The sequence below is a fragment of the Populus trichocarpa genome, chromosome 11 (genome assembly GCF_000002775.5).
Source record: "Populus trichocarpa isolate Nisqually-1 chromosome 11, P.trichocarpa_v4.1, whole genome shotgun sequence".
Classification (NCBI taxonomy): Eukaryota; Viridiplantae; Streptophyta; class Magnoliopsida; order Malpighiales; family Salicaceae; genus Populus; species Populus trichocarpa.
Window position 1 is genome coordinate 12,743,882 of NC_037295.2, and position 288,358 is coordinate 13,032,239.

At 34.1% G+C, this 288,358-nt stretch overlaps 15 protein-coding genes, 1 long non-coding RNA gene, 1 other non-coding gene and 6 pseudogenes across 26 annotated transcripts; 10 read left to right on the plus strand and 13 right to left on the minus strand.

The window, feature by feature from the left end:
* Positions 1–13,887: 13,887 nt before the first annotated feature.
* Positions 13,888–19,395, plus strand: LOC18103294 (ADP-ribosylation factor GTPase-activating protein AGD12). The gene is made up of 9 exons (XM_006377607.3): positions 13,888–14,147; positions 14,800–14,890; positions 16,261–16,342; positions 16,540–16,615; positions 17,137–17,300; positions 17,502–17,640; positions 17,715–17,831; positions 18,258–18,353; positions 18,804–19,395. Exons 2-9 carry the CDS (start codon positions 14,854–14,856, stop codon positions 19,083–19,085), a joined length of 993 nt encoding a protein of 330 aa, XP_006377669.1. The 5' UTR covers positions 13,888–14,147; positions 14,800–14,853; the 3' UTR covers positions 19,086–19,395.
* A 4,195-nt stretch (positions 19,396–23,590) lies between these two features.
* Positions 23,591–25,583, minus strand: LOC112329146 (bifunctional protein FolD 2). 2 transcript variants are annotated; one of them, XM_052445347.1, is made up of 5 exons: positions 25,365–25,583; positions 25,025–25,208; positions 24,737–24,924; positions 24,367–24,579; positions 23,591–24,074 (listed from the first exon to the last, which is right to left on the minus strand). In XM_052445347.1, the coding sequence occupies exons 1-5, from the start codon at positions 25,476–25,478 to the stop codon at positions 23,844–23,846; spliced, it is 930 nt and encodes a 309-aa protein (XP_052301307.1). In that variant the 5' UTR covers positions 25,479–25,583; the 3' UTR covers positions 23,591–23,843. The 2 variants fall into 2 exon arrangements, with proteins under 2 accessions (XP_052301307.1, XP_024467540.2); XM_024611772.2 differs by having other exon boundaries at positions 24,737–24,894; positions 25,365–25,580.
* A 1,580-nt stretch (positions 25,584–27,163) lies between these two features.
* On the minus strand, positions 27,164–29,071 carry LOC18103296 (F-box protein At1g80960). Its single transcript, XM_006377609.3, has 3 exons — positions 28,057–29,071; positions 27,749–27,910; positions 27,164–27,632 (listed from the first exon to the last, which is right to left on the minus strand). Exons 1-3 carry the CDS (start codon positions 28,966–28,968, stop codon positions 27,279–27,281), a joined length of 1,428 nt encoding a protein of 475 aa, XP_006377671.2. The 5' UTR covers positions 28,969–29,071; the 3' UTR covers positions 27,164–27,278.
* A 4,145-nt stretch (positions 29,072–33,216) lies between these two features.
* Positions 33,217–85,238, plus strand: LOC18103298 (cytochrome P450 72A15). 3 transcript variants are annotated; one of them, XM_052445283.1, is made up of 6 exons: positions 33,217–33,613; positions 34,840–35,054; positions 35,196–35,446; positions 35,585–35,972; positions 36,395–36,866; positions 85,053–85,238. In XM_052445283.1, the coding sequence occupies exons 1-5, from the start codon at positions 33,337–33,339 to the stop codon at positions 36,818–36,820; spliced, it is 1,557 nt and encodes a 518-aa protein (XP_052301243.1). In that variant the 5' UTR covers positions 33,217–33,336; the 3' UTR covers positions 36,821–36,866; positions 85,053–85,238. The 3 variants fall into 3 exon arrangements, with proteins under 3 accessions (XP_052301243.1, XP_052301242.1, XP_024467593.1); XM_052445282.1 differs by lacking the exon at positions 85,053–85,238 and adding an exon at positions 66,475–66,509; XM_024611825.2 differs by lacking the exon at positions 85,053–85,238 and having other exon boundaries at positions 36,395–36,998.
* On the minus strand, positions 38,147–55,637 carry LOC18103299 (uncharacterized). Its single transcript, XR_008056790.1, has 7 exons — positions 55,123–55,637; positions 52,243–52,271; positions 51,877–52,111; positions 51,460–51,778; positions 50,247–50,381; positions 49,604–49,716; positions 38,147–38,334 (listed from the first exon to the last, which is right to left on the minus strand). It is a non-coding gene; the product is annotated as an uncharacterized LOC18103299 (transcript).
* On the plus strand, positions 54,225–193,056 carry LOC18103316 (cytochrome P450 72A397). Of its 2 annotated transcripts, none has more exons than XM_052445284.1 (5): positions 54,225–54,553; positions 116,272–116,486; positions 191,225–191,475; positions 191,614–192,001; positions 192,422–193,056. In XM_052445284.1, the coding sequence occupies exons 1-5, from the start codon at positions 54,277–54,279 to the stop codon at positions 192,845–192,847; spliced, it is 1,557 nt and encodes a 518-aa protein (XP_052301244.1). In that variant the 5' UTR covers positions 54,225–54,276; the 3' UTR covers positions 192,848–193,056. The 2 variants fall into 2 exon arrangements, with proteins under 2 accessions (XP_052301244.1, XP_006377693.3); XM_006377631.3 differs by lacking the exons at positions 54,225–54,553; positions 116,272–116,486 and adding exons at positions 188,044–188,429; positions 190,869–191,083.
* LOC18103302 (solanesyl diphosphate synthase 1, chloroplastic-like) lies at positions 56,233–73,267 on the minus strand (annotated as a pseudogene).
* LOC18103301 (cytochrome P450 72A397-like) lies at positions 62,748–66,509 on the plus strand (annotated as a pseudogene).
* LOC18103304 (cytochrome P450 72A397) lies at positions 81,758–85,238 on the plus strand. Its single transcript, XM_006377619.3, has 5 exons — positions 81,758–82,106; positions 83,025–83,239; positions 83,381–83,631; positions 83,770–84,157; positions 84,580–85,238. The coding sequence occupies exons 1-5, from the start codon at positions 81,830–81,832 to the stop codon at positions 85,003–85,005; spliced, it is 1,557 nt and encodes a 518-aa protein (XP_006377681.2). The 5' UTR covers positions 81,758–81,829; the 3' UTR covers positions 85,006–85,238.
* Positions 86,146–91,644, minus strand: LOC18103305 (solanesyl diphosphate synthase 2, chloroplastic-like; annotated as a pseudogene).
* LOC18103309 (cytochrome P450 72A397) lies at positions 93,636–118,359 on the plus strand. The gene is made up of 6 exons (XM_052445285.1): positions 93,636–94,015; positions 107,186–107,400; positions 107,542–107,792; positions 107,931–108,318; positions 108,742–109,214; positions 118,232–118,359. Exons 1-5 carry the CDS (start codon positions 93,739–93,741, stop codon positions 109,165–109,167), a joined length of 1,557 nt encoding a protein of 518 aa, XP_052301245.1. The 5' UTR covers positions 93,636–93,738; the 3' UTR covers positions 109,168–109,214; positions 118,232–118,359.
* Positions 110,083–115,289, minus strand: LOC18103310 (solanesyl diphosphate synthase 2, chloroplastic-like; annotated as a pseudogene).
* Positions 119,336–123,325, minus strand: LOC127903986 (solanesyl diphosphate synthase 2, chloroplastic-like; annotated as a pseudogene).
* Positions 124,625–125,062, minus strand: LOC127903995 (glucan endo-1,3-beta-D-glucosidase-like). Its single transcript, XM_052445377.1, has 2 exons — positions 124,735–125,062; positions 124,625–124,650 (listed from the first exon to the last, which is right to left on the minus strand). Exons 1-2 carry the CDS (start codon positions 125,060–125,062, stop codon positions 124,625–124,627), a joined length of 354 nt encoding a protein of 117 aa, XP_052301337.1.
* LOC127903985 (cytochrome P450 72A397-like) lies at positions 126,810–134,091 on the plus strand. The gene is made up of 5 exons (XM_052445286.1): positions 126,810–127,186; positions 131,877–132,091; positions 132,233–132,483; positions 132,622–133,009; positions 133,433–134,091. The coding sequence occupies exons 1-5, from the start codon at positions 126,910–126,912 to the stop codon at positions 133,856–133,858; spliced, it is 1,557 nt and encodes a 518-aa protein (XP_052301246.1). The 5' UTR covers positions 126,810–126,909; the 3' UTR covers positions 133,859–134,091.
* LOC112329140 (major pollen allergen Ole e 10) lies at positions 149,458–150,480 on the minus strand. Its single transcript, XM_024611733.2, has one exon. It carries the CDS (start codon positions 150,165–150,167, stop codon positions 149,697–149,699), a length of 471 nt encoding a protein of 156 aa, XP_024467501.1. The 5' UTR covers positions 150,168–150,480; the 3' UTR covers positions 149,458–149,696.
* Positions 169,048–172,479, plus strand: LOC18103313 (cytochrome P450 72A397). Its single transcript, XM_024611746.2, has 5 exons — positions 169,048–169,441; positions 170,357–170,571; positions 170,713–170,963; positions 171,102–171,489; positions 171,912–172,479. The coding sequence occupies exons 1-5, from the start codon at positions 169,165–169,167 to the stop codon at positions 172,335–172,337; spliced, it is 1,557 nt and encodes a 518-aa protein (XP_024467514.2). The 5' UTR covers positions 169,048–169,164; the 3' UTR covers positions 172,338–172,479.
* Positions 172,556–175,280, minus strand: LOC127903996 (solanesyl diphosphate synthase 1, chloroplastic-like; annotated as a pseudogene).
* Positions 193,057–224,354: 31,298 nt separating the features above from the next.
* Positions 224,355–228,985, plus strand: LOC18103319 (fatty-acid-binding protein 3, chloroplastic). Of its 2 annotated transcripts, none has more exons than XM_024611761.2 (6): positions 224,355–224,629; positions 226,166–226,255; positions 227,147–227,302; positions 227,391–227,605; positions 227,764–227,927; positions 228,555–228,985. In XM_024611761.2, exons 1-5 carry the CDS (start codon positions 224,413–224,415, stop codon positions 227,920–227,922), a joined length of 837 nt encoding a protein of 278 aa, XP_024467529.1. In that variant the 5' UTR covers positions 224,355–224,412; the 3' UTR covers positions 227,923–227,927; positions 228,555–228,985. The 2 variants fall into 2 exon arrangements, with proteins under 2 accessions (XP_024467529.1, XP_024467528.1); XM_024611760.2 differs by having other exon boundaries at positions 224,356–224,629; positions 226,154–226,255.
* A 77-nt stretch (positions 228,986–229,062) lies between these two features.
* On the minus strand, positions 229,063–229,967 carry LOC18103320 (receptor-like serine/threonine-protein kinase At1g78530). Its single transcript, XM_052456938.1, has 2 exons — positions 229,333–229,967; positions 229,063–229,244 (listed from the first exon to the last, which is right to left on the minus strand). The coding sequence occupies exons 1-2, from the start codon at positions 229,433–229,435 to the stop codon at positions 229,063–229,065; spliced, it is 285 nt and encodes a 94-aa protein (XP_052312898.1). The 5' UTR covers positions 229,436–229,967.
* A 4,679-nt stretch (positions 229,968–234,646) lies between these two features.
* On the minus strand, positions 234,647–244,440 carry LOC18103322 (SH2 domain-containing protein A). Of its 4 annotated transcripts, none has more exons than XR_002984585.2 (12): positions 244,006–244,440; positions 242,884–243,048; positions 242,476–242,682; positions 242,292–242,381; positions 240,500–240,577; positions 240,228–240,392; positions 238,858–239,202; positions 237,830–238,113; positions 236,882–237,044; positions 235,909–236,182; positions 235,522–235,599; positions 234,647–235,017 (listed from the first exon to the last, which is right to left on the minus strand). XR_002984585.2 is itself a non-coding variant. In XM_024611528.2 (12 exons), exons 1-12 carry the CDS (start codon positions 244,171–244,173, stop codon positions 235,005–235,007), a joined length of 2,106 nt encoding a protein of 701 aa, XP_024467296.2. In that variant the 5' UTR covers positions 244,174–244,439; the 3' UTR covers positions 234,647–235,004. The 4 variants fall into 4 exon arrangements, 2 of the variants coding, with proteins under 2 accessions (XP_024467296.2, XP_024467295.2); XR_002984584.2 differs by having other exon boundaries at positions 234,647–235,391; XM_024611528.2 differs by having other exon boundaries at positions 235,833–236,182; positions 244,006–244,439.
* A 2,824-nt stretch (positions 244,441–247,264) lies between these two features.
* Positions 247,265–250,744, minus strand: LOC18103323 (transposon Tf2-1 polyprotein). The gene is made up of 5 exons (XM_052456951.1): positions 249,722–250,744; positions 249,299–249,634; positions 248,607–249,223; positions 248,240–248,486; positions 247,265–247,606 (listed from the first exon to the last, which is right to left on the minus strand). Exons 1-5 carry the CDS (start codon positions 250,742–250,744, stop codon positions 247,265–247,267), a joined length of 2,565 nt encoding a protein of 854 aa, XP_052312911.1.
* A 20,009-nt stretch (positions 250,745–270,753) lies between these two features.
* LOC18103325 (uncharacterized) lies at positions 270,754–271,791 on the plus strand. Of its 2 annotated transcripts, none has more exons than XR_002984557.2 (3): positions 270,754–271,333; positions 271,425–271,477; positions 271,579–271,791. It is a non-coding gene; the product is annotated as an uncharacterized LOC18103325 (long non-coding RNA). The 2 variants fall into 2 exon arrangements; XR_002984556.2 differs by having other exon boundaries at positions 270,756–271,333; positions 271,425–271,468.
* Positions 271,792–288,358: the final 16,567 nt, after the last annotated feature.

Below are 288,358 nucleotides of genomic sequence, written 5' to 3' on the forward strand. Positions count from 1 at the left end.
TAATAGATTCACATAATGCCTTTATTTTTCATTCATATAGTTTTTTTTTCCAGTTTGATCATCATATATTGATTTCATTCAAGATTTTTCTTGATGGTTTGTTCCAATTAGCTCGATGTGAGTTTCTCATAGAGTAAAAAAAAAACATCATGTTGTTGGGTTACACTCGATTTTGTAAAAACTTATTTGGATTTTCCATTTCCAAGAGATTAAGACTTGAGGGACTATAATTGTAAATTAGGAAAAATCAAAGCCTTTTCTATCCTTAAAAAACCGAGACTTTGATCAAGCTGAAGGAGGAACAGTCTATCAATAGTGAATAAGGCTTCCATAGGAGTTTGAAATTCATGAAGTATTTATTCTTTCAAGGTATTTTGGAACCGCTTGAAGAAAACAAGTATAGTGTTAAGCGTCTTTTCTTTCTAACTAAAGAGAATCACTCTTTTCTTTCTCAAATATGGCGCAAAAGGGGCCCAAGACTGAGTTCTCCTTCCTTTCCACGATGCTTAATCCAGAATCAAGCGAAGCGATCTAACTTATGCAAAATCCGAGGAGATAAGAGAGGAAAAATAAGAAAATGAAAGAGAAGAGGAATTGGTTGCCTGAGCCATACCGAAGATCAATAACTGTTATGTGCTGCCTTGGAAGTAAGACCTCGATGAGACATGTAAACCCCAAGTTGAAATTAATTACAGAAAAAAATAAATATTTGAATAAGTAAATAAATTAGGAAGTCAATCTAACTATTAAAGTGTGGGAATGAAAAATTACAAGATAGAGGATTAAAGTGTATAAAAATAGTGGAAGAAATACTAGGAATTAATAGGACAATAGCCAAACAAAGCCTAGTCCCAATTAGGAAGGGGTATAAATACATGTGAGAGAGTAAGATAAAGACTTTTCTTCTCCATAAAGTTGGCGGAAACCATAGAGAACAACCCTTCCCCATTTCAATTTCAAACCACAAATCCTCTATATGTTCCCTTTACCAAGCGCAAGAGTGAAAGAAGAATAATTGTAAGGTGAAAAATCAAGAATTTGAAGTAGAGAAAGAGAGAGTGACCGGCTGAAACAAAAAACAAAAGAGAAGAAAGAAAACCAAAAGGGAGGAGGATAATATCACCCAAGTACTCCCTCAAAATTCTTCCAAATTCATGAGGTAAGAGTAATCCTTTACCCTTGGAACTTGTTATGGGATGTGTTAGGTTGTATGAGAAGAAAGCCTAAAATGAAGTGATTTAGGATGCTTGAATTTAAGTAGGGTAAATGGAAAATCAATGCAAATACATACTCTAGAGCATAAATAGTCTAGGAACACAATATTTTTAACTAAGGATTGATGAAGGTGGGAGTTGTTAGAAACCCCCATCACTCGGCCAAAAGAAAAAAAAAATGAGGGGAGGGGGAGTCTTCAATGATATTATACTAATATAATGATAATGAAGTGTGCAGTAAGTGAAATCATTTTTAACTTCTTTTCATATCTCTTGATTTGCACTTATATGCTTTATGATGGTGTTTGAAGTTGTCATGAGAATAATAATAAAAAAACAGAAGAAGAAGAAGAAAGATTTGATGTCTTGATAAAAATAAACTTCAATTGCTGGTTCCTAATAGAGTTTATACATAATGGAATCCTATGATGTTAAAAAGATCATAGGAAATATTTGATTAGTGTCTAAATTCATGAATTCAAGTCTGGGCAGTTTGGTAATGGAAATCCCAACACAAAGTGGACATAGAAGATGATAGAAATTGCTGTAACGTTTTATATGAAAGTTGTAGAGGAATGAGTTAGCTAACATTTGGCACTGATCTTGCATTAATTGGAGTTGTATAACTCTAGATATAGGCAAAATACAATTAAGAGGTCAAACTGTCGGGATAGTTTGGTTCTCAGAATTAAAACTACTGTTTGACATAGAAGATGATAGAAATTTCTGTAATGTTTTATATGAAAGATGTAGAGTAATGAGTTAGCTAACATTTGGCACTAATCTTGCCTCAATTGGAGTTGTATAACTCTAGATATGGGAAAAATATCATTAAGAGGTCAAACTGTCCGTAACAGGACAGTTTGGTTCTCAGAATTTAAAACTATTGTTAGACATAGAAGATGATAGAAATTGCGTAACGTTTTATATAAAAGTTGTAGAGAAATGAGTTAGATAACATTGGGCACTAGTCTTGCCTCAATTGGAATTATAGAACTTCATATATAGGTAAAATACCATTGAGTGGACAAGCTGTTTGTAACAGGACAAATTTCACTACCTGAATTGAAGCTCTAGAATTCTATTTAGAGACTAAAAATTGCAGGCTGACCATGTTGTGAATTGATGGACAAATTTACATGTGTGCAGAAGATGAGTGATTTTGGGCATGCTAATGATTCATGTTGAAATTAATTCTTCCGAATTATGGGATATGTATATGTCAACATTCAAAACTAATATATAAAAAGGTTTAGACGAAAATAGATGCTGAATTTCGTTGACGTAAACCCAAGTCATAGATACTGAAATCTCGTTAATGCAAAACTGAGTCATGTGAACACTTGAACGTGATATACTAACTCTAAAGAAATACACTTGATATGTATATGTACATTACGATGAGGAAATCAACATGCATAGAAAGTAGTATATATATAATGAATGAATATGGATTGCCTATAACTTTTAGCTTGAAGGAATCATGACCAAATACTTCTTTGTGAATTAGGAGGAGTGACCAGCATTGGATCTTCTATTGGAGGAAGTCACGAGACATGCAGAGCAAGTGCGTGGTTTCCCTCTCCTTAACTCTTACGCAATTTAAAATCTCCTTGATGAATGCAATTACAATAATATTATGTTCAATATAAATAAAGTCTGGTGTATTAATGAGATTAGTTTCGGCTAATGGAATCCGTGATAGGGATGCCGGGAAATGAATTACAAGATTAGTTTCGGCTAATGACATTCGTGATAAGGATGCCGAGAAATGACTTACAAGATTATCTTCGGTTAATGGCATCCGTGATAAGGATGCTGAGAAATGGATTACAAGATTAGCTTCGGCTAATGGCATCCATGATAGGGTTGCCGGGAAATGAATTATAAGGATAGCTTTCGCTAATGGCGTCCACGTTGGAACGCCTGGGAATGATCAATAAGGCTTGATTCGTAAAGGGTATCCATATTTGGATGACCTAGAAAATTTGATAAGTATAATTGCCTTAAAATATCCAGTTGGACCATGCGAAGTTGAAGATCTAATAAACAAATTAAATAAAGTTACTAGGTTCATGTAAGAAGATAAGATTAATAAATTAAGAATAAATAAATGATGTTTAATTGGTCTTTAAATGTTTCCCAAGAAAATTATAAGTTGGTTACTAGAATCCTTAGGACACTAATAGAAAACTTGTGCTTTATTTGTATTCTTTACATGATCATTTATAACTCTACTATCAATATAATTGTATGCTTATTAAGTTGTTTTTATAACAGGTCCATCTACCACCCAGGGAGCTCATTAGATTTTAGGATTCTGCTTTGATAAGCTTATGTAAAAAAAATTATCTTATGCATAATAGCATTAGCTAGATCATGCTATGTTTTTTTTGTGTGTAAACTTTGATGTATATAAAAATCTTAGCTCAGCATGTAGTATGCTAGTTATGTAAACTCTAATTTTGTTTGAATTAGAACTCCTTAGTTATCTTGTAATTAAACCTTTTGAAACTTTAAATATACTTATGTTATGTTTAAATTCTCTCATTAAATGTTAATGCTCTTTTTTCTTTTTTACTTTATTATATGATTTGTGAGCCATGTTTTTATTGATCTTGTTTGTAAGACATATATATATAAAATTTACCCTCACATTAAAAGCATATGTCAGGATCTTTTAGCGTTTATAGAATATAACAGTCGGAACTGTTACAAGACAATTCTAAAGTCATCAAGGAAGGCCATCTTTAGAGCTTGGATGATGCCATATTCACCTCCCTAATATGACGGCTCTTCTCACACCCTGATGCGTGTGTTACGCATGTTAGATATTGTTTTCCCACTTCATTCAATTTAGTCCATGATTCTATAATACATTTTTAATTGAGTCTCGAATTTCATCACACCCGAGCCTAATAAAGGCCTAACAAAGGAGAGAATATGGGAAGGGAAAACATAACAACAACTAGCCAATCAAGTTATCGTGTTATGGTTCTGTCCATGATTCAGGTCGCGAATCTGATTGTAAACCCCCGATCCAAAAACATTGGTGAACCAATGCTAGATATGATAATTTTCAATTGAGAAATGATAATTAAGGAAAAAGATTGTTATAAATGAGGATAAAAAATCTTAGTAATTTGATTTTAATTTTGGTTGAAATAAAGTGATAAAAATCACTACGTGAGATGTTAGTTAGTGATAAATCATGTAAACTTCCTGATTGGACGAAATAATTATGATAATGGAATAATTTTTGTAAATTTAGCGTGAAACCATTTATAAAAATAGAAGGGGATTCCAAATAAATTAATGTATGACTTTACACATAAATAATGTTAACAACAGGTATAAGCCTTACGTACAATCACGTAGTTTCTAACCAAAAGAGGAGAAAATCTTAAAGGATGATTTTTATTATGAACAAGGATAAAATTACATAATGAATTAGTTTGAAAATATTTATGATTTAATTAAATAAAATAGTATGCAAATTCAGATTTTTAACAAAAAATTATAAATTATCTAGTTTTACAATATCAAGCATAAATCTTAGTCTGACCATTAGATTGGGATGAGATTATATGATAAGCCTCTTGATATATTTTTATATATTGGGTTAAAATTTCAAGTCCATTGAAGTTTGGAAATGTCTTGTAAGAGTGCCAATGGTCAAACAAAATAACAAGAGTGACAGTTTTGTAATTCTATAGAAAACAGTGGTAGTTTTGGAATAATAATAAAAGTAAACAACCCTTCTCCCTTTTAATTGAGTTGGTCGATGTGTAGAGAAGAAAAACCAAAAGGGAGAGCTTCATTCTTCACTATTCTTCATAAAAACTTGTTGATTCTCTGAAAACATGGGACTTTGAAAGTGTGTGTAAAGGCAAAATTCATGAAAAGAAAGCAACTCTTTCCTTTTAAAAGGGGTTATAGATAACGAGTTTGACAACAAATGATGAAGAAAAATCAACATCCAAGTGAAGAGGGAGGAGGAATTGGAGAGAACTTTCAAAACAACACAATAAATGGTTTCTAAATATTGTGGGTAAGGTGAGTTAATTGTGTATTATTTATGTTTTTGGTGAATAAGATGAAACCTCTACTTGTTAACAATTCTAGGATTCATGATAAATTTTGGGGGAATGATTGTTTTTGAGGAATATAGGTTTATTTGCATGATAATAGGTAGGATAACAACAAATAGATGTAAAATTTTGAATGGGAACAATGGATTTTTGAAGGGTGTAGGGTAACCATATGAAGAAAACATGGGAGATGAGAGATGTTTCTTAATTTTTTGATGTTGGTATTTAGAAACTAATATGAGAAGTTAAGATATTGTGTTAAGAAACAATCTTTGTTGGGGAATAAGATTTACATGTATAAAGGTTTGGAGATTGGGTTAACATTATAGAAAAGTATGGTTATTCAATGTCTATGTATGATTAAATTATAAAGGAACAAGCTTTAAGCTAAATAGAAATAATGTATACTTTGTATGTGGTAAGAAATGAAAGTTTATGATAAAGTAAGAGGATTTAACATATTAATGTGTAGGAAATCAAATAAATATTGTGGGTTGGTGGTGTGAAAAAAAGAATTAATGAGATAGAACAAATGTAACAAATAGAAGAATTAAACATGAAATATTTGCTTACTAAGGATCGACCATAGGTAGGAAGAAAATAGGGATTAAATTGTGTATAAATTGACTAGTTGGACTTGTATGTTGTGTTAGCGTTGAAACAATTATGCTTGAGAATGGAAGTAAGGAGAAATCATAAATGAGATAGAATGAACTTAGTTAACATATGATGTTCTAAATTTTGTAAGTTGATAAGAGTAATAAAGGAATATGTGAAGTTAGTTGTATAATGAGAAATTTTAATGGTTATCAAAATAGATTTAAAGGAAAATATAAAGTGTTTTGTTTTATGAAACATGCATAAGTTTAGGCTAAATATTTAATAAAAAAGGGAAATAACCAAAATGAAAGTGTGAAACTTCATATGTCGAGATTTATAGGAACAATGGATATTTTGGAATGGTTATAAAGGGAGAATCTTATAGAAATGAAAGTAAATTCTTGAAGAAAAGTAAATAATATACTTAGTTAAGGAAATATGCTTTTGTGAACATAAAAGGCAATAAAAGGAGTTGGACTTGCAGCAAAAAGAGCTCGGTTAGCAGGAGTGTCAAGTAGGTGTCTGACACCTTATCCTTTTAAATTTAGTACAACTTTAATTATAATTTTGAGATCTTCATATCATGTTGTAACATGACATTGAATGAGAATGATTGGATTATGTTTCTTGAATGGGAGAATGAATTATATCTTTGGAGTAGGAAATGATATCAAATGAATCATGCCTTCAGGGTGCGAATGATATCAAATCATATTACCTTCGGGGTGGGATAATAGAATTCCAAGAATGGATTGCCTTCCGGGTGAGATGATAAAATCCCAGGAATGGAGTTCCTTTGGGGCGGGATAATAGGATTCCAAGAATAAATTGCTTTCGAGGTGAGATAATAGGTGCAATTTAAGGATTATGGTAAGGATCGCTCTATTGTCTCTTTAATTAATTAATTGTTCATGTAATGAATGCTAAGAAAATTTATATGCGTTATGTACAACTGTTCATATAAGAAAATACACTATATGAATATTTCCTACGGGGTAGGAAAATATTTTTAAGTGAAAACATACCAACGAAAAGGAAAAATGATATAAAGGGAACATGTTTTGATGACACGAATATTAGTGTGTGAGATTCGAATAGACAGCCACGAGAAATTCAATAAGTAAGATTTGAATTGACTGTAACAGTGAAATTAATAAGTGAAACTTAAATGGACCACAACGGTGGAGTAAATACATGAAATTAGAATTGACGGCAATGATGGAATTAATATATGAGATTTGAATCGACCACAATGACACAATTAATATGTAAGATTCAAATCAATCATAACAATATGATTAATGTGTGGAAATTAAATTGACCATAACGGTGGAATATACATGTAAAATTCTAAAAAGACCGCAACAATGGGGTTATTATGTTTTGTAGTCTGAGTTATAAGTATTTTAAATTAAGTGTCGAATATAAATGACATAATATACAAAATATAAATTATTGAAATAAACTGTTGAGTATAGGGTTGATGAATACTACAAGCTATAAATATGAGGTTAAATTAATGAATGTTGGTTACTACAAAGTGAGGCTTCAAGTATTCAAATGGATAATTGAATATTGTTGATTCAAATTATGAATTATGGATATGAAATTTGGGATAGAGGGATTTGAGTATTTATATTGATTAAATGAGCACTTATAACTGTTGAAATGGAATAAGAAATTCATAATTGGAATAAAGCACTAGGTGTGAAGATAAAAATGAGTAAATGAACATAATTTATGTAAATATCACGGAAATGCACACGTTCAACATATGTATAGTTGATATAAAGCCTGTATTATGAGTACCAAAATAAATTGGTGAATATGAATGATGTAGAATACAAGTTTTGAGTACGAAAATGGATTGAATGAACTAATGAACGTGACTAAGGTATGACATTAACGAACAATAGGTTTAATGAATCCAAAAGTAGATTTACACATTAGTTAAGTGTATGCATGGAATTGTTGAATCTAGAAATATAAATTAAGCACGAGCCATGAGCATCGATTCAAAGTAATAAGTCCAAACTCATAATAAAACACAAAGATTGTGTATTAAATTGGCTAGATAATATTGGTCACTTTAAGTATGAAGTATGATCATTGGAGTAAATAAATAATTGTGGTAATATATGTTTCAAATATTAAGAAAAATGTTTTAGATAAATGTGAGAAATTGCTGTTTTTAAGTAAGATTCTTAGAATAAAGAATAGGAAGGATATATTATATTGTAATCTAAAGAAGTTAACATTGATACAAATATCAATGAGACTAACATGGTGAGGTAATATATGGAGGTTCCACTAGAGGATACTATGGTAGAAAATGAGGAGGAAATCTTATGTAAACAAAATATAGTGTGAATATACTCGAAAAAGGATTGCCAATATTTGAGATTGTACATATAGTCGTAGTTATATTGCGGTATCAATTATGTATATATATAGTTTTGTATTGATGTGTTTATTTATACAACTGAGAAAAAAGTTATTGAAATAAATGAATGCATGAATGTTTATTATGTGTGCTATATATTATGGATTTATGCAGGTACATCCTTTGGACACCCCAATAATTATTTATTTAGTTTTTATATTATAAAAACCTTTGTATAAGTTAGTTGATGATGCGATGTGGATACAATTTGATTATACCAAAGAGTTGTAAAACTCTTTTGTAAGATGGATAATATGCAATGATAGGGTTGCATCATAAATAAAAATAGAAAATGATTTTGAATAAGGAAAAAAATTATCCCATTTTTCATGTTCAAGACAATTAGTAAAATAATAATTGTGTAAAAGATTCAGGGTGTTACACTGATGGTTTACCTGGGTTGATCAAGGTTGGTCCAATAGGTTATCATCTCAATATTAAAGAAAAATTATGTCATTCTGAAAAATTTGTTAAAGCCAACTCACATTTCTTTTAATCATCCGAGTTTCATTTTGACTTGCTAATTCGACTAGGTATGTTATGAGAACTCCCACATGGTTTGGTCCTTGATTATATGATAACACTTAAATTGAGTCTTGAATTTTATCCTACCCAAGTCTATGGTTTCTTCTTTAAATTCAGTCTCTGATTCTTTAATAACTCCTTAATGTAGTCTCGAATTGCATCCAACATGAGCCAAATAAAGGCCCAAATATAGAGATAAAAAGTTAAGGGAAAAGAAAGAGACTTTGAATTTTTACAGAAGGATTTTCATTCTGATCCTTAAAGAAAGGCCAGTCACTTCATTAAGAAACGAAGGAACAAATGACTTGTTGCCGAGTCAGCTCTTACAATTACAACAAGTCAAGCAAAGGCCAATGGCGCTAAGCCGACAAGAAGATAAACTCAATCTGATGCCCTTACCTAACTCTGATCCAAACAAAAAACTCATTCCTTTCTTAATTTTGCAGTTAACCTGGGTTAACTAGAGTCATTCTAATAAATAATCGGCTTAATGTTACAAAAAAAGGTTGTCATCGTGATTTTTTTAAGCCAACCCATATTTTTAATGGCCATCCATGTTGTCTCTAAACCCACCAAACTCATTAGGTTCTGTCGTAAAAACTTTCATACAGTTTAATTTGAAGCTCGAGTAAGGCAAGCAATCAGGTCAAGAGATTTTGACATTGACCCGCTATGCTGGGTCTAATGACACTATCAAAGACTCCCTCATGGCCTATCATTGCTTAATTTTTTTTCTTCAAAAAATTTCCTAAAACATCATTTTATATTTCTTTTTAATTTGATTAGGTTTCAACTGGAATAACTTGGTATGTTATGAGTTTAAGCTTGTTGTTTTACAAAACAAATATTCATGAGAATATTACTAATACCTCAAATATGTGCCCATAGTGATGCACAAGAAAACAAAACTAGTTAACAGAAAAAAAAACTAAAAGGGAGTAGTGATTCATTGTGGATTTGCCCAGTGATTCCTTTTTTTTTTGTCCCATGAATTTTTTCCATTTTGGTTCCTCAATTTTTTTTTTATTCGGCCTCAAACGTTACATTGGCTTAGGATTTGTCCTAGTGATTTATTTTTTATGCAAGCGTATGACAATCTCGCATTGTCAAGGAAATGTTTTGCCGCTTGGTTTGGATAAACAAAATTAAATTTCATTGATTTAAAAGAATTAGAGCTTTAGGGAACAAATTTGAAGCTTAAATAATTGTTCAATCCCTTTTGTTTGTCTAAAATCAAGGACTAATTTGCATGGTTAGGGGAAGAGTTCATGTCCTTATTTTTTTCGCTCACTCAACTTTTTTTTTTTTAATTTGAGCCTTTCACATTGCATTTATTTAGGTTTGTTTTGGTTACCTATATATTGGGTTCTCGTAATTTCAAGATAAAATTTTGATACTTAGTTGATGCTCAATTTAAAAAAATAAAATAAACTTATATTAAGGTAAAAAAAATCAAAGCTTAAGGGACTAAAATTGAACCTAAAACAAATATGGTGAACTGAGGTAGACAAGTAAGGCAACTTTGCTGGCGTGTGGAGGCAAGCCGTCGTGTTCTAGTGGAGCATGTAGCTTGCTCAAAAGGCCAAATGACGACTTCCTTAGTGGCTTTGGAAGCAGTAAGCCAATAATTATCGAGTTGTGCAGTGCATGTCGTAGGTAAAGTCGCGTGACAATCCTTTTTTATTTTTTTTTTCTTCTCCCCTTTTTTCTCTCTCTCTATTTCTCAGGATTTGCACTGATTTGCAAAAAAATAAAAAGAAATGTGTCTTGTCATTTTGTTTGTGTTTCAAATTAGGTTCTTATTCTTTTGATTGCTTTTTTTTTTTTGCTTTATGTCATTTTTAATTTTATCTTTCAATATTGAGTTAGTTAGGGATTGAGCTTCATAATTTTTTCTGATGGGATTATCTCGTTCTTATGACCATGGTCACTAGTTTGAGAAGTTAACCCGGGTTGACATTGTTATTTTTGTTATATCATTTTTTGACACTAATTTTCTTTTTCTATTTCATCCTTCAACATTGAATTTATTAAAAATTAAGCTTTGTGATTTTCTTTACTTTCCTTTCTATGAGGTTATTTCGATATCATAACTTAGGTTGCTTGTTTGACAGGGTAGCTGAGGTTGACTCGGGTCTTTTTTTGGAGATTGAATATTTGTTCGGTTTCGTCCTTCAATATTTTGTTAGTTTAAGAACTAGTCTTTAAAATTTATGTCGTTTTGCCTTCTATTAGGTTTTCTTGTTCACATGATTTGGCTCACAGGGTTTGACGGATTTGCTCGGGTTTATTTGGGTCATTTTTGTTCATTGATTTTTTTTCCCTTTTACATTTAGAAATTGGGCATCATAATATTTTTTTTTATTTTTTTATGAGGTTATCTTGGTCTCATGACCTACGTCTTGAGTTTGCTATGTTAAATCGGGTTACTTTTATTCTTGTTTTTTTTAATTTTTTAAAAACATTTTGTTATTCATTGTTGAGTTATCTGAAAATTGAGATTTATAGTTTCTTTTCTAAGTAAGCATTCTTTTTAAAATTCAATCTATTTATTGTTAATGTTTTTTTTATTATATAATTAAATAAAATAAATTTATTAAACCCATTAAAGACTAAGACAAGAACCATGTATTTTTTGTACTTTTTTAAAAACATGCTAAGTGTTTTCTCCATTCTTTTGTGTTAGAAAGAAATATTGCAGCTCGCAAAGTAGAATTGGCCACCTATTTAGGAAGCGTTTGGGAACGCGGTTTAACTTGCGTTCCTAAAAAATTTAAAATTTTTTTTTTGCTAAAATTTAAAATGGTTTGTACGTTTTGAATCGTTTTGATGTGCTGATGTCAAAAATGATTTTTAAAAAATAAAAAAACATCATTGACATGTATTTTGGCACGAAAAGTTATTTGAAAAACACCCGCAACTACACTGCCAAACAAGTTCTCAAGTTTATTAAACAAGTTAACTGTACATTGACCAACAAGAAAAGACCCTTCAAAGAACATCCAACTATTTTGGAATCTAGGCTTGACTTTTTTTATCTTAAAAAAAATAAAAAAAATAAAAAATAAAATACTACTTATCTAGACATAGTTCATTATAGACAAGAATAGAGTTTTCTTTTTATTGGCTTAAAAAAACTCTTAGCTAAATGTTTAAAGGTAAAATAGTCTTTGCATTATGATAATTTTGATGTTCTAAAATTGATTGGGGACAAGATGGGTATTTTGTGTTTTAAGTGAACAATAAATTTCTATAATTTTAATTTTTGTTGCATAATAAAAAGACCTTGGAGCCCTTGATCTCAAATAATTTAACCCTTGGTTTAAAGAGTATTTTTGTGATTTTGTTGATATACATATTTTTTGTAATTAATGAGTTGGGGTGAGATCATTTAAGTATTTCAATAAATGAAAAAAGAATTAAAAAAATATATTGACGTGCTGGGCACGCGTCAACCACCTGCTATGCAGGTGATTCAAAAGGCCTAAATTATAAGTCCGGGGTTGCTTCCGGTGCGTCTTGATGTGTTTTTCATGAAAAAGCTGCGAGTGTATAGATAAGTTTGTCGGTTTGTCGCCGACGATCATTTCATTTTTCTTATCTTTTCTTTCCTCTCTATTCCTCTATCTTTTCACCTGTCATACAATTTCTCAGATTAGCAATTAAACTTCTCTATCTTTTTCATTTAGTCCATATTTTTTTGATTATTGTTTGCTTTATTTTAAATAAATTATGATAATTTATTCTTGAGTTAAATAGAATTGATTAATTGAATATAAACTGATGCTCACTCTTTTTTTTTAAATGATATTTATGGCTTATTTGTTTTCGTTAATTGTTATCAAATATTCTTTGTATGTTTCGTCTGCTATTATTGTTTATGGTTTGAATCAAACAGTTACATTACTCAATCTTATTGGATCCAGTTAAGTTAATGACTTAAATTTTTTTTATTTCTTTACAAATATTACAATTACCCTAAATATCCATTATGTACACCAAAAAAAATATTGATAGACCCTGCGTGGCGTGGGTCAGAAGCAAGTGAACATCTACAAGACACTTAAATTCTAGAAAATGATCCAGGCCGATCAAATTAATGTCAACAGGCAAGAACTTTCAGCCGCATTACCTCCACAAAACTTCATTCCAGCCTAGAAAAAGAGAGTATAAACTGAGTCAACTAAATTATATATATATAAACTAAGTCAAATGTTTATTATATATATATATATATATATATATATATATATATGAATTTTATTAAATAACCATGTTAATTTAAAAACTTAAAAGGTTGGATGAGGTTTTTAACTCGTATTATATTAGTATTGTTATTAAAACCTTGGTATTATATTAAAAAATAAACTTAAAATATAGGGTAATATTTTTGGAATGGTTTCAAATTAATTATTCAACGAACTTTAATTTAATGAAAACTTATAGTGTATTTGAAAGTGTGATTGTGGTTGTTTTTTAAAGTATTTTTCATTCAAAAATGTATCAAAATAATATTTTTTTATTTTTTTTAAAATTATTTTTGATATCAGCATGTCAAAATTATCTGAAAATACAAAAAAATATTAATTTAAAATAAGAAAAAAAATAAAAAAAAATTATATTTTTTAGAAAACTCTTTTAAAATATAAAAACAAATAGGAATTAGTTTTAATTAACATAATTGCTGAACTTAGCAAATCCCTAAATTTATTTAGCGATTGATTGGATCAAATAATTTCTTTAACGATTGATGGTATTTGGACTAATAATTGAAGGAGACAGTACAAGTTTATGTATGGCATATTGCTAAAAAGAATTATGGTATGTCTTTATTTTTAATTTAAAAATATATTAATTTAATTTTTAAAAATTATTTTTAATATAAAAAAAAGCAGGCGCTTTGTTTCAACGCTGACTACTCACCCGCGCATTCAACGACCGCAACGTTTGACAGTTGTTCAAAGGAGGAGAAGACACAAAAATAAGAATGGTGTTTAAACTTCGATTTTATTGTTATGATGAGGGGGGACAAATATAATTACAGGCTCCGACCAACCATTTAAAGAAAGTTTTCTTTTTATAGCCATTAAATGACAAATAAATAAAAATTAACATAGTTCTTATCACTACGTTGTTATTATTCGTGTGAAAGCTTGCAGGCAGCTTTTGACATTCGTCTCTCTCTCTCTCTCTTCACCTGGAGAACCAATCTTTTAAGGCCTTGGATTTGATTGAAATCAGATTTCAATTCAATTCATTCCCAAAGTTTCACTGGTAATGAAATTCTTTTATTTAGATCACTCAATCTTTCTCTTTTCTAGTTTTATAATTGGTTTGCATTCAAGACCTTTTCTTTTCCTTGCTGTTAATTGTTATCAGTTAACGTTAGTTTTTTGTAATGATTGCAAATCTATTATCTCTGTGTTCTTTTCTTATGAATCATTTAATTGATTCATTTCTCCATTTCTTGATGTGACTTTTTATTTGTTTTCCATTAGCAGCAATGCCTGTAATTTTTATTGTGTTGTCTGGATGCTGGGAATTGCTTTTGATGTGTCGTATTGGAACTCTTTTCATCTGGGTTCTGCCTAAAGATAGCGAAAATTAATCTTTTGCTTCATTTTTTTTTAATTTCTCGCCTTCTGTTTTCTGGGATGCCATTATAGCGTCACAGACATAATTCCATTTTATCAGCAACCAAAAGACAAATTGTGTTGTGTTTCATCTTTTTGTTTGGTGCATTTCTGGCTATGTCTTCACATGGCTAGTTTCGGATTCTTTAATCTTTGTTGGCTAAATTTAGGATATATTGGGTTTCTGGTCAAAAGAGAAAGGTGCTCTTTTTTTGTTCAAAAGATTTTAGTCTTAACCTTAAGTATTATTGTTACTGAACTGGGCTCCTCTTTCTTCTGGTCATTTTGTGCAGATAGCTTGGTGGAGACAGGATTTGTTGGATGTTTTTTTTGTTATTATTGAAGCAATGAGCCGATTTTCAGAGCTGAAGCATGCTGCCTCAGGTATGGTGGTGAAGTAGTAATATAGTATAACACCCTTAACAGGTTTACACTCTTGTAATTTGAATGTTTTCTAATGTTATAGTTTTCTGCAGTAGCTCTGAATTCTTTATTTAGAAGATGGAAGGAACATACTTGGAGATTTTTTGCATTCTAGGCTTTTGCATTGAGGTTTTTCATCTTGTGAAAATGGATCGTGTCCTAATTCTTTAATGCTTTAGATTCTCTACAAGAAAAGAAATTGAGATTTCTCTGACTTATGGAACTCTATTTAATTCCTCGTGGGAGCTGTTTCTTTGACATGGATGCTATTAAGGTCATAAGTTGGTATTATTTTGTGGATATTCATTTGAAGTGACATATTTAATTGTTAAATGCTCAACTTTCAGGACGTAGTTTGACCATCGAAACTGAAAATTCTTGCTGTTGAATCTGAAACTAAGAACCCGATTCACTCCTAATGTTAAATCCTTTTTAATTGTGATATGTTTAGACATGATACTTTGTTTCTGTAAGATCTTCTTAGGTGCAGAAATGTAGTTTTCATGCATTTTCTCTCTGAGAATTCTTTCTCTAGAAACTTGTACAGTTACTGATGGTTAAGAGTTTCATTATTCTGCCTTGTTGAAGAAACGCCATTTTCACTTGAATAAAATGGGACTGCCCTGTCTATTTGGAAACAGAAATGCGCTGTGTAGATTTCTCATCGGCATCTCTATCAGATTGTGGAGAATAAATAATCTGGTATATCATGGATCTTCAATTTGCAACAAGTTGGAGAAGCTCCCCATGAGATGCTGAATTTAATATATATTTCCTCAAAGAAGAACAAACTGCATCTCTGCTTGACATGCTTTTTTAATGGGACTGGCCAAGTCGAATTTATTCTACAAACTATATTGCTTCATAGCATGAAAATTTTGTTGGTGTTTGTTTAGCCTGTAACAAATGTGCAATCATGCTACTGGTTGAAAATATTTAGTGCATGTTGTGAATTTAACACTGTATTGTTGTTTGATGTGAACAATGATCAGAGGAGTAGCAAGAGCAGAGCTCCTAGATTGTTCACAATGCTTCTGTTCCTTTAATTTTTTTCACCCTGCTCCCTGCTTTTGTTAATGAAATAACATAAATCTTTTTTGGCATTTTTTTTTTGTTTTCTGTTGCAATGGACCCCTTTCTTTTTGCTGGACCAATAAGTATGCATTATTCAATGCTTTTTGTTGTATCTTCTGCAAATAAGTACCTTATCTTTTATCATTTTTAATGATTGTAATACCCTCCAATTTTCACTATCTATTTATTTTATTGCTTCAAGAAGATTTTCTTATCTATTCTATAAACTTAATTGCTGCATTTTTTTTTCTCGAAAGGTAAAAGAAGATTAAAAGATTTATTGCTCCAAAGTGATAATCGCTTTTGTGCTGATTGTGGTGCTCCCGATCCTAAGTGGGCGTAAGTTCAACTATATTCATATTAACATAACCGAAATACACACTTCATATTAACACACTGAAAAGTGACATTTTGTGAATATGTTTCTAGGGAATTAACCACTTAAATTGGAGAGATATTAAGAATGAGAAATTTTAGTTGTTTTGTTTTATGCCCTTGTGTTATTTTAAGAAATTTGGTAACATTCTTTCCTCCAGATCAGCAAATATTGGGGTTTTCATATGCTTAAAATGCTGTGGGGTACACAGAAGCCTTGGCACACATATCTCAAAGGTATCTATTCCATATTACCTCTGATTTTATTTTTTCAATAGAGGGAACTGTTGTAGGGAAGTATAATCCAATTAATTATACATTGCAATTTGAGTGACATTTTGTGCTTGCAGTGAGTAATAGACATAACAACTTGTTACAGCTTTGAAATGAAATTATATAATCTCTTTATCCCCAACCTTGTGAAGTTTCTATGAGTATTTTATTGTTATATCTACTGTAGAACCAATTGATGAACAGAAAAAATAGCACAAATCAATTTCTTAAGAAAATCAATTCATTGTAGAATCAAAGCATCATAACATAACTTGAATGCTTTGCTAGGGTGCTTATTTATTAGCATCAAACCAACATTGAAAGTCATAATCCCAATTGGGATAGGAAAACCTGCATGTAAATGCATGCATGTGTGTTTTAAAGTATGAACTAGAGTTGATGTCTACATGATGCTTACAGCTGGTCTTACTGTGTTCAAGCCAGTGGTTCTTCTCTTTAGAACATGATTAATTTGTACTGTCCAGGTTTTATCTGTGACGTTGGATGAATGGTCTGATGATGAAATTGATTCCATGACTGAAGTTGGAGGAAACTCATCTGCTAATGCAATTTATGAGGCCTTTTTACCTGAAGGAGTTTCAAAGCCGGGACCAGATTCCAGTCATGAGGAGCGTATGAGGTTCATCAGGTTAGAAATGACTTGCCTTTCAAATCCCAACCTGTCATTTTTTTTTCATATTTTTTTTTCTTACCATGTGTCACTTGCATGGATGGATTAAGTCTCTGTTATGGCAGATTAGATCTTGCATGGTGTCACTGCAAGAAAGTTACTGATGTTAATAGATTGGATGTTAATGGTGTTTACACATTATTATTTCAATTTTCATAGGTCAAAGTATGAGCTTCAAGAGTTTTTGAAACCTAGTTTGCGGATTACATCAGGAAAGACTTCCTCATCTTCTCTCAAGTCAAGTTTTTCCACGAAGCTTTTTGATAGTTTTCGAATTCCGAGTGTATCAAAGAATTCGGTTAGTTTTGTTTTGCCTTTTTTGTTTCCTTACTTTCCTTTTCATACGCGGATAATACTGAAAAATTGTTACAGGAAGGCATGGTAGAATTTATTGGATTAGTGAAGGTTAAAGTTAAAAAAGGTACAAATTTAGCTATCAGAGATATGTTGTCAAGTGATCCCTACGTGGTCCTTACTCTTGGGAAACAGGTTAGTGGAATTTGTCTCTTTCTTTTTAAATTTTCCCATTTTATCTCTCAAAATCCATGGTTGAGACAAGTTCATATAATGATGTATATATTTGTAGATCATTGGCACCAAGTGGAGATTTTTTCTTTCTAATTTTATTAAGGGTGATTCTAATCACAACCATTTGATAAATGGCTGATACCAATATACTGTTCATTTGGTTGGCCATCTGGTCAGAACTCTGCCAAAGCTTGACTGGAGCTTCATAAATCTTTACTGTAGTGGCAAATATATGTCCTTGTATGGAGTTTCATATATATATATATATATATATATATCAATTTCTATTGATAGAACAGATATTTGAGATTATTATTAAGCAAGTGAAGGGGCTGCTTCGACTTTTATGCTAGTCACTGATGATAAAATTTGTTTTTGAGTTAATAGACTGTTCAAACCACTGTGATGAAGAGCAACTTGAATCCAGTCTGGAATGAAGAACTCATGCTATCTGTTCCACAGGATTTTGGGCCCATAAAGTTGGTAAGCTTGTTTCTCATTTTTGAATGATGTTACAATCAACTTTTATTTTCATCCAGTTGTAGATCCAAAACTACAAGAGTGTAGCTATTTAGATGCTTTATTTACATGGTGATGAAAATTCATTATTTGCCTAGTATTTTACCTTTTAACCAATATTATGTCTAAGCAAGGGCTGTTACATTTAGAACACAAAAACAATTGATTGGAAAAGTACTTGTGTTGTTGCCCTTTTGGTTTCTTATGAACCGCAGCTACTTTTGCTGTTATCTTGAGTAATCAGGAAAAGACGTATCTTGTTGTTGCTATCAATTTGCTGCTACTGAAACTAATTTGCTACATCTCACCAAATTAATCTTTTCATCTCTATCCTTTAGTGAGCAAATCTCTGGTTATTTCTAAACTGGTTCATACTGAGCTATGTGTCGTTCTTGTTGATGTTGTGGATTGCAGAGTGTTTTTGATCATGACACGTTTTCGGCTGATGATATAATGGGGGAAGCAGAGATTGACATCCAGCCATTGATAACATCAGCAATGGCATTTGGGGACCCGGAAATGTTTGGAAATATGCAGATTGGGAAATGGCTGAAATCACATGACAATGCCCTTGTAGTTGATAGCATCATAAACATTGTTGATGGGAAGGTGATGCAGGAGATCTCATTGAAGCTTCAGAATGTTGAGTGTGGTGAACTAGAAGTAGAACTAGAGTGGATGCCTCTTGACCAGTAAGTAGAAATTTTAAATCACCCTTCCATTTCAATAAAAACCTGCAATATCGATTCCATTCTTTAATATGGAATGACTGCATATTTAACTTCTTTCAATTTTATTCCTTGATTCTTGCCCTTGTTTTTTACCCTCTTACATCTCCTAAGAGGCAACAGCTTATTCGTTAACTCTGACAATTTGCAGTGTATAAATTATGTTTGTTTCAAAAATTGAGGGAGCAACATGTACAAAAGAAAACTCAGTGCTCATACATACATATATGTATTTGTAATTTATCTTTGGATTTGAAGTTGGAAGCATTTTATCTTCAGTTATGGTGGCCTCTTTTATTTATTTCCTTAATTCCATAGTATAGGTAACACTCACTAAGGATGTGTTTGGTACTTTCCTCTTGTTTGGTACATAACAGTTGAGGGTGAGATAAATAGGGTTGAAAATCGCCTTTCAATTAAATGGAGCATGGCTCCCACTTTTATTTATTCTCCTCATTTCCCAAGTCTCATTATGTTTGACTTTTTTAATTGAGATCCATTAATATTATTTTATTAGGTGCGAGTTCATTATTATTATTATAATACTAATAATAATAATAATAATATCCATTACGAAATTAAATGATCTACTTCCACTTCTCATTTAAGAAAACTTTCATTAGGACAAAAGAAGAGAAGTTAGAGGGGAGAAGTTAAAAAACAAGAATTAGAAAAAAGAAGTTGAAGAAGAGAGAGAAAGGAGCCAAAGAAAAGAGGGGGTGGAAAACAGAAGTTTGGAAGTTTTTCTTTTTTATTAATTCATCATCAACTGATAGTAATGTCTAGAAGGTTATATATAAAATTAAACTCTAAAATAACTGATTATTGAGTCCAGCCCATTAAATAAAAATATCTAATATAAATAAGGTCTAATTAATAAAACTTGAATAACTTAAACAAAAAATATAAGCTAAAGCCCAATCTTTTGGGTTATCCTTCATTGTCTATGATTATACATGTGTGTAAATTGTGTCATGAGTTGGTGTCTCCATTAACTCTTTTAAGGTTGGAGAAACTCGACCTTGTCGATTGTAGTTCAAGGCAGTTTCGATAATGCTTTCAAAGATCATGGAAGGGGGGTTTTCTTAGATCAATGCTTACAAAGTTGATGTCCTAGGAGTCTTGAAAATTATAAAAATAATTACAATGGTCTCAACACCCTCTTCTTTTTCTAAATCAAATCACCCATACCTCTAGAATAAATTCCTCTTTCACAAAAACTTGTGAAACCTAAATCTTAGCCCATCTCCAATCCCCAACTCCACTGTCAAAGAAACCCTTTAAAACCACATGATTGAAGTGATTATCCTTATAAAAGAGAGAAAACCAATTCCATCTTACAAATAAGTTATAAGAATCACACTCTTCGTATCCATGAAAACATTGGTTGACAAGGCTTTAGACTTAGTAGTGTTTATTTCCCTAAATAAAAAGACATGGATTCCTTTTACAAGAAGTTCATGGAGTTAAGGATTAATTGGGTTAAGTTGGATGTAAAATGCATAATAATGATGTATGGAAAAGCCATATAATTTTTTGTTGCTTAAAGCACTAGATATTGTTTATTGAATTTTAAAAGATATTTTAGGAGAAGGAGAAGAGGGAAGTGAAGGGGGTTACGAGGGAGAAGCTACAAATTAGCACTTTTATACAAGTTACAATTATAAAGATTTATGATAAAAAACTTTATGTTATTTCCAAGGTCATTGTTGCTATCTAATTTTTAATTGTTTTTTAGAAAAAAACCAACAAATAGAAAAAAAAACCAAACCCTTAAAAAATATATTCTTGATGTATTTGTATTATTTTCAGTGTCTTTTCCAAAAACTTTTAAATTAAAAAAATCTACTTTCAACGTATTTAGTTGTTAACGCGTTATTTGAATCAACATTGATGTTGCCTTCTAAAAAAAATCAAAATACAAAAAATAAAAATGTAATAAATGGGTAGAGAGACCAAAAGTGAAAAAGAAAGAAAATGAAGGATCAGAAAAAATTTAGATTGCTTGGGAACCAAGCAATTGAAGGGAAGAAGATAAAATTGTTTTTACCTATAAATAGGTAGTTATACACACACACACACACACACACACACACACACACACACACACAAATAGAGGGAATGTTTAGGAGAGAGGATATATAAAAAAAAAACTAACAAAAAAAACCCAAAAAAACTCTTTCTAGATCACACACTCTCTAAAAAAGACATTAAAAAAACCCTAAACCCAATTTTTTTAGGCCAGTCGCCAGCAACAACTAACAATTCATACAACAACCAAGAAATCGAGCTCTCCAAGCTCTCAACCATCCATCCAAATGAGCTCACTATCCACTCATCCGCACCAAATCTGTTCCTCCTTCCCCTAACAACACTTCCTCTAGTCCTTTTTTATCGGCTAGCCATACACAAAAGGAAACATAAAACCTCTCAGCCACCTTCCCTTACCCTTCCGATCAAGAATAGTCCCCATCTCCTCCATAGACTACCATATTAATCACTAATTAGTAAATGCTTATGCCTCTTGCTTTATCGGTTTCTGCCAAACCCCCCCACCCAAAAACAAAATCTCCACCATGACCTCTACTAATTACATAAAATAATGGTGATTTTTTTATTTCTTGTGGCACTTTTTCATAAAATAGGTTAAGACATTCTTTATTCATGTTCCCTAGTGTAACTCTAATGATGGATCATTGATATTGGGCAAGCAATCTGTAAGATTTTGCTAATGAGAAATGATTGTGGATTTTGATGGAGTGGAACTTAAAGCTTCCATTCTTGTTTTTAACATGAAGGAAAGTGTTTAGGGTTCTTAATTGAATCTTTATAGTAAATCTCTAAGGCTTTTAGAAAATTTAAGGATTTTTGTAAAAGATAATGAATTTAGTACAGTTTAAGAAACCTAAAAGTCACGCCTACAATCGAAAGCATGCATAATCTTTAAATTAAAATGATTGGTTAAAAGTGTTTGACATGTCGGGTATTTTTAAAAAACAAAATAATAATCGACGGATTTTAGATGAACACTATTATTTGTCACATTATACTTGGGTGATTTGATCAGTCAATTTCAGTATCATTATGAAGGGGTTAATATTTCTTCATTTCAGAAATAAAGCATTATAAGGAATATTTTTTATATCTAAAATAAACACATATTTGTCAAACATAAATAACATTGATAATTCATCACAAAATAAAGGAAAAAATTTGAAATAAATCATAGATTATAAGAATCGATAGAGCTAGAAGAGCCCTTGATTGACTAGGAGTGTTGAAATTGTAGTGGACTAGTTTACTAAGCAACTAGAAGTCATGATCGACCAATAGATTTTGAATAAGCACATAACCAAAGAGATTTAGTCCTATTTAGAGTGAGAGTCCTTAATATTAACTAGGAAAGACAATTTAATTTGAACTATTATCATTATTGCCACCACCATCTCCTCATCACTATTATCATTAACAAAACATTCATCATTTCCACTAACTTGTTAACAAAACATTCACAATTCCCACCACCACTAACACTCTAACACCAAAGGCCAAGCTATTAGCTTGTTTGTTAACGAGGTAGCTTCTATGTTTTATATAAACCACATTTGGAGTGTGTTTGGTTTATCTCCAAACCAGAGGTTCATCGTATGAGACCCACCAATAATTGAGGTCGAACCTTAGTTATTGGTGAAGCAGGTAATACCTACTTTTTTAACATGTAAAACCAGTGGTTCACTATATAGGATCCACCAATATTCATTTTATTTTATTTTTCAATATAATTTAATAGAGCACTCCTCATCCTTTATATACAATGTTTTTCTTTAATTTAACTTTGTTATTTTTTACTTTAGCTATGTTATTTAGAACCAATATTATCACCGGTATGACCATGAACATATAATATTATTTTCTTCTTTTATTTACAATTTTTTGTCTTACTTTCCATTTAAAAGGTATTATGACATTCATATTGGGAACCAAATTAAGAGCCCATTTAGTATTTGTAGCAGTGGTTAGTTTTCAAAATATTTTTTATTTAAAAATGTATTGAAATAATATATATTTTTTAACAAAAATTTATTTTTGACATCGACACGGAAAAAAGATATAAAAACACCCAAAAACATAATTTAAAACAAAAAAAAAATAAAAAAATTTCAATATTAAAAACTGCTAAAATGCCAAACAAACACTAATTGGGTTTAAAAAATGTTCAGCAGCTTACAGACCCACTGTGGATGGGCTGCAGCTTACAGCCCCATTTCTAGTTCAGATTGGTTTTAGCTGGACCAAGTAATATGATAAATATCAATAGTTGTTACCTATGGAAGTCAACATTGCACTAAAAAGAGTTCGATAGAATAACAAAAACTAAAAAGGAAAATCCAAAGGATAACGTTCATGATGGCATCAGAAGCCGAGTATTACTGTGGATAAAGATATCATACTGTAAACACTTTAGAGAATTACTGATAACAAAGATCACACTAGCATATAAAGCTAGTTTCTTAATTTATTTTTCATCCCAATCACAATAAAAGTTGTTCAGTTTGATACTCTTGCAAAAATTTGCAAAGATTGAAAATTCTGAAGCTCACATAGTACAATACAGAACAAAATCTATGATTTATTAGCCACTGAACTTACGGAAACATTGTTTTCCTATGAGACTTGAGTTAGGATAGAGCGAAATCATCAACTATAATTGAACAAAATTGAAGCACTACTGCACAATAACCCGCTTTGCACCTTCCAAAGTGTTCTTGAGCAGCATTGCAACAGTCATTGGACCCACGCCCCCAGGAACTGGAGTAATACATCCAGCTATCTTACATGCTTCATTGAAATCCACATCTCCCACTAACCTATAACCTGTCTTTCTACTTGGATCATCGACAGCATTTGTCCCAACATCAATAACTGCAGCACCAGGTTTAATCCAACTTCCTTTTATCTGAAAGTTAAGAAAATAAACTTACATATAGAAGGACATTCACTCCATCAAAGCCAGCAAACCAATTCCAACACATTAGACTATTAGGAACCATGAGCTAGCATAAATCATATTTGCTTCGCATGTGAATATGGTTTGTGTAATCTTGGCACAAGCCTAAGCTTACAGAAATTGATTGACTGCACAGCAGATGCATTAATAACCAAATTGTTTATGAAGGAAACAAAAACATCACAGGAAGAAATTTTCAAAGTTGACAATGTTGTTATAAGCAATCATTATGTCCTGTTACCATCATTGGTTGCCCTGCTGCTGCAATAATGATGTCAGCTTCACGAATGATGCTTTCTTGATCATTAGAACGTGAATGGACCACAGTAACAGTGGCATCTGCTTTCAGAAGAAGCAAGGAAACTGGTAATCCAACTATGTTACTGCGACCTACAACTACTGCCCTTTTTCCCTTTATACTTACACCACTTCGATGTAGAAGTTCAAGACAACCCTGTTGGGAGAGGAAAAAAAGTTCTGCTTAGAAAACACAGGATTATAAGAATCAGCTCGATTAGCAAGCACATTCTTGTATAAGGATTGAGTTTTACGCATAGCATAATGCATAAACATTGGTATTGAAAGCAGTTCAAAACCAAATATATTATTACCTTGGGGGTGCAGGGTTGGAAAAGCGGCTCTCTGTCTTTCATTGCAAGTTTGCCGATGTTCAGAGGATGAAAGCCATCTACATCCTTTGCAAGACTAATTTCACTTAAAACTTTCTCTTCGTTTATATGCTTTGGCAGCGGCAGCTGAACCAATATTCCTGCCAATATAACGATAGATTGCTCAAAAACTGGCGTCGTAACAAAAAGATGCAATAACCAGCTTCACTAAAACCTCTGCGAAATTTCAAAAGTTTTTCGAAACAATAAATACTTGAAGATAAAACCAACCATGCACATCAGGATTTGCGTTCAACTCATGAACCTTGGAAACGAGTTCAGCTTCAGATATTTGCTCAGGGAGGTCCATGTCAAAGGACTGAATCCCAACTTCAGCACACGCTTTTCTTTTCATACCCACATAGCTTTGAGAATCCTTCCTATTGCCCACAATTACTACAGCTAACCCAGGAACCTAACCACATCAAAACATAAAATTACTGAACTCTTAACATCATAAACAGAAAAGCAGACAAATCCCAAAACAGGAACTAGAAATGTAAAGAAAGTGGAAAATACTTGTCAATTCATCCAGATTTCTATTAAATTTTGCAAAGAGATTTGTGAATACCTTGCCGTATTTCTCTGAGAGTTGACGGACTTCCTCGGCGATTTCTGATCGGATTGTTTGAGCGATGAGCTTGCCGTCGATTACGGTGGCTTTATGTTCCGATTGGGACGCCATTGAAGGAGTGTTGGAAAGGAGTCTGAGCTTGGTTTTCTCACTCGTTAGAAGAAGATCAGCAAATTAAAGTCAGCTTGACACGAAGATTGGTGGCTGAAGTGAGGGGACTAGGGGTAGGGGTTGTTTCGGTATTGTAAACGGCTGCTTTTTTAAAATTTTTAGTTTTTTTTTAAATTTACTTTTAAACGCATGAAACAATCAAAAAAATATAAAAAAAATATAAAATAAAAAAAATTCAAGATTTGTAAAAATTCTAGTTAAAACCGACCAAACACTCTTAAATTTTTATGATAGTAATATTTTATTAATTATTTTTTAAATTTATTTTAAAAAAACAAATAAATATATATAAAAGAGAGAAATCCTAGGTCAAGATAATCTTATCACTTTTAATGAGTTATAATTTTTTAATTTATATAAATAATTTGGGTAGGATTAAAATTATATGTTTAAGTATAACTCAAATACTATACCAAGATAAATGAGTCATCTAATTACTAGAAAATATATTCAGGCTAATATATATAATTTCTTTATTTCTTTATGCAATTACCTTTTACAATTTATTTATTTTGCAAATTTATCTCTTTTTTATTACAACTTTGCTTTTATATTTCAAATGGTTGCTCTTCTACTTTTTTTTTTTTATTTATTTCTTTATTTGGTATTACTTACCCTTTCTTAGAGATCATAACACCTCACTCAAAATTAAATTCCTAATTATAATTTATTTTTATTAGAAGGAAAAAAAGAAGACAAGGTAACATAGAAATGCTTTCAGGAGCTCCCATGAACTGAATAAAGAACATATCCTGAGACCCATTTCTAAAATTGAAGTCATGGCTATATTTCCTCATGGTTCAGCCATTATGTTGCTGAAATTTGAATCCCAAACAAAATCAAATTGAAGAAGAAAAAAGAAATGGAAGTAACTCCAACTTGCAATGTATATTCATGAACAAAATACCGTCTGTACTTTTTATATCTAGAAATATAGCTCTACAAATTGAATTGCATCACACAGAAGCACAACCGGCAGTACGTACTGGCCTAAACACAGGAAACACCAGAGAGTTCACAGCTCGCTAGACATTAGCCAGAATATTTACTGCTACATGACAACGGACTATATAGAATGTCAAAACAGCTTGACAAATACGGAATTCAATGGCATGGACTTGAACGTTAAAAGAGCAAATTCCAAACGTCAGATATATCAAAAGGAGCATGACTAGTACATATTATGTGAGAGTTCATAAGAAGCGAAGAAAACAGCAGAACGAAGCTGCGAAGCATTATATATTTGAGGGCATTGAAACTCTTTAGCAAGCATCTACGATGTGAACTAAATTCATCATCACCCACAAGTTTATGACCATACGCACCGTCATGGAGTCTCAAAGCTAACAAATATGTAATGGTGAACATTCAATTGTATTAGAGTAATTTGATGCCAAATTTGCAAACTTTTAGCTTCTAACTTCAAATTGTAGAGCATTTCAATTAATTAGCTTGCTTACTGGAGAAAATTTACAGGGAAACAATCCTAATATTCACTTCTAGAGTTTGGTGCTCCATGTCATAACAGGGCCTAGATGGGACTTAGGTTTTCACACGAATAAAAATAAGAATAAAATGCACAGAAAAATGTTTAACGAGCAGGATTTCTTTCGGGACAACCCAGATAAAAAAATGTCAACGCATACTATCTGGCACTCATAAGTTCTTGTCTCAAGCAAATTAATGAGATTAAAAATCCAGGGAATTCTAAATTCAAGTGGAAAAACTACTGGTATCAAATTAACAAAAGGGATTTTTGTTTAAGGTTGACACCCAATTCTGAAAACTTCCATCTACCTTTGGCTTCAAGACTATAGAGAGATTGACGGAGGCCCTTGGCTCGAGTGGTAAGCCTAAAGTTTCCCTTGCTCCTGTCTCTGAGCAGTTCTCGCCACATTCAATCACAAATCTCCTCAGCATGGGAGCCTTTCTTATGAGATGTTTAGCAAAAATGATCTCCTCTTCTTTCCCACAGAATCCTTTTATCTTCACCAACTTCAGGCTATGTGTGATGCTATCATGCAGCTCCCTTTTCTCCCAGAACATGGAAGTAGGATACGGTAATTCCCAGTCGGAAGGCCCCCTATTGTTGGGCTTATGAAAAAGAAACAAAAGATTCGAAGTAAGGACAAATGTGTATGTGTGTGTGTGTACTCTCCAGTAACCAAAAAAACGAAGAAAGAAAAAGGACATTAGAAAATCCTACTTACTGGAATACTGATACCGAGTCTCTGCAAATGGGTGCATAGTCTGAAGATGTGATCTAAGATGTGTTGTTCCATTTGACTGTCCAAAGCTAAACTGATAGATAGAGTATGCAACTGCCCAAATGGATTGGAGCACTTCAAAAAACCATTATTAGGGTTTTGCTGCTGCTTAAAATGAACAAAAAACAATAAGCAAAAAGAAAGAAAGAAAGAAAAAAAACATTAGTCTTCTCATCATCCACAAACCATATATTTAATAAAACTTAAAGCTAAAATTAATTAATCAATGAAATTAAACCTAGAAAACTTACCAAGAGGCCACAGCAACGCTCAAGAAAATCTATGATCCTGGAATAGATTTGTGTGCTTTTTTGGAGTCGACCACCATCAGAACAAAATCCAAACTCCACGAGACTCGGAGTATTAATTGTCATATATACCGAGCACGACACTGAATTAAGCACAAGAATGCTGAGGCCCATAGCTTCGATATCAATTCCTTCCAAATCCAAGCCGTTAAGTTTCAAAGACTTGAGATTCTTATCATGGATCTCTATCTTTTTTAAGCCAGTGCAAGAACAAAGACACAAATCCTCCAAGAACATGCAATTTAAAATAACCCGAGAGAGGGTTTTATCATCAAGATTCACCGAATTGAGCCTTAAGGTGACAAGATTACAGCAGCTTTCAAAAGGAGAAGCATCTTTAAGCCTATATCCCTTCAATTCCAAAACATGTAGGGTTCTACAGAAAAATATACCTGGAGGCAAATTGCACTGAAACCTATCGGATACAAAGAGTTGTTCGCACACGAGGGAGAGTTCTTCGATGAGCTTTTTCTCTTTAAGGTTTTTGATCAATCTTTCAACGAGACCAGATTTAAAATTATCTTCTACGTGAGAAATACTGCAAGATACCAGTTTTGTTTCATGAGAATCAATGACCCTTTCAACTATACCTGTGGCTCGTGAAATCTCGTCATATAGCCTCTTTCTGTTATAATCTCTGAAACTCGCATCCCTGTTGTTAATATCTATGCAGAATTTGACGAGAAAGTTTGTATCAAAGTGAAGGCAAGACGAAGATTTCCATACGTTTTTCCATCTTCTTGACAAGATGCTTGTTCGTATGCTTTCTGAGATACTTAGATGTGAAATAATCCGTGATAAAAGTCCGTCAGGAAGGCTGCTAATTTGATCAATACCTTCAATATCCATCTCCATAGCTGACAAGTATATTATACAAAGAAGAACCCTAAATATATGAATTCGATATTTTGAGAATGAATTTAAAAGAGTAACGAAGGGATAATAAATACTATGAGAAGTAGAATTTTACTGAACTTCTGCTATTCATTTTTTATTATGACTTTGAAGTTTTATTAGTCTAACTAGTATCAGAGTCATAACATGAGCTAAACTCTAAAAGGTATATTTTTGTACGTAATACTGTTGTGTACGGATCCTGAGTGTCCTTTTGATTGAAAAAACATGGAATGAGATCTTTTATATAGTTAAAGTGTGCAGATTGAATTCAATAGAACCATGTGGCTTTCAATTAAGTTGGGAAAAGCATCAGGCAATAGAAGAATAAAAATCATTGGCCAAGGGTGGAAAATAATTAAGTTGGGAATTAAAATACACAGGAGGCAAAATACCTAGCTAGGTATTAGAAAGATTCAGTCTGTGGCTTTTAAGACAACAAGTGTCAAAACAAACTCACTACGTGTTATTCCAAATAATCTGATTTCAAAATCACTTATTTAATTGGAAAAAAGCCATAGAGGGGAAGAATTAGACATACTTGAGATGTCATTCAATAGATTTTGGTTAATTCTTTCTATTTTGAATTTCTTGAATTGCTTTAGATGCATCACATATTAGTTTTTTTAAGTTTCCCCATTTGTCTTTCTTGCTTTAGATGCATCACATATTCAATTTAGATGCTTCTCTAAGCACTGAGAATGGAATAGAAATAAGATTTCTTTCAAATTCCATGTGGAATTTCTTCTTTTAAACATACACATAAGTTAAATATTATTCATAAAAAAATCAATTGGATTGTGACATGAGTTATTGATATGTATTTACAAGTTTTAAAATTTTAGATTGGCTACCATATCGTGAGGTGATTATAGTCTCGTTCAAAGCACCAAACCAATGAGATTCATGTTTTAATGACTACACACATTAGAAGATTCATTCCGTTCGTTTCATATGTAAAGCAAATGGTAAGATTTATGTTTTATATGATAATGTTTTTTTAAATTGTTGTATTATATGAAAAAATTTAAGTAACAATAGCTTTCTTTTGCTGGCTACAATGGTTAGGCACAATCTAAGACCGACCAAGCTTTTTGTTTAAACCAACATACAAAAGGAGGACACATTTATTTTTATGAATTCATTATTCTCTTATTATGTTCATACAACTATATAAAAATAATTATACATAGCATAATATACAGAAAAATGCAGAAAAAAATTGCAAGTGAATATTCAAGTAAGAGTTAAATAAATATTTTTATTATATAGTTCTTATAAATTAACTATTCTTTTATTTTTCTCATACAACCATATAAAAATCATGAAGAAATAATTTTTATTATTTTTTATGGAAACTAAAAAGATAGATTATGATAAGTTTTTAACAAAATAAATACATGTTTTCGTTAAGGAAATAATATTTTTCCTTAATAAATAAATATTCTCTCACTAGTATATGTGCTCCACCTTGTTGCCTTCCTAGTTCTTATGAAGATCCGCTTATGTCTCCTCATCTAGTTTGTGCTACCTAAATAGATAAATTGCATTTAATAATTTTTTTAAATTAATAATAGAATTTTTTGTTTTTATTTTAATTTAATTTTGTTTTAATTGTTTTTTTATTTTTAAATAATTAAATATAATACCGATGGAATTACAATCTATTTATTTTGTTGATAATATACATATAAATGTAATTATCTGACAAACGAATTTTTTTTCAAAAAATTATTTTATCTTTACTTTGAATTGGCATAATCCTCTGGTTTGTTTTTTTATAATTGCTGCTAGAATTCGTAAAATGTTATTTTCTTGTGAGAGTCTTTCAAAGCAATTATAAATTTTGTTTATAATAGTTCATTGTTAGTTAGAATGATCAACCGGTTAACATTGGCATAACTAATCAGTTGACCGAATACTACTAAATTTCATTAGTGTCCTTAATAGTCAAACAAATGATTGATCAATTGAATTAGATAATAATCAATTTCATTGTTCCTCCTATCAATCAGTCGACTAGATCGTTCGATAATCATAAATGGTCAACCAATTTGTGCAGCACATCAGATATCAATTTAATTTTTAGTTTTTTAATTTTTTGAATTCACATAATACACATTCTATTTTCATGTTAAATAACATTATAAAATCATAAGAACAACATTTCAAAGAATCAATTTTTATAACTTAATTTTTACACAACACTAATGCATTCAACATTTCATATATCCCATAATAATCCAAACTAATCTCTTTATATGAGTTCATTACCTTAAACATATGCTAATTCAAGGGAAGAATGAAAGAATGACCCAAGTTCTCTTCACTTTTGTCTTTTTTCCTTCAATCCCTTTTAAACCCTAACTTTCAAGTTTTAAAACTCTTTAACCCACCTAAATTTTTCTTTTTGATTATTTAATAACCCTTTTAATCACTTCAATTTAGTCTTTTCTAAGTTATTTCATCAAGAATTGAGAAGAAGAAATAAAAAAAACCATAACCCCCTTTTTCTTCATGCAAAACGCCAACCATGAAGGTGGGAGGGGGTAGTTATATATTTTTATTATTTACACATTGACCCCACTTTGTCTTATATATTTCATTTTGTCCCCACTAATTTTCTTTTCTGAGAAATTATATATTATCTTTTCATTTTATAATTTCACCCTTTTATCTAATTATTTTTAAAATTTAATTTAACATATTTTGTCTTCGAGTTAAATTTTAATATTTTATTAACTAGGGAAAATTCTAATTGGGGTTTACATGTATAAGGAGATATATTTTAACACTAGGAGAAAATTCTAATATGTTCTTTATGACCATAATACCATGTGACAACTTCTCTTTCTATTTTTACCCCATTCTCAAACCAAGCATGTTTTTATGGGTTCGTCATGATGTTGGGTGCGACAATCTCTATTTAATTTTTTGTCATATTTTTCTTTTGTAAATAAAAAATAAAAATTGAATCGAAACAAAATAACGCGCTAGCATAGTTTCTTTTCTTTTTTATTTATCTAGAGTCGCCCTATGTCGTGGTCTATTGGATGGACTGGTTTTCAAACCCAATCATGTTGGAGTTGGTTAGGCATGTCTCGTTTGACCGAGCAGTCTCAAATGTGATCTAGTTGCCCCATTTAAAACTTGATCCGACTCCAAAAGGAACTTTAAGTCGTCATCGTTTTAACCTTTGAGCAATCCAATCAGGTTTAAACAAGAAACAATGAATGGTCATATGAGAAAATCATTTTAAAAAAAAGAGATTTATGGGGTGAAACGAAAAGACAACACTATATTGGATCAACCTTGATCAACCTAGGTAACACCTACCAAATGCGTTGGCAGGGTCATGACATGACCACAATAAGCTAATATGATTCGGCTATTTGTCTCTTTCATTTCCATTCCTTTATTTTCTTCCAGGTTGGGTTTTTTTTGGGCTCGGGTGTGATAAAATTTAGGACTAATTGAAGAGTTATAAAAGACCTACGGATTAAATTAAAAATATCAAAAGAGTTATAAAAGAATCAATGATCAAATATAAAAAAATAAAAAAAGGTGTGTGCAACGCCCATACAATATAGAAGGAAGTCGTCATATTTAGGCGACGTGTGAAACTTTCTTTAAGCTATGATGATGAATGTTCTTGGTTGGAATTGCCTTGGTAGCATCTCTTCCATGTCATTGATGGCATAGTCAAGATGTGGCTCTGACAACTTTTTTTTTTTTTTTTTAATTTTATTTTCGTTTTTTTTTCTTCTCTCTACCCCTCAATTCTTGGGCATGCCCTGAAGAGAAAAAAAATAACCACAATTTTAATCTACAACAACTTATTTAACTTCTTAGAACAACGCATAATCATGCTTTCAATGTCAAACCATGTGTCAACTTATAAATGGCTCTTCATGCTGAGATTCTAATGACCATTTATTTATTTATTTATTTTATCTACTCCAACCAATAATTAGTTTATTCTCATGAATTAATTAATTTAATGACTCCAACGTAAAGAATCCAAACAAAAGGAATAATATTTAATTGAAACTTTTCTGCCACACAAACAACAAAAAAATAAAAAAATGATAAAAAATGATAATATTTTATCTACTCCAACCAATAATGATAATATCACAATTGACTTTTCTGCCACACAAACAATAAAATAATATCACACACCACCTTCTAGAATCATTGACACTTGCTTGGAAAGAAATGTTCGAAGGCAATAATATTTAATTGGTCTCTGCGCACATCACCTGCCCAAAGTCTTCGCCTTATCTCTTGCTCTCTTATCCATTCCTGGATTTATTTCTTCGTGTAAAAATGACTGTGACAGTCACTTCAATTCTAGTCTCCATTGTTTATGTTGCAGTGCTAAGATGGGCATGGAGGGTTTTGAACTGGGTTTGGTTTCGGCCGAAGAAGGTCGAGAGGTGCTTGAGACAACAAGGTTTTGCAGGCAAGCCTTACAGGCTTTTGTTTGGAGACTGGAAAGAAAATTCAGATATGTTGAAGGAAGCAAGGACCAAACCCATTGGTTTATCAGACGCTCTTCTACCTCGTGTCATGCCCTTCCTCCATCAACTGGTCAAGGATTATGGTATTCAACACGCAACCCTTTATTATCTCTCTCGTAGAAAAGATGCTTTTTCTTCCTAGTTTAATATTTCTCCGATTTATTAAGAAATTCCTTTTGTTTCTATATGGCGCCAATGATTGAGAAATTAAAACCAGTTGATCATGATGAATTTTATTTATGTCGAACAACTTTTGTTCACCGTTTCTCAGTAAAACTCTGTTATCATCGGTTTATTTTAATTGATAAAATATTATTTTTTATGAATACAAAAACAAATTAATATCATTGGGAATCAGAATGCCATGTTCCATTGGTTAGTGCTGCACTGTGCTGGCCGAATGTTTCAGCCGATTTTCTTATTTTACTTCATTTTATAGTGCTCTTGTGGACTACTCTCGCCTCAAACCTAGTTTTCTATCAATGGGAGAAAAATATTTTTAAAATAGACCAAGTGGGTGTTAATTTTCAATATTCATGGTATGCGTATTTGATCTCTTGGTAGTGTTGGTTTCCTACTGGACAGAACAGTACTAATTACTAACAGTTGAAAACATTGGTTTCCAAGTCAGTATTGAACTTGTTATTAGTTGGCTAGAGGTTGTATAAATATAAATAAAAGAACTTGTATCTTAAATAAGGAGAGTATGTTTATTTTTATGTTTTAAAAATGTTTTTGAAAAAAATAAAAACATTTAATTTTTTGATGTTTTTAAATCGTTTTGATGTCAAAATAAGTTTTAGAAAATGAAAAAAATATTATTTCGATGTATTTTCAAATAAAAAAATATTTTAAAAAGTAATTGCTATAATACCAAACGGGCTTTGTGGTCAAAAACCAATAGTATTGTGTGCGAGGAGAAACAAAATTATTTTATGATTCAAAAATCAGATTCTAAATGTTGATTTATATTTAACAAAATTTATACTTTTGTATTTATCTAGGTATATTAAAAGAATCATAACTTTATGTTTTCCTGCATGTTAAAGTAAAGTTGCATCTAGAGAAGATTATACTTTGTCAACTCTATTGATGTGTTCACAAAAATATAAAAATCTATTAGAAAAAGAAATAAAAATTCTCTTACAAGAATTTTACCTTAAAGTGTGAAGTGTAATTTTTTCTGGGTTTGGATTTCTTTTGTTCATATCTCAATTTGAGCCTCGTGTATTTCCCTCAACAGAAGAATATATATATATATATATATATATATATTTGATTAATAAGTATGCTTCCTCTGACAATGCAGGTAAGAATTCATTTATGTGGATTGGGCCGAAACCAAGAGTGAACATCATGAACCCTGATCAGATAAGGGACGTATTCATGAAGATAAATGAATATCAGAAGCCCTCGCACCCGCTGTTGAAACCTCTAGCATGTGGACTTGCAAGTCACGAGGGTGAAAAATGGGCTAAACATAGAAAGATAATCAACCCAGCATTCCATCAAGAGAAGCTAAAGGTGATCATGATAGTCTCAACTTATTTTCCTTTAAGCATCCATGCTATTCGATTGCCTTGAATGAGTAGCATGCATGTTGTGCTCTCATATAGCTGTAATATAAAACTTTCGATGATGATATGTTCTGTTTGCTTGTTACAGCTTATGATTCCTGCGTTTTACGAAAGTTGTAGTGGGATGATTAACAAGTGGGAGAAGCTGGTCTCTGTAGACGAGGGTTCATGTGAATTGGATGTCTGGCCTGATCTTCAAGGCTTAACATGTGATGCTATTTCTCGAACGTCGTTTGGAAGTAATTACGAAGAAGGAAAAAGAATATTTGATCTCCTCAAGGAACTTACCGATCTTACAGTTCATGTTATAATAAAAGCATTTGTCATACCAGGGTACAGGTAACTCTTTATTCTGTTTTTGCTGGACATTACAATTCAGTTCCTTCAAGTTAGTCCTTGTTCAACGAGATATATCTTAAAAGTAAGAAGCAGAACAAATCCAAATCTCTTGACAACATGTTCATGGATTGCATGTAGGTTTCTGCCGATCCCAACTAATAGAAGGCTAAAAGCTATTGACAAAGAAATAAAAGCTTCTCTTAATGCTCTCATCAACAAAAGAGAGAAAGCAATGAGTGCTGGTGAAGATGCAAAGAATGACTTGTTGGGTTTACTTCTGGAATCCAATTTTAGAGAAATACAAGAGCATGGAAATACCAAGAGCGTCCGAATGAGCATTGAAGATGTGATTGACGAATGTAAAATATTCTACTTTGCTGGACAAGAAACAACCTCAGTTCTTCTTACCTGGACCATGGTTTTATTGGCTCAGTATCCGAATTGGCAAGCACGCGCAAGAGAAGAGGTTGTGCAAGTCTTTGGTAACAAAAAACCAGATTTCGATGGGCTAAATCACCTTAAAGTTGTGAGTATTTCTCTGCATTTGCAACTGAATTCTTCTACATCAATATTGTCTTATTATTGTTAAGAACACAGAGCATTCTTGCATTTAAAATGCAAGCTTAGGTATCCTTTGAAGAAAAAATAAGATAGCAGAAAAAAAACGTTCATGTTTTCTTTCGTTGAATTATTAATCGGCCAAAATGACGAGGAAAAGGAACCAACAGATGAGTACGCAAGCAAGCTAGGAGGTGACATCTATATACATTAAGAATGAGACTTACTAGTTCTTGGATCAGCATAAAAATTCTCAATTTAGTAAGTTGAAATGGCATGCAAATGATCTCTATATATGCGATATTTTATTTTATCAAAGTGGATCACATGTCACCTTTTTAATGGATTCTTACCATGTAGTATCATTTTCTCTTTTGATGCATGTTACAGGTTACCATGATTTTGAATGAAGTTCTTAGGTTATACCCGCCAGTAATTATGCTTAATCGAGATGTTCATGAAGAAATAAAGCTTGGAAATTTGCTATTACCTGCCGGAGTGCAGATCTCGTTGCCAACAATCCTCCTTCACCAAGATCATGAACTATGGGGTGATGATGCCTCTGAGTTCAAACCAGAGAGGTTTGCTGAAGGTGTTTCAAAGGCAACAAAGAGTCAAGTCTCATTCCTTCCATTTGGATGGGGTCCTCGAATATGCGTTGGACAAAACTTTGCTTTGATTGAAGCAAAAATGGCTTTGGCAATGGTTTTACAGCGCTACTCTTTTGAGCTCTCTCCGTCGTATATTCATGCTCCTCGCACAGTCATAACTCTTCAGCCACAGCACGGTGCTCCAATGATATTACGTAAACTCTAAAATGTTTATATGTGACGGGTAAGAGTTATCCCAGGGTATAAAGTAGGTTGGATCTCCCACTAAACCAAACCAAAAACAAAGCCTCTAGTTTATGATGTTATGTGCAAATTATGTTATAATGTCCAATGACATATTTCTCATATTAATCACAACATTATAGTACCGTGGGTTGTTTTGAGTGTTTTGAATTTTTTTTATGAGCCATTGATCAGTAAAAGATTATTTGGGGTGTATTTTTTTTTCCATGGTGAAAAGACTTTTTTATTTCTAAATTCAACAAAACTTGTTGACTAAAGGGTTTTTAGATAGTAAAAATATTTAAAATATTTCTTTACCCTAGGATCAAAAAGTTATTAGGTTATTGAACAATAGGTTTTTTTGTTTTTCCATTATTCATATGTAGTAAAAGTACATTTTTAGCCCTAGATAAGACAAAAAATCAGGTTTTTATTTAGAGGTATTTTTATATTTTCGCATGGCTTTTAGATAATTACAAAGGTTATAAGAGTTTTTTAATATTTTTAAGTTGAGTTTTTAATTTTTTAATCAAAAAAGTTATTGGTGTATGGTAAGCACGTCAACATACATAGATGATGTCGGCATCATTCAAACAATAATGATAGATAAACTTGGCATTCCATGGCATATAATAATTAAATTGTCGCTAGTATTAGGGTTAGATTGCTAATGTAAAAAAATACATGTAACTGAAACTAAAGTAATGATCGTATCAGTTTATATGGTCATATGTAAAAAAGAGTACAATTTTTATATTTGGCTCGCTTACTAAATGACTGGCTCAGTTAAACTAATCGGAAGAAGGGTAGTAACTGAATATATATATAATTAGCTGACATCACAGCTCAATGGCTTAGAAGAAATCTAGAATGAGTCTCCAGCAGCTTCTCTTCTGCAGGGCTTGTCTGAAATGCAGAAAATAATCCTGCCACCCATAGAGGCTTGTTGCTTAGTATTTCTCTTGTCTGCAGGACTGGCTCAGTTAAACTAATCGGAAGGGTGTGACTTATAGTTCCTTCAAGGTATGGTTTATGATGCACTTGCTATTATTATCATTATTATTATTATTATTATTATTATTATTAGAGGCCTTTGCCAATTGATGAATTAACTGTGAAAGAAAATTGAATTAAGAAGTACATTATGGAGTAAAGAAAAAGGGTAGTAACTGAATATGGAAGCAGGTAAAAGTTCTTATGCAGTGGCTCTCTTTTGTGAACTCATCTTGTGCCAAAATAACCTTGTTTACTTGTACTTAATTACAGATTCAGTGCTGAATTTAAATTTTTATGCACTACCCCTTACGAAGCCCTTAAAATACTGGATAAAACTTACTTCAACCCGACTACTTCTGCCGTGGCTCTTGACACTAGAAAGACCAGAGCTGGTCACATTCTCTTCCCACCAGCACCAAATTTCTGCTCAGCTCCAGACATCAAAACCGTATTTTCTGCAGCAACAATCTACCAGAGCATCTTCATCAGAAATATAAAAGGCTGGATATAAAGAACAAGAAAAAACTATTCTGATCCAGTGCAAAAAGGTACATGACTCATCAATATAGAGGGTAATAGATAATAGAAAACACACAAGTAGAACATGGAAGCAGGTAGAAGTTCTTATGCAGTGGCCCTCTTTTGTGAACTCATCTTGTGCCAAAATAACCTTGTTTACTTGTACTTAAGTACAGATTCAGTGCTGAATTTAAATTTTTACGCATTACCGCTATGCCAACTTATATCAACTCAGAACATTTGTAGTGGTTTATCAGCTAACCACTAGTTAATATATTGGTAAAAGTTCATTCTTCATTGATCTACTAGGACATATTCTACTGCAAGCAAACATTGACTATTCACCGATTAAGCATCATCTTAACTGTCGTATCACGGCGGCCTTAAATATATCTTTGAAAAGAATGAATTTCTGGCATCTTGTTATTTTAGGGAAAAATATCTTGTTTAAGGAGTCGCTACCTAGTATTATGATCACTAGGAACCCTAACTGGTCAACAGAGATTCTATGGTACGAGATTGGTTACGTAAAATGAAGAAATTATCACCTCTTAAACGTTCTGCCTGAGACAGACTGCATTGCTGGTTTTGTCTTAAATTGCTAAACATTTATTAGCATATGTTATGATGATTTGTTTATAATATTCCTGAATCTGGCACTAGTGAATATTTGATCTCGAATACTTCCAACTTTGACGTTGGTAAAAATTCCAGCTAAAAAAAATCAGGATATTTTTTTATTCCTAATCCTGATATCAGTGAATAAATTGTTAAAATACATTTTTTCTAAGACGTGCAAAATTTCTATTTCTACACTTTCTATTTTTTTAATTTTTAATTTTTTTATTTTTTGGGGGTTGGGCTGGACTCAGCCAGCCCGACCCGGTCACTGGCCCAAGCCAGTGACCAGGCTGGGCTGAGCAACACGCGTGCGCTAACGCACGCGTGTTGCTACAATGTGCAAGTGAATTAAAATTCACTTGCACAGAGCCAATGGCAAGGTGCTTGACAGTGTGATAACGGTTGCTTTTCAAATAACTTTTTGTGCCGAAATGCATGCCAATGATGTTTTTTTATTTTTAAAAAATTATTTTTGACACCAGCACAAGAATCACTAGGGACTATTTGCCTTAAACTAAAGGGATGCAATCGAGAGAGTGACACAATGATTTTCCTTTTAGTTCAGTGCAAGACCACATTCCACCACTTTAAGGACGCATGTGGATACACGATCACGGTGCCGTCCCGTCCTCCTATCATAGATGTGTCAAATTCCCATTCCAAGGAGGAAGAACCATAGTGAGAACAGAGAAAAACATACCCAACCCCCGAGTACCACATCAAAACAATCCAAATCATATTAAATTTTAATAAAAAAAATTAATTTTTTGGGCAAGAAGGAAAGGTTCGCTTACCTGGTCTGGGAGGCGATGGTGAAGTTCCTTCTGTGTGATTGAACCACGCTTGGCAGGGCACCTTTTCCACCTTTCCTTGCATTTTTCTGGCCTTATTTCTTCTGCTGCTAATGACTCGGAGCAGAAACTTTAGGCTAATGACCGAACTGATTCTCTGTTTTCTTTTATTTGCTTGCATTTTAAGACCAAGGCAGGGCTAGAAACACTGATCCCTGTTGTCTTCGATCTCCTTTCCTTCCTCCTTTCTTTCTTGTTTCTGTGTTTTTTTTTTTTGTTTTGGTTCGTGCTTTATTTCGTCCCTCTCTGTTTTTTTGTTCTCCCTCCTCCTTGTTCTCTCTGCCAGTTCCTCTTCCTTTTCTTTTTTATTCCTCGTTTTTTTCTTTGTTCTTTTTTTACTCTCGATCTCTCTCTCTATTCCCGCGGTTCCCCCTCTGTTTTCTTCTTCCCCCCCTCTGTCCCCTCACGAGGTTGCCTTTACCTGGGTTTTTATAGGGCTGGGAGATCGATCGGCGCTGTAACAGCCGACAGTAATGGCGTGGGGCACTCCATTCAAAGGAGAAACGTCCCTGCCTTTGATGGCGGAGCCATTGCAGAGGAAGAAAACAAGCGAACAGTCGCCCGCCCAAAACGACTCCGTTTTCCAATTTCAAAAGCTGCTTTCAGTTTGGTCCTTGGAATTCTTGTAATTTTGCAATCAAGCCTCTGGTTAAAATGTAATTGGATCCTTGCATTTCCGCGTCATTTTCAAGCTAGTCCTTGGATTTTAATTTTTGCAATTTGGACCCCAATTAAACCCCAAACTTTGGTATTTCTTCAATTAAGTTCTTAATTTCATTAATTAAATTAATTTCAAGGTCAATTAAGTCTCAAAACTTATTAATTCTCCAATTAAGCTCTTGATTTGATTAACAAAACTAATCCAAAGTTTAATTGAATACCAAAACTTCCAATCATGTTACCCTTAACCCAAATTTAATTTATTCTTCATTTATTTATTTTTATTTGTTTTTTTCATTTTTTTTCTTTTTTGTTATCATTTTTTCAGGAAATAAAATAATAATAATTAAAATAAAAAAGATCAAAAATTGGATTATAACAGTTGCCCTCTCTTTATAATATTTACAATGCAAAGCTATTGGAAAATATCATTTTCTTTTAGCTTTGTGTAGTAAATTTATAAAGAAAAGTAGATACATAAAGAATTTTTTCTTTTCTAGAGTCTTGAAAACTTCGAAAACAGTAGATTGACATATGACTTTTACAGAGAGATGTAGAAATCAAGAAACAAGTCATTTGGAAGACTACCTTTTTTTTTTTTTTGAAATGGATCATTTTTTTTTGGGCAACCTGCCCAATGATAAAAGAACGCGAAGGGTTTCGCGGGTGGTCTAAATGTTCCAAGCGACCTACCCGATGAAGAATAAAAAGCGAAAGATTTTTTTTTAACAAAAATAAAGAAAGGGTCTTATTGGTGTCTTATCCCCGAGATGAGAGCTCAAAATAACACTTGAAAGGAAGACGATGACTCAAAGGCGCACTCGAAAAAAAATGAGGACTCGAAACGTACTTAAAAAAGTGAGGGCTCGAAAGCGCACTCGAAAGAGGTGAGGGCTCGAAGGCGCACTCAAAAGAGAGGTAGGGTTAGGAAACGCACTATCTTGGATGGTCAAGGGCCCAAAGGCGCATTTGAAAAGGAAGTGAGGGCTTGAAGCATACTTAAAAAAGTGAGGGCTCGAAGGCGCACTCAAAAGAGAGGTGGGGTTAGGAAACGCACTACCTTGGATGGTCAAGGGCTCAAAGGCGCACTTGAAAGAAAGTGAGGACTCGAAACGTACTTAAAAAAAGTGAGGGCTCGAAGGCGCACTCAAAAGAGAGGTAGGGTTAGGAAACACACTACCTTGGATGGTCAAGGGCTCAAAGGCGCACTTGAAAAGGAAGACGATAGGTCAAAGGCGCACTCGAAAGAAAGTGAGGACTTGAAACTTACTTAAAAAAATGAGGGCTCGAAGGCGCACTCGAAAGAGGTGAGGGCTCGAAGGCGCACTAAAAAGAGAGATAGGGTTAGGAAACGCACTACCTTTGATGGTCAAGGGCTCAAAGGCACACTTGAAAAAGAAGACGATGGTTCAAAGGCGCACTCGAAAGAAAGTGAGGACTCGAAACGTAATTAAAAAAAGTGAGGGCTCGAAGGCGCACTCGAAAGAGGTGAGGGCTCAAAGGCACACTCAAAAGAGGTGAGGGCTCGAAGGCACACTCAAAAGAGGTGAGGGCTCGAAGGCGCACTCAAAAGAGAGGTAGAGTTAGGAAACACACTACCTTGGATGGTCGAGGGCTCGAAGGCGCAGTCGAAAAGGAAGTGAGGGCTTGAAGTCGCTCTCGAAAGGGAGGTAGGGTTAGGAAACGCACTACCTTGGATGGTCAAGGGCTCAAAGACGCACTAAAAAAGAGGTGAAGGCTTGAAGGCTCATTTGAAAGGAGATGAAGGCTCGAAGGGGCACTTGAAATGAGGTAGGGTTAGGAAACATATTACCTTAGATGGTCGAGGGCTCGAAGGCGCACTCGAAAAGGAAGCGAGGGCTTAAAGGCGCTCTCGAAAGGGAGGTAAGGTTAGGAAACACACTACCTCGAGAATGGAAAATGAAAAGTGGTGGAAAAATATAGAGATTTTTTCAGGTGGCCTAATTCTCATGGGCGGCCTGCCCAACAATTTCAATCTTGGCCATTTCAAGGTGGCCTTCCATTTGATGGATCCTGATAGAAATTTGCAAAACTTATTGCCCATTGTTTCAAAGTTTAGATGATATGCATGCATCTTTACCTGTTTTGAAATATAGGCCCCCCATTTTTTCTTGATCTTCTTGTTACTTTGATTGATGAGGACTTGTTATCTTTTATTTGGGTCATCTTCATCATTTGACTTCTAGTCCACTCGAGTTGGCCCATGTAAATCTTTTTCCAAATTTGTTTACACAACTCAGCCTTCATGATGCCCATCATGACCCACTATCTTGCTAGAGATTTTCTGTCTCGCCATATAATTTGAGAGGATCATTCATTACCCTAGTGTCACTACTACAAACATTCGGTGTCAATTGCTGAAAGGATCAAACTGTTTTTCGTAAACCAAAATGCCCCCTTGTCTTGTTGTAGGGGATGCTCCTCTTTTTTTCCTAGAAGGGATCGATTCTCTTTCTAAACACAATGTTGCCCCCTTGTACTGATCATTGCCCCCAAGTGTGCTATGTCAGTGACTTAGACAAATAATGGTTTTAAGAGGCCATTCTCTCATTTTTCTCCTTTTAGTTTGGTGAAGGAATATGGGTCTAAAATGAATCTTGAAATCTTGATCTTGCATTTTGAAAACAAAAATTATTTCGATGTGAGTCTAAAACAATTTACTTTTGAAATCTTGCAACTCCTTGGTTATTTTTTTTCTTGGAAGAGATTATTTGCTCTTGTGTTTGGCAATGAGGTCTCCGGTGAAAATACATCATGAGGTGACCTTTTGTTTTTATAGGTTTTCAAAGTGAAGGGCTCGAGAAAAAGCTCGAGGTTTTGCTTGAGAAAAACTTATCTCTTTTTGAACACTTATTTTTATCAGCATGAATAATAATGAGTAGTTTGTTCTTGATGTCATGAATCTTATGAAAAAGTACTCTTTGCATTTTGAGAGCATTGTTTATTGTTCTAGTTGCTTGCTTGCTTGATTAGAAAGGACTTCTACATGCACGTAATGTATGTTGTGGTTCTTGGCTACGAAAGAAAAGGATTCATAAGGCTCAAAGAGTGTTTCAGGGTTTCAAAGACTGAGGATCACTATCAGCAATTCGACTCTTGATGTCGTTCATCTTTTCTTTTACCGCTCTTCTTTGATTTGCCCTTTTTTTTCTTTTTTATTGCTTTGCTAGGGCATACTCATTTTATCTTGGATGTCACTTTTTTTAGTGATTTGGGCATGCCCCCTAGCATTTGAGTTTCTTGAGCTCTTATACCTTTTTTGGCTTTCTCACAGCTTTTTCTCTTTTCTTATTGAAATTTTCTCTTGCCCCCTAGTGTGGGGTGTGATCCTTGTCGGGATTTTTTTCATGAAAGAAAAATTATTTAGGCTAAAAAAGGGATCGTAAGGGATGTACTTATTTCAGAACGTGAAAGGAATAACAAAGATGACCTTTCCTCATTTCAAGCGCAAGTAGCTATGATCAATAAACTTTGACCTCATCCAGTGTGATGGTTTGGTCTTTGCAAAGATGCATTTTATGAGTCATGAGCAACGAGTTCACTACATATCATTATTCATACATTTAAAAACACATGATTCAAGAGTCATGGGGTAAGGGTGTTTATTCATTTCTTTTTTATTTTTTCTTTTTTATCCAATATTCTTTGGTTTATAATTTAGTCACCTCAATGATGGAGTTGCTTGATTCATGCGTCATTCTACAAGTAGAATGTCAAAATTATTGTTTTAAATAAACATCAAATTATTTTTGAAATCAAAATGCAAGTTCAATTTTTCAAAACTCCAATAGGGAAAGAGATGAATGGCGTCTATAAGATCACGTGAGGCTTCAAATGTGTATTTGTGAGTTCTTATAAGAAATCTCTCTCAGGAAAATGAATAATACTTAGTCGTAAACACGATTGAATGACAAACTCATTATTTCATTGAAGCTTTGGAAAAGAAGTTCAACAACAAAGAACTTATAGCAACATCTTGGGCTATGAATACTGGCATGGTAACACATAAAGGGGCTAAACATTTAATGATCATTGATTGGAATTTTTGGAATTTTTCAATCACTCATTTTTCTCGACAATGGCATTTTTTCAACAGTTCGTTGAAATCATATGCAGACCATTCTTGACCTAATATCACCGTAACTGTTTCTTGAAGGTAGTTGATTTCTAGGAGTCGGTATGAAGAAATTAACTATAGGAAGGGTAGGTGCCTTGGCAACCAACTTCAGTGTTCCTCCCTTTTCCAGCCAAAACCGTTTTTCTCAATCGGGTCAGCAATCTTACCTATCCTAATGGCTTGTTCAATCCTTTCAGTTATAACGACCAGGTCAGTGAAATGTTGCGCGAAGCTTCCAACCAAGTATTCAAAGTACGGGGCCTTGAAAGTGTTGACAAACAAGTTGATTATCTCCTTTTCCAACAAAGGAGGATTAACATGTGCGGTAGCCTCACGCCATCTTTAGGCGTATTCCCTTATGGACTCCTCGTTGTCCTTCTCCATAGCTTGCAAGCTTAACCGATCAGGTCCCACGTCTATATTGAACTTATATTGCCTTGTCATAACCCATTTTTGGGTTCTTCCAAATTACATTTTCTTTTTTTCAGAAAAAAACCTGAAATAGTGCCGTTTTAACGGCACTGTTCTCCTTCTTCCCTGCGCATGCAGAGGTAGGGAAGAAGAAGATTTTAAATCTTTTTTCCCCGCTATTCTCCTTCTCTTTCCCCTCCCACTTGCCCACAAAACCCGGACACAAGCTATCCTCCTTACCCTACCACCATTAATACAACCCATGCCTTGCAGACAACCGGCCACCTTACCCTGCAGGGGTAAGGTAGCCTCGTTTCCCTCCCGCGTCTTGATGGAACAAGGCAGGGGGGACTATCTCTCCGCTTGGCTATAAATACAGAGAAGGGAGAAGACAAAAAAAAAAAGGGGAGGAAAAGAAAAAAAAGGAAACTAGAGGGGGCAAAAAATTTAGGAAACGAACTTGAAGAAGATAACCGAATAGAGAGAAGGAAGCAGGGGATTGTTTGAGAGAGGAACTGAGATTGTTTTGAAAACAGGGTAGACGAACAGAGAGGGGAAGACTTGAACTGACGAGAGAATATAAAGAAAGAACAGAAAAACAAAAGAACAGGGGAGAAGAACAATAACTCATCTCTCTCTGGTTTCTCTCCCTCCACCGTTGGAAGCTGCGCCACCGTCATTCTGCTTTGTCACCAGCAGCACCGCCAACGACAGCAGCTCCACCATCGTCAGAGACCGAAGAAGGAGCAGCAGAAGCAAGAGCAATAGGAGAACAGAATACAGGGGACGAAAAAAACAGATAACAGAGGAGAATAGAAGAATAGTAACCTCTCTCTCCGGCCTCTCTCTCTTCACCGTTGGAAGCAGCGCCGCCAATAACAGCTGCCACCGTCCTCCCCGTCATTGATAACAGCCCCCGCAACGTGAGAAACGGAAGAATAAACACCGAAAAAAACAGAAACAGAGGAGAACAGAGTAGAAGAAAAAAAATGCAGAAAAGAAGAAGAAAGGCCGACCACCGTCCAAGCCGTTCTCCGATCAGCAACCGCCAGCAGCACAGCCTCAAAGCCACCGCAGGTCCACCCCTTTTCCTTCTTCTTTTTCTTCTTCTTCTTCGCTGCACCGTCTCCACTATTCACGTAGCATGTGAACAGTGGAGGGTGCTCCACTATTCACTGGGCCGGACAAGTCTGGCCCAGCCTAAAATGAGTGGGCCGGGTCTGGCCCGGTCCAAAAAAAAAAATTTCAAAAATTTGTGATTTCTCCGTGTATTTTTCCGCTACGTTTTGCTTAATATTGGTTTGCATTTTTATATCGTAAAAATACAAATCCGGTATTAAAATACCCGGTTTTCATCAAAACATAAAAAAAACATGTTTTTGTTTTCATGCATACGGCCAAGTCTCTCAAAGCTAAAAAACTCATATTGTATTTTCATACAACGAAGAAAAACTTCAAAAAAAAATTGTTTCAGCATGCATTTTTGGTTTTAATAACCAGTTTATTAAAGTTACGAGAACTTGGTCAATATTTCAAAAATTCCAAAAAAATTATTTTTTTTCTTTTAATATCAGGGATTACAAATTTATACGTAAAACGTATTCCTGATATTGAAAAAGGTAGTTCTTTTATTGATGTTAGGACGGTTAGGTTTTACTCGATAAGATAAGGATCTCCTTATCAAGGAGGACTTTTCTTAAACCGTAGACAGACCAACAATTAGAAATATGATACAACCGTAGCATATATCAGACAATAAAACAATGCAGCTTACCTTAGGTAGGGCGTATTTGGGGTGCTAATACCTTCCATTTGCGCAACCAGTCTCCGTACCTGATCTCCGAGACCAGTTACGGTTCCTAGTGACCAAAATACTAGGTGACGACTCTCATTCCATTTTTTCACTGATAAAAGACAAGAATTCCTTGTCTCCCCATATTTTCCAGATACACACACATTCATGATGGTGGACGATCACCGCGACACCGCACACGTGCGACATGCCTCATGAAGGCATCAATTAAATCCTTCCATTTTTTAACTTTGGTATTGTCCAACCGTATATAGCAAATGAGGGTAGTGTCACTCAAGCTGTCTTGAAAGAAATGAATCAGCAGTTTCTCATCATCAACCACCTCAGCCATTTTGTTGCAGTATGCTTTGAGATGAGTTATAGGGCATTGAATTCCCGTATATTTGACAAATTCTGGCACTCTAAACTTTTTAAGAATGACAACGTTGGGCACCAAACAAATCTTAGCAACCTTTATAGGATCATATAGGTGAATTCCCTCAAATGCCCTTAACCTTGCTCTAAGGCAACTAATTTGTTCAGACCATCTTCTTTTACCATCTTGCTCTTTCGAGATTCCTTCTCTATGGAATCAATGGTAAATGACATTCTCATGGGGTATGCTGGTTAGAAATGCATGGCTTGTTGAAAATCAAATGACAACCCATTTGCCCCCCTATTCTGTGGATTGACGGGATTTACGGGCATAGGTTCAGGCTGAGCTATATGTGTTGCTTTTCCGGATTCTTCTCTAAGATTGTCCACCTCTTTTTGGTGTTGGACTTCCAACTGGGCTCTTTCTTCATTTTCCATTTGTTTTTTTTTTTTGAATGAGTGTTCTAGGTAGGTTTCAATGGGGAACCTATATTTCAACCTATAATGTAAATCATGCAATTTATGCGAAAATGTTGATTCAATTAAAAATTCGTATGAAATACGGACTCGCCCTTCACGGGATGACAACCTAATAGGAAGACCCTAATTGTTGAGTGCATCAAGGGGTTAGTCATTATCTAGTTTCAAAGGGTCTCTCGCATGCTCAGCGATCGTCCTTGAAAGGTCGATATGAGGCTTACAAGTAGTGTGAAGATAGAGGCCCTGAGTAATATCAGTTTGGAATATCAACCACTTCCAAGTAAACAATCAAGCGAGAGTTGGATGGTTTCACGAGTCTTACCCAGGCTAAAGCCGTTGGGGGTACCGCTACTTTCCCACTTATCCTAGATTGTAAAGTGTGTGCTCTCAAAGTGATGCATGGCAATATAAACAAGGATGCATGCTAAAGCAGTAAATGCATGAAAAATAAACAAATAAACACAACAAACAAGATAGCAATAATAAGACAAAAGGCAAAGCTTAATCCTAAAAAGTCCCTATGGAGTCGCCATTCTGTCGCACCAGACATCGCGGCGGCCTTAAATATATCTTTGAAAAGAATGGATTTCTGGCGTCCTGTTCTTTTAGGGGAAAATATCATGTTTAAGGAGTCGCCACATAGTATTATGGTCACTAGGAACCCTAACTGGTCAACAGAGATTCTATGGTACGAGATTGGTTACGTAAAAGGAAAGATATTATCACCCCTTAAACGTTTTGCCTGAGGCAGACTGCATTGTTGGTTTTGTCTTAAATTGCTAAACATTTATTAGCTTATGCTATGATAATTTGTTTATAATATTCCTGACTCTGGCGCCAGTGAATATTCGATCTCGAATACTTCCAACTCTGGCGTTGGTAAATATTCCACCACGAATAATTCCAACTCTGGCAATGGTAAAAATTCCACTACGAATAATTCTAACTCTGGTGATGGTAAAAATTCCAGCTAAAAAAAATCAGTATATTTTTTTATTCTTAATCCTGATATTAGTGAATAAATTGTTAAAATACATTTTTTCTAAGACATGCAAAATTTCTATTTCTACGCTTTCTATTTTATTTATTTATTTATTTATTTTATTTTTTAGGGCTGGGCTGACCAACACGCGTGCGCTAATGCATGCGTGTTGCTACACTGTGCAAGTGAATTAAAATTCACTTGCACAAAGCCAATGCCAATTACATGAACAAACTGCAAGAAGGAAAGGTTCGCTTACCTGGTCTGGGAGGCGATGGTTAAGTTCCTTCTGTGTGATTGAACCACGCTTGGCAGGGCACCTTTTCCACCTTTCCTTGCGTTTTTCTGGCCTTATTTCTTCGGCTGCTAATGACTTGGAGCAGAAACTTTAGGCGAATGACCGAACTGATTCTCTGTTTTCTTTTATTTGCTTGCGTTTTGAGACCAAGGCAGGGCTAGAAACACTGATCCCTGTTGTCTTCGATCTCCTTTCCTTCCTCCTTTCTTTCTTGTTTCTGTGTTTTTTTTTTGTTTTGGTTCGTGCTCTGTTGCGTCCCTCTCTGTTATGACACTAACATTCAGATAAATCATAATGCATCTTTCTATGGAATGAAGATGAATGAGCATGCACTTGAGCCAGGAACAAAATTCTTGAGGAAGAGACTGAGGAAGAAGAGCCAATTCTTGACTACCACAGTCACATACTAACACAACAATTTAAGATGGCATTTTGAAGCAAAACCACATTCGTATTCCAAGAATCAACAAATCATAAAACACCATCAACTTACATAAAGCACAATATGAAAATTCAGCATCTATCATTATTGGCATGGAAGAACTCAATAGCATGCAATAACTATGTCCTAACATATGTCTAACTACACAATATCTAACATGTATTAACTACTCAACAACAAATATCTAAAAAGGGCACTCACCGACAGGAGATTTTGCTTAAGAGTCTGAAGATCAGCAGCAACCACTTCAAACAAATTTGTTAATGAAACTGGTTCTCTTGACTCTTTCTTCAAATTCAGAAGTACTGTGGGACCTTCAGCAACCCCAATATCAAGCCAAAAATGAACAAAAATACCAACATTTCAAGCATTACAACATATTAAATCAATGGCAGGTGCTTTATTGATGGAGACCAAACATTTAAATGTTATGTTAAGTAAATGGAATCACCAGAATCATAATGAATTAGGAAAGCACTAAACTGTGGTCAACAAAGAAATGGTTAATGAATGGCAACGACTTGTGCTACTCTAAAGCAGATTCGATCAGTATCAGTAAGACAAGTCACTGATTGTTATTCCTGTTGGATACAGACACTAAACTGTAATCCAACAAATTCAGATTGTTCCGTCGAATACAAATACATTCAGTATCAATAAGACATGAAACTAATTCTAAGATGTCCTAAAAAGCAATTTTAAACATAAATACGAAAGGCAAATACAACTACTATCAATACAAGGAAAAAACATGAATATCAAAAACAGTTAGCAAAACATAAAATCCAAATTAATAAAAAGAAAGAGAAAAAAAAAGTGTTTCACCCATAAAAAAAAAATGTACCAGCAAGTAAAGTCTCAAGGGTCTTTGTTGAAGAAACTCGACACCTAGCAATATCTCCTGAAACCATAATCTCTGTTACAACTCTTAGAAACTGACTTTGCATAATTCCTCACCGAGTACCTATCTATTGAATCACTGGAGGAACAACCACAAGCCACCAAATGAAGTTTAGCCCTTCCAAAATCAAGATTATAGCAAGTCATTTACATCATTCTCAATAGCAACACTCCAAGAAAGCTAAAAAGAAACAATCTTTTGCTATCCACTTAAAATACCCAGATAGAAAATATTGCTCAATTTGCCATATAACTAACAGCCTTGAGAAACAAATAGAGTATTCGGCAGGTTGAAAGTGTTTTTTTTTTTTAAATTGATTTAAATTAATTTTTTGTTTTATTGTTTTTAAATTAGTTTGATGTTTTATATGAATTTTAAAAAATAAAAAAAATATTATTTTAATATATTTTTAAATAAAAGTAATTTGAAAAACAAAATAATTGGAGTGTTAAAAATTTAGAGTAGAGATTATTTTTTAAAATATTTTTTATTTAAAAATACATTAAAATATATTAAAAAAATCCTTCAAAATAACTCATGAAAACCGAAACTATCATTTTGATTACTAAACAACCGTTCAGTTTCTTTAGAAAATGAATTTTTTTATTCTTTAAATTTAAAGATTAAAATATAAATAAAATAAATTTTTAGATCAAAATTAAAAATATTAAAACTAAAGGGACCAAAACATAAGAATAAAACAAATTCAAACACCAAATTTTTAAAACCCGCTCTTCTTGAATAGTAAAAAAAAAACTTGCTTTTGTGACTTTGTCTTTAGAGTTGGTCCCTAAAGATTAAATTATTTTTAAACACTAAAATCAAACTTTATTCTACCAAATTGTGAAATAATAGAGACCAAAAAAAAAAATCCTAAGTTAATTGAAACAAATATATTTTTTTCAAATATCAATAAACATAATATTTAAGAATAAAATTAAAAAAAAATCAATTACCAAAAATTATACAAAAAAATCTTGAAGAACATAAAAATAAAAAATAAAACTCACTGTTTCAATCTACAATAAAATACTAAGCAGTTTTAGCCTTTTCTTAATCTTAAGCTGAATGTTTTCAAGGCACATCAAGGCCTCTAACTTGTCTTCACAAAGTAGTTAGATTCGGATTACGAAATAGATGTATAGGAGGACCTAACCTGGTGGTTCTTCTGAGTTCTGATCCTGAATCAAACAACACTTGCTGGTTGCTACTTTACATCCGAATTCCCACACTCTCGCGCACTTCTATCATAGTTTATGTTTTGCGCTTTTGAGGTGTAAGTTTGCTGGGAGCTTGCAATTCAATTTTGGATCCTTTATCAGGAGATCAGCAATTAAATGAGGCCTGACAAAATTAGGCAAGAATGTATGTCAGACCAACTCTTCTGCTTCCTTGCAGCAATATATTTCCAGCAGACAAGTTGCCAGGAATTACTTCCTGGACCAAGGCTTAGGCATAGATGCAGTTGCTATAGCCTGCAAATTGACACAAAATTGTCGTAAGCATGACATGAAAATGTCTTCATTGTTGCCAGAAGGATAACGCATTGCATCATACATGTAGTAGTCCTTACTTGGATCAGTCTTGACAATGAGGCCAGAGTCCCTGAAATCACAATTCCAGTGGTTCCTTCCCTTACGTTGGTAGTACAGATTCATGGCTATTGATGCATGGCTTATGAGACTATCCGGAGAAAAGCAAGGGTAACCCTTTTGTAGAATCTGGCAATCCACGTGAGAGCATGCGTAATTGATATTCGCTAGTAAAGTTGCTTGATCCGACGATGGCTTGGCCACACACCAAGTTCTCTGCAATATTATTGTCAAAGCAAATTTCATGGAATTAGGACAATGTACAACCAAAAATTTACCCAATTTAAGTTGGATTCGTTTACTTTCCATCGTATGTTTGTGTGAAAAGAGAAGTTGATAGTTGCTACCTGTTCATTAGCCATGACAGAACTTCCACCTGCAAAAATATGAACAGAGAAGAAATCCCAAAATAAGACCATTTGCCATTTATTGTAGTAATCATGATAAACCCAACACAGATTTGAGAAGAAACCAACTAAAATATACTGTACTTGAGGAAATAAAATTTGTCGTGTTTAAATAGCATGTGCAACTTTCTTTAAGCTACAATGATGGATGTCCATGGCTAGAATTGCCTCGGTGGTAGCTCTTTTCCATGGCATTAATGATGGCGTAGCCATAATGTGGCTCTAACAATCCTTTTCCTTATTTATATTTTTTTGTTTTCTTTCCTCTTTTCTCTACCCCCTCAATTCTTGTGGATGTCCTTAAAATTTTGAAATCCAGCCCGACCTTGCAAGTCAACCCGGGACTCAGCTGATCCAGGGTTGGGTTGAAGAAAAAATAAAAAAAGTCATGACCTGATATGACCTGGCCGACCCGGCGGGTTGACCCGGCAAAACCCGGTCAAAAACTCAGTTGCAATCCGTTGATTTTTTTTTTACTAAAACGACGTCATTTTGAATTTTTTTATAAATAGAGATTGACTCAGGCGACTCGGTGACCTGGTCAAAACCTGGAACCCGGGCCTTGGACTGGGCCGGATTTAAAAACTATGCCTTAAAAAGGAAAAAAAAAACAATTTTAATCTACAATAACTTATTTAACTTCTTAGAACAAAGCATAATCATGCTTTCAATGTCAAACCATGTGATCATCAGGAAAAAAATGAAAATATCATCTAACTTATAAATGGATCTTCATGCTGAGATTCTAATGACTATTTATTTATTTATTTTATCTACTCCAACCAACAATTTGTTTATTCTCATGAATTAATTAATTTAATGACTACAACCGTAAAGAATCAAAACAAAAGGAATATTAGTTTATGTTGCATGAATTAATGATAAGGAAAAGGAATATTAGTTTATGCTGAGATTCTAATTTGTTTATTCTCATGAATTAATGATATGGAGATGTCCATTCAGAATTGACTTTCTACCACACAAACAATAAAAAAATATCACCCACCCACTTCTAGAATCATTGAAACTTGCTTGGAAACATGACCCCATTTATTTGTTGGAAAGTAGTTTTTTTTAAAAAGTAAATTCCGGGAAAGTGAATTCCAGGAAAGTGAATTATTTTCTGATGTTTGGTAGTGTAATGAAAAATAAGTTGGAAAACACTTTCCAGTGTTTGGTTATGTCATGAAAAATGAGCTGGAAAATAACTTATTAATGTTTTATTTTTCTCAAGTTTATTAAAATAATGAGGAACAAATCTTACAAATTAAAAAGTTGAATGAGAATGAAATTGAAAAAAAATATAATTTCATAAATTATCTCAAATAAAATAAATAATGATCAAAATAATAGAGATCAAATTTAAAAAATAAAAAAAACATGAAAGATGAAGAAATTAAAATAATAATAATTAACATTTCATAAATTATTTCAAATAAAATAAGTAACAATCAAAAGAATGAGGACCAAATTTGATACATAAAAAATTTCAATAAAAAAATAAAAAAGAAAAACAAATAACAATTATAATAATGAGGACCAAAGTTAATATAAAAATTAAATTTTAAGAGATAAAATTGAAAAATAAATATTCAAAACAAAATATATATAGCAATCAAAAGTTTGAGGACCAAATTTGATATAATTAGAAAATAATATGACATTTCTAAATTTTTCACAACTTCCGGAAAGTGTTTTCCTCCCAAATTTTACAGGAAAACACTTTCCTGAAAACCAAGCTAAATTTTTCTTTGACTGAAAAATATTTTCCGTTAATCAACTTTTCTAATGGTAAACAAACACAGGAAAGTTTGGAAAGTAGTTTTCCGGAAAGTGAATTCCGAGAAACAAACATAGCCGATATGTTTTGAAGGCAATAATATTTAATTGGTCTCTGCGCACATCACCTGCCCAAAGTCTTCGCCTTATCTCTCGCTCTCTGATCCATTTCTGGATTTATTTCTTCGTGTAAAAATGACAATAACAGTCACTTCAATTGTAGTCTCCATTGTTTATGTTGCAGTGCTAAGATGGGCATGGAGACTTTTGAACTGGGTTTGGTTTCGGCCGAAGAAGGTCGAGAGGTGCTTGAGACAACAAGGTTTTGCAGGCAAGCCTTACAGGCTTTTGTTTGGAGACTGGAAAGAAAGTTCAGATATGTTGAAGGAAGCAAGGACCAAACCCATTGGTTTATCAGACGCTCTTCTACCTCGTGTCATGCCCTTCCTCCATCAACTGGTCAAGGATTATGGTATTTCAACACGCAACCCTTTATTATCTCTCTCGTAGAAAAGATGATTTTTCTTGCTACTTAAATATTTCTCCGATTTATTAAGAAATTCCTTTTGTTTTCATGGTATGCGTATTTGATCTCTTGGTAGTGTTGGTTTCCTACTGGACAGAACAGTACTAATTACTAATAGTTGAAAACATTGGTTTCCAAGTCAGTATTGAACTTGTTATTAGTTGGCTAGAGGTTGTATAAATATAAATAAAAGAACTTGTATGTAGAGTATAGTTATTTTTGTGTTTTAAAAATATTTTAAAAATAAATAAATTTTTTTATTTTTTACTTTAAATTATTTTTTAAAAGAAATAAAAGAAATAAAGTCAGTATTGAACTTCGTGTCATGCCCTTCCTCCATCAAGTGGATCGCATGTCACCTTTCTAATGGATTCTTACCATGTAGTATCATTCTCTCTTTTGATGCATGTTACAGGTTACCATGATTTTGTATGAAGTTCTTAGGTTATACCCGCCAGTAATTACGCTTAATCGAGAAGTTCATGAAGAAATAAAGCTTGGAAATTTGCTATTACCTGCCGGAGTGCAGATCTCGTTGCCAACAATCCTCCTTCACCAAGATCATGAACTTTGGGGTGATGATGCCTCTGAGTTCAAACCAGAGAGGTTTGCTGAAGGTGTTTCAAAGGCAACAAAGAGTCAGGTCTCATTCCTTCCATTTGGATGGGGTCCTCGAATATGCGTTGGACAAAACTTTGCTTTGATTGAAGCAAAAATGGCTTTGGCAATGGTTTTACAGCGCTACTCTTTTGAGCTCTCTCCGTCGTATATTCATGCTCCTCGCACAGTCATAACTCTTCAGCCACAGCACGGTGCTCCAATGATATTACGTAAACTCTAAAATGTTTATATGTGACGGGTAAGAGTTATCCCAGAGTTATCCCAGGGTATAAAGTAGGTTGGATCTCCCAATAAACCAAACCAAAAACAAAGCCTCTAGTATATAATATTAATCACAACATTATAGTACCGTGGGTTGTTTTACTGTAATCATAGTAGATTACTATAATAAAATTACATATTTGCTTTTGAGTGGAAAAAAAAAAAGTCTGATGCGGTGTTTTGATTTTTTTTCTATTAGCTCATTGATTATTAAAAAATTATTTGGTGTAATTTTTTTTTTCATGGTAAAAAGACTTTTACTTTTGGAGTCAACAAAACTTAAAGTTGTTGACTACAGGTTTTTTGTATTCCTTATAAATTTTTAGATAGGAAAAGTATTTATTTAACTTGGATCAAAAATTTGTTGGGCTACTGGACGAAGTTTTTTTTTGTTTTTTCATTATTCTAAAAGTATATTTTTGGCTCTAGATAAGATAAAAAAATCAGGTTTTTATTTAGGGGTATTTTTGTATTTTCACACAGGTTTTTTTTTTTGTAATTATCAAGGTCATACGAGTGGTTTAGTATTTTCACGTTGAGTTTTTAATTTTTTAATCAGAAAAGTTATTGATGTGTGGTAAGCACATACGCTAACGAGTGGATAATGTCTGCATCATTCAGACGATAATGATGGCTAAACTTGATATTTCACACTCTCTTTGGATGTGCTATTGTGTTCTTTCCCACCTAATATGACATGAAATGGCATATGATAATTGAATTGTCACTGGTATTAGTTTTTTTCTCTCTCTCTCCTACCAAGAGTTTAGGGTTAGATAGCTAGTGTAAGAAAATACACAATTAACCGAGCATAAAAAGGAGTAAAGAAAAAGGGTAGTAACTGAATATATGTATAATTAGCTGACATCACAGCTCAATGGCTTAGAAGAAATATAGAATGAGTCTCCAGCAGCTTCTCTTCTGCAGGACTTGTCTGAAATGCAGAAAATAATCCTGGCACCCATAGAGGCTTGTTGCATAGTATTTTTCGCTATATGCCTCCGCACTCCTTGTAAATTATTGTTTTTTGATCAACTAATAACTTGTACAACAAGATGTATTGCACTAATGAACCCGTTCGAGATTGCACAGCACCATTTCCTCGAGAGCTGATTGATAGCTAGGATCCCCGAGGAAGACATCTGAGATTCTGAATTGCAAGATCAGCTCTCTCTTTTGCCAATTCCTGTGCCCTTTCAATGCCACCACAGTCCATAACCAACTCAGTAGCTTCATCAAGAGAACCACTCTCACGGAACTCGGTCTTGATTATTTCTCCTAGTTTTGGTGATTGCTCTAGAGCAAATATTACTGGAGCAGTCAGGTTCCCCTTTGCCAGGTCACTGCCAGCTGGCTTCCCCGGCAGCTCTGCTGACTATGTAAAATCTAATATGTCATCCACAACTTGGAAGGATAGACCAAGATTCTTACCATATTCATACATTAGCATGCAAACATTACTGTCCACCCCACTAAAAATAGCAGCTCTGTCCACCCCACTAAAAATAGCAGCTCCTTTGGTACTAGCAGCAATTAAGGAGGCTGTCTTGTAGTAACTTCAAGATCACAGTCGAACAAGCTAGATTCCTGCTTTATTTCACCCTTTGCAAAATCCTTGATAACCTGCCATTGAGCAAGTACAATTGTAAATCAGCTTCAGTTACATTTTTTTTTAAATTAAATAATATATAGCATAGTGCAAGAACTCCAAGGTTATATCCTGGACTATAAATACTCGGATATACAGAATGGAGTTGCAGACCTACCGAACTGATAAGCTTAATGACTTCAATATTTTCAAGATTTGCTAGGTACCATGACGATTAAGCAAACATAAAGTCCCCAGCCAGTACTGCTACCCTTGTACCATAGTGTTGATGAACAGTTTCCTTCCCAACAAATTAGCAGCAGTGAACTGAAAGTCAGAGAAGGCCTTGCAGTAGGCCCAAAATTAAATTAGAAAAAAAAAAAAATGAAAATGCAAAATGCAAAATGCAATAAAGTGTGTAATAGATATTTCAGTTTTGCTACTCTACTTGATGTGATAAGTATGAGATCCAATGATCGCACGGTCAGTACCAGTGATTACTTAACAATTAGCATATTTCCTTCAGTTTTTTATCTCTGATTAGGGAGCAATTATTTTAACAGTGAAAGTAGTGTATTACATCACTTTGGATGTGCACATTCAAGCTCATCTCCAGTCAATAGGCTCTAGCTTAGTGACTTACATTGAAAGCAGGCTTCAGCTATCACTCATCGATGACATACTGACTGAGAAGTAGTGATGTATGGCTTAAGATCTCACTCACCTATGACATACTCTCAGATAAAGTGATGTCTCTCTTCAGATTCCCACAAGTTTATAGGCTTTTAAGAAAGAAAGGATACATATTTCATTGGATCTTCATACAATACAGTGTTCAAGCCCATTCAACCAAATATTTCTTCACAATCCCTGCTTGGAAGAATAATAGATAAATTCAGTTGCTGTTCTTAAGAGATATAGGATTCTAGGGCAATGAACAAGTCCAAATAATCAAAGTTGGCTTCGAAAAATCATAATTTTCATCTCACAGCTAGGTTGACAAGGTCTAACTAATAATTAGGACGTTTAATCTATGGTTAGCCAACCCTTTCTATATATATGTGTAGGACAATATACAATAAAGGACCTCACAACAGTTCGTTGTTTCCCGGATTTCCATGAAATAGGGGTAGAGCCAATGTACACAAGATGACCATCTGTGGATTTTCAATCGTCAATACTGGCAGCCCAATCAGCATCTGTGAAACCATGAATAGACAAGGGAGAATCCTGAGTGATGTGCAGACCATAGGTTGCTGTAGCCTGGAGGTAATGCAGGATTCGTTTAACAGCAGACCAATGATCTTCAGTAGGGGTATGCATAAATTGACATACCTTGTTGACTGCATAGCAGATATCAGGTCTAGTGAAGGTAAGGTATTGTAATGCCCTAACAATCTGTCGATACCATATGGGATCAGAGTAAAGAGTACCCGGTACAAGTCCTAATTTGGAGGAGGCAGACAAAGGAGTATCAAGTGGTTTGCACGAAGTCATACCTGCGTGTTGGATGATGTCCATGGCATATTTATGTTGGCTTAATAAGATACCCATAGCAGTAGATTTAATTTCAATGCCCAAGAAGAAATGAACAGAGCCTAAATCCCGAAGCTTAAATTCTGATTGCAGCAAAGTAATCAATCTATGAAACACAGCTGAGTTACTCCCGGTTAATAAAATATCATCAACATACACAAGCAGGTAAATCATGGCACCATCGAGAGAGAGAATAAACAGAGAAGATCACCATTGGATGCTTGAAATCCAATAGAGAATAAAAACTCACTCAACCAGTTGTACCAAGCGCGAGGGGCTTGTTTCAAACCATACAGAGATTTATGGAGACGACACACATGAGACGGGAGTGCAGGATCAACAAACCCAGGCGGTTGCGCCATGTATACCTTTTCCTGAAGAATGCCATTCAGGAAAGCATTATGAACATCCAACTGATGAATGGTCCAACCATATGAGACAACAATAGTGAGCACAAGGCGAACCGTTGTAGGCTTAATCATTGGACTAAACGTCTCCAAATAATCAATTCCTTCTTGCTGAGTGAAGCCGCGGGCAACTAACCGTGCTTTATATCGGGTGACCTGACCATCAGCATGTCTTTTAATCTTGTAAACCCATCTACTGCCAATCGCATTCATAGACGGATGGGGGGGCACCAACAACCAAGTCTGATTAGAGTAAAGTGCCCGAAGCTCCTCCTGCATGGCAGTGTGCCAAGTCACATACCTGTTGGCGTCCTTAAATGTCAATGGTTCCTGCTAAGGTAAGGTCGCGACTCGTGAGACAGCCATATGTTAAGATTGGCATTTTTTTCTGGATGCGGGCGAAGCACCATAAGATGGGTGCGAGCCCGCTGAGATGGAGAAGAGACAGTGGCAGGGATATGCTGAAGATTGAATTTAGACAGATCAACACATACGTTAATTCCACGAGGGGAAATAGAGGAAGAACCTGCGGTTGAAGGACTCAATATAGGCGCAGACCGTGAGGGAGACCCAACAGAAGAAACGCCCATAATAGGGGAGCTAGCAGCAACGTTGGGCAACGCCTATGAGTGTGACGAATCTGAACCTGCAGTTGAAGAATGATCATAATAACATGCAGATAATGGTAAGTGAGCCGAAGGAGGTGTAGGGAGTGTAGAGGGCAGTGGTGAAGGAACTGGAGAGGGTGGCATGAGAGGATGTAAAGTGACGGGTATAGAGAGAGCAGAGGGCTGTTTGGGTGTTGCTGCCATCTGTTCAGTTTTATCAAGAGGAAAAATATTTTCATGAAATCGGACATGACGAGCAAGATAAATTTGTTTGGACGACAAATCAAAACATCGATAACCGAGATGAGAGGTACTATATCCTAGAAAAACACAAGGAGTTGACCGAAAATCTAACTTGTGAGCATTGTATGGACGAAGAAAAGGAAAATATAGACACCCGAAAGTATGAAGAAACGCATAATCAGGAGTCGATTTTAGAAGACATTCAAACAGTGTCTTATGATTAAGAACTGGAGTGGGCATGCGATTAGTCAAATAAATAGAACTTTCAAAAGCATAACTCCAATATTTAAAGGGAGCGTGACACTGCCTAAGAAGAGTAAGTCCAGTTTCAACAATATGTCTATGACGGCGTTCAACCATGCCATTTTGTTCATGAGCGTGCGGGCAGATCACACGATGATGAATACCAATCGTTTTAAAATATGTATTTAGTTTTCAATATTCACCACCCCAATCGGTTTGAACAGACTTAATTTTTAAGGAGAATTGGCGCTCCACAAGCGTCTGAAACTGATGAATAATTGCAAAAACATCAGACTTAGCAACTAAAGGATAAAACCATATAAATTTCGTATGAGCATCCACAAAAATAACAAAATAGCGAAAACCATCAGAGGACAATATAGGGGATGGACCCCAAACATCACTAAAAATCAAGTCAAGAGGAGCTCGAGTTTGATGACCCGTAGTTTTTAGAGTCAGACGTGACGACTTGCCCAAAGGGCACGCAAGATAATAAAAATTAAACTGAGTGGACGTACATGACACTTTATTTTTCACCCATAAATGCAAAATACGTGGACTAGGATGCCCAAGGCGACGATGCCAGACATCAACTGAAGTAGATAGACAGGTAGAGGAGAAAGCTTGAGGCAACGATGTTGCGGATGACGCGGACAAAACATATAGACCATCTCTACTCTTACCGGAAAGAAGAACTTCCTTTATCATGAGATCCTTAACATAAAATAGAGAGGAATGAAATTCAAAAAAGACGTTATTCTTAAGACAAAATTTTTAAACAGATATCAGAGGTTTTTGAATGGCAGGAACATGTAAAATATTGGATAAAGTAAACTTGCGGTTTAGTGAGCGAATTTTATAGTGAGCAATATTTGAGATAACAAGGCCTTTACCATCACCAACATGCAGATGATCATTTCCAAGATAAGGTTCTGAACTCGTCATACTAACAAGGTCCAGCGTGACATGATGATTTGCACCTGTATCAAGAAACCAAGTAACAAGAGTAGTGGTAGAGGCAGTATTAAATGCGAGATTAACATTAGCTTGCATATGATGAGTAGCCAACCGAGAACATTGTTGAGCAGTATGCCCATATTCATAACACAACTGACATTTTATATTGCGAGTATAACCACCAAAACGATTTCCTTGCTGCCCAAAACTACCTGTTGGCCGTGAGGAAGGACTAGAGGAGAACCAATTTCCATTTTGGCTAGATTGTTGACCCGAAACATAACTGTGAGCTGGTCCATTGCCACGATAATAATTGCTGCGATTGTTAGGTCTCCAGCCCCCACGAAAACGACCCCATCTACCAGGTTGATGCTACACAAAGAACGCAGGTGGCTGCTGCGTTGGAGTTGGTAACAGAGGAGCTGTTACAGATGGCTGGAGAGAGGCTTTGTGAAGAAACTCATGTGTAAGAAGGCTGCTATGGAGATTAGTGTAGGTGATGGGAGCATGCTTAGTGGACAAGCTGGTGACAAGATCCTTAAACTCACTGCGTAACCCTTGAAATACATACAAGTTGAATTATGCCAAGGAGATTGGTCTGCTAGCGGCAACAAGTTCATCAAACAAGGCCTTTGCCTTCTGCAAGTAAATGCTGGCAGAATCATCATTTTGTCGTAAATCCTGGAATGAGCCATGGAGCTATATAATTCTGAAATTTGAGGGAGAGGCAAGAGTTGTTTCCAGAGTTGTCCAGATGGCATGAGAGGTGTTACAATCCACAACCAAGTGTAGAACTTCCACCGAGAGAGAAGATAGGAGGGCACTCATGATTAAGTGATCTTGCTGCTCCCATGACAAATATGCAGGGTTGATAGAGAGTGTAGATGTCTCAGCAGATGCTAGATGTGAAGGGGGACATGGTGATGTGCCATCAACAAAGGAATACACGCCTTGGCCCAAGAGAAACGGTTTCATCTGCATCCTCCAATACAGGAAATTATGGTTGGAGAGTTTTAAAGAGACTACCTGGTGTGTGTTAGGAAGAAGGATATTTATAGAATGTGTTAAGTTGTGCCTTAGCCAACCTTCCTATTTATATATATGTGGCAGAACACAGCAATAACTGTAGGGATTACAACATTGGAATAATCCTATATTATTTTTCTATTCTGATATATACAAGCTATACATTCTATAATAAGGGATAATGGAGGCAGTATGGGATGCGCCATACATAACTGATTGCACCACAAGGGAGAAAGAAGATTGAAGAGCTGATGCAGCGGCAACAGACTGTTGAAGTTCTTGATTGTCCATGTTGCTAGGGAAGAGAAGTTGCAGTTTTGATTTCCTGGATGCTTGATGAGAAGTAACAGAGGAAGAAGATGAATGATCTCTACTAAGAAGAAACTGCTGCTGGCGAATATAATTAGTTGCAGTTTTATTAATTAATCTAATGACTACAACCGTAAAGAATCCAAACAAAAGGAATATTAGTTTATGTTGCATGAATTAATGATAAGGAAAGGGAATATTAGTTTATGCTGAGATTCTAATTTGTTTATTCTCATGAATTAATGATATGGAGATGTCCATTCAGAATTGACTTTCTACCACACAAACAATAAAAAAATATCACCCACCCCCTTCTAGGATCATTGAAACTTGCTTGGAAAGAAATGTTTGAAGGCAATAATATTTAATTGGTCTCTGCGCACATCACCTGCCCAAAGTCTTCGCCTTATCTCTCGCTCTCTGATCCATTTCTGGATTTATTTCTTCGTGTAAAAATGTCAATAACAGTCACTTCAATTCTAGTCTCCATTGTTTATGTTGCAGTGCTAAGATGGGCATGGAGGGTTTTGAACTGGGTTTGGTTTCGGCCGAAGAAGGTCGAGAGGTGCTTGAGACAACAAGGTTTTGCAGGCAAGCCTTACAGGCTTTTGTTTGGAGACTGGAAAGAAAAATCAGATATGTTGAAGGAAGCAAGGACCAAACCCATTGGTTTATCAGACGCTCTTCTACCTCGTGTCATGCCCTTCCTCCATCAACTGGTCAAGGATTATGGTATTTCAACACGCAACCCTTTATTATCTCTCTCGTAGAAAAGATGATTTTTCTTGCTAGTTAAATATTTCTCCGATTTATTAAGAAATTCCTTTTGTTTTCTATAAGGCGCCAATGATTGAGAAATTAAAACCACTGTGCTGGCCGAATGTTTCAGCCGATTTTCTTATTTTATTTCATTTTATAGTGCTCTTGTGGACTACTCTCGCCTCAAACCTAGTTTTCTATCAATGGGAGAAAAATATATAGATTAAATTAATTACTTCTTAATTATAGTTTTAGAGAGTTATAATATTTTTAAAACAGACCAAGTGGGTATTAATTTTCAATATTCATGGTATGCGTATTTGATCTCTTGGTAGTGTTGGTTTCCTACTGGACAGAACAGTACTAATTACTAATAGTTGAAAACATTGGTTTCCAAGTCAGTATTGAACTTGTTATTAGTTGGCTAGAGGTTGTATAAATATAAATAAAAGAATTTAATATCGTATGTTTATTTTTACATTTCAAAAATATTTTTGAAAAAAATTAAAAAATTAAATTTTTTACTTCAAATTAATTTTTTGGTGTTTTTAGATCGTTTTGATGTCAAAATAAATTTTAGAAAATGAAAAAATATTATTTTGATTTATTTTTAAATGAAAAAACACTTTAAAAAACAACCGATATCACAATATCAAACAGGTTCTGAGAATATCTAGTGTGGTCGAAAACTAATAGTATTGTGTGCGTGGAGGAACAAGAAAAAAAAAAGAAGAAGAGTAAATTGTGACTGTGTTTATTGAATGGATAATAATAGTATATAGGTTGCATGTGATAATCTAGATGGTGTATAATGGGTGCATAGTGATTAGTTTAGGTTGTGTATAATATAACCTATTCGTGTTGTGAGGGTACAATTGTGTAGTTGTGTGGGGTAACTTGATTATTTTATGATTCAAAAATCAGATTCTAAATGTTGATTTATATTTAACAAAATTAATACTTTTGTATTTATCTAGGTATATTAAAAGAATCATAACTTTACGTTTTCTTGCATGTTAAAGTAAAGTTGCATCTAGAGAAGATTATACTTTGTCAACTCTATTGAGGTGTTCATAAAAATATAAAAATCTATTAGAAAAAGAAATAAAAATTCTCTTACAAGAATTTTACCTTATAGTGTGAAGTGCAATTTTTTCTGGGTTTGGATTTCTTTTGTTCATATCTCAATTTGAGCCTCGTGTATTTCCCTCAACAGAAGAATATATATATATATATATTTTGATTAATAAGTATGCTTCCTCTGACGATGCAGGTAAGAATTCATTTATGTGGGTTGGGCCGAAACCAAGAGTGAACATCATGAACCCTGATCAGATAAAGGACGTATTCATGAAGATAAATGAATATCAGAAGCCCTCGCACCCGCTGTTGAAACATCTAGCATGTGGACTTGGAAGTCACGAGGGTGAAAATGGGCTAAACATAGAAAGATAATCAACCCAGCATTCCATCAAGAGAAGCTAAAGGTGATCATGATAGTCTCAACTTATTTGCCTATAAGCATCCATGCTATTCGATTGCCTTGAATGAGTATAAAAATGATAGCATGTTGTGCTCTCATATATATAGCTGTAGTATAAAACTTTCGATGATGATATATTCTGTTTTACAGCTTATGATACCTGCGTTTTCCGAAAGTTGTAGCGGGATGATTAACAAGTGGGAGAAGCTGGTCTCTGTAGACGAGGGCTCATGTGAATTGGATGTCTGGCCTGATCTTCAAGGCTTAACATGTGATGCTATTTCTCGAACGTCGTTTGGAAGTAATTACGAAGAAGGAAAAAGAATATTTGACCTCCTCAAGGAACTTACCGATCTTACAGTTCATTTTATAATAAAAGCAATTGTCATACCAGGGTACAGGTAACTCTTTATTCTGTTTTTGCTGGACATTACAATTCAGTTCCTTCAAGTTAGTCCTTGTTCAATGAGATATATCTTAAAAGTAAGAAGCAGAACAAATCCAAATCTCTTGACAACATGTTCATGGATTGCATGTAGGTTTCTGCCGATCCCATCTAATAGAAGGCTAAAAGCTATTGACAAAGAAATAAAAGCTTCTCTTAATGCTCTCATCAACAAAAGAGAGCAAGCAATGAGTGCTGGTGAAGATGCAAAGAATGACTTGTTGGGTTTACTTCTGGAATCCAATTTTAGAGAAATACAAGAGCATGGAAATACCAAGAGCGTCGGAATGAGCATTGAAGATGTGATTGATGAATGTAAAATATTCTACGTTGCTGGACAAGAAACAACCTCAGTTCTTCTTACCTGGACCATGGTTTTATTGGCTCAGTATCCGAATTGGCAAGCACGCGCAAGAGAAGAGGTTGTGCAAGTCTTTGGTAACAAAAAACCAGATTTCGATGGGCTAAATCACCTTAAAGTTGTGAGTATTTCTCTGCATTTGCAACTGAATTCTTCTACATCAATATTGTCTTGTTATTGTTAAGAACACAGAGCATTCTTGCATTTAAAATGCAAGCTTAGGTATCCTTTGAAGAAAAAGTAAGATAGCAGAAAAAAAAACGTTCATGTTTTCTTTCGTTGAATTATTAATCGGCCAAAATGACGAGGAAAAACAACCAACAGATGAGTACGCAAGCAAGCTAGGAGGTGACATCTATATACATTAAGAATGAGATTTACTAGCTCTTGGATCAACATAAAGATTCTCAATTTAGTAAGTTGAAATGGCATGCAAATGATCAAAGTGGATATATATGCGATATTTTATTTTATCAAAGTGGATCGCATCACCTTTTTAATGGATTCTTACCATGTAGTATCATTCTCTCTTTTGATGCATGTTACAGGTTACCATGATTTTGTATGAAGTTCTTAGGTTATACCCGCCGGTAATTATGCTTAATCGAGATGTTCATGAAGAAATAAAGCTTGGAAATTTGCTATTACCTGCCGGAGTGCAGATCTCGGTGCCAACAATCCTCCTTCACCAAGATCATGAACTATGGGGTGATGATGCCTCTGAGTTCAAACCAGAGAGGTTTGCTGAAGGTGTTTCAAAGGCAACAAAGAGTCAAGTCTCATTCCTTCCATTTGGATGGGGTCCTCGAATATGCGTTGGACAAAACTTTGCTTTGATTGAAGCAAAAATAGCTGTGGCAATGGTTTTACAGCTCTACTCTTTTGAGCTCTCTCCGTCGTATATTCATGCTCCTCGCACAGTCGTAACTCTTCAGCCACAGCATGGTGCTCCCATGATATTACGTAAACTCTAAAATGTTTATATGTGACGGGTAAGAGTTATCCCAGGGTATAAAGGAGGTTGGATCTCCCAATAAACCAAACCAAAAAGAAAACCTCTAGTTTATAATATTATGTGCAAATTATGTTATGATGTCCAATGACATATTTGTCATATTAATCACAACATTATAGTACCGTACGTGGGTTGTTTTGCTGTAATCATAGTAGATTACTATAATAAAATTGCATATTTTCTTTTGAGTGGAAAAAAAAAACCTACTCGAGGATGAGGATGGGGTGTTTTGATCTTATCTACTAGCTCATTGATTATTAAAAAATTATTTGGGGTGTAAATTTTTTTTTTTTTAAACGGTATAAAAACTCTTTTATTCCCGGAGTCAACAAAACTTAGAGCTATTGACTAAATGTATTTTTTATGTTTTGATTTTTTTATAAATTTTTAGATATTTCTTTACTAAGATCAAAAAATTTTAGGGCTATTAGATAAGGGTTTTTTTTTGTTTTTCTATTATTCATATGTAATAAAAGTATATTTTTGGCCCTAAGACAAAAAATCAGGTATGTATTTAGGAGTATTTTTGTATTTTTGTCCAGAACCACCACAGTAGCTTCATCAAGAGAACCACTCTCACGGAACTCGGTCTCGATTATTTCTCTGTACTGGAGCAGTCAGGTTCCTCTTTGCCAGGTCACTGCCAGCTGGCTTCCCCGGCAGCTCTGCTGACTGTGTAAAATCTAATATGTCATCCACAACTTGGAAGGATAGACCATGATTCTTACCATATTCATACATTAGCATGCAAACATTACTGTCCACGCCACTAAAAATAGCAGCTCCTTTGGTACTAGCAGCAATTAAGGAGGCTGTCTTGTAGTAACTTCAAGATCACAGTCGAACAAGCTAGATTCCTGCTTTATTTCACCCTTTGCAAAATCCTTGATAACCTGCCATGAGCAAGTACAATTGTAAATCAGCTTCAGTTACAACTTTTTTTTAAATTAAATAATATATAGCATAGTGCAAGAACTCCAAGGTTATATACTGGACTATAAATACTCGGATATACAGAATGGAGTTGCAGACCTACCGAGCTGATAAGCTTAATGATTTCAATATTTTCAAGATTTGCTAGGTACCATGACGATTGAGCAAACATAAAGTCCCCAGCCAGTACTGCTACCCTTGTACCATAGTGTTGATGAACAGTTTCCTTCCCAGCAAATTAGCAGCAGTGAACTGAAAGTCAGAGAAATTAAATTAGAAACAAAAAACAAAATGCAAAATGCAAAATGCAATAAAGTGTGTAATAGATATTTCAGTTTTGCTACTCTACTTGATGTGATAAGTATGAGATCCAATGATCGCGCGGTCAGTACCAGTGATTACTTAGCATATTTCCTTCAGTTTTTAATCTCTGATTAGGGAGCAATTATTTTAACAGTGAAAGTAGTGTATTACATCACTTTGGATGTGCACATTCAAGCTCATCTCCGGTCAATAGGCTCTAGCATAGTGATTTACATTGAAAGCAGGCTTCAGCTATCACTCATCTATGACATACTGACAGATAAGTAGTGATGTATGGCTTAAGATCTCACTCATCTATGACATACTCTCAGATAAAGTGATGTCTCTCTTCAGATTCCCACAAGTTTATAGGTTTTTAAGAAAGAAAGGATACATATTTCATTGGATCTTCATACAATATCGTGCACAAGCCCATTCAACCAAATATTTCTTCACAATCCCTGCTTGGAAGAATAATAGATAAATTCAGTTGCTGTTCGTAAGGGAAATAGGATTCTAGGGCAATGAACAAGTCCAAATAATCAAAGTTGGCTTCAAAAAATCATAATTTTCATCTCACAGCTAGGTTGACAAGGTCTAACTAATATGCGAGCCTGTTGGTCATCCATCTATTAGAACCCTTCTCTCTTCAGCCTTGGACTGGCTCTGCAAAACTCTAAACAGGGCAAATGGAATTAAAACTTATAATCCTTGGATACATTTCATGAAGCTTTTATATTTAAATCTTTGCATATGTCTAGAAATACTCATTTAGAAATTCTCCAAATGAAGCTAATTTAGGGAGCACAACCATGATATATGTTCTATAAACTGATCTTTTAGTTACAGTAAGACACAAGACCTTATCCAATACAGATTATAAAGCTGATAACCGGATTGAGTATTCTTTCCATCAAGCATGCTGTACAAGAATATCTGTAAGCATATTACAATAACCAAATAGAGTTTGTTGTCTGTTACCATTCCACAGCTACAAAGACCTCAGCGCTATACAAATACTAAGAATAGAGCATGCAAACTGTAAGTGGGCGTTGGTGACTAACATTAGATCCTTGTTCACTGTAAGTTTTAAAATAGCTTGGGTTTTTTCAATAAGCATGTGTTGGTGAATGATGCAGTGACATTAATGAGATTTTTCAAGTTGCTTTGATGTGAAATTCGAAATCCTACCTCTTCACATGTCACTTTCATCCAATACATCGTCATGTATTAAACTTGCAGTGTGGATCATCTCAATAATCTCTGCTAAACGCCGATGTTCAGTTGTAAGTTCCCTGCAAAGCAGAAATGCAATATAATTTTTCTATTCCATTCAGCACCATACGAAGCCCTTAAAATACTGGATAAAACTTACTTCAACCCGACTACTTCTGCCGTGGCTCTTGACACTAGAAAGACCAGAGCTGGTCACATTCTCTTCCCACCAGCACCAAATTTCTGCTCAGCTCCAGACATCAAAACCGTATTTTCTGCAGCAACAATCTACCAGAGCATCTTCATCAGAAATATAAAAGGCTGGATATAAAGAACAAGAAAAAACTATTCTGATCCAGTGCAAAAAGGTACATGACTCATCAATATAGAGGGTAATAGATAATAGAAAACACACAAGTAGAACATGGAAGCAGGTAGAAGTTCTTATGCAGTGGCCCTCTTTTGTGAACTCATCTTGTGCCAAAATAACCTTGTTTACTTGTACTTAAGTACAGATTCAGTGCTGAATTTAAATTTTTACGCACTACCGCTATGCCAACTTATATCAACTCAGAACATTTGAGGTGGTCTATCAGCTAACCACTAGTTAATATATTGGTAAAAGTTCATTCTTCATTGATCTACTAGGACATATTCTGTTAGGAAATCAAACACACATCAAATTTACGTGGTTCGGCAACTTGCCTACTCTACGGAGCTACTGGTTTGTATTAATCAATCAAAGAAACAATACAAACAAGGAGGAGGAGAAAAACACTCTTCTCTACTCAACTCACTTTCACTCAAGCTCTCTCTATCTTCTTCTGTCTGTTCTGCCGCACACCCTCAGCTCTTCAATGTGTCTATTTATAGACTAAGCTGGGAATAAAAGATCATGGTCACCATGAACTTCCACTTTGTGCTAAGTGGGAGATGAGTTGTTCCCACTAACATATAGTGGAGGTAGGGCATTGTTTGTCTCTATTATTCTAACAATCTTCCACTTGAAGACAAACAATGAAATTATCTTTTATCCTTGAAGACCAACTGAAGTTTTACACAATTTCAGTTTATCAAGTGTAACTCCTTTGGTTAACATGTCAGCTGGATTCTTGCTCCCACAGACCTTTTCTAACATTAGTTGCTCATTGTCCAGCAATTGTCGGATGAAGTGATATTTGATCTGAATATGCTTAGTCCTGGAGTGAAATGCTGGATTCTTGGCAAGGAAGATTGCACTCTGACTGTCGCTATACAAAGTACCCTTTCCATTCATCTTGCCCAATTCTTTTAGGACACTCTGTAGCCATACTATCTCTTTTGCAGATTCTGAAACTGTAACATATTCAGCTTCTGTTGTTGAAAGAGCGACGATATTTTGCAAGGTAGAACTCCAGGAAACAGCAGTACCTCCTAGAGTATATACATATCCTATAGTGCTCTTTCTACTATCAATATCTCCTGCTAGATCAGTGTCTACAAAACCCTCAAGTTTCAAACCACCAGCTTTGAAACTGAGACAAGTTTCCGGGGAACCTTTTAAGTACCTCATGATCCATTTTACCGCCTTCCAATGCTGCTTTCCAGGATTGCTCATATATTAGCTTACAACTCCCACTGCATGGGCAATGTCTAATCTGGTACAGACCATAGCATACATCAAAGAGCCGATAGCTGAGGCATATGGAATCTTATCCATGTATCTATATTCTAGCTCAGTTTTTGGTGACTGGTCTTTGCTGAGCTTGAAATGATTCCCCATAGGTGTACTTACTGGTTTAGCATTATCCATATTAAACCTGCTGAGAACCTTCTTGACATACTCTGTTTGTAAAAGCTTTAGTATGCCTTTGTCTTTATCTCTAATGATTCTCATGCCAAGTATTTGTTTAGCAGCTCCCAGATCCTTCATTTCAAACTATTTTGACAACTGTTGTTTCAACTTGTCAATCTCCTCAATGCTGGATCCTGCAATCAGCATATCATCCACATATAATAGTAGAATGATGTAGGAGTTGTCAAAATGTTTGACATAGCAACAATGATCAGCTTGGCATCTTGTGTACCCCGAACTACACATGAAGTTGTCAAACTTCTTGTACCACTGTCTTGGAGCTTGCTTCAAACCGTATAGACTTTTCTTTAGCTTGCAGACTTGGTTCTCCTTTCCTTGTATTGCAAACCCCTATAGCTGTTGCATGTAAATGTCTTCCTCCAAGTTACCATGAAGAAATGCTGTTTTTACATCTAATTGTTCAAGATGTAAATTTTCTGCAGCTACTATCCCCAGAACAATTCTGATTGTTGTGAGCTTCACAACTGGAGAAAATATCTCAGAGTAGTCAACCCCTTTCTTTTGTTGAAATCCTTTTACAACAAGTCTTGCTTTGAACCGTTTGCTTCAGGTGGTTGGTTCTTCGCCGGAGTTTCACCAGTGGGTTGCTCTCGTTTTCCCTTACACGATGGTATGTATAAAAACACATTTTGATAACTTTGATTTCTGGGTTTGGATCCAACACCCTCTTTTTCAAGAACAAGCTCTGATACCAGTTGTTAGGAAATTCCAGAAATCAAACACACATCAAATTTACGTGGTTCAACAACTTGCCTACTCCACGGAGCTACTGGTTTGTATTAATCAATCAAAAAAACAATACAAACAAGGAGGAGGTGAAAAACACTCTTCTCTACTCAACTCACTTTCACTCAAGCTCTCTCTATCTTCTTATGTATGTTCTGCCGCACACCCTCAGCTCTTCAATGTGTCTATTTATAGACTAAGCTGGGAACAAGAGATCATGGTCACCATGAACTTCCACTTTGTGCTAAGTGGGATGAGTTGTTCCCACCATGTGCTTCCACTTTGTGCTAAGTGGGAGATGAGTTGTTCCCACTAGCAAATAGTGGAGGTGGGGCATTGTTTGTCTTCATTATTCTAACATATTCTACTACAAGCAAACATTGACTATTTACTGATTAAGCATCATCCTAACATTCAGATAAATCATAATGCATCTTTCTATGGAATGAAGATGAATGAGCATGCACTTGAGCCAGGAACCAAATTCTTGAGGAAGAGACTGAGGAAGAAGAGCCAATTCCCAGCAAAATAAATTACATACAAGGATAACTACCACAGTCACAGACTAACACAACAATTCAAGATGGCATTTTGAAGCAAAACCACATCCGTATTCCAAGAATCAACAAATCATTATTGGCATGGAAAAACTCAATAGCACAATAGCAATAACTACGTCCTAACATATGTCTAACTACACAATATCTAACATGTATTAACTACTCAATAACAAATATCTAAAAAGGGCACTCACCGACCGGAGATTTTGCTTAAGAGTCTAAAGATCAGCAGCAACCACTTCAAACATATTTGTTAATGAAACTGGTTCTCTTGACTCTTTCTTCAAATTCAGAAGTACTGTGGGACCTTCAGCAACCCCTGTATCAAGCCAAAAATGAACAAAAATACCAACATTTCAAGCATTACAACATATTAAATCAATGGCAGGTGCTTTATTGATGGAGACCAAGCACTTAAATGTTATGTTAAGTAAATGGATTCACCAGAATCATAATGAATTAGGAAAGCACTAAACTGTGGTCAACAAAGAAATGGTTAATGAATGGCAACGACTTGCAAGGATTGACTTGGCGGCCATTTGTGTCTGATCGTTAGGGCTCTCAAACTCCAACAGCGCACCGTATCAAGGTAAGGAAATTTTCCAAATTAATGTAAAGATTTAGACTGGAAGAATAATTCTTTTATATTGAAAATAAGTTGAAAACACAAGACACTGAAAAGAAGGATTGATAAAAATTAGTGAGACATCTTTGCAAGATGGGTCCGAGCCGCAGAATATGGCACTGATGAATCATAGTGTTCTTTTGGAGGACAGTGCCTTCTGTACAAGTTGTTTCGCAATTCAGAGTGGCTCTCTCGGTGAGCTTCGTACTCTATGAGAATAAATATGCGCACATCATTAACAAATATTGATATTTCTACTAATTTGTACATTTATTTTATTTACAAGAAAGGGTCGTCGAATGCAACTACACCACCCAAAACTTGCCCTGTCGGCAATCTCATTTCTTCACAGAACTAGGAAAGGCAGGGGTCTTTGTTGAAGAAACTCAACACCTAGCAATATCTCGCCGGCAACAAACCATTCTCCTGGAACCATAATCCCTGTTACAACTCTTAGAAACTGACTTTGCATAATTCCTCACCGAATACCTATCTATTGAATCACTAGAGGAGCAGCCACAAGCCACCAAATGAAGTGTAGCCCTTCCAAAATCAAGATTACGGCAAGTCATTTACATCATTCTCAATAGCAACACCCCAAGAAAGCTAAAAAGAAACAATGTTTTGCTATCCAATTAAAATACCCAGATAAAAAATATTGCTCAATTTGTCATATAACTAACAGCCTTGAGAAACACATAGATTACTCGGCAGGTTGAAAGTGTTTTTTTTTTTTAAATAATTATTATTTTTTTAAATTAATTTTTTGTGTTATTGTTTTTAAATTAGTTTGATTTTCTATATAAATTTTAAAAAATAAAAAAATATTATTTTAATATATTTTCAAACAAAAATATTTTAAAAATAATTTTTATCACTCTCTTAAATATTTTTAATAAAACAATTGCAATTGCAATTTTATAGTGATTATTTTTTAAAATATTTTTTATTCATAAATACATCAAAATATATTAAAAAAATACCTTAATATAACCCATGAACACCAAAAACTATGATTTGATCACCAAACAACCATTCAATTTCTTTATCTTTTTTATTTTTTGATGATTTTTTTATTCTTTAAATTTAAAGATTAAAATATAAATAAAATAAATTTTTAGATTAAAATTAAAAATATTAAAACTAAAGGGACCAAAACATAAAAATAAAACAAATTCAAGCACCTAATTTTTAAAACCCGTTCTTCTTGTATAGTGGAAAAAAAAACTTGCTTTTGTTTTTAGAGTTGATCCCTGAAGATTAAATTATTTTTAAACAATAAAATCAAACTTTATTCTACCAAATTGTGAAATAATAGAGACCACACAAGAAATCCTAAGTTAATTGAAACAAATTTTTTTTTTTCAAATATCACTAAACATAATATTTAAGAATAAAATTAAAAAAAAAATCAATTACCAAAAATTATACAAAAAAATCTTGAAGAACATAAAAATAAAAAATAAAACTCACTGTTTCAATCTACAATAAAATACTAAGCAGTTTTAGCCTTTTCTTAATCTTAAGCTGAATTTTTTCAAGGCACATCAAGGCCTCTAACTTGTCTTCACAAAAAATCAGCTTGAGGACCTAACCTGGTGGTTCTTCTCAGTTCTGATCCTGAATCAAACAACACTTGCTGGTTGCTACTTTGCATCCGAATTCCCACACCCTCGCGCACTTCTATCATAGTTTATGTTTTGGGCTTTTGAGGTGTAAGTTTGCTGGGAGCTTGCAATTCAATTTTGGATCCTTTATCGGGAGATCAGCAATTAAATGAGGCCTGACAAAATTAGGCAAGAATGTATGTCAGACCAACTCTTCTGCTTCCTTGCAGCAATATATTTCCAGCAGACAAGCTGCCAGGAATTACTTCCTGGACCAAGGCTTAGGCATAGATGCAGTTGCTATAGCCTGCAAATTGACACAAAATTGTCGTAAGCATGACATGAAAATGTCTTCATTGTTGCCATGCATCATACATGTAGTAGTCCTTACTTGGATCAGTCTTGACAATGAGGCCAGAGTCCCTGAAATCACAATTCCAGTGGTTCCTTCCCTTACATTGGTAGTACAGATTCATGGCTATTGATGCATGGCTTATGAGACTATCTGGAGAAAAGCAAGCGTAACCCTTTTATAGAATCTGGCAATCCACGTGAGAGCACGCGTAATTGATATTCGCTAGTAAAGTTGCTTGATCCGACGATGGCTTGGCCACACACCAAGTTTTCTGCAATATTATTGTCAAAGCAAATTTCTTGGAATTAGGACAATGTACAACCAAAAATTTACCCAATTTAAGTTGGATTCGTTTACTTTTCATCGTAAGTTGATAGTTGCTACCTGTTCATTAGCCATGACAGAACTTCCACCTGCAAAAATATGAACAGAGAAGAAATCCCAAAATATGACCATTTGCCATTTATTGTAGTAATCATGATAAACCCAACACAGATTTGAGAAGAAACCAACTAAAATATACTGTACTTGAGGAAATAATGTAACGGGCCCGGTCGTACGACTTGATCAATGTTAAAAGAGCCCAACATATTCTCTTAATTTAAGGGTAAATTTTTTTAAAAAATCTACCAAAAATTTGGCAGAGTTTCATTTGTATTGAGGACATTCCAAGTTATCGACTACTATCAATTTACTCAATCAACTCATCATCACAAGGTCCCATAATTCCGGACCTTATATCAATCATCATAATTCAACAACTCATACAATCCACACAATATATATATATATATATATATATATATATATATATATATATATATATATATATATATATATCCTACGAGTAAGTTCAATATCAACATGGCCCACATATCATATCATAAAATTTAAAAGAAAAGGAAATATTAACATGCAAAGAAAGCATTACAACATAATAAGTGTTCTTAAACATTTCAAAAAGGTTAATTACAAGATAACTAAAGTACCACATGTTAAGCTGAACTTTTATAAATACATCAAAGTTTACACAAAAACATACTACATAAACGCATTAATTCTCTTTTGTTTAAGTTAAATATTTAAATAAACTTGACAAAGTAGAGTCCTAAACTAATGATTTCCCTAGATATTTGATGGACCTGTTACATAAATAATCATGCCATTATATTGATAAAAAAATATATACATATGCTCATGTAATATATATGAAAGAAGTATTAATTTTCTATCGGATCCATAAGAATTCTAACAGACAACTTATGTTTTGCTTGTAAATCTTTTAAACCCAATTAATACTCATTTGTATATTTTTAATTTAAATACTCTTATTTACTTGCATGAACCGGGTGACCTTGCAAAATCTAATCTTGTGATTCATTTCCTGGTAATTCTATCACGGATGCCATTAGCCAAAGCTAATCTTGCAATTCGTTTCTCGGCATTCCTATCACGGATGCCATTAGCCGAAGCTAATTTTGTAAAACTTTATTTACATTGAACACGATATTTATTGTAATGGCATTCACCAGAAGAATTTTAAATTGTATAAGTGCAAAAAAGAGGGAAAATCACACACCTGTTCCGCCTGTCTCGTGACCTCCCCTAACAGAAGATCCAATCCTGGTTGCTCCTCCTGAATCACAAGGAAGTTTTTGGTTATGATTCCTTCAAGCCGATATTATAGACAATCCATATTCCTTCATTACTCATATGTTACTTTATATGCATGTTCATTTCCTCATAATAACAAACATACATATATCAGGTATATTTTCAAAGTTAGTATCTCAATGTGCAAGTGTTTGTGTGACTCAATTATTTTATATTCTTACATATAATATTCACATGAAAGTCTATTGTTACTGTCTAACTTTGAATTGTTATTGTCCAACGGTTGTTGTCCAACCGTTGCTGCTTGAACTGTTGTTGTCCAACGATTGATGTCTAACCATTGTTGTTTGAACACTCATCAGATTTTTAACTATATCTAGAGTTCTAGAACTCCATTTTAAGTGAGATTGATCTCGTTGGAAAGCTAAGAGACGAGGCTACAAGTTCTCTAAAGGAAGGAGAACCCAGTTATGCCTCCAAAATAGTCAAAATTGCTCATCAACCCAACAGTCCTACTACCCTATAGAATCAGTCACGACTCAATCTCGGTTGGTAACCTATAACTGGAGTTCTACATCTCCAAATTGAGCAAGATCAGTTTCCTTGGTTAGCTAACATCCAAATCTACAGTTTTTATGAGAAATCTAATCCTAATTCCCTCATCCTCCTACCCAAAATCTCACCGAAAGTCAGGAGACAAGTTTGTCAAGATTCGTCTCCCCCTCCCCTTCATACAATACTTTCATAAACCACATACCACACACATAAATTAACTTAATTTTAACAATAAGTACTTTTTCCCCAATTCATGTCTAAGAACCCTAACTTATAATTCAGTATCAAGGCACTAATTCATTATCGAATTTGAAATGAATGTTTAAGATCATGTTTAGAACACATTACCCGGTACGAATTAAGATTTTGATCTTCAACTCCCTCCTTTCTTTTCTTCTTGTTCAATTTCTTGTTAATCCCTTGCTCACAAGTGTTTATCCCATCTATAAACCCTTAATCTTGGATAGTTCTTGAAATTTTAGTGTTTCTCTCTTGATTTTGCAAGAATGGGTATAAAACTCCATATTTTCTCTCCTTATGGTTCCCTGCAGATTTTTGGTGAGGAGAGAGTATTTATACTCTATATTTTCCCTTATTTGAATTTAGGCCTCATTTCCTTTAAATTTTTGAATTCCTGTCTTTTATTTAATCATACGCATCAATTTCTTCACTTTTATTTCTCATGTAGTTAGTTTTCAATTTAAGCAACCTTTATTTATTTTTAATTTTTTTTTCAGGGTTTACATTTTCCCCTCCTAATAGAAATTTCATCCTCGAAATTTGAGTAATGTACCTAAGTTTATAAACAAGTTAAGGAATTTTCGTCTCATTTTTTATTCTCTCTCCCATGTCTCTTCCTCGATTTGTGAGCTTCGCCATAAGACTCTGATGATGGAAACTTTCTTATTATGAAGTTCTTTCTTGCCCCAATCGAGAATCTTTATTGGTCTCACCTCAAGTGTTAAGTCTTCTTTTACCTCCACTGGCACTTGAGGTAACACTCTCGAAGGGTCTACATTGGTTTTTCGCAGCAAAGAAACATGGAATACATTGTGAACTTTGGCCAATTGTGAGGGCAAGTTTATTTCATATGATACAGGTCCGATACATTTTTGGATTTCAAATGGTCCGATGAACCTCAGAGCTAACTTCCCCTTCATGCCGAATCTCAGCATGTGCTTCCATGGAGCTACCTTCAAGAATATTTTATCTCCAGGACAAAATTCAAGTGGTCTTCTTCTAATATCTGCATACTTCTTCTGTCTATCCTGAGCCACCTTCATTCGATCCTTGATAATCCTCACTTTTTCAGTAGTGATTTGTACTATTCTGCCCTATACAGCTTTCTGTCCCCAACTTCTTCCCAGCACAAAGGTGTCCTACACTTTCTGCCATAAAGAGCTTCAAATGGCGCCATTCCAATTGTTGACTGATAACTGTTGCTATACGTGAATTCCACTAGTGACAGGTGCTCCTCCTAGTTTCCACTAAATTCCAAAGCACATGCCCTTAGTAAATCCTCTAAAATCTAAATAACTCTCTCAGATTGGCCATCAGTCTGCGGATGAAAGGCAGTACTGACACTCAAATTTGTTCCCAAGGCACGTTGTATGCTCGGCTAGAGACGTGAAGTAAATCTTGGGTCTCGGTCTGAAACAATTGATATTGGAACTCCATGAAGCCTCACAACTTCGTTCACATACATCTTAGCCAACTTGTCAACTGGATCTGTCATCTTTACTGGTAGGAAAAGGGCAAACTTAGTTAGTCGATCCACAATGACCCAGATTGCATCATTTCCCCTCTTTCCTCTAGGTAGTCCCGACACAAAGTCCATTGTGATCATCTCCCACTTCCACTCAGGGATTGGTAACGGTTGTAACAGCCCTGCCGGCTTTCGGTGTTCTACTTTTACTTGCTGGCAAATACTATATTTTGCCACGTGGCCAGCCACTTCTTTTCTCATATTTGGCCACCACTAGTACTGTTTTAGATCCTGGTACATGTTGTTACTACCTGGATGTACAACGAACTTAGACTTGTGGGCCTCTCGTAGTAACATTTGTTTAAGGACTTTGTTTTCAGGCACATACATACGTCGCCCTAACATCACTATTCCATCATCACCCATTCTAAAAAGAGTTTCACCCCCCGATTCTAGTTTGATTCTTACTTTTGACACTTCATCATCAAGCTGTTGTGCCTCTAATATTTGCTCTTGATATCTCACCCTTAATTGAGCCATTAAGGATCCTTCCGGACTCACATTTAATAATGCCCCCAATCTCTTTAGCTCACTCATGGTTTTCTCATTCTAAATCGTTGGTCCACCCCTAATTGCCTTGTCTTTACGGCTGAGAGCATCCGCGACTACATTCGCTTTTCCTGGATGATAATCTATAATACAGTCGTAATCTTTAATTAATTCTACCCATCTCCATTGTTGCATGTTCAACTCCTTCTACGACATCAGATATTTAAGGCTCTTATGATCCGTGAAAATTTGAACTTGGGATCTGTATAAGTAGTGCCTCCATACTCGTAAGGCAAAAACTACTGCTGCCAATTCTAAGTCATGAACTGTGTAGTTGATTTCATGAGTCTTTAGTTGTCTGGATGCATATGCAACTACTTTTCCATGCTGCATTAGGACACAACCCAGTCCTTTTCTTGAGGCATCACTGTAAACTACATAGCCTTCTGTTCCGGATGGAAGGATTAGTACGAGGGCAGTAGTAAGCCTTCTCTTCAATTCTTGAAAGCTCTCATCGCACTCCTTTGACCACTCCCATCTTATGTTCTTCCTGGTGAGTCGTGTCAATGGAGTTGCTATTGTTGAAAACCTTTCGATAAACCTTCTATAATACCCTGCCAATCCGAGAAAACTACAAATTTCAGTTACCGTAGTAGGCCTTTCCCATCTCAGAACTGCTTCCACCTTCTGAGGGTCCACAAAAATGCCTTCTAAAGACACTACATGCCCTAAAAAGGTAACTTCTTTTAACTAGAAGTCACATTTATCCAACATGGCATACAGCTGGCGGCTCCTCAGAGTCTGTAGTGTCTGTCTCAGGTGCTGTTCATGCTCCTCATAGGATTTGGAGTAAACCAAGATGTCATCAATGAATACGACAACAAACTTATCAAGGTATGGTCGGAATACTCGGTTCATTAAATCCATAAAAAATGTTGGAGCATTAGTTAATCCAAAGGGTAGCACCAAGAACTCGAAGTGTCCGTAGCGAGTTCTGAAGGTAGTTTTTGGCACATCTTGCCCTTTGATTCGCATCTGGTAGTATCCTGATCTTAAATCAATCTTTGAGAATACATGAGCACCCTTCAACTGATTGAACAAATCATCTATTCGCGGAAGCGGATATCTGTTCTTTATCGTCACTTTATTCAGCTGACGGTAATCTATGCAAAACCTCAACATTCCATCTTTCTTCTTCACAAATAATACGGGTGCCCCCCGATGTGAGTTGTTTGGTCGTATGAACCTTTTGTCTAAGAGCTCCTGTAATTGAATTTTCAACTCATCCAATTCTTTTGGGGCCATTTGCAATTGAATAGCATGTGCAACTTTCTTTAAGCTACAATGATGGATGTCCATGGCTAGAATTGCCTCGGTAGTAGCTCTTTTCCATGGCATTGATGATGGCGTAGCTATAATGTGGCTCTAACAATCAAGGTTGTCAATTCCGTTTCGGTAGGTGTTTCGTTTTTTCAATTGGAATGGAATGTTTCAGTTTCGGAGTGTTTCGGCGTGCCGTTTCGGGGTTGTACTATATATATATATTTAACAAACATAATTCAAATTCAAGATAAATTAATATAAATTATGCAATACAAACACAATGCCAAACAAATATAATTTCAAAATTTAAAATATTTCTAAATAGTCAAGATTAAATAGATCTTTAACTTAAAGTAATTCAACTTAAACAAAATATCAAAATATTATGAAAGTAAAATGTTTTAACACAAATATTTTAAATATAAAGTTAGGTCAATGTTATCAAGGCTAATGGAATCTAAAGCATATCTTGTTTTGCTCAAATTCCTACAAAGTATAAATATGAAAAAAACAACATGAATATAAACCATATATATTAGTGATAAATCTAATTTTAAAAAATTAATATCATTGTTAATGAAAATAGTAATAATAATTTTCAATATTATTATCAATATCATTATTATTGAAAATAGTAATGAAAAAGAGTTTTTTATAATTGGGTGATTTAATTAATTAAATTGAACAAGGTTCAATTTGATTCAATGACTTTTCAAGAGCGGAACGGAACATGTGGAATGAAACCGGAACATTCCGGGCGGAATTTAGCCGAAAAATCCAGAACGGACCGAGATTTAAAATGAGATGAAATTTGTTCTGTTTTGTTCTGTTTTTTGAATTGGTATGGAATGTTTCGATCATTCCGGATGAAACGAAACGGAATATACAACCTTAGTAACAATCCTTTTCCTTATTTATTTTTTTGTTTTCTTTCCTCTTTTGTGCATGTCCTTAAAAAGAAAAAAAAAACAACCAGAATTTTAATCTACAATGACTTATTTAACTTCTTCGAACAAAGCATAATCATGCTTTAAATGTCAAACCATGTGATCATCAAGGAAAAAAAAATGAAAGTATCATCTAACTTAAATGGCTCTTCAACCATTTATTTATTTATTTTATCAGGGAAAAAACTTGGACTTCGTTTTTTTAAATTACTTTTCATATTTTTAATTTAAAGAAAATATTTTATGTGAATCCAACAACTTGAAAGTTCCAAACACTCGCAAACAAGATATGGAGATGGCCATTCAGAATTGACTTTTCTGCTACACGAACAAAAAAAAAATATCACCCACCCCCTTCTAGAATCATTGAAACTTGCTTGGAAAGAAATGTTTGAAGGCAATAATATTTAATTGGTCTCTGCGCACATCACCTGCCCCCTTATCTCTCGCTCTCTGATCCATTTCTGGATTTATTTCTTAGTGTAAAAATGACAGTGACAGTCACTTCAATTCTAGTCTCCATTGTTTATGTTGCAGTGGTAAGATGGGCATGGAGAGTTTTGAACTGGGTTTGGTTTCGGCCGAAGAAGGTCGAGAGGTGCTTGAGACAACAAGGTTTTGCAGGCAAGCCTTACAGGCTTTTGTTCGGAGACTGGAAAGAAAGTTCAGATATGATGAAAGAAGCAAGGACCAAACCCATTGGTTTATCAGACGCTCTTCTACCTCGTGTCATGCCCTTCCTCCATCAACTGGTCAAGGATTATGGTATTTCAACACGCAACCCTTTATTATCTCTCTCGTAGAAAAGATGATTTTTCTTGCTAGTTAAATATTTCTCCGATTTATGAAGAAATTCCTTTTGTTTCTATAAGGCGCCAATGATTGAGAAATTAAAACCAGTTGATCATGATGAATTTTATTTATGTCGAACAACTTTTGTTCACCGTTTCTCAGTAAAACTCTGTTATCATTGGTTTATTTTAATTGATAAGATATTATCTTTTACGAATACAAAAACAAATTAATTTTCCATTGGTATCATTGGGAATCAGAACGCCATGTTCCATTGGTTAGTGCTGCACTGTGCTGGCCGAATGTTTCAGCCGATTTCTTATTTTATTTCATTTTATAGTGCTCTTGTGGACTACTCTCGCCTCAAACCTAGTTTTCTATCAATGGGAGAAAAATATATAGATTAAATTAATTACTTCTTAATTATAGTTTTAGAGAGTTATAATATTTTTAAAACAGACCAAGTGGGTATTAATTTTCAATATTCATGGTATGCGTATTTGATCTCTTGGTAGTGTTGGTTTCCTACTGGACAGAACAGTACTAATTACTAACAGTTGAAAACATTGGTTTCCAAGTCAGTATTGAACTTGTTATTAGTTGGCTAGAGGTTGTATAAATATAAATAAAAGAACTTAGTATTATGTTTATTTTTACGTTTCAAAAATATTCTTGAAAAAAATTAAAAATATTTTTACGTTGGCTAGAGGTTGTTATTATTTTTAGTTACAAGAATTTTACCTTAAATTTTTTCTGGGTCTGGATTTCTTTTGTTCATATCTCAATTTGAGCCTCGTGCATTTCCCTCAACAGAAGAATATATATATATATATATATATATATATATATATATATATTTGATTAATAAGTATGCTTCCTCTGACGATGCAGGTAAGAATTCATTTATGTGGATTGGGCCGAAACCAAGAGTGAACATCATGAACCCTGATCAGATAAGGGACGTATTCATGAAGATAAATGAATATAAGAAGCCCTCGCACCCGCTGTTGAAACTTATAGTATGTGGACTTGCAAGTCACGAGGGTGAAAAATGGGCTAAACATAGAAAGATAATCAACCCAGCATTCCATCAAGAGAAGCTAAAGGTGATCATGATAGTCTCAACTTATTTGCCTACAAGCGTCCATGCTGTTCGATTGCCTTGAATGAGTAGCATGCATGTTGTGCTCTCATATAGCTGTAATATAGAACTTTCGATGATGATATGTTCTCTTTGCTTGTTACAGCTTATGATACCTGCGTTTTACGAAAGTTGTAGTGGGATGATTAACAAGTGGGAGAAGCTGGTCTCTGTAGACGAGGGGCCATGTGAATTGGATGTCTGGCCTGATCTTCAAGGCTTAACTTGTGATGCTATTTCTCGAACGTCGTTTGGAAGTAATTACGAAGAAGGAAAAAGAATATTTGATCTCCTCAAGGAACTTACCAATCTTACAGCTCATGTTATAATAAAAGCTATTGTCATACCAGGGTACAGGTAACTCTTTATTCTGTTTTTGCTGGACATTACAATTCAGTTCCTTCAAGTTAGTCCTTGTTCAACGAGATATATCTTAAAAGTAAGAAGCAGAACAAATCCAAATCTCTTGACAACATGTTCATGAATTGCTTGTAGGTTTCTGCCGATCCCATCTAATAGAAGGCTAAAAGCTATTGACAAAGAAATAAAAGCTTCTCTTAATGCTCTCATCAACAAAAGAGAGAAAGCAATGAGTGCTGGTGAAGATGCAAAGAAAGACTTGTTGGGTTTACTTCTGGAATCCAATTTTAGAGAAATACAAGAGCATGGAAATACCAAGAGCGTCGGAATGAGCATTGAAGATGTGATTGACGAATGTAAAATATTCTACTTTGCTGGACAAGAAACAACCTTAGTTCTTCTTACCTGGACCATGATTTTATTGGCTCAGTATCCGAATTGGCAAGCACGCGCAAGAGAAGAGGTTGTGCAAGTCTTTGGTAACAAAAAACCAGATTTCGATGGGCTAAATCACCTTAAAGTTGTGAGTATTTCTCTGAATTTGCAACTGAATTCTTCTACATCAATATTGTCTTATTATTGTTAAGAACACAGAGCATTCTTGCATTTAAAATGCAAGCTTAAGTATCCTTTGAAGAAAAAGTAAGATAGCAGAAAAAAAAAGTTCATGTTTTCTTTCGTTGAATTATTAATCGGCCAAAATGACGAGGAAAAGCAACCAACAGACGAGTACGCAAGCAAGCTAGGAGGTGACATCTATATACATTAAGAATGAGATTTACTAGTTCTTGGATCAACATAAAGATTCTCAATTTAGCAAGTTGAAATGGCATGCAAATGATCTCTATATATGCGATATTTTATTTTATCTAAGTGGATCGCATGTCACCTTTCTCATGGATTCTTACCATGTAGTACCATTTTCTCTTTTGATGCATGTTACAGGTTACCATGATTTTGTATGAAGTTCTTAGGTTATACCCGCCAGTAATTACGCTTAATCGAGATGTTCATGAAGAAATAAAGCTTGGAAATTTGCTATTACCTGCCGGAGTGCAGGTCTCGTTGCCAACAATCCTCCTTCACCAAGACCATGAACTATGGGGTGATGATGCCTCTGAGTTCAAACCAGAGAGGTTTGCTGAAGGTGTTTCAAAGGCAACAAAGAGTCAAGTCTCATTCCTTCCATTTGGATGGGGTCCTCGAATATGCGTTGGACAAAACTTTGCTTTGATTGAAGCAAAAATGGCTTTGGCAATGGTTTTACAGCGCTACTCTTTTGAGCTCTCTCCGTCGTATATTCATGCTCCTCGCACAGTCATAACTCTTCAGCCACAGCACGGTGCTCCAATGATATTACGTAAACTCTAAAATGTTTATATGTGACGGATAAGAGTTATCCCAGGGTATAAAAGTAGGTTGGATCTCCCAATAAACCAAACCAAAAAGAAAACCTCTAGTTTATAATATGTGCAAATTATGTTATATTGTCCAATGACATATTTGTCATATTAATCACAACATTATAGTACCGTGGGTTGTTTTACTGTAATCTTAGACACAGTTTACGATAAATTAATATAATAAAATTACATATTTGCATATGAGTGGAAAAAAAAAAGGGTGTTTTGATCTTTTCTACTAGTTCATTGATTATTAAAAGATTATTTGGGGGTGTTGATTTTTTTTTTTTAACAGTAAAAGAACTCTTTTACTCCTGGAATCAACAAAAATTAGAACTGTTGACTAAAGGTTTTTTTAATTTTTTGATTTTTTATAAATTTTTAGACAGCAAAAATATTTCTTTACCTTGAAATCAAAAATTGTTGGGTTATTAGATAAGGGTTTTTTTTGTTTTTCCATTATTCATATGTAGTAAAAGTATATTTTTGGCTCTAAGACAAAAAATCAAGTTTGTATTTAAGGCTATTTTTGTATTTTTATACAGGTTTTTTTAATAATTATCAAGGTCATAAGAGTATTTTAGTATTTTTTTGAGTTTTTAATTTTTTAATCAGAAAAATTGTTAGTATGTTGTAAGTATACGTGAAAAAATAATAGATGAAATATGTGCATGTTATTCATGCAATGATGACATTTCACCATCTTCTTGGATGTGCTTTTGTAAGAAGATATGCTATTGTGTTCTCTCCCATTTAATGTGGTGTGTAATGGCATACAATATTAGTTTTTTTTCTCTCTCTCTCCCACCAAGTGTTTAGGGTTAGATAGCTATTGTAAGAAAATACATGTAACTGAATTGTCACTAGTTGGTTTTTTTCTCTCTCTTCTACCAAGAGTTCAGGGTTAGATAGCTAGTGTAAGAAAATACACAATTAACCGAGCATAAAAAGGAGTAAAGAAAAAGGGTAGTAACTGAATATATGTATAATTAGCTGACATCACAGCTCAATGGCTTGGAAGAAATATAGAATGAGTCTCCAGCAGCTTCTCTTCTGCAGAGCTTGTCTGAAATGCAGAAAACAATCCTGGCACCCATAGAGGCTTGTAAATTATTGGTTTTTGATCAACGAATAACTTGTACAACAAGATGTATTGTACTAATGAACCCGTTCGAGATTGCACAGCACCATTTCCTCGAGAGCTGGTTGATAGGATCCCCGAGGAAGACTTCTGAGATTCTGAATTGCAAGATCAGCTCTCTCTTTTGCCAATTCCTGTGCCCTTTCAATGCCACCACAGTCCATAACCAACTCAGTAGCTTCATCAAGAGAAACACTCACACGGAACTCGGTCTCGATTATTTCTCTTAGTTTTGGTGATTGCTCTAGAGCAAATATTACTGGAGCAGTCAGGTTCCCCTTTGCCAGGTCACTGCCAGCTGGCTTCCCCGGCAGCTCTGCTGACTGTGTAAAATCTAATATGTCATCCACAACTTGGAAGGATAGACCAAGATTCTTACCATATTCATAGATTAGAACGCATACATTACTGTCCACCCCACTAAAAATAGCAGCTCCTTTGGTACTAGCAGCAATTAAGGAGGCTGTCTTGTAGTAAGCTCAAGATCACAGTCGAACAAGCTAGATTCCTGCTCTATTTCACCACTTGGAAAATCCTTAATAACCTGCCATTGAGCGAGAATAATTGTAAATCAACTTCAGTTACAATTTTTTAAAATTAGATAATATATAGCATAGTGCAAAAACTCCAAGGTTATATCAGACACTGGACTATATATACTCGGATATACAGAATGGAGTTGCAGACCTACCGAGCTGATAAGCTTAATGAGTTCAATATTTTCAAGATTCGCTAGGTACCATGACGATTGAGCAAACATAAACTCCCCCAGCCAGTACTGCTACCCTTGTACCATAGTGTTGATGAACAGTTTCCTTCCCTGCAAATTAGCAGCAGTGAACTGAAAGTCAGAGAAGGCCTTGCAGTAGGCCTGAAATTAAATTAGAAACAAAAAACAAAATGAAAATGCAATAAAGTTAGTAATAGATATTTCAGTTTAGCTACTCTACTTGATGCGACAAGTATGAGATCCGATGATGGTGCGGTCAGTACCAGTGATTATGATTACTTCTTAGTATATTTCCTTCAGTTTTTTATCTCTGCTTAGGGAGCAATTATTTTAACAGTGAAAGTAGTGTATTACATCACTTTGGATGTGCACATTCAAGCTTATCTCCAGTCAATAGGCTCTAGCGTAGTGATTTACATTGAAAGAAGGCTTCAGCTATCACTCATCTATGACATACTGACTGATAAGTAGTGATGTGTGGCTTAAGATCTCACTCATCTATGACATACTCTCTGATAAAGTGATGTATCTCTTCAGATTCCCACAAGTTTATAGGCTTTTAAGAAAGAAAGGATACATATTTCATTGGATCTTCATACAATACAGTGCACAAGCCCATTCAACCAAAGATTTCTTCACAATCCGTGCTTGGAAGAATAATAGATAAATTCAGTTGCCGTTCTAAAGGGAAATAGGATTCTAGGGCAATGAACAAGTCCAAATAATCAAAGTTGGCTTCACGATAATCATAATTTTCATCTCACAGATAGGTTGACTAATATGCGAGCCTGTTGGACATCCATCTATTAGAACCCTTCTCTTTTCAGCCTTGGACTGGTTCTGCAAAACTCTAAACAGGGCAAATGGAATTAAAACTTATAATCCTTGGATACATTTCATGGAGATTTTATATTTAAATCTTTGCATATGTCTAGAAATACTCATTTAGAAATTCTCCAAATGAAGCTAATGTAGGGAGCAGAACCATGATTTATGTTCTATGAAGTGATCTTCTAGTTGTAGTAAGACATGACCTTATCCAATACAGATTATAATGCTGATAACCGGATTGAGTATTCTTTCCATCAAGCAAACTGTACAAGAATATCTGTAAGCATATTACAATAACCAAATAGAGGTTGTTGTCTGTTACCATTCCACAGCTACAAAGACCTCAGCACTTTACAAATACTAAGTACAGAGCATGCAAACTGTAAGTGGGCGTTGGTGACTAACATTAGATCCTTGTACACTGTAAGTTTTAAAATAACTTGGGTTTATTCAATAAGCATATGTTGGTGAATGATGCAGTGACATTAATGAGATTTTTCAAGTTGCTTTGATGTGAAATTCAAAATCCTACCTCTTCGCATGCCACTTTCATCCAATAAATCATCATGTATTAAACTTGCAGTGTGGATCATCTCAATAATCTCCGCTAAACGCTGATGTTCAGTTGTAAGATCCCTGCAAAGCAGAAATGCAATATACTTTTTCTATTCCATTCAGCACCATAAAAAGCCCTTAAAATACTGGATAAAACTTCCTTCAACCCGACTACTTCCACCGTGGCTCTTGACAGTAGAAAGACCAGAGCTGGTCGCATTCTCTTCCCACCAGCACCAAATATCTGCTCAGCTGCAGACATCAAAACCATATTTTCTGCAGCATCAATCTACCAGGGCATCTTCATCAGAAATATAAAAAGCTGGATATAAAGAACAAGACAAACTATTCTGATCCAGTGCAAAAAGGTACATGATTCATCAATATAGAGGGTAACAAATAATAGAAAACAAACAAGTAGAACATGGAAGCAGGTAAAAGTTTTTATGCAGTGGCCCTCTTTTGTGAACTCATCTTGTGCCAAAATAACCTTGTTTACTTGTACTAAAGTACAGAATCAGTGCTCAATTTAAATTTTTACGCACTACCACTATGCCAACTGATATCAACTCAGAACATTTGTAGTGGTCTATCAGCTAACCACTAGTTAATATATTGGTAAAAGTTCATTCTTCATTGATCTACTAGGACATATTCTACTACAAGCAAACATTAACTATTCATCCTAACATTCAGATAAATCATAATGCATCTTTCAATGGAATGAAGATGAATGAGCATGCACTTGAGCCAGGAACCAAATTCTCAAGGAAGAGACTAAGGAAGAAGAGCTGATTCCCAGCAAAATAAATTACATACAAGGATAACTACCACAGCCACAGACTAACACAACAATTCAAGATGGCATTTTGAAGCAAAACCACATTCGTATTCCAAGAATCAACGAATCATAAAACACCATCAACTTACATAAAGCACGATATGAAAATTCAGCATCTATCATTATTGGCATGGAAGAACTCAACAGTATGCAATAACTACGTCCTAGCATATGTCTAACTACACGATATCTAACATGTATTAACTACTCAACAACAAATATCTAAAAAGAGCACTCACAGACCGAAGATTTTTCTTAAGATTCAGAAGATCATCAGCAACCACTTCAAACAAATTTGTTAATGAAACTGGTTCTCTTGACTCTTTCTTCAAATTCAGAAGTCCTGTGGGACCTTCAGCAACTCCTGTATCAAGCCAAAAATGAACAAAAATACCAACATTTCAGGCATTACAACATATTACATCAATGGCAGGTGCTTTATTGATGGAGACCAAGCACTTAAATGTTATGTTTAGTAAATGGAATCACCAAAATCTTAACGAATTAGGAAAGCACTAAACTGTGGTCACTGATATTATTTCTGTTGGATACAGACACTAAACTGTAATCTAACAAATTCAAATTGTTCCGTCGAATACAAATACATTCAGCATCAATAAGACACGAAACTAATACTCTAAGATATCCTAAAAAGCAATTTTAAACATAAATACGAAAGGCAAATACAACTACTATCAATACAAGGAAAAAACATGAATATCAAAAACAGTTAGCAAAACATAAAATCCAAATTAAAATAAAAAGTGCAAAAAAAAATGTACTTGCAAGTAAAGTCTAAGGGGTTTTTGTTGAAGAAACTCGACACCTAGCAATATCTCGCCGGCAACAAACCATTCTCCTGAAACCATAATCTCTGTTACAACTCTTAGAAACTGACTTTGCATAATTCCTCACCGAATACCTATCTATTGAATCACTAGAGGAGAAGCTACAAGCCACCAAATGAAGTTTAGCCCTTCCAAAATCAAGATTACGGCAAGTCATTTACATCATTCTCAATAGCAACACCCCAAGAAAGCTAAAAAGAAACAATCATTCGCTATCCACTTAAAATACCCAGATAGAAAATATTGCTCAATTTGCCATATAACTAACAGCCTTGAGAAACAAATAGAGTAATTTGAAAGTGTTGAAAGTGTTTTTTTTTAATTAATTTTAATTAATTTTTGTTTTATTGTTTTTAAATTAGTTTGATGTTTTATATGAATTTTAAAAAATAAAAAATATATTATTTTAATATATTTTTAAATAAAAGTAATTTGAAAAACAAAATAATTGGAGTGTTAAAAATATAGAGTAGAGATTATTTTATAAAATATTTTTTATTTAAAAATACATCAAAATATATTAAACAAATCCTTCAAAATAACTCATGAAAACCAAAACTATCATTTTGATTACTAAACAACCGTTCAGTTTCTTTATCTTGTGTTATTTCTGTTAATTTTTTTTATTCTTTAAATCTAGAGATTAAAATATAAATAAATTAATTTTTTATATCAAAATTAAAAATATTAAACTAAAGGGACCAAAACATAAAAATAAAAAAAATTCAAGCCCCTAATTGTTAAAACCCGTTCTTCTTGTATAGTAAAAAAAAAAAAAAACTTGCTTTTGTCTTTCGAGTTGGTCCCTAAAGATTAAATTATTTTTAAACAATAAAATCAAAGTTTACTCTACCAAATTGTGAAACAATAGAGACCACACAAGAAATCCTAAGTTAATTGAAACAAATATTTTTTTTTTTCAAATATCACTAAACATAATATTTAAGAATAAAATTAAAAAAAAAATAATTACCAAAAATTATACAAAAAAATCTTGAAGAACATAAAAATAAAAAATAAAACTCACTGTTTCAATCTACAATAAAATACTAAGCAGTTTTAGCCTTTTCTTAATCTTAAGCTGAATGTTTTCAAGGCACATCAAGGCCTCTAACTTGTCTTCACAAAGTAGTTAGATTCGGATTACGAAATAGATGTATAGGAGGACCTAACCTGGTGGTTCTTCTGAGTTCTGATCCTGAATCAAACAACACTTGCTGGTTGCTACTTTACATCCGAATTCCCACACTCTCGCGCACTTCTATCATAGTTTATGTTTTGGGCTTTTGAGGTGTAAGTTTGCTGGGAGCTTGCAATTCAATTTTGGATCCTTTATCGGGAGATCAGCAATTAAATGAGGCCTGACAAAATTAGGCAAGAATGTATGTCAGACCAACTCTTCTGCTTCCTTGCAGCAATATATTTCCAGCAGACAAGTTGCCAGGAATTACTTCCTGGACCAAGGCTTAGGCATAGATGCAGTTGCTATAGCCTGCAAATTGACACAAAATTGTCGTAAGCATGACATGAAAATGTCTTCATTGTTGCCATGCATCATACATGTAGTAGTCCTTACTTGGACCAGTCTTGACAATGAGGCCAGAGTCCCTGAAATCACAATTCCAGCGGTTCCTTCCCTTACATTGGTAGTACAGATTCATGGCTATTGATGCATGGCTTATGAGACTATCTGGAGAAAAGCAAGGGTAACCCTTTTGTAGAATCTGGCAATCCACGTGAGAGCATGCGTAATTGATATTCGCTAGTAAAGTTGCTTGATCCGACGATGGCTTGGCCACACACCAAGTTTTCTGCAATATTATTGTCAAAGCAAATTTCTTGGAATTAGGACAATATACAACCAAAAATTTACCCAATTTAAGTTGGATTCGTTTACTTTCCATCGTATGAAGTTCTTAGGATATACCCGCCGGTAATTATGCTTAATCGAGATGTTCATGAAGAAATAAAGCTTGGAAATTTGCTATTACCTGCCGGAGTGCAGGTCTCGGTGCCAACAATCCTCCTTCACCAAGATCATGAACTATGGGGTGATGATGCCTCTGAGTTCATACCAGGGAGGTTTGCTGAAGGTGTTTCAAAGGCAACAAAGAGTCAAGTCTCATTCCTTCCATTTGGATGGGGTCCTCGAATATGCGTTGGACAGAACTTTGCTTTGATTGAAGCAAAAATGGCTTTGGCAATGGTTTTACAGCGCTACTCTTTTGAGCTCTCTCCGTCGTATATTCATGCTCCTCGCACAGTCATAACTCTTCAGCCACAGCACGGTGCTCCAATGATATTACGTAAACTCTAAAATGTTTATATGTGACGGGTAAGAGTTATCCCAGAGTTATCCCAGGGTATAAAGGAGGTTGGATCTCCCAATAAACCAAACCAAAAACAAAGCCTGTAGTATATAATATTATGTTCAAATGCTATCATGTCCAATGACATATTTTTCGTATTAATCACAACATTATAGTACCGTGGGTTGTTTTACTGTAATCATAGTAGATTACTATAATAAAATTACATATTTGCTTTTGAGTGGCAAAAAAAAAGTCCTGAGATGGGGCGTTTTGATCTTTTCTATTAGCCCATTCATCATTAAAAAAAAATTTAGGACGTAGAATTTATTTTTTTGCACGATAAAAAGATTTTTTTATTTTCAAAGTTAACAAAATTTAAAGCGGTTGACTAATTTTTTTTATTTTTTATAAAAAAATTTCTTTATCCTGGGAGATTAAAATATTATTAGGCTATTGGACAATGGTTTTTTTTTCCATTATTTATATGCAGTAAAAGTATATTTTTGACCCTAGATAAGACAAAAAATCAGGTTTTTACTTAGGGGTATTTTTAAACTTTCGCACGTGCTTTTAGGTGATTAACAAGGTCATAAGAGTTTTTTAGTATTTTTAAGTTGAGTTTTTAATTTTTTAATCAGAAAAGTTGTTGGTGTGTGGTAAGCACGCCAACAAGTACATGATGTCTGCGTCATTCTAATGTGATCTAGTTGCCTCATTTAAAACTTGATCTGACTCCAAAAGGAACTTTAAGTCATCATCGTTTTAACTTTGTGCAATCCAATCAGATATAAATGAGAAACAATGGATTGTCATATGAGTAAATCGTTTTTTTTTTAATGGGACGAAATGAAAAGATAACACCATATTGGATCAACCTCGATCAATCTAGGTAACACCTACCAGATTCGTTGGCAGGGTCATGACATGACCACAATAAGCTAATATGGTTTGGTTATTTGTCTCTTTCATTTCCCTTCCTTTATTTTCTTCCAGGTTGGGCTTTTATTGGGCTCGGGTAAATTTGGGACCAATTGAAGAGTTATAAAAGACTTGGGAACCAAATCAAAAATATTTAATGAGTTATAAAAGAATTAAGGAAGGGATTTATTTATTACCATTCATTTATTTATTTTATCTACTCCAACCAACAATTTGTTTATTCTCATGAATTAATTAATTTAATTACTACAACCGTAAAGAATCCAAACAAAAGGAATATTAGTTCCAAACACTAGCAAACAAGATATGTAGATGGCTATTCACAATTGACATTTCTGCCACACAAACAGTAAACAAATATCATTGAAACTTGAAACTTGCTCGGAAAGAAATGTTTGAAGGCAATAATATTTAATTGGTCTCTCTGCGCACATCACCTGCCCAAAGTCTTCGCCTTATCTCTCGCTCTCTCATCCATTTCTGGATTTATTTCTTCGTGTAAAAATGACAGTAACAGTCTCTTCAATTCTAGTCTCCATTGTTTATGTTGCAGTGGTAAGATGGGCATGGAGAGTTTTGAACTGGGTTTGGTTTCGGCCGAAGAAGGTCGAGAGGTGCTTGAGACAACAAGGTTTTGCAGGCAAGCCTTACAGGCTTTTGTTCGGAGACTGGAAAGAAAGTTCAGATATGTTGAAAGAAGCAAGGACCAAACCCATTGGTTTATCAGACGCTCTTCTACCTCGTGTCATGCCCTTCCTCCATCAACTGGTCAAGGATTATGGTATTCAACACGCAACCCTTTATTATCTCTCTCGTAGAAAAGATGATTTTTCTTGCTAGTTAAATATTTCTCCGATTTATTAAGAAATTCCTTTTGTCTTCTATAAGGCGGCAATGATTGAGAAATTAAAACCAGTTGATCATGATGAATTTTATTTATGTCGAACAACTTTTGTTCACCGTTTCTCAGTAAAACTCTGTCATCATCGGTTTATTTTAATTGATAAAATATTATTTCTTACGAATACAAAAACAAATTAATTTTCCATTGGTATCATTGGGAATCAGAATGCCCAATGTGCTGACCCAATGTTTCAGCCCATTTTCTTAATTATAGTTTTAGAGAGTTATAATATTTTTAAAATAGACCAAGTGGGTGTTAATTTTCAATATTCATGGTATGCGTATTTGATCTCTTGGTAGTGTTGGTTTCCTGCTGGACAGAACAGTACTAGTTACTAATAGTTGAAAACATTGGTTTCAAAAGTAGTGGAGCTGTAAATTATTAACAAATACTATATTATATAGATATGTATTAAAAATTAATTCAAAACATATATAATAATTTATATCAAGTAAAATTAATTTAAAAATACTTTAAAATAAAAAAAACCTTACATTATAATTGTTTTCTTCAAGTTTTTATATTTTAAAGTCGCTTCATAATAACTTCATTATCAATCTTATCGAAAATATCTTTCTCAACGTATACAATCAAACTGTCATTCATCCACTTATCTCCCGTCCTATTCCGCAATCGAAAGTTACATAATAATTCTAAATTTTCCATAAAAAATTCATAGCAAAATACACATCAACTTATCAAAATCAAAATCCATTTCAATTCAAATCAATTAAGTATGTTGATTAAATTATTTCTAAACATTTAATTGAGGAACAATGTCTAGTGTCTGTGTAAGAGGAATAATGCTTGAAAAATATGTTTTCTACTTGATATTTTACTTATAACCAAATCATGTGAAAATATTAAATTTTAATAAACTACTCTACCAACACAAAAGATGCCAAGAATAGTTGTTTTGCATGAATATTAATTTATTCTTTTATAATAAGAAAAAAATATTTAATTGATTAAATTAGCACATTCAAATATTTATTTTGAACATATTCATATCAAAACCCTTAAATTATCATAAATTCTAATATTTTTAATAACTAATTATAAAAAAATAAAATTAAAATTAAATAATAAAATAAATAAAAAAGATGAAGGAAATTTACCTGAACTATAAAGTAAAAAGCAAAAAAAATTAAATATTTAACTATACTTGAAGATAAATTTATATATTGGAGAGAACTAAAGAACGAGCTGGACATATATACGGGAGAGAGGCAGGGAAAGTAAAAGAGAAATTTGCATAGTTAGAATAAAATAAAATAAAAAGGAAATGAGCTAATAACAACTTTCTAATATCAATCATTTACTAAATTATTATATTAATCTTTTAATATAAAAAATATTAAAAACAAATTAAGGGGGCAATTGTCCATTTTTGCACCTATGTGGCTCCGCCACTGGTTTCCAAGTCAGTATTGAACTTGTTATTAGTTGGCTAGGGGTTGTATAAATATAAATAAAAGAACTTGAATCTTAAATAAGAGCATGTTTATTTTTGCGTTTTAAAAATGTTTTTTTTTAAATAAATGTTTTTATTTTTCTACTTTAACTTAATGTTTTGGTGTTTTTAGATCATTTTGATGTCAAAATAAATTTTAGAAAATGAAGAAAACATTATTTCTATGTATTTTCAAACGAAAAACTATTTTAAAAAACAATCGTTATCACAATACTAAATGAGCTCCGAGGATATATAGTGTCGCACCCGACATCGCGGCGGCCCTGAAAAATATTACAAGGAAAGAATAGATTTCTGACATCTAGTTCTTTTGGGGGAAAATGTCTTGTTTGAGGAGTCGCCACCTAGTATTATGGTCACTAGAAACCCTAACTGGTCAACAGAGATTCTATGGCTCGGGATTGGTTACGTAAAAAGGAAGATATTATCACCCCTTAAACGTTCTGCCTGAGACAGACTGCATTGCTGATTTTGTCTTAAATTGCTAAACATTTATTCGCTTATGCTATGATGATTTGTTTCTAATATTCCTGACTCTGGCGCCAGTGAATATTCTAGCTCGAATAATTCCAACTCTGGCGTTGGTAAAAATTCGTAACTACAAAAAATTAGATCAATATTTTTTATTCCCTACTCTAGCACCAGTGAATAAATAAATTGATTTTTAAGCATGAACATATTTTTTTATTTTTCTAGCTAAATAAAATAAAATACACCGAATAAAAATAATATAAATTTAAACTGGTATTTTTATTCCTGACTCTAGCGTCAGTGAATAAACCAATAAATTTACATTATTTTTATTCATGCATACACATTTTTTATTTTTTCTACCTTTTTTACTTTTCTGTTTTTTATTTTTTATTTTTTTTGGGGCTGAGCTGGGCCCAGCCCACATGGGCTGGGCTAGACCCAGCCAGCCCAGCCCGGTCACTGGCCCAATCCAGTGACCCGGCTGGGCCACAGCACGCATGAACTAGCTTCATGCGTGCATGGTGCTGTGCGAAGGTAATTAATTACCTTCGCACAGTGCTAAATGCACTGAAATTTTTGAAACAAAACGAAGAAACAGAGAAAGCCTACCTTGCTGCAGGTTGCTTCGCCGGAGTGTTAGTGTCTTGGGCGAAGATCGGTGATGGCGTCCGTTGATAGGAAACTGGGATTCCTCCTTCTACCTCTGCCTTCTTGCCCTCTGTTTCTTCTGCTCTCGTCTGAAAAATTCTCCCCGTGCTCTGTTTTTCAAACTCTCTCTACTCTCTCTCGGTCTGTTTCTCTTGTATGCTCCTGTGTTTTTTCTGTTTCAATTACACCTTGTTCTTTTTTTTCCGTTCCTCTATCCTCTCTTTTTTGCCCCCTGGCTTTTTCGTGTCCCTGTCTTCTCTGGTTCTTACGCGTTCCTCTGTTTCTTTGAGAAGAAACAGGGGACTAACAGTCCTGCAATTCTGGTTCGTCCTTCTGGGTTGTTCTCTTGTTCTCTCTCTGTGTTTATTTCCTGGGCTTTCCTCTCTCTCTAATGGTTTTTTTTTTTCGTGTTTTCTCCTCTGGTTTTTCTGCTTGTTCGTCCTCTGTCTCCTGGTTTTTTTTTCCCGTCTCTCCGACCTGGGTTTTTTTTTTCTTCCGTCGCTCACAGTTTTTCCCTTTTTTTGCTCCCCTAGATTTTTTTCGCCCCCGTTTTCTTCGTTGTTCCTCTGTTTATATAGAGTTCGGCGGGTGGTAACGGGCGGCAGGCTGAGGGTCGACCACCATTAAGGTGCCCATTACTGAAGCCAACGGACGACGATTACTGCTGCAAGGTTCGGCGTCCTCCATTACTGCAGAAACGGTCACTGGCTTAAAGGAGAAGAAGATGAACAGCATCCTCAAAACGACGCCGTTTGGAGATAATCAGTGGCCATTTTCACTTTGACCCATGAAGTTTCGAAAATGTTATAATTAAACCCCTGGTTTAAACAGTAATTTTCCCTGCATTTCGGCGCCTTTTACAAGTTAGTCCTTGGACTTTAATCTGCTGCAATCGTATCCCCAATTAACCCCAAACTTTGCTATTTCTTCAATTAAGTCCCTGATTTCATTAATTTAATTAAATCCAAAGTCCAATTAAGTCTAAAACTTATCAATTCTCCAATTAAGCCCCTGATTGGATTAATTAAATTAATTCCAAGCTTAATTAAGTCTCAAAACTTATCAATTCTCCAATTAAACCCTTGATTGGATGAATTAAATTAATTTCAAGCTTAATTAAGTCTAAAAATTTATCAATTCTCCAATTAAACCCTTAATTAGATTAATTAAATTAATTTCAAGCTTAATTAGATTAATTTCAAAGTTTAATTAAACCCCAAAACTTTCAATCATTTTGCCCTTAACCCAAATTTTAATTCATTCTTCATTTACTTGTTTTTCCAACATTATTATTTTTTTTCATCATTTTTTTCTTTTTAATAAATAAAATAATAATAATAATTAAAATAAAATGGTCAAAAATTGGGTTATGACAGTTGCCCCCTCTTTATAATATTTACTATGCAAAGATATTGGAAAATTTCATTTTCCTTTAGCTTTGTGTAGTAAATTTATAAAGAAAAGTAGATACAGAAAGAACCTTTGCTCTTTTTTTTTTTCTTGAAAACTTTGAAAACAGCAGATTGACACACGACTTTTACCAAGAGATGTAGAAATCAAGAAACAAGTCATTTGGAAGATGACCCACCTTTTTTTGTTTTTTTGTTTTTTTTTTTTTGTTTCATTTTGTTTGTTTTTTTTTTTGTTTTGTCTGTTTTTGTTTTTGTTTTTTTTGTTTTTGTTTTTTAGTGGTTTCATTGTGATGGGTGACCTATCCAAGTATATAAAAAAGGAAAATGAGAGGCTCGAAGGCGCACTCAAAAGAATGCAAGAAGAAAGCGAGTGCTCAAAGGCGCGCTCGAAGAGGAAAGCGAGGGCTCAAAGGCGCTCAAAGGGGAAAGCGAGGGCTCAAAGGCGCGCTCGAAGAGAAAAGCAAGTGCTCAAAGGCACTCAAAGAGGAAAGCAAGTAGGAAAGCGAGGGCTCAAAGGCGCGCTCGAAGAGAAGCGAGGGCTCAAAGGCGCGCTCGAAGAGGAAAGCGAGGGCTCAAAGGCGCGCTCAAAGGGAGAAAGCGAGGGCTCAAAGGCGCGCTCGAAGGGAGAAAGCGAGGGCTCAAAGGCGCGCTCGAAGGGAAGCGAGGGCTCAAAGGCGCGCTCGAAGGGAGAAAGCGAGGGCTCAAAGGCGCGCTCGAACGGAAGCGAGGGCTCAAAGGCGCGCTCGAAGAGAAAAGGAAGTGCTCAAAGGCACTCGAAGAGGAAAACAAGTGCTCAAAGGCGCTCGAAGAGGAAAGCGAGGGCTCAAAGGCGCGCTCGAAGAGAAAAGCAAGTGCTCAAAGGCACTCGAAGAGGAAAGCGAGGGCTCAAAGGCGCTCGAAGAGGAAACCAAGGGCTTGAAAGTGCCAGAGGAAAGCGAGGGCTCAAAGGTGCTCGAAGAGGAAACCGAGGGCTTGAAAGCGCCTTAAAAATGATGATCAAAGGCTCGAGGGTGTATTTGAAGGGAGGTAAGGCTCGAAGGTGTTCTCGAAAAGGGAGGTAGGGTTAAGAAACGCAATACCTTGGATGGTCAAGGGCTCGAAAGCGCACTTGAAAGGAGATAAGGACTTGAAAACGCCCTAAAAATTATGATCAAAGGCTCGAAGGCGCATTTTAAGGAAGTGGAAAAACATAGAGATTTTTTAGAGGGCCTAATTCTCGTGGGCGGCCTGCCCAGGTTGAAAAATTCTCAAAAGTGAAAATTTTTCAAAAGCAATTTTAATCCTGGCCATTTCAAGTTGGCCTTCCACTTGATGGATCCCGTTGGAATTTTCTCATTTAAAATTTGCAAAACTCATAGTCCAATGTCTCAAAGTTTAGATGATATGCATGCATCTTTACCTGATTTGAAATATAGGCCCCCATTTCTTCTTAGTCTTCTTGTTGCTTAACTGATGAGGACTTGCTATCTCTGATTTGGGTCCTCTTTGTCGCTTGGCTTCTAGCCTACTCGAGTTGGCCCATGTAAGTTTATTCCCAGATTTGTTTACACAACTCAGCCTTTGTGGTGCCCATCGTGACCCACTTGCTTGCTGAAGATTTCTGACTCGTCAAATAATTTGAGAGGACTTATTCATTACCCCTCGTTTCACTGCTAGAAACATTTTATGTCACTTGCTGAAAGGATCAAACTGTCTTTCAAAAGGCCCCCTTGTCTTGTTGAAGGAAATGTTCCTCTCTTTTTCCTAGAAGGGATCGATTCTCCTTCTAAACCCAATGTTGCCCTCTTGTACTGGTCATTGCCCCCAAATGTGCTATGTCAGTGATTTAGACAAATAATGGTTTTAAGGGACCATTCTCTTATTTCTCTCCTTTTCAGTTTGGTGAAGGAATATGGGTCCAGAATGAATCTTGAAATTTTGATCTTGCATTTTAAAAACAAAAATTATTTGATGTGAATCTGAAACAATTTGCTTTTGAAATCTTGCAACTCCTTGGTTATTTTCTTTCTTGTAAAAGAGATTATGTGCTCTTGTGTTTGGCAATGAGGTCTTCGGTGAAAATACATCATGAGGTGACCTTTTGTTTCAAAGTGAAGGGCTCGAGAAAAAGTTCGAGGTTTTGTATGAGTAAAATTTGTCTCTTTTTGAACATTCATTTTTATCAACATGAATAATAATGAGTAGTTTATTCTTGATGTCATGAATCTTATGAAAAAGTATTCTTTGCATTTTGAGAGCATTGTTTATTGTTCTAGGTTGCTTGCTTGCTTGATTAGAAAGGACTTCTACAGGCACGTAACGTAGGCTGTGGTTCTTGGCTATGAAAGAAAATGGTTCATAAGGCTCAAAGAGTATTTCAGGGTTTCAAAGATCGAGGATCACTATCAACAGTTTGACTCTTGACGTCATTCATATTTTCTTTTGCCACTCTTTTTTTTATTTGCCCTTTTTTCTTTTTTCTTGCTTTTATAGGGCATACTCACTTTATCTTGGATGTCACTTTTCTAGTGATTTGGGCATGCCCCCTAGCATTTGAGTTTCTTGAGCTCTTATGCCTTTTTGGCTTTCTCACGACATTTTCTCTTTTCTCATTGAAATTTTCTCTTGCCCCCCAGCGTGGAGTGTGATCCTAGTTGGGATTTTTTATGAAAGAAAAATTCTTCTGGCTCAAAAGAGGATCACAAGGGATGTACTTATTTCAGAAAGTAAAAGGAATAACAAAGATGGCCTTTCCTCATTTCAAGCGCAAACAGCTATGATCAATAAACTTTGACCTCATCCAGTATGATGGTTTGGTCTTTGCAAAGATGCATTTCATGAGTCATGAGCAACGAGTTCACTACATACCATTATTCATACATTAAAAAAAAACACATGATTCAAGAGTCATGGGGTAAGGGTGTTTATTCATTTCTTTTTTTATAATTTTTTTTTGGTTTATAATTTAGTCACCTCAATGATGGAGTTGCTTGATTCAATTGTCATTCTACAAGTAGAATGTTAAAAATATCATTTTTAAAAGAACATCAAATTATTTTTTGAAATCAAAATACCAGATCAATTTTCAAAACTCCAATAGGGAAATGGAACAAGAGATGAATTGCGTCTATGAGATCACGCGAGGCTTCAAAGGTGTATTCGTGAGTTCTTATGAGAAAACTCTCTTAATCAGATGAATAATGCTTGGTCGTGAACACGATTGAGTGACAAACTCATTATTTCATTGAAGCTTAGGAAAATAAGTTCAACAACAAAGATCTTATACCAACATGAATACTGGCATGATAACACATAAGGGGGCTAAACATTTAGTGATCATTGATTGGAATTTCTGGAATCCTTCAATCACTCATTCTTCTTAACAAGGGTATCTTTTCAGCAGTTAGTTGAAGCCATATGCAGACCATTCTCGACCTAACACCACCATAGTTTTATCTTGAAGATAGTTGATTTCTGGGAGTTGGTGTGAAGAAATTAGCTATAGGGACGATAAGTGACTTGGCGACCACCTTCAGTGTCCTTCCCTTTTCCAGCCAAAACCGTTATTCTCAATTGGGTCAGCAATCTTACCTATCCCAATGGTTTGTTCAATCCTCTCGGCTATAACAACCAGGTCAGTGAAATGTTGCGCAGAGCTTCCAACCAGGTATTCAAAGTACGGGGCCTTGAAAGTGTTGACAAACAAGTTGATCATCTCATTTTCCAACAAAGACGGGTTAACCTGTGCGGCAGCCTCACGCCACCTTTGAGTGTATTCTCTTATGGACTCCTTGCTGTCCTTTTCCATAGCTTGCAAGCTTGACCGATCAGGGCTCACGTCTATATTGAACTTATATTGCCTCATGAAGGCATTAACTAAATCCTTCCATTTTTTAACCTTGGTATTGTCCAACCGCATATACCAAGTGAGGGCAGCGTCACTCAAGCTGTCTTGAAAGAAATGAATCAACAGTTTCTCATCATCAACTACCTCAACCATTTTGTTGCAGTATGCTTTGAGATGAGTTATAGGGCATTGGGTTCCTGTATATTTAACGAATTCGGGCACCCTAAACTTCTTAGGAACGACTACGTTAGGTACCAAACACATCTTGGTAGCTTTCACCAGGTCACACAAATGATTTCCCTCAACTGCCCTTATCCTCTCTTCCAGGGCAGTCCATTTTTCCAAACCCTCTTCTTTCACCATCTTGCCCTTTTGAGATTCTTTCTCTGTAGAATCAATGGTAGACGAAATTCTCGCGGGGTATGCTGGTTGAAAACGCATGGCTTGTTGAAAATCAGATGACAACCCATTTGCCCCCATATTCTGTGGATTGAAGGGATTTACAAGCATAGGTTCAGGCTGAACTAGTGTTGCTTTTCCGGATTTATCTCTCAAGGCCTGCTCGAGTAGACTAGTAAGCCTTGCGACTTCTTTCTTAAGATTGTCCACCTCTTTTTGATGTTGAGCTTCCAACTGGGCTCTTTCTTCGTTTTCCATTTGTCTTTTTCTCGAACGAGTGTTATATATGGGTTTCAATGGGGAACCTATATTCCAACCTGCTAAATGTAAATCATGCAATTATGCGAAAATGATGAAGCAATTAGAAAAAATGCGTATGAAATGCGGACTCGCCCTTCACGGGACGACAACCTAATAAGAGGATCCTAATTGTTGAGTGCATCAAAGGGTTGGTCATTATCTAGTTTCAAAAGGGTCTCTCGCATGCTCAGTGATCGTCCATGAAAGGTCGATATGAGGCTTACAAGTAGTGTGAAAATAGAGGCCCTGAGTAATATCAGTTTGGCATATTAACCACTTCCAAGTAAACAATCAAGCGAGAGTTGGATGGTTTCACGAGTCTTACCCAGGCTAAAGCCATTGGGGTACCGTTACTCCCCCACTTATCCTAGTTTGTAAAGTGTGTGCTCCCAAAGTGATGCATGACAACATAAACAAGAATGCATGCTAAAGCAGTAAATGCAGGAAAAATAAACAAATAAACACAAAAAAATAGCAATAATAAGACAAAAGACAAAGCTTAATCCTAAGGTCCCCAGTGGAGTCGCCATCCTGTCGCACCCGACATCGCGGCGGCCCTGAAAAATATTACAAGGAAAGAATAGATTTCTGACATCTAGTTCTTTTGGGGGAAAATGTCTTGTTTGAGGAGTCGCCACCTAGTATTATGGTCACTAGGAACCCTAACTGGTCAACAGAGATTCTATGGCTCGGGATTGGTTACGTAAAAAAGAAGATATTATCACCCCTTAAATGTTCTGCTTGAGGCAGACTGCATTGCTGATTTTGTCTTAAATTGCTAAACATTTATTCGCTTATGCTATGATGATTTGTTTCTAATATTCCTGACTCTGGCGCCAGTGAATATTCGAGCTCGAATAATTCCAACTCTGGCGTTGGTAAAAATTCGTAACTACGAAAAATTAGATCAATATTTTTTATTCCCTACTCTAGCACCAGTGAATAAATAAATTGATTTTTAAGCATGCACATATTTTTTTATTTTTCTAGCTAAATAAAATAAAATACACCGAATAAAAATAATATAAATTTAAACCGGTATTTTTATTCCTGACTCTGACGTCAGTGAATAAACCAATAAATTTACATTATTTTTATTCATGCATACACATTTTTTATTTTTTCTACCTTTTTTACTTTTCTGTTTTTTATTTTTTATTTTTTTTGGGGCTGGGCCCAGCTCAGCCCACATGGGCTGGGCTAGACCCAGCCAGCCCAGCCTGGTCACTGGCCCAATCCAGTGACCCGGCTGGGCCACAGCACGCATGAACTAGCTTCATGCGTGCATGGTGCTGTGCGAAGCATAGTTATTAAACCCGGCCTGGGGGTTGATCCGGCCAAGGGGCCGGGTCCCGGGTTTTATGGGTCAACCTGGGTCAACTCGGGTCAACCCGGATTAACCCGGAAAAATTAAAAAAAAATTAAAGTTTTAATATTTCATATGAAAAAATCCATGTAAATATAGATTATACATATTATGAAGTTTAAAAGAATATTTTAAAAAGTTTTTTATCCTACATTAAAAAGATATTATGTTAAGCAAAAGTTAAAGTATTTAAACTAAAAAAGTTTTTTATCCCACATTGAAAAAACATAACTTTTTTCATGGAAACATAGAGTATATATATGAAAGGGTTTCAAATCCCACATTGAAAAGATAATATATTATCCTTTTAAGTTGAAGTATTTAAACCAAAAGGTTTTTTATCCCACATTGAAAAAACATGATTTTTTTCTTGGGAACATAGAGTATATATACTAATGGGTTTCAAATCCCACATTGAAAAAACATGGTTTTTTTCATGGGAACATAGAGTATATATATGAAAGGGCTTCAAATCCCACATTGAAAAGATACCATGTTATCCTTTTAAGTTGAAGTATTTAAACCAAAAGGGTTTTTATCCCACATTGAAAAAACATGGTTTTTTTCATGGGAACATAATGTATATATATGAAAGGGCTTCAAATCCTACATTGAAAAGATACTATGTTATCCTTTTAAGTTGAAGTATTTAAACCAAAAGGTTTTTTTATCCCACATTGAAAAAATATGGTTTTTTTCATGGGAAGATAGTGTATATATATGAAAGGGCTTCAAATCCCACATTGAAAAGATACTATGTTATCCTTTTAAGTTGAAGTATTTAAACCAAAAGTTTTTTATCCCACATTGAAAAAACATGGTTTTTTTCATGGGAACATAGAGTATATATACTAATGGGTTTCAAATCCCACATTTGAAAAAAAAAAAAAAAAAAAAAACCGGGTCTCGTCCGGGTTCGCCCAGGTCACCTGGGTTCCGGGTCGACCCGCCGGGTCGCCCGGGTTTGGCCGGGCTGTTGCCACAGCCGGTCTTTTATTAAACCCGGACCGGTCCAGCCACCGGGTCGACCGGGTCCCGGGTCGACCCGCCGGGCCGGGCCGGGTTTAATAACAGTGGTGCGAAGGTAATTAATTACCTTCGCACAATGCTAAATGCACTGAAATTTTCGAAACAAAACGAAGAAACAGAGAAAGCCTACCTTGCTGCAGGTTGCTTCGTCGGAGTGTTAGTGTCTTGGGCGAAGATCGGTGATGGCGTCCGTTGATAGGAAACTGGGATTCCTCCTTCTACCTCTGCCTTCTTGCCCTCTGTTTCTTCTGCTCTCGTCTGAAAAATTCTCCCCGTGCTCTGTTTTTCAAACTCTCTCTACTCTCTCTCGGTCTGTTTCTCTTGTATGCTCCTGTGTTTTTTCTGTTTCAATTACACCTTGTTCTTTTTTTTCCGTTCCTCTATCCTCTCTGTTTCCCCCCTGGCTTTTTCGTGTCCATGTCTTCTCTGGTTCTTACGCGTTCCTCTGTTTCTTTGAGAAGAAACAGGGGACTAACAGTCCTGCAATTCTGGTTCGTCCTTCTGGGTTGTTCTCTTGTTCTCTCTCTGTGTTTATTTCCTGGGCTTTCCTCTCTCTCTAATGGTTTTTTTTTTCGTGTTTTCTCCTCTGGTTTTTCTGCTTGTTCGTCCTCTGTCTCCTGGTTTTTTTTTCCCGTCTCTCCGACCTGGGTTTTTTTTTTTTCTTCCGTCGCTCACAGTTTTTCCCTTTTTTTGCTCCCCTAGATTTTTTTCGCCCCCGTTTTCTTCGTTGTTCCTCTGTTTATATAGAGTTCGGCGGGTGGTAACGGGCGGCAGGCTGAGGGTCGACCACCATTAAGGTGCCCATTACTGAAGCCAACGGACGACGATTACTGCTGCAAGGTTCGGCGTCCTCCATTACTGCAGAAACGGTCACTGGCTTAAAGGAGAAGAAGATGAACAGCATCCTCAAAACGACGCCGTTTGGAGATAATCAGTGGCCATTTTCACTTTGACCCATGAAGTTTCGAAAATGTTATAATTAAACCCCTGGTTTAAACAGTAATTTTCCCTGCATTTCGGCGCCTTTTACAAGTTAGTCCTTGGACTTTAATCTGCTGCAATCGTATCCCCAATTAACCCCAAACTTTGCTATTTCTTCAATTAAGTCCCTGATTTCATTAATTTAATTAAATCCAAAGTCCAATTAAGTCTAAAACTTATCAATTCTCCAATTAAGCCCCTGATTGGATTAATTAAATTAATTCCAAGCTTAATTAAGTCTCAAAACTTATCAATTCTCCAATTAAACCCTTGATTGGATGAATTAAATTAATTTCAAGCTTAATTAAGTCTAAAAATTTATCAATTCTCCAATTAAACCCTTAATTAGATTAATTAAATTAATTTCAAGCTTAATTAGATTAATTTCAAAGTTTAATTAAACCCCAAAACTTTCAATCATTTTGCCCTTAACCCAAATTTTAATTCATTCTTCATTTACTTGTTTTTCCAACATTATTATTTTTTTTCATCATTTTTTTCTTTTTAATAAATAAAATAATAATAATAATTAAAATAAAATGGTCAAAAATTGGGTTATGACATATAGTGTGATCGAAAACCAATAGTATTGTGTGCGTGGAGAAACAAGAAAAAAATAAAGAAGAGTAAATTGTGACTGTGTTTATTGAATGGATACATGTGATAATCTAGATGGTGTATAATGGGTGCATAGTGATTAGTTTAGGTTGTGTATAATATAACCTATTCGTGTTGTGAGGGTACAATTGTGTAGTTGTGTGGGGTAACTTGATTATTTTATGATTCAAAAATCAGATTCTAAATGTTGATTTATATTTAACAAAATTAATACTTTTGTATTTATCTAGGTATATTAAAAGAATCATAACTTTACGTTTTCTTGCATGTTAAAGTAAAGTTGCATCTAGAGAAGATTATACCTTGTCAACTCTATTGAGGTGTTCATAAAAATATAAAAATCTATTAGAAAAAGAAATAAAAATTCTCTTACAAGAATTTTACCTTATAGTGTGAAGTGCAATTTTTTCTGGGTTTGGATTTCTTTTGTTCATATCTCAATTTGAGCCTCGTGTATTTCCCTCAACAGAAGAATATATATATTTTTTTATTAATAAGTATGCTTCCTCTGACGATGCAGGTAAGAATTCATTTATGTGGGTTGGGCCGAAACCAAGAGTGAACATCATGAACCCTGATCAGATAAGGGACGTATTCATGAAGATAAATGAATATAAGAAGCCCTCGCACCCGCTGTTGAAACTTATAGTATGTGGACTTGCAAGTCACGAGGGTGAAAAATGGGCTAAACATAGAAAGATAATCAACCCAGCATTCCATCAAGAGAAGCTAAAGGTGATCATGATAGTCTCAACTTATTTGCCTACAAGCGTCCATGCTGTTCGATTGCCTTGAATGAGTAGCATGCATGTTGTGCTCTCATATAGCTGTAATATAAAACTTTCGATGATGATATGTTCTCTTTGCTTGTTACAGCTTATGATACCTGCGTTTTACGAAAGTTGTAGTGGGATGATTAACAAGTGGGAGAAGCTGGTCTCTGTAGACGAGGGGCCATGTGAATTGGATGTCTGGCCTGATCTTCAAGGCTTAACTTGTGATGCTATTTCTCGAACGTCGTTTGGAAGTAATTACGAAGAAGGAAAAAGAATATTTGATCTCCTCAAGGAACTTACCAATCTTACAGCTCATGTTATAATAAAAGCTATTGTCATACCAGGGTACAGGTAACTCTTTATTCTGTTTTTGCTGGACATTACAATTCAGTTCCTTCAAGTTAGTCCTTGTTCAACGAGATATATCTTAAAAGTAAGAAGCAGAACAAATCCAAATCTCTTGACAACATGTTCATGGATTGATTGTAGGTTTCTGCCGATCCCATCTAATAGAAGGCTAAAAGCTATTGACAAAGAAATAAAAGCTTCTCTTAATGCTCTCATCAACAAAAGAGAGAAAGCAATGAGTGCTGGTGAAGATGCAAAGAAAGACTTGTTGGGTTTACTTCTGGAATCCAATTTTAGAGAAATACAAGAGCATGGAAATACCAAGAGCGTCGGAATGAGCATTGAAGATGTGATTGACGAATGTAAAATATTCTACTTTGCTGGACAAGAAACAACCTTAGTTCTTCTTACCTGGACCATGATTTTATTGGCTCAGTATCCGAATTGGCAAGCACGCGCAAGAGAAGAGGTTGTGCAAGTCTTTGGTAACAAAAAACCACATTTCGATGGGCTAAATCACCTTAAAGTTGTGAGTATTTCTCTGAATTTGCAACTGAATTCTTCTACATCAATATTGTCTTATTATTGTTAAGAACACAGAGCATTCTTGCATTTAAAATGCAAGCTTAAGTATCCTTTGAAGAAAAAGTAAGATAGCAGAAAAAAAAAAGTTCATGTTTTCTTTCGTTGAATTATTAATCGGCCAAAATGACGAGGAAAAGCAACCAACAGAGGAGTAGGCAAGCAAGCTAGGAGGTGACATCTATATACATTAAGAATGAGATTTACTAGTTCTTGGATCAACATAAAGATTCTCAATTTAGCAAGTTGAAATGGCATGCAAATGATCTCTATATATGCGATATTTTATTTTATCTAAGTGGATCGCATGTCACCTTTCTCATGGATTCTTACCATGTAGTACCATTTTCTCTTTTGATGCATGTTACAGGTTACCATGATTTTGTATGAAGTTCTTAGGTTATACCCGCCAGTAATTACGCTTAATCGAGATGTTCATGAAGAAATAAAGCTTGGAAATTTGCTATTACCTGCCGGAGTGCAGGTCTCGTTGCCAACAATCCTCCTTCACCAAGACCATGAACTATGGGGTGATGATGCCTCTGAGTTCAAACCAGAGAGGTTTGCTGAAGGTGTTTCAAAGGCAACAAAGAGTCAAGTCTCATTCCTTCCATTTGGATGGGGTCCTCGAATATGCGTTGGACAAAACTTTGCTTTGATTGAAGCAAAAATGGCTTTGGCAATGGTTTTACAGCGCTACTCTTTTGAGCTCTCTCCGTCGTATATTCATGCTCCTCGCACAGTCATAACTCTTCAGCCACAGCACGGTGCTCCAATGATATTACGTAAACTCTAAAATGTTTATATGTGACGGATAAGAGTTATCCCAGGGTATAAAAGTAGGTTGTTTTACTGTAATCTGTGCAAATTATGTGCAAATTATGTTATATTGTCCAATGACATATTTGTCATATTAATCACAACATTATAGTACCGTGGGTTGTTTTACTGTAATCTTAGACACAGTTTACGATAAATTAATATAATAAAATTACATATTTGCATATGAGTGGAAAAAAAAAAACCTTGAGGATGGGTGTTTTGATCTTTTCTACTAGTTCATTGAATCTTTGGGGTGTTGATTTTTATTTTTTTTAACAGTAAAAGAACTCTTTTATTTCCGGAATCAACAAAAATTAGAACTGTTGATTAAATATTTTTTTAATTTTTTGATTTTTTATAAATTTTTAAACAGCAAAAATATTTCTTTACCCTGAAATCAAAAATTGTTGGGCTATTAGACAAGGGTTTTTTTTGTTTTTCCATTATTCATATGTAGTAAAAGTATATTTTTGGCTCTAAGATAAAAAATCAGGTTTGTATTTAAGGCTATTTTTGTATTTTTACACAGGTTTTTTTGGTAATTATCAAGGTCATAAGAGTATTTTAGTATTTTCTTGAGTTTTTAATTTTTTAATTGGAAAAGTTGTTAGTATGTTGTAAGTATACGTGAACAAATAGATGACATCTGTGCATGTTATTCAGGCAATGATGACATTTCACCATCTTCTTGGATGTGCTTTTGTAAAAAGATATGCTATTATGTTCTCTCCCATTTAATGTGGTGTGTAATGGCATACAATATTAGTTTTTTTTTCTCTCTCTCCCACCAAGTGTTTAGGGTTAGATAGCTATTGTAAGAAAATACATGTAACTGAATTGTCACTAGTTGGTTTTTTTCTCTCTCTTCTACCAAGAGTTCAGGGTTAGATAGCTAGTGTAAGAAAATACACAATTAACCGAGCATAAAAAGGAGTAAAGAAAAAGGGTAGTAACTGAATATATGTATAATTAGCTGACATCACAGCTCAATGGCTTGGAAGAAATATAGAATGAGTCTCCAGCAGCTTCTCTTCTGCAGGGCTTGTCTGAAATGCAGAAAATAATCCTGGCACCCATAGAGGCTTGTTGCATAGTATTTTTCGCTACATGGTTCCGCACTTGTTGTAAATTATTGTTTTTTGATCAACGAATAACTTGTACAACAAGATGTATTGTACTAATGAACCCGTTCGAGATTGCACAGCACCATTTCCTCGAGAGCTGGTTGATAGGATCCCCGAGGAAGACTTCTGAGATTCTGAATTGCAAGATCAGCTCTCTCTTTTGCCAATTCCTGTGCCCTTTCAATGCCACCACAGTCCATAACCAACTCAGTAGCTTCATCAAGAGAACCACTCACACGGAACTCGGTCTCGATTATTTCTCTGAGTTTTGGTGATTGCTCTAGAGCAAATATTACTGGAGCAGTCAGGTTCCCCTTTGCCAGGTCACTGCCAGCTGGCTTCCCCGGCAGCTCTGCTGACTGCGTAGAATCTAATATGTCATCCACAACTTGGAAGGATAGACCAAGATTCTTACCATATTCATAGATTAGCACGCATACATTACTTTCCACCCCACTAAAAATAGCAGCTCCTTTGGTACTAGCAGCAATTAAGGAGGCTGTCTTGTAGTAAGCTCAAGATCACAGTCGAACAAGCTAGATTCCTGCTCTATTTCACCACTTGGAAAATCCTTAATAACCTGCCATTGAGCGAGAATAATTGTAAATCAACTTCAGTTACAATTTTTTAAAATTAGATAATATATAGCATAGTGCAAAAACTCCAAGGTTATAACAGACACTGGACTATATATACTCGGATATACAGAATGGAGTTGCAGACCTACCGAGCTGATAAGCTTAATGAGTTCAATATTTTCAAGATTCGCTAGGTACCATGACGATTGAGCAAACATAAACTCCCCCAGCCAGTACTGCTACCCTTGTACCATAGTGTTGATGAACAGTTTCCTTCCCTGCAAATTAGCAGCAGTGAACTGAAAGTCAGAGAAGGCCTTGCAGTAGGCCTGAAATTAAATTAGAAACAAAAAACAAAATGAAAATGCAATAAAGTTAGTAATAGATATTTCAGTTTAGCTACTCTACTTGATGCGACAAGTATGAGATCCGATGATGGCGCGGTCAGTACCAGTGATTATGATTACTTCTTAGTATATTTCCTTCAGTTTTTTATCTCTGCTTAGGGAGCAATTATTTTAACAGTGAAAGTAGTGTATTACATCACTTTGGATGTGCACATTCAAGCTCATCTCCAGTCAATAGGCTCTAGCGTAGTGATTTACATTGAAAGAAGGCTTCAGCTATCACTCATCTATGACATACTGACTGATAAGTAGTGATGTATGGCTAAAGATCTCACTCATCTATGACATACTCTCTGATAAAGTGATGTATCTCTTCAGATTCCCACAAGTTTATAGGCTTTTAAGAAAGAAAGGATACATATTTCATTGGATCTTCATACAATACAGTGCACAAGCCCATTCAACCAAAGATTTCTTCACAATCCCTGCTTGGAAGAATTATAGATAAATTCAGTTGCCGTTCTAAAGGGAAATAGGATTCTAGGGCAATGAACAAGTCCAAATAATCAAAGTTGGCTTCACGATAATCATAATTTTCATCTCACAGATAGGTTGACTAATATGCGAGCCTGTTGGACATCCATCTATTAGAACCCTTCTCTTTTCAGCCTTGGACTGGTTCTGCAAAACTCTAAACAGGGCAAATGGAATTAAAACTTATAATCCTTGGATACATTTCATGGAGATTTTATATTTAAATCTTTGCATATGTCTAGAAATACTCATTTAGAAATTCTCCAAATGAAGCTAATGTAGGGAGCAGAACCATGATTTATGTTCTATGAAGTGATCTTCTAGTTGTAGTAAGACATGACCTTATCCAATACAGATTATAATGCTGATAACCGGATTGAGTATTCTTTCCATCAAGCAAACTGTACAAGAATATCTGTAAGCATATTACAATAACCAAATAGAGGTTGTTGTCTGTTACCATTCCACAGCTACAAAGACCTCAGCACTTTACAAATACTAAGTACAGAGCATGCAAACTGTAAGTGGGCGTTGGTGACTAACATTAGATCCTTGTACACTGTAAGTTTTAAAATAACTTGGGTTTATTCAATAAGCATATGTTGGTGAATGATGCAGTGACATTAATGAGATTTTTCAAGTTGCTTTGATGTGAAATTCAAAATCCTACCTCTTCGCATGCCACTTTCATCCAATAAATCATCATGTATTAAACTTGCAGTGTGGATCATCTCAATAATCTCCGCTAAACGCTGATGTTCAGTTGTAAGATCCCTGCAAAGCAGAAATGCAATATACTTTTTCTATTCCATTCAGCACCATAAAAAGCCCTTAAAATACTGGATAAAACTTCCTTCAACCCGACTACTTCCACCGTGGCTCTTGACAGTAGAAAGACCAGAGCTGGTCGCATTCTCTTCCCACCAGCACCAAATATCTGCTCAGCTGCAGACATCAAAACCGTATTTTCTGCAGCATCAATCTACCAGGGCATCTTCATCAGAAATATAAAAAGCTGGATATAAAGAACAAGACAAACTATTCTGATCCAGTGCAAAAAGGTACATGATTCATCAATATAGAGGGTAACAAATAATAGAAAACAGACAAGTAGAACATGGAAGCAGGTAAAAGTTTTTATGCAGTGGCCCTCTTTTGTGAACTCATCTTGTGCCAAAATAACCTTGTTTACTTGTACTAAAGTACAGAATCAGTGCTCAATTTAAATTTTTACGCACTACCACTATGCCAACTGATATCAACTCAGAACATTTGTAGTGGTCTATCAGATAACCACTAGTTAATATATTGGTAAAAGTTCATTCTTCATTGATCTACTAGGACATATTCTACTACAAGCAAACATTAACTATTCATCCTAACATTCAGATAAATCATAATGCATCTTTCAATGGAATGAAGATGAATGAGCATGCACTTGAGCCAGGAACCAAATTCTCAAGGAAGAGACTGAGGAAGAAGAGCTGATTCCCAGCAAAATAAATTACATACAAGGATAACTACCACAACCACAGACTAACACAACAATTCAAGATGGCATTTTGAAGCAAAACCACATTCGTATTCCAAGAATCAACGAATCATAAAACACCATCAACTTACATAAAGCACGATATGAAAATTCAGCATCTATCATTATTGGCATGGAAGAACTCAACAGTATGCAATAACTACGTCCTAGCATATGTCTAACTACACGATATCTAACATGTATTAACTACTCAACAACAAATATTTAAAAAGAGCACTCACAGACCGAAGATTTTTCTTAAGATTCAGAAGATCATCAGCAACCACTTCAAACAAATTTGTTAATGAAACTGGTTCTCTTGACTCTTTCTTCAAATTCAGAAGTCTTGTGGGACCTTCAGCAACTCCTGTATCAAGCCAAAAATGAACAAAAATACCAACATTTCAGGCATTACAACATATTACATCAATGGCAGGTGCTTTATTGATGGAGACCAAGCACTTAAATGTTATGTTAAGTAAATGGAATCACCAAAATCTTAACGAATTAGGAAAGCACTAAACTGTGGTCAACAAAGAAATGGTTAATGAATGGCAACGTTCTGTGCTCCTCTAAAGCAGATTTCGGTATCAGTAAGACAAGTCACTGATATTATTTCTGTTGGATATAGACACTAAACTGTAATCTAACAAATTCAAATTGTTCCGTCGAATACAAATACATTCAGCATCAATAAAACACGAAACTAATACTCTAAGATATCCTAAAAAGCAATTTTAACATAAATACGAAAGGCAAATACAACTACTATCAATACAAGGAAAAAACATGAATATCAAAAACAGCTAGCAAAACATAAAATTCAAATTAAAAAAAAAAATGTGCAAAAAAAAAATGTACTTGCAAGTAAAGTCTTAGGGGTTTTTGTTGAAGAAACTCGACACCTAGCAATATCTCGCTGGCAACAAACCATTCTCCTGAAACCATAATCTCTGTTACAACTCTTAGAAACTGACTTTGCATAATTCCTCACCGAATACCTATCTATTGAATCACTGGAGGAGAAGCTACAAGCCACCAAATGAAGTTTAGCCCTTCCAAAATCAAGATCACACACCAAGTTTTCTGCAATATTATTGTCAAAGCAAATTTCTTGGAATTAGGACAATGTACAACCAAAAATTTACCCAATTTAAGTTGGATTCGTTTAAAACTTTCCGTCGTATGTTTGTGTGAAAAGAGAAGTTGATAGTTGCTACCTGTTCATTAGCCATGACAGAACTTCCACCTGCAAAAATATGAACAGAGAAGAACTCCCAAAATAAGACCATTTGCCATTTATTGTAGTAATCATGATAAACCCAACACAGATTTGAGAAGAAACCAACTAAAATATATTGTACTTGAGGAAATAAAATTTGTCGTGTTTAAATAGCATGTGAAACTTTCTTTAAGCTACAATGATGGATGTCAATGGCTAGAATCGCCTCGGTAGTAGCTCTTTTCCATGGCATTGATGATGGCGTAGCCATAATGTGGCTCTAACAATCCTTTTCCTTATTTATTTTTTTGTTTTCTTTCCTCTTTTCTCTACCCCTCAATTCTTGTGCATGTCCTTAAAGAGGAAAAAAAAAACCACAATTTTAATATACAATAACTTATTTAACTTCTTCGAAAAAAGCATAATCATGCTTTCAATGTCAAACCATGTGATCTACAGGGAAAAAAAATGAAAATATCATCTAACTTGAAAGTTCCAAACAATAGCAAACAAGATATGGAGATGGCCATTCACAATTGACCTTTCTGCCACACAAACAATAAAAGAATATCACCCACCCTCTTCTAGAATCATTGAAACTTGCTTGGAAAGAAATGTTTGAAGGCAATAACATTTAATTGGTCTCTGCCCACATCACCTGCCCGAAGTCTTCGCCTGATCTCTCGCTCTCTGATCCATTTCTGGATTTATTTCTTCGTGTAAAAATGACAATAACAGTCACTTCAATTGTAGTCTCCATTGTTTATGTTGCAGTGCTAAGATGGGCATGGAGACTTTTGAACTGGGTTTGGTTTCGGCCGAAGAAGGTCGAGAGGTGCTTGAGACAACAAGGTTTTGCAGGCAAGCCTTACAGGCTTTTGTTTGGAGACTGGAAAGAAATTCCTTTTGTTTCTATAAGGCGCCAATGATTGAGAAATTAAAACCAGTTGATCATGATGAATTTTATTTATGTCGAACAACTTTTGTTCACCGTTTCTCAGTAAACCTCTGTTATCATTGGTTTATTTTAATTGATAAGATATTATCTTTTACGAATACAAAAACAAATTAATTTTCCATTGGTATCATTGGGAATCAGAACGCCATGTTCCATTGGTTAGTGCTGCACTGTGCTGGCCGAATGTTTCAGCCGATTTCTTATTTTATTTCATTTTATAGTGCTCTTGTGGACTACTCTCGCCTCAAACCTAGTTTTCTATCAATGGGAGAAAAATATATAGATTAAATTAATTACTTCTTAATTATAGTTTTAGAGAGTTATAATATTTTTAAAACAGACCAAGTGGGTATTAATTTTCAATATTCATGGTATGCGTATTTGATCTCTTGGTAGTGTTGGTTTCCTACTGGACAGAACAGTACTAGTTACTAATAGTTGAAAACATTGGTTTCCAAGTCAGTATTGAACTTGTTATTAGTTGGCTAGAGGTTGTATAAATATAAATAAAAGAACTTAGTATTATGTTTATTTTTACGTTTCAAAAATATTCTTGAAAAAAATTAAAAATATTTTTACGTTGGCTAGAGGTTGTTATTATTTTTAGTTACAAGAATTTTACCTTAAATTTTTTCTGGGTCTGGATTTCTTTTGTTCATATCTCAATTTGAGCCTCGTGCATTTCCCTCAACAGAAGAATATATATATATATATATATATATATATATATATATATATATATATATATATATGATTAATAAGTATGCTTCCTCTGACGATGCAGGTAAGAATTCATTTATGTGGATTGGGCCGAAACCAAGAGTGAACATCATGAACCCTGATCAGATAAGGGACGTATTCATGAAGATAAATGAATATAAGAAGCCCTCGCACCCGCTGTTGAAACTTATAGTATGTGGACTTGCAAGTCACGAGGGTGAAAAATGGGCTAAACATAGAAAGATAATCAACCCAGCATTCCATCAAGAGAAGCTAAAGGTGATCATGATAGTCTCAACTTATATGCCTACAAGCGTCCATGCTGTTCGATTGCCTTGAATGAGTAGCATGCATGTTGTGCTCTCATATAGCTGTAATATAAAACTTTCGATGATGATATGTTCTCTTTGCTTGTTACAGCTTATGATACCTGCGTTTTACGAAAGTTGTAGTGGGATGATTAACAAGTGGGAGAAGCTGGTCTCTGTAGACGAGGGGCCATGTGAATTGGATGTCTGGCCTGATCTTCAAGGCTTAACTTGTGATGCTATTTCTCGAACGTCGTTTGGAAGTAATTACGAAGAAGGAAAAAGAATATTTGATCTCCTCAAGGAACTTACCAATCTTACAGCTCATGTTATAATAAAAGCTATTGTCATACCAGGGTACAGGTAACTCTTTATTCTGTTTTTGCTGGACATTACAATTCAGTTCCTTCAAGTTAGTCCTTGTTCAACGAGATATATCTTAAAAGTAAGAAGCAGAACAAATCCAAATCTCTTGACAACATGTTCATGGATTGATTGTAGGTTTCTGCCGATCCCATCTAATAGAAGGCTAAAAGCTATTGACAAAGAAATAAAAGCTTCTCTTAATGCTCTCATCAACAAAAGAGAGAAAGCAATGAGTGCTGGTGAAGATGCAAAGAAAGACTTGTTGGGTTTACTTCTGGAATCCAATTTTAGAGAAATACAAGAGCATGGAAATACCAAGAGCGTCGGAATGAGCATTGAAGATGTGATTGACGAATGTAAAATATTCTACTTTGCTGGACAAGAAACAACCTTAGTTCTTCTTACCTGGACCATGATTTTATTGGCTCAGTATCCGAATTGGCAAGCACGCGCAAGAGAAGAGGTTGTGCAAGTCTTTGGTAACAAAAAACCAGATTTCGATGGGCTAAATCACCTTAAAGTTGTGAGTATTTCTCTGAATTTGCAACTGAATTCTTCTACATCAATATTGTCTTATTATTGTTAAGAACACAGAGCATTCTTGCATTTAAAATGCAAGCTTAAGTATCCTTTGAAGAAAAAGTAAGATAGCAGAAAAAAAAAGTTCATGTTTTCTTTCGTTGAATTATTAATCGGCCAAAATGACGAGGAAAAGCAACCAACAGACGAGTACGCAAGCAAGCTAGGAGGTGACATCTATATACATTAAGAATGAGATTTACTAGTTCTTGGATCAACATAAAGATTCTCAATTTAGCAAGTTGAAATGGCATGCAAATGATCTCTATATATGCGATATTTTATTTTATCTAAGTGGATCGCATGTCACCTTTCTCATGGATTCTTACCATGTAGTACCATTTTCTCTTTTGATGCATGTTACAGGTTACCATGATTTTGTATGAAGTTCTTAGGTTATACCCGCCAGTAATTACGCTTAATCGAGATGTTCATGAAGAAATAAAGCTTGGAAATTTGCTATTACCTGCCGGAGTGCAAACCAGAGAGGTTTGCTGAAGGTGTGTCAAAGGCAACAAAGAGTCAAGTCTCATTCCTTCCATTTGGATGGGGTCCTCGAATATGCGTTGGACAAAACTTTGCTTTGATTGAAGCAAAAATGGCTTTGGCAATGGTTTTACAGCGCTACTCTTTTGAGCTCTCTCCGTCGTATATTCATGCTCCTCGCACAGTCATAACTCTTCAGCCACAGCACGGTGCTCCAATGATATTACGTAAACTCTAAAATGTTTGTATGTGACGGATAAGAGTTATCCCAGGGTATAAAAGTAGGTTGGATCTCCCAATAAACCAAACCAAAAAGAAAACCTCTAGTTTATAATATGTGCAAATTATGTTATATTGTCCAATGACATATTTGTCATATTAATCACAACATTATAGTACCGTGGGTTGTTTTACTGTAATCTTAGACACAGTAATTAATATAATAAAATTACATATTTGCATATGAGTGGAAAAAAAAAAGAGGGTGTTTTGATCTTTTCTACTAGTTCATTGATTATTAAAAGATTATTTGGGGGTGTCGATTTTTATTTTTTTTAACAGTAAAAGAACTCTTTTACTCCTGGAATCAACAAAAATTAGAACTGTTGACTAAAGGTTTTTTTAATTTTTTGATTTTTTATAAATTTTTAGACAGCAAAAATATTTCTTTACCTTGAAATCAAAAATTGTTGGGCTATTAGATAAGGGTTTTTTTTTGTTTTTCCATTATTCATATGTAGTAAAAGTATATTTTTGGCTCTAAGACAAAAAATCAGGTTTGTATTTAAGGCTATTTTTGTATTTTTATACAGGTTTTTTTAGTAATTACCAAGGTCATAAGAGTATTTTAGTATTTTTTTGAGTTTTTAATTTTTTAATCAGAAAAATTGTTAGTATGTTGTAAGTATACGTGAACAAATAATAGATGACATATGTGCATGTTATTCATGCAATGATGACATTTCACCATCTTCTTGGATGTGCTTTTGTAAGAAGATATGCTATTGTGTTCTCTCCCATTTAATGTGGTGTGTAATGGCATACAATATTAGTTTTTTTTCTCTCTCTCTCCCACCAAGTGTTTAGGGTTAGATAGCTATTGTAAGAAAATACATGTAACTGAATTGTCACTAGTTGGTTTTTTTCTCTCTCTTCTACCAAGAGTTCAGGGTTAGATAGCTAGTGTAAGAAAATACACAATTAACCGAGCATAAAAAGGAGTAAAGAAAAAGGGTAGTAACTGAATATATGTATAATTAGCTGACATCACAGCTCAATGGCTTGGAAGAAATATAGAATGAGTCTCCAGCAGCTTCTCTTCTGCAGGGCTTGTCTGAAATGCAGAAAACAATCCTGGCACCCATAGAGGCTTGTAAATTATTGGTTTTTGATCAACGAATAACTTGTACAACAAGATGTATTGTACTAATGAACCCGTTCGAGATTGCACAGCACCATTTCCTCGAGAGCTGGTTGATAGGATCCCCGAGGAAGACTTCTGAGATTCTGAATTGCAAGATCAGCTCTCTCTTTTGCCAATTCCTGTGCCCTTTCAATGCCACCACAGTCCATAACCAACTCAGTAGCTTCATCAAGAGAAACACTCACACGGAACTCGGTCTCGATTATTTCTCTTAGTTTTGGTGATTGCTCTAGAGCAAATATTACTGGAGCAGTCAGGTTCCCCTTTGCCAGGTCACTGCCAGCTGGCTTCCCCGGCAGCTTTGCTGACTGTGTAAAATCTAATATGTCATCCACAACTTGGAAGGATAGACCAAGATTCTTACCATATTCATAGATTAGCACGCATACATTACTGTCCACCCCACTAAAAATAGCAGCTCCTTTGGTACTAGCAGCAATTAAGGAGGCTGTCTTGTAGTAAGCTCAAGATCACAGTCGAACAAGCTAGATTCCTGCTCTATTTCACCACTTGGAAAATCCTTAATAACCTGCCATTGAGCGAGAATAATTGTAAATCAACTTCAGTTACAATTTTTTAAAATTAGATAATATATAGCATAGTGCAAAAACTCCAAGGTTATATCAGACACTGGACTATATATACTCGGATATACAGAATGGAGTTGCAGACCTACCGAGCTGATAAGCTTAATGAGTTCAATATTTTCAAGATTCGCTAGGTACCATGACGATTGAGCAAACATAAACTCCCCCAGCCAGTACTGCTACCCTTGTACCATAGTGTTGATGAACAGTTTCCTTCCCTGCAAATTAGCAGCAGTGAACTGAAAGTCAGAGAAGGCCTTGCAGTAGGCCTGAAATTAAATTAGAAACAAAAAACAAAATGAAAATGCAATAAAGTTAGTAATAGATATTTCAGTTTAGCTACTCTACTTGATGCGACAAGTATGAGATCCGATGATGGTGCGGTCAGTACCAGTGATTATGATTACTTCTTAGTATATTTCCTTCAGTTTTTTATCTCTGCTTAGGGAGCAATTATTTTAACAGTGAAAGTAGTGTATTACATCACTTTGGATGTGCACATTCAAGCTTATCTCCAGTCAATAGGCTCTAGCGTAGTGATTTACATTGAAAGAAGGCTTCAGCTATCACTCATCTATGACATACTGACTGATAAGTAGTGATGTGTGGCTTAAGATCTCACTCATCTATGACATACTCTCTGATAAAGTGATGTATCTCTTCAGATTCCCACAAGTTTATAGGCTTTTAAGAAAGAAAGGATACATATTTCATTGGATCTTCATACAATACAGTGCACAAGCCCATTCAACCAAAGATTTCTTCACAATCCCTGCTTGGAAGAATAATAGATAAATTCAGTTGCCGTTCTAAAGGGAAATAGGATTCTAGGGCAATGAACAAGTCCAAATAATCAAAGTTGGCTTCACGATAATCATAATTTTCATCTCACAGATAGGTTGACTAATATGCGAGCCTGTTGGACATCCATCTATTAGAACCCTTCTCTTTTCAGCCTTGGACTGGTTCTGCAAAACTCTAAACAGGGCAAATGGAATTAAAACTTATAATCCTTGGATACATTTCATGGAGATTTTATATTTAAATCTTTGCATATGTCTAGAAATACTCATTTAGAAATTCTCCAAATGAAGCTAATGTAGGGAGCAGAACCATGATTTATGTTCTATGAAGTGATCTTCTAGTTGTAGTAAGACATGACCTTATCCAATACAGATTATAATGCTGATAACCGGATTGAGTATTCTTTCCATCAAGCATACTGTACAAGAATATCTGTAAGCATATTACAATAACCAAATAGAGGTTGTTGTCTGTTACCATTCCACAGCTACAAAGACCTCAGCACTTTACAAATACTAAGTACAGAGCATGCAAACTGTAAGTGGGCGTTGGTGACTAACATTAGATCCTTGTACACTGTAAGTTTTAAAATAACTTGGGTTTATTCAATAAGCATATGTTGGTGAATGATGCAGTGACATTAATGAGATTTTTCAAGTTGCTTTGATGTGAAATTCAAAATCCTACCTCTTCGCATGCCACTTTCATCCAATAAATCATCATGTATTAAACTTGCAGTGTGGATCATCTCAATAATCTCCGCTAAACGCTGATGTTCAGTTGTAAGATCCCTGCAAAGCAGAAATGCAATATACTTTTTCTATTCCATTCAGCACCATAAAAAGCCCTTAAAATACTGGATAAAACTTCCTTCAACCCGACTACTTCCACCGTGGCTCTTGACAGTAGAAAGACCAGAGCTGGTCGCATTCTCTTCCCACCAGCACCAAATATCTGCTCAGCTGCAGACATCAAAACCATATTTTCTGCAGCATCAATCTACCAGGGCATCTTCATCAGAAATATAAAAAGCTGGATATAAAGAACAAGACAAACTATTCTGATCCAGTGCAAAAAGGTACATGATTCATCAATATAGAGGGTAACAAATAATAGAAAACAAACAAGTAGAACATGGAAGCAGGTAAAAGTTTTTATGCAGTGGCCCTCTTTTGTGAACTCATCTTGTGCCAAAATAACCTTGTTTACTTGTACTAAAGTACAGAATCAGTGCTCAATTTAAATTTTTACGCACTACCACTATGCCAACTGATATCAACTCAGAACATTTGTAGTGGTCTATCAGCTAACCACTAGTTAATATATTGGTAAAAGTTCATTCTTCATTGATCTACGAGGACATATTCTACTACAAGCAAACATTAACTATTCATCCTAACATTCAGATAAATCATAATGCATCTTTCAATGGAATGAAGATGAATGAGCATGCACTTGAGCCAGGAACCAAATTCTCAAGGAAGAGACTAAGGAAGAAGAGCTGATTCCCAGCAAAATAAATTACATACAAGGATAACTACCACAGCCACAGACTAACACAACAATTCAAGATGGCATTTTGAAGCAAAACCACATTCGTATTCCAAGAATCAACGAATCATAAAACACCATCAACTTACATAAAGCACGATATGAAAATTCAGCATCTATCATTATTGGCATGGAAGAACTCAACAGTATGCAATAACTACGTCCTAGCATATGTCTAACTACACGATATCTAACATGTATTAACTACTAAACAACAAATATCTAAAAAGAGCACTCACAGACCGAAGATTTTTCTTAAGATTCAGAAGATCATCAGCAACCACTTCAAACAAATTTGTTAATGAAACTGGTTCTCTTGACTCTTTCTTCAAATTCAGAAGTCCTGTGGGACCTTCAGCAACTCCTGTATCAAGCCAAAAATGAACAAAAATACCAACATTTCAGGCATTACAACATATTACATCAATGGCAGGTGCTTTATTGATGGAGACCAAGCACTTAAATGTTATGTTTAGTAAATGGAATCACCAAAATCTTAACGAATTAGGAAAGCACTAAACTGTGGTCACTGATATTATTTCTGTTGGATACAGACACTAAACTGTAATCTAACAAATTCAAATTGTTCCGTCGAATACAAATACATTCAGCATCAATAAGACACGAAACTAATACTCTAAGATATCCTAAAAAGCAATTTTAAACATAAATACGAAAGGCAAATACAACTACTATCAATACAAGGAAAAAACATGAATATCAAAAACAGTTAGCAAAACATAAAATCCAAATTAAAATTAAAAGTGCAAAAAAAAATGTACTTGCAAGTAAAGCCTGAGGGGTTTTTGTTGAAGAAACTCGACACCTAGCAATATCTCGCCGGCAACAAACCATTCTCCTGAAACCATAATCTCTGTTACAACTCTTAGAAACTGACTTTGCATAATTCCTCACCGAATACCTATGTATTGAATCACTAGAGGAGAAGCTACAAGCCACCAAATGAAGTTTAGGCCTTCCAAAATCAAGATTACGGCAAGTCATTTACATCATTCTCAATAGCAACACCCCAAGAAAGCTAAAAAGAAACAATCATTCGCTATCCACTTAAAATACCCAGATAGAAAATATTGCTCAATTTGCCATATAACTAACAGCCTTGAGAAACAAATAGAGTAGTTGGCAGGTTGAAAGTGTTTTTTTTTTAATTAATTTAAATTAATTTTTGTTTTATTGTTTTTAAATTAGTTTGATGTTTTATATGAATTTTAAAAAATAAAAAATATATTATTTTAATATATTTTTAAATAAAAGTAATTTGAAAAACAAAATAATTGGAGTGTTAAAAATATAGAGTAGAGATTATTTTATAAAATATTTTTTATTTAAAAATACATCAAAATATATTAAACAAATCCTTCAAAATAACTCATGAAAACCAAAACTATCATTTTGATTACTAAACAACCGTTCAGTTTCTTTATCTTGTGTTATTTCTGTTAATTTTTTTTATTCTTTAAATCTAGAGATTAAAATATAAATAAATTAATTTTTTATATCAAAATTAAAAATATTAAACTAAAGGGACCAAAACATAAAAATAAAAAAAATTCAAGCCCCTAATTGTTAAAACCCGTTCTTCTTGTATAGTAAAAAAAAAAAAACAACTTGCTTTTGTCTTTCGAGTTGGTCCCTAAAGATTAAATTATTTTTAAACAATAAAATCAAAGTTTACTCTACCAAATTGTGAAACAATAGAGACCACACAAGAAATCCTAAGTTAATTGAAACAAATATTTTTTTTTTTCAAATATCACTAAACATAATATTTAAGAATAAAATTAAAAAAAAATAATTACCAAAAATTATACAAAAAAATCTTGAAGAACATAAAAATAAAAAATAAAACTCACTGTTTCAATCTACAATAAAATACTAAGCAGTTTTAGCCTTTTCTTAATCTTAAGCTGAATGTTTTCAAGGCACATCAAGGCCTCTAACTTGTCTTCACAAAGTAGTTAGATTCGGATTACGAAATAGATGTATAGGAGGACCTAACCTGGTGGTTCTTCTGAGTTCTGATCCTGAATCAAACAACACTTGCTGGTTGCTACTTTACATCCGAATTCCCACACTCTCGCGCACTTCTATCATAGTTTATGTTTTGGGCTTTTGAGGTGTAAGTTTGCTGGGAGCTTGCAATTCAATTTTGGATCCTTTATCGGGAGATCAGCAATTAAATGAGGCCTGACAAAATTAGGCAAGAATGTATGTCAGACCAACTCTTCTGCTTCCTTGCAGCAATATATTTCCAGCAGACAAGTTGCCAGGAATTACTTCCTGGACCAAGGCTTAGGCATAGATGCAGTTGCTATAGCCTGCAAATTGACACAAAATTGTCGTAAGCATGACATGAAAATGTCTTCATTGTTGCCATGCATCATACATGTAGTAGTCCTTACTTGGACCAGTCTTGACAATGAGGCCAGAGTCCCTGAAATCACAATTCCAGCGGTTCCTTCCCTTACATTGGTAGTACAGATTCATGGCTATTGATGCATGGCTTATGAGACTATCTGGAGAAAAGCAAGGGTAACCCTTTTGTAGAATCTGGCAATCCACGTGAGAGCATGCGTAATTGATATTCGCTAGTAAAGTTTCTTGATCCGACGATGGCTTGGCCACACACCAAGTTTTCTGCAATATTATTGTCAAAGCAAATTTCTTGGAATTAGGACAATATACAACCAAAAATTTACCCAATTTAAGTTGGATTCGTTTACTTTCCATCGTATGAAGTTCTTAGGATATACCCGCCGGTAATTATGCTTAATCGAGATGTTCATGAAGAAATAAAGCTTGGAAATTTGCTATTACCTGCCGGAGTGCAGGTCTCGGTGCCAACAATCCTCCTTCACCAAGATCATGAACTATGGGGTGATGATGCCTCTGAGTTCATACCAGGGAGGTTTGCTGAAGGTGTTTCAAAGGCAACAAAGAGTCAAGTCTCATTCCTTCCATTTGGATGGGGTCCTCGAATATGCGTTGGACAGAACTTTGCTTTGATTGAAGCAAAAATGGCTTTGGCAATGATTTTACAGCGCTGCTCTTTTGACCTCTCTCCGTCGTATATTCATGCTCCTCGCACAGTCGTAACTCATAACTCTTCAATCACAGCACGGTGCTCCAATGATATTACGTAAACTCTAAAATGTTCATATGTGACGGGTAAGAGTTATCCCAGGGTATAAAGGAGGTTGGATCTCCCAATAAACCAAACCAAAAACAAAGCCTGTAGTATATAATATTATGTTCAAATGCTATCATGTCCAATGACATATTTTTCGTATTAATCACAACATTATAGTACCGTGGGTTGTTTTACTGTAATCATAGTAGATTACTATAATAAAATTACATATTTGCTTTTGAGTGGCAAAAAAAAAGTCCTGAGATGGGGCGTTTTGATCTTTTCTATTAGCCCATTCATCATTAAAAAAAAATTTAGGACGTAGAATTTATTTTTTTGCACGATAAAAAGATTTTTTTATTTTCAAAGTTAACAAAATTTAAAGCGGTTGACTAATTTTTTTTATTTTTTATAAAAAAATTTCTTTATCCTGGGAGATTAAAATATTATTAGGCTATTGGACAATGGTTTTTTTTTTCCATTATTTATATGCAGTAAAAGTATATTTTTGACCCTAGATAAGACAAAAAATCAGGTTTTTACTTAGGGGTATTTTTAAACTTTCGCACGTGCTTTTAGGTGATTAACAAGGTCATAAGAGTTTTTTAGTATTTTTAAGTTGAGTTTTTAATTTTTTAATCAGAAAAGTTGTTGGTGTGTGGTAAGCACGCCAACAAGTACATGATGTCTGCGTCATTCTAATGTGATCTAGTTGCCTCATTTAAAACTTGATCTGACTCCAAAAGGAACTTTAAGTCATCATCGTTTTAACTTTGTGCAATCCAATCAGGTATAAATGAGAAACAATGGATTGTCATATGAGTAAATCGTTTTTTTTTAATGGGACGAAATGAAAAGATAACACCATATTGGATCAACCTCGATCAATCTAGGTAACACCTACCAGATTCGTTGGCAGGGTCATGACATGACCACAATAAGCTAATATGGTTTGGTTATTTGTCTCTTTCATTTCCCTTCCTTTATTTTCTTCCAGGTTGGGCTTTTATTGGGCTCGGGTAAATTTGGGACCAATTGAAGAGTTATAAAAGACTTGGGAACCAAATCAAAAATATTTAATGAGTTATAAAAGAATTAAGGAAGGGATTTATTTATTACCATTCATTTATTTATTTTATCTACTCCAACCAACAATTTGTTTATTCTCATGAATTAATTAATTTAATTACTACAACCGTAAAGAATCCAAACAAAAGGAATATTAGTTCCAAACACTAGCAAACAAGATATGTAGATGGCTATTCACAATTGACATTTCTGCCACACAAACAGTAAACAAATATCATTGAAACTTGAAACTTGCTCGGAAAGAAATGTTTGAAGGCAATAATATTTAATTGGTCTCTCTGCGCACATCACCTGCCCAAAGTCTTCGCCTTATCTCTCGCTCTCTCATCCATTTCTGGATTTATTTCTTCGTGTAAAAATGACAGTAACAGTCTCTTCAATTCTAGTCTCCATTGTTTATGTTGCAGTGGTAAGATGGGCATGGAGAGTTTTGAACTGGGTTTGGTTTCGGCCGAAGAAGGTCGAGAGGTGCTTGAGACAACAAGGTTTTGCAGGCAAGCCTTACAGGCTTTTGTTCGGAGACTGGAAAGAAAGTTCAGATATGTTGAAAGAAGCAAGGACCAAACCCATTGGTTTATCAGACGCTCTTCTACCTCGTGTCATGCCCTTCCTCCATCAACTGGTCAAGGATTATGGTATTCAACACGCAACCCTTTATTATCTCTCTCGTAGAAAAGATGATTTTTCTTGCTAGTTAAATATTTCTCCGATTTATTAAGAAATTCCTTTTGTCTTCTATAAGGCGGCAATGATTGAGAAATTAAAACCAGTTGATCATGATGAATTTTATTTATGTCGAACAACTTTTGTTCACCGTTTCTCAGTAAAACTCTGTCATCATCGGTTTATTTTAATTGATAAAATATTATTTCTTACGAATACAAAAACAAATTAATTTTCCATTGGTATCATTGGGAATCAGAATGCCCAATGTGCTGACCCAATGTTTCAGCCCATTTTCTTAATTATAGTTTTAGAGAGTTATAATATTTTTAAAATAGACCAAGTGGGTGTTAATTTTCAATATTCATGGTATGCGTATTTGATCTCTTGGTAGTGTTGGTTTCCTGCTGGACAGAACAGTACTAGTTACTAATAGTTGAAAACATTGGTTTCAAAAGTAGTTGAGCCAGAGTTTTTTAAACGAGGATGTAAATTATTAACAAATACTATATTATATAGATATGTATTAAAAATTAATTCAAAACATATATAATAATTTATATCAAGTAAAATTAATTTAAAAATACTTTAAAATAAAAAAAAACCTTACATTATAATTGTTTTCTTCAAGTTTTTATATTTTAAAGTCGCTTCATAATAACTTCATTATCAATCTTATCGAAAATATCTTTCTCAACGTATACAATCAAACTGTCATTCATCCACTTATCTCCCGTCCTATTCCGCAATCGAAAGTTACATAATAATTCTAAATTTTCCATAAAAAATTCATAGCAAAATACACATCAACTTATCAAAATCAAAATCCATTTCAATTCAAATCAATTAAGTATGTTGATTAAATTATTTCTAAACATTTAATTGAGGAACAATGTCTAGTGTCTGTGTAAGAGGAATAATGCTTGAAAAATATGTTTTCTACTTTATATTTTACTTATAACCAAATCATGTGAAAATATTAAATTTCAATAAACTACTCTACCAACACAAAAGATGCTAAGAATAGTTGTTTTGCATGAATATTAATTTATTCTTTTATAATAAGAAAAAAATATTTAATTGATTAAATTAGCAGATTCAAATATTTATTTTGAACATATTCATATCAAAACCCTTAAATTATCATAAATTCTAATATTTTTAATAATTAATTATAAAAAAATAAAATTAAAATTAAATAATAAAATAAATAAAAAAGATGAAGAAAATTTACCTGAACTATAAAGTAAAAAGCAAAAAAAATTAAATATTTAACTATACTTGAAGATAAATTTATATATTGGAGAGAACTAAAGAACGAGCTGGACATATATACGGGAGAGAGGCAGGGAAAGTAAAAGAGAAATTTGCATAGTTAGAATAAAATAAAATAAAAAGGAAATGAGCTAATAACAACTTTCTAATATCAATCATTTACTAAATTATTATATTAATCTTTTAATATAAAAAATATTAAAAACAAATTAAGGGGGCAATTGTCCATTTTTGCACCTATGTGGCTCCGCCACTGGTTTCCAAGTCAGTATTGAACTTGTTATTAGTTGGCTAGGGGTTGTATAAATATAAATAAAAGAACTTGAATCTTAAATAAGAGCATGTTTATTTTTGCGTTTTAAAAATGTTTTTTTTTAAATAAATGTTTTTATTTTTCTACTTTAACTTAATGTTTTGGTGTTTTTAGATCATTTTGATGTCAAAATAAATTTTAGAAAATGAAGAAAACATTATTTCTATGTATTTTCAAACGAAAAAATATTTTAAAAAACAATCGTTATCACAATACTAAATGAGCTCCGAGGATATATAGTGTCGCACCCGACATCGCGGCGGCCTTGAAAAATATTACAAGGAAAGAATAGATTTCTGACATCTAGTTCTTTTGGGGGAAAATGTCTTGTTTGAGGAGTCGCCACCTAGTATTATGGTCACTAGAAACCCTAACTGGTCACCAGAGATTCTATGGCTCGGGATTGGTTACGTAAAAAGGAAGATATTATCACCCCTTAAACGTTCTGCCTGAGACAGACTGCATTGCTGATTTTGTCTTAAATTGCTAAACATTTATTCGCTTATGCTATGATGATTTGTTTCTAATATTTCTGACTCTGGCGCCAGTGAATATTCGAGCTCGAATAATTCCAACTCTGGCGTTGGTAAAAATTCGTAACTACGAAAAATTAGATCAATATTTTTTATTCCCTACTCTAGCACCAGTGAATAAATAAATTGATTTTTAAGCATGCACATATTTTTTTATTTTTCTAGCTAAATAAAATAAAATACACCGAATAAAAATAATATAAATTTAAACCGGTATTTTTATTCATGACTCTAGCGTCAGTGAATAAACCAATAAATTTACATTATTTTTATTCATGCATACACATTTTTTATTTTTTCTACCTTTTTTACTTTTCTGTTTTTTATTTTTTATTTTTTTTGGGGCTGAGCTGGGCCCAGCCCACATGAGCTGGGCTAGACCCAGCCAGCCCAGCCCGGTCACTGGCCCAATCCAGTGACCCGGCTGGGCCACAGCACGCATGAACTAGCTTCATGCGTGCATGGTGCTGTGCGAAGGTAATTAATTACCTTCGCACAGTGCTAAATGCACTGAAATTTTCGAAACAAAACGAAGAAACAGAGAAAGCCTACCTTGCTGCAGGTTGCTTCGCCGGAGTGTTAGTGTCTTGGGCGAAGATCGGTGATGGCGTCCGTTGATAGGAAACTGGGATTCCTCCTTCTACCTCTGCCTTCTTGCCCTCTGTTTCTTCTGCTCTCGTCTGAAAAATTCTCCCCGTGCTCTGTTTTTCAAACTCTCTCTACTCTCTCTCGGTCTGTTTCTCTTGTATGCTCCTGTGTTTTTTCTGTTTCAATTACACCTTGTTCTTTTTTTTCCGTTCCTCTATCCTCTCTGTTTCCCCCCTGGCTTTTTCGTGTCCCTGTCTTCTCTGGTTCTTACGCGTTCCTCTGTTTCTTTGAGAAGAAACAGGGGACTAACAGTCCTGCAATTCTGGTTCGTCCTTCTGGGTTGTTCTCTTGTTCTCTCTCTGTGTTTATTTCCTGGGCTTTCCTCTCTCTCTAATGGTTTTTTTTTTTTCGTGTTTTCTCCTCTGGTTTTTCTGCTTGTTCGTCCTCTGTCTCCTGGTTTTTTTTTCCCGTCTCTCCGACCTGGGTTTTTTTTTTCTTCCGTCGCTCACAGTTTTTCCCTTTTTTTGCTCCCCTAGATTTTTTTTGCCCCCGTTTTCTTCGTTGTTCCTCTGTTTATATAGAGTTCGGCGGGTGGTAACGGGCGGCAGGCTGAGGGTCGACCACCATTAAGGTGCCCATTACTGAAGCCAACGGACGACGATTACTGCTGCAAGGTTCGGCGTCCTCCATTACTGCAGAAACGGTCACTGGGCTTAAAGGAGAAGAAGATGAACAGCATCCTCAAAACGACGCCGTTTGGAGATAATCAGTGGCCATTTTCACTTTGACCCATGAAGTTTCGAAAATGTTATAATTAAACCCCTGGTTTAAACAATAATTTTCCCTGCATTTCGGCGCCTTTTACAAGTTAGTCCTTGGACTTTAATCTGCTGCAATCGTATCCCCAATTAACCCCAAACTTTGCTATTTCTTCAATTAAGTCCCTGATTTCATTAATTTAATTAAATCCAAAGTCCAATTAAGTCTAAAACTTATCAATTCTCCAATTAAGCCCCTGATTGGATTAATTAAATTAATTCCAAGCTTAATTAAGTCTCAAAACTTATCAATTCTCCAATTAAACCCTTGATTGGATGAATTAAATTAATTTCAAGCTTAATTAAGTCTAAAAATTTATCAATTCTCCAATTAAACCCTTAATTAGATTAATTAAATTAATTTCAAGCTTAATTAGATTAATTTCAAAGTTTAATTAAACCCCAAAACTTTCAATCATTTTGCCCTTAACCCAAATTTTAATTCATTCTTCATTTACTTGTTTTTCCAACATTATTATTTTTTTTCATCATTTTTTTCTTTTTAATAAATAAAATAATAATAATAATTAAAATAAAATGATCAAAAATTGGGTTATGACATATAGTGTGATCGAAAACCAATAGTATTGTGTGCGTGGAGAAACAAGAAAAAAATAAAGAAGAGTAAATTGTGACTGTGTTTATTGAATGGATACATGTGATAATCTAGATGGTGTATAATGGGTGCATAGTGATTAGTTTAGGTTGTGTATAATATAACCTATTCGTGTTGTGAGGGTACAATTGTGTAGTTGTGTGGGGTAACTTGATTATTTTATGATTCAAAAATCAGATTCTAAATGTTGATTTATATTTAACAAAATTAATACTTTTGTATTTATCTAGGTATATTAAAAGAATCATAACTTTACGTTTCTTGCATGTTAAAGTAAAGTTGCATCTAGAGAAGATTATACTTTGTCAACTCTATTGAGGTGTTCATAAAAATATAAAAATCTATTAGAAAAAGAAATAAAAATTCTCTTACAAGAATTTTACCTTATAGTGTGAAGTGCAATTTTTTCTGGGTTTGGATTTCTTTTGTTCATATCTCAATTTGAGCCTCGTGTATTTCCCTCAACAGAAGAATATATATATTTTTTTATTAATAAGTATGCTTCCTCTGACGATGCAGGTAAGAATTCATTTATGTGGGTTGGGCCGAAACCAAGAGTGAACATCATGAACCCTGATCAGATAAGGGACGTATTCATGAAGATAAATGAATATAAGAAGCCCTCGCACCCGCTGTTGAAACTTATAGCATGTGGACTTGCAAGTCACGAGGGTGAAAAATGGGCTAAACATAGAAAGATAATCAACCCAGCATTCCATCAAGAGAAGCTAAAGGTGATCATGATAGTCTCAACTTATTTGCCTACAAGCGTCCATGCTGTTCGATTGCCTTGAATGAGTAGCATGCATGTTGTGCTCTCATATAGCTGTAATATAGAACTTTCGATGATGATATGTTCTCTTTGCTTGTTACAGCTTATGATACCTGCGTTTTACGAAAGTTGTAGTGGGATGATTAACAAGTGGGAGAAGCTGGTCTCTGTAGACGAGGGGCCATGTGAATTGGATGTCTGGCCTGATCTTCAAGGCTTAACTTGTGATGCTATTTCTCGAACGTCGTTTGGAAGTAATTACGAAGAAGGAAAAAGAATATTTGATCTCCTCAAGGAACTTACCAATCTTACAGCTCATGTTATAATAAAAGCTATTGTCATACCAGGGTACAGGTAACTCTTTATTCTGTTTTTGCTGGACATTACAATTCAGTTCCTTCAAGTTAGTCCTTGTTCAACGAGATATATCTTAAAAGTAAGAAGCAGAACAAATCCAAATCTCTTGACAACATGTTCATGGATTGCTTGTAGGTTTCTGCCGATCCCATCTAATAGAAGGCTAAAAGCTATTGACAAAGAAATAAAAGCTTCTCTTAATGCTCTCATCAACAAAAGAGAGAAAGCAATGAGTGCTGGTGAAGATGCAAAGAAAGACTTGTTGGGTTTACTTCTGGAATCCAATTTTAGAGAAATACAAGAGCATGGAAATACCAAGAGCGTCGGAATGAGCATTGAAGATGTGATTGACGAATGTAAAATATTCTACTTTGCTGGACAAGAAACAACCTTAGTTCTTCTTACCTGGACCATGATTTTATTGGCTCAGTATCCGAATTGGCAAGCACGCGCAAGAGAAGAGGTTGTGCAAGTCTTTGGTAACAAAAAACCACATTTCGATGGGCTAAATCACCTTAAAGTTGTGAGTATTTCTCTGAATTTGCAACTGAATTCTTCTACATCAATATTGTCTTATTATTGTTAAGAACACAGAGCATTCTTGCATTTAAAATGCAAGCTTAAGTATCCTTTGAAGAAAAAGTAAGATAGCAGAAAAAAAAAAGTTCATGTTTTCTTTCGTTGAATTATTAATCGGCCAAAATGACGAGGAAAAGCAACCAACAGAGGAGTACGCAAGCAAGCTAGGAGGTGACATCTATATACATTAAGAATGAGATTTACTAGTTCTTGGATCAACATAAAGATTCTCAATTTAGCAAGTTGAAATGGCATGCAAATGATCTCTATATATGCGATATTTTATTTTATCTAAGTGGATCGCATGTCACCTTTCTCATGGATTCTTACCATGTAGTACCATTTTCTCTTTTGATGCATGTTACAGGTTACCATGATTTTGTATGAAGTTCTTAGGTTATACCCGCCAGTAATTACGCTTAATCGAGATGTTCATGAAGAAATAAAGCTTGGAAATTTGCTATTACCTGCCGGAGTGCAGGTCTCGTTGCCAACAATCCTCCTTCACCAAGACCATGAACTATGGGGTGATGATGCCTCTGAGTTCAAACCAGAGAGGTTTGCTGAAGGTGTTTCAAAGGCAACAAAGAGTCAAGTCTCATTCCTTCCATTTGGATGGGGTCCTCGAATATGCGTTGGACAAAACTTTGCTTTGATTGAAGCAAAAATGGCTTTGGCAATGGTTTTACAGCGCTACTCTTTTGAGCTCTCTCCGTCGTATATTCATGCTCCTCGCACAGTCATAACTCTTCAGCCACAGCACGGTGCTCCAATGATATTACGTAAACTCTAAAATGTTTATATGTGACGGATAAGAGTTATCCCAGGGTATAAAAGTAGGTTGGATCTCCCAATAAACCAAACCAAAAAGAAAACCTCTAGTTTATAATATGTGCAAATTATGTTATATTGTCCAATGACATATTTGTCATATTAATCACAACATTATAGTACCGTGGGTTGTTTTACTGTAATCTTAGACACAGTTTACGATAAATTAATATAATAAAATTACATATTTGCATATGAGTGGAAAAAAAAACCTTGAGGATGGGGTGTTTTGATCTGTTCTACTAGTTCATTGATTATTAAAAGATTGTTTGGGGTGTTGATTTTTATTTTTTTTAACAATAAAAGAACTCTTTTACTCCTGGAATCAACAAAAATTAGAACGGTTGACTAAAGGTTTTTTTAATTTTTTGATTTTTTATAAATTTTTAGACAGCAAAAATATTTCTTTACCTTGAAATTAAAAATTATTGGGCTATTAGACAAGGGTTTTTTTTGTTTTTCCATTATTCATATGTAGTAAAAGTATATTTTTGGCTCTAAGACAAAAAATCAAGTTTGTATTTAAGGTTATTTTTGTATTTTTACACAGGTTTTTTTGGTAATTACCAAAGTCATAAGAGTATTTTAGTATTTTCTTGAGTTTTTAATTTTTTAATCAAAAAAATTGTTAGTATAGTGTAAGTATACGTGAACAAATAGATGACATCTGTGCATGTTATTCAGGCAATGATGACATTTCACCATCTTCTTGGATATGCTTTTGTAAGAAGATATGCTATTGTGTTCTCTCTCATTTAATGTGGTGTGTAATGGCATACAATATTAGTTTTTTTTTCTCTCTCTCCCACCAAGTGTTTAGGGTTAGATAGCTATCGTAAGAAAATACATGTAACTGAATTGTCACTAGTATTGGTTTTTTTCTCTCTCTTCTACCAAGAGTTCAGGGTTAGATAGCTAGTGTAAGAAAATACACAATTAACCGAGCATAAAAAGGAGTAAAGAAAAAGGGTAGTAACTGAATATATGTATAATTAGCTGACATCACAGCTCAATGGCTTGGAAGAAATATAGAATGAGTCTCCAGCAGCTTCTCTTCTGCAGAGCTTGTCTGAAATGCAGAAAACAATCCTGGCACCCATAGAGGCTTGTAAATTATTGGTTTTTGATCAACGAATAACTTGTACAACAAGATGTATTGTACTAATGAACCCGTTCGAGATTGCACAGCACCATTTCCTCGAGAGCTGGTTGATAGGATCCCCGAGGAAGACTTCTGAGATTCTGAATTGCAAGATCAGCTCTCTCTTTTGCCAATTCCTGTGCCCTTTCAATGCCACCACAGTCCATAACCAACTCAGTAGCTTCATCAAGAGAACCACTCACACGGAACTCGGTCTCGATTATTTCTCTTAGTTTTGGTGATTGCTCTAGAGCAAATATTACTGGAGCAGTCAGGTTCCCCTTTGCCAGGTCACTGCCAGCTGGCTTCCCCGGCAGCTCTGCTGACTGTGTAAAATCTAATATGTCATCCACAACTTGGAAGGATAGACCAAGATTCTTACCATATTCATAGATTAGAACGCATACATTACTGTCCACCCCACTAAAAATAGCAGCTCCTTTGGTACTAGCAGCAATTAAGGAGGCTGTCTTGTAGTAAGCTCAAGATCACAGTCGAACAAGCTAGATTCCTGCTCTATTTCACCACTTGGAAAATCCTTAATAACCTGCCATTGAGCGAGAATAATTGTAAATCAACTTCAGTTACAATTTTTTAAAATTAGATAATATATAGCATAGTGCAAAAACTCCAAGGTTATATCAGACACTGGACTATATATACTCGGATATACAGAATGGAGTTGCAGACCTACCGAGCTGATAAGCTTAATGAGTTCAATATTTTCAAGATTCGCTAGGTACCATGACGATTGAGCAAACATAAACTCCCCCAGCCAGTACTGCTACCCTTGTACCATAGTGTTGATGAACAGTTTGATTCCTTCCCTGCAAATTAGCAGCAGTGAACTGAAAGTCAGAGAAGGCCTTGCAGTAGGCCTGAAATTAAATTAGAAACAAAAAACAAAATGAAAATGCAATAAAGTTAGTAATAGATATTTCAGTTTAGCTACTCTACTTGATGCGACAAGTATGAGATCCGATGATGGCGCGGTCAGTACCAGTGATTACTTATTAGTATATTTCCTTCAGTTTTTTATCTCTGATTAGGGAGCAATTATTTTAACAGTGAAAGTAGTGTATTACATCACTTTGGATGTGCACATTCAAGCTCATCTCCAGTCAATAGGCTCTAGCGTAGTGATTTACATTGAAAGAAGGCTTCAGCTATCACTCATCTATGACATACTGACTGATAAGTAGTGATGTATGGCTTAAGATCTCACTCATCTATGACATACTCTCTGATAAAGTGATGTATCTCTTCAGATTCCCACAAGTTTATAGGCTTTTAAGAAAGAAAGGATACATATTTCATTGGATCTTCATACAATACAGTGCACAAGCCCATTCAACCAAAGATTTCTTCACAATCCCTGCTTGGAAGAATAATAGATAAATTCAGTTGCCGTTCTAAAGGGAAATAGGATTCTAGGGCAATGAACAAGTCCAAATAATTAAAGTTGGCTTCACGATAATCATAATTTTCATCTCACAGATAGGTTGACTAATATGCGAGCCTGTTGGACATCCATCTATTAGAACCCTTCTCTTTTCAGCCTTGGACTGGTTCTGCAAAACTCTAAACAGGGCAAATGGAATTAAAACTTATAATCCTTGGATACATTTCATGGAGATTTTATATTTAAATCTTTGCATATGTCTAGAAATACTCATTTAGAAATTCTCCAAATGAAGCTAATGTAGGGAGCAGAACCATGATTTATGTTCTATGAAGTGATCTTCTAGTTGTAGTAAGACATGACCTTATCCAATACAGATTATAATGCTGATAACCGGATTGAGTATTCTTTCCATCAAGCATACTGTACAAGAATATCTGTAAGCATATTACAATAACCAAATAGAGGTTGTTGTCTGTTACCATTCCACAGCTACAAAGACCTCAGCACTCTACAAATACTAAGTACAGAGCATGCAAACTGTAAGTGGGCGTTGGTGACTAACATTAGATCCTTGTACACTGTAAGTTTTAAAATAACTTGGGTTTATTCAATAAGCATATGTTGGTGAATGATGCAGTGACATTAATGAGATTTTTCAAGTTGCTCTGATGTGAAATTCAAAATCCTACCTCTTCGCATGTCACTTTCATCCAATACACCGTCATGTATTAAACTTGCAGTGTGGATCATCTCAATAATCTCCGCTAAATGCCGATGTTCAGTTGTATGTTCCCTGCAAAGCAGGAATGCAATATAATTTTTCTATTCCATTCAGCACCATACGAAGCCCTTAAAATACTGGATAAAACTTGCTTCAACCCGACTACTTCCGCCGTGGCTCTTGACAGTAGAAAGACCAGAGCTGGTCGCATTCCCTTCCCACCAGCACCATATATCTGCTCAGCTGCAGACATCAAAACCGTATTTTCTGCAGCAACAATCTACCAGAGCATCTTCATCAGAAATATAAAAAGCTGAATATAAAGAACAAGACAAACTATTCTGATCCAGTGCAAAAAGGTACATGACTCATCAATATAGAGGGTAACAGATAGTAGAAAACAGACAAGTAGAACATGGAAGCAGGTAAAAGTTCTTATGCAGTGGCCCTCTTTTGTGAACTCATCTTGTGCCAAAATAACCTTGTTCACTTGTACTAAAGTACAGATTCAGTGCTGAATTTAAATTTTTACACACTACCGCTGTGCCAACTTATATCAACTCAGAACATTTGTAGTGGTCTATCAGCTAACCACTAGTTAATATATTGGTAAAAGTTCATTCTTCATTGATCTACTAGGACATATTCTACTACAAGCAAACATTGACTATTCACTGATTAAGCATCATCCTAACATTCAGATAAATCATAATGCATCTTTCTATAGAATGAAGATGAATGAGCATGCACTTGAGCTAGGAACCAAATTCTTGAGGAAGAGACTGAGGAAGAAGAGCCAATTCCCAGCAAAATAAATTACATACAAGGATAACTACCACAGTCACAGACTAACACAACAATTCAAGATGGCATTTTGAAGCAAAACCACATTCGTATTCCAAGAATCAACAAATCATAAAACACCATCAACTTACATAAAGCACAATATGAAAATTCAGCACCTATCATTATTGGCATGGAAGAACTCAATAGCATGCAATAACTATGTCCTAACATATGTCTAACTACACAATATCTAACATGTATTAACTACTCAACAACAAATATCTAAAAAGGGCACTCACCGACCAGAGATTTTGCTTAAGAGTCTGAAGATCAGCAGCAACCACTTCAAACAAATTTGTTAATGAAATTGGTTCTCTTGACTCTTTCTTCAAATTCAGAAGTACTGTGGGACCTTCAGAAACCCCTGTATCAAGCCAAAAATGAACAAAATAAACAACATTTCAAGCATTACAACATATTAAATCAATGGCAGGTGCTTTATTGATGGAGACCAAGCACTTAAATGTTATGTTAGTAAATGGAATCACCATAATCATAATGAATTAGGAAAGCACTAAACTATGGTCAACAAAGAAATGGTTAATGAATGGCAACGGCCTGTGCTACTCTAAAGCAGATTCGATCAGTATCAGTAAGACAAGTCACTGATTGTTATTCCTGTTGGATACAAACACTAAACTGTAATCCAACAAATTCAGATTCTTCCGTCGAATACAAATACATTCAGCATCAATAAGACACGAAACTAATACTGTAAGATGTCCTAAAAAGCAATTTTAAACGTAAATACGAAAGGCAAATACTGTAAAACTTAATTAACGATTCTATGATGCAGAATAAATATGTTTATAATAGAATCGTAAGTCTTAATAACAAGGAAACAATACCTCCAGCCATTGATGTTCCTCATGTATTTGCTGCTCTCTTTTATATATATTTGAAACTTCCAAACTCTACTCACTCTATATAGATGGTGTAAAACTTAAAGGAATTGAGTAAGTGAGTATGGGGACCAAATAACAGTATTATAGTCAAAGCTTCCATCAAGCTTTAATGACTATATGTCCCACATATTTAGTATATCAATGGTAGTTACAAGTGAACCACTTTAAGAGCTCATAAATGTGAATGTGACATCCTTAAAGTGAACCAGTTTAACTTTAAGAGCTCATAAATGTGAATGTCACATCCTTAAAGTGAACCACTTTAACTTTAAGAGCTCATAAATGTGAAGGTTACAACCTTTAGAGTGGACCACTTTAATAGTTCGTAAGTGTGAAAAAGAGTTAAAGAGTTGTTTATAATGACTCTATAAGAAACGATCAACATTCTCCCACTTGGTCCACATTTGTAATCTAATGTTTCATCTTAAACCCATTGACAATATGTTATAGTAATAAATACATGAATCATGGCGATAGATCCTCTAATTGATTAGTATTATCTTCCATATATTACTATGTATTTATTTCTTTAAACATTATAATTTATGTGGCAACAAGTTCTTAATGAATAAACCCTATGTTTGTTCTTGGTCCAACACAAATGAATTTTTCTCAAAATCAAATTAAGGTGCTCATCAATATGAGAAGAATATCAAAATAGTTAGGAAAATAACATTGTTCAAACAATGAAAAATTACATAATGGAACCACGTCCCATATCCACTACATGATCCTTGAATTTCAATGGTGGCATGCCCTTAGTCAAAGGATCAGCGATCATTAGTTCAGCGTTGATGTGCTCAATAACTACTTTCTTTTTTTTAATACGTTCTCTTATGGCTAAATACTTAATGTCGATGTGTTTACTTCGACTTTCATTTTTGTTGTTCTTAGCCATAAAAACAGCAGCTGAATTATCGCAAAACATTCTCAATGGCCTATGGATATAATCCATAATTCTAAGCCCAGAAATGAAACTCTTAAGCCATACACCATGTGAAGTAGCCTCAAAACAAGAGACAAACTCGACTTCCATAGTGGAAGTGGCAGTCAAAATCTGTTTAGCACTCCTCCATGATACAGCTCCACCAACCATCAAAAATATATATCCTGATGTTGATTTGCGTGAATCAATACAGCCAGCAAAGTCAGAATCTGAGTAGCCAATTACTTCCAGATTATCTGTTCGTCTATCAGCCACAAAAACATAAATAAAAAAATAAAAAAAGTAGAAAAAAAAAGTGTATGCATAAATAAAAATAATATAAATTTATTGGTTTATTTACTGACGCCAGAGCCAGGAATAAAAATACCGGTTTAAATTTATATTATTTATTCGTTGTATTTTTATTTTATTTAGCTAGAAAAATAAAAAAAAATATGTGCATGCATAAAAATAAATTTATTTTTATTCAAATATTCACTGACGCCAGAGTCAGGAATATTATAAACAAATCATCATAGCATAAACTAATAAACATTTAGCAATTTAAGACAAAACCAGCAATGCAGTCTACCTTAGACAGAATGTTTAAGGGGTGATAATATCTTTCCTTTTACGTAACCAATCCCGAGCCATAGAATCTCTGATGACCAGTTAGGGTTCCTAGTGACCATAATACTAGGTGGCGACTCCTTAAACAAGACATTTTCCCTTAAAAGAACAAGATGCCAGAAATCTGTTCTTTTTCCATAATCAAGATTATTTTTAGGGCTGCCGCTATGTCGGGTGCGACAGAATAGCGACTCCACTTTGGTTCTTTGAAGGTACCTCATCACTTTCTTTGCAGATCTCCAGTGGTCTAAACCTGGATTACTCTGATATCGTCCTAACATTCCCACAACAAATGCAATGTGAGGTCTTGTACAGACTTGAGCATACATAAGGCTTTCGACAGTAAAAGCATATGGAATGTTCTTCATTTGTTCCCTTTCAAGATTGTTCTTTGGACATTGATTCAAACTGAATCTATCACCCTTTATAATAAGAGCTACACTTGGAGAACAATCCTTCATCCGAAATCTCTCTAAAACTTTATTAATATAGGTTTCCTGAGACAGGCCCAAGATACCTCGAAATCTGTCTCTATGGATTTTAATGCCAATAACATAAAATGCCTCACTCATATCCTTCATATCAAAAAATTTAGAGAGGAATTGTTTCACCTCATGCAGCAAACCCTTATCATTGGTTGCTAGCAAAATGTCATCCACATATAAAACAAGAAAACAAATTTTACTCCCACTGATCTTCTGGTATATACATTGATCCATAATGTTTTCTACAAAACTGAATGAAGAAATTACATTATGGAATTTCAAATACCATTGGCGCTGTCGCACGTCACCCGCGCGGCGTCGACTGGCGATTTTTATTTATTACTTGTGTTTTGCTTGGTTCTTTGGAGTCACCACCTAGTATTATGGTCACTAGGAACCTATGGTCTGCGAGAGTCTGAGTAAGGGACTGGTTGTGCAAGGGGAAGACGCATCACCCCCAGTGCACCCTACCTACGGTAAGCTGCATTATTGTTTGATTGTTTTTCTAGGTCGAGTTTCTATTCGTTGGTCTTCTCTAAGGTTCAAGGCAGATCTCCCTTCGTGAGGGAGTCTCTACCTTATTGGGTTAAATCCTAACTATTCTAAAGTCTGAATTTTAAGATTGCATTTATTTACACCTTGTGTCTTTAATACCCGAGGGTGTACTTTATCGTGTAATTTTACACCCCACGAATATTAAAGTCTACATCTGGATCCTAAAAAAAAAAGTTGGAAAAAGGTTTTTGATATTTTGGCCAAACCCTAACGGATGATCATAAACTAGTTATGATATCCATTTTTTGGATTTTTAAAACGTGAGAAAGATGCAATTTTTTCTTCTTAAACACAAAAACATGCTTGGAAAATTCTTTAGGACTTGGCCGTATGCAATAAAATATTTTTTCTTTTTTTGAAATTTTTTTTTTTTTGAAATATTTCGGAGGAAACCGGGTGTTTTAATACTGGACTTGTATCTTACCATGTAAGTATACAACCCAATATTAAGCAAACTTGGTAGAAAAATATTTAAGAAAATCACAAATTTTTTGAAATGATTTTGAATTTTTTTTGAATTTTTTTTTCGGGCCGGGCTGGGCCAGAACTGGCCCGACCCAAGCAGACGGCTAATTAATTAGCCGCTGCATGCAGAAACGAATTTTGCATGCAGCCACGGTGAAAGGAAAAGGAAGGCGTAGCAGGGGAGGGGCGAGTTACCTGGCGTGGAGAGAGTCGGCGGCCTAGCTGGTGGTGAACGGTGTAACTGAAGGTGGTGAGGCCGGCGGCTTGCACTGGTCACGGCTGGAAGAAGAAGGAGCAGAGTTCTGCAAAGGAGAAGGAAAGCTCACGGCTGGAGCTGTTGGTGTGGCTGAGGAAAGAGCTGCTACCGCGGCTGCCTTTGAGAAGGAAGAGAGCTTCTGGGCAAGGTGGTGGCTGCTGGCTCTGCTGTCGCCGCCGCTGCTGGAGTCACGGTGGCAGAGGAGAAGATTTTTACAGAGAAGAGAGGGAGAGAAATGGTGCAACTGTCACTTGAGATCGTTTTATGGCTACTGGAGGTGGGGATGATGGTGAGAAGTCAGGTGATGAAAGTGATGGTGGCTGAAGGCCACGGTGGAGAGAGAAAGCAGAAAAAATGATTGTTTGCAGAAAAATGGATACAGAAGGCTGGTTTTCGGCCAACTTTGAGCTCGATTGTTTTTTCTTTCCTGAGCATGAAATTTGCTCCTATTTATAGAGATACAAAGAGGGTAATATTTTCTTCAACGGGGAAAAAATCTCAGCCCTTGATTCGACTCGAGGAATCCAAGCCGTCGGTTCAAAGTGTGCACCTCGAACTGCCAAATTTGGCAGTCCAAGGCTGCAGACTGTCCGAGGTGGCCACTTTAGGCCAATAAACGGAGTCGTTTCAAAGTTTGTTGACCCGACCGGACCATTCTCGGGGATAGAGGGGATTTAGGTGGACATGTTGGTGCACGCGTTGTCAAATTTGGGGGCCAAACGAGGCATCAAATGCGCCTGTAAAGCTGCTACTCGGCCAGCTTTGCGGGGAAGATGATGAACAGTGACCAGGCGACGCGTTGCCTGGTCTCTCCCTTTTTTTTAAAAAAAAAAAAAACGCAAAAACGGCGCCATTTGGGGTTAAAATTAGGGATTTTTGCCTATTTTCAATTTAGTCCTTCAGCTTTCAATTTATCCAATTTGACCCCCGGATTTTGTCAATTAAACCCCTATAGTTTGGCGCCTTTTGCAGATTGGTCCTTGGCTTTGGATTTTATCAATTTAACCCCTAATTGGCCCCAAAACTTCAATTTTCTTGCAATTTGGCCCCTGATTTCAATCAATTAACTTGGTAAAAATTAAATTTGGTCTCTTAAAATTTCATTCTCAATTAAGCCCAAATTAGGCTCCCAAACTTAATTTTTCACCAATTAAGCTCCAAATAAAATTAATTTGACCCATTTAAAGTATAATTAAGTCCTTGTACTTAATTAAATCCTTTATTTGGACCTAAATTAATTCTTAAACATAATTAAATTTTAATTTGGCCCATGATTAAATCAAATTGGCCTATTAAAAATTTAATTATGCCATTGGACTTAATTTTTATGCAAATTTATCCAATAATCATTTAATTTGACCTTGAATTTGCATTTTTTTTCCCTCCAATTTTGGGCATAATGGGGGCGCAACTAGGTCTTGAATCTCCTCTAAAAATTGCAACTTGATTTCCCGGCCTACTTTCTCCACGTTGCCAGCCTTTATTATTTTTTGTCTTTATTTTTAAAAAGAAATTTTTTTTTGGGGAATAACCCAAAATTGGGTTATGACAGGCGGGATGCTTGTTTTAAACCGTATATAGATTTCTTGAGCTTGCAAACCAATTGCTCACCATCACTAGAGGGGAATCCTTCAGGCTGCTTCATGTAAACCTTCTCCTCTAGATCTCCATTGAGAAATGTTGTTTTCACATCCATTTGTTGCAACTTTAAGTCAAAATGGGCTACTAATGCCAAAATAATACGCAAGGAATCTTTCTTAGATACAGGAGAGAAAGTCTTTGTGTAATCGACTCCTTCTTTCTGAGTGAAACCTTTAGCAACGAGTCTTGCCTTATATCTCTCAATGTTGCCCAATGAGTCTTTCTTTGTTTTAAAGACCCATTTACATCCAATGGCTTTTACACCATTAGGCAACTCAACAAGATCCCAGACTTGGTTAATCTTCATAGAATTCATCTCTTCCTTCATGACATTGTACCATAATTCTGTTTCTTTGCAACTCATGGCTTGTGAAAAGGATTCGGGATCATTTTCGGCTCCAACGTTATAGTTATATTCTTGCAGATACACAACATAATCATTAGGAATTGCTGATCTCTTTGGTCTAATAGACCTTCTTGATGTTGTACCATCATATTCCTGAAAAGTATGTGGTTCAACTCGTTGTTCAAAAGTTCTTGGCAACTCTTGAACTACTTGATCTATTGGAATATCGTCAACAATTTGTGGAACTTCAATGATTGGTTGTTCAACACCAGTTTGTACTTGAGGGGTGTTGTAAACAATAATCAATCTATCACTTGAAGTGGAAGGTTGAGATTCTGAATGATCATTCTCAGAAACAATGTTTCTGGTTTGATCGCTCTCACTGATCAAATCATTTTCAAGAAACTTTGCATTTCTTGATTCCACAATCCTAGTAATGTGAGATGGACAATAAAATCTGTCACCCTTAGACCTTTCAGCATATCCAATGAAATACTCACTAATGGTCCTTGGGTCCAGTTTATTTTCTTGTGGATTATAAATTCTCACTTCAGACGGACATCCCCAAATGCGCATATGTTGCAAACTCGGTTTCCAACCTTTCAGTAATTCAAAAGGTGTTTTGGGAATAGCCTTTATTGGAACTCGGTTTAATATATACACTGTCGTCTTAAGTGCTTCAACCCACAAGGATTTAGGAAGTTTGGAGCTGCTGAGCATACTCCGCACCATGTCCAATAATGTTCGGTTTCTTCTTTCTGCTACACCATTTTGATCCGGTGAACCAGGCATAGTGTATTGGGCAACAATCCCATGTTCTTGAAGAAACTTTGCAAATGGCCCAGGTGCTTGTCCATCCTCTTTGTATCTACCATAATATTCTCCACCTCTATCTGATCTCACGATCTTAATTTGCTTACCGCATTGTTTCTCTACTTCAGCCTTAAAATTTTTGAAGGCATCTAATGCTTCGTTCTTATTATAAAGCATACAGAGATACATATATCGAGAGTAATCATCTATAAAAGAAATGAAGTATTTATGACTATGTGAGTCCAAGTCTGGACTACATATATCAATATGTATGATCTCGAATATGTCTGAACTCCTAGTGGCACCTTTCTTTGACTTGTTGGTCTGTTTTCCTTTTATGCAGTCCAAACAAGTCTCAAAATCAGTAAAATCTAAAGTATTAAGTACTCTTTCATTTACCAATCTTTTAATTCTATCTATAGAGATATGACCTAATCTCTGGTGCCATAATTTAGAGGAATTTTCATCAATAACACATCTTTTAATACCAGTGTGAACATGCATTGAATCATAAGTGGTATTATTTTGTAAATTAATGTAGAAAAGACCATCAGACAAAATACTATTCCCGACACAATCAGATTTATAAAATAAACTGAATGATGATTCTGAAAAATTAAAGGAATATTCCAAAGGTAAAAGTCTTGAAACTGAAATCAAGTTTCAAGACCACTACTTGGAACATAAAAGGTCTTTTCTAACTTTAAAACAAAACCACTACTTAAAATTAAATAGCAAGTTCCTATAGCTTCCACATGTGAGCCCATCTTATTTCCTGATAAGATGTTTTGCTCACTTCCCACTGGCTTCCTTAGGTTTTGCAAACCCTGCATGGAATTTAAAATGTGGATTGTTGATCCAGAATCAATCCACCATGTGTTAATAATGACATTAACCATATTAGATTCATAACAAACAAATGAAGTTGGATTACCTTTATCCTCAAGCCATTTTTAAAATTTGGCGCATTTCTTCTTCACGTGTCCCTTCTTTTTACAGAAGAAACACTTGGAATCTTTCTTGATACCAGCTTGGGGAGGTATTTTACCTTTCCCTTTCTGATTGGCTTGAGATTTTCCCTCCCCACGTATTGCCAACATTGCACTTTCACCCTGTTCCATCACCAGTCTCCCTTCTTCTTGAACACACATGGTCATGAGTTCATTAATTGACCAATTTTCCTTATGTGTGTTGTATGAGATTTTGAAGGGTCCATATTGATGCGGAAAGGTGTTCAAGATATAGTGCACCAGGAAGCACTCCGACATTTCAACCTCAAGTTTCTTCAATTGAGCCACAAGGTCCCTCATTTGCATGATGTGCTCGCGCACACCTCTCACACTGGTGAGCCTTAGGGATGAGAACTTCATGATTAAGGTGCTTGCTATCGCCTTATATGAAGTGATAAATTGTTCATTAATGGCTTTCAGCAAGTCTTGGACCTTTTCATGCTGATCGACAGAACCACGAATACCAGCAGAAATTCTAGTCTTAATGAACATCATGCTGAGGCGATTAGATCGCTCCCATCACTCATGAAGCGTGATGTCCGCTGCAGTGTTGGTATCAGTGAGTGCTGGTGGTTCGTCTTTTCTAATAGCATAGTCTATGTCCATCCACCCTAAATGAAGAAGAACTCTTTCCTTCCAGATCTTATAGTTATCTCCCTTAAGTTCAGGGATATCATAACGAACATCAGAGATATTTGTAGGTTGTAAAACTGCATACAATTATAGATTACATGCTTAAGTTAAAACTGAGGCAATAAATATTCATGTTTTACCAATGTAAATCATGCTTAAATATCAAATCTAATGACATAAAAATGCTTGTGGGGTAAATTCTTAATTCAAGTAGATTCAATTATTCTTTATGATCAAATTATTTACTTAATTCATAATTCTAAAGGATATATTATGATTATAATTTGATATATATTTTATTTCAGATTAAACTTTTATGACAAAACTATCAAGTAATTTATTTAATTCATAATTCTTGTGGGTAAGTTATGAATAACTTGATATTTTATCCTAATTAATAATATAAATATAATTAAACTTCTTGTGGGATAAAATTTATTATATTAAGTGTAATTAATTACAATTAATATCTAATATTCTTTATGTGATCCTAATAATTCATAATATATAATTTTAATCAATTAAAGATGTTGTGGCTATTCTCTAATTAATTAAAATTGTATGGATCATTAGACATTAAATCACATAAGACTAACTTAATATTACGAATTACATAATTTTAACTAATACTAACATGTTATTATTATGCACAAAATATTATCATAATATAAGCATAAATATTGCAAAATCAAAATTATAATATTATGCATAACATTTAATTTCATGCTTTTAACTATATATATACTCATAAAAATTGCATGTATTAATATAGAGCAGAAATAATCCATTCATGCAAACTAAATACGAGCATAATAATGAAATTTGCACAATAATAATCTAAATTGCATATAATTAAATCAAATAAAAATTATAATCACAACAGTATATTATAACAATTATTAACACAATTCCCAACTATTTATAAAGTGGAAACTAAATGTCATTGTTTGTTAAAAATCAAAGCTGCGTGTCATTTTTTTTTTTTTTGGTTGTCTTCAACCTCTATTCTGGGTTGCAAACTTTGATTTCCTTATTTAAATTTTATCAAACTTTCGACCATAAACAAAGATAAACATAGCAACTTTATAAACCAAGGCAGAGATAAAACCATGCTCTGATATCAAATGTAAAACTTAATTAACGATTCTATGATGCAGAATAAATATGTTTATAACAGAATCGTAAGTCTTAATAACAAGGAAACAATACCTCCAGTCATTGATGTTCCTCAGGTATTTGCTGCTCTCTTTTATATATATTTGACACTTTCAAACTATAGTCACTCTATATAGATGGTGTAAAACTTAAAGGAATTGAGTAAGTGAGTATGGGGACCAAATAACAGTATTTATAGCCAAAGCTTCCATCAAGCTTTAATGGCTATATGTCCCACATATTTAGTATATCAATGGTAGTTACAAGTGAACCACTTTAAGAGCTTATAAATGTGAATGTTACATCCTTTAAAGTGAACCACTTTAACTTTAAGAGCTCATAAATATGAAGGTTATAACCTTTAAAGTGGATCACTTTAATAGTTCATAAGTGTGAAGAAGAGTTAAAGAGTCGTTTATAATGACTCTATGAGAAACGGTCAACAAATACAACTATTATCAATACAAGGAAAAAACATGAATATCAAAAACAGCCAGCAAAACATAAAATCCAAAATAAATAAAAAAGTGCAAAAAAAATGTACTTGCAAGTAAAGTCTCAGGGGTCTTTGTTGAAGAAACTCGACACCTAGCAATATCTCGCCGGCAACAAACCATTCTTCTGGAACCATAATCTCTGTTACAACTCTTAGAAACTGACTTTGCATAATTCCTCACCGAATACCTATCTATTGAATCACTGGAGGAGAAGCGACAAGCCACCAAATGAAGTTTAGCCCTTCCAAAATCAAGATTACGGCAAGTCATTACATCATTCTCAATAGCAACACCCCAAGAAAGCTAAAAAGAAACAATCTTTTGCTATCCACTTAAAATACCCAGATAGAAAATATTGCTCAATTTGCCATACAACTAACAGCCTTGAGAAACAAATAGATTATTCGGCAGGTTGAAAGCGTTTTTTTTAAATAATTATTTTTTAAAATTAATTTTTTGTTTTATTGTTTTTAAATTAGTTTGATTTTCTACATAAATTTTTAAAAATAAAAAAATATATTTTTTTAATATATTTTTCAAACAAAAATATTTTAAAAAGTAATTTCTATCACTCTCTTAAATATTTTGAATAAAAAAATTGTAATTTTGTAGTGATTATTTTTTAAAATATTTTTTATTCATAAATACACAAACTATATTAAAAAAAATACCTTAATATAACCCATGAACACCAAAAACTATGATTTGATCACTAAACAACCATTCAGTTTCTTTATCTTTTTTTATTTTTTGATGATTTTTTTATACTTTAAATGTAAAGATTAAAATATAATTAAAATAAATTTTTAGATCAAAATTAAAAATATTAAAACTAAAGGGACCAAAACATAAAAATAAAACAAACTCAAGCACCTAATTTTTAAAACCCGTTCTTCTTGTATAGTGAAAAAAAGACGTGCTTTTGTCTTTTGAGTTGGTCCCTAAAGATTAAATTATTTTTAAACAATAAAATCAAACTTTATTCTACCAAATTGTGAAACAATAGAGACCACACAAAAAATCCTAAGTTAATTGAAACAAATATTTTTTTTTCAAATATCACTAAACATAATATTTAAGAATAAAATTTTAAAAAAATCAATTACCAAAAATTATACAAAAAAATCGGGAGCTTTTTTGGGATCCAAAAATTATACATCCGAATTCCCACACCCTCGCGCACTTCTATCATAGTTTATGTTTTGGGCTTTTGAGGTGTAAGTTTGCTGGGAGCTTGCAATTCAATTTTGGATCCTTTATCGGGAGATCAGCAATTAAATGAGGCCTGACAAAATTAGGCAAGAATGTATGTCAGACCAACTCTTCTGCTTCCTTGCAGCAATATATTTCCAGCAGACAAGTTGCCAGGAATTACTTCCTGGACCAAGGCTTACGCATAGATGCAGTTGCTATAGCCTGCAAATTGACACAAAATTGTCGCAAGCATGACATGAAAATGTCTTCATTGTTGCCAGAAGGATAACGCATTGCATCATACATGTAGCAGTCCTTACTTGGATCAGTCTTGACAATGAGGCCAGAGTCCCTGAAATCACAATTCCAGCGGTTCCTTCCCTTACATTGGTAGTACAGATTCATGGCTATTGATGCATGGCTTCTGAGACTATCTGGAGAAAAGCAAGGGTAACCCTTTTGTAGAATCTGGCAATCCACGTGAGAGCATGCGTAATTGATATTCGCTAGTAAAGTTGCTTGATCCGACGATCGCTTGGACACAAACCAAGTTTTCTGCAATATTATTGTCAAAGCAAATTTCTTGGAATTAGGACAATGTACAACCAAAAATTTACCCAATTTAAGTTGGATTCGTTTACTTTCCATCGGATGTTTGTGTGATAAGAGAAGTTGATAGTTGCTACCTGTTCATTAGCCATGACAGCACTTCCACCTGCAAAATTATGAACAGAGAAGAATTCCCAAAATAAGACCATTTGCCATTTATTGTAGTAATCATGATAAACCCAACCCAGATTTAAGAAGAAACCAACTAAAATATACTGTACTTGAGGAATAATGTAACGGGCCCGGTCATACGACTTGATCAATGTTAAAAGATCCCAACATATTCTCTTAATTTGAGGGTAATGTTTTTTCTTTTTAAATCTATCAAAAATTCGGCAGAGTTTCATTTGTATTTAGGATATCTCAAGTTATCGACTACTATCAATTTACTTAATCAACTCATCATCACAAGGTCTCATAATTCCAGACCTTATATCAATCATCATAATTCAACACCTATATATATATATATAATGTTAGTATTCCATTTTCTTTTAAATTTTATATATATATATATATATATATATATATATATATATATATATATATATCCTACGAGTAAGTTCAATATGAACATAGCTCACATATGATATCATAAAATTTAAAAGAAAATGGAATACTAACATGCAAAGAAAGCATTACAACATAATAAGTGTTCTTAAATATTTCAAAAAGGTTAATTACAAGATAACTAAAGTACCACATGTTAAGCTGAACTTTTATAAATACATCAAGATTTACACAAAAGCATACTATATAAACGCGTTAATTCTCTTTTGTTTAAGTTAAATATTTACATAAGCTTGACAAAGTAGAGTCTTAAACTAATGATCTCCTTGGATATTTGATGGACCTGTTACATAAGTAAACATGCCATTATATTGATAAAATAAATATACATATGCTCATGTAATGTATATGAAAGAAGTATTAATTTTCTATCGGATCAATAAGAATTCTACCAGACAACTTATGTTTTGCTTGTAAATCTTTTAAACCCAATTAATACTCATTTGTATATTTTTAATTTGAATACTCTTATTTACTTGCATGAACCGGGTGACCTTGCAAAGTCTAATCTTGTGATTTATTTCCCGGCAATCCTATCACGGATGCCATTAGCCGAAGCTAATCTTACAATTTATTTCCCGGCATTCCTATCACGGATGTCATTAGCCGAAGCCGAAGCTAATCTTGCGATTCGTTTCCCGGCATTCCTATCACAGATGCCATTAGCTGAAGCCAAAGCTAATCTTGTTATTCGTTTCCCGGCATTCCTATCACGGATGCCATTAGCCGAAGCTAATCTTGTAAATAAGCTAGACTTTATTTACATTGAACACGATATTTATTGTAATTGCATTCACTAGAAGAATTTTAAATTGTATAAGTGCAAAAAGGAGGGAAAATCACACACCTGCTCCGCCTGTCTCGTGACCTCCCCTAACAAAAGATTCAATCCTGGTTGCTCCTCCTGAATCAGAAGGAAGTTTTTTGTTATGATTCCTTCAAGCCGATATCATAAAGAATCCATATTCCTTCATTACTCATATATTACTTTCTATGCATGTTCATTTCCTCATAATAACAAACATACATATATCAGGTATATTTTCAAAGTTAGTATCTCAATGTGCAAGTGTTCCTATGACTCAACAGCCGGGACCGTTCCAACCATTTCCTTTTTCAGCTCGAGTTCCAGTTTCAGCTATCAAATTCTTTTATATTCTTACATATAATATTCACGTGAAAGTCTACTGTTACTGTCTAACTTTGAATTGTTACTGTCCAACCGTTGCTGTTTGAACACTCATCAGATTTTTAACTATATCTAGAGTTCTAGAACTCCATTTTAAGTGAGATTGATCTCGTTGGAAAGCTAAGACACGAGGCTACAAGTTCTCTGAAAGAAGGAGAATCCAGTTCTGCCTCCAAAATAGTCAAAATTGCTCATCAACCCATCAGTCCTACTGCCCTACAGAATCAGTCACGACTCAGTCTCGGTTGGTAACCCATAACTGGAGTTCTACATCTCCAAATTGAGCAAGATCAGTTTCCTTGGTTAGCTAACATTTTAATATACAATTTCTATAAGGGAATCCGATCCTATTTCCCTCATCCTCCTACCCGAAATCTCACCAAAATTCAGGAGACAAGTTTATCCAGATTCGTCTCCCCCTCCCCTCCACACAATACTTTCATAAACTACATACCACATACATGAATTAACTTAATTTTAACAATAAGTACTTTTTCCCCAATTCATGTCTAAGAACCCTAACCTATGATTCAATATCAAGGCATCAATTCATTATCGAATTTGAAATGAATTTTTAAGATCATGTTTAGAACACCTTACCCGGTACGAATTAAGATTTTGATCTTCAACCAGTTGAAGATTTTCAACTCCCTCCTTTCTTTTCTTCTTGTTCAATTTCTTGTTAATCCCTTGCTCACAAGTGTTTATCCTATCTATAACCCCTTGATCTTGGATGGGTTCTTGAAGTTTTAGTGTTTCTCTCTTGATTTTGCAAGAATGGGTATAAAACTCCCTATTTTCTCTCCTTGTGGTTCCCTGCAGATTTTTGATGAGGAGAGAGTATTTATACTCTATATTTTCCCTTATTTGTATTTAGGCCCCATTTCCTTTAAATTTCTGAATTCCTGTCTTTTATTTAACCATACGCATGAATTTCTTCACTTTTATTTCTCATGTAGTTAGTTTTCAATTTAAGCAACCTTTATTTATTTATTTTTTTGGGGTTTACATTCTCCCCTCCTAATAGAAATTTCATCCTCGAAATTTGAGTAATGTATCTGAGTTTATAAACAAGTTAAGGAATTTTCATCTCATTTTTTATTCTCTCTCCCATGTCTCTTCCTCGATTTGTGAGCTTCGCCATAAGACTCTGATGATGGAAACTTTCTTATTATGAAGTTCTTTCTTGCCCCAATCGAGAATCTTTATTGGTCTCACCTCAAGTGTTAAGTCTTCTTTTACCTCCACTGGCACTTGAGGTAACACTCTCGAAGGGTCTACATTGGTTTTTCGCAGCAAAGAAACATGGAATACATTGTGAACTTTGGCCAATTGTGAGGGCAAGTTTATTTCATATGATACAGGTCCGATACATTTTTGGATTTCAAATGGTCCGATGAACCTTAGAACTAACTTCCCCTTCATGCCGAATCTCAGCATGTGCTTCCATGGAGCTACCTTCAAGAATACTTTATCTCCAGGACAAAATTCAAGTGGTCTTCTTCTAATATCTGCATACTTCTTCTGTCTATCCTGAGCCACCTTCATTCGATCCTTGATAATCCTCACTTTTTCAGTAGTGATTTGTATTAATTCTGCCCCATACAGCTTTTTGTCCCCAACTTCTTCCCAGCACAAGGGTGTCCTACACTTTCTGCCATAAAGAGCTTCAAATGGGGCCATTCCAATTGTTGACTGATAATTGTTGTTATACGTGAATTCCACTAGTGACAGGTGCTCCTCCCAGTTTCCACCAAATTCCAAAGCACATGCCCTTAGTAAATCATCTAAGATCTGAATAACTCTCTCAGATTGGCCATCAGTCTGCGGATGAAAGGCAGTACTGATACTCAAATTTGTTCCCAAGGCACGTTGTATGCTCGACCAGAGACATGAAGTAAATCTTGGGTCTCGGTCTGAAACAATTGATATTGGAACTCCATGAAGCCTCACAACTTCATTTACATACATCTTAGCCAACTTGTCAACTGGATCTGTCATCTTTACTGGTAGGAAAAGGGCAGACTTAGTTAGTCGATCCACAATGACCCAGATAGCATCATTTCCCCTCTTTTCTATGGGTAGTCCCGACACAAAGTCCATTGTGATCATCTCCCACTTCCACTCAGGGATTGGTAATGGTTATAACAGCCCTGCCGGCTTTTGGTGTTCTACTTTTACTTGCTGGCAAATACTACATTTTGCCACGTAGCCAGCCACTTCTTTGTTGTTAGGCACATACATACGTCGCCCCAACATCACTATTCCATCATCACCCATTCGAAAAAGAGTTTCTCCCCCCGATTCCAATTTGATTCTCACTTTTGACACTTCATCATCAAGCTGTTGTGCCTCTAATATTTGCTCTCGATATCCTAACTTCACCCTTAATTGAGCCATTAAGGATCCTTCCGGACTCACATTTAATATTGCCCCCAATCTCTTTAGCTCACTCATGGTTTTCTCATTCCAAATCATTGGTCCACCCCTAATCGCCTTGTCTTTACGGTTGAGAGCATTCACGACTACATTCGCTTTTCTTGGATGATAATCTATAATACAGTCGTAATCTTTAATTAATTCTACCCATCTTTGTTGTCGCATGTTCAACTCTTTCTGCGACATCATATATTTAAGGCTCTTATGATCCATGAAAATTTGAACTTGGGATCCGTATAAGTAGTGCCTCCATACTCATAAGGCAAAAACTACTGCTGCCGATTCTAAGTCATGAACTGGGTAGTTGATTTCATAAGTCTTTAGTTGTCTCGATACATAGGCAACTACTTTTCCATGCTGCATTAGGACACAACCCAGTCCTTTTCTTGAGGCATCATTGTAAACTACAAAAGCCTTCTATTCCGGATGTAAGGATTAGTACGGGGGTAGTAGTAAACCTTTTCTTCAATTCTTAAAAGCTCTTATCGCACTCCTTTGACCACTCCCATCTTATGTTCTTCCTAGTAAGTCGTGTCAATGAAATTGCTATTGTTGAAAACCCTTCGATAAACCTTCTATACTACCCTGTCAATCCGAGAAAACTACAAATTTCATTTACCGTAGTAGGCCTTTCCCATCTCAGAACTGCTTCCACCTTCTGAGGGTCCACAAAAATACCTTCTGAAGACACTACATGCCCTAAAAAGGTAACTTCTTTTAACCAGAAGTCACATTTATCCAACTTGGCATACAGCTGGCACCTCCTCAAAGTCTGTAGTGTCTGTCGCAGGTGCTGTTCATGCTCCTAATAGGATTTGGAGTAAACCAAGATGTCATCGATGAATACGACAACAAACTTATCAAGGTATGGTTGAAATACTCGGTTCATTAAATCCATAAAAAGTGCAGGAGCATTAGTTAATCTAAAGGGTGGCACCAAGAACTCGAAGTGTCCGTAGCGAGTTCTGAAGGCAGTTTTCGGCACATCTTGCCCTTTGATTCGTATATGGTAGTATCCTGATCTTAAATCAATCTTTGAGAATACTTTAGCACCCTTCAACTGATCGAACAAATCATCTATCCACGGAAGCGAATATCTGTTCTTTACCGTCACTTTATTCAGTTGACGGTAATCTATGCAAAGCCTCAACGTTCCATCTTTCTTCTTCACAAATAATACGGGTGCCTCCCAAGGTGAGTTGCTTGGTCGTATGAACCAAGGTTGTCAAAAATGCTTTTTTGACACGACACGGAGGATATAGTATAAACTCGAATCGTAAACTCGAATCGTAAAATCGCAAGTAAAATATTTTAACTAAAATCATAAAATCACAAGTAAAATATTTTAACTAAATTACAAGATCCAGTCAAGTAGTATATAATATAACACAATAAAAATAAAAATGAAATAAACAATATAAATATCTTACTATCAAAACACACACACTGATTTGATTATAGGCCAGTTAGTCAAAACACACACACACTGATTTGATTCTAGGCTAGCTGTGCTGCTGAATGCTGATGTTAATTTCTTCTTTCCTTTCTTACTATCCCCTTTCCTTTTAAGAGAGAACTAATCCAAGGAGAAGGCATAATCAATTCCTACACTTCCAGAAGATTAAGACCTCTATCCCGGGGAAGGAATAGTTATTTAACTTTCTGACTGCCATAGATGAGAAACCCTCGTCCATTTTTCCTTTGACTTTTTACTTTTCCTTGAAGCCATTAGTTTCTCAACACTTGGGATATTTTTTTACACGGTTTATTTTATGCTTGCTACAGCTAATATAGTTGCTAAAAAAAAAGTTCCTTAATTGTAGTTATTTGTTTAATTTTTGCTCACTGCCACTTCTGATTACTACAAATCACTAGGAAACCCATCATTTTCTTTTTTCCAAATAATGTGTAAGGCCATCCTCATATGGATTGTTTGAAGTTTAATAAAGCATATTTGTTATGTTGCAAAGTTCTTTGGTCTCAAAAGAATGGAGTCCTAGATCAATCCCTATATCAATTATCAGAAAAACAATGCCAAATATATGTTGTTTAAACAAATTTTTAAAGCAGGGTACCCAAAAAAGGATGAAATATATCACTAAGGAAAAGAAGTAACCTGAGAATCAAATTGTCCCTGAGGAGTCCATCCAACTGTGTGGAAGCAAGGGATTTCCAAGAAATAAGATCATTAACATCTTTGGCTTGCAAATATTTCCAAGAAATAAGATCATTAACATCTTTGGCCTGCAAATTGTAATAAACAGTAAAAAAGAGTTGAAAAACAACAGCTAGAATCCAAGAAATAATCAAAACCAAAAGAGTTAAGAAATCCACGTACAATGAGATCCTGGCTGCTGTGGAGACTCTTTACATCTCATCTGATCTGATCTTCTCAAAAAGTACATCTTTCTCTCCTAAATCCTTGTCAATTTCTTTGAAAATATTGCCGTATTTGGAATTCACTTCCTCAAGGTATCGCTCCAAAATGGATAAACTCAAGTCCAGCGAACGAACTTTTTGCATCAATATTTTGAGAACAGAGTCCCCAGGCATCCTGCCAACTTGTTGATGCTAAACTTCTTCAACTGGATGCTGATGTTAATTTGTTAGGGCTGAGACTTGAGATTCTGAGATTTGGGGAAAGGGAAAGGGCTGAAGGGGGAAAGGGGAAAGGGGTGGGTGGAGACGTGGAGTGTCGTGCACAATGAAAGCAGGAGATGGAGTCAGCAGTGAGCAGACTTTTAATTTTTTTAGCCAACTCGTGAAATCGGTCCGGTTTTACCGATTTTAACGAGTTGGACCGAGTTTATACGAGTTTGACCGAGTTTAACCCGATTTTACTGGTTTTCGAGTTTTTCACCCGATTATACATGTTTATCTATTTTGACTCGTAAAATCGTACGATTTTACGAGTCAAAACTCGTTTTTAATAACGTTGGTATGAACCCTTTGTCTAAAAGCTCCTGCAATTGAATTTTCAACTCATCCAATTCTTTTGGGGCCATTTTATACGGTGGTTAGGCTATAGGAGACACCTCAAGCAATATGTTGATGGTGACTTCAACTTCTCTTTCTAGGGGTAGTCCTAGCAATTCTTCCAGAAATACATTCAAAAATTCCCTCACAATTAGAATGTCAAACAATCCTATTTTACCCTCTTTCGAATTTATCACATAGGCAAGGTATGCTGGACAACCTTTCTTTAATAGTTTTCTCACAACCATAACCAAGATTAAATTTGTAAAGTTGGAAATCCTCTCCCCCTTAAAGACCATTGTTTCACCCTTAGCCCCTTGGAAGGTTACTGTTTTTGTAAAGCAGTCTAGACAAGCTTTATTTTTTCCCAACCAATTCATACCTAGAATTATATCAAAATCACTTATTTCTAGGGGTATTAAATTTGCTTTTAGTTCACACCCATTAATGTTAAATCTCACCCCTTCAAATACAACATTTGTTTCCACAGTTTCACCTAAGGGTGTCACAATAATAAATCATTTCTCTACCCTTTTTGTTTCCTTACTCAATTTGGTTACATTTTTATTTGCTATAAAGGAGTGAGTGGCACTAGAATCAAACAAAACATGCATTTGATAGTCAATTATTTGCAGCATATCTGCCACCACATCTGATGCTGCTCTGACATCCTCCTGGGTCATATGGAAAACCCTTCCTTGATCCCTTTCATTTTGCACTCTAGGTCGTCCCCTATTTGAGTTAGCTCCTGACTGAGTCGACCTTCCCGGTCTGTTTACTGTGATGGACTGCTGATGACTTTGACTTTGCTGCCTATGTCTCTGAGGTTGTTCAGTGTAAACCCCGGGAAAATTAAATAAATAAATAAAAGGGAAGAAATTCATGCATATGGTTAAATAAAAACAAGAATTCAGAAATTTTTCAATATATATTTCCGGGCGAAATAATTCGGGACATTATAATAAACCCGATACTGTTGAGGGTTGGATTTAATGAAAGAGAATAATACACTCAAAGGAAAAAAAGGGCCTAAATGCAAATGAGGGAAAATATAGAGTATAAATACTCTCTCCTCACCAAAAAAATCTGTAGGAACCATAAGGAGAGAAAATAGGGAGTTTTATACCCATTCTTGGGAAATCAAGAGAGAAACACTAAAATTTCACGAACCCATCCAAGATTAAGAGCTTATAGATGGGATAAACACTTGAGAGCAAAGGATTACCAAGAAATTGAACAAGAAGAAAAGAAAGGAGGGAGTTGAGAATCTTCAACTGGTTGAAGATCAAAATCTTAATTTTGTACCGGGTAAGGTGTTCTAAACATGATCTTAAAAAAATTCATTTTTAATTCGATAAAGAATTGATGCATTGATATTGAATCATAGGATAGGGTTCTTAGACATAAATTGGGGAAAAGGTACTTATTGTTAAGATTAAGTTAATTCATGTGTGTGGTATGTAGTTTATGAAAGTATTGTGTGAAGGGGAGGGGAAGAAGAATCTGGACAGACTTGTCTCCTGACTTTCGATGAGATTTCGGGTAGGAGGATGAGGGAATTAGAATCGGGTTCCTCATAGAAATTGTAGATTTGAATGTTAGCTAACCTAGGGAAACTGGTCTTACTCAATTTGGAGATGTAGAACTCCAGTTATGAGTTATCAACTGAGACTGAGTCGTGACTGATTATGTAGGGTAGTAGGACTAATTAGTTAATGAGCAATTTTGACTATCTTAGAGGCAAAACTGGGTTCTCCTCCCTTTAGAGAACTTATAGCCTTGTGTTTTAGCTTTCTAACAAGATCAATCTCACTTAAAATGAAGTTTTAGAACTTTAGATATAGTTAAAAATTTGGTGAGTGTTTAGACAGTAACAGTTCAAAATTAGACAGTAATGGTTGGACAGTAACAGTTCAAAATTAGACAGTAATGGTTGGCCAACAACAGTTGAAAATTGGACAGTAACAGTTCAAAGTTAGAAAGTAACGGTTGGACAGTAATAGTTCAAAGTTAGACAGTAACGGTTGGACAGTAACATTTCAAAATTAGACAGTAATGGTTGGACAGTAACAGTTGAAAATTAGACAGTAACAGTTCAAAAATTAGACAGTAACGATTGGACAGTAACAGTTGAAAATTAGACAGTAACAGTTGAAAATTTAACAGTAACGGTTGGACAGTAACAGTTGAAAATTTGACAGTAACGGTTGGACAGTAACAGTTGAAAATTTGACAGTAACAGTAAAAAATTAGACAGTAACGGTTGGACAGTAACAGTTGAAAATTGGACAATAACAGTTCAAAATTAGACAGTAACGGTTGGACAGTAACAGTTGAAAATTAGACAGTAACAGTTGAAAATTGGACAGTAACAGTTCAAAGTTAGACAGTAACGGTTGGACAGTAACGGTTGAAAATCGGATAGTAACAGTTGAAAATTAGACAATAACAGTTGAAAATTGGATAGTAACAGTTGAAAGTTAGACAATAACAGTAGACTTTCACGTGAATACTATATATAAGGATATAAAAGAATTGAGTCATAGGAACACTTGCATATTGAGATACTAACTCTGAAAATATACGTGATATATGTATGAATGTTAATATAAGGAAATGAACATACATAGAAAGTAACATATGAGTAATGGATGAATATGGATTCTCTATAATATCGGCTTGAAGGAATTATAACCAAAAACTTCCTTATGATTCAGGAGGAGCAACTAGGATTGGATCTTCTATTAGGGGAGGTCGCGATACAGGCGAAGCAGGTGCGTGATTTTCCTTATATTTGCACTTTTACAATTTAAAATTCTTCTGGTGAATGTAATTACAATAAATGTCGTGTTCAATGTAAATAAAGTCTAGTGATTTACAAGATTAGCTTCGGCTAATGGCATCCGTGACAGGATTGCCGGGAGATGAATTGCAAGATTAGCTTCGGCTAATGGCATCCGTGGATATGAATTACCAGATTAGCTTCGACTAATGGCATCCGTGATAGGATTGCCGGGAAATGAATTTCAAGATTAAACTTTGCAAGGTCACCCGGTTCATGCAAGTAAATAAGAGTATTCAAATTAATAATATACAAATGAGTGTTAAGTGAGTTAAAAGATTTACAAGCAAAATATAAGTCCTCTGTTAGAATTCTTATGGATCAGATAGAAAATTAATACTTCATTCGTATTCATTATATGAGCATATATATATATTCTTTATCAACATAATGGTATGTTTGTTTATGTAACAAGTCCATCAAATATCCATGGAGATCATTAGTTTAGGACCCTACTTTGTGAAGCTTATGTAAATCTTTAACTTAAACAAAAGGAAATTAACATATTTATGTAGTATACTTTTGTGTAAACCTTGATGTATTTATAAAAGTTCAGCTTAGCATGTAGTATTTTAATTATCTTGTAATTAACCGTTTTGAAATATTTAAGAAACACTTATTATGTTGTAAATGCTTTCTTTGCATGTTAGTATTTCTTTCTTTAAAATTTTATGATATGATGTTTGGACTATGTTCATATTGAACTTACTTGTCCATATATATATATTGTGTAGACTGTATGAGCTGCGGAATTATGGGACCTTGTGATGATGGGATTGATTGAGAAAATTGGTAGTAGTCAATAACTTGGGATGTCCTAAATGTAAACGAAACTCTGCCGAATTTTTGGTAAAAAGAAAAAAAAATTTACCTTTAAATAAAAAGGATGTGTTGGGAACTTTTAACAATGATCGTTCGTACAGTCAGACTGTTACAGTTAGTATCAGAGCCCTGGTATGGGTTCTGGGAAGAAATCAAAAGAGGTTGTTGATGTTTATTAATTTATTGCAGGATGGTATGTACCCATCAAGATATTAGAACAAATCTATCCTCTGCAGGGAGGGGGAATAGAGATGTAGACTTTTCCGAGGGGCAAGAAGAGAGCCTTTTAGAAGATACTGCTTCACATGCACCGGTAGTATCGACTCAAGCAAGGCATGAAGAATTGACAGGGCCTCAAATTAGACAGGCACCAAGGCAAACTGGGGATGTTCGACAGACCATGTCAGCTCCACGGGAACAAGTGGAGGTGCCCCCTCAGACTACACCTGCAGGGCCATCTGTTTTTTATGTTGATCCGATGCTCGTGGCCTAGATAGTCAAAGCAATAATGGAAGGTATGGCTAATGTTGCCACTCCTATGCCAGCACCCCCACCTGCACCCATCATACCAACTGTTTCAGAAACAGCTACAGCTACTAATGATGTGGTACATCTAATTCGTTGGGTGAAAAGTATGAGAAAAATGGGTTGTGAACCCTACTAAGGTGAACAGAATGCTGAAGTGGTAGGAAGGTGGAGAAAACCATGATTCAAATTAAGATACCACATGATCTGCGAGTATATTGTGCTACTCAATTACTATCAGACGGTGCTATGACTTGGTGAGAGACAGTTCAGTTGAGGAGGGCTACAAAAACCCTATCCTGGGATGACTTCAAGATAGAGTTTGAAAATTAATATTACTCCAAATATCATCGGAAGATGAAGGAATAGGAATTCTTGTCCTTGAGACAGTAAGGGAACTGATTGAGGCAGCACAGGCCTTGGAGGTTTGTATGGAAGAAGGCCAACAGAGTCATGGGGGTACAGGAAAACGAAAGGATATGGAATTTTTAAGCAGGCCACCGCTTCCAAAGAAGGGTAGAGCAAACAATTCCTTCAATTCAAAAAGAAAAGGGGGATGTCAACCAGCTTTCGACAGGATATCGGTGGGAAGTCGGGAAGTGGTCAGACCCACTCTAGGGCTATAGCTGCAAGGGGGCATAATGATCAGAAGGAAATCATCTACCCTCGATGTGCTCAGTGTGAACAAAGACACCCCGAGAGTTGTATGGTTTCTCCTAAACGATGCTATATATGTCGAGGGGAAGGTCATAAGTGGAAAACCTGTCAGTACTTGGGAAGAGGATGTCATCACTATGGCGAAAAGGGTCACTTTAAAAGGGAATGCCCCCAGTTAAACACTGAACAACCTCAGAGACATAGGCAGTAAAGTCAAAGTCATCAGCATTCTATCACAGTAAACAGACCAGGAAGGTCGACTCAGTCAGGAGCTAACTCAAACACGGGACGACCCAGAGTGCAAAATGAAAAGGATCAAGGAAGGGTTTTCCATATGACCCAGGAGGATGTCAGAGCAGCATCAGATATGGTGGCAGGTATGCTGCAAATAAATGACTATCAAATGCATGTTTTGTTTGATTATAGTGCCACTCACTCCTTTATAGTAAAGAAAAATGTAACCAAATTAAGTAAGGAAACAAATGTAACCAAAAGGGTAGAGAAAGGATTTATTATTGGGACACCCTTGGGTGAAACTGTGGAAACAAATGTTGTATTTGAAGGGGTGAGAATTAACATTAATGGGTGTGAACTAAAAGCAGATTTAATACCCCTAGAATGAAGTGATTTTGATATAATTCTAGGTATGAATTGGTTGGGCAAAAATAAGGCTCGTCTTGACTGCTTTACAAAAACAGTAACCTTCCAAGGGGCTAAGGGTGAAACAATGGTCTTTAAGGGAGAGAGAACTTCCAACTTTACAAATATAATCTCAGGTATGGTTGCGAGAAAACTACTAAAGAAAGGTTGTACAACATACCTTGCCTATGTGATAAATTCAAAAAAGGGTAAAATAGGATTGTCTGACATTTTAATTGTGAGGGAATTTCCGGATGTATTTTCGGAAGAATTGCTAGGACTACCCCTAGAAAGAGAAGTTGAAGTCATCATAGATATATTAACCCAACCACCGTATAGAATGACCCCAAAAGAATTGGATGAGTTGAAAATTCAATTGCAGGAGCTTTTAGACAAAGGGTTCATACGACCAAGCAAATCACCTTGGGGGGCACCCGTATTGTTTGTAAAGAAGAAAGATGGAACGTTGAGGCTTTGCATAGATTACCGTCAGCTGAATAAAGTGACGGTAAATAACAGATATCCACTCCCGCGGATAGATGATTTGTTCGACCAGTTGAAGGGTGCCAAAGTATTCTCAAAGATTGATTTAAGATCAGGGTACTACCAGATACGAATCAAAGGGCAAGAAGTGCCAAAAACGGCCTACAGAACTCGCTACGGACACTTTAAGTTCTTGGTGCTACCCTTTGGATTAACTAATGCTCCATCACTTTTTATGGATTTAATGAACCGAGTATTCCAACCATACCTTGATAAGTTTGTTGTCATATTCATCGATGACATCTTGGTTTACTCCAAATCCTATGAGGAGCATGAACAGCACCTGGGACAGACACTACAGATTCTGATGAGCCGTCAGTTGTATGCCAAGTTGGATAAATATGACTTCTGGTTAAAAGAAGTTACCTTTTTGGGGCATGTAGTGTCTTCAAAAGGCATTTTTATGAACCCTCAAAAGGTGGAAGCAGTTGTGAGATGGGAAAGGCCTACTACGGTAACTGAAATTCGTAGTTTTCTCGGATTGGCAGGGTATTATAGAAGATTTATCGAAGGGTTTTCAACGATAGCAACTCCGTTGACACGACTCACTAGGAAGAACATAAGATGGGAGTGGTCAAAGGAGTGCGATGAGAGCTTTCAAGAATTGAAGAGAAGGCTTACTACTGCCCCCGTATTAATCCTTCCATCCAGAACAGAAGGCTTTGTAGTCTACAGTGATGCCTCAAGAAAAGGACTGGGTTGCGTTCTAATGCAGCATGGAAAAGTAGTTGCCTATGCATCGAGATAACTGAAGACTCATGAAGTCAACTACCCAGTTCATGACTTAGAATTGGCAGCAGTAGTTTTTGTTTTACAAGTATGGAGGCACTATTTATACGGATCCCGGGTTCAAATTTTCACGAATCATAAAAGCCTTAAATATATGATGTCGTAGAAGGAATTGAATATGCGACAACAGAGATGGGTATAATTAATTAAAGACTAAGACTGTATTATAGATTATCGTCTAGGAAAAGTGAATGCAGTCGCGGATGCTCTCAGCCGTAAAGACAAGGCGATTAGAGGTGGACCAGTGACTTGGAATGAGGAAACCATGATTGAGCTAAAGAGATTGGGGGCAGTATTAAGTATGAGTCCGGAAGGATCCTTAATGGCTCAACTAAGGGTGAAGTCAGGATATCGAGAGCAAATATTAGAGGCACAACAACATGATGATGAGGTGTCAAAAGTGAGAATCAAACTGGAATCGGGGGGTGAAACTCTTTTTCGAATGGGTAATGATGGAATAGTGATGTTGGGACGACGTATGTATGTGCCTGACAACAAAGCCCTTAAACAAAAGTTATTATGAGAGGCTCACGAGTCTAAGTTCATTGTACATCCAGGTAGTACTAAGATGTACCAGGATATGAAGCAGTACTACTAGTGGCCAAATATGAGAAAAGAAGTGGCTGGTTACGTGGCAAAATGTAGTATCTGTCAACAAGTAAGAGTAGAACACCGAAAACCAGCAGGGCTGTTACAACAATTACCAATCCCTGAATGGAAGTGGGAGATGATCACAATGGACTTTGTATCGGGACTACCCAAAAGAAAGAGGGGAAATAATGCAATCTGGGTCATTGTGGATCGACTAACTAAGTTTGCCCTTTTCCTACCAGTAAAGATGACAGATTCAGTTGACAAGTTGGCTAAGATTTATGTGAATGAAGTTGTAAGGCTTCATGGAGTCCCAACATTAATTGTTTCAGACCGAGACCCAAGATTTACTTCACGTCTCTGGCCGAGCATACAACGTGCCTTGGGAACAAATTTGAGTATCAGTACTGCCTTTCATCTGCAGACTGATGGCCAATCTGAGAGAATTATTCAGATCTTAAAGGATTTACTAAGGGCATGTGCTTTGGAATTTGGTGGAAACTGGGAGGAGCACCTATCACTAGTAGAATTCACGTATAACAACAGTTATCAGGCAACAATTGGAATGGCCCCATTTGAAGCTCTTTATGGCAAAAAGTGTAGGACACCCTTGTGTTGGGAAACCAAACAACTCCCGGGGTGTCTTTGTTCACACTGAGCACATCGAGGGTAGACAATTTCCTTCTGATCATTAGCCCCCTCACAGCTATAGCCCTGAAGCGAGTCTAACCACTTCCTAACTTCCCACTGATATCCTGTCGGAAGCTAGTTGATGTCCCTCTTTTCTTTTTGAATTGAAGGAACTGTTCGCCTCTACCTTTCTTTGGAAGCGGTGGCCTGCCTAAAAATTCCATATCATTTTGTTTTCCTGCACCCTCGTGACTCTGTTGGCCTTTTTCCATACAAGCCTTCAAGGCCTGTGCTGCTTCAATCAGTTCCCTTACTATCTTGAATTATAAAGCAATCAACCTTTGCATCAATTCTTATCTGAAGCCATCCCTTAACTTTTCTATCATGTGTTGTTCTGATGAGACATAATATGGTGCGAATAGTGAAAGGTCATGAAATCGTCTCTTGTATTCGAGTACTGACATTCCCTCCTGTCTTAAGGCTAGGAATTCATGTTCCTTCATCTTCCGATGATATTTGGAGTAATATTGATTCTTAAACTTTGTCTTGAAATCATCCCAGGATAGGGTTTCTGTAGCCCTCCTCAACTAAACTGTCTCCCACCAAGTCATAACACCGTCTGATAGTAATTGAGTAGCACAGTCTACCCGCAGATCATATGGTATCTTAATTTGAATCATTGTTTTGTCCACCTTTCTAATCCACCTTCCCGCCACTTCAGCATCTTGTTCACATGAGTAGGGTTCACAACCCATTTCTCTCATACTTTTCACCAAACGAACTAGATGTACCACGTCATTAGTAGCTGTAGCTGCTTCTGAAATGGTTGGTATGATGGGTGCAGATGGGGGTGCTGGCATAGGAGTGGCAGCATTAGCCATACCTTCCATTACTGCTTTGACTAGCTAGGCAGGAGCATCGGATCAACATAAGAAACAGATGGCCCTGCAGGTGTAGTCTGAGGGGGCTCTTATACTCATTCCCGTGGGGCTGATATGGTCGGCCGAACATCCCCAGTTTTTCTTGGTGCCTGTCTAATTTGAGGCCCCATCGATTCTTCATGCCCTGCTTGAGCTGATACTACTGGTGCTTGAGAAGCAGTATTTTCCAAAGGGCTCTCTTTTTGCCCCTCGAGAAAGTCTATATCTCTGCTCCCCCTCCCTGCAGAGGTTAGATCTGTTCTAATCTCTTAGCGGGTACGTACCATCTTGCAATAAATTAATAAACATCAACAAACTCTTTTGAATTTTTCCCAGGACCCATACCAGGGCTCTGATACCAACTGTAACGGGCTCGGTCGTACGACTTGATCAATGTTAAAAGATCCCAACATATTCTCTTAATTTGAGGGTAATGTTTTTTTTTTAAATCTATCAAAAATTCGGCAGAGTTTCATTTGTATTTAAGATATCTCAAGTTATCGACTACTATCAATTTACTCAATCAACTCATCATCACAAGGTCTCATAATTCCAGACCTTCTATCAATCATCATAATTCATAATTCAACACCTCATACAATCCACAATATATATATATATATATATCCTATGAGTAAGTTCAATATAAACATAGCCCACATATCATATCATAAAATTTAAAAGAAAAAGGAATACTAACATGCAAAGAAAGCATTACAGCATAATAAGTATTCTCATTTCAAAAAGGTTAATTATAAGATAACTAAAGTACCACATGCTAAGCTGAACTTTTATAAATACATCGAGGTTTACATAAAAGCATACTACATAAACGCGTTAATTCCCTTTTGTTCAAGTTAAATATTTACATAAGCTTGACAAAGTAGAGTCTTAAACTAATGATCTTCCTGGATATTTGATGGACCTGTTACATAAATAAACATGCCATTATATTGATAAAATAAATATACATATGCTCATGTAATGTACATGAAAGAAGTATTAATTTTCTATCGGATCCATAAGAATTATAACAAACAACTTATGTTTTGCTTGTAAATCTTTTAAACTCAATTAACACTCATTTGTATATTCTTACATATAATATTCACGTGAAAGTCTACTGTTACTGTCTAACTTTGAATGGTTGGTGTCCAACCGTTGCTGTTTGAACTGTTGCTGTCCAAACTGTTGCTGTCCAACCATTGTTGTTTGAACCGTTGTTGTCCAACGGTTGATGTCCAGTCGTTGCTGTTTAAACACTCATTAGATTGTTAACTATATCTAGAGTTCTAGAACTCCATTTTAAGTGAGATTGATCTCGTTGGAAAGCTAAGACACGAGGTTACAAGTTCTCTGAAGGAAGGAGAACCCAGTTCCGCCTCCAAGATAGTCAAAATTGCTCATCAACCCATCAATCCTACTGCCCTACAGAATCAGTCACGACTCAGTCTCGGTTGGTAACCCATAACTGAAGTTCTACATCTCCAAATTGAGCAAGATCAGTTTTCTTGGTTATCTAACATCCAAATATATAATTTCTATAGGGGAATCCGATCCTAATTCCCTCATCCTGCTACCCGAAATCTCACCAAAAATCAGGAGACAAGTCTGTCCAGATTCGTCTCCCCCTCCGCTACACAAAATACTTTAATAAACTACATACCACACACATGAATTAACTTAATTTTAACAATAAGTACTTTTTTCCCAATTCATGTCTAAGAACCCTAACCTATGATTCAATATCAAGGCATCAATTCATTATCAAATTTGAAATGAATTTTTAAGATCATGTTTAGAACACCTTACTCGGTACGAATTAAGATTTTGATCTTCAACTAGTTGAAGATTTTCAACTCCCTCCTTTCTTTTCTTCTTGTTCAATTTCTTGTTAATCCCTTGCTCACAAGTGTTTATCCCATCTACAAACTCTTAATCTTGGATGAGTTCTTGAAATTTTAGTGTTTCTCTCTTGATTTTGCAAGAATGAGTATAAAACTCCATATTTTCTCTCCTTATGGTTCCGTGCATATTTTTGGTAAGGAGAGAGTATTTATACTTTATATTTTTACTTATTTGCATTTAGGCCCTATTTTCTTTAAATTTCTGAATTCCTGTCTTTTATTTAATTATATGCATGAATTTCTTGACTTTTATTTCTCATATAGTTAGTTTTTAATTTAAATAATTTTTAATATTTTTTTTTTCAGACATTTACAAATAAAATTTGTCGTGTTTAAATAGCATGTGAAACTTTCTTTAAGCTACAATGATGGATGTCAATGGCTAGAATTGCCTCGGTAGTAGATGTTTTCCATGGCATTGATGATGGCGTAGCCATAATGTGGCTCTAACAATCCTTTTCCTTATTTATTTTTTTTGTTTTCTTTCCTCTTTTCTCTACAGGACAAAAAAAACCACAATTTTAATTTACAATAACTTATTTAACTTCTTAGAACAAAGCATAATCATGCTTTCAATGTCAAACCATGTGATCATCAGGGAAAAAATGAAAATACCATCTAACTTATAAATGGCCGCTCTTCATGCTGAGATTCTAATTACTATTCATTTATTTATTTATTTATTTTATCTACTCCAACCAACAATTTGTTTATTCTCATGAATTAATTAATTTAATGACTACAACCGTAAAGAATCCAAACAAAGGGAATATTAGTTCCAAACACTAGCAAACAAGATATGGAGATGGCCATTCACAATTGACATTTCTGCCACACAAACAGTAAAAAAATATCATTGAAACTTGAAACTTGCTCGGAAAGAAATGTTTGAAGGCAATAATATTTAATTGGTCTCTCTGCGCACATCACCTGCCCAAAGTCTTCGCCTTATCTCTCGCTCTCTCATCCATTTCTGGATTTATTTCTTCGTGTAAAAATGACAGTAACAGTCTCTTCAATTCTAGTCTCCATTGTTTATGTTGCAGTGCTAAGATGGGCATGGAGAGTTTTGAACTGGGTTTGGTTTCGGCCGAAGAAGGTCGAGAGGTGCTTGAGACAACAAGGTTTTGCAGGCAAGCCTTACAGGCTTTTGTTCGGAGACTGGAAAGAAAGTTCAGATATGTTGAAAGAAGCAAGGACCAAACCCATTGGTTTATCAGACGCTCTTCTACCTCGTGTCATGCCCTTCCTCCATCAACTGGTCAAGGATTATGGTATTCAACACGCAACCCTTTATTATCTCTCTCGTAGAAAAGATGATTTTTCTTGCTAATTAAATATTTCTCCGATTTATTAAGAAATTCCTTTTGTCTTCTATAAGGCGGCAATGATTGAGAAATTTTATTTATGTCGAACAACTTTTGTTCACCGTTTCTCAGTAAAACTCTGTTATCATCGGTTTATTTTAATTGATAAAATATTATTTTTTATGAATACAAAAACAAATTAATATCATTGGGAATCAGAATGCCATGTTCCATTGGTTAGTGCTGCACTGTGCTGGCCGAATGTTTCAGCCGATTTTCTTATTTTACTTCATTTTATAGTGCTCTTGTGGACTACTCTCGCCTCAAACCTAGTTTTCTATCAATGGGAGAAAAATATTTTTAAAATAGACCAAGTGGGTGTTAATTTTCAATATTCATGGTATGCGTATTTGATCTCTTGGTAGTGTTGGTTTCCTACTGGACAGAACAGTACTAATTACTAACAGTTGAAAACATTGGTTTCCAAGTCAGTATTGAACTTGTTATTAGTTGGCTAGAGGTTGTATAAATATAAATAAAAGAACTTAGTATCGTTTTATACTTTTGTATTTATCTAGGTATATTAAAAGAATCATAACTTTATGTTTTCCTGCATGTTAAAGTAAAGTTGCATCTAGAGAAGATGCAACTTTGTCAACTCTATTGATGTGTTCATAAAAATATAAAAATCTATTAGAAAAAGAAATAAAATTCTCGTACAAGAATTTTACCTTAAAGTGTGAAGTGCAATTTTTTCTGGGTTTGGATTTCTTTTGTTCATATCTCAATTTGAGCCTCGTGTATTTACCTTAAAGTGTGAAGTTGCACCTTCACCAGCACTCGTGTATTTGATTAATAAATATGCTTCCTCTGACGATGCAGGTAAGAATTCATTTATGTGGGTTGGGCCGAAACCAAGAGTGAACATCATGAACCCTGATCAGATAAGGGACGTATTCATGAAGATAAATGAATATCAGAAGGCCTCTCACCCGCTGTTGAAACTTATAGTATGTGGACTTGCAAGTCACGAGGGTGAAAAATGGGCTAAACATAGAAAGATAATCAACCCAGCATTCCATCAAGAGAAGCTAAAGGTGATCATGATAGTCTCAACTTATTTGCCTATAAGCATCCATGCTCTTCGATTGCCTTGAATGAGTAGCATGCATGTTTTGCTCTCATATGGCTGTAATATAAAACTTTTGATGATGATATGTTCTCTTTGCTTGTTACAGCTTATGATACCTGTGTTTTACGAAAGTTGTAGTGGGATGATTAACAAGTGGGAGAAGCTGGTCTCTGTAGACGAGGGGCCATGTGAATTGGATGTCTGGCCTGATCTTCAAGGCTTAACATGTGATGCTATTTCTCGAACGTCGTTTGGAAGTAATTACGAAGAAGGAAAAAGAATATTTGATCTCCTCAAGGAACTTACCAATCTTACAGCTCATGTTATAATAAAAGCTATTGTCATACCAGGGTACAGGTAACTCTTTATTCTGTTTTTGCTGGACATTACAATTCAGTTCCTTCAAGTTAGTCCTTCTTCAATGAGATATATCTTAAAAGTATGAAGCAGAACAAATCCAAATCTCTTGACAACATGTTCATGGATTGCATGTAGGTTTCTGCCGATCCCATCTAATAGAAGGCTAAAAGCTATTGACAAAGAAATAAAAGCTTCTCTTAATGCTCTCATCAACAAAAGAGAGAAAGCAATGAGTGCTGGTGAAGATGCAAAGAAAGACTTGTTGGGTTTACTTCTGGAATCCAATTTTAGAGAAATACAAGAGCATGGAAATACCAAGAGCGTCGGAATGAGCATTGAAGATGTGATTGATGAATGTAAATTATTCTACTTTGCTGGACAAGAAACAACCTTAGTTCTTCTTACCTGGACCATGGTTTTATTGGCTCAGTATCCGAATTGGCAAGCACGCGCAAGAGAAGAGGTTGTGCAAGTCTTTGGTAACAAAAAACCAGATTTCGATGGGCTAAATCACCTTAAAGTTGTGAGTATTTCTCTGCATTTGCAACTGAATTCTTCTACATCAATATTGTCTTATTATTGTTAAGAACACAGAGCATTCTTGCATTTAAAATGCAAGCTTAGGTATCCTGTGAAGAAAAAGTAAGATAGCAGAAAAAAAACGTTCATGTTTTCTTTCGTTGAATTATTAATCGGCCAAAATGACGAGGAAAAGCAACCAACAGATGAGTAGGCAAGCAAGCTAGGAGGTGACATCTATATACATTAAGAATGAGATTTACTAGTTCTTGGATCAACATAAAAATTCTCATTTTAGTAAGTTGAAATGGCATGCAAATGATCTCAATATATGCGATATTTTATTTTATCTACGTTGATCGCATGTCACCTTTCTGACGGATTCTTACCATGTAGTATCATTTTCTCTTTTGATGCATGTTACAGGTTACCATGATTTTGTATGAAGTTCTTAGGTTATACCCGCCGGTAATTATGCTTAATCGAGATGTTCATGAAGAAATAAAGCTTGGAAATTTGCTATTACCTGCCGGAGTGCAGGTCTCGTTGCCAATAATCCTCCTTCACCAAGATCATGAACTATGGGGTGATGATGCCTCTGAGTTCAAACCAGAGAGGTTTGCTGAAGGTATTTCAAAGGCAACAAAGAGTCAGGTCTCATTCCTTCCATTTGGATGGGGTCCTCGAATATGCGTTGGACAAAACTTTGCTTTGATTGAAGCAAAAATGGCTTTGGCAATGGTTTTACAGCGCTACTCTTTTGAGCTCTCTCCGTCGTATATTCATGCTCCTCGCACAGTCATAACTCTTCAGCCACAGCACGGTGCTCCAATGATATTACGTAAACTCTAAAATGTTTATATGTGACGGGTAAGAGTTATCCTCTAGTTTGTAACCCTTCAGCCACAGCACGGTTCCTTCAAGGTATGGTTTATGATGCACTTTTTATTATTATTATTATTATTATTATTAGAGGCCTTTGCCAATTGATTAATTAACTGTGAAAGAATATTGAATTAAAAAGTACATTATGGGCGTCTAGATAGATTACATACACAATTAACCGAGCATAAAAAGGAGTAAAGAAAAAGGGTAGTAACTGAATATATGTATAATTAGCTGACATCACAGCTCAATGGCTTGGAAGAAATATAGAATGAGTCTCCAGCAGCTTCTCTTCTGCAGGGCTTGTCTGAAATGCAGAAAACAATCCTGGCACCCATAGAGGCTTGTTGCATAGTATTTTTCGCTACATGGTTCCGCACTTGTTGTAAATTATTGTTTTTTGATCAACGAATAACTTGTACAACAAGATGTATTGTACTAATGAACCCGTTCGAGATTGCACAGCACCATTTCCTCGAGAGCTGGTTGATAGGATCCCCGAGGAAGACTTCTGAGATTCTGAATTGCAAGATCAGCTCTCTCTTTTGCCAATTCCTGTGCCCTTTCAATGCCACCACAGTCCATAACCAACTCAGTAGCTTCATCAAGAGAACCACTCTCATGGAACTCGGTCTCGATTATTTCTCTTAGTTTTGGTGATTGCTCTAGAGCAAATATTACTGGAGCAGTCAGGTTCCCCTTTGCCAGGTCACTGCCAGCTGGCTTCCCCGGCAGCTCTGCTGACTGTGTAAAATCTAATATGTCATCCACAACTTGGAAGGATAGACCAAGATTCTTACCATATTCATACATTAGCATGCAAACATTACTGTCCACCCCACTAAAAATAGCAGCTCCTTTGGTACTAGCAGCAATTAAGGAGGCTGTCTTGTAGTAAGCTCAAGATCACAGTCGAACAAGCTAGATTCCTGCTCTATTTCACCACTTGCAAAATCCTTAATAACCTGCCATTGAGCGAGAATAATTGTAAATCAACTTCAGTTACAATTTTTTAAAATTAGATAATATATAGCATAGTGCAAAAACTCCAAGGTTATATCAGACACTGGACTATATATACTCGGATATACAGAATGGAGTTGCAGACCTACCGAGCTGATAAGCTTAATGACTTCAATATTTTCAAGATTTGCTAGGTACCATGACGATTGAGCAAACATAAACTCCTCAGCCAGTACTGCTACCCTTGTACCATAGTGTTGATGAATACTTTCCTTCCCAGCAAATTAGCAGCTGTGAACTGAAAGTCAGAGAAGGCCTTGCAGTAGGCCTGAAATTAAATTAGAAACAAAAAACAAAATGAAAATGCAATAAAGTGTGTAATAGCTATTTCAGTTTAGCTACTCTACTTGATGTGACAAGTATGAGATCCGATGATGGCATGGTCAGTACCAGTGATTACTTATTAGTATATTTCCTTCAGTTTTTTATCTCTGATTAGGGAGCAATTATTTTAACAGTGAAAGTAGTGTATTACATCACTTTGGATGTGCACATTCAAGCTCATCTCCAGTCAATAGGCTCTAGCGTAGTAATTTACATTGAAAGAAGGCTTCAGCTATCACTCATCTATGACATACTGACTGATAAGTAGTGATCTATGGCTTAAGATCTCACTCATCTATGACATACTCTCTGATAAAGTGATGTATCTCTTCAGATTCCCACAAGTTTATAGGCTTTTAAGAAAGAAAGGATACATATTTCATTGGATCTTCATACAATACAGTGCACAAGCCCATTCAACCAAAGATTTCTTCACAATCCCTGCTTGGAAGAATAATAGATAAATTCAGTTGCCGTTCTAAAGGGAAATAGGATTCTAGGGCAATGAACAAGTCCAAATAATCAAAGTTGGCTTCACAATAATCATAATTTTCATCTCACAGCTAGGTTGACTAATATGCGAGCCTGTTGGACATCCATCTATTAGAACCCTTCTCTTTTCAGCCTTGGACTGGTTCTGCAAAACTCTAAACAGGGCAAATGGAATTAAAACTTATAATCCTTGGATACATTTCTTGAAACTTTTATATTTAAATCTTTGCATATGTCTAGAAATACTCATTTAGAAATTCTCCAAATGAAGCTAATTTAGGGAGCACAACCATGATATATGTTCTATAAACTGATCTTTTAGTTACAGTAAGACACGACCTTATCCAATACAGATTATAAAGCTGATAACCGGATTGAGTATTCTTTCCATCAAGCATGCTGTACAAGAATATCTGTAAGCATATTACAATAACCAAATAGAGGTTGTTGTCTGTTACCATTCCACGGCTACAAAGACCACAGCACTTTACAAATACTAAGTACAGAGCATGCAAACTGTTATTCGGCGTTGGTGACTAACATTAGATCCTTGTACACTGTAAGTTTTAAAATAACTTGGGTTTATTCAATAAGCATGTGTTGGTGAATGATGCAGTGACATTAATGAGATTTTTCAAGTTGCTTTGATGTGAAATTCAAAATCCTATCTCTTCGCATGTCACTTTCATCCAATACATCGTCATGTATTAAACTTGCAGTGTGGATCATCTCAATAATCTCCACTAAATGCCGATGTTCAGTTGTATGTTCCCTGCAAAGCAGGAATGCAATATAAGTTTTCTATTCCATTCAGCACCATACGAAGCCCTTAAAATACTGGATAAAACTTACTTCAACCCGACTACTTCCGCCGTGGCTCATGACAGTAGAAAGGCCAGAGGTGGTCACATTCTCTTCCCACCAGCACTATATATCTGCTCAGCTGCAGACATCAAAACCGTATTTTCTGCAGCAACAATCTACCAGAGCATCTTCATCAGAAATATAAAAGCTGAATATAAAGAACAAGACAAACTATTCTGATCCAGTGCAAAAAGGTACATGACTCATCAATATAGAAGGTAACAGATAGTAGAAAACAGACAAGTAGAACATGGAAGCAGGTAAAAGTTCTTATGCAGTGGCCCTCTTTTGTGAACTCATCTTGTGCCAAAATAACCTTGTTTACTTGTACTATAGTACAGATTCAGTGCTGAATTTAAATTTTTACGCATTACCGCTATGCCAACTTATATCAACTCAGAACATTTGTAGTGGTCTATCAGCTAACCACTAGTTAATATATTGGTAAAAGTTCATTCTTCATTGATCTACTACGACACAAGTGCCCTAAAAACTATTTTCTAAAATACAAAAAATAATCTCATGGAACCTCATTCTACCACAAGCAAACATTAACTATTCACTGATTAAGCATCATCCTAATATTATATCAGATAAATCATAATGCATCTTTCTATGGAATGAAGATGAATGAGCATGCACTTGAGCCAGGAACCAAATTCTTAAGCAAGAGACTGAGGAAGAAGAGCCAATTCCCAGCAAAATAAATTACATACAAGGATAAATACCACAGCCACAGACTAACACAACAATTCAAGATGGCATTTTGAAGCAAAACCACATTCGTATTCCAAGAATCAAGAAATCATAAAACACCATCAACTTACATAAAGCACGATATGAAAATTCAGCATCTGTCATTATTGGCGTGGAAGAACTCAATAGCAAGCAATAACTACATCCTAACATATGTCTAACTACACAATATCTAACATGCATTAACTACTCAACAACAAATATCTAAAAAGGGCACTCACCGACCAGAGATTTTGCTTAAGAGTCTGAAGATCAGCAGCAACCACTTCAAACAAATTTGTTAATGAAACTGGTTCTCTTGACTCTTTCTTCAAAATTCAGAAGTACTGTTGGACCTTCAGCAACCACTGTATCAAGCCAAAAATGAACAAAAATACCAACATTTCAAGCATTACAACATATTACATCAATGGCAGGTGCTTTATTGATGGAGACCAAGCACTTAAATGTTATGTTAAGTAAATGGAATCTGTAAACACCCAAAGGAAAATATATATATATTTAGAGAGAGAGAGATGATGATGAATGCAGTTTTCGCTGCCGATGCAGAAATCGGCAGCGATGCAGTATTCGCTGCCGATTCTGGACTGGGCAGCGATGCAGTTTTCGCTGCCGATTCTGGACTTGGCAGCGACGCAGTTTTCGCTACCGATGCAGTTTTCGCTGCCGATTCTGGACTCGGCAGCGACGCAGCCTTCACTACCGATACAGAAATCGGTAGCGACACAGTTTTCGCTGCCCATTTCTTGATCGGCAGCGACGCAGTTTTCGCTGCCGATGCAGAAATCGGCAGTGACGCAGTTTTCGCTGCCGATTTCTCAATGAACAGTGACGCAGAGCTGGGAGGGAGGGGTAAAACTGATTTTAGATAAACCAAACAAGGATAAGGACACACCTAAACCAACCCCCAAACAACCCATTTCATTGGATGGGTAGTATAAATACAAAGAGGGGAGAGAGAATGACCCATCTTCTTCCAAATCCAGCAGCTGCATGTCGTTCTTCCCTTCCCCTTTCACAACAGAAACGTGAATCAGACCAGTAGAGATTACTTTGTGAACTTGTGAGGGAGAGATGAGACCTTGAGAGAGGAGTGGGCAGCTGCATAGAGGAGAGGAAAAAGAGAGCTGGAAAACGTGAGAGGAAGAAGAAGGAGGAGAACCAGCAGCTGAATAGTGTCAAACCTTCCTCAAACTTAGTTAAATTCAGAAGGTATGGGTCATGAAACTCTCTTCCTCTCCCCCGTAAGATCAAAAACGAAAATGAAGAAGAAAAACCCTAAGAAAAGAATTGATCTAAGACCTAAGCCAGCTGTGAAGGAAGCTGAAATTAACCAAGAGAACAAGCAAACAAAAGTGAAATAAAGTCAATTTCAGAACATCTAACAAATCATGGTAGAGGGCTGGCTTTAACTAGGGGGTAATTAATGTGTTCTGCTGTGATGTTGTTGCTGGACTTAATGTGTTCTGCTGTGATGATTGTTGCTGGAATTAATGTGTTCTGCTGTGATGTTTGTTGCTGGAATTAATGTGTTCTCCTGTGATGATTGTGCTGAAATTGATGCTGCCGATTTGTGTGTTGCGCAGCGAAATTCTGTTTCGCTGCCGCAACTGAACCTGCTGCAGCGAATTAATATTCGCTGCCGATTTGTGTGTTGCGCAGCGAAATTCTGTTTCGCTGACGCAACTGAACCTCCTGCAGCGATTTGATATTCGCTGCCGATTTGTGTGTTGCGCAGCGAAATTCTGTTTCGCTGCCGCAACTGAACCTGCTGCAGCGAATTAATATTCGCTGCCGATTTGTGTGTTGCGCAGCGAAATTCTGTTTCGCTGCCGCAACTGAACCTGCTGCAGCGAATTAATATTCGCTGCCGATTTGTGTGTTGCGCAGCGAAATTCTGTTTCGCTGACGCAACTGAACCTCCTGCAGCGATTTGATATTCGCTGCCGATTTGTGTGTTGCGCAGCGAAATTCTGTTTCGCTGACGCAACTGAACCTGCTGCAGCGATTTGATATTCGCTGCCGATTTGTGTGTTGCGCAGCGAAATTCTGTTTCGCTGCCGCAGCTGAACCTCCTGCAGCGAAGTGATATTCGCTGCCGAGTTGTGCGTTGTGCAGCGAAACTGTGGCGCCAACAGCGGTGCAGTTCTCGCTGCCAAACTGGCAGCCTGCGGCGAACCAGTTCTCGCTGCCGAATTGGGCAGCTCGCAGCGAACCAGTTCTCGCTGTCGATTCCTACAATAAGCCTCCTAGGCAGGAATGACTTAAATGCTAATAACAATTTCATGATATGATGGTGTAAAATAGGGAACACTTGAATGTGAACATATGAACTATTGAAATAAGTGTGATGATGAATGTGATTCAAAAATAAAATAAATACAACTGTGCTGATTTGTGACCATTGATGTCTTAGGTGGTGCGGTCGGGATTGGACCATCATCAAGACAGGAACGACCCACAGGTGGAGCAGGTAGGTGACTTGCACCTTTCTTTTTCATACGTTGAATCTTGGAATATTTTAACTTGAGTACTACCATATTGTTAGAACTGATATTAAATTGTCGAACGCTTAATTGTTGATAAAAGAGTGATTAGCTTCGGCTAATGGCATCCGAATGGATGGCCGGGACAAAAGACTGATTAGCTTCGGCTAATGGCATCCAAACGGATGGCCGGGACAAAGAATGATTAGCTTTGGCTAATGGCGTCCGAATGGATGGCCGGGATGAAGGACTGATTAGCTTCGGCTAATGGCATCCAAACGGATGGCCGGGACAAAGAGTGATTAGCTTCGGCTAATGGCATCCGAATGGATGGTCGGGACAAAGAATGATTAGCTTTGGCTAATGGCGTCCGAATGGATGGCCGGGTTAAAAAGGGATGATTCCGCTGCCGATTGTGGATCGGCAGCGATGCAGTCTTCGCTGCCGATACAGACATCGGCAGCGACCCAGTTTCGCTGCCGATTCCTTGATCGGCAGCGATGTAGTTTCGGCTGCCGATTTTAGGATGGGCAGCGACGCAGCTATCGCTATGGAATCCGGATGGATAGCCGGGACAAATAAACGACTAGTTTCGGCGAATGGCATTTGAAAACTTGTGTATCTATATGTACTACTAATTGTTACATCAAATACATGAAGAAATTATAAATGTTAATGCTTATTTAATTGCTAGGCCGTTAGTTACCATTATTATTATTAAGTATTTGTTTTCTCTTAAATGTTTTGTACTGCTGCAGGGACGTCACACCAACAAGATGTCTAGGATACCCGATACACGGGAACCTACTTTTGCAAGGAATTAAGTAGATGCATTCTAAATCACAATGTATTTTGTAGGGATCAATGTACTGAATGTATAACTTTTATTAGATCCTTTTTGTTTAAAAATTGTGATGGCTATTAGAAGTATAAGAGTGCAAACTCATGTCCATGTATATATATTTTTAATATGAACTTCAAATCATGCAACCTTAATATTATGTGTTTGTGTAAGATTCGCTTTTGAATGAACTGTTGATTGTATGGATTGTATTTTGATGATGTGAGGATTCAAGTTCTTTGATTATCGGCACCATGAGGGGGATAATATATATATAAAAAAAAATTACTATTGTTTTGGGCTTAGAAAGCCGGGTTGTTACAGAATCACCAGAATCATAATGAATTAGGAAAGTACTAAACTGTGGTCAAGAAAGAAAAGGTTAATGAATGGCAACGGCCTGTGCTACTCTAAAGCAGATTCGATCAGAATTAGTAAGACAAGTCACTGATTGTTATTCATGTTGGATACAGACACTAAACTGTAATCCAACTGATACAAGCGTTATTTCAAGGGAACCTACTGGAATAGAATCCAGTCAATTGGTGAGTCTGTTACGTAAGAGGATGAGGGGGATAATAGTGAGAATAATATGGGCAATGGCAATGGTCATTCATCATGCATTCATTATGTTTTTCAATGTCTTTCTCTGTTACAGTTGTGCCATATATATACACAGCATTCTTTCTAGATTACTGACTATAACTAATTCCTTTTATTCTGGCCTGAGAGCACACACAAGTCGTGTGCTTGAATTCAGTTAATTGGAACGGTGTCAATTAATGAAACGGAGCGTTTAACAATGACTGTAACGACTTTAACGACTTTTTAACAATTTAAATCTACCCGCCTTCCCTTGGCTTAAGTTGTGCATGTAACAGGTATTCCCTCTTCGAAAACGACCTTGTCCTCAAGGGAGAACTCTGGGAAACGATATTTAATGTCATCAGCAAACTCCCATGTGGCGTCAGATGGGGTGAGACCCTTCCAGTGGAGCAGAATTTGTGTGGTGGCCTGGTTACCTCTCTTCACCATTCTGCGGTCCAGAATTGCCTGTGGAATGATCATGGGAACTGAAGGAGTAATAGGCAAAGTTGACTGCACGATCTTATTCCCTATGTGTTTCTTCAACTGTGACACATGAAAAATTGGGTGGATGGAAGCAGTAGGTGGTAACAACAACTTGTAGGCCACAGAACCAATCTTCTTTAAAATCGAAAAAGGGTCATAGAATTTTGCAGCTAATTTCTGAGAACTTCTGCGTGCCATGGATTTCTGACGATAGGGCTGTAGTTTGAGGTAGACTAAGTCCCCTGGGTTAAACTGTCTGTCGCTGCGTTTGCGGTTGGCAATTTGCATCATTCGATGCTGAGCCTTGAGTAAGTTGTCTCTGATTTGGCCAAGCATTTCTTCCCTCTGTGTGAGTAATTGATCAACAGCCTCCACTGTGGAATCTTTAGGAAAATAGGGAATGTGCAGAGGAGGAGGAAACCCGTATAATATCTCGTAGGGAGTAGACTTAGTAGCTGTGTGGTAATTGGTGTTGTACCACCATTCAGCAAGAGGCACCCACTTAGACCATTGATGAGGACTGCCACCAGACATGCAGCGTAAGTAATACTCTAAGCACCTGTTCACCACTTCTGTTTGGCCATTAGATTGTGGGTGGTAAGCTGTAGAATGATGTAGGTTTACTCCCTGATGTTGGAATAATTGCTGCCAGAAATGACTTAAGAAAACTGGATCTCTGTCATTGACAATGGTAGCTGGGAGGCCATGCAGCTTATAGACGTTGTCCATGAAAACTCTGGCCACCGAAGAGGCTGAATATGGATGAATAAGGGCCATAAAATGTGCATATTTGCTGAATCTGTCCACAACCACCAGAATGACTTCCTTACCTTCTGATTTAGGTAGGCCCTCAATGAAATCCATGCTGATATCAGTAAATGGAGCAAGAGGAACAGGTTGAGGTTGCAGTAGCCCTGGGGTTAGCACATTCTCGTGTTTGTTTTGTTGACAGATACTACATTCCCTCACAAATTGCCTAATATGTTTCTGCTGCTTCTTCCAGTAGAACAGACTGCCTACCTTTTGAGCTGTAACCACCACGCCTGAGTGACCCCCTGCAGCTGTGTCATGGTATAGGGCTATCAGCTTGTTATGTAGTGCAGGATTGTGGCCTACCACAATTTTACCCTTTCGGTTCAAATGGTTGTTGACCCATGTATAGTGAGGATGGGAACGAGGGTCATGCAACAAATCACATATAATGTGCCTAAGACTATCATCAGATGCCCAAGTCATTCTGATTTCGTCCATGAGAGGAGTGGAAATGGAAGTCATGATCATAGTGCTTAATTGTCCACTAGGAATCCTTGATAAAGCGTCTGCGGCCACATTATCTTTTCCTTTGCGATACTCAATCTCATAATCAAAACCCAGTAATTTAGTAAGCTAGAGGTGTTGAGAAGGATATGTTACCTTTTGATCCAGCAAATGCTTAAGGCTAATGTGATCAGTCCTTATGCGAAAATGTCTCCCCCAAAGGTAATGTTTCCACTTAGCCACTGCCTGTAGAATTGCAAACATCTCCCTCTCATAAGCAGAAAAAGCTTGTTGCCTATGACCAAGAGCTTTGCTGAGGAAAGTTATAGGATGTCCTTCCTGCATTAGCACAGCCCCCACACCTGTGCCTGAAGCGTCAGTTTCAATGACAAACAACTTGGTCATGTCAGGTAAGGCCAATACCGGAGGATTTGTCATGGCTTGTTTTAATTTGTCGAAAGCAACCGTAGCCTCTTCATTCCACTTGTAAGAATCCTTCTTGAGGAGCCGAGTTAAAGGTTTACAGATGGCCCCATAACCTTTGACAAACCTTATATAATAACCTGTGAGTCCTAGAAAACCTCTCAGTTGTTTGATGTTTCTAGGAAATGGCTAATTGACAATAGCTTGGATCTTGAGTGGATCGGTGGCCACCCCAGACTTGGTGATCACGTGGCCCAGATACTCCACTTGAGAGCTGCCCAAAACACACTTACTTCTCTTAGCAAGGAGACTCCGACTTCTGAGTATCTCAAATACGATTTGCAGCTGTTCCACATGCTTTTCCAAAGTAGGGCTGTACACCAAGATGTCGTCAAAGAAGACTAGAATAAATTTTCGTAAATGTCTTCTGAAGATGTCGTTCATCAAGCTCTGAAAGGTGGCTGGTGCATTGGTTAAGCCGAATTGCATGATCAAAAACTCATAATGGCCATTATGGGTTCTGAAAGCTGTCTTGCGTATGTCGCCAGCAAGCATCCTTATTTGGTGATAACCAGCCCGTAGATCAACCTTAAAGAATACAGTAGCCCTGCCCAGTTCTTCCAACAGTTCTTCGACAATCGGAATAGGGAACTTGTCTTTGATTGTCATTTTATTAAGAGCCCTGTAATCCACACACAACCGCCAAGTATCATCTTTCTTCTTTACCAAAACTACTGGTGAAGCAAAAGGGCTGGTGTTGTGTTGTATAATGCCAAAATCCAGCATTTCTGTTACTATTTTCTCCACTATATCCTTTTGTAAGCCAGTGTGACGATAAGGCCGGAGGTTGATTGGTTGTGATCCTTCCTTGAGAGGAATAGCATGGTCATGTGCTCTAAGAGGAGGAAGTCCTGTTGGCTTCTTAAAAATGTCCTGGTAAGAATGTAACAATTCATCTATAGTTGCATTATTTCCAAGACTGGGTTGCAGGGTCGTTGTCATTGAGCTGATGAAATGGTCACTGTCTTCTATGACTCTGAGGCTGCAGAGATTAACCTCCACGAGCTTATTTGGATTGTTAATCAAGCTATTGAATTGTTCAAAACCAATCGTCTGGAGCTTAACTGGAGTGTCTCCTTGCAGCAATATGTCTTGCCCTTGCCATATAAAAGACATCCATAAATCATTGTAATTGGATAGAATGTTACCCAATGTAGCCAACCATTGTACTCCCAGCACCATATCACAATTGTTGAGCTCCACCACAAACACATCTGTAAAGAACTTGACTCCTTGCATTTTCCAAAGAAAATTCTTGCACACATGAGTACAAGTCATCTGACCACCAATGGCTGCTTCCACTGCTAAGGGCCGAATTGGAGTGAGAGTGCAGCTCAGTTTCTTTGCCACCTGAGTGTTGATAAAATTGTGTGTGCTTCCTGAGTCGATCATGATAAAGAGTGGAGACTTTTCAACCTTACTAGTCACTCTTAGAGTCTGAAAACCTGAAGTACCCTCTAAGGCATTGATGGATATTTGGGGTGTGAAGTTGTCAGGGTCCATCTCACTGCCTTGCTGGACCTCTTCTTCTGCAACATCCTCGTCGTCCAAAATACATAAGGAGTACACCCTTTTATTTCTGCATCGATGGTCGGGTATGAATTTCTCATCACACCAGAAACACAATCCCTTCGCTCTCTTTTCATCCAGCTCCTTATTTCTAAGGGTCTTTGTAGGTCTGTCAGGTGTGCTTGAAGACTTCTAATGGTAGGGAATCGATTTTGCAGTGTGGTTGTTGTGGTATAGAGTTGTTTTAATGTTGTTTGGGGCAATAAAAGGCTTCGGTGGGTTGATACCAGTAGTTTGGTAGGTGTTCTTTGAGTAAGAAGGATGGGGTTACCTATGACTGATTGTGTTTTCTTGTAGCCTAGCTAGGTTGTAAGCTTGGTATAAGGTTTTGGGTTCAAACATTTTAACCATGTTCTTAATCTCAACCTCTAACCCTCCAAGGAAAAAGACCAGAGCCTGTCTCTCTGTCATCTTTGCCCTATTCCATAAAATATCAAATTCTTGTATATAAGTTTCTAAATCAGCCTTTTGCTTGAGATCTTTTAGTTCCTCTAGAGGGTCTTTTTGGCCGCCAAAACGACAACACAATGCTTCAATATATTCACTCCATTGGACATCAGGACGATGCCTAACAAAATTCTGATGCCAATACAAGGCTCTGTCATCCATGTAATAGGAAGCTTGTTTGAGTTTTTCAGAATCATTCATTTCTGTGATTTCAAAGTACTAGTTACACCTGAATAACCATTGATAGACATTGTCTCCATTGAAACTAGGAAAATCACGTCTAGGCCTGTGTACCTGTCAGGAATGTTGATCTGCTTCTCTGGTCCAGTTGTTCCTGGTGGCTCCATTGGAGCAACCTGGCTGCTCATGGTTAGCAATTGGTTCACCTCTTCCCAAGCTCAGCTTTTGCAGAAAAGAGCTTTGCTGGAATGTTAAGCCGCTGATCAAGTCTTTGATCTCCCCAAACTTAACCTCATGGCTCTCCATTTTCTGGCCATACACTTCCAATAACTTGGTTACTTGCTCATATTTGGCTGCATGCTCCTTGTTGGCAGACTGAAGTGACTCCTCCAAGCGCCTGAGATCCTGTGTTCTGGTGTCTGGAGGCATGGCTGGTGTCCAAGGTTCGCAAGCTCTGATACCAGTTGATACAAGCGTTATTTCAAGGGAACCTACTGGAATAGAATCCAGTCTATTGGTGAGTCTGTTATGTAAGAGGATGAGGGGGATAACAGTGAGAATAATGTGGGCAATGGCAATGGTCATTCATCATGCATTCATTATGTTTTTCAATGCATTTCTCTATTACAGCTGTGCCATATATATACACAGCATTCTTTCTAGATTATTGACTATAACTAATTCCTTTTATTCTGGCCTGAGAGCACACACAAGTCGTGTGCTTGAATTCAGTTAATTAGAACAGTGTCAATTAATGAAACGGAGCGTTTAACAATGACTGTAACGACTTTAACGACTTTTTAACAATTTAAATCTACCCGCCTTCCCTTGGCTTAAGTTGTGCATGTAACACCAACAAATTCAGATTGTTCTGTCGAATATAAATACATTCAGTATCAATAAGACACGAAACTAATACTCTAAGATTTCCTAAAAAGCAATTTTAAACATAAATACAAAAGGCAAATACAACTACTATCAATACAAGGAAAAACCATGAATATCAAAAACAGGTAGCAAAACATAAAACCCAAATTAAAAAAAAAGGTGCAAAAAAAAATGTACCTGCAAGTAAAGTCTCAGGGGTCTTTGTTGAAGAAACTCGACACCTAGCAATATCTTGCCGGCAACAAACCATTCTCCTGGAACCATAATCCCTGTTACAACTCTTAGAAACTGACTTTGCATAATTCCTCACCGAATACCTATCTATTGAATCACTGAGGAGCAGCCACAAGCCACCAAATGAAGTTTAGCCCTTCCAAAATCAAGATTACGGCAAGTCATTTACATCATTCTCAATAGCAACACCCCAAGAAAGCAAAAAAGAAACAATCTTTTGCTATCCACTTAAAATACCCAGATAGAAAATATTGCTCAATTTGCCATATAACTAACAGCCTTGAGAAACAAATAGAGTATTCGGCAGGTTGAAAGTGTTTTTTTTTAAAAAAAAAATTGATTTAAATTAATTTTTTGTTTTAATGTTTTTAAATTAGTTTGATGTTTTATATGAATTTTAAAAAATAAAAAAATATATTATTTTAATATATTTTTAAATAAAAATAATTTGAAAAACAAAATAATTGGAGTGTTAAAAATTTAGAGTAGAGATTATTTTTTAAAATATTTTTTATTTAAAAATACATTAAAATATATTAAAAAAATCCTTCAAAATAACTCATGAAAACCAAAACTATCATTTTGATTACTAAACAACCGTTAAGTTTCTTTATCTTTCTTTATTTTTGTTATGATTTTTTTTATTCTTTAAATTTAAAAATTAAAATATAAATAAAATAAAGTTTTAGATAAAAGTTAAAAATATTAAAACTGAACGGTTGTGGGTTGGGCCGAAACCAAGGGAGGTTTGCTGAAGGTGTTTCAGAGGCAACAAAGAGTCAAGTCTCATTCCTTCCATTTGGATGGGGTCCTCGAATATGCGTTGGACAGAACTTTGCTTTGATTGAAGCAAAAATGGCTTTGGCAATGGTTTTACAGCGCTACTCTTTTGAGCTCTCTCCGTCGTATATTCATGCTCCTCGCACAGTCATAACTCTTCAGCCACAGCACGGTGCTCCAATGATATTACGTAAACTCTAAAATGTTCATATGTGACGGGTAAGAGTTATCCCAGGGTATAAAGGAGGTTGGATCTCCCAATAAACCAAACCAAAAACAAAGCCTGTAGTATATAATATTATGTTCAAATGCTATCATGTCCAATGACATATTTGTCATATTAATCACAACATTATAGTACCGTGGGTTGTTTTACTGTAATCATAGTAGATTACTATAATAAAATTACATATTTGCTTTTGAGTGGAAAAAAAAAAAGTCCTGAGATGGGGTGTTTTGATCTTTTCTATTAGCCCATTCATCATTAAAAAAAAAATTAGGATGTAGAATTTATTTTTTTTGCATGATAAAAAGATTTTCTTACTTTTGAAGTCAACAAAACTTAAAGTGATTGACAAAAAAAATTTAATTTTTATAAAAAAGTTTCTTTATCCTGGGAGATTAAAAAATTGTTGGGCTATTGGACAATAGGTTTTTTTTTTTCATTATTCATATGTAGTAAAAGTATATTTTTGACCCTAGATAAGACAAAAAATCAAGTTTGTATTTAGGGGTATTTGTATACTTTTGCACGTGCTTTTAGGTAATTACCAAGATCATAAGAGTTTTTTAGTATTTTTAAGTTGAGTTTTTAATTTTTTTAATCAGAAAAGTTGTTGGTGTGTGGTAAGCACGCCAACAAGTAGATGACGTCTGCGTCGTTCTAATGTGATCTAGTTGCCTCATTTAAAACTTGATCTGACTTCAAAAGTAACTTTAAGTTGTCATCGTTTTAACCTTTGCGCAATCCAATCAGGTATAAATGAGAAACAATGGATTGTCATATGAGAAAATCGTTTTTTTTTTTAAGATTTATGGGGCGAAACGAAAAGATAACACCATATTGAATTAACCTCGATCAATCTAGGTAACACCTACAACATGCGTTGACAGGGTCATGACATGACCACAACAAACTAATATAGTTTGGTTATTTGTGTCTTTAATTTCCCTTCCTTTATTTTCTTGCAGGTTGGGCCTTTATTGGGCTCTGATGTGATAAAATTTGGAACCAATTGAAGAGTTATAAAAGACTTAAAAATCAAATCAAAAATATTTAAGAAGTTATAAAAGAATCAAGGATCAAATTAAAAAAAAATGATAAGAGACCGAATAAAAATAAAAAAAGATGTGTGCAACGCACATGTCAATATGGAAAGAAGTTTGTCATGTTTAGACTATATGTGTAACTTTCTTTAAGCTATGATGATGGATGTCCTTGGTTGGAATTGCCTCGGTAGCATCTCTCTTCCATGGCATCGACGGCGTAGTCATGATGTGGTGCTGATAATCTCTTTTTCTTTTTGTGTTTCTTTTCCCATGTTTCTTCTTTTCTCAACCCCTTAATTCTTGGGCATGGCCTGGAAGAGAGAGAAAAAAAAAACCACAATTTTAATTTACAATAACTTATTTAACTTCTTAGAACAAAGCATAATCATGCTTTCAATGTCAAACCATGTGATCATCAGGGAAAAAATGAAAATACCATCTAACTTATAAATGGCCGCTCTTCATGCTGAGATTCTAATTACTATTCATTTATTTATTTATTTATTTTATCTACTCCAACCAACAATTTGTTTATTCTCATGAATTAATTAATTTAATGACTACAACCGTAAAGAATCCAAACAAAAGGAATATTAGTTCCAAACACTAGCAAACAAGATATGGAGATGGCCATTCACAATTGACATTTCTGCCACACAAACAGTAAAAAAATATCATTGAAACTTGAAACTTGCTCGGAAAGAAATGTTTGAAGGCAATAATATTTAATTGGTCTCTCTGCGCACATCACCTGCCCAAAGTCTTCGCCTTATCTCTCGCTCTCTCATCCATTTCTGGATTTATTTCTTCGTGTAAAAATGACAGTAACAGTCTCTTCAATTCTAGTCTCCATTGTTTATGTTGCAGTGCTAAGATGGGCATGGAGACTTTTGAACTGGGTTTGGTTTCGGCCGAAGAAGGTCGAGAGGTGCTTGAGACAACAAGGTTTTGCAGGCAAGCCTTACAGGCTTTTGTTCGGAGACTGGAAAGAAAGTTCAGATATGTTGAAAGAAGCAAGGACCAAACCCATTGGTTTATCAGACGCTCTTCTACCTCGTGTCATGCCCTTCCTCCATCAACTGGTCAAGGATTATGGTATTCAACACGCAACCCTTTATTATCTCTCTCGTAGAAAAGATGCTTTTTCTTGCTAGTTAAATATTTCTCCGATTTATTAAGAAATTCCTTTTGTCTTCTATAAGGCGGCAATGATTGAGAAATTTTATTTATGTCGAACAACTTTTGTTCACCGTTTCTCAGTAAAACTCTGTCATCATCGGTTTATTTTAATTGATAAAATATTATTTCTTACGAATACAAAAACAAATTAATTTTCCATTGGTATCATTGGGAATCAGAATGCCCAATGTGCTGACCCAATGTTTCAGCCCATTTTCTTAATTATAGTTTTAGAGAGTTATAATATTTTTAAAATAGACCAAGTGGGTGTTAATTTTCAATATTCATGGTATGCGTATTTGATCTCTTGGTAGTGTTGGTTTCCTGCTGGACAGAACAGTACTAGTTACTAATAGTTGAAAACATTGGTTTCAAAAGTAGTTGAGCCAGAGTTTTTTAAACGAGGATGTAAATTATTAATAAATACTATATTATATAGATATAAATTATTAATAAATATTATATTATATAGATATGTATTAAAAATTAATTCAAAACATATATAATAATTTATATCAAGTAAAATTAATTTAAAAATACTTTAAAATAAAAAAAAACCTTACATTATAATTGTTTTCTTCAAGTTTTTATATTTTAAAGTCGCTTCATAATAACTTCATTATCAATCTTATCGAAAATATCTTTCTCAACGTATACAATCAAACTGTCATTCATCCACTTATCTCCCGTCCTATTCCGCAATCGAAAGTTACATAATAATTCTAAATTTTCCATAAAAAATTCATAGCAAAATACACATCAACTTATCAAAATCAAAATCCATTTCAATTCAAATCAATTAAGTATGTTGATTAAATTATTTCTAAACATTTAATTGAGGAACAATGTCTAGTGTCTGTGTAAGAGGAATAATGCTTAAAAAATATGTTTTCTACTTGATATTTTACTTATAACCAAATCATGTGAAAATATTAAATTTCAATAAACTACTCTACCAACACAAAAGATGCCAAGAATAGTTGTTTTGCATGAATATTAATTTATTCTTTTATAATAAGAAAAAAATATTTAATTGATTAAATTAGCAGATTCAAATATTTATTTTGAACATATTCATATCAAAACCTTTAAATTATCATAAATTCTAATATTTTTAATAACTAATTATAAAAGAATAAAATTAAAATTAAATAATAAAATAAATAAAAAGATGAAGGAAATTTACCTAAACTATAAAGTAAAAAGCAAAAAAAATTAATTATTTAACTATACTTGAAGATAAATTTATATATTGGAGAGAACTAAAGAACGAGCTGGACATGTATACGGGAGAGAGGCAGGGAAAGTAAAAGAGAAATTTGCATAGTTAGAATAAAATAAAATAAAAAGGAAATGAGCTAATAACAACTTTCTAATATCAATCATTTACTAAATTATTATATTAATATTTTAATATAAAAAATATTAAAAAAAATTAAGGGGGCAATTGTCCATTTTTGCACCTATGTGGCTCCGCCAATGGTTTCCAAGTCAGTATTGAACTTGTTATTAGTTGGCTAGAGGTTGTATAAATATAAATAAAAGAACTTGAATCTTAAATAAGAGCATGTTTATTTTTGCGTTTTAAAAATGTTTTTTTTTAAATAAATATTTTTATTTTTCTACTTTAACTTAATGTTTTGGTGTTTTTAGATCATTTTGATGTCAAAATAAATTTTAGAAAATGAAGAAAACATTATTTCTATGTATTTTTAAACGAAAAAATATTTTAAAAAACAATCGTTATTACAATACTAAATGAGCTCCGAGGATATATAGTGTGATCGAAAACCAATAGTATTGTGTGCGTGGAGAAACAAGAAAAAAATAAAGAAGAGTAAATTGTGACTGTGTTTATTGAATGGATACATGTGATAATCTAGATGGTGTATAATGGGTGCATAGTGATTAGTTTAGGTTGTGTATAATATAACCTATTCGTGTTGTGAGGGTACAATTGTGTAGTTGTGTGGGGTAACTTGATTATTTTATGATTCAAAAATCAGATTCTAAATGTTGATTTATATTTAACAAAATTAATACTTTTGTATTTATCTAGGTATATTAAAAGAATCATAACTTTACGTTTTCTTGCATGTTAAAGTAAAGTTGCATCTAGAGAAGATTATACTTTGTCAACTCTATTGAGGTGTTCATAAAAATATAAAAATCTATTAGAAAAAGAAATAAAAATTCTCTTACAAGAATTTTACCTTATAGTGTGAAGTGCAATTTTTTCTGGGTTTGGATTTCTTTTGTTCATATCTCAATTTGAGCCTCGTGTATTTCCCTCAACAGAAGAATATATATATATATATATTTTGATTAATAAGTATGCTTCCTCTGACGATGCAGGTAAGAATTCATTTATGTGGGTTGGGCCGAAACCAAGAGTGAACATCATGAACCCTGATCAGATAAAGGACGTATTCATGAAGATAAATGAATATCAGAAGCCCTCGCACCCGCTGTTGAAAGCTATAGCATGTGGACTTCCAAGTCACGAGGGTGAAAAATGGTCTAACCATAGAAAGATAATCAACCCAGCATTCCATCAAGAGAAGATAAAGGTGATCATGATAGTCTCAACTTATTTGCCTATAAGCATCCATGCTATTCGATTGCCTTGAATGAGTAGCATGCATGTTGTGCTCTCATATAGCTGTAATATAAAACTTTCGATGATGATATGTTCCGTTTGCTTGTTACAGCTTATGATACCTGCATTTTACGAAAGTTGTAGTGGGATGATTAACAAGTGGGAGAAGCTGGTCTCTATAGACGAGGGGTCATGTGAATTGGATGTCTGGCCTGATCTTCAAGGCTTAACATGTGATGCTATTTCTCGAACGTCGTTTGGAAGTAATTACGAAGAAGGAAAAAGAATATTTGACCTCCTCAAGGAACTTACCGATCTTACAGTTCATGTTATAATAAAAGCAATTGTCATACCAGGGTACAGGTAACTCATTATTCTGTTTTTGCTGGACATTACAATTCAGTTCCTTCAAGTTAGTCCTTGTTCAATGAGATATATCTTAAAAGTAAGAAGAAGAACAAATCCAAATCTCTTGACAACATGTTCATGGATTGCATGTAGGTTTCTGCCGATCCCATCTAATAGAAGGCTAAAAGCTATTGACAAAGAAATAAAAGCTTCTCTTAATGCTCTCATCAACAAAAGAGAGCAAGCAATGAGTGCTGGTGAAGATGCAAAGAATGACTTGTTGGGTTTACTTCTGGAATCCAATTTTAGAGAAATACAAGAGCATGGAAATACGAAGAGCGTCGGAATGAGCATTGAAGATGTGATTGACGAATGTAGAATATTCTACTTTGCTGGACAAGAAACAACCACAGTTCTTCTTACCTGGACCATGGTTTTATTGGCTCAGTATCCGAATTGGCAAGCACGCGCAAGAGAAGAGGTTGTGCAAGTCTTTGGTAACAAAAAACCAGATTTTGATGGGCTAAATCACCTTAAAGTTGTAAGTATTTCTCTGCATTTGCAACTGAATTCTTCTACATCAATATTGTCTTATTATTGTTAAGAACACAGAGCATTCTTGCATTTAAAATGCAAGCTTAGGTATCCTTTGAAGAAAAAGTAAGATAGCAGAAAAAAAACGTTCATGTTTTCTTTCGTTGAATTATTAATCGGCCAAAATGACGAGGAAAAACAACCAACAGATGAGTACGCAAGCAAGCTAGGAGGTGACATCTATATACATTAAGAATGAGATTTACTAGCTCTTGGATCAACATAAAGATTCTCAATTTAGTAAGTTGAAATGGCATGCAAATGATCTCTATATATGCGATATTTTATTTTATCAAAGTGGATCGCATCACCTTTTTAATGGATTCTTACCATGTAGTATCATTCTCTCTTTTGATGCATGTTACAGGTTACCATGATTTTTTATGAAGTTCTTAGGTTATACCCGCCGGTAATTATGCTTAATCGAGATGTTCATGAAGAAATAAAGCTTGGAAATTTGCTATTACCTGCCGGAGTGCAGGTCTCGGTGCCAACAATCCTCCTTCACCAAGATCATGAACTATGGGGTGATGATGCCTCTGAGTTCAAACCAGGGAGGTTTGCTGAAGGTGTTTCAAAGGCAACAAAGAGTCAAGTCTCATTCCTTCCATTTGGATGGGGTCCTCGAATATGCGTTGGACAGAACTTTGCTTTGATTGAAGCAAAAATGGCTTTGGCAATGATTTTACAGCGCTGCTCTTTTGAGCTCTCTCCGTCGTATATTCATGCTCCTCGCACAGTCATAACTCTTCAGCCACAGCACGGTGCTCCAATGATATTACGTAAACTCTAAAATGTTTATATGTGACGGATAAGAGTTATCCCAGGGCATATAATGTTGGTGTAGTTTGTAAATGATGTTTATTCTACATTAGAAAAAAAAACACTCTCTTTTAGTGTTTTTAAGTGTTGGTTTTTATTGTGTAATAAATTAAGTCATGGTGGACAAACTCTTTTATTTGGCTTTCTAATCTTATTATATGGACATTTATAATATCAAAAGATAGCATTTGGAACTTGAAACTTAATATGAACAGTTATACTATTTCATGAACAATCAAATTGTTTAATCAACAGTCATATTGTTTGATGAACAGTCATATTGTTTCATCAATAGTCATATTGTTTGATGAATAGTCATACTATTTTATTATTATGTTTCAAGTCTATAAAAGCATGTTACTATACAGAAAAGAAATACAACAAAATACATATATTCTTTTCTTGGTCTTATCTCCTCATTCTTTTAGAGGTTTAGAGGGCTTAGTTATATCTTGGAGGTGTTGTCTCTGTGTGGGACAAATAAACACTTTAAAGATAGTGTTTTCACGCATCTAAGTCAACTCCATATTTGTTTCTATCCTAAACTTTCCTAACAATTTTAAGGTGTTTATTTTGATGGAGACAAATATGAATTCCAGCGTAAAAGTTGCTAAGGATGTCAAAATTCAACTAGATCGGTTTGATGGTACGAATTACACAAGATGGATGGACAAGATAATATTCCTACTTACTTCATTAAAGATTTACTACATTCTTGATCCGAATCTATCTGCATTACCTGAACCACAAGAAGATGAATCTGCCACTATTAAGACTGCAAGAGTAAAACGTGAAGAAGATGAAGTGTTTTGTCGAGGGCATTTACTGAATACTTTGACTAGTCGACTTTATGACATCTTCTCCAAATTAAAGTCGCCAAAAGAAATTTAGGTTGCCTTGGAAACACACTACAAGCAGGAAAAATCAGGTTCTGATCGTTTTCTTACTTTAAATTTTTTTGAGTATGAGATTACTGATAATAAGCCAATCATGGATCAAGTCCATGAAATTCAAATGTTGATATCAAAACTTAGTGATTTGGATATCAAAGTTCCTGATTGATTTCATGTGGGGGGCTGTTTTATCAAAACTTCCTCCATCCTGGAATGAATACAGGAAGAAGATGTTGCATTCTACAGACAATTATATCTTTGAACAGTTTCAAACACACTTGCAAATTAAGGTTCAATCTCGTATGCGTGAATTGCAAGCAACAAATTCTAAAGTGAATTTGGTTACTGAAACTGGTTTGACAATGACTCAAAACAATTTAAAAGTGCAAAAGAAAGGAAACAAATTCAAGAAGAAATAAAATGCTAATCATAAGCATAGAGTTTGTTTCCATTGTGGAAATAAAGGGCATTATATAAAAGAGTGCAGATTCAAGATTGTCGCACCCGACATCGCGGCGGCCTTAAAAATAAATCCTCGATTTATGGAAAAAGAACAGATATATGGCATCTTGTTCTTTTAGGGGAAAATGTCTTGTTTAAGGAGTCGCCACCTAGTATTATGGTCACTAAGAACCCTAACTGGTCAACATAGATTCTATGGTATGGGATTGGTTACGTAAAAGGGAAGATATTATCACCCCTTAAACGTTCTGCCTGAGGCAGACTGCATTGCTGATTTTGTCTTAAATTGCTAAATATTTATTGGTTTATGCTCTGATGGTTTACTTGCAATATTCCTGACTCTGGCGCCAGTGAATATTCAACTACGAATAATTCCAACTCTGATGTTGGTAAATATTACGTAGCTATAAAATAAATTTGGATTAATATTTTTATTCCTGACTTTGGCGTCAGTGAATAAAAAAATAAAATAAATTTATTTTTACACAATGCACATATTTTTTTATTTTTCTAGCTAAATAAAATAAAATATAATAAATATAAATAATATAAATTTAAACCGGTATTTTTATTCCTGACTCTGGCGTCAGTGAATAAACCAATAAATTTATGTTATTTTTTCTACTTTTTTATTTTTTCTGTTTTTTTTATTCTTTATTTTTTTATTTATTTTTAATTTATGTTGCATGGTAAAAAAAAAGGTTGGGTCACTGGTCCAAACCAGTGACCCGGCTGCCACTGTTGCATGCATGCGTGAATCACTCACGCATGCATGCAACAGTAGCAGGGTAATTAATTTACCAAAAGAAGGAAAACTGAAGAACTTACCTGGCAAGGCTGAGGGACACGGCTGCTTCAAAGGAGGACTGCTGGATGTTCACGGTGTGGAAGAGCTGCTGGGGTGGTGCAGCTGCGGGGTGAAGGCGAAGATGAAGGTGGCGACCGGTTAGCTCTGGCCGGACGATGTCTTCTCCCTCCTGGTTTCTTGTCTATCAGTCCTCTATCTCCCGGTCTCTCCCTCTCTTCTCCTTCTTCGTCTGTTCCTGGAATCTGCTGCTTGCAAATGAAGATGGCGGTGTGGAAGGGCTGTTCCACCAACACTGCTTCCTCTTTTCGTCTGTTTTCTCTCTGGTTGTTCTTTTCTTCGGCTCTGTTTCCTTCGTTCGTATTCTCTGGTCTCTCCTTTTTATTCCTGTTTCCCTGTTTTCTCTCTATCTCTCTGCGTCCTGGTTCAGGTGCTGCGGCGAAGACGATGATTGGCCAGTGTTACTCCTCTCTGTTTCTGCTTTTCCTCTACTCCTCTGGTTCTTGCTTTCTTTATTTCCTGGCTTGCTTCTGTTCGTTCCTCTGTTTGCGTTTGATCTCCCGCTCGTCGTTCCCCCTCTGTCTTCTCTCGTTTTCTCTTCTGTTTTGGTTTTCCCTGCTCGTTCCTCTGTGTTTTTTTTCGTTTCTTTCCCCTCTCTCGTTCGCTCGTCCCCTCTGTTTCTTTTTGAAGAAAACCAGAGGCTCCTCCTGTCCACTTCCTTTCTTTTTCTTTTGTCCCCCCCCTAAATACTCCGTAACCGACGCATTGAATGAAGAAAACGTCTGCCATGGCTGCCAACGGACGAAACGTCTCTGCCTTTAATGGCAGAGCCGTTGCAGAGTAAAGAGACGGTGAACAGTCGTTGCAAAACGACCCCGTTTTGCTGGCTGCGAATTTGGTCCTTGTGATTCTTCTAATTTTGCAATCAAACCCCTGGTTAAAATATAATTGGATCCTTACCTTTCTGCGCTATTTTCAAGTTGCTCCTTGGATTTTAATTTTTGCAATTTGGACCCCAATTAAACCCCAAACTTTGATATTTCTTCGATTAAGTCCCTGATTAAATTAATTAAATTAATTTCAAGCCAATTAAGTCCAAAAACTTATCAATTCTCCAATTAAACCCTAGATTGGATTAATTAAATTAATTTCAAGCTTAATTAAGTCTCAAAACTTTATCAATTCTCCAATTAAACCCTTAATTGGATTAATTAAATTAATTTCAAGCTCAATTAAGTCTCAAAACTTATCAATTCTCCAATTAAACCCCTAATTGGATTAATTAAATCAAATCCAAGTTCAATTAAGTCTCAAAACTTATCAATTCTCCAATTAAACCCTTGATTGGATTAATTAGATTAATTCCAAAGTTTAATTAAACCCCAAAACTTCCAATCATGTTGCCTTTAACCCAAAATTTAATTCATTCTTTATTTATTTCATTTTACTTGTTTTTTCATCATTATCATCATTTTTTATCCTTTTCAGTAAATAAAATAATAATAATAATTAAAATAAAATGGTCAAAAATTGGGTTATGACAAAGATTTTCAACAAAAAAAGTGGTTCTTTCAAAATGAATATGATTGAAAAAGACGAAGTCAGGGAGTTAGTTGCCATGGTTTCAAACATTCAAATTGGAATGATTACTAAATTAAATATGGCAACTAATGTTGTAAAGACTTCAGATTGGTGGCTGGATTCTGGTGCAACAGTTCATGTTTGCAACAACAAAGCATGATTCAAGACTTATGAAGAATTGAAAAAACCTGAAGAGGTCTTGATGGGCAACCATAATTCTGCCAAAGTTTTGGGAAAAGGAACTATTGAGTTGTACTTTACTTCTGGACAAAAATTGTCTTTACTTAATGTGTTTCATGTTCCTGAAATTAGGAAAAACCTTGTATCTGCTAGTCTCTTGAGCAAGAAAGGGTTCAAGATTGTTTTGGAGTCTGATAAGGTTATTGTAACTAAGAGTGGGATGTTTGTGGGAAAGGATTATTCCTGTGATGACATGTTTAAGTTCAGTATTAATGAAATCAATGTTATTTCTGCTTATATGGTTGAATCTACTTCTCTTCTTTGGCATGCTAGATTAAGAGAGTGTTTGGCAGTGTGGTAGCGGTTGCTTTTCAAATAACTTTTCGTGCCGAAATACATGCCAATGATGTTTTTTCATTTTTAAAAAATTATTTTTGATATCAGCATATCAAAACGATCCAAAACATACAAACCATATTAAATTTTAGTAAAAAAAAAATTTTAATTTTTTTAGGAACGCGGTGCAAACCGCGTTCCCAAACGCATTCTAAGACATCTAAATTATAGATATTTGAAATATATGTGTAAACATGATTATATTTCATATCAACATAATAATAAAAACAAATGTGAAGTATGTATTCAAGCAAAGATGACAAAGAAGCCTTTTCCTAAAGTAGAAAGGAATTCTCAATTACTTGAGTTGGTCCATTCTGATATATGTGAAATAAATGGTATGTTAACAAGGGGTGGGAAAAGATATTTCATAACTTTTATTGATAATTATTCTTGTTTTACCTATGTTTACTTGTTAAGAACTAAAGATGAAGCCTTTGAAAAATTCAAGGAATTCAAGAAAATGGTAGAAAATCAAAAGGAAAGGAAAATTAAAGTTCTTAGAAGTGATAGAGGTGGAGAATACTTTTCTAAAGAGTTTTCTACATTTTGTGAGGAAAACGGAATAATCCATCAAATGACAGCACCCTATACACCACAACATAATGGACTTGCTGAAAGGAAAAATAGGACCTTAGTGGATATGGTCAATGCCATGCTTTTGAATGCTAAATTACCAAATAATTTATGAGGTGAAGCCTTACTTACTGCATGTCATATTCATAATAGAGTACTATCTAAAAAATCAAATATTTCTCCTTATGAAGCATGGAACGGTAGAAAACCAAATCTGAATTATTTTAAAGTGTGGGGGTGTGTAGCTTTTTATAAAAGTTCTGAACCTCAAATAACAAAATTAGGATCCAGAGGTCTTAAGAGTGTTTTTGTTGGTTATGCACAAAATTCAAAGGCTTATAGACTTTTGGATTTAGAAACTAATGTGATTGTTGAATCTATACATGTTGAATTTATCGAATATAAATTCATAAGTGATTCAAATGTGCAAGAACCAAATCTAAAAGTAATGACTCTTAGCTCACCGTTAAGTGAAAAAATGTAAAAACTTAGAAGTAATAGGTTCAAGTGAACCTAAAAGAAGTCAAAGAGTTAGAAAGGAAAAACACATAGATACATATTTTATTTATACTGATTCAATTGTATTTTTAGTGGAAGGTGATAGAAATATAATATTAAAAAAGACACTTATGATCCTAAATATAAAAGATGATCCAAAGACATTCGGTCAAGCTATGTCTTCTAGGGATGTTGCTTTTTGGAAAGAAGCGGTAAATGATAAAATGGATTCAATATTGTCTAACAATACTTGAGTCCTAGTAGATTTACCTCCAGGTTCTAAGCCAATAGGATGTAAGTGGGTGTTTAGAAGAAAATACAATATCAATGGTTTTATACAAACCTTCAAGGCAAGATTGGTTGCCAAAGGTTTTACTTAAAAGGAGGGTGTTGATTATTTTGACACTTATTCTCCAGTGGCAAGAATTACATCAATTAGAGTTTTATTTGCATTAGCATCAATTTATAAATTGTATGTTCATCAAATGGATGTAAAGACGACTTTCCTAAATAGAGATTTAAAGGAAGAAGTATATATGGAGCAACCTGAGGGTTTTATACTTCCTGGAAATGAAGAAAAAGTCTGTAAATTGGTAAAGTCTTTATATGGTTTTCAACAAGCTTCGAAACAATGGCATGAAAAGTTTTACAAAGCAATTTTATTGAATGGTTTTCATCACAATGGTGCTGATAAGTGTATGTATTCCAAATTTACAAAAGATTTTGGTGTGATTATTTGTCTCCATGTAGATGACATGTTAATATTTAGCACCAATATGATTGGAATAAGTGAAACCAAAAGGTATCTCACTTCTATCTTTAAAATGAAAGATCTTGGTGAAGTAGATACAATTTTAGCTATCAAAGGTAAAAAACATAGTAGTGGCTATACACTTAATCAATCACATTATATTGAGAAAATGTTTGATAAGTTTAAGCATCTCAATATAAAGGAGGCTAATACCCCATTTGACTCTAGCATGAAGTTAAATGATTATGGTGATAAAGCGGTAGCACAACTAGAATATGCTAGTGCCATTGAAAGTTTTATGTATGTTATGCATTGTACAAGACCACATATAGTTTTTGCTATATGCAAGTTATCAAGATATACAAGCAAGCCGAATACAGATAATTGGAAGGCTATTGCAAGTGTCTTTGGTTACCTAAAAAGAACGATCGATTTAGGCTTGTTTTATTCTGATTTTCCAGCTGTGATGGAAGGAATAGTGATGCAAGTTGGATGACTAGTTCAAATGATAATAAGTCCACATCATGATGGATTTTCTCACTTTGAGGAGGTGCAATATCTTGGGCATCTAAGAAACAAACATGCATCTCTCATTCTACCATGGAATCAGAATTTATTGCTATAGCTGTTGCGGGTAAAGAAGTAAAATGGCTAAGAAATATGTTTTTTGATATTAAGTTGTGGCCACATCCTATGTCAGCTATTTCTTTATACTGCGATAGTGAAGCAACTATGTCTCGAGCTTATAATAACATTTACAATGGTAAGTCAAGACATAAGCATTTGACATGGATATATTCGAGAGTTGATTACAAATGATGTAATCACCATTATCTATGTGAAGTCTGTGAATAATTTAGCGGATCCACTCACAAAAGGACTATCTAGAGACATGGTACGAAAAACAACTAATGGAATGGGGTTGAAACCCGTTATTAAAGATACCAGTAATAAGAACCCAACTTCGGATTAGCAAGAAGCTTATCTCTTAGTTTAATAGGTAATAACAAGTTACTGTTTTGTATCTGTTGGACACTGATAATTAATTTGAGTCCCTATTCTGATAGTATTCAGTGTGTTCTATTACGAAAAGTAGGATGAGCGTGGGCTCTTAATGAAATTTAAAGTTTGTGTCTAATGTAATAGAGACATGTATAATTCCACCTATATGAATATAAAAGTGGTGCCGCTTTTGACAAGAGTTAGGGTTTTCTCTTATAAATATTCATGAATTTTTTTTTATGATTTTAGCACATGGCCATAATAGTGCTAAACAGTTGTAAACCTCTGTAAGAGTTTGGATAATATTATGTGTATAGTATCTTTTATTCTACAATAAAAGTTTTGGTTTAATCTGCGGACACCAATAACTTTAGTAGGATTCAAGTTCTAACATTAATTGGATGTTTAAATTGCAAAATACCTTCTTGTAAGCATAATTCTATCAAGTGAAAAGACCTTTGTTGTAACCCAATTTTAGCCCATTGGTTTTTAATTTAATTTTTACGGGGTTTAAAATGTAAAATTAAAATATCAGAGATTTGTTTCGATGAAAAATATGATTTGTCAGCTTGCATGGAAACTAGGGACTACAATGTGCTTTTGCCATTCTATCCTTATCTTCAAGATAATCCTTACCTTCAAGATAATGATAGTTGTCTACTTTTGAATTCAATTCTAATTCGAACTTCAAAAAAAAAAAATGAGTTTGATTGAGACTTTACTTCTCGCAAGCGATGAGACTCTTGCACTATAAATACTGATCTCAGTGTACGCAGAAAAGGAGGGAGGACGATTAGAGAGAAACCCTAAAAGAAGAGAACCAAAGAGGAGGCCATTACCAGAAACCCTAAAAGAGAGAAACATAAAAAAGAGGGGGGGGGGGCGAACCCTATACTAGCCATCGCCCCCCTTAACCATTTTTTTAGCCGAGTCTCCCTCAACTTCGCCTCCAGCAGCCGCATGCCTAGGTAAGTTTCCTTCCTTCCTTGCTAAAATAATTAACTGGTTACTGCTGCATGCATGTATGAACCTTTCACGCATGGCTGGGCTAGATCCAGCCTAAAAAGAAAAAAAAAAGTGGGCCGGGTTTGGGCTTTAGGCCTAGCCGACCCAAATTATGTTTGTTAAAGGTGTGCTTGGCAAAACACACCCTTATGCCTTAGCCATAATTTTTATGCCCATTCTAATTTGATATTTGACCAAACGAACCCCTTTTCGATAAAAGAAAATTCCAAAAATATTTGGGGCCTTCGTTGATTTATTTGTGGGCCCCTCGCACTTTGTTTTATTTTTTTTCTTTGTGTTTGTATTTTTTGTAGATGTGCTCAATCTGTGGACTATTACTGTTAAATGCAAATATGTCGTGCAATGTTTTTTTTTACTTCCATTTAAAAAGGGAAAATAATAATAAAGGATAAACAAGAAAAAATGACAGAAAATTTCTTCTTCAAATTTATTTTTTTGCGAAAATATTCACTGACACCAGAGTCAGGAGTATCGTATTTTTTGGATTTGTACGATATTTACCAATGCCAGAGTTGGAAATATTCGTAGGAATTGTTCACTAACGCTAGAGTCAGGAACATGAAAGGAAGAATAAAAAAAGGGAAAAAGGAGAACAAATTCTTAGCAATTTGAGATAAAACCAGCAATGCAGCCTACCTTAGGTAGGACGCTTAAGGGGTGATAGCATCTTTCCTTTTGCGTAACCAGTCCCGTATCATAGAATCTCTGTTGACCAGTTAGGGTTTCTAGTGACCATAATACTAGGTAGCGACTCCTTGAACAAGACATTTTTTCCCTAAAAGAACAAGATGTCAGATATCTGTTCATTTTCTAATCTAGAGATTATTTTTCATTGGTCGCCGCGATGTCCGGGTGTGACAACCTTCATTACAAACTAGTGGGGGATTGTTAGTGTAGTTTGTAAATGAATAAAGAAAAAATGTTTATCCCACATTAGAAAGAAACACCCCCTCCTAATGTTTCTAAGTGTGAGTTTCTATTGTGTAGTAAATTAAGTCATGGTGGACAAACTCTCCTATTTGGCTTCCTAATGTTATTATATGGATATTTATAATATCAAAAGATAGCATTTGAACTTGGAACTTAATATGAACAGTCATATTGTTTGATGAACAGTTATATTGTTTCATCAATAGTCATATTGTTTGATGAACAATCATATTGTTTCATCGTTATGTTTCAAGTCTATAAAAGCATGTTACTATACAGAAAAGAAATACAACAAAATACATATATTCTTTTCTTGGTCTTATCTTCTCATTCTTTTAGAGGTTTAGAGGGTTTAGTTATATCCTGTAGGTGTTGTCTCTGTGTGGGACAAATAAACACCTTAAAAATAGTGTTTTCACGCCTGTAAGCCAACTCCATATTTGTTTCCATCCTAAACTTTCCTAACAAAGCCTCTAGTATATAATATTATGTCCAAATTATGTTATCATTGTCATATTAATCACAACATTATAGTACCGTGGGTTGTTTTACTGTAATCATAGTAGATTACTATAATAAAATTACATATTTGCTTTTGAGTGGAAAAAAAAGGTTTCGAGGCCCCCCGTCTTGATATTTTTTATTAGCATCATTACAAGATTATTTAGGGTGTAGAATTTTATTTTGCATGATAAAAAGATTTTTTTACTTTCGGAGTCAGCAAAACTTAAAGCGGTTGACTAAAGGTTTTTTTATTTCTAAATTTTTAGACAATAAAAATATTTCTTCATCTTGGGATCAAAAAATTGTTGGGCTATTGGACAAATTTTTTTTTTGTTTTTCCATTATTCATATGTAGTAAAAGTATAAAAAACACTTGAGGGCCCCGTCTTGATATTTTCTCATTAAAAGATTATTTAGGGTGTAGAATTTTATTTTGCATGATAAAAAGACTTTTTTACTTTCAGAGTCAACAAAACTTAAAGCGGTTGACTAAAGGTTTTTTTTTTCTAAATTTTTAAACAGTAAAAATATTTCTTCATCCTGGGATCAAAAAATTGTTGGGATATTGGATAAAGTTTTTTTTTGTTTTTCCATTATTCATATGTAGTAAAAGTATAAAAAAGTCTGGAGGGCCCCGTCTTGATATTTTCTCATTAAAAGATTATTTAGGGTATAGAATTTTATTTTGCATGATAAAAAGACTTTTTTACTTTCGGAGTCAACAAAACTTAAAGCAGTTGACTAAAGGTTTTTTTTTTTTCTAAATTTATAGACAGTAAAAATATTTCTTTATCCTGGGATCAAAAAATTGTTGGGCAATTGGACAAAGTTTTTTTTTGTTTATCCATTATTCAGATGTAGTAAAAGTATAAAAAAGTCTCGAGAGCCCCGTCTTGATATTTTCTCATTAAAAGATTATTTAGGGTGTAGAACTTTATTTTGCATGACAAAAAGACTTTTTTACTTTCGGAGTCAACAAAACTTAAAGCGGTTGACTAAAGGTTTTTTTTTTTTCTAAATTTTTAGAGAGTAAAAATATTTCTTTATCCTGGGATCAAAAAATTGTTGGGCTATTGAACAAAGTTTTTTTTTTTGTTTTTCCATTATTCATATGTAGTAAAAGTATAAAAAAGTCTCAAGGCCCCGTCTTGATATTTTCTCATTAAAAGATTATTTAGGGTGTAGAACTTTATTTTACATCATAAAAAGACTTTTTTACTTTCAGAATCAACAAAACTTAAAGCGGTTGACTAAAGGATTTTTTTATTTTTTCTAAAATTTTAGAGAGTAAAAATATTTCTTTATCCTGGGATCAAAAAATTGTTGGGCTATTGGACAAAGATTTTTTTTCTTTTTCCATTATTAATATGTAGTTAAAGTATAAAAAAGTCTTGAGGGCACCGCCTTTATATTTTCTCATTAAAAGATTATTTAGGGTGTAGAATTTTATTTTGCATGATAAAAAGTCTTTTTTACTTTCGGAGTCAACAAAACTTAAAACGATTGACTAAAGTTTTTTTTTTTTTCCAAATTTGTAGACAGTAAAAATATTTCTTGATCCTGGGATCAAAAAATTGTTGGGCTATTGGACAAAGTGTTTTTTCCTTTTTCCATTATTCATATGTAGTAAAAGTATAAAAAAGTCTCGAGGCCCCGTCTTAATATTTTCTATTAGAATCATTAAAAGATTATTTAGGGTGTAGAATTTTATTGTGCATGCTAAAAAGACTTTTTTACTTTTGGGAGTCAACAAAACTTAAAGCGGTTGACTAAAGGTTTTTTTTATTTTTTCTAAATTTTTAAAGAGTAAAAATATTTATGTATCCTGGGATCAAAAAATTGTTGGGCTATTGTACAAAGTTTTTTTTTTTTCCATTATTCATATGTAGTAAAAGTTTAAAAAAGTCTTGAGGGCTCATTCTTGATATTTTCTCATTAAAAGATTATTTAGGGTGTAGAACTTTATTTTGCATGATAAAAAGAATTTTTTACTTTCGGAATCAACAAAACTTAAAACGGTTGACTAAAGGTTTTTTTTTATTTTTTCTAAATTTATAGATAGTAAAAATATTTCTTTATCTTGGTATCAAAAAATTGTTGGGCCATTGGACAAAGTTTTTTTTTGTTTTTCCATTATTCATATGTAGTTAAATTATAAAAAAGTCTCGAGTGCCCCGTCTTGATAATTTCTCATTAAAAGATTATTTAGGGTGTAGAACTTTATTTTGCATTATAAAAAGACTTTTTTACTTTCGGAGTCAACAAAACTTAAAGCGGTTGACTAAAGATTTTTTTTATTTTTTCAAAAGTTTTAGACAGTAAAAATATTTCTTGATCCTGGGATCAAAAAATTGTTGGGCTATTGGACAAAGTTTTTTTTCGTTTTTCCATTATTCATATGTAGTAAAAGTATAAAAATGTCTCGAGGGCCCCGTCTTAATATTTTCTATTTGCATCATTAAAAGATTATTTAGGGTGTAGAATTTTATTTTGCATGCTAAAAAGACTTTTTTATTTTTGGGAGTCAACAAAACTTAAAGCGGTTGACTAAAGGTTTTTTTTTTCTAATGTTTTAGAGAGTAAAAATATTTCTTTATCCTGGGATCAAAAAATTGTTGGGCTATTCGACAAAGTTTTTTTTGGTTTATCCATTATTCATATGTAGTAAAAGTATCAAAATTGACTAAAGGTTTTTTTTTTTTTCTAAAGTTTTAGAGAGTAAAAATATTTCTTTATCCTGGGATCAAAAAATTGTTGGGCTATTCCACAAAGTTTTTTTTGGTTTATCCATTATTCATATGTAGTAAAAGTATCAAAAAGTCTCGAGAGCCCCGTCTTGATATTTTCTCGTTAAAAGATTATTTAGGGTGTAGAAGTTTATTTTGCATTATAAAAAGATTTTTTTTACTTTCGGAGTCAACAAAACTTAAAGCGGTTGACTAAAGGTTTTTTTGATTTTTTTCTAAATTTTTAGAGAGTAAAAATATTTCTTTATCCTGGGATCAAAAAATTGTTGGGTCATTGGACAACGTTTTTTTTTTTGTTTTTCCATTATTCATATGTAGTTAAAGTATAAAAAAGTCTCGAGGGACCGTCTTGATATTTTCTCATTAAAAGATTATTTGGGGTGTAGAACTTTATTTTGCTTTATAAAAAGACTTTTTTACTTTCGGAGTCAACAAAACTTAAAGCGGTTGACTAAAGTGTTTTTTTATTTTTTCAAAATTTTTAGACAGTAAAAATATTTCTTTATCCTGGGTTCAAAAAATTTTTGGGCTATTGGACAAAGTTTTTTTTTTTGTTTTTCCATTATTCATATATAGTAAAAGTATAAAAAAGTCTTGAGGACCCCGTCTTAATATTTTCTATTAGCATCATTAAAAGATTATTTAGGGTGTAGAATTTTGTTGTGCATGCTAAAAAGACTTTTTTACTTTTGGGAGTCAACAAAACTTAAAGCGGTTGACTAAAGACTTTTTTTATTTTTTCTAAATTTTTAGACAGTAAAAATATTTCTTGATTCTGAGATCAAACAATTGTTGGGCTATTGGACAAAGTTTTTTTTTCTTTTTCCATTATTCATATGTTGTAAAAGTATAAAAAAGTCTCAAGGGCTCCGTCTTAATATTTTCTATTAGCATCATTAAAAGATTATTTAGGGAGTAGAAATTTATTTTGCATGCAAAAAAGACTTTTTTAATTTGGGGAGTGAACAAAAAATAAAGCGGTTAACTAAAGGTTTTTTTTATTTTTTCTAAATTTTTAGAGAGTAAAAATATTTCTTTATCCAGGGATCAAAAAATTGTTGGGCTATTGGACAAAGTTTTTTTTTTGTTTTTCCTTTATTCATATGTAGTAAAAGTATAAAAAAGTCTGGAGTGCCCCGTCTTGATATTTTCTCTTTAAAAGATTATTTAGGGTGTAGAATTTTATTTTACATGATAAAAAGACTTTTTTACTTTCGGAATCAACAAAACTTAAAGCGGTTGATTAAAGGTTTTTTTTTTTTTTTTTTTGCTCAATTTATAGACAGTTAAATTATTTTTTATCCTAGGATCAAAAAATTGTTGGGCCATTGGACAAAGTTTTTTTTTTTGTTTTTCCATTATTCATATGTAGTTAAAGTATAAAAAAGTCTCAAGGGCCCCGTCTTGATATTTTCTCATTAAAAGATTTTTAGGGTGTAGAACTTTATTTTGCATGATAAATAGAATTTTTTACTTTCGGAGTCAACAAAACTTAAAGCGGTTGACTAAAGATTTTTTTTATTTTTTCAAAATTTTTAGACAGTAAAAATATTTCTTGATCCTGGGATCAAAAACTTGTTGGGCTATTGGACAAAGTTTTTTTTTTCGTTTTTCCATTATTCATATGTAGTTAAAGTATAAAAAAGTCTCGAGGGCCCTGTCTTGATATTTTCTCATTAAAAGATTATTTAGGGTGTAGAACTTTATTTTGCATGATAAATAGACTTTTTTACTTTCGGAGTCAACAAAACTTAAAGCGGTTGACTAAAGATTTTTTTTATTTTTAAAAAATTTTTAGACTGTAAAAATATTTCTCGATCCTGAGATCAAAAAATTGTTGGGCTATTGGACAAAGTTTTTTTTTCGTTTTTCCATTATTCATATGTAGTAAAAGTATAAAAAAGTCTCGACGGCCCCATCTTAACATTATCTATTAGCATCATTAAAAGATTATTTAGAGTGTAGAATTTTCTTGTGCATGATAAAAAGACTTTTTTTAATTTTGGGAGTCAACAAAACTTAAAGCGGTAGACTAAAGGTTTTTTTTATTTTTTCTAAATTTTTAGAGAGTAAAAATATTTCTTTACCCTGGGATCAAAAAATTATTGGGTTATTGGACAAAGTTTTTTTTCATTTTTCCATTATTCATATGTAGTAAAAGTATAAAAAAATCTCGAGGGCCCCGTCTCCATATTTTCTCTTTAAAAGATTATTTAGGGTGTAGAATTTTATTTTGGATGATAAAAAGACTTTTTTACTTTCGGAGTCAACAAAACTTAAAGCGGTTGACTAAAGGTTTTTTTTTTTTTTTTCTAAATTTTTAGACAGTAAAAATATTTTTTTATCCTGGGATCAAAAAATTGTTGGGCTATTGGAGAAATTTTTTTTTTCATTTTTCCATTGTTCATATGTAGTAAAAGTATAAAAAATTCTTGAGGGGCCCGTCTTCATATTTTCTATTTGCATCATTAAAAGATTATTTAGGGTGTAGAATTTTGTTGTGCATGCTAAAAAGACTTTTTTACTTTTGGGAGTCAACAAAACTTAAAGCGGTTGACTAAAGGTTTTGTTTTATTTTTTCTAAATTTTTAGAGAGTAAAAATATTTCTTTATCCTGAGATCAAAAAATTGTTGGGCTATTGGACAAAGTTTTTTTTTGTTTTTCCATTATTCATATGTAGTAAAAGTATAAAAAAGTCTTGAGGGCCCCGTCTTGATATTTTTTCTTTAAAAGATTATTTAGGGTGTAGAATTTTATTTTGCATGATAAAAAGACTTTTTTACTTTCGGAATCAACAAAACTTAAAGCGGTTGACTGAAGGTTTTTTTATTTTTTGCTAAATTTATAGACAGTAAAAATATTTCTTTATCCTAGGATCAAAACATTGTTAGGCCATTGGACAAAGTTTTTTTTGGTTTTTCCATTATTCATAGGTAGTTAAAAGTATAAAAAAATCTCGAGTGCCCCGTTTTATATTTTCTCATTAAAAGATTATTTAGGGTGTAGAATTTTGTTGTGCATGCTAAAAAGACTTTTTTACTTTCGGAGTCAACAAAACTTAAAGCAGTTGACTAAAGACTTTTTTTATTTTTTCTAAATTTTTAGACAGTAAAAATATTTCTCGATCCTGAGATCAAAAAATTGTTGGGCTATTGGACAATGTTTTTTTTCCTTATTCCATTATTCATATGTAGTAAAAGTATAAAAACGTCTCGAGGGCCCCGTCTTAATATTTTCTATTAGCATCATTAAAAGATTATTTAGGGTGTAGAATTTTGTTGTGCATGCTAAAAAAACTTTTTTACTTTTGGGAGTCAACAAAACTTAAAGTGGTTGACTAAAGGTTTTTTTTAATTTTTTCTAAATTTTTAGAGAGTAAAAATATTTCTTTATCCTGGGATCAAAAAATTGTTGGGCTATTGGACAAAGTTTTTTTTTGTTTTTCCATTATTCATATGTAGTAAAAGTATAAAAAAATCTTGAGGGCCCCGTCTTGATATTTTCTCTTTAAAAGATTATTTAGGGTGTAGAATTTTATTTTGCATGATAAAAAGACTTTTTTACTTTCGGAGTCAACAAAACTTAAAGCGGTTGACTAAAGGTTTTTTTTAATTTTTTCTAAATTTTTAGACAGTAAAATTATTCTTTATCCTGGGATCAAAAAATTGTTGGGCCATTGGACAAAGTTTTTTTTTTTGTTTTTCCATTATTCATATGTAGTTAAAGTATAAAAAAGTCTCGAGGGCCCCGTCTTGATATTTTCTCATTAAAAGATTATTTAGGGTGTAGAACTTTATTTTGCATGATAAATAGACTTTTTTACTTTCGGAGTCAACAAAACTTAAAGCTGTTGACTAAAGATTTTTTTTATTTTTTCTAAATTTTTAGACAGTAAAAATATTTCTTGATCCTGGGATCAAAAAATTATTGGGCTATTGGACAAAGTTTTTTTTTTCGTTTTTCCATTATTCATATGTAGTAAAAGTATAAAAAATTCTTGAGGGCCCTGTCTTAATATTTTCTATTAGCATCATTAAAAGATTATTTAGGGTGTAGAATTTTCTTGTGCATGATAAAAAGACTTTTTTAATTTTGGGAGTCAACAAAACGTAAAGCGGTTGACTAAAGGTTTTTTTTATTTTTTCTAAATTTTTAGAGAGTAAAAATATTTCTTTACCCTGGGATCAAAAAATTGTTGGGCTATTGGACAAAGTTTTTTTTTTGTTTTTCCATTATTCATATGCAGTAAAAGTATAAAAAAGTCTCCAGGTCCTCATCTTGTTATTTTCTCATTAAAAGATTATTTAGGGTGTAGAAGTTTATTTTGCTTGATAAAAAGACTTTTTTACTTTCGGAGTCAACAAAATTTAAAGTGGTTAACTAAAGGTTTTTTGTTTTTGCTAAATTTATAGACAGTAAAAATATTTCTTTATCCTAGGATCAAAACATTGTTGGGCATTGGACAATTTTTTTTTTTCCATTATTCATATGTAGTTAAAGTATAAAAAAGTCTCGAGGGCCCGCCTTGATATTTTCTCATTAAAAGATTATTTAGGGTGTAGAACTTTATTTTGCATTATAAAAAGACTTTTTTATTTTCGGAGTCAACAAAACTTAAAGCGGTTGACTAAAGTTTTTTTTTATTTTTTCAAAATTGTTAGACAGTAAAAATATTTCTTTATCCTGGAATCAAAAAATTGTTGGGCTACTCGACAAAGTTTTTTTTTTTTTTCCATTATTCATATATAGTAAAAGTATAAAAAAGTCTTGAGGGCCCGTCTTAATATTTTCTATTAGCATCATTAAAAGATTATTTAGGGTGTAGAATTTTGTTGTGCATGCTAAAAAAACTTTTTTACTTTTGGGAGTCAACAAAACTTAAAGTGGTTGATTAAAGGTTTTTTTTATTTTTTCTAAATTTTTAGAGAGTAAAAATATTTCTTTATCCTGGGATCAAAAAATTGTTGGGCTATTGGACAAAGTTTTTTTTGTTTTTCCATTATTCATATGTAGTAAAAGTATAAAAAAATCTTGAGGGCCCCGTCTTGATATTTTCTCTTTAAAAGATTATTTAGGGTGTAGAATTTTATTTTGCATGATAAAAAGACTTTTTTACTTTCGTAGTCAACAAAACTTAAAGTGGTTGATTAAAGGTTTTTTTTTATTTTTTCTAAATTTTTAGAGAGTAAAAATATTTCTTTATCCTGGGATCAAAAAATTGTTGGGCTATTGGACAAGTTTTTTTTGTTTTTCCATTATTCATATGTAGTAAAAGTATAAAAAAATCTTGAGGGCCCCGTCTTGATATTTTCTCTTTAAAAGATTATTTAGGGTGTAGAATTTTATTTTGCATGATAAAAAGACTTTTTTACTTTCGTAGTCAACAAAACTTAAAGCGGTTGACTAAAGGTTTTTTTTAATTTTTTCTAAATTTTTAGAGAGTAAAAATATTTCTTTATCCTGGGATCAAAAAATTGTTGGGCTATTGGACAAAGTTTTTTTTTTTGTTTTTCCATTATTCATATGTAGTAAAAGTACAAAAAAGTCTCGAGGGGCCCGTTTTAATATTTTCTATTTGCATCATTAAAAGATTATTTAGGGTGTAGAATTTTATTTTGCATGCTAAAAAGATTTTTTTTACTTTTGGGAGTCAACAAAACTTAAAGCGGTTGACTAAAGGTTTTTTTTTGTTTTTCTAAATTTTTAGAGAGTAAAAATATTTATTTATCCTGGGATCAAAAAATTGTTGGGCCATGGGACAAAGTTTTTTTTTTTCCATTATTCATATGTAGTAAAGTATAAAAAAGTCTCGAGGGCCCCGCCTTGATATTTTCTCTTTAAAAGATTATTTAGGGTATAGAAGTTTATTGTGCATGATAAAAAGACATTTTTACTTTCGGAGTCAACAAAACTTAAAGAGGTTGACTAAAGTTTTTTTTATTCTAAAATGTTAGATAGTAAAAATATTTCTTTATCCTGGGATCAAAAAATTGTTGTGCTATTGGACAAAGTTTTTTCTTGTTTTTCCATTATTCATATGTAGTAAAAGGATAAAAAATCTCGAGGGCCCCGTCTCCATATTTTCTCTTTAAAAGATTATTTAGGGTGTAGAATTTTATTTTGCATGATAAAAAGACTTTTTTACTTTCGGAGTCAACAAAACTTAAAGCGGTTAACTAAAGGTTTTTTTTTTTTTCTAAATTTTTAGACAGTAAAATTATTTCTTTATCCTGGGATCAAAAAATTGTTGGGCTATTGGACAAAGTTTTTTTTTTGTTTTTCCATTATTCATATGTAGTAAAAGTATAAAAAAGTCTCGAGGGGCCCGTTTTAATATTTTCTATTTGCATCATTAAAAGATTATTTAGGGTGTAGAATTTTATTTTGCATGCTAAAAAGATTTTTTTACTTTTGGGAATCAACAAAACTTAAAGCGGTTGACTAAAGGTTTTTTTTTTTTCTAAATTTTTAGAGAGTAAAAATATTTATTTATCCTGGGATCAAAAAATTGTTGGGCTATTGGACAAAGTTTTTTTTGTTTTTCCATTATTCATATGTAGTAAAAGTATAAAAAATTCTCGAGGGCCCCGCCTTGATATTTTCTCTTTAAAAGATTATTTAGGGTATAGAAGTTTATTGTGCATGATAAAAAGACATTTTTACTTTCGGAGTCAACAAAACTTAAAGAGGTTGACTAAAGTTTTTTTTATTCTAAAATGTTAGATAGTAAAAATATTTCTTTATCCTGGGATCAAAAAATTGTTGTGCTATTGGACAAAGTTTTTTCTTGTTTTTCCATTATTCATATGTAGTAAAAGGATAAAAAAATCTCGAGGGCCCCGTCTCCATATTTTCTCTTTAAAAGATTATTTAGGGTGTAGAATTTTATTTTGCATGATAAAAAGACTTTTTTACTTTCGGAGTCAACAAAACTTAAAGCGGTTAACTAAAGGTTTTTTTTTTTTTCTAAATTTTTAGACAGTAAAATTATTTCTTTATCCTGGGATCAAAAAATTGTTGGGCTATTGGACAAAGTTTTTTTTTTGTTTTTCCATTATTCATATGTAGTAAAAGTATAAAAAAGTCTCGAGGGGCCCGTTTTAATATTTTCTATTTGCATCATTAAAAGATTATTTAGGGTGTAGAATTTTATTTTGCATGCTAAAAAGATTTTTTTACTTTTGGGAATCAACAAAACTTAAAGCGGTTGACTAAAGGTTTTTTTTTTTTCTAAATTTTTAGAGAGTAAAAATATTTATTTATCCTGGGATCAAAAAATTGTTGGGCTATTGGACAAAGTTTTTTTTGTTTTTCCATTATTCATATGTAGTAAAAGTATAAAAAATTCTCGAGGACCCCGTCTTGATATTTTCTCATTAAAAGATTATTTAGGGTGTAGAATTTTATTTTGAATGCCAAATAGACTTTTTCACTTTTGGGTGTCAACAAAACTTAAAGCGGTTGACTAAAGGTTTTTTTTATTTTTTTCTAAATTTTTAGGGAGTAAGAATGAGATTTACTAGTTCTTGGATCAACATAAAGATTCTCAATTTAGTAAGTTGAAATGGCATGCAAATGATCTCTATATATGCGATATTTTATTTTATCAAAGTGGATCGCATCACCTTTTTAATGGATTCTTACCATGTAGTATCATTCTCTCTTTTGATGCATGTTACAGGTTACCATGATTTTGTATGAAGTTCTAGGTTATACCCGCCAGTAATTATGCTTAATCGAGATGTTCATGAAGAAATAAAGCTTGGAAATTTGCTATTACCTGCCGGAGTGCAGATCTCGTTGCCAACAATCCTCCTTCACCAAGATCATGAACTTTGGGGTGATGATGCCTCTGAGTTCAAACCAGAGAGGTTTGCTGAAGGTGTTTCAAAGGCAACAAAGAGTCAAGTCTCATTCCTTCCATTTGGATGGGGTCCTCGAATATGCGTTGGACAAAACTTTGCTTTGATTGAAGCAAAAATGGCTTTGGCAATGGTTTTACAGCGCTGCTCTTTTGAGCTCTCTCCGTCGTATATTCATGCTCCTCGCACAGTCATAACTCTTCAGCCACAGCACGGTGCTCCAATGATATTACGTAAACTCTAAAATGTTTATACGTGACGGGTAAGAGTTATCCCAGGGTATAAAGTAGGTTGGATCTCCCAATAAACCAAACCAAAAACAAAGCCTCTAGTTTATAATATTATGTGCAAATTATGTTATAATGTCCAATGACATATTTCTCATATTAATCACAACATTATAGTACCGTGGGTTGTTTTACTGTAATCATAAACACAGTTTAGTATAAATTACTATAATAAAATTACATATTTGCATTTGAGTGAAGAAAAAAAAAAACCCTTGAGGATGGGGTGTTTTGATCTTTTCTACTAGCTCATTGATTATTAAAAGATTGTTTGGGGTGTAGATTTTTTTTTTTGAACGGTAAAATAACTCTTTTACTCCCGGAGTCAATAAAACTTAGAGCTGTTGACTAAAAGTTTTTTTTATTTTTTGATTTTTATAAATTTTTAGACAGCAAAAATATTTCTTTACCTTGAATCAAAAAATTGTTGTGCTATTTGACAAGGGTTTTTTTTTGTTTTTCCATTATTCATAGTAAAAGTATATTTTTGGCCGTAAGACAAAAAATCAGGTTCGTATTTAGAGGTATTTTTGTACTTTCACACAGGGTTTTTTGGTAATTACCAAGATCATGAGAGTATTTTAATACTTTCACGTTAAGTTTTTAATTTTTTAATCAGAAAAGTTATTGATGTGTTATAAATACACGCAAATAAGTAGATGATATCTGGATCATTCAGACAATGAAGATAGCTAAACCTGACATTTCAGGATGTGCTTTTGTAAGAAGTCTATTGTGTTATCTCCCATATAATGTGGCGTGTAATGGCATACAGTATTAGTTTTTTTTTTCTCTCTCCCCCACCAAGTGTTTAGGGTTAGATAGCATGTAACTGAAACTAAAGTAAAGTAATGATCGTATATATATAAGAAAATAAAGTAAGCGAGCTGTGATGTCAGCTAATTATATATATATATTTTTTTTTCTCTCTCTCCCACCAAGTGAGAATCTGTAAGAAAATACATGTAACTGAAACTAAAGTAATGATCGTATATGGTCTTATGTAAAAAAGAGTACAATTTTTATATTTGGCTCGCTTACTAAATGACTGGCTCAGTTAAACTAATCGGAAGAAGGGTAGTAACTGAATATATGTATAATTAGCTGACATCACAGCTCAATGGCTTAGAAGAAATCTAGAATGAGTCTCCAGCAGCTTCTCTTCTGCAGGGCTTGTCTGAAATGCAGAAAATAATCCTGCCACCCATAGAGGCTTGTTGCTTAGTATTTTTCGCTATATGCCTCCGCACTCCTTGTAAATTATTGGTTTTTGATCAACGAATAACTTGTACAACAAGATGTATTGCACTAATGAACCCGTTCGAGATTGCACAGCACCATTTCCTCGAGAACCATGATTTATGTTCTATGAAGTGATCTTCTAGTTGTAGTAAGACATGACCATATCCAATACAGATTATAATGCTGATAACCGGATTGAGTATTCTTTCCATCAAGCATACTGTACAAGAATATCTGTAAGCATATTACAATAACCAAATAGAGGTTGTTGTCTGTTACCATTCCAAAGCTACAAAGACCTCAGCACTTTACAAATACGAAGTATAGAGCACGCAAACTGTAAGTGGGCATTGGTGACTAACATTAGATCCTTGTACACTGTAAGTTTTAAAATAGCTTGGGTTTTTTCAATAAGCATGTGTTGGTGAATGATGCAGTGACATTAATGAGATTTTTCAAGTTGCTCTGATTTTTCAAGTTGGTGACATCTTCATTGATCTACTAAGACATAAGTGCCCTAAAAACTATTTTCTAAAATACAAAAAATAATCTCATGGAACCTCATTCTACTACAAGCAAACATTAACTATTCACTGATTAAGCATCATCCTGACATTCAGATAAATCATAATGCATCTTTCTATGGAATGAAGATGAATGAGAATGCATTTGAGCTAGGAACCAAATTCTTGAGGAAGAGACTAAGGAAGAAGAGCCGATTCCCAGCAAAATAAATTACATACAAGGATAGCTACCACAACCACATACTAACACAACAATTCAAGATGGCATTTTGAAGCAAAACCACATTCGTATTCCAAGAATCAACAAATCATAAAACACCATCAACTTACATAAAGAATGATATGAAAATTCAGCATCTATCATTAGTGGCATGGAAGAACTCAATAGCATGCAATAACAACATCCTAACATATGTCTAACTACACAATATCTAACATGTATTAACTACTCAACAACTAATATCTAAAATGGGCACTCACTGACCGGAGATTTTGCTTAAGAGTTTGAAGATCAGCAGCAACCACTTCAAACAAATTTGTTAATGAAACTGGTTCTCTTGACTCTTTCTTCAAATTCAGAAGTACTGTGAGACCTTCAGCAACCCCAGTATCAAGCCAAAAATGAACAAAAATACCAACATTTCAAGCAATACAACATATTACATCAATGGCATATGCTTTATTGATGGAGACCAAGCAATTACTGAATTAGGAAAGCACTAAACTGTGGTTAACAAAGAAATGGTTAATAAATGGCAACGACCTGTGCTCCTCTAAAGCAGATTCGATCAGTATCAGTAAGACAAGTTACTGATTGTTATTTCTGTTGAATACAGACACTAAACTGTAATCCAACAAATTCAGATTGTTTCGTCGAATACAAATACACTCAATATCAATAAGACACGAAACTAATTCTAAGATATCCTAAAAAGCAATTTTAAACATAAATATGAAAGGCAAATACAACTTGTCGACTACTATCAATACAAGGAAAAAACATGAATATCAAAAACAGCTAGCAAAACATAAAATCCAAATTAATAAAAAGAAAGAGAAAAAAAAGGAGTGTTTCAGCCATAAAAAAAATGTACCAGCAAGTAAAGTCTCAGGGGTCTTTGTTGAAGAAACTCGACACCTAGCAATATCTCGCCGGCAACAAAACATTCTCCTGAAACCATAATCTCTGTTACAACTCTTAGAAACTGACTTTGCATAATTCCTCACCGAATACCTATCTATTGAATCACTGGAGGAGCAACCACAAGCCACCAAATGAAGTTTAGCCCTTCCAAAATAAAGATTACGGCATGTCATTGATATCATTCTCAATAGCAACACCCTAAGAAAGCATAAAAGAAACAATCTTTTGTCATCCAATTAAAATACCCAGATAGAAAATACTGCTCAATTTGCCATATGACTAACAGCCACTGAGAATAAAAGGTATGATGTGACGTTGTATTTATTGATTACTGTATGTATGATGTATCCAATTTAAGTTTCACCATGAATACGCAATTCTTTGCGTGTAGAAACTTTTTTATAAATTACATAAATACGCAATTCTCAAATCTGGAATTTTCTGATTTTCCAATCCGATCGAGAATTATTAATTAAACCATTTAATTAAAAAGAAAAGTGAAGAACTTTTCTATTAAAAAATTCTCAAAAAAATAAAATAATCAACCCAGTTATTTCAAATCACTCAAACTAAAAAACTTCAAAAAGATTAGTTTTGAAGATTGTTACAAATTTACTAATTAAAGTATTTGTCAAGTTTTTGCTATGTAAGTATTGTAAAAATAGGGTATTTATTGTTCTTTATTTTGAAGCCTCACATAAAAAAAAATCACAAAAAAATAAAAAAGAATAGTTAAAAAAAGATAAAAAAAAAATATAAAAACATAACAAAATATCCAGGAAATTACTTAAGACTAGTTAAGGAAGATCAAGATATATAAGATTGGAAATTTTGACAGAGTATTTTTTATTGATGAATGTCCTATTAGTAAAGAAAATTCAATTTGAAAAGGGAAATTTAAAATTGAATGTTTAAGGACTCAATTAAAATTTTTCAAGGTTTGAATAAGGGTTTAATTGCAAGAAACATTGTTTTTCGAAGTCAATTTAGACTTTAATTGGAATAAATTAAAGTTTGGGGGTCGAATTGTAATTTTTAAAAGTTAATTTGATCAAATCAAGGACTTAATGACATGAATATAGAAGTTTGATGAACAATTAAGGACTTGATTGAAGAAATCTAAAATCAATGACTAAACTTAAAAAAAAAACGTGTGAATATAGGAGCTGAAATTGACCAAATCAGGGGCTAAATTAAAGAAATTAGAAATTTGTTGGCCAATACCCTACACAAATTCAGAACAAATGACTAAAATGAAAAAGATCGACTTTGGGGTTAATATTTGAGTTTGGCAAAGGTAAAATTACATGGAATTAAAAGTTTGGAGGCAATTATAGATGCAATTAAAAACATTTGAAAGAATAGAGACTCAATTGAAATTTGTCAATCCCAAATTAAAAACCCTAAGCAACATGTTATTTAGACTTAATGATAAGAAGATGAGTGATACGTTGTTTGGTCGACTAGGCTTTATTTTGACATTTTTGGTTGATCGAGTTGGTAATTTCAAAAAAATAAATGTGAAGCTATAGACCTTCATATTGAGCAAGGTTGAATCCAAATGAAAGATGTGAATCATCTCTATCAACTTCAGGTAGTTAGAGGCAACGATGACATCAAAATTACCTCGACAATGCCTCGAAAATAGGCAACTCAGATAGCCATGACTTAAACACCATTTTGCAAAAAACAACCTTTTTTTTTTTCGTGTGTTCACACACAAATGCTCCTCAATGGGTTCTTATCAAGGGTTTATAAAACTTCCCTCAAGATCAAGAGATTATAAATGGATTTAAGACCTACCAAAATCCTAACAAAACCCTATAAATATCTCTTTAAGATTAGAGTTGAGGAGGACAAAGACAGGAGGGAAAAAAAAGAAAATAAAGAAAAAGAAAGGTAAGGAAAATATTCATAAGAAACCTAAAAGAAAACATTTAGGAGACTAACATAAAAATTTCCCAAGCTTTGAAAGGATATGAGGTTGGTGAAAGGCGGAATTTTCCAAAGAAAAACAAAAAAGAGTAGTTGTTCTTGGTATATTTTCTAATTCAAAAGTAGGTCTTTCTAGCCTACTTGAGTTTTATACGTATAGAAAAGAGGTTTAAAATGCTTGACAAATGATATTATATTCACCTCTTTAATGTTGTGTTTTTTTATTTACTAGAGTTTTTTTTAAGTTTTTTTTAAGTTTTTTATATAATAATGTTATTGTTTAAGTTGTTTTTTTATTTATTTTATATATGGTATTGTTTTTGTTTTTGTTTTTGTTTAATTTAAGTAATGCAAGTTTAAGATGGGATGTTTATCATGGGTTTGCTAGTTATATTTATGACCAAAATGAGTTTAAAAAACTAATTATGAATCCATATTGTATGAATATATAATTTGTTATAAGTTGATAGTTTGCATGATTTTGATGTTTTAATATTATTTCTTAAAACATGTTTGTGTATGATAATGTAACTTATTATGATAAAGAAAGCATGTTTTAGAAGCCAAAAATACCAATTTCTGGGGCTTGGCAGTGTTGGGCGGTAACTGGGTTTTTGTTGGATTTTTTAGCATGTTCTTCGTGTTCTTAGGAAGAACATTGCCTTAGCCTCATGATTTAGATCATTTTTTATCCATTTCTTTGCACATGCACCTTCTTTATGCTTGATTAATAGATAATACAGGGTTTATTTGTATCAATAACAAGTTTTTGATGGAATTTAATCTCAGGATTTGGTTTTGAACTGAAACTCATTTTGACCAAATCATGATATTTCTTTGATAATAGAAGTGAATGGATGCTAGATTATTGATCATTGCATAATTTTCAACATGTATGTGCCTTTGTTTTAACCGTATCTAGTATGTTTTGGAGCCCATGTTGTTGGGTTGGGTTTTAGTGTTCATAGTGTTCCTCATTTATTTTTGTGTTTGATCCGTTTTGTTCAAGAATTTTTAAGTTTTTTTTTAATCTGTTTTTTAGCTTTGGTTTTGTTTTTGGATTGTTTTTTTTTTTGTCAAACCATAATTTTTTATTCGATTTATGGTTAAACCAAAAATTTCAGGTCATCCTAGTCGGGTCGACCTGGTCGAGTCAAAATTGGACAAAATGGTTAAGACCCTATTTAGTTTGTCATGTTTTTGTTAAAGGTTTCTTTTGATTGAAGGGTATGATTGGCAAACACCCTTAGACATATTTTGGTTGTTTTATTACAAAGAGAAATAGGTTTTTGTCAAATATAGCCTAAAAAATAAAAAAAATATTTTTTTTCTTGTATATGGCTAAAATCCTAAAGTTATTTAAGTATTTTTTTTAAATCTAAAACACTGTGACATGTTTTATATATATATTGCATGGATTTTATAACAAGTTCGTAAAATTTTAAAGGATTTTGGCTAACATTTCAAAAATACCAAAAATATTTATTTTGTTTCTTTTTAATATGCAGGATTATGAACTTCTACATAAAATGTATTTATGATATTAAATAAAAAAACTAAAAAATTTTATTTTGTTTCTTTTAATAAGCAAGATTATGAATTTATACGTAAAACGTATTCCTGATATTAAATAAAAGATCATTTATTTTATTTTTTATGTTGGCATTAGAATGGCTAGGTTTGAACCTAATAAAACAAGAACCTTACTGAGAATGACTTTTTTTAAAGCCTAGATGGACCAATGGTTCAAAAACACAACATTACCTTAGTTTATATCAGACAAATAAACAATGTAACTTACCTCAGATAAAATGTATCAGGTGTTAATACCTTCCCTTTACACAACCAATCCTCTTACTCAAACTCTGAGATCAGTTGCAGTTCCTAGTGACCATAATACTAGGTGATGACTCTCGTTCCCTTTTTTCTACCGATAAAAAACAATAATTCATTATCCTTTCCACCCACATCATTCCTGGCAATCCTGATCCAGGAGAATGATTGTCGCGATACTATACACGTGGGATAAATAGGATCGCAAATATCTTTTATATTAGAATTAGAACTACCATCAACATCTATATTTTCTTCAACCATGATATCATTTGTTTCTACTCTAGATTTATCATTATTTTCCAGGTTATTATTGGTAGTAGCATTTATATCACTATTATTTTGATGTACCTCAATTGTATAGTAATTTGGTTGTTTTTCAGTTACTAGAGTTTCATTTTCCTCTAAACTAGATATAAATATAATATATTGTTGATTACTGGCTATAAATTTATTAAGGGCACCTTTTTAAGATTGAATCAAACTATTAATTATTCTTTTTTTATAAGTTTTTCATAACCATATGTATATTTTTTACTAGACATTATAAAAATAAAATGCAACAATTCAATAATATATAAAATATAAAAATATACTAAATTAGAAAATTAAGAAAAAAGACATGGAATAAAAGTTGAAAACAAATTCATGTAGCAGCACAACATAACATAAAGAATCAAACTAGTTTTACATGCTACATGATAGGTGAGAAAAACAATCTACTGTTGGTAAACAAGGTGTACTGATTGGCATGCCTATTTAGATGATGAAGTATGGATCGTTGGATTTGACCACTATTATTTTTGATGTAGACACCAACACAAGGAGGATGCATGCTCATCTGAAAATATGTCTTCTTTAATTAACAAATTTAAATAATGGTAAGCATAAGAATTTCTTGTCATTTCTACCCATATTATTCCTGGCAATCTCGATCTGGGAAGTTGATCACAAATATATTTTACACTTTAATTAGAACTACCATCAACATCTATATTTTCTTCAACCATGATATCATTTGTTTCTACTTTAGGTTCATCATTATTTTCTAGGTTATTATTATTAGTAGTATTTATATAAATATTATTTTGTTGTACCTTAATTGTAGAGTTATTTGGTTGTTTTTCAGTTACTAGAGTTTCATTTTTCTCTAAACTAGATCTAAGTATAACATTTTGTTGATTACTAACTACAAATTTATCAAATGCACCCTTTTAAGATTGAATCAAGGTTATCAAAAATATTTTTTTAACACGACACGAAAAATACAGTATAAACTCAGATCGTAAAATCATAAGTAATTTTTTAACTAATTATATATTGAAAATTCCAACCAAAAAATTAAATTACATTAAAATCTGATAAAGGGAATCAAAAATATTATAATCAATGAGTGATCAAAATAAAACGAGAGAGATAAATAATATGAATCAATAAATTAATGACATGGAGAGAGAAAAAGTCGTAAAACAAAACTTCTCAATACAGAAGAATTACTGAATGGTAGAAAGCACACGTGAACATGGTGACAACTTAGGTGTTCCCATCACACTAAGTCTTAATAGATTCCTTTTGGGTTGCAAACTAATAAGCATAAACTAGTAATTAACTAACATAAATTCAATAATGAAATAAACCCCTAAAAAATTGCTAATGAGCTAGAAAAAATTCAAATTAAAAATAATTATTCAAAAATAAATAAATAAATAAAATAAAATAATAAAAAAAGTCTTCATGTTAAAATTTCTCCATGTAGCCCGAATCTCTAATTTTCGCATATTCTTGGCAGATTTGAGTCCTGATTTCAAACATGTCGTTCTCTCTCGTCTAGATGAATTACTGGGCCTACAATATATGGTTGGAAAGCTTCAGATGTCTAATTTTCAGCCCAACTTTAATCGCAGCAAACTTCTACTGGTAGCTCCAGATATGTCTCAAACAGTACATGAAGGTATAGTTTGACATATTTGACAAGATTCGTCTACTAACTTTGACCCTCTAAAATATTATGTTTCCGAACTCTATTTGATCTGAAAATTTACCGCAATATATTTTCATGTGTTTAACATTTTCCTGTAAAATTTCAGCTCTATCCAATGTACGGTTTGAAAGATATGCTCAATCTCACAAAACTGGTCAGCAGACATTTTAAGGCTAATTTTGGACCTGACTTGGTTCATATCATAAATTTATTAAACTCGTAAAATCAGATCGAGTTTACCGATTTTACCTATTTTGCACGAGTTAAGTCCGATTTTACTAACTTTCGAGTTTTAGTCTGATTTTGCACGTTAGATACATATTGACTCGTAAAATCGTACGATTTTACAAGTTAACTCGCGATTTTAACAACAATGGATTGAATCAAACTATCAAATATTCTTTCTTTTTAAGTTTTTCATAACTAGATAAATATTTTCTACTCGACATTATAAAAATAAAATATAATAATTAAATAATATATAAAATTTAAAAATATAATAAAATTTAAAAATTTTAAAAAAATGGAATAAAAGTTGAAAGTAAATTCACGCTGCAACGCAGCACAATGCAAAGAATCAAACTAGTTTTACATGTTAGATGGTCTGTGAGAAAAACAATATACTCTTGATAAGCAAGGTGTAGTGATTGATATGCCTACTTGGGATGCTAGTTGGTTGGGGAGTGAGACTTAGTACTGTTTTTATTTAGGTGATGGAGTATGGACCATTGGATTTGACCATTGATATTCCCAAAGTTGACACCGACATATGGAGGGTGTATGCTCCTTTAAAAATATATCTTTTTTTTAATTAACAAATTTAAATAATAGTAAGTTGTTTCTTATGCTTGGGATCTTTTGTAAGTAAAATAGGTATGTTGGTTTCCTCCAACGTTATTATTGTTATTATTATAATTATTATTATTATTTAATTCACACGAGGTGTTCGGGTAGTTTGTGCGCACCTCGACTAATCTCCATGGATCTTGAAGTTAACGATCATATAAGCCTTCAATAACCATTAATATTAGCAACTACAGGGCTCGAACATGAAATCACAAGAAAAACAAACCTTTTAATCTCAAACTCTTACCATTAAACTATCTAGTAAATGGTTACTCCAACGTTATTATTATTAGCTCTCCACATAAGCTTAAATCTGTATATATATATATATATAATTGTTTTGTATCACAAAATTATTTGGTTTTATCATCTACTTTATTACTTGCCATTTAACTTATGCTTTCTTTTCTTCTATCCAATCACACGTGTTGTTAATTTATTCGAATTCAAATCTTTTTAGATTTTGAGTAAAAATATTTGATCATGACCTTATTTTCTTTTTTCAAGTGTATTTGAACAGGTTCATACGTGTCACTTGCTATTCATTTAATAAAATAAGTTGATGAAAGTTATCTAAATGTGCAATTGAATCGAATTTAAGAATTCAAGATTTTGATTGGCTAAATTTAGAGCTTAATTAACAAACATAAGTTAAAGTTTTATTGTGAAATTCATAAGTTTATTGGGTTTTTCTTAGAATAATAAATTTATTATCTTTAAGTAAAGATAAATAAAATTTTGAGGGGTGTAGCTTAACTTTTAGATTCTAGATTTGTTTTGTAGAAGCTACTAGTTCGAGTTCCACAAACTTTAAGACCACTGAAAACTTACATGGTCATTAACTTCAGAGCTCATAAAATTAATCGAGATGCGTGTAAATTGATCCAAACATTCATACTAATAATAAAAAAAAATCAAAAGGGAAAGTACGGTACAACTATACAAGTTTTTATTTATCATATAAATAATATTGTTTTAACTTTTTATAATGTTTTTATTGATTTAAATTAATCCTAATTAGTCTATACGACTAGTAATTAACTATTTTTTTTGTTTTATTAGAAAATATTTTTTTATGAAAAATAATAATTTTATAAATAAAATTATTTTATGATGTTTTGTAATGTTATAGAAAATAAATAAAAATAATAATTTTGAGTGTTTGACTATATAAGATAAAAAATAAATTATTAATATTTTATTTTAAAAAAAAATTTATTAAAAAAACATGAATTAAATAAAAAATAAAAAATTGAAAGATAATAAAATTAAAAAATACATATATTTCATAAATTATTACAAATAAAATAAAAATAAAATTTGACAAATTAAAAAATTAAAGGAGAATAAATTAAAAAAATCTAATTTTAAAAATTATTTTAAATAAAATAAATATATTTTTTTAAATAATACACAAAAAAAAAAAAGAGGTTTTCGGGAAATTATTTTATAAAAACAAACGTCCTTATCTCTTTTTGCAAGTCTTTGAACACTTACTTTTTGTTTCTTGATAGTACTTTCTACTGAAGCATGGCAATGTCAATGTGTTCTACTCAGGCCTGGAATATCTTACATCATTTTCCACTCAAATCTCCAAACCATCCAGTTTCGTTACCATTCTATAAAACCCACTCTGATTTCTCACCCTTATCCACAATCCCTCACCTCAACAACAACTCAACTCCAACCCATCTCTCTTTCAAAGCCTCCTCGTCCTCCTCGTCCTCCTCGTCCTCCTCCTTTTCAGGTACCTTTCTCAACTCTTCTTTTAATTTATCACATTTCTTTTTCTTTGATAATTCATATTGAGATTGATAGTATTGTCATGCATGCCAAAGTTCTTTGCAATTTCGCCAATTTGGTCATAATTCACAAGAAGTGATTCACTTTGTGTGCAATTGGGTTATGCTTGAATCATCTCAAGGTTATTTGAATATTCTCATTGAAATTGTATATATATGGAGTGCTACTTTCTTGTGGGGATTGTTTTTTTTTATTTCTAAAAAATATTTGTGAAAAGTGGCAAAGTTTAAGAAATAGGAATCTTGTTTAACTAATTGTGGTAAATATTATGGAAAAAACTTTGGAACAATGTGGGATCAAGTCTACGGTTTTGGAGGCTTGGAGATGGTTAAGGTCTGGTAATCCTTCAAAGAATTAGTCCATATTTTGTTCTTGACTATGTGATTATAATTTCTATTCATAATTAACTTATGTCATTGTTAATTTCTTGTCTCAGTGGATTTTCATAAGAATATCATCAAGGTCGTTATATATTTCTTATGATTGCCCCTAGCAATCTTTAAGGGCTCACTAGTGATTAAATATGAGCTCAATAATAATTGCTGCATCATTGGCATAGAGGCCGAGCTTGAGGAAATTGCTCTTGATTAAAAGCCGAAACAATAACATTTTTGTGAATCTAATTGGTGAATGTAGTTATATGAACCCAAATCTAAATGGAAGTGGGAAAAGGAAATGGTTGATGGTTTCCTTTTTAGGGAGAACATCTGGGGTTGAGTGCGTTAATAACTGTGGTGATGAAGGTTCAAGAGTATTACAGTAGGATTTATGAAGTTCTCTTTGTATAAGTTGATGACAGAGTAGTGCCTGTTCAAATGTTAGATTAGACACCTGAGACCTAGGAAAACATCATCTTCCTCTTAAAACTGAAACTCATCGGCAGCATATCAAAATTTCAGGAAGGGAAAAGCAAAGGGATAATAAGCATAAATTAGAATTGATGTTGCTTGTCAAAAACAAATATGTGAAAACTATTCTTTTTAGTATGCGTGTCTGTGTGTTGGGGGCTGGGTGGGGGCCGCTGTATCTTGGATACAAAATCTTGAGGCTAGTTAGCTAATTCAGGAAAAAAAAAATCTGTATCAGTTACAATGACCAAAAGAAGAAATGCATGGCATCCTTTGACTGGAAAACTTGTGTTTTGTTTAGGTTGTCTTTATTCTTAAGAATATTTAATACTAGACATATCACTGTGGAATCTGCTATGTGGTTTCATTTAAGATTGTAATGAAAAGAGAAAAGAATAGTAACAGATAAGGAAATGGAATCAGATTGAAATATGTGAAGGTTACTCTAACTTCTTATCTTTCTATTCTAAAGCTATACATTAAATAGAGGTTGAAAGTCTAAGAGAAAAACAATATAAACATGCTGCTTGTTTTCCTTTCTTTCTTTGTTATTTTTTTCTCTAAATTTGAAATCATCACAAAATTATGAGACCTTTTGTTCTCTTAACCCATTGCTGCAGTTGGGAGTGCAGAATACACAGAGGAAACAGCAACCAAGGAGAAATTTCAGAGATCGTTGAGTTTACCGGGTTGCTCTACCTCATTATCATTGCTTGGAACTGGTCAGTTACTTTAGTGTTGTGAGTACTTATTTCCAGCAGAGACTAGAAACTATGTATCAAACGAACTTTTGTACAATCATTTAGTGTTTGCAGCCATCTAACTGTAAGAGCTGGTATGATTATCACTTAATGTAGTATCCTTTTACAATTTGTAGGATAAAGGGTTTCTGAAGATAGATAGAATTGATCACAACTGTTATAGTATCCTAGAACAGCTTTTTTTCCCCTTCTACTTCACACTTATTGTAAGGAAATTATTTCAATAATTCCCTGCTCTCATAATGGGTGGAGGAACATAACAAGTTCATTTAAAGAACCTTCATCTCTACCAGAAAGCATAGGTGTCAGATAAACATGTGCAGGAGTTATTATATTCAAATATGTTGTTTGTATTATCTTTCATTCTACATTGTGTATTAATTTATTGTTAATGCATATTAATAAACTGAATCCTACTACAACAAGCAGTAACTATGATGGAAGTTACATAGAGGTGCTTTATAAAATTGCCTCCAAATGTAATCATTTAGGAGAGTTCAATGGAAAGGCCTCCCTTTAGAGGTGGAGGATCCTCTGTTTTTAAATGACAATGGAGGAACACTTAGTTGAAAACAGCTGTCTTTCTAGATAAAGGAATTAATGCGTGTATTTGAGGTGGTGCTCCAACTATAACTGGAAACTAATGGTTCTACTGACTTGAATCTCCTGCTGCTGGTATTGTCTGAAGGTCAATGTTTTTGGTATGGTTTTCAGCAATCAAAACTCCAAGTAGAGAAGTTAATGGGTCCATTGTAGTTTTAGATAACCCAAAGTCCATTTAAGTCTCATTGTGGCTTTTGTTATCTAAAGTTGTCATTCTAATGCTGTAACTATGTTCTTCATTGAATTCAGGATACAGGGAGAAGGTTTTTGCAATAATTGGTGTTAAGGTATATGCTGCAGGGCTATATGTCAATCCATCCATCTTAAGTACATTGAGCACTTGGAAAGGACAATCAGCCAGTGAGATTCAAGAGAATTCAGCTTTGTTTAGCTCGATTTTCCAAGGTAACTTATCTCATCAGATATGTGCTGGTCTGCAGAGGAAGAGCATATGAATTTTGCTAATATAACTGAAATTATCCCTTAATTGCAGCTCCCTTGGAAAAATCATTACAGATTGTTCTGGTGAGAGATATTGATGGTAAAACTTTCTGGGATGCCTTGGATGACGCCATATCCCCAAGAATCAAAACTGCCATTCCAGTTGACGAGTCTGCTCTGTCCATATTCCGAAGCATCTTCCAAGGTCGAAGTCTTAAGAAAGGAACTTTGATATTTTTGACTTGGCTGAATCCCTCCAAGATGCTAGTAAGTGTGATTTTGGCACATGCATACAAGAACACGCTTGTAATTCTTTTTTAGAATTTTGGTGACAGAAGATTTTACATTTATTTTTCTTCTATTTATTTTTGTATTTTTGGTTTTCTCCTCTGCATATTAACAAGACCATATTATGATTGTTTCAGGTTTGTGTCTCATCTGATGGGATTCCCTCTAGTGTAGATGCTAGAATTGAGTCAGAAAATGTTACTTCTGCACTTTTTGACGTATTTTTCGGAGATGCTCCAGTTTCTCCGTCCTTGAAAAACTCAGCAGCCAATGGCCTTGCAACTATCCTCAAGTGAATAAGGTGACTTGGTTTCTTGAAGTTCATGTTACTTCAATTTTTGAATCTTAGTTTCTTCAAGTTTATATTTTTCATTTCTGCAGCCTCCATGTTAGATTTTCTTGATTGTTTGAGACTCTGGAAAATCTTGCTCATCTCTTTATAGTTGTAGCTTAGACTGTTGAGAATCTGACATCTCTATGTTGTTGTACCACCGAATATTCTGATAGAAGAATTTTTCAGTCCATTAAAATGCTTGGGAGATTAGCATCATCTTTATGTGGCCTCTTTCATTGTAGTTCCTCTTACTTCAATCATAATAAAACTTAGTCCTGTGAGTCTAGTGCAGGGGCTGGTAAGCTTTTTATGAACCATATCATCCTTTTGGCTATTCACCTATTCTCCAATGGAGAAATATGCGACTCATTTTGTTTTAGGTTTTTGGCTCATGTTAGGCTTGGTACTCATAATGGTCAACAACATAAAGCATGTCAAGATTGTCTGTTAATGAACATCTATTAATTAATTCTCCATAAAGTAAACATCAAATTTGCTAGAAAAAGGATTAGTCAATAAGTAAATATTAGTACTCTTACACAACCCTCTCCGATTTAGCTCGCTCAAGCATCTTGACAATCTCATCCATGGTAGGTCTCTTGGAGGGCTCTGGTTCAAGGCACATGAATGCTATTCTGAATACTTTATTTATCTCTTCAGTGGGACTGCACTTTAAGCTACTGTCAAGGACATACTCTTCCCTTTTATCTTCAACAATTGCCTTCACCTGTTTCAAGTTTCAACATGAAACAAACAACGAGGTACCATATCAATATATGTAATATCAGGTGGTTTCAGACTAATATTAGAGGAAACTAGTAGTTGAGGCACCCTTTTCCCAGTTAAACAGCCTGTTCTGAATCCACATAAAGCTTGACAGGCATATCTGGTTGTGCCATGGAACTTCATGTAGTTTATTGTTCAGAATTTGTAGCTCTTGAGATGAGTTCACTGTATGCAATATTGCTTTCATAGACCATTTTCTTGCATGTGCTAATTAATATTTAAATTTGTTTGAGATGACATTTTTGAATGAGCATTATGGAAGTCAGAACAACATTCTGTACAGAAGCACTTTGGGATTTCCTATAATCTTCTTCCCTCACCCACAAGAGAGTCTAGAAATGCTCATTAAATTCAGAAGACTCACCCATGTTACAAGCTTGGTTCCTTCCTCGAAAAATTCTTCATCTGTTGGCTTCATTCCAGTTAGAAGTTCGAGCAGGACAACTCCAAAGCTGTATACATCCACTTTCACGGTCACTTTCCCTGTTTCAAAGTACTCTGAAGAAGAACATACCTGGAGATATTAATTATTAAATCCCTACAAGGGAAGAGACAGAATTTACAGTTATCTGGTGCTTTGACATACCAGGAGCCAAGTATCCAGAAGTTCCCGCTACTAATGTTGAAACATGAGTCTTATTAGGTTCCATCAATGTGGCCAATCCGAGATCAGAAACTCGAGCTTCCATGTTTCGATCCAGCAATATATTACTCGACTCGATATCTCAGTGAATTATGTGGGGGGATGCAATCATGATGCAGGTATGATATTCCTCTTGTAGCACCTAGTGCTATCTTATATCTTGATGGCCAATCCAATAGCTTATTGTCTCCTGATCTTCCTGCATCATCATCCACTTCAGTGCAGTAGACTCGTTTAGCATCGACTTGTACACTGTCCCATACGCTCCCCCGACCCTATGATGTCCTTGTTTCTCGATTTAAGCGTCTTTTTCAAGATTTTAGGGATTGCATCACTGCAGACTTTAACATCACCATCTTCCCACCTGTAACATTGTTAGCATGACTTTATCTTAATTTCCAAGCTATTAAAATGAAGGCCGAGAGCTAAAACTAAAAAAGAAAAAGAAAGCTAGAATTTATTTATTTTTTTACCAAACACACTTTAAACCTAAAGTTTATTCCATCTTATTATGTATTGTGCGCAGAAGAAAAATTTTGAACTTGAAATTTTTTTCTGAAATTACAATCCTTCCAACTTGTAAATGTTACTAATTATGATTTTAAAAAATCTCTTAATAACAATGGTGATGATGATCGATATACTGATTGAAGGTCCAGCAGCCTCAAGATGCCTCTGCACCTTTATTTCCTCTTCTGGAAAAGGAATTATATATATATATATATATATATATATATATAAAACTGAAATTTCAGTAGAAATTCCTCTAAATTTAGTCAGTATCAAGTTATCGACTACACAACAATTATACCTTTTTGGCCAACAAATCAACATAGTGTATTATCAATTATTATACTTCCTTCCAACATTTATTTAGCTTTAGAATGCATGTCAAGAACTTGATATTTGTATATTTTATAACACAATCCATGGTAAGAAGAAATTGCAACAATTTAGAAGATAAAGTTCGCATGAACATTAAAGAGAAATACCCAACATTTTATAGATAAAGTTCATAATATTGTCATAAATTAAAACATACTAGTAATTCAATTACATGCAGAATCTATTTACATATCAAAATTTATTTCTTCATTACATTATAACCTAGCCTATTCGAATGTCATTATATTACACAAACAAAAGATGAGCTACAATGTCAACTACTCCATGCAGGTTGAGATGCACCTAAAATATATTTAACACACAAGATAAAATTAATATATCCATCAATTTCGTATAATTTATCTACATTATTTGAGATTAAAAATATAGGAACTTAAACCTTTCGATACAATAATTCTCAATTTATTTTATAAGATCTATTTAGTCTTGATTAACTCATTAAATTTGTATTCTCGATCATTAGACTTATTATCGCTCAGTGTTGTCAAAGACGAAAGGCGTTAAAAAACACCAAGCCTGGAAAATGTTCAAGGTATTCACTTGAATGAACCAAGATGCTAAACCTGTATGATATATGAATCTTACCTTTTTTTTATGATAGAAGAATATATGAGCAAGTGCTCTACTTCAAATCATAGAGACATGGTCAAATATACGAGTAGCAGTGCTCTGCTGCAAATCATAGCCTGAAATAATGAAAAGTCTAGAAAAAGCAGCATGGTAGCAAGCCTCCAAGCACACACGTAGTCGACATGATGTAAGCCTGTAACAATTACTCTAGATTGACTATATATATACAAGCAAACTACATGTGCAATATAGCTGAAATATAATATATATTATAAATAAGCAAACTACATGTGTCATGACATGGTCAAATAATCTTTGTAATGTGCCACGTACAAAGCTTCAGCTATATGATATAATCAAGTTTAAATTTTGACAGCATCACATAAAAGAGAGAAGGAAGAGAGAGAGAGAGAGAGAGAGAGAGAAGAACAGAAAAATTAAGAAACAAAGAAGATGAGTTTGGGATCAAGAGGTTTGCTCCCTCTGTAGTTTCAAGTTCGAGCCTTGTGGTTGCTCATATGATGGCCACTGGAGGTTTACATGGTCGTTAACTTCAGGGCCCGTAGGATTAGTCGAGGTACGCGCAAGCTGGCCCGAACACTCACATTAAACTAAAAAAAAAAAGAAACAAGAAGTTGAGATTACAAAAGAAAAAAAAAAGTTAGAGGAATACTTGTGTTGTTCTTCAAACTTTACTCTTAACTCTTCTTTCTCTTCTTCTATGGTGGTGTTTCATATTTGTTTATTTCTTTCTTGTTTTAACTTTCACGTTTGTTTCTCTTCTTTGATTTTCATGGTGGTTTCTCTTTTTTTTTTTTTTTTTAACTATAATCTATGTTTTTTTTTTTTACAAAACTACCCTTAAATTTTTTCTTGTATAAGACCAAAAAAAAAAGGCAAACAAGACAAGATATAAGTCTCTATTTTTAAAAAACAAAAAAAAAGAAATCAAAGAGAATTTCATCAGGCGACACCTTTATTGTCTGCCTCCTATGCACAGGTGCTCGCCTAGATGACGCCTCTTTAAACTTCAACGCCTCGAGCTAAGAAAAGTGTATTGGCCTAGCCTCCAGCATTTAAGCGAGCGCTCAGATGCCTTGTGACAGCACTGTTGACGCCATAGGATCTCCTACAAGGAACTAGTCAATTTAAATTCTTCGATCATAAACATATTGATGCCTCTAGTTTCCATTCTTGGAACTAGTCAATTCAACTTCCTGAACGTTAGACATACTGACACCAGTCAATTCAACTTTCCGGTCATCAAATATGCTAATGCCACTAGTTTTCATTCCAGAAACTAGTCAATTCAACTTCTTAGTCGTCAGATATAATGTCGCCACTAGTTTTCAATTCGGAAGCTAGTCAATTTAATTTTCTGGTCATCAGATATACTGACGCTATTAGTTTCCATTCTAGAAACTGGTCAATTACAAATCTTTTCCAGTTTTCATGTTTGAATTCTTATAGACTCATAATGAAATTAAAGGAATTATAACTACACATTGTCAAGAATTGAACTTGATTATTTAACAAAGATGCGGTGTACCTACCTGATGCTTGTGCTCGAGCAAAAACTCCTTGCTATTATACAGACCCCACATCTTCTCCTCTGTCAATAGAAGTAACTCATCATATACAATTCAATTGTTATGGAAAACTCATTCAATTCTCATTCCAATTTAAATTTTGAATCCATGGTAATAAAAACATAGAATTTTTCCTTCCATGTTCAATCATCTTTCATTACCATTCCTTCAACACTCATACCCATTTGACATTTTCCTTAATTCATATTAGACATATTCAAGAACACATGTTCCTATCCAAGATTGCATACCAATTTGAATTTGGTCTCTCTCCTCCTTTGGATACTCATTTGGCCGAACCTAGGATTACAAACAGAGGAAGGTGTCCATTTTCTTCAATAGTATCACTTAATTACTTGTCCCTCATTATATTTACAAAAAAAACACATGCCTACTAATTTAATCAATCCAATCTTCTTAAAATCTATATTGATTATAATCTCCATTTAAAGGAGACTTGTCCTCTTTTCTCCTAATTTCCATTCTTTTTTATCACAACACCATTGTAACATTTCCATGCCATTCTTTTCATTCTTCAAGAGTTATTCATCAATCAAGCAAGTTTCTCTTGAATTCTTACCATATAACTTAAAGCATGTTCTTCCTTACACTAATGCAAGAGCACATAATACAATAAAAAATTCAGATTTGAACTGTTTACTTCTCTTGAAATTGCTTGTTCAAACTCGTAATATTGAAATTTACAAATCAATTTTTATCCCTCCTTCATGTTCAAATGTGGTCGACCCTAATGTTTGGGTTTTCTCTTGATGGACTTCAAATTTCCTTGCTAATTCCTTCAAGTTTTTGTTCTTTCTTTGCTAATCTTTGCTAACTTAACATATTTGTTTCATTAGGTTCCCAAAATCAAACATGTACAAGAACCTTAATCCATCACATTTGAGCATGGTTTCAAGGATGTTCTAGATAATTTCTTCTTCCTCCTCTTAACTTGGTTCTCCTTCAATTCCCCCCCCCCCCTCGTCTTCTCTCTCTCAATATCTCCTAATAGTGGTTTCTTTCTTCACACACACACACACAACTCCTTTAAATATCAACATAGTAAGGCATGCAAGTGACTTTGGTGAAAAAAACACGAGGAAGTGGTTTAGGGCTGTTTGGCCGGTGCTACTAGGGAGAGGAAGAGTCATTCTCTTTTGACTCAAAGTATTTATACCCCTCTTAATTGACCCTAGACCTTGTTTGATTGTGTCCCAATTTATATTTCAGTGTTTTTGTACTGTGCTGTGGCCAAACTCTTGATATTTCCAAGCTAACTTTTGGGACAATTTTATTATTTATAATTATTCATTCGATACACACACATATTTATTTCATTCTGTATAATATAGTATCTTTCCGTCAAAATCTTCATCACATCTCTTATTATCTGATAAATTTATCAGAGTTTCACGTGGTGTTGTATTTTGGATTTTCTAACCTGATGAGTTTTTAGTCGGGGCTTTACATAAAGTCTTACCTGCATTGAGATTGGAGTTGGGAATTTACGAAGTCAACAGGAAACATCTTCTTGTGGATCAGTACGAGATGAGTACAGCTGTGTGATGTTTAGCACATCGTACAAGCAATGAATGAATCATGTGAAGTGAGCTTTCAAGTTTTTGAGTTGCTCTGCCTCTACTCAGCAATCATGCAGGTCTCTGCTCCTGTGGTGTACGGCTGTTCTTGTCTTGACTGGTTGGTATTTGTTTAATAAATTTGAAAAGTAATGCAAATAACTGAATTTTAAATCCGACTTCAAAATCTTAAAATTGAAATTAAAAGATTTATCATTGTAATGTCTCAAAAATTACTGGTATGATACGTTACATTTCTGTTAGCATGACTGACACAAAAAGGAAAGGAGTTTTATGACTGCTATGATTTCTAGTTTAAGCAAGAACGTTGCTGTGCAATGAGATTTAGTAATGTTAAAGCAATGTTCAAGCATCTCACTTGGAGATCTTATGCTCAAATATTGAAAGAGAAGAGACGCATCAGGGATTTACATATATGAAGAAAAAAGCTACCCTCTGTATAATCTACTTTTTGAAGCCTTCCATTAGAAGTCTGAGGTGCATTGTTTCTATCGATGCAGCAACTCTTTGGTTTTCTTTTTCTTTCACGAGGTGCCTAAATTGGTGTTAAGTAATACAATATCCCAAGAGCAATGCCAGAGGACAATAGATAGCTTCACGAGTAACTCCTTAGTCATGTGCGTATCTCCATTCAGTTTGTGCAGATTTTTCCAATTGTAGAATGAGAAAACCACAAATACTTGAACCAGACTAATTCAAGTTGCTTTCTATAAAATAATAATAATAATTCAAGTTATTCAACAGTCTAATTCTAATATATCCCCCATAATTTTCTTTCCAGATGAGCATTGAAGCATCTCTTTCTCATCCCATGTGCCGGAAGGTTTCCTCTTCTTTCTGCGATGGTCCATTTAACATATCCAGATTTCTTTGATATTTTTCCATCTGAGCATTACTTCATTGTTGAGGCAACAGAATATTAATGGATTCAGAAAAGGGTCCTTTTCTCATCTCATGAATAGTTTCTGTATGAAAAAAACTGCATCAGATAACCAAGACAAACACTTATCTGAACCACATTTTTGCCTGCATGGGCGTGTGAAAGACAAGCATCCCACTTGGTGTTTTTGCTAGTTGAAGGATGGGAGAGTTCCAATATTGACATTCCAACTCGAAGTCTCAAGTTTCTATTACTAGACCAGGAGCAGAAATACACCTAGAACAGCATTCCCTGATGCCGAAAAATTGAATGAGAGGAAAGGAAAGGGAAAAGGAAGCAGCAGCAGCCAAGATGAGGAATAAGAATAAACAGAGATGATGGTTCAATATCACCAAAAAGCAAAAGCAGTGGGATATTCCTCTAAGCCTCAATCAAGTTAATTGACTCTGTCTTACTATCCTGCATTTCAAGTGATGAATTATTAATTACTAGTCGATGAAAGGAAATATGATGCCCCTCAATCGAGAGAACAAGCATTATTTAATACCCCCAACATAGAAAAGGATTAAATCAGAAACAGATATCTTGCCTTCCTAACCGAGAGAGCTCAGGCTCTGCCAACAGCATATGTTCCAGTGATTTCAAATTCATCTCCCTTTCCTCACAACTGTAACGACACAACAAAGGCAATCACTTTCTTCATTCAGTAAAAAACAGGGGTTCTTTCTTTTCTTCTATCGTTCATCTCCCCCACCAAAAACAATGCCCACAAAATGTACACATATAAATGCAATGCACACATAAATATCTGGGTATTCAATAATCAAATAGATAAATTTATTCAATAATTTCACACATAAAAAAAAGGGGAACAAAGGAGGAAAGAAAGGAAGTCCAAACCTGTAGATATAATCAAGGGAAAGCAACCTGTGGTGAACAGTGTAATCACTGCCAACGTAAGTCACAATTAAGCTACCTGCATCAGGATGGGGCCAGCTCCTTGAAGTAGGAAACCGCAGAACAAATGTTCCAGGCTCTTGAAGGCCCCTCGGACCCTGAAGTGACAGTTCTGCTTCTTCCTTTGTGATAAATCCTTCTATCCACTTTGGCGAAGTAGAATTCCATATTGTATTTATTGGATCGCTTGCTAATGTAAAAGCAACAGGATACAACCAACGCCATATCTTCTCAAAATTTTCTTGGGCCATATATTCCCGGCATCCAGCAATTCTCCTCAGGAGCTCAAAATCCTGAAACACTTATTAACTCTGAATAGTTATTACATTCATATGTCTCCAAGTTGTGCCAACTCATGCTTGTGCACCATTATAACATGCTCAGCATAAAAAAGCTTCTTCTGAAGATTATTGATTTAACAATTAGTGCATCAACAGAAAGATACATACTACCATTAGTTTCCCCAAGTCCTGTAGGGCAGGAACTTGTTTAAATGTACTTAACTAGACCTTGGCTACAAGTTCATATGGAAAGGGGCTTGATATGTTTAAGAGAGCATGTTAGAGTAAATATTAAAAAAATATCACAGCGTTTATGGGTACATAAAGCAAAAACAGTTTATTGTAAGAACTTCTGATGAATTATTTTCATCCGCACAATTTTCCGTCTTCTTTACATTTTTATTTACTTCAGGTGAACCCAGTGACTTTCAAATTGGATGTTTTAGATTCAGATTCTAAGATGGGTGAATGGGGGTTAAAGAGATGGATGAAATTAACCCCTGTTTTGTGGCCTCTACACAACAAACCCACAAATGAAACTGAAAATATATGTGCCACATGCATGAGGCCATGTCATTGCTTCCTAATAATGATCCAAAACTATTAATATTATTTCCAAGCCACCAGCATATCATCCTCAACATGTAAGTAGCAGCATGGTGTCCGTGTGTGTTCACAATGAGTACACGAAGAAGGAGAAGAAAAGGCAACCTTTTCTGTGAGGGATCTAGTACTGGAGCAAGTAATCCTCATGAATTGCTCTTCAATCTCAAAAATCACATTCTCCCAATGAATGAGGCGGTTGTTTTGTGAGATTGAATTCCAAACTTTGGTTCCTTCCTCTATCAACCTCTTTGCTATCACTATCTGTCGTCTGAACAAGAAAGATGGTACTGTGAGTATTAAAACTAGACAATAGGGCTCGTGTGATTTAGAAATTCTTCTTGCGTGGAGCGCCAACAGTTAGGAATGACCACTTGGTTGGTCAAATTACACGCCACAGAGCTTCCGATATTTCTATCCTTATTCTAACATTTAAAAATTGCAAACAGATAAGGAAAAAAAAGACATGAAAATGGACCTCTTCCCCTAGTTAATTTCGCACAGGGAAAGTATGTTAGATTTTGTAGGCAACATATGCAATGCTCATTCTTGCTTCAATCTAGTGCACAAGGAGAACATGAATTTTTATTGTAAGTAGCAAATGATAGGAGAGGAGAGAAAAAAAAATGTAGCGAGCATACATGATGCCAAAGTAATCCAACGAGTTTGACATGAAAAAGTGAACTGAATAGCTTGTAAGCAAAATCAACAAAATGCTGTAATTGAAACATTAGCAAAGAATCATTATGCTAGATGGTCACAAATTTGTGCCTGCATTTTGTCTGATTTCTATTCCTAGACTTCATTTTTTTCTATTTGAGTTCCCATTCATTTAAAAATCAATTAATCAAGGTATTCTAGAGCAAATGTAGTTGATTGATCATTTTTCAAGAGTATAAGAACTCAAATAAAAAAAAATTATAGCATGGAACTCAAATTTAAATTTTGATATAGTACCGGCACCAGGATCATGGTCACTTTAACCTTCTAAAAATTAAACAGGCATAGAATCCTCAAACAAAATTGCATCCAGAATGAACCAAATCCTTACATTACCTGTGGTGTGAACATCCTGAGTACAGAGACACCTCATTTGCAAGCCTAAAAAGCTCTTCTTCAGAGGCAGAGGTTGCAACCTCCTTCAGCAGAAGAGCCCTATCTGTCAATCCTCCCAGGCAGTATTTAAAAATGGTCACATCTGATATCAAATAGCTACTGCTTGATGTGATATTGAAATCCGATAACCTTTCTTCGATACTGTCTGACACAGATGGTGAATTGTCTGCTTCTTCAACATTCTCTGCTCCCCTATCTAATGGTATCCGTGGTGCATTCTCAACCTAAATTCCAAATGATGGTGCAGTTACTCATGAGCGAGAATAAATTTCTACTCCAATCTCAGGTTTCCAAATAAATGAGAGTCTCCGACATCACAGTTAAACTAAACGATATGTCAAGGAAAGGACAGGGCATGGAAAATGTGTTCCAAGTAAGAAAAACGCTATCTATACCCATGCACATTTGGTATAAGATTTCTGTATCCAGAACCACACGCCAGCAAACAATGGACCAACTTTGTGGCATTAAATTGAGAGTTGGATAATAAAAATAAATATAAACCATAGACTGTATGCTTATATCATTTACAATTATAACATATTTTAAAAAAATCTCCTGTCCTTCTCTTACTTAAAGACATAATATTAAGCACCAACTTTGGTCATGTCAACAGGGCCAAAAATAAATAACAGGAACCAAACAATCTGCTGTAAATCATGTGGACAAAAAGGAAGAAAAAAAGAAAAAGAAAAGGAGTAACATCAAAAACAAAGAAAAAAAAGAGAGTAAAAACCGAAAGATAGCTTAAGAAAAAAAAATATAGTAGAAAAATTTTGATGATATGGTAGCCATATAAAATCAAATAAATGACACCAGGTGATCCTCACGAATATCCTAGATTTTGGATGGATATTTATGCTTACAGTAGTTCAACTATTTAGTATATTCATACTAATGCTACTACAATCACAAGGATGATGGCGATGAAAATGGTAATGAGAAATAAAAGTACACTCATTTTATACCTGATTAGTTGTCCAAGCATCAGAGTAGCATTCCACATCTGGCTTCTCCATGGTAGATGTCTTTTCTTGCCCAAGTTTGATCCGTTTTGATGATGGACTAGGTCTTATCTCATGGATGGAGTTGTGCTGCAATTCTATAGATCCATTATATAGTCCAAATGATTGAGATTTGTTGAAAGGTTCAGCAACAGAGGTTGGCCTTTTCCATGTCAGAGATGTCCGGGGATTACGACTTCGAGAGATGCAACGGATTGGATGGGAAAATGCCTCCAGGAAATGATAACCACTGAATTTTGGGATTTCTAATTTAATGCGGAAAAGCCTATTATCACACTTGGATGAAAGCTGACACGAGAAAGAAAGCAGAATCACTTGCAAATTCCATAAATATTGGTAGCAAGAAGCTAAATTGCATACATATTTAATCTCTAGTGAATTAGTGAACACGGAATCCCATTCCAGGAGTAATCCTTTTCATTGCAATGCAAGGAGAATAATTTTTACGACACTTGGACACATACCAAACCAAGCTTTGATGCTTAGACTTTTAATTGCATTGCCTACTAGAGCACAGGCAAGAACCATGAGGTGACCCAAGACCAACATTGTTTCCATTTAAAATATATTTGTAACAATGGTAAAAGGAGCAAGCTATTGTGCCAAGAAGGTAAGTCAGCCTAAATAAGATTTATTCACATTTTTGATAAAAAAAAAAAAAAAAAAGTATCTCAGAGACTCCAAGTGACTTAGTGTAACTCATTTAAGTGAATCCAACAAAGGAAGCATCTACATTATAATTCAAGAACACAATAATGATGATTATTTCAGCTACATGTAGAAGACTACTGTAATATAGTGTTCATCAAATTGTGATCATGCTACACAAACTTTTGCGACATGCAGCATTTTGATTCTCTAAAAAATTTGATGTCTGGGATATAACATGACCAAATGGAAAATCATAAAATGAATAATTGTATGCTTATTTATAAAGCAAATTCATAGGATGGTCAAGGTCAAGAAACAGCTTCCAACTGCATGAGACTGCAAGCTGCAAGCTGCAAGCTAGCTTCACATAATATTGGTCCCATCATTGCAACTTCCACTAGAGATATATGGTAAGCAAAGTTATATCAGATAACTAAAGCCATATGATAGTGTTCTTTATACTTAAAACAGTCTTGTAGGGAAAAAAATGCATATGGAATGCTGAAGACATCTGTTTTCTGGCCAAAACACAGAGGAAAAAAAAGAAATGAGAATCACCATAACAATCTTCATCTTGTCAATGCATAGAAGAGGGACACTTGTACATACACTTAGAGAATTGGATAAGTAACCAGAAACCTTATTAACATCTGACAAACTACCTGAGATATTTTGAGCTTCAAAGATGCACGCCCATGCAATAGTTTTCCTTGTCTATCATAATTAAAAAATTCAATCCCATCGCAGCTTGTCAAAAGGGGATCTTCATCATCAGATGTCTTCTCCACAGGAAGCCCATTGTCCGCATATACCAGTGAAGCAACAATCTATTAAAGCAAGTAATGTACAAAATGTTAGTACAAGAAGTAATGACAAAAATACAAGAAAATTATAGAAATTGCACTATCGGAAAACTCGAGATTCAATGGCAGACCTCCAATTCCTTGTTTATAGCCTGGCTCATTGCATTTAATAAAACCACATCCAAGGAAAAAATCCTACGACATGAAGCCTGCAAAACAGCAAATATGAGAATAAAAGCTCAGAATGCTGCTTGGTTCACAACTTCAGCAATGTTAACCTAAAATGTAGGAAAGTTAACAGTCTGTCCGCACTCCACATCTTTAGAGGATTTCATTCAACCCTTTTTATAAGTTTGAGAGATAGAAAGAGATATTATGACTATGTGGTGCTGTGCAGTTCTTTCATTTTTTTAATAATCTCTGCTTGGAGAGAAAATGTCGAGATATATAAAAATCAATTCCTATCTAAACAGTCAATCTGATATGGAGTGGCTTTCTTGGTTTCCTATGGTGCTCTAAATCTCGAGGTTTCTAAGCATTTTCTGACCTGATATTTAGTGAGCCTCACAGGAAAACAATAAAGCAACAGAATTGAGGAAGAGAAGAAGAAAATGTCCACCAAATTTATATGGTGAACCACAGAGCAGAGATTTCACCATAAAAATAGCAGGGGAATACAAAATACAAAGGAGGTTCTAAATTAACCACAATAAAACCTGAAACCTATTTGTGTACAAGCAAAATAATGAGCCCTAATTGCAAAAGGGGAGAGAAAATAATTGAATCCAAAAAGAAATCATAGAAACTGGTCCTAAGGGCATATGCTGCTAAATCTTTGCTCTCACCAAAGATCTAATTAAAAATTGTCATTTGAGGATTTCACCTAATTCATTGGCCCAGATCAAAAGTTTTTAACTAACAAATTACAAGTATTAGCAGCTATTTTAACATGGAGGATACTTTATCCTCCTTTCTTTCATTTCCTTTCCCGTTACAATACAAATGGTATGATAAGAGTCATATGTGATGAATGATGAACAAATAATTTAAATTCCTTCCACGAGACTACTTTTCGTTCAAGATGTTTAATAGGTATGGATATAGTTAGTTGGACAAAAAAGGTCACGCTTTCTTGCTTTACATTACAGTCTTCTACCTCATCAATTTTTCCCCAATTCTACCATTAGGCCCATTTCACCAACCAGTCCTTGGAATTTTACGCTATCTATTTCTTCCTCTAACAGGATAAAATCAACAGCCATAAATTAAAATCAAGCAAATGTAAGTGGGAGGATAGGGATAGGGAAGGGAAGTTTTAATAATCCACTGTTTATAAATATACCCTGTTTTAAAAGATTTTCCCTTCAAAATTTTGACTCTCTTGGCAGGAAATCTTGCTAGCTGCATAAAATAAAATTACAAACATTCCCACCTATTTCTCTTCTTATTCCCTTCTTTAAGACCAAACAAGAGAAACACATTAATTTTTATAATTTTCACTCTCTCTACTCCCCTTCCAACTTAGAAAACAAAGGGCAAAGAGATGTCCTCTTCACCTATTAAAGATTAGCAAATACAAACATCAAAACCTAGCCCTTGTGCATAAGCTGCCTAGGCATCATTTTCTCACACAAAAAGGTTGACATGTGCAGCATCTTGCTAACTCAAGATGGCAACTATTATTCTTCAATTTGCAAATAGACTGCAAATGGTTAGATGAGTTAATCTCATAGATCTTGTCATGCAGCTATTCAAAATGGCTGGCAGGAATAAAAGAGAAGAAACAGCAACCTTAGATAAACCCAAGAAGATGTGACAATCAAGTCGCTCATGCCCCAGTGGAACATCCCTTGCCAGATGGTTTTGGGATGTAACATGACTCCTTAAGAAAGTATAACATCAAAATTCTCTATTTTTACTAACCTTGCCTCCAACAATATTCCAGATGCCATCATTGTCTTCATCAATTTCAGAGGTGGACGAGAGATCAATTGATAACCACGGAGGTGGATCCTACCATAGCATATGCTTATTTGTCAAGTATTCAGTGAATTTATAGGCATATTTTAAGAGAATAACAGAATCCAGAAAAATGTCTTTTATGAACCTTAACATAGTGATCCTTAATGGACAAGCTTAAAGGCAAGACTTCTGCATGGTAAACATAACCCTGCAGGCCATCATCTGCACAAGAACCAACTAATGCTATCTTCCTCAGTCCATTGGAATTCCAGTTTTTGTCAAGGGAGGATGACTGAGGCTGCTCGCTTACAATCTCCCCATTAATGTGAAGCCGAAAAATATCAGTAAGAACCTATAATTAGCAAAATGACTTTTAGCACTTTGTAACTGAAGAGAGAGCCGGTGAGAGAATGAGAGGGAGAAGGGAAAGTAGAAAAATATTATACAAAAAAATCCAAATTAACTAGATAAAAAAACTAAATAATGGAAAAGTAACCTCCATACTATAAATTTTATAAATGACTAATTGTGTGACTTGACTTCTAAAGCATACCTCAAATCCAACATGAATCCAGTTTTCCAGAGGACATTTAATCTCCATTGATGTAGAATTACTAGAATTTGTAGTTTTTTTGTGTGCATGGAGAAGTGGAAAAAGCGTGATTATCTTCTCATTCAGAACAAGAAAAGGAGCACAGCTAGTAATATCCGGGTAAACCTGTGAACAGAATTATTTAGTTCAGAAATTCATTTGAAGGAAGAAAAAGAAATTGTCAAACAAGCAAAACACACCAGTGTACCGCATTACAGAATATAAATCACTGGTTAACAAAGATCTATGGAGCATGCAGAGTGGTCACCCTTCAGGCTTTAGTATTAAAGATGATTATCAATATCTAAGCAATCAAAAACATTATTCAGCTCCTTGATTTTGCTGACTAACTCTACTACAGCTGATAAAGTTCTCCTATTCATTATCCTTATTAACATCTAGTGATTAGACTTTCATGACATAGGACTACAGGGCTATACAAAAAAGGTGGAATGAGCTAGCGAATTTGGAAAAACTTTCATAATTTACATGAGAGGTGAGCCTATAAAATCTTCAAGGAAAAAGAAAAGAAAAGAAATTGAAATCAACAGTAGTAATGCCATTTTTTCCCCCTGGAGAGTAGCTATATACCCCGGAAACCATTAAAGATATCAAGCAGATAACTTGGTCAAATGTAATGAGGAACGGCACTACTCCTGCTCATGACCGTATAGAGAACACTAACCTTTCTACATTTAAACCATATAAAATAAGGAGCCAGTAACAAACTAGCACTGTACTTGACCAAGACAACAACACAATCCCAATGAAAGGAAAAATTCAGGATATGAATGCCACTCAATTGAAGCAAATGTTTACAACACACTCAAAAAATGCAGCAACATACCAAATATTTACATAAATTTTGCCTAAGATTTCATAAAAGCCTCGAGAAAGATACAAGCTTTGCCAACACTAAAAATACACGAACCCATCAAAAGAAGAAAAATTTAAACATGGGTTACACCTCAAGTGATAGGATAAAAGGCTGGAAGTAGAAATAAACTTAAAACCCCAGTTGAATGCCTAAATGCATGACAATCTAACAAAAAAAAAACAGAGAAAGGGCACTGTTTTCCAAACCTGTTTGATGATTGTCGCAGGAAATGTTGTGGTGGAGGAGTCAATAAGATAAACCCAGAAAGAGAGAGATAAATCTTTTTCGTTTTCAACTTCGATTTCCATTCTGAAATCTTTCAGAAAAATGTAATCTTTTCTGTTTATCACATTATTATTATTACGACTACCCATGATTATTATTTCTTGATCAAAAGGAACCTCAAAAGCCCAAACCCCACCTTCTCTCTTTCTGTTTCTCTCTCTAAACAAACAACGACACTAACAAAGAAGTGGAATTTTGTTACTTTCTCTCTCTAAATTACACTTTATTAGTTTGTTTTTCTCACTAAAAGCAGCGAGACAGAGACGGTTGTTCTGTGGCGGCTGTTCCGTCGTTAATTGACGGTTGGTTCGGTGGTGGGTTCGGTTTCTTTTTTGTTTTTTTTTTAATGAAAATGAAAGTAAGTGGGTAATAATCAAGTGCTTCGTGTCAAGGCAAAAGAACAACTAACTTGGGCTTATACTAGGAGTTTGATGAAGTCAAAAGTTGACTTTTGTAATGAATTGGAGGGAAAATGGAAATTGGGTCCTATTTCTTGCTGACGCCCCCTTCCCCCTCCTGTAAAGGGCAAAAATCTAGGAGGGGAGAAAGAGGATTAATAATAATAAATAAATAAATAAAGGAAAATGAAAGAGAAAATCATTTTAATTATAAAATAAAATTGAAGGACCTTTCTATGTTCATTTTACTGTTCATAGTTAATATTTTTCTTTCTAGGCCCTTGAATTTTTATTTTTTTTTCCAATTACACCATTCAAAAAGCATGGAAAACTTCAATTTGATCTTTCAAGATTATTATTTTGCATATTTGATAATTGTTCTTTTAAATTTTACATTTTCATCATAAAACTTCATTTAGTTTGCATTTCAATCCCTAATTGTTGTTAAATGAGAGAGAAAGTAGTCAAAATAAAAAAAGGAAAGAGAGTATAGAAAACTTTGATGTGATCAAAATTCAGCCATTAATAACTATAATTTTAATATTCATGAATTCAACTTTAAGTGGTTTTTATTTTCAATGATAGTCTAAAAAATATATCTAAGACTCAATCACAACATTCTAGGGGAATAGTCTAAAACTTAAAACCTATATGCACAAGTTGTTTTGTTATTTTTACTAAACAACTTTATGAATATATTTAGTTTTTATGAGTAAAAACCAAACAACCTAATTATAATCTTTTTTTTTTTACTCAAATCTTAAAACAATTAACACCTAAATTCCACCAACCTATTTATAATTTGAATTGTTTTGTTATTTTTATATTGCACTTATTTAATCAAATTCAATCTGATTAAATATTAGTACAATCTTTTATTAGCTGGATTTAAATAAAAAATAATATCAATAAAAATAAAAATAAAATATATATATAAGATTTTTTATATACTCGAAGATTGTTCATTTGAAATTTTTAATGTACTTGGTATTTGAATAAAAAAATCACTATAAATTATATCACATGACTTGATTTTTTTATTTAGAAAGGACTTAATTGAAAATTATCAGATTATAGATGATACACTAGCTATTTGACCCGCGCTCTGTCGCGGGCTAGATATTTTTTTTCAACAAAAGAAATTGACTATGTAGTCTTTTCCGATGTGTGTTTTTATATAAATATAAATAAAAAAAACTTATGCATGCATCTAATTAAATAAATTGAGAACCATCTATTTTAATAAATGGAAAAACAAAAGTCATTGATGATAACTAAAGACAAAACTAGAAAAATCGAGTGACAAATATAGATCAAGATATTTAACATCGCAACATGGATCATTTACTCAGTTGTACTTAATGACTTTGTTTATCAAAATTATGTTTTTATTTAATTAAATGATAATAAAAATAACACATACATGAAATTGATTGAATAAGATCAAAAGGAAAAATATATTACAGAAGGTTACACATATTATAAATATTATCCAAAAATAAATATTATTTTTTATTTTTAAAAATAAAATTCATTTATATAAAATATAAAAATAATTTATAAATGAATTCAAACAATCTCTTTAAAGATTAAATACATACAAAATAACTAAAAAAACAACTGTTATTTAAAAAATCTAAATAAAAATATAACAAATTAGAGAGAAAGGATATGAATTTAAATATAAATTAAAAAATTATTTTAAAAAAATACATATTAAAAAAGATATCAATTAAAAAAAATTTAAAAAAAACTCAGGCATTACTGGGCCAGCACTTCTGACTTATTTGGAAAGGACTCATGCATATGCTTTTCCCTATATTCTAGCCATTATGGTGGTAGGAAATAAGGGTTGCACCCTTGTGAACTTGATTTATTGTGAGATGGTTTTTTAGATAAAAACTTATTTTTAATATTTTTTTAACTCAAAACACCTAGAAAACATCATAGATGCCATGATTGACCATTTTAACAGTTGAAATCTATGTCATCATTGATTTTCTCTCTTTACTGCTATAATATGTCGACTCTCTTTTCTCTCTCAAACCAGAGTTTTGAAATAAAATTGATTTTGTTTTGAAATTTTTAAAATTAGTGGAACACAATATTTTATAATTTAAAAAGTAGGAGGACTTCAATAAACATTACTCTCAAAGTTTGAAAAAGCCACCCATTTCATCCATTTTTTTTGTCACTTTTCTTTTAATCTTACAATTTCTTAACAAATTAACCTAAATTATACTGCACGGCAAAAGCAAGGAAAAAAAAGGTAGAAAATGAATGAAAAAACACCGTGAATAGTAAATCCATAGTGTTTGTTTTGTGGAGGACTTGCATTTTGCACAATAAATTATCTCCATGTTTTAAAGTTTTGTTAATAATTCAATCTCTATATTAAATATTTTTAACATTTTAAATGCTTTGAAATGTATTAATCTGATGTAAGAGACACTTTTATTGTTCTATTTTCAACTAAAACAAATTATAACATACATCTTAAATGAAAGCTACAATCTTTCATTGAATCAAAACAAAAATAATTAACAAGTGCAAATTTTTTTTTAGAACAGCAAATTTTGTTAGCCTTTGCAGCTTCAAACTATTTCTGCACATCGCCACCTTTTATGTGTCTTAGAACAGCGAAGATTCTAATTTGCAATCACCTGCAAGATCACAACTAGCTAGTTAGGGCAAGGCTGTAGATTCAAGATATGGGGCCAGACCGGAGCATTGTCCTAGATTCATTCAAGGGTAGCAGAAAGGCGAACACTGTAAAATTAAATCAGTAGCCATAACAGAGTGCCACAGGAGAGTGGTACAACTCGATTACAGCAACAATGACAGTAATGTCATCAACTTTGCCTCCAATGTGCTTGATTCCTGCAGACTCAGCAGCAACTACAAAGGGAGAGTCATAATCCTCGCTGGTTGAATTCATGGACGCAACAGTTGCAATGGTCCAGGCAAGATCCTGAAGACAAGATCTTCCTTCAGTTTCTTGAAGAATCTCCTCGATCTCGGAGCCGAAAAGATTATCGAACAATCCATCAGTGCCAGCAACCACAATATCCCCCTGCTCCACATCAAATTCACCAAGGAAAACCGAAGCCCGGCGCTTACCCTTCTGAACCCAATTCCCCAACGAAAAAGGGCAGTTGAAAAAACTGTGTTGTGTCGGTGTTATGGGTGGAATGGAATAGCTTCTCCTGTTACTAAGCTTAATCTAATGTGTGGTTAATTGATGAAAGTTGCAATTCAGATATCAGTGGATAGATGAAAAGAATAGATGAAAGAAATGAAAACTGTATAGAAACAAGAAATGATTCACCTGAATCTCTCTTCATGCGTTTCTTGCATTACAATTTTTCATCCGTGGTTTCTATTTTGTTGCAACCAATTATATATACACACAATTTGGTTGTTCCGAACTTAAGGGTAATATTCCTAATTACACGTGTCTCCTAATAATATTGCAAAATAACTAAAACGGTGCGTTTATTCAGTGGATGCCTTCCCACTCTGATGTTTGATTTAAATCCCCATTGTTCCTGTTCTTGTTTGCCCCTCGTCTTCGTCTTTTGAGGTGCCCTCAGTTATAGCGTGTGACAAATCTTCCCCCATTGAAACAACCTTGTCCTCAAGGTTAAAGTGTGGAAAACGAGTTGCGATGTCCTCTGCATATTCCCAGGTAGCGTCTGCAGGTGAGAAACCCTTCCAATGAATTAATATTTGAGTAGCGGCCTGATTCTCTCTTCACGATGCGTTTGTCCATTGTTGCTTGTGGTTGTAATGCAGGGGTTGGAGGCATTTGTGTCAGTGTAGTCTGCACTGGGTGGCTTCCGACATGCCTTTTAAGTTGTGAAACGTGGAACACTGGATGTATGGTCGAGGAAGGTGGAAGTTCGAGTTTGTATGCCACGTTGCCAATTTTGTTGATCACCAGGTAAGGACCGAAGAACTTTGCTGATAGTTTCTGTGATGACCTGTGGACTACTGATTTTTGCCTGTAGTGTTGGAGTTTAAGATAAACATAGTCCCCTATAGAGAAGCTCCTATCGCTGCGTCTGTTATTAGCAATTTGTGTCATCATGTTCTGAGCAGCTTATAGGTTCTTCTTGACTTGCTTAAGCATTTCTTCGCGCCTGGTTAAGATGTCATCAATTGACTCTACTGTAGAGTCTCTAGGAAAATAAGGAACATGTATAGGAGGAGGGAACCCATACAGTATTTCATAGGGAGTGAGCTGAGTTGAAGAATGGAAATTGGTATTGTACCACCATTCTGCAAGTGATAGCCACCGTGCCCACTGATTTGGGTTGGTCCCTGTCATGCATCTGAGGTAGTTTTCAACACATTTATTGACGATCTCTGTCTGACCATCAGTTTGAGGGTGATATGCTGAGGAGTATAGTAAGTTAACCCCTTGTATGGTGAACAATTCTTTCCAGAATTTGCTCAGAAATACTGGATCCCTGTCACTGACAACTGATGTTAGAAGTCCATGTAATTTATACACATTATCCATGAATATCTTAGCCACTGTAGGTGCTGAATAGGGGTGGCTAAGACACATGAAATGAGCATATTTACTGAAGCGATCAACTACCACCATAATGACATCCTTGCCTTCATATTTAGGCAGCCCATCGATGAAATCCATGCTGATATCAATGAATGGAGCATGAGGAATAGGCAGAGGTTGTAGTAGCCCTGGAGTAGCTACATTCTCATGCTTGTTTTGCTGACAGATTGAGCATGCTCGCACAAACTGTCAGACGTGTTTCTGTTGGCCCTTCCAGTAGAACAAACTACCCACTCTTTTTGCAGTAGCCGTGCTTCCTGAGTGACCACCCATGGCTGAGTTGTGATATAAAGAGATTAACTTTCTGTGTAATTCCAAATCACGTCCCACCATAATTTTGCCCTTCCTCTGTAGGTGGCCATTGACCCATGCATAATGTGAAAGTGAAGTGGGAGAGACTTGCAGGTTTTGAATGACAGTCTGCAAATGTGGATCCTTTTGCCAAGATTGTGCAATCTCCTCCATGAGCTTGGTGGATACTGAAGAAACAACTAAGGAATAAAGTAATTGGCTTGAAGTTCGTGAGAGGGCATCAGCTGTCACATTGTCTTTCCCTTTTCTGTATTCGATCTCATAGTCATACCCTATTAATTTAATTAATCATTGGTGCTGCATAGGAGTAACTATCTTTTGATCAAGCAAATATTTAAGACTTACATGATCCGTGCGAATCTTAAAATGTCGTCCCCATAGGTAATGCTTCCATTTGGTGACTGCATGCAGTATAGCCAGCATTTCCTTTTCATAAATAGACATGGCTTGTTGTTTAGGCCTTAGAGACTTGCTGATGTAGGCAATGAGGTGCCCCTCTTGCATCAATACTGCACCTACACCCACCATGGATGCGTCAGTCTCTACAACAAACAATTTATCTAAAGCTGGCAAGGATAATACTGGAGGAGTGGTCATCAGCTCCTTAAGTAAGGTGAACGCAGTAGTTGCTTCTAGGTTCCAGCCAAAGGCATCCTTTTTTAGGAGTTGTGTCAAGGGTTTGCAAATGGATCCGTATCCTTTGACAAATCTTCTATAGTAGCCAGTAAGCCCCAAAAAACCTCTGAGTTGTCGTAAGTTCCTAGGCAATAGCCATTCAATTATAGCTTTGATTTTGTTGGGGTCGGTAGCAACTCCATATTTGGATATAATGTGGCCCAAATATTCGACTTGTTCGCTGCCAAAGCTACACTTACTTTCCTTAGCAACCAGCTGATGTATCCTCAGGAGGTCGAAAACAGTCTGTAAGTGTTCATAGTGAGCTGCAGATGTCTTGCTGTAGATTAATATGTCGTCGAAAAATACCAAGATGAACTTCATGAGGTGTGTTCTGAAAATCTCATTCATCAAGCTCTGAAACGTAGCTGGAGCGTTGGTTAACCCAAACGGCATAACTAAGAACTCGTAGTGGCCATTGTGTGTCCTGAAAGCTGTCTTGAATTCCTCCCTCGAACCCATCCTAATCTGGTGATAACCAGATCGAAGGTCAATCTTCGAAAATATTGTTGCTCCTACCAGTTCCTCCAGCAGCTCTTCCACCACTGGAATGGGGTATTTATCCTTGATAGTCAATTTGTTCAGTGCTCTATAATCGACACAAAGTCTCCATGTGGAGTCCTTCTTCTTAACCAACACTACAGGGGAGGCAAAAGGGTTGTTGCTAGGCCTTATAATTCCAGTTCCCAGCATTTCCTCCACCATTTTTTCGAGTACATCCTTCTGCAGCCCTAAGTACCTGTATGGTCTCAAGTTAACGGGTTGACTTCCTTCCTTCAAAGGGATAATATGATCGTGCCCCCTAGCTGAAGGTAGTCATTCAGGTTCCTGAAAGAAGTCACTGTAATTCTCTAGCAATGTAGTTAACGTGGTATCCTGGTGTTGATGTTGTTTTACTGTCAGGGAGCTAATATTGAGATCATCATCCTCCAATACTTGTAGACTACATAAGTGAAGTTCTGCCACTTGCTCTGAATTGTTTAATAACCCCTGTAGTTGTGCAAGCTCAATAGCTTGGAATTTGATTGGATTCTCTTCCTTTAGCAACACCCTTTGGCCCTGCCAATCAAAGGACATCCAAAGATGTTTGTAGTTGCACAGAATGTCCCCTAGCATTGAGAGCCATTGAACACCTAACATCATGTCATAGTTACTCAGGTCCATGATGAACACATCGGCTTCAAAGCACACCCCTTGTATCTCCCATTTCAATCCCTTACACACTGAAGTACACATCATCTTCCCTCCATTGGCAGCTTGTACAGTTATAGGGGTAATGGTGGTTAAGCTGTTCTGTAGTTTATGGGCTAATGAAGAGTTTAGAAAGTTGTGAGTGCTTCCCGAATCCACCAGAATGTGGAGAACTTGTTTTCCCACCTTTCCTGTAACTTTCATGGTGTGGAACCCGATAGTCCCCTCTAAAGCATATAGTGAAATTTGGGGTATTAGTTCTCCAGTTGGACACCCCTCCTCAAACTGCTCCTCTCCTCTAATTTCTTCCCCCTCGTCTATAATACTTAGAGAATACAATCTCTTGTTTCTGCACCTATGACTTAGGACAAATTTGTCATCACACCAGAAACACAACCCCTTTAACCTACGTTCTTCAAACTCTTGGTTTTTTATAGATTTGGTGGGTTTACTGGCAGTTTGGTTGAAAGAATTTTGAGCACTGTTATTTTTCCAATATGTAGGATTTACCTTGGGTAAGTTGGCTGCTCCAAGATTTGTAGGGTTTATGTTTGGTGGTTGCATGGTTTTTTGTGGCAGACTGTAGTTGGTAGTGGAGGCTGGGTGTTTTGGAGTAAATCCTGCATTTTGTTTGTGAGCTAAGGTGTTTGCATGCAGTCTAGCGAGGTTGTAAGCTTGCCTCAAGTCTTTGGGTTCGAACATTTTGACAGTGTTTTTAATCTCCAATTCTAGACCCCCTAAGAATATAACTAAAGCTTGTTTCTCCCCTATGCCTGCCTTATTCCATAAAATGTCAAAATCGTGGATATAGTTTTCCAGTGTCCCTACTTGTTTCAGATCAATCAGGTTTTCCATAGGGTCCTTCTGCCCACCAAATCTGTAATACAAGGCTTCTACATACTCATCCCAACTTACTCTCCGGTTATTTAAGTTTTTCATAAAATTTTGGTGCCAGTATAGAGCTATGCCATCTAAATAATAAGAAGCAAGTTTCAGTTTCTCAAAGTCCTCAATATCCTCAATCTCAAAGTACTGATTGCATTTATACAACCATCTATGCACATCATCCCCCCCCCGAATACTGGAAAGAGGTGTTTTGGCCTGTGTACCTTATAAGCAGCTGGTCTTCCCTCATTTGAATAGCTAGGTCTGCCTGTAGATTCATTTTGATGAGTCGTCTGCTTATCCCTGCCTTGACTAGATTCCCCTGCAGCAAATGGAATCCTTTGCATGACAAACTCCAGTTGTTGCGTCAGACCACTGAGCAAATTCTTTATGTCTTCGATCTGAGTTTCATGATAGTCTATGGTGGTGTCCAGCTTCTGGCCTTGTTCTTTCACAAGAGTAACAAGTAATTCATACTTGTGGTTGGTTTCTCTTTTAGTCAGTTCATTAGACTTCTCAAGCCTTTTTATCTCTGCGGTTTAAGTGTCTGGCACCATAGCCTCAGCCAAGGAAGGTTGGCTCTGATACCAGTTGTTATGGGTGGAATGGAATAGCTTCCCCTGTTACTAAGCTTAATCTAATGTGTGGTTAATTGATGAAAGTTGCAATTCAGATATCAGTGGATAGATGAAAGGAATAGATGAAAGAAATGAAAACTGTATAGAAACAAGAAATGATTCACTCGAATCTCTCTTCATGCGTTTCTTGCATTACAATTTTTCATCCGTGGTTTCTATTCTGTTGCAACCAATTATATATACACACAATTTGGTTGTTCCGAACTTAAGGGTAATATTCCTACTTACACGTGTCTCCTAATAATATTGCAAAATAACTAAAACGGTGCGTTTATTCAGTGGATGTCTTCCCGCTCTGATGTTTGATTTAAATCTCCACTGTTCCTGTTCTTGTTTGCCCCTCGTCTTCGTCTTTTGAAGTGCCCTCAGTTATAGTGTGTGACAGTCGGTGACCTGTAAACAAGCATTTTCCCTCTGAAAACCATGAAACCGTTATCACCCACGTTGGCATAACACAATCGGTCTCTTTTAAGGGTAACAACACAGGCAGTGGATGATCCTAAAGAAACAGTCTTGGAATGCGCTTTTAACAATATTTTCTTGAGATTAACATCCCCTTGAGGCTTCAAGGATCGAACAGCTGTGAGATAATTGGACATAAGTTCTCTTGCGAAAATCCCAGAATCAATTCCTTTCATAGCCCATCCACCAACACCATCAGCCACCCCAAATGTTTGCCTTTCTTGGCAAATAAAATGAGAGTCTTCTCCCAAACTTTCCGGGTTCGACTCCAACTTTTTAGGAAAATAACAGAATCCTAGATTCATCTTCAACTTCCCTTTGCTTTCATAATCGGGAACCGTAACCGTGGCTTGGAATCTTCTCTTTTTTATGATCATGTATTTAGTTGCCTTAATTTGGGCGGGGTTCGGTCTCTGGGTAGATCAATTTGTGACGAAGAAGAAAGAAAGTATTGTCCTTACTGAATTAGGAAGGAAGAAACAGAGGGAGGGATTTGAGAGGAAAAGATGAAGAAGCAGTTGTTAGGGTTTTGTTTGGGTAAAAGAAATTAGAGATTACGCGTATTTCTCAGTCAGCAGTGTGCTGAAGTAAACACATACTGTAATGCGAGGATATGAACTTTTCATCCGTTCTCAGTCAGCAGTCGGAGAAATCTTGTCTTTCATAATTTTTCTATAATGGCCCCCTTTATGTCACATGATACGAGATGATGGACGCAATGTAGCATTTAGCAAAGGAACGAGGTTTTATTCACACAAAAATCCTAAAAAGAAAACACAATAATAAATTGTAAGAATAAACTCACAAGTGTGAATACTTCTAAAAAATTGATAATTGAGTCGCAAATCTTAAAATAAGAGTTTAAATAGTTTGACCTAGCTAAGCTAAATAGAAAATAAAAATAACATAGAATCTAAAATTAATATTGAAATAAAAGGAAAAGAGTTTAAATAATTCATCTTGGTCAATCATAGGCTAAACAAGAAAATAAAATAAAAATCTAAAATCTAAAATTATAGAAAAAAATAATTAACAAGGCTAAATTTCTATAAGGAGAGTTTATAGGTGATTTTGAAGATTCAAATCATAAAACTAATTGTAAGTAGATCTTTAAAGTGGATTTTTACCTTGAAAATGATGTCATGACTTTTGGATTGATATGATTTGCTTCAATCAAATATTTTAATAAAAACATTATGGCCCATAAACAAAAACAGAGTGTGCTTGCCTTTTTGAATTGTCTTTTTTTGAATTCTTTTTATTAACCTAGATTGTTAGAATACGATTGAATACTCTTGTGCTATAATATAAAGGTTTAATAGTACCAATTAGATTATAATCAAGGATTAATTATTTCTGAAGTTGTTTTGCTATTAAAATAGCTTATATATGATATATGTTTGGATTCTCAATGTAATTTTTCAATTAGAGAAGTTATATATATGTTTCTAGCAAACATTAGTCGTTTATAGTCGTTACAGTACAACTAACAACTGAAACGATCAACCAGTTTAAATTGGTCAAGCCACTCGATCGACCGATTCTTGCAGAATTTCTAGGTATTCATCACTGATGAATAAGTTGTTGATTGATTTATTTTGTATCATCAAACGGTCGACCAGTTCATGTAGAGTTTCAGTTTTATTAGTTTTAACCTCGGTGAATTCTTAGAACCGTTTATTAGTTTTCAATCAATCATTTTAAATTTATGCATGGTGAAGTGTGTGAGTTCATTTTAATTGTGCTATCAAGATAAGATATACATATTTACATAAATCATTAAAATGAACACTTAAATTTCTAAGTCACTTTGCTTTTTTCTTGGACTTCTTAATTGATTTCTTCACGAAATCCTTTATACTTGTTGATATGATCTTTGTATAAAACCTATTTAACACTTATTCTCAGCCAAACATATTATTAGTTCAATTTTTATTTTATTTTTATCATCAAAATATATAAAAATCAAATGTGTGACCTAAAGGTCAACATATTCATCAAGTGGTAAAAAATCTTGAAGAAAGAATATCTTCAAGTGGTGAAGAATTTTGGTGTAGATTCATCAAGTAGTGTAAAATGCTTGGAGTGGATTCATAAAGTGGTTGTTATACTCTTGAACTTGGACTAGTGAAGGAATACAATACTCAAGTACAGTTTGGTACTTGAGGTGTAGATGTAGGCTTGTTGAACCACGTTAGAAACAAGTTTGCAAATTCTTTTTCTTATCTCTTTACTTTAAGCACTTTAATTATATTGTTAATTATTGTGTTTATTTTAAATAATTTGTATTATTTGTTAATATTAGTGATGCACCTAATTCACCTCCTCTTAGGTGTTATAGTTGCTTTAATACTATAACAACAAGAATCATAAACCCTGTGTTAAGTAGTTTTATTCCCAACCAAAAAATAATAAATTATGAGAACAATATTTTATGATTTAGGGTAAAACATTTCTAGTTTATTAGTGTAAACACTCGGATGAAATAAAAAAAATTAAATCGATACATGAAAAGTACCGACAATTGGAGATTTAACATAAATAACATATAAGACATTAAATGAGTGGCATTGTTGTAAATAAAAATAAAATCTTCATTTCCTCTTTATAAGTGTGGCTGGCAGCTTGAAGGGAAGAAAAAAGCTTGATTTTGTCCTTTATCTCCTTCAACTCTCTCAATTTAAATGGTATGAAGAGTGTGAGCTAGATGATTTCTTACCAAAAAACCAAATCACATAAGTAAGCTTTAAGAGAGAGGAAGGTTAGGAGTTTGGGGGATAAAGAGAGAAAGGTTACAAATTAGAAGAGTAATGAGAAATTCTTGGAAATTATTGCAAAGGCCTATCAAATTGTGTTTCTTAGTAACGGTAAGAGGTATCCTTTTCAATTAAATCCATTTTTCTTCTTGTTTTGTTGGGGATTGAAAATCCCTAAATGTGAAACTTTAGGGTTTTTATGTTTGTGAATTGAAATGCTAAATTGTGTAAATTCCTAGTTAATTGTGGTTGTGATGACAAGAATAAAGATTAAAATATAAGAAATTAAAGTCAATTATAGTGTTTAAACCATAGGTGGTTCGTTTTTAGTATTGAATTTTAAGGGAATCTAAAAAATTAATGTGGATTATGTTAACTTTTTGTGTTATTGATACAAACCCCGTGGATAAAAAAAAATCCAAAAATCTACAGTCAAATCGACCATTTTCAAGAAAGCTAAATTTAGGTTTGTGATTGAGTTTGACACAACGATAACCTATACCAAGGTACCATGACAATAAAAATCAAACCCGCCACCTAACACCTATGAAGAGACACAAACAAAAAGCATAGAAGACACCATGAAACTCGGTTAATTCTTCGATAAGTCATTCATTGTGGAACCAAATTAAGATAATCTTCTCACAATCACACATTAGATTATTATGATATCAAAGTCTGTAAAACAAAAAAAAACTAAATATAAGCTACATAACCTTATTTATAATAGATAAAAACAACTTAAACAAGGCTGGAAAAATAATAAAAGTGTTCTAAATAAAATAGGAAAAAGAGTCATAAATCAATTAGAAAACTAATACAATTCTTGTATAGTAGATTCTATGTAAAATCCCAAGAAAAAAAATATAATAAGGAATAAATTAAAATGTTATTATATACATGATAAATAAAAGTAATAATTAAGAAATTAAATAGGAAAATATAAAGACATAAAGAATGTGATTCAAATTGTAAAGAAAAGGAAAGAATAGGGGCCAATGTATAATTAGGAACAATAGGGGCTATAAATACCCCATTCATTCCTCTTTCATAGCCGGCTGGAAACAAAAGAAAAAATAAGGGGAAAAAGTGCAGATTTTCTTCTTCAAAAGAGAAGGAAAAACACCAAATCACTTAGGAATACAAACCTAGAAACTCCAAATAAAGAGGACAACCAATAACAAGGGTTCTAATAAGGATAAAACAAGTGCAGAATTGAAGAAAAAGAAGAAGGGGTCGACTGCATGCTTGAGAAGAGGGGCTAAAATATTCAATTTACATAAGCTGAAATTCTGAAGTTTCTAAAGGTATGGACACTAGACTTGATTGTATAAAACAAGTTAACAATTAAGTAGGAATTATATACAAATTTCAGATTTTATAAATTAGGGTTCTTGAAGGAAGATTGAGGGAAATGCATAAATTGATAGAAATGAGGTTAGTTAAGCTAAATAGGATGCTCTGAACTTGAAAGAAACACACACAAAAAATTGTTAAACAAAGAAATCATTTATTCCAAACTAGAGTGGTCGGCCACGTGATGGAAAGGGGGAGGAAAGGGATTCTGAAATTTAGGGTTGATGAACACTTATGGCATGTGTAGTATGTGGAAAATGAGTGTGTGTGATAAGAAAAATCAGCTAGAGAAAAAGAAAAGAAAGAGAGGGATCCTTAGTTCCCTTAGACTAAGATCGGCCAAGAGCCAAATTAAGAGAAAGAAGAAGAATTCTGGTATGTTATGTATGTTTATGTAGAAACCAATTATAGAAGAAAGCTCATTTAGGAATCACCTCTGTTCTGGATAGATTCATCACCTCTATTCTAGGGGATTTCGGGCCTCAAAACGATAAAATCTGGGAAACATCCCTCATAGAAATTGTAGCCTGAGATGTTAGCTTTCCAACGAATCCAACCTCGCTCAATTTGGTGCTCTAGAGCTCCAGATATAGATAAAAATATGAGGGAAGGTCAAATTGTCACCTCTGCTGGCAGATCTGACAGGAATTAACAAAACAGGGGATTTAGCTATGATAGGGGTAGAAAACCATTTCTTCCCACCAAAATTCTTGTAACATTGAACCTTAACACCAGTAGGGGATAAATTACATTTGAAAAGTAAAGTTGATGATGTGCGTAATGATTTAAAACAAAGAAATGTAAAGAGTAAATGTTATTGTTGTTGCCTTACTATTTGCGAAATGGAAATCGACCATGAACTAATGTAGTATACTAGTCAATTCAGGAGGAACCACAGGGGGAGTACAGCAACAACAAGGGAACGCAAATCGAGCATCGGTGGTAGGTAGGTGTCCCACGCCTATATTCTCCTTGGTTGATAATAAACTTCGTACTCAAATTCATGATAGAAATCATATTCGTGAATATGACTAAAGAAAGGAAAGATATGGTGAAATGGACATGGATTTGAAATCTGAATTTTAGTAGTAGACTCTGAAATTTGGAGTTCGGATATAGGTCTATATTATGTATATAAAAAAAAACAAGAAAGAAAATGACCGCCTGTGGACTTGATTAACTGACCTCGAATAGGGGTGGCTAATGATGTTAACAAATATTGTTAACATCAGCATGACCTTGATGGAAATATAATGAATATTGAACTTGATTAACTATACGCATCAAGAATAGTTAATGATACTGGCGAATAATGTTGGTATTGGCAAGCCCACAATAACTTGATTAACTTCCTAAGGAGGAAGTTAATGGTGTCAAGAGAACTTGGCATCGACATTACCGGAAACATCTCCAAGTGTGATGGAGAACTATTGATTGGCTATTTCGGGTTGGAAATAGCTCAATCGCATCGACTGATTAAGTTGGTGCCGACATTGCCAAGGAATTGATTAGTCGATCCGGGTAAGGGTGACTAATGACACTAATAGGAGTTATTAGTGTCGGCAGCAAACACCTCAGAATTTAAGGCGAATAAGAAAAAGGGTAAATCAAACAAAAAAAATTAATGTGTGATAATCGAAATGAAAACCATGAGTAGGTTGTGGAATGATAAGCGTTAGATGTAGCAAAGGATCTTCTTTTGCAGATCAACTATGATTATGCCCTATTGAGTGGGTACTTGTATGCATAGATACATGTAGTAGTGACCCTCTGTTAATTGGTTATATTTTATTTATTTAATATAATTATTCTCTTATTTTGATGTTGCAGGTCCTTCCCATTTACATCAGGAGTAGAATTTAGGTTCTTTGATCCCTTTTTGTATAAGTTAGGAACTTAAGGATTAACCATGTAATTTTGTTATGCAGTAAATATATAACCTGAATATAATAGTATACTCCTTGTATTATTTTGTGTTTGGAATATTAAATGTATTAACATATGCTTGGGGATATTATAATGTACTACTTTATGTTTAGGAAGCTAAATTGTGTTGTGTTTATATATAGAATTTCAGTGCTTGGATGATTCTCTTAATTACTAATTTATGCATGTGATATGAGATGGAGATTGAGTATAAAGTTTTGTCCTGTGTATATTCTCAAATGAATGGTTGAATTGGACCTATTGTGGATGAGATTATGGATGGGATGTGATCATAAATGCATGCAGGGTAAATTATCGATAACTTAGGACCTCCTCGTATAGGGGAGACTCTGACAAAATTTTATTAGAAATTTTGGTGAACTCAATGTAAAAAATAATAATTATGCTCCATTTACCCTTTACTTGGAAGTTAAACAGATAAATTGACCTAACTATTAGGGTTGTTACATTCTAGACCTTATTATAAGGCCTTTACAATGTCCGATTATAGAAAACTTAACCTTTATACATACAAAGATCACTTCTCATTACCATTCATGGACCAAATGCTTGAACTCCTAACAGATAAGTCTTTTTATTGCTTTCTTGATGGATATAGTGGATATAATCAAATTGTTATTAATCATGAAGATCAAGAAAAGACTACCTTTACATGTCCATTTCGTACATATGCATATAGGAGAATGCCCTTCGGTCTGCGTAATGCACTCGTAACTTTTCAAATATGCATGATGAGTATGGTTTCTGACTATGTTGAAAAAATAATTAAGGTTTTCATAGATGATTTCACTGTGTTTGGTGATTCTTTTTATAAGTATTTAGAAAATTTATTTTTAGTCTTGAAAAGATGCATTAAAACTAACCTTATTTTGAACTATAAAAGGTGTTACTTGATGGTAGAACAAGGAATAGTTCTTGAGCATGTTGTATCTTTTCATGGTTTAGAGGTTGATAAAGCTAAAATAGACATTATTTTATCCTTGTCTTACCCCTCGTGGGTGAGGGAGGTTTGTTCTTTCCTTGGCCATGCAGGTTTCTATCGACAATTTATCAAAGATTTCTTGAAGATTACAACACCCTTATACAAATTGTTAGCCAAAGAAGTGGATTTTGTGTTTGATTAAGCATGTAAAGATGCCCAAAATGAGTATAAAAGGCATGTCACATCTGCCCCCATCATGCAACCACCAAATTAGGATGAACCATTCAAGATAATATGTGATGCGAGTAGTAAGGGTTATACTTGGGCAAAGAATAGAAAAGAATTTGCATGTTATCGTATATGTTTCCCGCATGTTAGACTAAGCGTAATGCAATTACCATACAACTGAAAAAGAACTTTTGGCAGTGGTGTTTGCTTTAGAAAAATTCAGGTACTATTTACTTGGTATAAAAGTTGTTATTTTTACTGATCATGCAGCTTTGAGATATCTTTTGAAGAAAAAGGAATCTAAACCAAGATTGATTAGGTGGATCTTGTTTTTACAAGAATCTGATATTGAGATCAAAGACAAAAAAGGTGTCGAAAATCATGTTGTTGATCACTTGAGCCGACTGCGGATCAAAAATATACAAACCAAAACAGTAAGAGAGACATTCTCATACAATCAGTTGTATGTGTTACATTCCTCTACAAGACCATGATATGCTGATTTGGTGAACTATTTAGTCACCAAAGAATTCCCTTCAGGTTTGTCTAAATCCCAAAAAGACAAGTTACGACCTGATGCTAAATATTATTTTTGGGATACTCCTTATCTGTGGAAATTTTATGCGGATCAAGTAGTTAGAAGATGTGTACCATAGGATGAATTTCACTCCATTCTCACTTTTTGTCATTCTCATTCTTGTGGTGGGCATTTTGGAGCAAAAAATATTGCCCACAGGGTACTTGAATGTGGTCTCTATTAGCCTTTTATTTTTAAGAATGCATATCATTTTTGCAAATCATGTGAACAATACCAAAGAACAGGCAATATCACTTATAAGAATCAAGTGCCTTTAACTAATATTCTTGTAAGTGAAATTTTTTTATGTTTAGGGTATTGATTTTATGGGTTCATTTCCTTCTTCTTTTGGTAATCTTTATATCCTTCTTGTTATTGATTATGTGTCCAAATAGAGTGAGGTGAAAGCCACATAAACTAACGATGCTAAGGTTGTTTTAGATTTTGCCAAGACTCATATATTTGATAGGTTTGGAATCCCCAAAGCTATCATTAGTGATCGTGGCACTCATGTTTGCAATTATTCAATGGAAGCATTACTACACAAGTACCATGTGACTCATCAGACTTCCACAACCTACCATCCTCAAACGAATGCTAAGCTGAAATTTCAAATTGAGAAATCAAGTTCATTTTGGAGAAGACAGTTCAACCTAACCGATGGGATTGGAGTTTGCGACTTGGTGATGCACTTTGGGCTTATCGAACTGCTTATAAATCACATAAAGGAATGTCACCTTATAAGATGATTTACGGGAAAGCATGTCATCTACCAGTAGAACTTGAATATAGAGCTTTAGGGGCCATTAAGCAATGCAACTTTGATTATGATGTTGTTAAGATTGTAAGGAACTTGCGATTGTAAGAGTTGGAAGAGATACAGAATGATGCCTATGAGAATACAATGATTTAAAAAGAAAAGACCAGGAGTCTTCATGACCGAATGATTACAAGAAAAGAGTTTCATGTTGGAGACAAAGTCCTTCTTTATCATTTACGTTTAAAACTTTTTCCTAGAAAGTTACGCTCTTGTTGGATTGGACCCTTTGTTATTTCTAATATTTTTTCTTATAATGCAGTTGAGATTACAAATCTAGAAAAAAAAAAGTGCATCGATTGAAAACTTTATATAAAAGTTGGATGACAGAACTTACAGCTTCTTTGGAGTTAGCTGAACTAGTCTATGAGGCACAAGCATTAGATGTGTCAAGCCAATGATATAAAATAAAAGCACTTACTAGGGGGCAACCCAACACAATATATAAATAAATTCATATTGGCTTTTTTTTTCCTTTATCTTTTTTTTTTTTTTTTGCATTTTACTCTATGTTTGTCATTCTCTTCTATTCCTTTTCTTTTATTTCAACATTGAGGACAATGTTGTGTTTAAAGTGTGGAGGTATTTGGAGAATTTTGGTTTTCTTTGTTGTTCGTATGTAAAAAAAAAATTATGTTTTTCAACCTTAAGTCTTAAGTTTTATCCAATGAATTCTCATTAATTTGTGAGAATATGAGTATTATGTATGAGAATTAGTTGAGATAGATAAAAAAAAAAAAATTGAATGAATGAGTGTGCATGTAAGTTTTAAAGTTTAATTAGTTTAGAGATTGACTTTGAAAATATATCATGTTGACTTTAATAGTATTGTATCAATGTAAGATTTTTAGCCTTCAACATTATATTTTTATGCATTCTGTCAATGATATATATCTCTAGAACTTGCTTAATATCTTATTGAGATTACATTCACATTATATATGTACATGAAGATGATAAAGGCACAAGGAATTTTAACCACTTGAGCTAGAAGCCAACCCAAAACATATTATTCATAATGAGCTCTTTTGAGCTTGTTTATCTTTTCTTTGCTTTACTCATGTTATAAGTTTTAACTTTTTATATGTTTTCCTTTTCTTCTAGCCAAGGATTAATAGAGCGTATACTTGTTGATATCTCATGAGATTATGGTTGGAAGTTATGTGAAAAAAGTAATACTTGATGAAAAGAATGAGCAAAGTTGCCAAAGGTAGACCATCATAAAAAAAAAAAAAAAAAGTTGTTCCATTGTGTTCTGAAAGTTTTATGTTGATGGAGCTTGAAATCAAAAGAAGTTAAGTATTGGTGCTTAAAGATGGTGAATTTGTGTACTTTGATGAGATATCATTTTTTAAAATTTAATTTTTATAGAATAGTCTACTTCCTTTGGTTTTAACCTTTTTTTTTTCCTTTCTTTTACCTCATCTTAACCTTCGCCTCATTACAACCGAAAAGTTAAGACATTTTAATTCATGTTTTTCTTATAATATTTTGGTTAGAGATAAGATTGAAGAGCAAGCTTATGGTAGAACATATTCATTGATGGAGTTAGAGAGATTTAAACATATAAGCCCTAAATACGTGAGTGTTGGAGTATATATCAATGAGAGGACCTATCACTTTGGCATGCCATAAATTTTATTTAAATCTCATTGATTAATTGAGTTTTGAAGTTCGCATGTAAATAAATTCATGAAAATTTATATTTTTATCCTTCTTGATTGTATTTTGTTTATAATGCATGTACTCTTGAACATTGATGGGAGATTAAGAGATTAGTCATAGTTATTTTATTTATTTATTTACTCTTTGAACTTCTTTAAGTTTGATTTTATCTCTCCTTTCTCGAGGACAAGCAAGATCTAAATGTGTGGATATTTGATGCAACTATATTATTCGATAGTTTTACTCATATTTACCTAAAATTTTGTTCATATTTTATGTTCTGAAGGTACTTTTAGATGTGAGATTCAAAAAGGAGTAAATTGAAGATAAAATTTAGACCACGTTCTAACTCATATTGAATATTGACAAATTTGACCTCTGATCGGTGTTTTATGTAGAACTTGAGTTGTAGAAGTGGAAATGAAGTGATTCCAGTGGAATTAGAAAGCTAACATCCATATCTTTCTATACATATATGACAAGAAAAATAAAAATAAAAAGGGATGGAAATCGCAGCCTTCAAAGATAAGTCTCGCATTCTACTAGTTTTGACCTTTGATTATTCCAATTTGAATACTTGAGTTAGAGAAGTCCATTTTATGCAAACTTAATTTTGTTGGATTCTTGACTCAAAAACCTACTAACCTTTTAGTAGAAAAAGAGCTCATATGAGAGAAATGTGATTTTTTTAAAACAGCCTAAAATTCTACCAACATACAGGTTTTGTGAAGAAACAAGTCCAACTTACTTAAATGTAGATTGTCTACTATAGAAATGACTATTGTTTTTTTTGGAATGATACAAATAAATTGAAGGGATGTGTGGATTGTGGTTTTCCTATCAAATAAAAAGAAAGAGAGAAAGAAAGATAGGAGGTAGACAAAAAGAAGAAGAAAACTTCATCGTTTTCTCCTATACCCGAAATTATGTTCTTATCTGTTCCATTCATTATTTTTTCGATGGATATACAAGGCTAAGTTATTTTTCTTGGTTGAAAGAATACATAAACCTTCAGATTTCAAAAACTGTGAGATCTATTATATCTTTTCTTTTCAGTTTGTATGATGAATATAAATGTTTTGTTATGCTTATTTCGTATGATTGTTTAATTTGATTGTTAGAGCAGACTCTAAATTATTATTCTAAATCAATCTATTGCTAAGTTTGCCATCAAAATCGGAGTTGTGATATTTAAACTTGTGAAGCGACTAGGTTTAATAATTATGGCGGATCTATGTTGTTAATCTTAGAGAAAATATTCAATTAAATCAAACATAGACTACAAACAATTATGTTGTTTAAATTTATCAATCTATCTAGTTTTTAAGGCTGTTATTGAATTTAATTACTAGTGCGGACACTATGGTTGTTTAATGGTTAGAGTTAGTTAGACTGCAGATCGGTTAATTGACTAATGTTAAGGAAAGATAAATATTCAGAATATAAATTGACGTATCATTTCAATGATCAGTTTTGATTTATGTAGGTGGACGTTTACTTGAGACCAAGGTTTCTCTCTTGATAAGTTTCGGATTTATTTAATTTAGCTTGATTATTTTATTCTGTTTACCATAGTATAACCTAGATAACCTCAAAACCCCCCAACTTTAAATCATCTAGCATAAAGACTTGAACTAGATCTTCCTCCTGGTATCGACCATTTACTTGCTCTTTACTATCTTGTTTGTTTAAGTTAGAATAATTAATTTGTGTGACCGTGATATCACAACACACTAGCCCCATCACCAGGTAACTAGTTCCACCGTCCATTATCGAGCACTAGCCCCGTCACCGAGTAACTAGTTCCACCACCCATGACCGGGCACTAGCCCCATCACCGGGTTACTAGTTCCACCGCTCATTTTTATATGATATTAAAGCCTATTTCATTTCAAACAATCATAGTTACTTGCTTTAATAATTTTGTCGAATCAAAGCATCAAAGTGACAAACACCCACCTCACGATATTATCCATTCACCAGTCAATATCTTACACGTTAGTTATTTTATTGTTCTCAACGTTTATATTTCATACATTTGTTACTGTCATCGTTATTAAACGTAAATCTCACACGATTATCATCATTGTGATTACTAATAAATCATACATAGAATTTTATCGTTGCAGTTAATAATAAATTATAACCATTTTACAACTATTTCATTCATCACATTTTATAATATATTACATGTTTTTGCCAATATAATTTATTTCAACTACATATCAACTTCTACCTTGAAAGCTTAAGCTTTAAATTAATAATATCCAATATTACTTGCATTCCATTGTAAATATACATTTATAAACCATGAATGGATAAATAAATAAAATGCAAGGGAAGGTCATTTCCCTTACCTTTACTCCTGCTATCTTACTCCCGATGAATCACGTCTCAATTTTGTATGTTTTTCCTACAACTCCCAATTAATAATAATAATCATTAGTTTTTATCCCCTACTAATTTGGAAATTCAATTATATACATCTCCATACCATACAAAATTCCAAAATTTCAATTTCATATTTAATACATCTCAAATCAATAATTATTATTGATATAAATTTTCACACATTTACATACAAAATCCCAAAATTCTAAACATGTTAATGCATACCAATATACACTTACTTACGTAAGTAATACACCACTATTATTATTTTAAATTTTTACATCATCCCATCAACAACTTTTTACATCACAAGACATATAAATATATGTCCATATTTTCCCCAATTACATATGTGTACACAAATTGATATACTCACAAAAGGTTCTTTTATTTTTCCTCGTTTAGCTGAAACCCTGGCATTAGTCTATTGACATTCATTTCAATATTTTTCTAACTAGATTACATAATTTCCCATCTTCACAATATTTTAAAGTTTTCTCCATTCACATTATACACTTTTAAGTATATAAATCTCATTTCAAATTACCATACTTCATTAAGAGGTATTTAATATAAACATGCATACAAAAATACACACTTGAAAGACCTTTCCTTAATCTTCATTTAGCCTAAACTTTATCTCTGATTTACTATGCTTTCATACTCACACCACATGGTATAACTTATCACATACTAATTATAGACATACATTTAAGCACTTTCAAATCAAAGTAACTTTTAAACATTATATTCATCAAAAAATCATTATAACTATATTTATTGGCATCAATTATCAACATGTATGTATATAATCACGCTTGAAGTACCCCTTCTTAGATTCTGCCTATTTGGCCGAAGCATTAAAGCCTTTAAAACCCTCAATTTTCTTCATCAACTTACCTTTACTCTATCACAGAAATAACCTCACAACCCAACAATTATCAACAAATCAATAATTAGTCCAATTTAACATTTTTATGAATTTTAGCAAACATTCATAATTATATACTTCACTTTTTTCTTTTCATGTTAAACACAAAATAAACTCCAATTATTACCTATATATACAATTTTCAACATTTTTTCCCTGTAATATGTACATCATTTTTCTTAAGCATGCTTACAATATAAGAGTTTTATTCCTTTCAATCATTACCAGCATAACATGACACATCCATACAACACACTTCCTACATATTTATTCAAATCAAACAACTCCAAGTAATTCCTCTCTTGGTCGGCCCTATTATAGGATTTTTACCCAAAATGTATCTTCAATAATTCTTATTATTTCACTTCATTTAATACTTGTATCACCCTACTTCAACAATGTTAAAAGAAAGTTAATCTGATATATTGTTTTAGATGTAAAAGATTTAAGTTTGAAGTTGATGGATTAATAAAATTTAAAGAATTTCATTTCACACCAATGTCAATAACTTCAAAGATATGTTGAGCGAGTATGAAGTGAAGCATGGATTGGCTCGAGGTATTTTTTTTATTATCACTTTGGTCCTTATTTTGCTTTTTTTATTGTTATCAGTTTGGTCCTCATTTTGCTTTTTTTTTTCTTTAAATCCTTTTTTCAAAAAAAAATTTAATTTCATCTTTCAACATTGGGTTGGTTGAGAATTGAGTTTTTTTTCAATGCGGTGATCCCAGTCTCATGACTCGAGTCATGAGTACGAAATGTTAACCCGAATTGACATTGGTCTTTTCTTTCATCTTTGTTTTACACCATTTGTTTTTCAATTTGATCCTTCAACACTAGGTTTATTAAAGATGGAGCTTATATATCTTTTCTAATTTTACTTCTATGAGGATAGCTCGTCCTCACGACTTGGGTCATGGATTTGCGATGCTAATTAGGATTGATTTGAGTCTTTTACATCATTTTATTCCATTTTATTTTTATGTCAAATTTGGTTCTCATTCTTTTAATTCTTTTTTTATCATTTTTTAAATTGATTTTTTTTAATTTCATCCTTCAACATTTGATTGTTTCAAATTAGGCCTTATAAATTTTTTTTTCATGTGGTTATCCTAGTCTCATGATCTAGATAACAAATACGAAATGTTAACCTAGGTTGACATCGTTCTTTTTTTATATTTCTTTTACACCGATTTTTTTTTTAATTTCAGCCTTCAACATTCAGTTTATTAAAGATTGAGCCTTTTTAATTTCTTTTTTGTACTTAACCCGGGTCCCGAGTTTGTAATGCTAGCTCAGATTGACCCGAGGTATTTTTGTCATTTTTTTATATTTTTTCTTGGTTTTGTCCTTTAACATTGGATTATCTTGGAATTCAACTTCATATGTTTTTATCTTTTGGCAAGCATTCTTTTTCTACAAGTCATCATTATCACTCTTGTTTTTTCAGATTTAGTATATTTACCATTGTTGCTTTTTTATGATATAATTAAATTAAATCGTCTTATTAGACCCAATAGTATCCATAACTCGAGTCATAAGACTCTTTTTTTGTTTTAAAACATGTTAGCAGCACTTGGACGTCATTTTTTTATGTTACAAAAAAAAAAATCAATCCTAACCTATGGTGAAATATAAATCACAATATGGTCCTCGAATTTGTATCTTACATAAAATGGTCAATGTATGAATAAGAGTGTTTGAGAGTAAGTTTCAACCTCCTTTTCGTCAAAATTTGAAATCATTTTTTTGCTTTAAATTAATATTTTTAGTATTTTTGGATAGTTTTGATATGCTCATGTCAAAAATAAATTTTTAAAAATAAAAAAAACATTATTTGATACTTTTCTGAGCAAAAAGCATTTTGAAAAACAATCGTTATCACATTATCAAACACCACCTAATCTCATACATACGGGCCTAGGATAGATGCCCACTTGTAATGTTTTTAATTATTTTCCTTTTTATTATTTTTTATTAAACCAAAATATCTTTTTATAATATTAAAAATTAAGTAATCTGATTTTCTATAAAAAAAACAAATTAAAAAATTATTTAGGATATTATTCTTTTATTTTTACTAAACATATTTTTTAGGTTATGTTAGTTATTCAAAAATCTAACAAATAAATTGACTTAAGTTTATATAGTACTGAAAATTGTTTTTAATTAAATATAAACTCAAACGTTATATGATTTTTTAAGTATTAAAAGTCTAAAACATATAAGATAAATTGAATTAATTTTTAATTTTATTTAAAATGTGGTCCTTTTAGCTTTTAGGTTTTCTTCGTATCAATTTCTTAACTTTCAATTTATTCAATATAAACCCTCTATTTTTTAATATATTTTTCATTCTTTAGCTCTTCAATAATTTTGTTCTACATAATTTTTGGAAAATTAATTCTTATTTTTAAAAGTCACTTACTTGTGATATTAGTTTTAGTTTTCCAAGGAAATATATGTTTGTAATTATGTTTAATTTATTCAATATTGATCCCTAGATGTTTTCTTTTGGCAAAAGTTGATAAGTGTCTTTAGGAAGTCCATTAGATATTATTTAAATATATTTATTGGACTCTATTTACGAGTTAATAATATAAATAAAAATCTTATATTGAAATATAAATTAATGATGTTAATTTAATCTATCAAATATTTGTTCTTTTATATGGTGAATTTTAAGTATTGTTATATATTCTATTTAAAATAAAAGAAAATAGAAATGATTAAAATATTAAATGATTCTTAACAAGTTTAATTTTTAAGAGCACACATTAGTTGAAACTTCATTATAGTTTTTCATTGGTGCATTTGTTTCCCAGAAACCACTTTCCAAACTTTTCTGTGGTTGTTTGTCATTAGAAAAGTTGGTTAACGGAAAACACTTTCTTGTCAAAGAAAAATTTGGCTTTATTTTCAGGAAAGTGTTTTTCTTTTATTTTGGGCGAAAAACACTTTCCAGAAGTTGTGAAAAATTTTGAAATATCATATTATTTGCTGATTATGTCAAATTTGATTCTTAAACTTTTGATTGCTATATATTTTGTTTGAATTTTTTTTTCAATTTCATCCCTTAAAATTTGATTTTTATATTAACTTTGGTCCTTATTTTTATGATTGTTATTTACTTTTCTCTTATCATTTTTTTAATTGAAATTTTTTATCTATCAAATTTGATCCTCATTCTTTTGATTGTTACTTATTTTATTTAAAATAATTTATGAAATTGTAATTATTATTATTTTAATTTCATCATCTTTTAATTTTTTTATATGTTAGATTTGATCTCTATTATTTTGATTATTATTCATTTTATTTGAGATAATTTATGAAATTAGATTTTTTTTTCAATTTCATTCTCATTCAACTTTTTAATTTATAAAATTTGTTTTTTGTTATTCTAATAAACTTGAAAAAAAAAACATTAATAAGCTATTTTCCAGCTCATTTTCCATAACATAACCAAACACTGGAAAGTGATTTCCAACTTATTTTCCATGACATTACCAAACATGAAAAAATAATTTACTTTCTCGGAATTCACTTTCCAAAGAAACCACTTTCCAAAAGGAAACTATTTTTTTACAAACAAACGGGGAATGTTTTGATAACTTTCTACTATTTCTTGAAATTTAGTTAATATTTTTTAAACCCAAACCAATAAAAAATTATTATGATATAGTTTTTAAATTTTTAAATAAATATATTTATATTTATTTTAATTGTTAAATATCTTATTTAAATACTTATTTGTTTTCATTAGGCTTGCTCAAACTAGTTAGAATATCGCATTTCAATTCAAAATGTCATCTCCAAAATTTAAATTAGATTTTATCATTCTTGAATTTTATTTTTTTAGAAAAATTTAGTTGAGTTTATTACTCAACTTTGTAATTATATTTTGATTATGTTCCTTCTTTTTGGTCTTATTTAAATGTGTTTTGATTCAAGCTTTGAGTTTGAGTGAGGTTCTTCTCCTCTCAACGGAAAAGGGGCTGGAAGAAGAATTTCCCTCATACGAGTGTAAAATCTTCATGATCTAAGGTCCTCCCCCTTCCAATAACACCTCCCGGCCACCCTTTGTTTTTTCTTCAAAGGAAATATGAATAGCAAAGCATATATGTTGATTTGAGTGATTAGTGCATATATATATATATATATTGGTCCTCGATCGGCAGTCCCTTGACTTCTTTTATTTGGCCATCCACGGGTAAGGACTAGAGCTATGCACAGAAGAGAGCATCTCTTACTTGACTTCATCCATTGTCTTACTCTTCTTGCGTTGAAAAGCCAATCCTTTCTTATCTGTGTAGTGTCTTCAAAACCTATCCTTGTCACTTAGAGTCCCCTGCTCTCTCCATTAAGAGCTATATCCTTATCTCTTATGCACGTTCATGGTCTTCCTCATGATACAAAGCCATGAATTTTCCCTCGTCTTTTCTTTTCATTCTACTACTAGTCTCCTTCTCCCACCTCCTCACTCATTCCAGTTTGGCCATCAGAAAGTTTGAAGGTTTTTGCTCTCTCTCTCTATCTTTCTCTCCCTCCGATCTCTTTCTACAATAATAATATGTCATCTTAAAATTGATGGGTTTGTTTTTCAGATACCGGAATGACCAGAGCGAAGTCATCAAATACTAAAGTCAAGGTCAGTGCAGTAAGTAGTTTCTACTCTTGTTGTCACAGTGAAATATTCACCAGCACCTTATGCTTCAGCTTGTTGTTTTTCTTATACTCTTTTATTTGGTGAATCTTCAGTCATTTGAAGAAGGTGATCAAGTTCAGAGGAAATACTTGCATGAAGTGCATTCAGGACCTAATCCTATCAGTAATTCCTTTCCACGACAAAAGTGGAAAACAAGGTTAAGAAGAAGTCCATAAAATTACTTCTTCTCATCATTTCTTCTATACCAAGTTTGTCAGCTAGATTTGCAACTTTATATGAAAAGCTATTAGCAGATCTTTTAGTTATGCTTTTGACTTGCCATTATTACAGCAATCATCATCTGAATCGAGCTGGGAAATAAAAGTAATTCAAATGATTGTTCAATCTCCCCAGAAATAGGTGTGCAGTAGTATATTAATTATGAAGCAATGATGCCACAATAATTCATTATGGTGCGCACCTAGCTGCTAAGCGATGGGCCAGCCCTAACTTCACGCAATCTGCTGTGTCGCATAATATCGGTTTCTGACATGGCAAAACAATACGAGGTCTACCATGTATTGTCTTAAAGTAGTCCAAGTCAAGAGGCGGACTACAAACACAAGTGCACAGCAAAACAAACACTTCTTATGAACACAAAAGAATTATTAGTCCACAATTAGGTACACCAATGCGCGCGTAGCGTTGGCACTACGTATACACAATCTTGACGAAAAACAACGTAGCTAAATCAAAATCTATAAAGTTTGCTTCATGTTTTCTGAAGTTTGAGTTGATGTATGAAAGATTGAGGTAAAAGGGGTGCTTTTTATTTGCTTTATTAAAAGTTTGTTTAAAAGCATCCCCCACTATATATATATATATATGTATATGTGTGTGTGTGTGTGTGTGTGTGTGGCTTGATTTATATATGGGCATAAGCATTTCTGCAACCTCATCTTGACTTCAACTTGGTTTCAATCAAAACTAACTGGGATTCACAGTAGGAAAAAAACACTCGATTCAAGTAGTGGAATACCAGACTGACATCTATCACATCTGTGGAAAATTAAAAAGCATGAGGCGACGTGTGATCGTTGGTTTATCATCTGTTTCGTAACTGTTTCAGAATATATGTTCTCCAGTTGCTGCTGGGTGCATGATTTTTTGTTGGTCCTCTAATGTTTCAAACAATCAAAGAGAGGAAAGAGGAACATTATGAGAGGCATAATTGTACAGTTTTGAGAATAAAAATAAAAAGAAAAGCGTGTTATCCCTCTTGCTGCTGTTTCCTTTTAGAAAAGAAGTCTAAAAAAGCAATCTAAAAAGGTGCTTATAAAATCTGGATTGATGAGAAATGTGGCCAAACATTTCTTCTTCTCGTAGTATGATTAACTTTTCTTATATGTGTGCTGTGCTCCAGTTCATTTGTCGGTAAAACACAAAATACATGTAGAGATGCCGTCGTGAAAACGGCTATCCATGAGCAGGAATGTTACTAGACTTGCATCTAAAAACAATATCCGGCCCCTGCCGAAGAAATTACAAGGATTCTCTTAGGGTGTGTTTTATTTTGTTGTTCAATCCTTTTTTAACTTTTTTTATATCCAGAAATATAAAATTGATATTAACAATTAAAAAAACATAAAATTAATGAATTTTCAATTAAAAAACACTTTTATAAAAACACAATGCATCACATTATCAAACACAAACTTGGTAAAAACTCTTGTAAAAGGACTAAAAATCCAAAGAAAAGTTTATCTTTTAATCAAAATAAATATAAACAAAGAGATGGAAGGAAGAAAAACCTTTCAATTCAAAGTTTCTAACTCTTTGAAAATTTTTGGAGTTTTTTGGAGTCTAGCAGTGAGACTTAAATATTAAGTTAAGCATGAATCATAACTTTAATACTTCAAAATCTATTTCATATATTTCTTGCTTCAAATACTAGAAATAATATGCGACAAAGTTAAAAACTATATCTATCAAGATAAGATGACAAACTATTTTATATATTATCAATAGAATCCATTGTAACAAGTAGAGCACACTCATATTCAAAAAAAAAAAAACATTTCATGATTGAACTATCAAAATAGAATAGCATAAAATGAGATAAAAAAAAAAAAACAAAATACTTTACTTTGTATTCTAAAGCTAGAATTAGTGATTCTTGTAAATCTAATCCCTTCAAAATTTCAGTCAGTAAAATGAAAGAATTATAAATCTTCAAAATAATAAATAGAGATATCACAAATAAAGACATTATCACAACCATTATAGGAGTAGTTCCTCACCCCGAAAGTGACTTTACCAATTATGAATTCAATGAATCCCCTACAATAAATTCCTCTAGAGTATAAACCATGGAGGATGAAATTGTAAAAAAAAAATCTAAAAAAAGATATCAAACAAAACAAATAGCAATAAAAAAAAATGGGGATCAAATTTGAAAGATAAAAATAAATAAAAGAGAGTGAAATTGAAAAATATTTGTAATTTTATGAATGTGACTCAAAGAATAGACACGACCTCGGAAAAAAAAAGTTGATATATATATTGACAAAAAGAATGGGAAACAATAAAAAGTGCACGATTAAAAAAAGCATATAGAAGGCAAATAAACAAAAAAAAAAGCTTAATCATTAATAATGTAAATGTTGAATGATAAAACTTTAAAAAAAAAATTAGCTTTAAAAATGGGAAAACAAACCCTGAGAAACTTATGCAAAGGTCTCAATCTTGCAACCCATTAAATCTTAGACCCAGGCTGAACAAAGAAGATCAATTCCAAACCAATTTAATATTGATTAGCCAAAGTCAATTCAACAAAGAGCAACAATTAAAAAAACCCAAGAAAACCATAGTCATTTTTAAAATTAGTGGAAAATCCTAGAGAAAACTAATAAAGAAAAATAATTTAAAAACTTTATCTCAAATAAAAAAAATAGCAATAAAAAAAATAAGAATTAAATTCGAAAGAAAAATACAATATAAAGGGATGAAATAGAAAAGAAATTCTAACCTTATAAATTATTTTAAAAAATCATTTCAAATATTGAAGAAAGGGATTGGAAAAAAAATATAAATTTAAAGAATTAGCCAAAAAAGTCAACAAAGAACGATAAACAAAAAGACTTGAGATAATCGGATTATTTTCAAAACCAATAAAAAATTTCACAAAAAGCAAGCTAAAAAAAAAGAACATAGTCTACAATTAAATAAATACTTAGGGATGAAACGGGAAAAAAATAGTTTAGACAAAGAAAAAAAACAAGCAAACTCGAGAAAACATCTTAAACCTAGTTAAATCTTAAAAACTCGCAACCTGTGAACCTTGGATTTGAGTCAAATCAAGGAGTATATTATGAAAAAAAATTAAAAATATCAATTTTAAAAACTTGTCAAAGAAAAAAAAATCAGCATTCAAAAGAATAGGCATTAAATTTTATACGAGAAATAAACGAAAAGATGGTGAAATTGTAAAATAAAACCAATTTCAAACATTATTTCAAACAAAAAAAAATAGCAATCAAAAGAATTGAGACAAAATTTGAAAGATGAAAAAAATTAAGAGGGATCAAATTGAAAAGGCATACCAATTTTATAAATTATTCAAGATAAAAATAAAAAAAAAATCAAATCTAAAAAGTCGACAAATTAAAGAGTTATTATTGAATTTTTAGGGGATGACGTGAAAATTTAGGCGGGGATAAAGAAAAGAAGGGGGCAATAGTTGTCAGTGTCAAACTATCATGAATCTTGGAACATGCACTGTCTAATCGGGTTGGAGGCGTCGAGACCTTTCAAACACCATCCTAAAAGGCCATGTTTAGTTGTCAAACGGACCCACACACTGGCGCATGTGTGGAAAGCACTAGTAAGTTTTTTTAATCATATTTAATATATGTCAATTACAAAAAAGCTCTTAAGCAACCTTTAGATCTATAATAAAACTAATGTAAAATCACAAAACAAACCCTTGCGAGAGAGTTAAGTTCATTTTGTCTTTAAAAGTATCAAAGTAATTATACTATTTTAAAAATTTAAAAAGAAAAAAACATTCCTGAGTAATGTGCGTCAAATTTTTTTTATTATAGAATTAAATTTATATTTTAACTATATTAAAAAAACAAAATAATCAATTTAACCATATATAATTTATAAAAGATAATTATATCACGATAAAAAAACCCATCTTATCTTCAATATCAAGTCAAAATATTAGGCATTTCCACAACAGATTGATAGGCTTGAACCTTTGGAGATGAAGTAGGATGGCTTGGTGAAGTCTAGAGTGAATTATCTGCAGATGCATGGCTCTTACAAATTCTACTATATGAGCTTGAAGAGTAGGGGAAGAATATTACAAAGTAGGGTTGGTGATCCGAGGTTTCATGCACAACAGGTCCCTATATTAATAATATAGACAAATTCCTTGATACTTGTGGGAGAGAAGTTGTCATGCATGAAGGCTATGTATTGTATATTTATGTGCTTATGATTGTTCATATGAAATATCGAAGAAAATGAAGGTTAAAATACTATATTATAAAAGAAAAGGCTCATGAACCGACAAATAGCATTTATTTTTTTTATTTATAGACTGTAATGGATGGTGGCTTTTTTTTCGAGCCAAAAAGCCTTGTTACATCGAACACCGACAAAGCATTAAAAAAAAATCTAGTATAGCATTTACTGTAATTAAATTATTTTTTATTTAATAATATATAAAAATAATATATTTTTTAATTTTTTTAATTTATTTTAAATATTATCACATCAAACAATCTAAAAATATTTTAAAAATTATTTTAAAATAAAAAAACATTAAAAATCTTCATTTTTTAAAAATATATTTTTATAACGTAAAAATAATAAACTCATAATACATTAAGTGGATATTTAGCAGTGTAACAGCAGTTGTTTTTTAAAGTGTTTTTTGCTAATAAATATATTAAAAAAATTATTTTTAACATAAACACATCAAAATAAATTAAAAATATCAAGAAAATATTAATTTAAAAATATAAAAATTAAATTTTTTTAAAACACAACCAAACCAATCCTAATCCTAATTATAATAAATTGATGTAGATGCACGAACGGCAAGTTGTTGTACTCGGGGATATAAGTAATGCTGAGGAGGGACATGTAGTTGGTTCACTGGGAAACTAGGAGGAAGAAGATCTTGGATTCGGGCATAGCTTGCCCGAACCCAACCAGAAGAAGGCCAGGGTGTGGCCTTTGGGCTCGAATATAGCTTGCGTTAGCTCAACTAGAAAGATGTCTGGAATTTGAACATGGTTTGTCCTAGCGAGGCTAGCTTTAGGTTCCATAAGACCATGCCTTGAAGAGAATGTCCATAGGTCGACATGACTGGGCCTGGTCCTGGTCCTGGGCCTGGGCATGGATACTTGTAAAATGAAATGAACAAGTACTATTTTATCTATGCCTAGTTAATGTGAAGAAGACGAAGAAAAGGAAAAATAATATATAACGGTATCGTTATTAAACAATGCGCAATAAAGTACCTCTTTGTGTTATTTACCACCTAGCCCTGGAATCTGGATGTTATGGGCTTGAGCCCGTTTAATTTTGTATTTTAAGAATATTTTAAAAAAAATTAATTTTTTAATTTTTTTGTTTTAAATTAATTTTTTATATATATTTTTAAATCGTTAATATCAAAAATAATAAAATTTTAATATATTTTTAAATAAAAAATACTTTAAAAAATAAATATTTGTAACACTAGTGTATTTCAATTAGGTTATCGTCCCGACTCCCGTCCTTATAGTTGCGAATTCATTGCATAAATATAAGGGGTCCAGGGAATCTTCTTGATAACGACAACTATGATAAGAAATAAACGGTGCAAATCCGCACATGTCTATTCTCACGGTGTCGTTATTTAATTTTAATTTAATATTCTAAAATATTAATGATGCTGTGGAAAAAATATTTTAAATTCATTTCAACAAAATTATTTTTTCCCAAAGATATATATTTAGTTCTAAAGTATTTCCTAAAAATTATCTTGGAGTAAACATTTTTTAGGCTAAGCATAGTAGTTTGACCTTGTGGTATTGTGTGTTTGTTTTGGTTTGTTCTTCGCACACGCCTTTCCAGCCAACATTTCCAGCTGCTGCTTGCAAGTACCGCGTCGATTACACGCGCCATATAGTGTTCCAGGTCTCTATTTCAGCAATTGTTTTTGGTGTTTTGTAGTACCCAAAGGGTCAATTTTGGTCATGTATTATTTATTTATTTTCTTTCTTTTGCTTTATTATTTTATTGTAATCTTTATAATAGTGGATAATAATAATAAAAAATATAAATGAGCATGTGGGGATTAAATTCACGCATAACGCGTGAATATCCTTGGGGATTTATAATCGAGGGAATTTTATGTGCATGGAATGATAAGGAAAATTCATTCGCCTGGTTAGAATTAAAAACTAAAGGATTTCATTGTCCTTTGGTTTTTTTATATATATATATTTTTACATGCATTTCGATCTCATTAGTTTTTTTTTATTTATATTATTATATCTTCTTTTTAAAAATAAAATGATTTTTTGTTCTTTTTAAAAAACAATTACGTTAAAAATTTTCTTTTATTAAAAACTACTTTTTAAAATGATATATTTTTTATAAATAAAATAAAAAATTATTTTTTTAAAATGGAATTAGATTGGTAAGTTAAGGGTGCTTTAGAGCAATACCCTCTTACTTACTGTTCACATTATATAGTAAATTGTATTGACCAATGAAGTTACTTTAAAGGTGACTATATTATTTTGAAAAAAAATATTTATTTTTTATTTTTATTTTGTTATTTGGCTTTAGAAATAGATTTTCATTTTATTTTAAAATTTCTTATTTGTAATTTTTATCAGGATTTATTTTTATTATAAGAAGATTTGAACTGGGTTAACATGACCCTAAAAAATCCATTGAGCAAGGAACAACCATGAACATGATTTGGGATATTACAAAGAAAATGGACTCAAATACCCAATTTAATTTTCATCATCCTTTCTAGTCCAATGCCTGTATTCCAAGAAGTGAGGATTGAGTCTTCAGATTAGATTTTTATTTCAAATTACTTTTTAAGAAAACTCATGTTGAGTTTAAACAAACAATTAGAAATGGTATATCATTGCAAGCTCGAAATATAGAAGCAGCTTATCTTGGATATAATATTTTAAGGTAATGAATCATTCATTTAGTATAATCAATCTCTTATCTAAAAACATCTGAAAATCAATTAGGATTTATAGTTATGATAAATTAGATGGTGATTTCTTATCTATTTTTTACACTTTTTAATTTCCCTGTAATGTTAATAGCGACAACAATCAATAGATTTGAACATCCAAACTCATCTCATATCACAAATCCCCTTCTCCATTGCTTAATTTGTTCAATAAAGACTAATTTTTGAAGAGGTGTTCAACCTTGCATGAGAAAACAATCGAAACCATAAATAGCTATAAAGTTATTATTATAGGAGGACCATACTAGCAAAAATCACCTTGGACCTTTAACAAGGGTTTCGTCCGTCCTCAAGGGGCGTAGCGTGATGGCAAAGGGTTTGAGATCTGCACAGCAGGTCTTGAGTTCGAGTCAGGGCGTGCACCTCTTGTAAGAGTCTGAGCAAGCCGGGGTTTTACTCGCTCACCTGGGCCCACAAAGTGCGCTTTCCGGGGGTGGGGTTTCCTCGAATCCAAAAAAAAAAAGGGGTTTCGCCCGCCACAAACTTGAAAAACAAACCAGCGACTGCCACACCTAAGGGTGGAGCTAGGAGAGGTTGGTAGGGTACTAGCCCTTATAAAAAAAAAAATTGGCTCCTTCTATAAAAATTTAAAAATTTAGGGTTAAAACTAGTAAAATTTAAGCTTTGATCCTTCTAGAAAAACATTTCTCATTTTGGCCCCACATCAAAGATTTTCTTGGCTCCGCCACTACCCAACCCTTAAACACCTAATCAAAAAAAAATCACTCACCAAAAAGCCGCCATAGATCAAAAACTCTCTTTCAAACCCTTAGTGTCATTTAAGAAACCAATGATGGAAATTATTTATAGAAAAACTCATCTCGCCCCAAATGGGTGAAATCAAAGGGGTGGGGAGGGGGAAGCCATCCCTAAAAAGAAATGAGAAGCCTGAAGTGAACAGCCTATTTGGAAACGCCGGTCAACCCGCGTTTCTAAAAAATTTAAATTTGTTTTATTAAAAATTAATTTTTTTTATATTTTCGGATCATTTTGATATGCTGATTTCAAAAATAATTTTTAAGAAATAAAAACAAATATTATTTTGATGTATTTCTAAGCGAAAAACACTTTGAACCGTAACCATAATCTCAAACAAGCCCTTAAGCTTTAGGTGGCATTTGATATGAGGTTAAAAAAATGGCGGGTGAATTATTATAGAGGAAATAATTATAAAGACAATTTATAAGGATATGAGATTCATTTTCAAGGATATTTGATGTGTTAATAAATTGAGTTAAATATTAGTAAAAAAGAAAGAAAATAATTACATTATTAGAATGATTGGGGAGAGAAAAACAAAAAAAACTATTTGGTGTGTATTTAGAGGAAAATAAATTGTTTGGAGGTTAAATTTTATCCTCCAAAAAAGCATATGGTGATTATCCTGACTAAAAATTCATTTTATCTAAAAATTATATCAAGTTATCGTAAAATTTAGTAGGATAGATTTTATTCTCTGTTAATCTCTTACCAAGCTTAATAAAGGGATACAAAAAAATAATTAAATTATTCATAATGATTGGTGAAAAAGAAATAAAAAATTATTTGGTGCATATTTTGAAATAAAAGCAAGAGGTGTAAAATTTACCTTTAAAAAAGGTTCGGAGGGGTAATTAATTACTTCCCTTAAAATTTCACTTTATCCAAAAACTACATAAAACTGACTTAAATTTCGTAAGAGCATCACCTCATTAACCTCCAATCAATAATAATAACGTAATATGGAAAAATACAATTTTCAAAGACTACATGGATCGAGAGAGACTCCACTAAAGTTTATTGCTTTTGCTTGTGTGGCCACATACTAAAATGCATCCCCCCTTCGTAATAACAATGAGTTAATGCAAAAAAAAAAAAAAAAAAAAAAATTACATAAGAAAACACATCCAAGTACAAAACTAGTATTGTTAGAAATTAAAATGAAATAATAAATAAATGCAAGCTTTGAAAAATATTATGATAAGATCACCAAGAATTCTCAAATATCATAATAACATCACAAATGATATTCAACGAGATAAGTAGTCCGTACTATCCCACAGGCTGGACTAATTTTTTCCTAACATAAAACAAGATGTTAAGGCGATGCTTGTGTTTTTAAACAATCAATAAAATATGAGATTTGGGTAATTGATTCAACTGAATTTGATGCACTTAGTTAATCTAATAATATAATTTGAAAAAAAAATAATTGATAACAAAAATAAATAACAATGAGTTAATGCAAAAAAAAAAAAAATACATGCTAATACCTTGGAAATATATCTTTTTAATATTCTTAAAAGGTCCATATGATCTTATTTGTTAACAAAATAAAAATTAAATGAGAATGAGATGATCACATAAAAAGTACAATGAAAAAAATATGAATCTCAATTCTTAGTAAATAAAATGTCAAATGATAAAATTAAAAAAAAATAAAAAGAAAAGAAAAACAACTTGTCTATCTAAACTAACAAGCTAAATTTGTGACCTAGTCATGAGACCAATATAACTTCATGAAAAGTAAATCAAATAAAATTATGACACTTAATTCTCAAATGAATCAGGTGTTGCAGGTGCGAAAAAAAATAAAACTTAAAAAATATCAATGTAAAAAAAAGACTTAAGTCAACACTAGTAATTCTGCTGAATCTATGATTCGGGATATAAGATAAGGATAAATACATAGAAATAAAAGTAAACAATATTGAATACAAATCCTCAACCAACACAATGTTGAAGGATGAAATTGAAAAAAAAGAAAAGAATAAGCACTTAAAAAAAGACCGAATTCAACCCGGTTTAATCTTTTAAACTCATGGCATGGGTCATGAGGTTGGATTGAACCATAAAAGTCGAACTCAAAAAAATCATGAGCCAAATAATGAGGGGTAGAATTGAAAAAATAAAAAAAAATGATCAAAAAAAGAAAGAAAAGAAAATCAAATTATGAGGACCAAAATTGATATAAAAATAAAATCAAATCAAATTATGAGGGATGAGATTAAAAAAATCAATCAAGAAAAGTATAAGAAAAAACAAAAAACAATAAAAAGAATGAAGATCAAATTTGATATAAAAATCAAATATTAAATGATGCAATTAAAAAATAAATAAATCAAACTTGATACAATTAAAAGGATGAAGACCAAATATGATAAAATTAACAAATAAACACATTTTTTTTCAATTTTTTTTGCCAGGGCAACGTGTATTTCAAGGTTGAAAAGAGAGAAAAGAAAAAAAATATTGTCGGAGCTCTACCGTGTAGAGGGCAGCCACTTGCGCATCACCATCTTGAAGGGGACGAAGATACACGTCGAACCCCGCCCTGAAATATGATATTTGACTAGCGGGAGGTGCTGTTTGCACAGTCCAAAAGGTGCAAGCATCTCCAACTTGTTAACATTTATGTTGCACGTGCTAATAAAATTTTTTTATTTAAAATAATATTATATTTTAATTAAAAAACTTAAATGATTCTAAGTCAACTTGTCAATTACAACCTATATTAAATTATGAAAACGCCCTTGACTTTAACTTTAAGGAAAAATAATTTTAAGGGTAATTTAATAATGTTATTAGACAGCTAAATAGTGAAAAGTTCTAGATATCCATGTAGCTTTTGAATTGACAATATGATCCGGGGAAAAAAACATTTTACCCTCCAAATAAAGTTATAATTAAAAAATATATAATTTTACAGTGTAGAATCTATAATAAAATGAAAAACCGTCCACATTAAAAGTCTCATCAGTTTGAATTTCTTTTTTTTTAAAAAAAAAACTTAAATTAATATTATGGCATGGAAGGCGGTGCACCGCTCAATGATGGAAGAAAAAACAAAAGCAGTGACATTGTCTTGCCGATGCCGACCATGGAAAGAGTCACCGTACGCGTGCTTAATTATTTGAAGAAACAGCCAACCAAACATACGGGCAATCGGCAATATTATTTCCTTGTCTACTATTTACCAGTGAAACTGTCCACACTCAACGGTCGAGACTCGAGACATAATTTGGACAGAGAAATAAAAGGGCATTGCTATAAATAATTATGATACGGACCTCTCCGAAGTGACATATATTTTGATTTCACACCCACAGTTGACCAAATTGTAGTTGCCGTCTCATCGCTCGCTCAGGTGGGAAGAAAATATATTTTGATTCCACACACACGCGTTATAATCAGCTTTCATGTATATTCAAATTAAATCACTTTATGGATCTGGTTTATAATAAATCATCCACGTCTAAATTAAACAAATTGTAAAATCCTATTAAGATATTTTTTATATTCATTTGGTGTATTTAGAAGAAATGATTTTTTTATTATTATTTTTACTTAATATCAAACATTTGATTATAATGTGAAAAAACATGCATGTTTTGAACCGTTACAAGAAAATCTGCTCTAAATAAATAATATGTATGATCTGAAAAATATTTTTATGGACCAGTAGGATAAATATAGGCCTAAGAGAAAGCCTAGTCGTGTCAGATTAAGATAGTGACTTAATCTAGTCATTAGATCGAACTCAAATTTTTACAGGAGATTTTAAATGATGTTTTCTTACAATGAGTGATTGCATCACTCATTGGATTATTGGATCTCCCAAAATTAAACTCAGAAGTTGATGTTTGGGCTAATTTTGTTATTTTTCTAGATATTTTCAGATTTGTTGTTTAATTTTGGATTTTACGTTATTTTTCTTTATGTTTAAGGATTATGGTTTTGTTTCCTAGTCTAGGTCGTTTTTTTTTTCTAGCATATAAAAGACATTGTAAATTAATTTTGTTAAAATCATGATTTGACTTCTAAAATTATATGATTTTACGAGTCAATATATGCTTAATATACAAAATCGCTTTAAAAACTCAAAATTTGAACTAAAATTGAGTAAAATCATGATCTTGAAATCATTTTTACGATTTCAACCAACACACACGCACACACTGCAGTGCAACAATAAACATTTACCCTAGCCTTTCTTAGTCTCTTTCTCTTATTTGTTCAACAATCAACCACCACTAATAGCCCTCTTCTTTTTTTTCTTATCATTGACGACGTCCTCTCCATCAGCCACCGTGAGATCCAAACAACAACAACAACAACAACAACAACAACAACGCCCTCTTCACCAGTCATCGTAAGTTGTTTTGTTTGTTCTTGTCCCTATAAACTTGTATTCTTAGACATTTTAGATAAAAAATTTAATGAGAAAATTAATTATCTAAAAAGTTTAATGAGAAAACTCAAGAAAATGTCTAATTAATTTTTTTGTTTAAAAATACCTTCATAACCAATATAGGAGGCATCAATTTCTTTAATAAAAAAGGTGTTTGGGTTAAAAATTCCTAGATATAGGAGACTCTTAACTTTACTTTTAAAAGATTTAAAAATTTTAATCATTTGAGAATTACACATAGGAGAATTTTTTATAAAATGCTTTTATAAGGGTTGATTATAGATGTAAGATTGGAAAGAATTCTATAACATAATAAAGTCATCCAATAAACTTTTAATGTTAAGTTTTTTCTTTGATTTCATTTGAAAATTTATTTGCAAATTCAATTGACCTACTAATAGGATTTATTAATCCATAATATATTATATATCCTAAAAACCATATCTTTATTTGACACATCTTCATGCAAAAAACAACCAATCCATTATGTTTTGTCATATTAAACAATTTTTGCAAATGATTGATGTAAACCCCGGGGAAAAATAAAGGTTGCTTAGATTACAAACTAACTACATGAGAAATAAAATTGAAGAAATTCATGCATATGGTTAAATAAAAACGGGAATTTAGAAATTTTTGGATATAAGTTTATGGACGAAATATTTCGAGACAATATAAATCAACCCGAAAATGTTGAGGGTTGGATTAAATTAAAGAAAATAAGATAAACTAAAAAGAAGTGGGGGCAAAACTAATACATTTAAAGAAAATGGGGTCTAAATGCAAATAAGAATAATTATAGAGCATAAATACTACTTTTCTTATCAAAAATAGATCTGCAACTATTGTGAAGAAAGAAGAGAGGGAGTTTTGGTATCTATTTCTACAAATCAAGAGAGAAACACCAAAATTTCAAGAACCCATCCAAGATTAAGGGTTTATAGATGGAATAAACACTGGTGGGTAAGTGATTAACAAGGAAATTGAACAAGAAGAGAAGATGGAGGGCTGGCTATCATTAGATAAGAAAGGAGGAAGTTGAAAATCTTCAACTGGTTGAAGATCAAAACCTTAATTCGTACCGGGTAAGGTGTTCTAAACATGATCTTATAAGTTATTTTAAATTCGATAAGGAATTGATGCCTTGATGTGAATTATAGATTAGGATTCTTAGACTTAAATTTGGGGGAAAAGTATTTGTTGTAAAAATTAAGTTAATTCATGTGTGGTATGTGATTGGGGACGTGAAACCATGATAATTTACCCAGAAAATATAGTTTGGGAAATTTATGTGTGAAGGGAAGGGGGTGACGAATCTGGACAGACTCGTCTCCTGACTTTCAGTAAGATTTCGGATAGGAGGATGAGGGAGAACCAGTGTCCCTCATAGAAATTATAGTTTTGGATGTTAGCTAACTAAGGAAATTGGTCTTGCTCAATTTAGAGCTGTAGAACTCCAGTTATGGGTTATCAACCGAGACTGGGTCATGACAGACCCTGTAGAGCAGTAAGTCTGATTTTTGTTTTATGAGCAATTATGACTATCTTAGGGGCAGAACTGGGTTCTCCTTCCTCAGGAGACTTGTAGCCCCATGTCTTAGTTTTCCAACGAGACCAATCTTGCTTGCAACGAAGTTCTATAACTTTAGATATAGTTAAAAATCTGAGGAGAGGTCGGACAGTAACAGTTCAATGTCTAGACAGTAACAGTTCAAAAATGAGACAGTAACAGTCCAAGCGTATGTTAATGAGCGATTTTGACTACCTTAGAGGCAGAACTGGGTTCTTCCCAAAACATAGAACTTGTAACCTCATGTCTTACCTTTCCAACGCCACAAATTTCGCTTGAATCAGAGTTCTATAACTCCAGATATAGTTAAAAATCTGAGGAGAGGTCAGACAGTAACAGTTCAAAAATGGACAGTAACAGTTGGACAGTAACAGTTCAAACATCTGTTAATGAGCGATTTTGACTACCTTAGAGGCAGAACTGAGTTCTTCCCAAAACATAGAACTTGTAGCCTCATGTCTTACCTTTCCAACGCCACAAATTTCGCTTGAATCAGAGTTCTATAACTCCAGATATAGTCAAAACTCTGAGGAAAGGTCAGACAGTAACAATTCAAAAATGGACAGTAACAGTTGGACAGTAACAGTCCAAACGTCTGTTAATGAGCGATTTTGACTACCTTAGAGGCAGAACTGGGTTCTTCCCAAAACATAGAACTTGTAGCCTCATGTCTTACCTTTCCAACGCCATAAATTTTGCTTGAATCGGAGTTCTATAACTCCAGATATAGTCAAAACTCTGAGGAGAGGTCAGACAGTAACAATTCAAAAATGGACAGTAACAGTTGGACAGTAACAATCCAAGCGTTTGTTAATGAGCAATTTTGACTACCTTAGAAGCAGAACTGGGTTCTTTCTAAAAACATAGAACTTGTAGCCTCATGTCTTACCTTTCCAACGCCACAAATGTTGCTTGAATCGGAGTTCTATAATTCCAGATATAGTTAAAAATCTGAGGAGAGGTCAGACAGTAACAGTTCAAAGAGGAAGCAGTAACAGTTGGATAGTGAAAGTCCAAATATAAAGAAAGGAATGATAACTAGGATTGGACAAAGAACGACAGTAATAATGAGTGAAATGAGAAAAACATAAAGTACTAAGAAATGACTGAAAGAAAGACTTATTGGTTGTTGATATGGTTATTATAAAACATATCCTTGAGTGAGGAAAATTTATGAGATAAACCTGTGATTTGCAGGAGGGACCACAGACGTAGTGCAACAGCAGCAGCAGGGGAGCACGAGTAGAGCTTCTATTGCAGGTAGGTGATTCACACCTATGCTTCCTAGTTAAATTCCATGATTTAATATATTTTGATGTGAAATGTGAATTACTGAATGTATGTGTATTCAAGGTGAAAAGTTGTTATGTGAATTGCCAAGTGATGAAATTATTACTGAAAAAGGAAAATATGATAAGTGTGATTTGAGGCATAAACTAGCATACATTAAGTGTATGTTAGGATCCCGGGTAAGGGGATCACCCTGTATTGGCTAGCATACATTTAGTGTATGTTAGGATCCCGGGTAAGGGGATCGTCACGAATGGACTACCATACATTTAGTGTATGTTAGGATCCCGGGTAAGGGGATCTCCACGTATTGGCTAACATACATTCAGTGTATGTTAGGATCCCGGGTAAGGGGATCTCCACGTATTGGCTAACATACATTCAGTGTATGTTAGGATCCCGGGTAAGGGGATCACCATGGAATGGCCAGCATACATTTAGTGTATGTTAGGATCCCGGGTAAGGGGATCACCATGTATTGTCTAGCATATATTGAGTGTATGTTAGGATCCCGGGAGTGTATGTTAGGATCCCGGGTAAGGGGATCTCCACGTATTGGCTAACATACATTCAGTGTATGTTAGGATCCCGGGTAAGGGGATCACCATGGAATGGCCAGCATACATTTAGTGTATGTTAGGATTCCGGGTAAAGGGATCGCCTTATATCGACTCCTATGGGGTGGTGATGACGATACCAGTGAAATTGGTATCGGTAATGGGATAAGCAAAAGTAATCACGTTGATGTCTGGAATGAAGGTTGATAACGGCAGAGGGAACGATTATTAATAGTTGAATAAGGAAGAGATTTTAAATAAATAAAAAAACTAGAAGGGAGAAATAAATGAAATATGAATGCATGTTGCCCTGTTGAAATTATTAGATATTCATATTGTTATATTTATGGAAATATTCACCTTGCAATAATATGTATTTTGTTTCAGGATCATCGCATGCACGACAAGAGTAGATCCTAGCTTATGTTCCCTTTTTGAAGTCTAGGTTCTAGGGAGTATACCCTTGTATTTTGTAAACATGAAAATGGTTGTATAACTTAATTTGTATAATAAATGTTTAAACTTGATTGGATGAATTTAACGTTGTAGTTTATATAACCATATTTCATGTCTATGAATTTATATTTATTTAAATTATCCATCCATAATGATATTTTTGTTATATCATGCATATCATAAATATTATGGTTGATAGGTGTGAGTATAATTGTGGAATTGAAACCCAGGCTGATTGGGTCGGAAATTAAGTTATGAGATGCGAACTGTTAGAAGTATAAACAGGTTACATGTCGGTAAATTGGGACCTTCCGGTATAGGGGGGACTCCGTTGAAATTTCTGGTAGATGTTAACACGAAGACCGTGAATATGTATATATATATATATAAAAAAAATTTAACTACTATGTTTTTCTATTGACATGAGATTGTGGTTTTATCCCAGAAATGGGGGATGCTACAATTGATATATTATGAACGGTAGTTGATTTTGAAAATATTAATACATCATTTATGTACACTATTGCAAATTTAAAATATAAGAATTAAGGAACTATCTAGGTGG

Coding starts and splice junctions, on each gene's coding strand:
- LOC18103294 (XM_006377607.3), top strand. CDS start 14,854: ATGAGCCGATTTTCAGAGCTGAAGCATGCTGCCTCAG. Junction 16,343..16,539: donor GCTCCCGATCCTAAGTGGGC/GTAAGTTCAACT, acceptor TCTTTCCTCCAG/ATCAGCAAATATTGGGGTTT. Junction 18,354..18,803: donor ATTTTGGGCCCATAAAGTTG/GTAAGCTTGTTT, acceptor TGTGGATTGCAG/AGTGTTTTTGATCATGACAC.
- LOC112329146 (XM_052445347.1), bottom strand. CDS start 25,478: ATGGCGTCCCAATCGGAACATAAAGCCACCGTAATCGACGGCAAGCTC. Junction 25,209..25,364: donor TCTCAGAGAAATACGGCAAG/GTATTCACAAAT, acceptor TGATGTGGTTAG/GTTCCTGGGTTAGCTGTAGT. Junction 24,580..24,736: donor TCCAACCCTGCACCCCCAAG/GTAATAATATAT, acceptor CTCTCCCAACAG/GGTTGTCTTGAACTTCTACA.
- LOC18103296 (XM_006377609.3), bottom strand. CDS start 28,968: ATGGAGATGGATATTGAAGGTATTGATCAAATTAGCAGCCTTCCTGAC. Junction 27,911..28,056: donor AGCGTTGCTGTGGCCTCTTG/GTAAGTTTTCTA, acceptor CATTTTAAGCAG/CAGCAAAACCCTAATAATGG. Junction 27,633..27,748: donor GACTCGGTATCAGTATTCCA/GTAAGTAGGATT, acceptor CTTTTTCATAAG/CCCAACAATAGGGGGCCTTC.
- LOC18103298 (XM_052445283.1), top strand. CDS start 33,337: ATGACTGTGACAGTCACTTCAATTCTAGTCTCCATTGTTTATGTTGCA. Junction 33,614..34,839: donor TCAACTGGTCAAGGATTATG/GTATTCAACACG, acceptor CTGACAATGCAG/GTAAGAATTCATTTATGTGG. Junction 35,447..35,584: donor TTTGTCATACCAGGGTACAG/GTAACTCTTTAT, acceptor GATTGCATGTAG/GTTTCTGCCGATCCCAACTA.
- LOC18103316 (XM_052445284.1), top strand. CDS start 54,277: ATGACAATAACAGTCACTTCAATTGTAGTCTCCATTGTTTATGTTGCA. Junction 54,554..116,271: donor TCAACTGGTCAAGGATTATG/GTATTTCAACAC, acceptor CTGACGATGCAG/GTAAGAATTCATTTATGTGG. Junction 192,002..192,421: donor GGCTAAATCACCTTAAAGTT/GTAAGTATTTCT, acceptor TGCATGTTACAG/GTTACCATGATTTTTTATGA.
- LOC18103304 (XM_006377619.3), top strand. CDS start 81,830: ATGACAGTGACAGTCACTTCAATTCTAGTCTCCATTGTTTATGTTGCA. Junction 82,107..83,024: donor TCAACTGGTCAAGGATTATG/GTATTTCAACAC, acceptor CTGACGATGCAG/GTAAGAATTCATTTATGTGG. Junction 83,240..83,380: donor TCCATCAAGAGAAGCTAAAG/GTGATCATGATA, acceptor TGCTTGTTACAG/CTTATGATACCTGCGTTTTA.
- LOC18103309 (XM_052445285.1), top strand. CDS start 93,739: ATGACAGTAACAGTCTCTTCAATTCTAGTCTCCATTGTTTATGTTGCA. Junction 94,016..107,185: donor TCAACTGGTCAAGGATTATG/GTATTCAACACG, acceptor CTGACGATGCAG/GTAAGAATTCATTTATGTGG. Junction 108,319..108,741: donor GGCTAAATCACCTTAAAGTT/GTGAGTATTTCT, acceptor TGCATGTTACAG/GTTACCATGATTTTGTATGA.
- LOC127903995 (XM_052445377.1), bottom strand. CDS start 125,062: ATGGAAAGTAAACGAATCCAACTTAAATTGGGTAAATTTTTGGTTGTA. Junction 124,651..124,734: donor CATTGTCAAGACTGGTCCAA/GTAAGGACTACT, acceptor GTCAATTTGCAG/GCTATAGCAACTGCATCTAT.
- LOC127903985 (XM_052445286.1), top strand. CDS start 126,910: ATGACAGTAACAGTCTCTTCAATTCTAGTCTCCATTGTTTATGTTGCA. Junction 132,484..132,621: donor ATTGTCATACCAGGGTACAG/GTAACTCTTTAT, acceptor GATTGCTTGTAG/GTTTCTGCCGATCCCATCTA. Junction 133,010..133,432: donor GGCTAAATCACCTTAAAGTT/GTGAGTATTTCT, acceptor TGCATGTTACAG/GTTACCATGATTTTGTATGA.
- LOC112329140 (XM_024611733.2), bottom strand. CDS start 150,167: ATGGAAAGTAAACGAATCCAACTTAAATTGGGTAAATTTTTGGTTGTA.
- LOC18103313 (XM_024611746.2), top strand. CDS start 169,165: ATGACAGTAACAGTCTCTTCAATTCTAGTCTCCATTGTTTATGTTGCA. Junction 169,442..170,356: donor TCAACTGGTCAAGGATTATG/GTATTCAACACG, acceptor CTGACGATGCAG/GTAAGAATTCATTTATGTGG. Junction 170,572..170,712: donor TCCATCAAGAGAAGCTAAAG/GTGATCATGATA, acceptor TGCTTGTTACAG/CTTATGATACCTGTGTTTTA.
- LOC18103319 (XM_024611760.2), top strand. CDS start 224,413: ATGGCAATGTCAATGTGTTCTACTCAGGCCTGGAATATCTTACATCAT. Junction 227,303..227,390: donor GTTTAGCTCGATTTTCCAAG/GTAACTTATCTC, acceptor CCTTAATTGCAG/CTCCCTTGGAAAAATCATTA. Junction 227,606..227,763: donor TGAATCCCTCCAAGATGCTA/GTAAGTGTGATT, acceptor TGATTGTTTCAG/GTTTGTGTCTCATCTGATGG.
- LOC18103320 (XM_052456938.1), bottom strand. CDS start 229,435: ATGGAAGCTCGAGTTTCTGATCTCGGATTGGCCACATTGATGGAACCT. Junction 229,245..229,332: donor TTCTGGATACTTGGCTCCTG/GTATGTCAAAGC, acceptor GTTCTTCTTCAG/AGTACTTTGAAACAGGGAAA.
- LOC18103322 (XM_024611527.2), bottom strand. CDS start 244,173: ATGGGTAGTCGTAATAATAATAATGTGATAAACAGAAAAGATTACATT. Junction 240,578..242,291: donor GGAATATTGTTGGAGGCAAG/GTTAGTAAAAAT, acceptor GCTGTTTTGCAG/GCTTCATGTCGTAGGATTTT. Junction 235,392..235,521: donor GAGCTCTCTCGGTTAGGAAG/GCAAGATATCTG, acceptor CTTGAAATGCAG/GATAGTAAGACAGAGTCAAT.
- LOC18103323 (XM_052456951.1), bottom strand. CDS start 250,744: ATGCTGGGAACTGGAATTATAAGGCCTAGCAACAACCCTTTTGCCTCC. Junction 249,635..249,721: donor TTAAGATTCGCACGGATCAT/GTAAGTCTTAAA, acceptor TATGACTATGAG/ATCGAATACAGAAAAGGGAA. Junction 248,487..248,606: donor AGGCGCGAAGAAATGCTTAA/GCAAGTCAAGAA, acceptor CCAACACTACAG/GCAAAAATCAGTAGTCCACA.